Source organism: Puma concolor, chromosome D1, assembly GCF_028749965.1.
Source record: "Puma concolor isolate L17-30 chromosome D1, mPumCon1.1.hap2, whole genome shotgun sequence".
NCBI lineage: Eukaryota > Metazoa > Chordata > Mammalia > Carnivora > Felidae > Puma > Puma concolor.
The window spans coordinates 104,077,219-104,354,105 of record NC_141676.1 but is presented as its reverse complement, the minus strand read 5'-3'; the positions used below and the strand labels follow the sequence as shown (position 1 = coordinate 104,354,105).

The following is a 276,887-nucleotide window of genomic DNA, read 5'->3' as shown; positions in this document are numbered from 1 at the left end:
CTATGGTCTAATTTCATAAATGATCTAGGTGCACCTACAAGAATGTGCAGTTCACAATTGTATTTCACATAGGTTTCACTTGTAAAAAATTACTTAGAGAGGTTAATGTCTATTAATATGGCTGTAGATTTGTCTCTATTTTTTATCAATTTTTGCTTTATATATTTTGAGGACATAATATTAGTACATGCATCATTATAACTTCTTGGTGGATTATCTGAGTATATTATCTTCCTGATTATATTTTCCTGGTATATTATCATTAAGAAGGTCTGTTTGGGGGCGCCTAGGTGGTTCAGTTGATTAAGCAGGTAACTCTTGATTTCAGCTCTGGTCATGATCTCATGGTTCCTGGGCTTGAGCCCCATGTCGGGCTCTCCACTGACAGCATGGAGCCCGCTTGGGATTCTCTCTCTCCCTCTCTCTTGAAATAAACTAAAAAAAAGCTTGTGTAGTTACAGTAACGAGAGGCAAAGGAGGCTTTGAGAAAAGAAGCATTTTTTAACGTTATTGTTTAAATTCCAGTCCGTTGGCATACAGTATCATATTGGTTTCAAGTGCTCAGTATAGTGCTCATCCCAACAAGTGCACTCCTTGATCCCCATCTCCCACCACCCCCTCCCATCTGCTAACTATCTGTTCTCCATAGTTACGAGTCTGTTTCTTGGTTTGCCTCTCTTTTTGGTTAGTGTTTGGTTTATTTTGGGGGTGGAGGAGAAATGGTAAATACTCCCCTTTTTTACTTTCAAACATTAAGTTCTTTATGATATGGCACTTGTAATCAACACAAAAGTTTTATTGTTTAAATATGGTGAGACAAATCTTGGTTTTTAGTATATTTAATCTTTTTTTTTCCCTACAGGACCCGCCTATTGTACTGCCTCCTTTTGGATTTATCAAGTATTTTTTTAAATTAAAAAAGGTTTATTTTTGAGAGAGAGGGAGAGCATACGAGTGGGGGAGGAGAGGATCCAAAGTGGGCTCTGTGCTGACAGCCCTGTGCGGGGCTCCAACTCATGAACCGTGAGATCATGACCTCAGCTGGTGTTGGATAGTTTACCAACTGAGCCACCCAGGCACCTGATTAATCAAATAGTTTAAATTATTCCATTTATTCCTCTATTTAACTAAGGGTTTTACATTATCTTAGTATCTTTTATTGGCTATCTTAAAAATTACACCTTGCATCCTTGATTATGAGAGAAACTTAGAATTCTTTAACACTACTTACCCTTTTTGTATTTTGTTATTTTTGTCTAGTATTTTAATTTTATGTATATTTTAAAATCAACAGCATATTATTTTGTTTTTTGAAGTAATCATTCACTTATATTTACCAACTTTTTTTCCATTTTGGGTTAAATTTTGTTTATGGTGTGAGGGAATGTTTATGGATCATTTTTTGCAGATGGATATACATATGTGTTCTAGCCACTTATTAAAAAGATTATTCACCACTGAATTTCTTTGGCACTTAAATTGAAAATCAATTGGTCCTGTATATTAATGTTTATTTCTGAACTATTCTGCTCGATTTATTTTTATGTCTGCCTTTGTGCCAATACCACACTGTGTTAATTACTGTGGCTTTATAAGAAGGCTTTAAAAAAAAAACACGTTTATTTATTTTGAGAGGGAGAGAGAATCCCAAGCAGCCTCTGCACTATAAGCACAGAGCCTGATGCAGGGATCTATCTTATGGGATCGTGACCTGAGCCACCTAGGCGCCACTATATAAGTCTTGAAACCAGAAAGAATAAATCTGCCAACTGTGTCCATGTTTAAAAAAAAAATTCTATGTATTTCGAATTAAGTTCCCAAGAGGATTTTCTTGGGTTGGGAGAGGAAACCTGATTGTAAAATTTTGCAGAATGTAATAGTCTGTGAATACCTGGGAAACATTTAAAAAATATGACTACCCCTACCATAATTATAGTAATAAAACAGTATTGTAGTATCAAATAAACCAATCAAATTGAATAGGTCCTCTGGAAACAGACCTGCTTATAGATGGCAGTTTGCTGTATGTCATTGGTAACATCACAAATCAGGAAATTATATTTAGTGAACCATAATGGAAAAGTTGTCTCACTTATGACAAATCGGAAAAAACAAAGATTCCTATCTCATGCTGCATACAGAGAAGCTCAAATGAAATAAAAACCTAACTATGAATGAAAATGCAATATAAAGAAGTTTATAGTTTCTTTATGATCTCAAATTAGGAAGTATTTCTTAAAAAGATCTCAAAACAGAAACTATAAGTATTTATATATTCAGTTACTCAAAGTTAAAAGTTTTATTCATTGACGACAGACTGGGATAATATATATGGAACATTTAAAACTAATGAAGAACTATTATGTAGAGTGTAAGAGTTACTACTGAAAATAAAGAACATGTCAGTAAGCTCAGCAGAAAAATAGACAAAATGTTTATCACCTTATTGGGCACATTAGGAAAGAGATGCATTTCATTTAGGAGAATAGATAAGTTACACTATGTATGTTCATTCAGTAGAATACATGCAGCTCTCAGAGATCATGAATTATATTTACATGTAGCAATGTGATTAGACATCAAAGAATAATTTTGAATGAAAAAATTAAAGCATTTATGTAAGTAAAATAAAAATACTAACACAATACTGTATGCCTTTCAAGGTCACATACATGCCTAAATATATGTGTTGAATAAAAACTAGAATGCTATGAGGAATAATAGTATGTAATGGGAGAGTATGGAGAATGGATGAAAAAAGTACAACAAAAAAATCATATATGGCCATGTAGCTTGTGATAGATTGACTTTCCTTCAGATAACAATCATCAACTCTGAGAAAATACTAAAAACAAGTACCTGAAGGCTATGTAGAGTGAACAGGGGCAGGCAGATTTTGAAAGATGAAAGTTGGAAGCAGGAGCCACGAAAAGGCAAGTTTTCTGTTTCTGAAGCTTTCACCTGAGAACAGTTTACAGAGAAGCATGGAGTACTAAAATGCAATAGAAACCTACTATTTTTTAAAATGGCTTCAACAATTTGAGAGCAGAGTCTGCAGCAACCACAGTCACTGACAGAGAATGAAATCCCAGAACAGTAAGAACCAGAGAAGGGCATGCCCCAAATTGTGAGTATGAATGGTACTCAAATCTCTACTGATCCCTGAAGCATGCCTTTGGGGTAGACACAAAGCAATTTATTGCTAAAGCCAAAAAACTCACCTGAGATTTGAGTTACTTCCAACCACAGGTGAAACAGTATTTGCAGTTTCAGTTGAACCAAGTTAATTGATTGCCAGAACAAAAATTTCAACACAATCTGAGGAGTAAAATAGAATCTAGGTCTCCATAAAATAACTATCACAATGTCCAGGATACAATTCAAAATTACTCAGCACTGAAGGAACCAGAAAAAATGTAATCATTCTGAAAAGAAAAGACAATTAATGGAAGCGAACCCTTAGATAATCTAGATGTTGGCATGATCAGACAAGGACTTTGAGACAGCTATTATAACTATGCTCAATGAAGTAAAGATGCTGTAATGAATGGAAAAATAAGGAATCTCGGCAAAGACAGAAATATTAAAGAACCAAACAGAATTACAACAAAAAACAGTATCTGAAATAAAAATACACTCCTTAATCCACTTTACTAAATTGCCTCCCCACTTCTCAGTGTTTCTCTATTAGATCAAGGTTATGCATATCAATTGTATTCAGACTTTATATACATTTATTAACTTCAGGTCTGTTTGGTTTATAACTTTCTGAAAGATATAATACAATCTCCCACTATGGCTGTGGTGATATCAATTTTAGCTTATAATTCTGTTTTTGCTAGGATCATCCAAATGTGTGATTATTATACATTTTTTGTAGATTGTTCCTTATGTAGCATCTCATTTTATGATTATTTATGTTTTTTCTTTTCTCTTTAACATCAACAATTTACACCAGAAGTCAATGGTGTAAAATGTTTAAGAAACTCAAAGGAAGGAAATATGAGCCAGAAATTTTAAGGTAAAACAATTTGACTTTCAATTTAAAAAGCACAATTTCTTTTAACACATTAAAATTTAGGAACTATTTCCCTTAAAGTCTTTCCTAAGGAATTTATTAAACAGAGTGAATTTCAAATAACCAAAATGACTGGACAATTTGATATAACGATTTGTGTTAAGAAAAAATATATATTTACTCACAGGCATAAATCTAATGATTACATGATATAGGGTATGGTATGCAATGGCTATGTATTCTAATGTAATTGCAGTAAAACTATAAAAAATTTGGAGAATGGGAAGAGATGGAAAAAGCAGAATTAGGTAGCTGACTGAGAGTCATTAACGAAGTAAAAGGATATTACTTCAAGTCAGATAACGAAGAGTCAGGGTTGGGAAAAAATGTTACTAGCTAACTTCAATATTGCTGATGGTAAGGGACCAATAGACATTAACCAAGTGACAAAAAGGGTTATACACAAGGATTGGAATAAAAGTAACCATTAGAACAAAAATAGAAACATCTCTAAGTAACAGAAAAATATTCAAAAATAAAATAGCAAATAGATATTATAAAGATGTAAATATAATTATACCATAAAACAATGCCAAAATTAGCACCAAACATATCAATTGCATCAGTAAATATAAATGGATTTGTCCTAACAACAATTTTCAGATTGTTCAATATTTGCAAATGATATATCCAAGAAGGAGTTAATATCCAAAATATATGAAGAACTTCAACTCAACACTAAAAACAATCTGATTCAAAAATAGGCAGAAGACCTGAACAGACATTTTTCCAAGAAGACATCCAGATGGCCAATAGACCCATGAAAAGGTGATATCACTATCACAGAAATGCAAATTAAAACCACAATGAGATATCACCTTACACTTGTCAGAATGGCTAAAGTAAAAAACAACAACAAAAAAACAAACACCTTGGCAAGGATGTAGAAAAAAGAACCCTCATGCATGTTGGTGGGAATGTAAATTGGTACAGATGCGGTGGAAAGTAGTATGGGGGTTTCTCAAAAAGTCAAAAATAGAAATACCATATGATCCAACAATTCCACTGCTGAGTATTTACCCAAAGAAAATGAAAATATTAATTCAACAAGATATATGCACCCCTATGTTTATGGCAGCATTATTGACAATAGCCAAGATATGGAAGCAACCAAAGCGTCAATAGATAGATGAATGGATACATCTATCCACACACGTTAGAATATTAGGCAGCATAAAACAGGAGAAGATCTTGCCATTTGCAACAACATGAGTGGACCTAGGACTTATGCTAAGTGAAGTATGTCAGACTCAGACAAATAACATGATTTCAATTATATGTGAAATCTAAAAAATCAATAAACAAAAAGCAGAATCAGTTGTATAAATACAGAGAACTGATGGCTGCCAGAGGGAAGGGGGTAGCGGAATGAGCAAATGGGTAAAGGGGAGTGGGAGATACACTCTCCAGTTGTGGAATGAATAGAAGTTACAGCATAGAGAATATAGTCAATGATATGGTAATAGCATTGTATGGTGATAGTTGCTAACTACACTTGTGAAAAGTATAGCATAATGTATAGAGATGTTGAATCACTGTGGCATACACCTGAAACTAATCTAACATTGTGTGTCAACTAAAATTAGAAAAAAAAACCCAAAACCTATTTTCAGATTGTTTAACAAAGCAAAATTCAACACTATGGTCTATATAAGACCCACCTGAAATGAAAATTCAGAAAGAGTAAAAAAATAAGAGTGATAATAATGAGAGATTGAACATTTTCTTTCAAAACTGAAAACAGGAAAGAGTGCTCTCTTTCAGGTCCAAGAGTGCAGAAATAAATAAATAAACACACACACACACACACACACACACAAATTGGAAAGGAATAAATAAAACTGTTTACAAATGACATGGTTATTCTATGTATAAAAACAATACCTAAAGAATCTACATAAATATTGGAACAAGTGAATATAGCATGGTGGGAGAATATGAAAGATATAAAATTCATTTGTTTTTCTATATACTAGCATTAACAATTGGAATTTGAAATAAAAAAAATACCATTTACAATAGCACCAAAAAAAAAGTGAAGTACTTGGGTATAAAGCTAAAAAATATGTACACGATCTATATGAGGAACTACAATACACAGATGGAAGAAATAAAAAGATGTTCCAAGTTAATGGGTTGAAAGGCTCAATATTGTTACATCAATTCTTTCCAGCTTGATCTATTGATTCAGTGCAATCTTAAATCTCAGAAAGTTGCTTTGTGTACAGTGACAAACTGATTCTAAGATTTATATAGAAAGGCAAAGGTGTTAGCATAGACACACAATTTTGAAAAAAAAAAGTTTAAAGACTCACATTACCCTATTTCAAGTTCTAGTATAAAGCTACAGTTATCAAACAATGTGGTATTGGTAAGGAATGGAAACACTGAAGGGAACAGAATAGAGAGCCCAAAAGTAAACCTATATAGGAATTCTGGGGAAGATGGTGTAGGAGAACCCTAGGCTCACTTTGCCCCATGGATACAACTAGGTAACTCTCATATCAGTGTAAATAACCCAGAAAATGACCCAAAGACTGGCAAAACAAACTCCACTACTGAAGGCAGAGAAGAGGCCACATTGAAGAGAGCAGGAAGAGTGGAGACATGGTGGAAAGCTAAATCAACAGTGGCCATCTACAAGTGGGAGGGAGCTGGGGACACAGGAAAAAGAAACAGATTATCACACTGGGAAGCCCTCGTGGGGAAGAAGAATCCCCCTAGCATTTGGCTTGGAAAACTAGAGGGGCTGAATTTTCTGAGTTCTTAAAACCAGTGGGACTGAAAGCTTGGAACATTAAAAGTCAGTGGGCTTGTGTCTTGGAGAGCCAGGGTGGCCATAGAAAGCTGAGTCCCCACGCTTGCAGAGACAGCAGGACAAACTGCCTGTAACTATATAGATTAAAAGCAGAAGTTTGAAAAATTTCTGAGGTACATGGGAGAGAAAGAGTTATTTACTCATCTCAGAGCATGTCCTGGGAGGGCAGCATTCTCTGAGGGACTTGACTAGGAACAAAGGAGCTGGCAATTGTCATCTCTCTCCCCTGCCCCTCAGCATAAATACATGGCCACCTTCAGGAACCATAATGGCATGAACATTCACCACTTGTTTACATCTTGCCATGTCCCTTCAAGCCAGGACTGCCTCAGTCTTGGGGCTGTGGGTCCCCTTCCCCAGAAGACTGGTGGTGCAAGCCAACACTGTGTCTTCTGACTTTGTACTTTGTGGGACCTTGGTCTGTGTTGGTGGCCAGTCAACTGTGGAGGATACCTCATCAAAAGGGTATGCCCTGCCTACTACTTTCAAGAGCAGGAGATGTGGCTGACTTTTCTAAGTCACAGAACATCAGAGAATTAGACAAAATGAAGAGACAGTGGAATATGTCTCAAAGGAAAGAACAGGAAAAAAATTACAGCAAGAAACCTAAGCAAAATGGAAAATGTAATATGCCTGATAGAGAATTTAAAGTAATAATCATAAAGATACTCAACTTGAGAAAGGAGTAGAAGGCATCAGTGAAATTCTTAACAAAGAGATTAAAAAAGAACCAGAGATGAACACAGTAATTGAAATTAAAAATACACTAGATGGAATAAATAGCAGACTAGAAGAAGCAGAAGAATGAATTGGTGACCTGGAGGACAGAGTAATGGAAAGTAATCAAGTTGAGCAGGTGAGGAAAAAAAAAAAGTATGCAAAATGAGAGTAGACTTCGGGAACACAGTGACTACATCAAAGGTAATAACATTTGTATAATAAGGATCTCAGAAGAAGAGAAAAAGGGGCAGAAATTTTATGTGAAGAAATAATAGCTGAAAATTCCCCAAATCTGGAGAAGGAAATGGAAATTCAAATGCAGGAGGTAGAGAGATCCCCCTACAAAACAACCCAAGGAGGTCCATACAAAGACACACATTAATTAAAAAGTAAGTAATTTTAAAATCAGCAAGAGGGAAGAAAACAGTTACATACAAGGGAACCCCATAAATCCATCAGATTTTTGAACAGAAACTTTGCAGGCCAGAGGGAGTAGCATAATATAGTCAAAGTATTGAAAGGAAAAAAAACGTGCAGCCAAGAATGCTCTATCAAGAAAGACTATCACTCAGATTAGAGAGATAAAGAGTTTCTCAGAAAAATAAAAACTAGAGGAGCTCATGACCAATAAACTACTCCTGTAAAAAATGTCAAAGGAGACTACATGAGTGGAAAGGGAAAACCATAAGTAAGACTAAGAAAAACAGGAAGCACAAAAGAAGTAAAAATAACCAAGGAACTCACAATATAAAAGCATGTAAAATATGACACTATATACCTATAATGTGGGGAGAGTAAACTTAAGTGACCATCTACTTAATATAGACTGCTATATGCTGAAGATGTTACATACAAATGTAGTGGTAACCACAAATCAAAACCAGTAAGAGATATGCAAAAAATACAGAGAAAGGGATCTAAATACACCCCTAAAGAAAGCCAACTTATGGTGAGAAAAGTGATCAAGGGAAGAAAGGAACAGAGAAGACCTAAAAAAAAAATGACAATATATATATACCTACTAATATTTACTTTGAGTGTAAATGGACTAAATGCTCCAATCCAAATATGTAAGGTGATGGCATGGATAAAAAAAAACAACAATAACAACACTCATCTATATGCTGCCTCTAAGAGATTCATTTCATACCTAAAGACACATGCAAATTGAAAACAGGGGCATGGAGAAACACTGATCATACCAATGGATCTGAAAAGAATGTTGGGGTAGCAATAGTTATATAAGACAAAATACACTTTAAAACAAAGACTTCACGGGGCGCCTGGGTGGCACAGTCGGTTAAGCGTCCGACTTCAGCCAGGTCACCATCTCGCGGTCCGTGAGTTCGAGCCCCGCGTCAGGCTCTGGGCTGATGGCTCAGAGCCTGGAGCCTGTTTCCGATTCTGTGTCTCCCTCTCTCTCTGCCCCTCCCCCGTTCATGCTCTGTCTCTCTCTGTCCCCAAAATAAATAAACGTTGAAAAAAAAAAATTAAAAAAAAAAACAACAAAGACTTCAAGAGAAACAAAGAACACTATATAATCATTAAGGGGATAATACAACAAGAGGACCTAACAAGTGTAAATATCTATACATCCAACATGAAAGCACCCAAATACATAAAATAGTTAATAGCAACTGTAAAGGAAATCACTGATAATAATACAGTAACAGCAGGGAACTTTCACACCCGCTTACATCAATGGATAGATCATCTAAACAGAGTATCAACAAAGAAACAGTGGCTTTGAATGACATATTGGACCAGAAGGATTTAATAGACATATTCAGAAGATCCATCCTAACGCAGCAGAATACACATTCGTTTCTCGACATTCTTCAGAATAGATTACATATTAGGCCACAAAACATGTCTTAACAAATTCCAGAAGATCCAAGTTATACCATGCATCTTTTATGACCACAATACCATGAAACTAGAAATCAATAAGAAAAAATCTGGAAAGAGCACAAATACATGGAAGTTAAGTAACATGCTACTAAACAATGAATGGTCAACCAAGAAATCAAAGAACAAATAAAAAATACATGGAGACAAAGGAAAATAAAACACAATAATCTAAAATCTTTAGGATGCAGCAAACATAGTTCTAAGAGAACAATTTATAGCAATACTGGCCTACCTGAAGAAGAAAAATCTCAAATACCTTAACGTTGTACGTAAAGGAGCTAGAAGAAGATCAAACAAAACTCAGAACCAAGAGAAGAAATGAAATTATAAATATTAGAGCAGAAATAAATGATATAGAAACAAACAATAAAATAGAATAAATAGCCTAGGAGCTTGTTCTTTGAAAAGATAAGCAAAATTCAAAAAAGCAGAGACAGGACTCAAAGAAATGAAAGTGGAGAAACAACCACCAACACCAAAGAAATACAAAGGATTTTAAGAGAACATTGTGAAAATTACATGCCAACAAATTGGACAAGCTTGAAGAAAATAAATTCCTAGAAACATACAACCTACCCAAACTCAAGCAGGAGAAAATACAAAATTTGAATAGAGTGATTACCAGCAATAATATTGAATCAATAATAAACAAAACTCCCAACAAACAAGAGTCCAGGACCAGAGGGCTTCACAGGTGAATTCTACCAAACATTTAAAGAAGAATTAATAGATATTCTTCTTGAACTTTTCCAAAAAACAGAAGAGGAAGGAAAACTTCCAAATTCATTCTATGAGGTCAGCATTACCCTGATACCAAAACCAGATAAAGACACCATGGAAAAAGAGAAACACAGGCCAGTATCTCTGAAGAACATAAATGCAAAAATCCTCATCAAAATCTTAGCCAACTGAATCTAGCAATACATTGAAAAAATCATTCACCATGATCAAGTGGGATTTATTCCTAGGAGGCAAGGATGGTTCAATATTCACAAAGAAATCAACATGATACATCACATTAATAAGAGGGTAAAAACTTTATGATCATTTCTATAGATGCAGAAAAAGCGTTTGACAAAGTACAACATCCATTCATGATAAAAAACCCTCAACAAAGTAGGTTTGGAGGGAACATACCTTAACGTAATAAAGACCTTATATGATAAACCCTCAGCTAACATCATACTCACCAGGGAAAACTAAGAGCATTTCCTCTAAGGTCAGGAACAAGAGAATGGTGTTCACTCTTACCACTTTTATTCAACATAGTACTGGAAGTCCTAGCCACAGAAATCAAACAAAAATAAATAAAAGGAATCCAAATTGGTAAGAAGTAAAACATTCACTATTTGCAGATCACATGATAATATATATAGAAACTCCAAATCTATTAGAACTAAGGTCTCAGGATACAAAATCAATATATAGAAATCTGTTGCATTTCTGTACACTAATAATGAAGCAGCAGAAGGAGAAATTGAGAAAAGAATCCCATTTACAATGGCACCAAAAATAAAATACCTAGAAATAAACATAACCAAAGAGATGAATGACCTATACTCTGAAAACTATAAAACACTGATAAAAGAAACTGAGCGTGACACAAAGAAATGGAAAGATATTTCATACAAGGACTGGAACAACAAATATTAAAATATCCATACCAGCCCAAGAAATGTACAGATTTAATGCAATTCCTATCAAAATATCAACAGCATTTTTCATAGAATTAGAACAAAAAATCCTAAATTTTAAAGTTTTTTTTTTTTGAGAGAGGGGGAGGCAGAGAGAGAGACAGAGAGAGAACCAGTGGGGGGAGGGGCAGAGGGAGGGGGAGACAGAATCTTAGGCTCCATGCCCAGTGCAGAGCCTGACTCAAGGCTCAATCTGACAATTATGAGATCATGACCTGAGCCAAAATCAAGTCAAATGCTTAACCAACTAAGCCGCCCAGGTGCCCCTGAAGTTTTTATTTAAACTCCATTTAGTTAACAAACAGTATAATAATAGTTTCATCAATCCTATAATTTGTATGAAACTAAAAAAGACCCCAAATAACCAAAGCAATCTTGATAAAGAAAAACAAAACTGGAGTTAGCAGAATTCCAGACTTCAAGTTCTATTACTAAACTGTAGTAATCAAAACAATATGGTACTGGTACAAAAACAGACCCATAGATCAATGGAACAGAATAGAAATCGAAGAAATAAACCCAAATTATATGGTCAATTAATCTTCAACAAAAGAGGCAAGAGTATACAATGGGAAAAAGACAATCTCGCTGGGAAAACTGGACAGCTACCTGCAAAAGAATGAAACTCAACCTCTTTCTTAGGCCATACACAAAAATTAACTCAAAATGGACTAAAGACCTAAATGTGAGACCTGAAACTATAAAAATCCTAGAAGAAGAGCACAGGCAGAAATTTCTCTGACATTGGCTATAACATCTTTCTAGATATGAATACTGAGGCAAAGGAACCAAAAGTAAACTATTGGTACTTTATGAAAATAAAAAGCTTCTGCACAGCAAAGGAACACCAACAAAACTAAAAGACAATCTATTGAGTGAAAGAAGATATTTGCAAATTACATAACCAGTAAAGGGTTAGTGTGTCCAAAATATATAAAAAAAAACTTATATAACTCAACACCAAAAACCAAATAATCCAATTATGAAATGGGGAGAATACATGAACAGATATTTTGCCAAAGAATTCATACAGATGGCCAACAGACATAGGAAATGATGCTCAACATCACTCATCATCAGGGAAATGAAAATCAAAACCACAATGAGATATCATCTTACACCTATCAGAATGGTTAAAATCAACAACTCAAGAGAGAACAAGTGTTAGCAAGGCTATGGTGAAGAAGGAACCCCGGTACACTGTTGGTGGGAATGCAAATTGGGTCGTTGCTGTGGAAGACAGAATGGAGCCTCCTCAAAAAATTAAAAATAGAACTACCCTATGATTTAGCAATCATACCCATTACTGGGTATTTACCCAAAGAACACGGAAACACTAATTCGAAGGGATATATGCCTCCCTATGTCTATTGCAGCACTATTTACAATAGCCATATTATGGAGGTAGCCCAAGGGTCCATCCATAGATGGATGGATAAAGAAGTGGTTTATGTGTATACACACACACACACACACACACACACACACACACACACACTCACACACAATGGAATATTATTCAGTTGGGAAAAAGAATGAAATATTGCCATTTGTGACATGTATGTATCTAAAGAGTGTAACAGTAAGCAAAGTAAATCGGAGAAAGACAAATACCATATGATTTCATTCATATGTAGAATTTAAGAAACAAAAACTAACAAAGGAAAAAAAAGAGAGAAACCAAAAAACAGACTCTTAACTATAGAGAACATAGGGTTACCAGAGGGGAGGTGGGTGGTGGGATGGGTACAATGGGAAATGGGATTAAGAATATACTTATCTTGGGGCACCTGGGTGGCTCAGTTGGTTAAGCATCTGACTTTGGCTCAGGTCATGATCTCACAGTTTGTGAGTTCGAGTCCCAGGTTGGGCTCTGTGCTGACAGCTCAGAGCCTGGAGCCTGCTTTGGATTCTCTGTCTCTCTCTCTCTCTCTCTCTGCCACTTCCCCACTCTTTTCTTCTCTCAAAAATAAACAACAAAAAAGAGTATACTTATCTTGATGAAGACTGGGTAATATATGGAATTGTTGAATTGTTATATGATATACCTGAAAGTAATGTAACACTGTATGTTAACTACATTGGAATTAAAAAAAAAGAGTAAAAGAAATTAACTTATACAAATATCATCAACGAATGTTTGACCAAGGCAATTTAATGGGAAAATGATAGGCTTTTCAACAAGTAGCACTAAAACTTAGATGTCCACCAGCAAGTAATGAGCCTAGACACAGACCTCATAATTTACTTATTTATCTGATTTGAAAACTTACATCCACATGAATACCTCCACATTAACGTTTATTGCAGCTTTATTCAAGATTGCCCAAAACTGGAAGCAACCAAGAAGTCCTTCAATAGGTGAAAAGATAAAAAAATTGTAGTGCAGTCATACAGTGAAATATTACTTAGCAATAAAAAAAGATGGATCAGCTCATGCAAGAACATGGATGAAACTTAAATAAATATTGCTAAGTGAGAAAAAGGCTACATACTGGATGGTTGCATTAATAAAGCATTCTGGAAGAAATACTGTAAAGATGGAAAACTAATCAGTGATTTACAAGGGTGAGGGGAAGGGTTAAATAGGTGAAGCACAGGAATTTTTTGGTGTTTTTGGAAAATTTTAACACTTTTTTAAGAGCAATGTTAAGTTCACAGCAAATTTGAAAGGAAGGTATAGATCCTTCCCATATGCCCCCTGCCACCACACATGCACAACCTTCCTCATTACAAACTTCCTTCTTGGTCAGAGTGGTCCATTTGTTAGACTTGGTTGACCTACATGTATACAACATAATCACACTGTCTATAGTTTATATCACAGTTCAGTCTTAGTGTTATTTGCTCTGTGGATTTGGACAAATGTATGATGACACGTATCCATCATTACAATATCATACAGAATTGTTTTACTGCCCTAAAAATTCTAAGCACAGGGGATTTTTTTTAGGGCAGTAAGATTGATTATTCTGTATGATAGCGTAGGGGTAGATACACGGCACTATGCAAAAGCCCAGGCAACATTATAGCACAAACAACAAATCCTAATGTATGGAAAATGTAAAAACCAATCAATTAGGAGACTGAGGGGCCCAAGGATGGAATGCAGAGTGTGACAAAATCTAACTATATTACAAATGTATGATGTAACTTCACCGAGGGGATGGGGCTGGGGCTGACCTTATTAATTTTGAAAATGAGTTGTAGAGACTTTAATACTAAAGACACAAGAAATTGCTTATAAGCACTGTACTATTTGTTAACAATTCAGAAACCATTGTATATGTATAATGCAATTGAACAAATAAGCAAATGGATGGTGGATGGTAGAAACCAGATTTTTCATTGTTGGAATGGAGAGTTACACATAAGCAAGAGAGAAAGGATTGAGTGAACCAAATGATAATGGGTAAGAGAAATATTAGTATGAATTCATGTTTAACTTAGTATTCAGATTATATATATGTGTGTGTGTCTACACATAAATATATATGTATGTGTATATGCATGTGTTGTTGGTTAGTATCCTATGTATTTCTGAGTTTTGTTTTCTGAGAGGGGCTAGGAGCAAAGACACTCCAATAATAACAAATATACTGAGTGCCCAGATCTTGATTTATAATACCATTGTCCAATAAGAGAAACCAGGGCTCCTTGAGTAAATGGCTGATTCTGGGACAGGGCAAGGAATGTACAAGATGAACCTGAAGCATATTATGGTGCCAGAAAATAAGTTAAGTACTAAAAAACAAAGAAGAGCCAACTGAAAGAGCTCCCAATGGTCAAAGCTGTAACAACTGGAACAACAAAATAATGTAGTGTTGGATTATAATCCAAGGTATGAAATAAATGGTCAAAATAGACCTACTGGCTAGGTCTGGCTACTGGCTAATTGAATTAACACAAAGGGAAGAAATATACAAATATACACAACTTAGAAATCTTACGAGGAAAACCTCCAAAAGTCACAAGAGACTTTTTCCACAATTGTAAGCAAATATATATATGAGACTCTAGATAAAATGGATATTTAAGAAAATACAACTTACTGGGGCGCCTGGGTGGCTCGGTCGGTTAAGCGTCCGACTTAAGCTCAGGTCATGATCTCACGGTCAGAGGGTTCGAGCCCCGCGTCGGGCTCTGTGCTGACAGCTCAGAGCCTGGAGCCTGTTTCAGATTCTGTGTCTCCCTCTCTCTGTGACCCTACCCCATTCATGCTCTGTCTCGCTCTGTCTCAAAAATAAAGGTTAAAAAAAATTTTTTTTAAATAAAACCATTTCCTATCAAAAGGTAGCACCCCCTTCACCCCTAAGGTGAACCCTAAGGTAAACTATGGATTCTGGATGATTAGGACGCCTCAGTATAGGTTTATATTTGGTGACGAGTGTACCATTCTGGTGAGTGATGTTGAGAATGCGGGAGGCTGTGCATGAATGGGTGCAGGGGATATCTGGGAAATCTCTGTACCTGCCTCTCCATTTTCCTGTGAACCTAAAACTGCTATAAAAAATAAAGCCTTTAAAAACAAATCAAAACAAAACACTCCATAGCCTTTATATACAGACAAACAGCAGAGAGAAGACAAAGTGAACCAGGTAAGATGGCCTGATATAGGATAACAAAATAACAGTAAAGCACTTAGGTACAAATTTAATATCAATGTCCCAGACTTCTTTGGAGAAAACTCACAGAATACTACTAAAGGTAACAAAATTAGACTTGAGCAAATGGATATGAAACCTTGTTTTTGGATAGAAAAAATTTAACATTAAAGAGATATTATTTCTTCTGTAGTTAATTTATACATTTGATGAAATTACAATAAAAGAAGAATCTTTTTTTTTTTTTCCTGGAGCTGGAAAGATCATTAGAGTACTAATTTAAAAGGAAAATAAGAATAGCAGGAAATATATGGGAGATAAAAAAAATCCAAGGGTGTAGGTATGGGGAGGGTTAGACCCACTAGATCTTAAAACTTGTCCATCAAATCTCTGTAATTAAAATAGGGTTGTATTGGCTCATGAATAAAAAGACAATGGAACAGAATAGAAAATCAGAAATAGACATAATATATACAAATTTAGGGTGCTATTGAGGCGGCACTCAAAATCAGTGGAGGTAAGATGGAATTTTTAATAAGGAGATTCAGATAACAGAATAGCCTTATAGAAAAAGGTAAAGTGAGACCAATAATTCATGCCATTCAACAGGATCAATTCCAAGTGAATCATATATTTAAAGAATGAAACGATGCAAGTAAAAAAAACAACAGGTAAATTCCTGTATAACCTTAGAGTAGGAAAAACTTTTCTATGACTCAACATCAAGAAACGATAAGGGGAACTTTAAAAATCATTTCTGCATGAAAAAGAAATCATAGATGAAAAGAAAAACCAAATTTTTATGTAACAGTAGCACATACGCCTGGATTTAGTGACAAGGAAGTCAAGGCCTTATCAAGGGCTATGCAGAACTCTGATTAGCATGGATTGAAGATGGATGGAAAGAAAGGACATGGAGACAGCAGAGAAGGGGAGAAGACAGAGCAGAGTTGAAGGAAAAGGAAGAGAGGACTGGCTGTCTGCGACTGACTTGAGTGAGACATGTCACACAGAAGGGACCTGCAGGTCAAACCGGAGAAAACTCTTCCTACCTTTGTGGAGTTTTGGGAAATTAGAAAGATATCCAGGATCCAGGCAGCTACTAAAAAAGACACCAACATCAGCAGCATTTTCCAAAGCATCACATTTAAAGACATGATGAGTGCCTTAGGAGGGGTGACGCAAGAGAAGAAACGATGTAAGAAGTGAATCTCTGTACATTGTTCTGTTCTTAATGTGTAATTCACCTGAGACTTTGTTCCTCCTTTGTGAACCACTTTCTTCTTATTCTCTTAACCTACAACTCATACCTTCAACTATTTTGCCCACCCATTGTCTACCCATCAGATTTTTAAGTGAGGATTATTGCTTCTGCCTTTCATTATTCTGAAATAGGAGTCAGATACCCCTCATACACTATTTTCTCTCTACGCTCTATTTTCTCAGTTCCAGCACTTATCACAATTACAACAAGAAGCAGAAAAAATTAATTCATCAGCTTCTCTTTTGGGGAGGACAGGATGGCTGATGGGCTTATCAGAATATGCTCATGTTGTAAAACGTTATATATTAAGTGCCCTTAAAGAAAGTTGGTCATGTTAACTGAGTGGGGAGGTGGAGTTGGTAGCTTTTGTTTTGCTGAGCACTGAATATGAATTTTGGAAGGAGAAACTCCTTCAGGATTGAATTGCTCTGCACAATAAGGAAGAGATGACCTGACAAAACTAGGTACTGTGGAAGGGAAAGAGAAGAAGGAGGTATATAAAGGAGAAAGAGGTAAGGGAGAGAAAGGGAGAGAGCACAGCTCTATCTGTATGTTTATGGTAGTGTGGTCAGAGACAACAGAAATCACATTACATGCATTTTAAATAGCTTGCATTGGGATACACAATGTAAAGCCCCTCCTACCTGTCCCTTGCCAAATTCTCAGTGAAATCCAGATAGTGCGAAAAGCTTTTGCGTGAATGGATTCCTTTGGTGGAACTCAGAGAGGTTCTATGTTTGAATCTGGTTGGCGCAGATCAGAAACAAGGACTGCGCATGCAAAACAGAAGATAGATAACAAAGGGTCAGCTTCTATCTGGTTAATCTTCGGGCAGCCCAAGGTGAAATTGTTTGTTTTATTTTTATGTTTAAAAAAATTTATTATTTATGTTGAGAGAGCAAGCAAGCAGGGGAGGGGCAGAGAGAGGGAGAGAATCTCGAGCAGCGTCCTCACTGTCAGCACAGAGACTGACTTGGGGCTCAATCCCATGAAATGTGACCTGAGCTGAAATCAAGAGCTGGACGCTTAACCGACTTAGCCACCCAGGCGCCACCCCCCACCAAGATGAAATTGTTTTAAATAAGGTGCAATACACAGTTGCAGCCCATATTAAATTACCACCTGTAAGACTGAACTATGGCTTCTTCCAAACTACTGAAGCATGGCTAGAGGGCATGTGTATAGATATTGAATTCTGGGTCTAGATTGGTGTGCAAAGAAAAATAAATCAATGCAAGAGAGAGGACAAGGGGACAGTTAGAACTGTCACACATTACATTGCAGTTTACTTCCTGATCGCCAAAACTGTCAATCACTGGAGAATTGGAATAATGTCGCTCTCATTATTGTATTCCTAGTGCCTAACAGTGTTAGACAAACACATTCATTCAATGCATTCCTTTTAAAACCAAATCTTGCTTTCCACACCAACTTCAACTTTTATTCACTCAAGCTGGATTTTCTCAGAATGCACAGATAGCATATTTAAACAGGGCCAAAAAATTAGAGTCAAGGGCTATTCGAAGTCCCCTTCCTCACCACCACTCCAGAAGTTGACTCAGGTCTTCTTGCTTTTAAGTGAATTCAGCAATGTGTGAGTTTCACTGTTTGGTCTGATTTATTATATTTTTTCTGACCAATAAATTAGTGGGTGTGGATGTTTCATCCATCTTAAACAAAAGAAGTACAATTAAATTGCACTTACGAATCTAACACTCTGAACTTCCTTTTCATAGATCTTCAAGCTTATTCTGCTTATTTTAAAATATTTTTAAATATTTTTAAATATTCAGTACTTAGTGAAGAGCATCAGGTACCAGGGAATGTACTGTATAAAGAGAGTCAACAAAATAAACACTGATAGTGGTTTAGCATTCAGTAGTGGAAAAACCAAGTTCTTGTTGGTCTCTGAATAAACCTTACTCTCCCATGTCTTTGCCTGAAAGTCTCATCACTTCTTCCCTCTTTTATAGAAAGATTATTTTCAGCTGATTATTTTGACAAACTGCAGATACAGGAGAAGCTAGAAGGACCATGTGAGAAAGAGGGCTATTACCAGAGATAACTTTTTCATCTCTGAGATTTATCTGCATGGCAGGGCAAACTCTGTTTACCATACATTTCCTTTGCTTACCTTTCTGTGAATCCCTTCCCTACTTGGAAGCTCCGGACCCCTATCTCTTCCCTTAGCTATCAGGATGGGATATAAACCTCAATTGTCTGGCTGCCATTTGAGTCTCCTATCTTTGTGGAACTTTGGTACATATGCAATTAAATTTTTTGTGTGTTAGTTTGTCTTTCTATTATAGAGGGATCTCTGCCAACAACTTAGATAGGTAGAGGGAAAATTACGTTTCCTCCTCTAAAATTTGGTGACCACGAAAGAATCTCCTGAGACTCCATGTACAGACTCCATATACTTGCTCTGGAGCCAGTATATGGGATCCTGGAAAACTGGAAGGAGTCAGCAAAGGGTAAGAATTCCTACCAAAGTTAGCACTTCTGGATCTCTAGCTGTAGTGCCTAGTTAAGAAAGTATGGTAAAAGTTTTGTGTTGTCCCTTCCTTTCCAAATTCAAATTACCAGGAGAAAATCATTTGTGAGAATTTATTCTTTATATTGTGAGTCTGGTTAAAATTTGGTTTTGGGTACTCAGTGGTTATTGATTCTTTCCCTCCCAGGGAGAGCTGTTATTTTCCTGTTTGCCTTGTTCTATGTTCTGAGAACTTGTGTTGGCCTTCTGCCTGGGGCAAGCAGGTTGTTGGAGCTGTATGTGTAGGCAGCTTTACTGTCAGGTTGGGGGACCTGAAAATATGGGTAGACAGAAATGTGGGTTGCACATCATTGACAGTTAGCGTCTTACCGACTGTTGCCGGCTCTTAGGGGAACTAAGTCTTTCTTTTGGCTCCTTTTGGGAATGGCTCTGGATCTTGAGAGAGCTGTGTCTCTTGTGCCCTTTTTGGGGATGCCTCTTTTTAGTCGGTGGTTAAGTCCTAAAAGGCTGAGTCATCTGAGGTATGTCTTTGGTTTAAAAGAAAAAGGTAGGGGGTGGGGGTAGGGAAGCACTTCAATACTGCCAGAAACATTTCTGTGTGTCCTAGTTAAATCTTAATAAGATGTTTGAAAAGATTTTTTTTTATAGAGCTGTATAGTCAGAAATTGGCCAAATTAGAGGCGGATATCCAGAGTATGATAGGAACACTTTTAAAAGTCCTTCTCTTCTAAGCTAAAACAAAACTATGTACTCAAAGGAGAAAAAGATTCTGCAAGTTTTATAGAAGGATTTATCAAAATATTCTAAAGACACATAGCTCTAAATCTAGAACATAGGAATCTTTTCATTTCTTAGTTGGAAATCTTCTCCCTCATACAAAGAAGAGGAAAAAAATCTATTTGAATGGGTAGGTCAGCCCTCTGGTATCATCCAAGCTGCAATCCAATTCTTTGAGGATTAAAAATAACTGTCCTTAGCTTACAAACAGAGTCTTTATATAACCAGAAATGTGGCTCTAGAAGCAATTCAAAGTCCTCCTAGGCTTACCAACCCCAAACCTCCCTTATTAATCTCAAAATGTTGTAAATATTTTAAAAGATCAGGACACTAAAAACAGAACTTTCCAACACTTAAGAAAAAGACAACTTTAAATAGTAATTATCATAGATTTCTGATAGTACACAAATATACCCCAAATACCCTAGGATAAAACATATTCTTTCCCTGTCCTTTAAAGATCTAAGTCTTACCATGTCTTCCAAATGTAAACATTCCATGAGATAACTAAAACACTGCCTGCAATTGCCTGAGATTAAAGGGGAGGAAAAAAAGGAAAAAGAGGGTTTTTAAAATCTAAACTTCTATAAAAGTTCCTTTGTCCCAAATCTAGTTCACAGCCTAAGATTACTTGTCAAGGGTGAATACAAATCTTAAAAGTCTTTTCCATAAACATAAGTAAAAAAGCTTTAACCATGTGAGCAGGTAAATGTGTTCCACCCTTTAGAAACACCATGTGGATTCAACTGTTGTTTATAAAGTAGTGAGTTTTGTATTATTATACCTGACTCATAGCTATTTTTTTTTTTTTTTTGAGAGAGAGGGCGCAAGTGAGCGAGGGAGAGAGAGAGAGCGGGAGAGAAGGGGGCTCACCCAGAGATCGTATTTTACACGAAGTGGGGCTCGTGCTCACCTGAAGCAGGGCTCAAACTCATGAACTGTGACATCATGACCTGAGTCTAAGTCAGATGCTTAATGACTGAGCTATTCAGACACCCCACATGGCTAACATTTTAGAATGAAAGCTACAAGGTCTCAGTATCTGTCTCTCTGTTTATATATGTCTATAGACGTGTGTTATGTATACATGATATTTTTCTAACTTTGGATGATATAGCCAAAATTAATTTATAAAGGGCTCTAACCGGCACAAAGAGAAGGGCTTATATAAACTAAGTATTCCTAAAACTCCCAGAAATAAGAAATTAACCCAAATGTTTTTCAAGTTCACATGATTTGGGATAGTCTTCAGTAAAAAAGCTACTTTATATTAGTTGGCTCGATTAAAATAGGCATGTCTTCAGAGTTATCAGCATTAAATATAATGCAGATATACAATTTTATTCTAACTCAGTTTACTAATCAAACCCATACTATCTCTGCTACAAAATTTGTCAGCAAGAAAAATTTATGGTTTATGGCTTCAGGTAGTATCTCATAAAATTTTCGTGAGTAACCTAAACATAACTGTAAAGAGCAAGTGAATTAAATAAAAGTAAAATAAAAACATAAACTTTTCAACAATACAATATATCTACTTAAATATTTCCCCAAATGTCTTTCATGACTTACACCCATAGAGTTTTGCTAAGTTAAATGATAAAAATTCACTGAAAATCTAGACTTTTAAAATGCAGACACATTATTTATTGAATATAAATGTACCACTTTGGGCTTCCAATTACAGAGGAACTAAAGATATGTGAATCTGTTAGTAGTCATGTTATGTGCCACACTAAAAAAATTATACTATGAGGAAGCATATGCTTCTAGAAATTGTAAAATGTATTCATATATTTGTCAATCTAAAGAATGCTGATGTAACAGAGACAGTTCACAGTTTTCACTAGAAATTAAGTGTTTTGAAAGTGAAGTGTTCTAATTAATATATGCAATTAAAACTAAAATTTATAAGAGGAACAACTGTGTATGCAAGGAATGTAGGATGTGTTTTTGGCTGAGAAAATGTATGAGGTACGGAGATGTGTTTTTGTAAGTGAAAAAAATGTTCTTCTAAAGTTCAATAACTGGTTGTTTCAGAATGAGAAAGAGGAGAATAAATGATAATAAATGGATGTAGTGAGTTGGGAAGAGAGGCATTCTTATCTTGTGTAGTCAAGCTGGGTGTAACGGAATAATTTTATTGTAAGGTTTTTAATACTAAGATTTAATATGAACACTGTACTTTTGTAAAACTAAAAATTATCTTACATCTGCTAAAAGGGCAAAGCTTTCTTGAACTATTGGTGCATTCTTGATAAGAGACTGTGAAAGCTCTTCTATACCTTTTAAGGAATCCATCGAGAAAGCAAAACATTTGTGTCTTCCTTAAATGAGTTCCTACACTTCATGTTGTCTTTATCAGGTCTTCCATTACTTAAAAAAACCAAACAACCCCAAACTAAGTCTGCTCAATATTAAAAGAGCTAAGTTTTGCACAGAACTATGTCACCTTCAATATCTGCGTTTAAATTATACGTTACTTTTGGGGCGCCTGGGTGGCTCAGTCAGTTGGGTGTCTGACTTTGGCTCAGGTCATGATCTCATGGTTCGATTCCTGAGTTCAAGCCCTGCGTCAGCCTCTGTGCTAACGGCTCAGAGCTTGGAGCCTGTTTTGGATTCCGTGTCTCCCTCTCTCCCCCTTCCCTGCTTGTGCTCTCTCAAAAACAAATGAACATTAAAAAATTTTTTCATTGTATGTTACTTTGGTTAAGTACACAGTTAAGTATTGTTTCATGGTGATCTGTCGTCTTATTTGGTCAAGTGTCCAAAATCTTTTGATATTTTGACAAACACCTCAAGTTAAAATTCGTTTTATCATTTTGGTTTCTGGACAAATTTTGGGATTTTTAGCAGGATCCCTTAATCTCAAAATATTCGTTATTTCTCTTTATAAAAAATAAAAACAAAGTTGTTACACACTTAGGTTTATTTGTTATGTTAAATTACATGGGAAGCATCATCAAAGAAGTGATACTATTTAAGGTTAGATTTGTATGGATTACTGATATTAGCATGCCAGAAATCATACAAAATTCTGAGAAATCTGATATGTCTTGCTATAATATTATCAGATATAATTCTAGTTATTATCTTAAAATATATGTGACAAAATAACCAAATTCCCTTATCAAATGCATTAATATAAACTCTCATCAGATCTTTAACCATGGCTGTTTTTAAAAATTGAAATATAGCCAACATGCAATTTTATGTTAGTTTCAGGTATAAAACATGGTGATTTGACAATTATATACATTATGTTATGCTCACCTCCATAGGTGTATTTATCATCTGTCAACATACAATTTTGTTAAAATACTATTGTCTATATTCCTTGTGCTGTACTTTTTATCCCTATGACTTATTTTATAACTTAAATTGGTACTTCTTAACCCCCTTTACCTATTTTGCTCATCTCCCAGACTCCTCCCTACTGGTAACCACCAGTTTTTTCTCTGTATTTATTTTTTTTCCTCTTTCAATTTTTAAATTTACATCCAAGTTAGTTAGCACATAGTGCAACAATGATTTCAGGAGTAGATTCCTTAATGCCCCTTATCCATTTAGCCCATCCCCCCCTCCCACAAATCCTCCAGCAACCCTCTGTTTGGTCTCCGTATTTAAGAATCTCTGAGGTTTTGTCCCCCTCCCTGTTTTTGTACTCTTTTTGCTTCCCTTCCCTTATGTTCATCTGTTTTGTATCTTAAATTCCTCATATGAGTGAAGTCATATGATATGTGTCTTTCTCTAATTTTGCTTAGTATAATAACCCTCTAGTTCCATCCATGTACTTGCCAATGGCAAGATTTCATTCTTTTTGATTGTTGAGTAGTACTCCATTGTATGTATATATACCACATTTTCTTCATCCATTCATCCACCAATGGAAATTTGGGTCCTTTTCATACTTTGGCCATTGTTGATAGTGCTGCTATAAATATTGGGGTGCATGTGCCCCTTTGAAACAGCATACCTAGTATAAATACCTAGTAGTGTAATTGCTGGGTCATAGGGTAGTTCTACTTTTAATTTTTTGAAGAACCTCCATATTGTCTTCCAGACTGGCTGAACCAGTTTGCATTCACACCAGCGGTGCAAAAGTATTCCTCTTTCTCAGCATTGTCGCCAACATCTGTTTTTGCCTGAGCTGTTGATGTTAGCCATTCTGAGGTAGTATCTCATTGTGATTTTGATTTGTATTTCCTGATGATGAGTGATGTTGAGCATCTTTTCATCTGTCAGCCATCTGGATGTCTTCTTTGGAGAAGTGTCTATTCATGTCTTTTGTCCATTTCTTCACTGGATTATTTGTGTTTTGTGTACTGAGTTTGATAAATTCTTTATAGATTTTGGATACTAACCCTTTATCAGATATGTTGTCTGCAAACATCTTCTCCCATTACGTCAGTTGTCTTTTAGTTTTGCCCATTGTTTCCTTTTTATTTTGATGAGGTCCCAATAATTCATTTTTGCTTTTGTTTCCCTTGCCTCCTGACATGTGTTGAGTAAGAAGTTGCTGCAGCCAAGGACAAAGAGGTTTTGCCTGCTTTCTCCTTGAGAATTTTGATGGCTTCCTTACATTGAGGTCTTTCATCCATTTTGAGTTTATTTTTGTGTATGGTGTAAGAAAGTGGTCCAAGTTCATTCTTCTGCATGTCGCTGGCCAGTTTTCCAGCACCACTTGCTGAAGAGACTGTCTTTATTCCATTGGATATTCTTTCCTGCTTTGTCAAAGATAAGTTGGTCATATGTTTGTGGGTCCATTTGTGGGTTCTCTATTCTGTTCCATTGATCTGAATGTCCGTTTTTGTGCCATTTTTCTCTGTATTTATAATTCTGTTTCTGGTTTGCTCATTGGTTCATTTGTTTTGTTTTTAGATTTCCACAGTTAAGAGATAACATAGGTTATTTGTCTTTCCTTGTGTGACTGATTTCATGTAGCATAATAAACTTAGGTTCATCTAAGTTTTTGGAAATGGCAAGACCCCATACTTTTTTCTAATACTCCTTTGTGTGTGTGTGTGTGTGTGTGTGTGTGTGTGTGTGTGTGTGTTAGATTCCACATAGGTGTAAACATATGGTATTTTTCTTTGATTTATTTTGCTTAATATAATACCCTCTAAGTCCATCCATGTTGTTTCAAATGGCAAGATCTCATTCTTTTTAATGGTTGGGTAATATTCCTGCATGTGTTTGTATATATATCACATCACATCTTCTTTATTAACGGACACTTGGGTTGCTTCCATATCTTGGCTACTGAAGATAATGCTGCAAAATATAGGGGTGCACATATCTTTTTAAATTAGTGTTTTCGTTTTCTTTAGGTAAATACTCATCAATGGATTATCAGATATGGTATTTCTATTTTTAATTTTTGAAGAACTCTTTTATGTAGTGGATGTACAAACTTATATTCCTACCAAAAGTATGTGAAGAATCTTTCTCCACATACTCCTTGCCACATACTCCTTGCCAATACTTATTGTCTTTTTGATACTAGGCATTTGGACGGGTGAGATGTAGTATCTCATTGTGGTTTTGATTTGTATTTCCCTGATGATTAGTGATGTTGAGCATCTTTTCATCTGTCTGCTGGCCACGTGTATATCTTTGGTAAAGTGTCTATTCAATGCCTCTGCCCATTTAAAAAATCATATATTACGTAGTATGAGTTCTTTATATATTTTGGAAATTACCCCTTTGACATATTATTTGCAAATATCATCTCCCATTCAGTAGATTGCCTCTTCTTTTTGTTGATGGCTTCCTTCATTGTGCCAAAGCCTTTTATTTTGGTTTAGTCCCAGTAAGTTTTTGATTTTGTTTCCTTGGCTTGAGGACACATATCTAGAAAAAAGATTTCTAATGCTGATGTCCAAGAGATTCCTACCTATGTTACTATTAAGGAATATTATGGTTTCAGGTCTCACATTTAGGTGTTAAATCCATTTTGTATTTACTTTTGTGTATAGTGTAAAAAAGTGGTCCAATTTCAGTGTTTTGCATGGAGATACTTAGTTTTCCCAACACCAGTTTTTAAAAGACTGTCATTTCTCTATTGTATATTTTCCCACCTTTATTATAGATTAATTGCCAGTGTAAGCATAGGTTTATTTCTGGGCTATTCTGTTCCATTTATATGTGTGTCTGTGTTTATGCCAGTACCATACTGTTTTGAATACTATAGCTTTGCAGTAGATCTTGAAATCTGGAATTGTGGTACTTTCAGCTTTGTTTTTATTTTTCATGACTGCTTTAGCAACTCAGGTACTTTCGTGGTTCCAAACAAATTTTAGGACTATTTGTGCTAGTTCTGTATTTTATTGTTTTTGTTGTAATTGTAAACTGGATTATCTTACTTTATTTTTGCTACTTCATTACAGTATAGAAATGCCACAGATTTCCATATATTAATTTCGTGTCCCGCAAATTTACCAAATTCATTTATTAGTTCTACTAGTTTTTTGGTGGATTCTTAAGGGTTTTCTCTATAGTATCATGTCATCTGTAAATAGTGCAGTTTAACTTGTTTCTGATCAGTTTGGATGCCTTTTATTTCTTTTTCTTATCTGATTGTTGTGGTTAGGACTTCCAGTACTATGTTGAACAAAAGTGGTAATGGTGGACATCCTTGTTTTGTTTCTGATCTTAGAGGAAAGGCTATTAGTTTATCACCATTGAGTATGATGTTAACTGTGGTGGTTCATATATAGCTTTTATTATGTTAAGGTGTGTTCTCTCTAAAACTACTTTGGTGAGAGTTTTTATCATAATTGTTGTATTTTGTCAAAAGCTTTCATCCTGCGTTTCATTGATGTCATATATCACACTGTTTGATTTGTGGATGTTGAACCATCCTTGTATCCCTGGAAGAAAATCTCACTTGATTGTGGTGAGTGGTTCTTTTAATGTATTGTTGAAGTCAGTTTGTTAATATTTTGTTGAGTATTTTTGCATCTATGTTAACTAGGAATATTAGCCTCCATTTTTTTTTTTTTTTGCAGTGTCTTTGGTTTTCATAGCATGGTAATGGTAACATAAAATGAATTTGAAACTCTTCTTTCCTCTTCCATTTTTTTGAAATGTGAAAAACTAAGTATTAACTCTTCTTTAAATGTTGGTAGAATTCACCTGTGAATCTGTTTGGTCCTGCTTTTGTATGTTTGTCTGTTAGGAGTTTTTTGATCACCGATTTAATATTGTTACTAGTAATTGGTCTGTTCAGATTTTCTATTTCTTCCTAATTCAGTTTTGGTAGATCGTATGTTTCTAAAAATGTATCCAGTACTTGTAGGTTGTCCAATATGTTAACATACAATTTTTCATAATAATCTCCTGTAATCCTTTCTATTTCTGTGATGTCAGTTGTTACTTTTCCTTTTTCATTTCTCATTATATTTGAGTCCTCTCTGTTTTTATTGATGAGTCTGGCTAAATGTTAACAAGTGTCTATTTTATTTCTTTTTTCAAACTAGTTCTTGGTTTCATTTTTTCTGTTTTTTTTTTTAACTATCTTTCATTCATTTCTGCTTTGATCTTTATTACTGTCTTCCATTTAATAACTTTGGGGTTGTTATTTTTCTAGTTCCCTTGAGTGTAAAGTCAGGTTGAGATTTCTTTTTTGTTTCTTGAGGTAGGCCTGTATCACTCTAAACTTCCCACTTAGAAATGCTTTTGCTGTATCTCAAAGATTTTGGACTGTTGTGTTTTTGTCTTCATGAATTTTTCCTCTTGACTTCTTCATTGACTCATTGTTTATGTAGCATGTTGTTTAGCCTCCATGTGTTTGTGTTTTTTTCCAGTTTTATTCTTGTAATTGATTTCTACCTTCAAACATTGTGTTCAGAGAGTATTTGGTATCATTTCAGTCTTCTTAAATTTATCAAGATCTGTCTTGTCGCCTAACATATGATCTGTCTTGGAGAATGTTTCATGTGTACTTGAAAAGATTGTGTATTCTGATGTTTTTGGATGCAGTGTTCTGTGTGTGTGCATATGTGTATTTTTTAAGTTTATCTGGTCTAATGTGTTGTTCAAAGCCATTGTTTCCTTATTGGTTTTCTATGTGTGTAATCTTTTCATTGATGTAAGTTGGGTGTTAAAGTTTCCTACTATTATTATATTAATGTCAATTTCTCTCTCCCTTTATGTCTGCTAATATTTGGTTTATGTGTTTAGGTGCTCTTGTGTTGGATACATAGATATTTATAACTATTACATGCCCTTGTTGGATTAATCCCTTTATCATTATGTAGTGCCCTTATCTCTTGCTACAGTCTGTCTTTTAAAGTATGCATTATCTGTTATAGGTATTGCTACCCTGGAATTTTTAAAATTTTACTTCCATTTGGGTGAAATATCTTTTTCCATCCCTTCATTTTTGGTCTGTAAGTATCTTTAAGTCTGAAGTGAGTCTTTTAGCAGTTTTGTTTTAATCCATTTGGTCACTCTATGTCTTGATTAGAGCACTTAGACCATTTAAAGTAATTAATGATAGTTATGTACTTATTTCCATTTTGCTGTTTCTTTTTGTTTTGCCCAGTTTCTTTGCGATAGATGACCGTATATAGTGTTATGCTTGGATTCATTTTTCTTTACTATTATCATTTTTGTATATCTATTCTAAGATTTGGTATGTGGTTACCATGAAGCTTATATTTAACATCTTGCATATATTCCAGTCTATTTTAAGTTGATGGTCACTTAAATTAGAACACATCGTAAAAGAACTACATTTTAACCTCCCTTATTTGTGTTGTCATATTTTATATCTTTTTATGGAGTCCTCTTATCTGTTTTCTGATATAATTAATTTTACTTTTGTCTCTTAACCTTCATATCAGCTTTACAAGTGATTGATCTAGTATCTTTACTGTATGTTTGCTTTACTCATAAAATTTTTAAAAATAATTTTCTTACTTGTAATTATTTTTTTCCCCTTAAAAAAAACTCCTTTTCTTTTCAGCCTGGTTTTAGTGGTGATGAACTCCTTTAGCTTTCATTTGGGAAAATCTTTCTCCTTCAATTCTGTGATATTCTTGCTGGGCAGAGTATTCTTGGTTATAGGTTTTTCCCTTTCGGCACTTTGATGTCATGTCAATGCCTTCTGGCCTACAAAGCTTCTGCTGAAAAATCAGCTGATAGTCTTGTGGGAGTTTAGTCATGTCCATTTTTTTTTTTCTTTTGGCATTAAAGACAGATTTGTTTTACTCTGATATTTTTTTCCAGGAGATTCATGGAAAGGTCTCTAACAAGTACATTGTTCTGATAACTTTCCAATTGTGCTACTGAACTGGATAAGAATTTACAGAACTCTAATGTTGGAAACCTGCTAACAAAAGATCAGTATCAACATGAATTAGTTACATGGAACTGAATATACTGATGAGGATAATTGTAATTATTTATGACTTTTTCTTTGAAACATTTGCTGGTTTGTAATGCTTTGCTTTTCCAGATACAAGGAAACCTTTTCCCCTTTTTTCTCAAGCTTTCTATGACTTACAGTAATTTGGTAAATTATACCTTGGAGAGCAAAAATTAAACAGTTGCTTTTTCTCCGTTTCCCCCAGAATTCAGAAACTCTTAGAGTGTTCTCATTTTTGTGGCAATAGTTATTTGTGTAAGTTCAATAAAAATATGTTTTTCCTGTAACAGGACACACTTGGAAACATTGGTCATATTACCAAGTCTTTGACTGTTATCTTTGAGAATAATGGCCATAGGATCATATATGACCAGACAATTTTAAGGAACTACAATTGACTTTATAGAGCCAATAAATTCACTTTGGAAAATTGGCCTGTTTTCTTGCTTAGTTGGTTCCTTACATCCTTACCAGGTGAGTAGGGAAGGTCACTTCCTGGTAGCCTCAGGTACCTCAGGATATTTTGGGCACCTTGAGAAGAATCAGCCCAAATCTATAGATATTATAGGCAAATTCTAATGGTAAGCCCTTGAATTGGATTCCTAGCCTTAAGAGGCTTTTAAAAGCCCAATCTGAGATTACAAGTTCCAGAAAAGCCTATATGGTTATTTTCTATTTCAAAGAGCCTATATTCACTATTCTTGCTGTACCTTCCTAAATAATCAGGCCAAGTGTAATGAGACTAGAATAATTTGTTTGCAAAATCAGTCTTAGATTATCTCTGGTAGAAAGAGGGGTGACTACAGAAAGAAAAAATTATGTTTCAATGGGAAACTATAGCACACATTTGTGGATATTAGATTCTAGACCTATTCATTGTTTTTAAGATTTTCTTATCCATCCATAAGCTGGACTGGATCCTAAATTCTTCTAGCTTCTTCAAATATCTGGCAACATCTCTCCAAACCAACATTTCCGATTTTTCCCCTACCCATCTGACTTGAGGTCACTAAGAACAAAGACTGCTTTTTTTCCCTGCAAAGAGAAACTGGACAACTTTATATAAACTTCAGTGAAATCACCACAGCAGCTCATGTATGGGGAATTTTTGTGCTTTTGCAGTGTGAGACACTCACAAAGATCACCAGAGACATTCAAACTGCAAACCAAGAAAATCTCTCCAATTGCCACTGCCTGCCTTCATTTCATTTGAAGAGGCTTTCAACCCAACTTCTAGAAATCTTACTATCTTTCCTCTGTACTCAGAGTAGATTTATAGTCTGCTCCAACCATCAAGCATTGTTTTTCTCTTGTTCTCAGAGAAATGCCTCTTTTTAAATACTATTTGCTGGCACCATATAGGCCTAACTTTGGGAGCCCACTTGCATCACCACTTTCTAATGAGATAAAGCCCTGTAACTGAACTGACCTATTCTCACGACTATTGAAATGACGTGTTCTCAGGAGTTAGAGACTGATTCAATGAGATAGGGAGCAGTCTGCCAACTCATCTTCTGAACTGTGAAAATTCTTGAAAACTTCAAAGATGGGAATAAAGAGTATGAGAATATGCCACTCCCAAATATACTTTTTTTGACATGATTCCCAGACCCTTTATTTCTTTCCTTAGCCTAGAAGTATAAATCCACATACTGCAAGTGGTATTGGCATAGTAAAAACTTGCTCAATGAAAAAAAGAATCATGAGCAACTTTGGCCATAGAGTCCAAGGATTTTGTTGGGCAGCTGTTGCTTTAGCAGCAGGTTCTGCAGTATCTTTAAGAATTAAGGAAAAGCCTTAATTAAAAGAATTAAAAGAATTAAGGATCATAGCCTCATTTGCACTTACTCCTAGTGAGGGGCATACATATTTACCAAAGGAAGCACATTTTGAATTACAAATGCCTCCTGGTAATTCCCATTTGAATCTGTGGCTTGAGACTAAAAAGGTGACAGCTGTGGGGGCCAGTAAAACTTTAGGAGATGTAGACTACGTAGATGGTTTTATTCTGGTCATCCTGGCCGTATGTCCCTTATGTACAGAGCCTTGATGCAAGTTTCTCTGTGTTTGGGTTGTTAACCAGTGACAGGGAAATTGATCTCAAGGTTTAGGGAACCTAACATGGTGGATAGAGGGCTGAGTTTGTTCCAGAGAAACAAGGTTTTTGAAAATCAGGGAGACATCTGTGACAGGCAGAACTACAGGATCAACAGCATTGTGGCAAATCCAACAGTTATTTGGAGATTAACTTACTGCCTTGCAATGGCCTGAGAGGTGTTAAATGTGGACAAAAGAATCATGAAGATCTTCATGGTGTTAGAATTTGGAAAACGGTGGTTAGAGAGTGAAGAAGGAATGAAAAGAAGCATTTTGATATCACATCATGGGAGGAGGCTGTCTACTTCAGTGTCAACTATTTCTCTTCCTAGTCAATGTGATTTTTGAGGTCTCCAGCATTTGCACAGGACCAGATATCAGGAAGAGCATTCTTCAGTTGTGAAATATGCACCTAAAGTTTAACATAATGTAATTTAGCAGCATTGTCAGTGGTCAAAAATACTTGGTAGGGTCCTTTCCATGAATCTCACTTTTGCAAAAGCATCAGAATAAAGCAAAACTGTTTGTAAATGACAAGACTTAAACGTGTCTATGGTGAAAGACCTGATAAAAGTTCATTATAATGGAATTGACAAGGAAATTTGGTTATTTCTGTGACATACAACATTTTAAGGTAATAACTCGAATTATGAGTGGTAACATTATACCAGGGCATATCAGATTTTTAGGAATTTCACACAATTTTTAGAACTATTATAACATGCATCCGTATAAATATAACCTAAGTGTTTATCACCACTCATTTGACAATGCTTCTCATGTAGCTTCACATAACAAATAAATCTAAATAATTTAACGTCTCTTTTATAATGTGAAATATAAATCTTTTGAGATTGTCCAGGGACTCTGTGGAAATCCCAAAGTTACTTTGAGGTCAAAAAGACTGCATTTAGAATTTAATTTGGGAAAGCTGTCAAAATGTCAAAAGATTAGGATATTTGGCTAACAGGATCAAAGAACATTATAAAATAATAGATAATTATCTATTTAATTCATGTGAAAACAGATTTTAAAGACAGATACAGAAGGTTACACAGTAGTGAACAAAAGTTAGCTCTTTTAATACCGTAAAGACTGAGTTTTCTTAAGTAATCAAAGCCCTGATAAAAACAACACAAAGCACAGTAAATTATTTTGGTAAGACCAAAATCATTGCTTTCCAAGTAGATTACCCAAAAGGTTTAAAAAACACACACAACTTTTCCAATATCTTATCTAGATTAGACCAACAGGCCAAGAAAACTTTGTGCTATTAGCAGAGAATAAAACAAATCCTAATTTTGCACTAGCGTATTCTGATACTAAAACTCACTTAAAAAAAAAACAAAACTTTAAGTCCATTCTAATCTTAGCCAGCTTGACCCCATATAACACTCCTTTCCCAAGATTCTTTTTCTACAAAACTTACACAACTTTTTAGATTCATTCATAATTTGTCTTATGTCTTTCTCCTTTTTATAATTCTGGAACAATCAATTTTACTTATCTTACCTATTTTTCATACACAGTTGTTTCCCTTCACCCATATTATTTCTTTTTTTTTTTTAGTGTTTATTTGAGAGAGACAGAGACAGAAAGAAAGAAAAAAAGAATGAATGTAAGAAAGGAAGAAAGAAAGAATCCAAAGCAGGCTTTGCAGTGTGAGCACAGAGCCCCATGCAAGGCTCGAACCCAAAAACTGTGAGGTCATGACCTGAGCTGAAGTCAGACACTTAACAGATTGAGCCACGCCCTTATTATTTCTAAATAGTTTCAGTTACATATATTGATTAGCATTCTTAACCCTTAGAATGCTTAATTCCCGGTTCAAACTAAGAAGTAAATGTGGACTATTACACCGCATTCTGTGGACGGGTAAATTTATAAATACACTTTCTATTATCTAGAAATAAATTCTTCCTCATACTACATTTTTTAATGTGGCACAAAAATGTTTCCTAACAGACCCAAATATCTGTAGTTCTTCTGTAAAAGGAAGCCAAAGTGGAGAAACCTATCTTCAGCGATGTTTCAATATCTTGTATTTGGAAATGATCTAGGTATTTAATGATTATATCATTTAACTTACCTCCATGTAACTTAAAAATTTCAAGTTACTAAAAAGATTTGGCAACTATTTATAGGTAGACGTACCATAAAACCTAACTATTGTTGAAAAGTTCACATAAACTTTTATCTTACTTACATCTATTTACTTATTCTTAACAATGATGTTTATGTTACTGCAAGATTTATGAGATATTAAACAGCTAATCATCATCTTAAGTAATTTTGCTTGTTGATAAGTTCCGTAACAGAGATCATGAAGTAATTTAATCATTAGTAAACTTAAGTAGAAGCTGTATGTCTGCATTATATTTAATGCTGATAACTCTAAAGACACACCTATTTTGATGAAACCAACAAACTTAAACTAGCCTTTATTTATTGAAGATTATCCTGGATCACATGAACTTGAACAACATTTGGGTAGTTTCTATGTTCCTGAGACAATATTTAATTTAAGCCAATCAAATAGAGTTCACAAATTAATTTTGGCAGTATCATCCAGAGGTAAAAAAAAAAAAAAAAAAAAAAAAGTCATATGGCTATGTAACATACATTGATATGTGTATTTAACAGACATACCTAAACATAGAGATACCAACATAGATCTTATAGCTTTTGTTTTAAAATTTTAGCCATACGTGAGACAGGTATAATCATGGGAAGTTAACTAGTTTATTTTTTAAAAAAACAAAACAGTTGTATCTAAATTATGTTTCTGGCAGATGGAATAAGTTCAGGTTAATTGCTCAGATGGCTTAAGCTTTTCACTATTTGTGTTGAAGATTTTTAAGATTTTTATTTGCTTACTTTCCCAATAGCCTTCCCTTTCCTTCCCTTTCTTTTCCTTCTGATAAAAATTACTTCTCTGAAGTCCGCATTTCAAAGCGTTGGCCCTCATTTCTGAGAGAAAGCAGGGTAGAATATTTATATCTCAAAGGCACACAAAAAAGAATGAAAGTTCCTCCAAGAAGGACTTTTGTTTCCTAAGACCAGAACTTTTACAGTATCTACAAGCCTTTTGAGATAAATAGGGGAAGTTTGGGGGCCGGTGAAAAGGACAGGTAGGCTTTTTTTGTGTGTGTTCTTGTAAAGACTCAATTTGTAAGACAAGTTGTACAAGTTGTCCTCAATTTTTAGGACAGTTATTTTTAATTCCTCAAAGAACTGGGTTGCAACCTGAATGATAAGATGGAAATCAAAAGATTCCTATGTTCTAGATTTAGGGCTGTTTGGGGAATGTTTTCATAAGTCCTCCCACAAAGGTTCAGAATATTGTTCTTTCCCTCTGGGGTCACAGCTTCATCTTGGCTGAGGGGAGAAGGCCTTTAAAAAAAAGTTCCTATCAGGTCCTATCAGCTGCCAGTTTGGCCAACTTTTGACCAGAAAGCTACTGAAGAGAAATCCTTTTGAGTATCTTGTAAGGTTTCAGCCACTGCAACAGTAAATATTCCTGGCAGTGTTAAATAACTTCATAGACATGAGAAGTGTCCCCAAAGAGGGTGCAAAATAAACTACTCTCCCAAGACTGAAGAAAACCAAAAGAAAGACAGTCAGTTGGTAGGAAGCTACCAGCAAATGGAGTACAGCCCAAATCTCTGTTCAGCCATATCTAGCTGGAAGTGGGGGTGTGACCCACATTTCCATCCATCCGTATCTGTGGGCCCCTCAACCTGATGGTTGTCAAGCTAAATCCTCAGGACATAAAATGAGACAAACAAGAAGGCAATAGCTGTCTCCGAAGGAGAAAATGTATACAACCAGTGGGTACCAAAAAGCAAATTTCTAAGTCCCAACTCAAGATTTAATTCTTCCAAATATTTTTTACCTGCAAATCTGAATTTGGAAAAGAAGAGATCATGTGAAATGTGACCATTCTCTCTCAATCAGGCACTATCGGTAGAGATCTGGCAGAGCTGACTTTGGTAAGAATTACTCTTTGCAGGCTTCTGCGAGTTTTCGCAGGATCCCACATGCAGACTCTGGAGTGAGTAAGGTTGTCCCGGCAAGTCTCATTCTGGGCACCAGAAACTTAGAAGAGGAAAAATAATTTTCCTTCTACCCTTTATGGTAAGTGCTTCCCTGAGACTCCTTTTTTCCTAGGGTAGCTTCTAAATGTTTATCTACCTTAAAAGTTCTCCACTGTGGCTACTGTAATTTGTGATTATTTTTGATAAGGTTAACTTGTTGGTTCAGCCTTAAAATTGTATTCACCTAAGACCTCATGCTAGACCCAGTCCAGCCCCAGCCCCAAGTTCAGTTTCTAAGTCAGAGCCGGTCCAACTCCGGCCTGTTTCTGTAACCAGTGGGGAAAGAAATGCTCAAATAAAGTCTGAAAGTTCATAAATAACTGCAGAACTAGGATGAGAAAGGGACTTACCTACAACCACTAGTGGCAGCAAGAAAGAAGGAAGTGAGTTCCAGGGGCTCAGTGGGTACTTTTGCTTGTTTGCTCCTGAGGGCTCTCAGAGGTCTCATTCAGTTGCTTCTTCTGACACTAGAACTGTTAAAGGTAAACTGAGGCATATTACAATACTTGAGAGTTTATCTGAGCCAAAAATTAATTTGCATCTGGCAGTATCCAATGTAGCAGACAGAAAAGGGCTCCGAGGAACTGTAGAAAATGAAAAACTTTTATAGGCAGAAGGAGTGGGAATAAGGAAGTTACTATAGTAGACACAAAAGAAGATTGGTTTTTGCAAGGTTACTTTTCTTTCAGGGATGGCAAGGGTCTATCAGGCAGATTACCAAAATTGAGCTGATGAGGCAATTACTAATTGATTTATTTAAGATTCCATTTCTGGGAGAGCTGAAACTTTTAAGTCTGGGTTTGGTGACATAGGGCTTAGCATAAACGATTCCATTTTGGGCCCAATGTCATTTTTGTTTTTTAAATTTTTTTTTTCAACGTTTTTATTTATTTATGGGACAGACAGAGACAGAGCATGGACGGGGGAGGGGCAGAGAGAGAGGGAGACACAGAATCAGAAACAGGCTCCAGGCTCTGAGCCATCAGCCCAGAGCCTGACGCGGGGCTCGAACTCACGGACCGTGAGATCGTGACCTGGCTGAAGTCGGACGCTTAACCGACTGCGCCACCCAGGTGCCCCCATTTTTGTTTTTTAAAAAGAAACTTGTTCGTAGATAATTTCATTGATTCCAAAAATCAATGACTCACCCAGATTCTACTCCTGAACTTGAGCTCTTCATATGCGAATTTCATCAGAATGTTTCCACGTGGAAATCCTCACCTTCACCAGCAGGGGTGTGCAGGCTCATACTAGCTTGTGAGAGCTTATTGTGCTCATCTTTTCCCAATTCCTGTGCCATGACATCATCTTGATAGCCTGAAAGTGACCATGAGGGATAGATTTACATTATGGGAAGCAGCAATTCCTGCAAACAGGTTTTTCTCCTACCCCTTACCCCTCAGAAAGCAAGTTTATTAGTGCACTACTGCTTATAGGAATCTCAAAGTCAACTTGTCCAAGTGGAATGTTTTATATTCTTTTGCTTCTTCCTTTACCTTTCTTTGTGATGGTATCACTAATCAGAAAACTAGCCACTCTCTTTGACTCATTTCATTCCCGTATGTTTATATCCAATTATCCTTAGACATGAGTGAGTCAATGTGCAGACTATAGTCTGTTACCAGTAACAGAAATGTAGCTAGGTAATGGAATATTGTTTATCTTAGGGTGGTATGCTTAGTGCCCTATCACGGTACCTATGAAGGAAACTAGAACATGTCACCCCCAAATTTGCCTCTTTGACATAAAAATTATTGTGAGCTGCAGGCAATTAAAAAACAGTAAATGCAAACAAATAAACCCCTGATTTTATTGGAGATAGACTTATCAGCTCAGAGATGGCGTCAGAGGAATCTGCAAACAAACCCTGGTAAACTAACCCTTATCTATCTTAATTAGAAAGTTAAGGAAATTAACTACTTAAGGAAGATAGCAACTACCTAGCCATAGTTCACCTGGCACTAGCCCAACCCATGTCTTGTCAATTCTTCACAAATTTATTGTTTGTCTAAAAGATGCCAACGCTTTCTGTTTTGGTTACTTTTTTGGGTATTCATTCTCTTGTGAAGACACCCATGTACATGTAAAAATTCAAAAAAAAATTGTGTGCCTTTCTCTTGTTACTGTCAGTTTAATTTTCAGACTAAACCAGTGACCTAAAGGGAGTTGAGGAAAACCTTTTCCTCCCCAACACCTGAGAAACACAGTATTTCCCAGCCTCCATTGTGTTTGGGTGTGGCCATGGGACTGAGTTCTCTGAAGTGGAATATAGACAAAGGGTGATGTGTGCCACATCCTGGCCTTTCCCTTAAGGCCATAATATAGTTCCTCCATGCTCTCTTTTCTCTTCCTACTTGATCCAAACTAAATAGGGCAGCAGCCTGGCTTTGACCATGGGGGTGACAAAATCCTAACACAGTTCTTAAAACCTTTGTAACATGGTCCCTTTTGGCAGTCTGGTGAAGCCCTTGGATCTCTTCTGCACATAATGTTTTTAAACCCATAAAATGTAGAGGATCGTAACAAAAATTAATTATGTTCAAGTACAGTTATCAACATTTTAAATGACCTAATTATATAGTTATAAACACATTAAATATTTAGCAGCTGAGAATAATTTATGATAATTTAAGAGTGATGTTAGGTGTGAGTGATATTTCCAGATTCTGTAATAACTGAATTGTGATATGAAAATATCTGTGATTTCCATTGGTGACTGGGTCACAGGAACTGTCAATGCTACTGTGATTTGTTGTCACTATTTAAAATTAAAGAGATGACTCAACTTCATTTAGAAGCTAGTGAATATAAAGATGTAATTTTTTTCCCCATTCAAGTTTAAAAATTAACTAAATTCTGTCTGTAGGACCATTTGGGTGTCCAATGGTCTTAGGTTAAGACCACTGGCAGTGGATAACAGCTTCCATGACGGATGCCTGGCTTCCTAGATGACCTCAAGGATCAGAACCTGCCTGAACAGTTACATGAGTGAGAAACAAACCCCTGTCCTGTTTGAGTTATCATATTTTGGGAGTTTTTTTCCCCCAGCAGTTCAACCTGCCTACATCTACTAAGTATCTCCTCAATTTTAAGTCTTTTTTCCATCACTACTATTGCTTCCTGGTACAGTTATTGCTGAGGTATTGCTTAGGAATTGTAACAGAGGTTTTTTTTTTTTTTTTTTGTAGCTTTTTTTGTGATATAACTTGTATGCAACACGTTCATTCTAAGTGAACAGTTTTATGAGCATTAACACATGTATACATTTGTATAGAATCAACATATGAAGTATTACCATTACCCCATCAAGTTCCCTTGTGCCATTTCCCAGTCAACTCTGCCCCCTCCTTGCTCCCACCTATTGTGCTTTGCTATTTTTATAGTGTTTTTCTTTCTGTATACATCCACAACAAAGACGATCAGAAGTGGCCATACTGGGAAGCTCTGACTTGTTCTCATTGTTCTCATGTTATTCCCCATATTTGATTAAATGTATAATGTTTGGTGTAGGATATTTGCTGTTTTTAGTGCTTTCTACTGGATTAAGAAAGCTGTCTTGGGGCGCCTGGGTGGCGCAGTCGGTTAAGCGTCCGACTTCAGCCAGGTCACGATCTCGCGGTCCGTGAGTTCGAGCCCCGCGTCAGGCTCTGGGCTGATGGCTCAGAGCCTGGAGCCTGTTTCCGATTCTGTGTCTCCCTCTCTCTCTGCCCCTCCCCCATTCATGCTCTGTCTCTCTCTGTCCCCAAAAAAATAAAGTTGAAAAAAAAATTAAAAAAAAAAAAAAAAGCTGTCTTCTCAGAAGAAGTAAAACTGTCACTATTTGCAGATGACAAGATACTATATAGAGAAAACCCTAAAAAGTCCAATAAGTGAATTCAGTAAAGTTTCAGGATACAAAATTATATACAGAAATCTGTTGTGTTTTTATATACTAATAATGAAGTAGCAGAGAAAGAAATTGAAGCAATTTCATTTATACTTGCATCACAAAGAATAAAATGCCTAGGAATATTTACCCAAGGAGGTGAAAGACCTGTATTCTGAAAACTATAAGACATTGATAAAAGAAATTGAAGATGACACAACCAAATGAAATGATATACCATGCTCATAGATTGGAAAAATTAATATTAAAATGTACATACTACCCAAAGCTTTTTACAGATTCAATGCAGTTCCTATCAAAGCACCAATAGTATTCTTCACAGAACTGGAACAAATAATAGAATTTTTATGGAACCACAGAAGACCCTGAATAGCCAAAGCAATCTTGAGAAAGAACAACAAAGCTTGAGTTATCACAATCCCAGATTCAAGCCATACTATAATGGTATGGTAACCAAAACACTATGGTACTGACACAAAAATAGATACATAGATCAAATGGAACAGAAAGCCCAGAAATAAACCCACTCTTACATGGTCAGTTAATCTATGACAAAGGAGGTGAGAATTTACAATGAGAAAAAGACATCTCTTCAATAACTGGATAGTTATAAGCAAAAGAATGACAGTGGACCACTTTCTTTTTTTTATTATTATTTTACTTATTAAAAAAAATTCTGTTTTACGTTTTATTTCTTTTTGATAGAGAGACAGAACACAAGTGGGGGAGGGGCAGAGAGAGAGAGAGGGAGACACAGAATCCAAAGCAGGCTCCAGGCTCTGAGCTTCAGCACAGAGCCTGATGTAGGGCTTGAACTCACAAACCGCGAGATCATGACCTGAGCCAAAGTTAGACACCCAACTGACTGAGCCTCCCAGGCACCCCGACACTGGACCACTTTCTTATACCATATACAAAAATAAAGTCCAAATGGATTAAAAACACATCTGAACCCATAAAACAGAAGACATAGGTATTAATCTCTTGGACACTGGCTTTAGCAACATTTTTCTAAATATGTCTTCCAAGCAAGGGAAATGAAAACAAAACTAAACTATTGGGACTACACCAAAATACAGAACTTTTTCACATTGAAATAAACCATCAACAAAATAAAAATGGCAACCTATTGGATGTGAGAAGACATTTGCAAATGATATATCTGATAAGGAGTTAATATACAAAATATATAAAGATCTCTTACAACACCAACCCCCCTTCAATAATCTTATTAAAAATAGACAGAGGACCTGAATAGACATTTTTTCCAAAGAAGACATACAGATGTGCAAGAGACACATGAAAAGATACTCAACATCACTAATCATGAGGAAAATGCATATCAAAACCACAATGAGGTATTACATTACACCTGTCAGAATTGGTACTATCAACAAGAAATAACAACTGTTGGAGAGGATGTGGAGAAGAGAGAAACCTCATGCACTGTTGGCAGGAAGGTAAATTGGTGCAGCCACTCTACAAAAAACAGTATGGAGGTTCCTCAAAAATTAAAAATACCACATGATCCAGTAATTCTGTTACTGGGTAGCAGAACTTAAAGAAAATGAAAACACTAATTCAAAAAGATATATGTGCCTCTAGGTTTACTGCAGCATTATTTACAATAGCCAGAATATGGAAGCAACCAAAGCATCCAATGTCAGATGAATGGATAAAGATGATGTGGTACACATACACACAATGGAATATTATTTGATTATAAAAAAGAATGAGATCTTGCCAATCATGACAACATAGATAAACCTAGAATATTATGCTAAATAAAATAAGTCAGACAAAGACAAATACCATGTATTTGCACTTATATGTGGAATCTAAAAAACAAAACATAGGAACAAACAAAGGAAACAGAATTATAAATACAGAGGAGAAAGTGGTGGTTGCCAGAAGGGAGGAACATGGCAGGTGGGGGTGGGGAATGGGTGAAATAGATGAATGGGTCTAAGAAGTCCAAACTTCCAGTTATAAAATGAACAAGTCACAAAAGTGTCGAATACAGCATAGGGATTATCAGTAATGTGGTAATAACTTTGGGTGACAGATGGTTAACTATACTTATCGTGGGAAGCACTGTGTAATGTATGGGACTGTTAAAGCACTATGTTGTACATATGAAATTAATATAACATTGTATGTCATGTATACTTCAACAAAAAAGGAGTCTACCTTCTGGACAACAGCTAAGTGTTTAATAGAAGTTGAATTAGTGGGAGGTGAATTATTCTCAAAGGCTTTCTTTCTGATTATTGAGGTGGTTATATGATTTCTCTCCTTTATTTTTAAATGTTTTCTAAAGCTAAACCACCCTACCTTGCTGGCACTTAAACCCAACTGAGTCATAATATATATTGCATTTTTATACATAAGTCTGTTGTACTCTTGGTGAGTATAAAAACAAGTATAATAATTTTTTAATTTAAATTTTATTTAGTTAACATACAGCGCAATATGGTAGCATTTTTCCCCGTGAAATTGTGTATACTTATGTCCCAAGTCTACGTGATCCAATTTGAGTAAATCAGAGGACGTTTCAGTCACGTCCATAAAACAATCACTTTCAGAATTTGGTTTCAGTTTCCTGTGTATCTATGTGTGTGTTTGTATAGGGCCTTAGATGGACTTTAATTTGTATTATTATGAAATGGTTAAGAAATATGCAGTGGATGTGTAATGTGAGACACTACATTGCAGTTAGAAGCAACCTACTACATTTTAATACAACATAGAGGGTTGCTCAACACATTGCTAAGTGAAGAAAAATATTATGAATATTTATCACAAAGTTATTTATGTAAATTAAAACATACACACAAAATACAATATAAGCATACTCCTATATTCAAAGGCGCAAATCAAAAAATCTTCCTGCTTTTGTGACTTTATGACACGTCTTACTTTGGGATGGCTTGCCCTGCACCCATCCAAACTTGATGGGCAGTCAATCCCCAGCTTAGGACCCATCTTTATAGAAATCTTTCCAGAGTAATTCGATACCACATTTATCTCTCCCACATTCCAAATTCCTGTGGCATATTTACACATTTTTCACCCAATGTCTTACATGAAACAAGGTAAAAAAAAAAAAAAAAAAAAAAAGAATCAGCTGGAAGCAGGTATTTTTAACATACTTATTTCTCCAACTAGATGTTAGGTTGAATGACTGTATATATGCTTGCTCCCCATGGAGCACTGGGTACTTTGGATCATTGGTTATTAGAAATATACATTATTTTCATGCCATGTCAGGAAAACTAGCCTGTCCTTGTTATGAAGAGAGGCTCTTGTAATCATTTTTGTTTACCACATTTTTCTTCCAAACTTTCCCTTTCTCTTCCTTTCTCTTCCTTGAAAAAAGATTTTGGCATAACATCGCCTTTCTAATTCCTTTTGCTTTGCTTTTTCCTCTCCACTACTGACCACAGGCAAGATTAGAGGTAATGAAGTCTCTATAGTTTTGCTTACTCACCCGTTTTAATGACTTCTTCATCTGGGTAGTTGGAAAAGTACCTGAGTTCTTAACTGTGTCTTGTGGCTACACAAAACTTATTTTTTTCTTGTCCATGAAGACGTTTATTTTCATCCATGTGTATTCACTGTCACTTGGTTTATGATTAACCCAGGGCATAAATTTGAAGAGACAATAAAGAATATGCAGTTAGATGGTGATATAATTCCACAGGTTCTGCTAACTGGATATATCTCAGAAATTCTTTGAGATTCCTTTATCTATCCCCATATGTTACCAGAAGCCCTTGGGAATAGAAATTTCTTAGTTTTAAGACACCTGAGTCCTTGTGGCCATAGTGTAACAATACCCCGTGGCTCTAGTGCATGGTAGAATTTCCTCTGAAAACCTGGAGTCTGAAGATAACTCCACATAAGAGGACACATTGTCAGTGAACACCATGCAGAGACATGGTGGGTGGTTGAGCTATTTCTGTCCTGAGTCTGAAAAGGATCTAATAAATAGGAAGAACTATTTGCTCTGTAAGAGCAATTCATATTTCTGCTGGGGGGGCTCTTCCATACTTCACGCTCTTCCCCACCTAATACTTTCAGTTTTGTCATGTGACTATTACTTTAGCTCTGAAACCTAACTCCAACTTCATCTGTCTTTTTATGCCCGGATGCCTAAAACCCCGTACCAATTCCTAAGATTTGGTCCTGAAGATTGTAAGTGATATATATACAGCCAACATCCTTGGCACAAAACCTTTCAAACTACCTGTGGTGAAAGACAAGTTACTTATTTCCAAACTGTCAGCTACTGTGACTTTTGAAAAAAGTGTTAAAATCTGCATAGATGTCATGGCAATTGAAACTGTTTAGAAAGTTTCAAATACTTACCCTCAGTTTCCATATGGATCTTGATGAGGACCAGTAGAAGCATTCCGTGCGCTGGCACATGGACTGTATGTTTCTGTCTGTGGACCGTAATTTGAGAATCACTGCTGTAAAAGAAAGGCTGTGAGAGAAGAGAGGTGGTAGAAACACCCTCCAAGACAAGACATCACAGTAGAAAAGTCTTTGCTAGGGAGCATGAGAAGACAAGGCAGGGTTTATCTAAGCATTCTCATATCCCTATATCCTCTTTACACATTTTAGGCCTTTGACATAGAGAAAGTACAGCAATGTTTACTGTATTGATAAATTCGTTTATGTGTATGATAATGAAGAACTAAACCATTGTACTATACAATGTACATACACTAATTCACTCATTTATTTGTTCAACATTAACTTGATACCTATAATGTTTTAGGTGCTAGTGATTCAGATATGAATAATAAAACATTATCCTTCATTTTAAGAATATCATAATCTAGTTATCCCAAGGTTTTAATCTTTTATGGCATTAACAACATATTCCTAGAACAGCCCATCCTACCCAGAGTTTTATTTGCCTCACAGATATTCCTGTGTCTAGACATTCCCTGAAGACAATATACCCTTCTAGTGACTCAACTTTCAGGTGCCAGATCTAGAATGGAGATGTACTACTCTTGGTTCTTGATCCAGGAATGTGGCCTAAGTGGAAGATGTGGTCAGAGAATAGAAATATTAGTCATTATGTTCTCTCAAGAGTTCTGTATGTTAAAACAGATATTATAGCATCCCCTTTGTTTATATTTAATATTTTCCGATTTCTTGACCTTCAACATTTTGGTGTCATTATGTTTTAGATGTATCTTTCGAACAGCTTAAAAAGGGATTTTATTTAATTCTAATTTATAAACTCACTGACATTTAACATTAAGGAGAATTTGGCCCACTTAAAGTTAGTGTGATTTGGGGTACATTTGAATTTATTTCTACCTTTTTCTTTTTTTGCTTTCTATTACCATAGAAAGTTCTTCCCCCTCACCCTCTTTTATTTCCTGTCCTCTTAACTGGAATAAGTACTTAAACAATAGACTTTAAGAACGTTTTTAGATTCACAAAACTGAGTGGAAAGTACAGAGATTTCCCATATGCCTCATCCACCCCTTCCCCCCTTCACTGTGTCTTCTATCAACACTATGCAGTGGAGTGGTACATTTGTTACAATTGATGAACCTACATTGGTACATCATTATTTCCCAAAGTCCATAGTTTATGTTAGATTCATTTTGGATGTCGTATATTCTATGGGTTTTGACAAATGTATAATGATGTGTATTCATGATTACCCTATCACACAAAATAGTGTCGCTGCCTTAAAAATCCTCTGTGCTTCCCCTATTCATTCCTTCCTAACTCCTAGTAACTACTGATTATTTTTTTTTACTGTTCCATAGTTATGTCTTTTCCAGAATGTCATATATTTGGTATCATATAATATGTAGTTTTTTTCAGATTGGCTTCTTTTACTCAAAGTGTACATTTAAGTTTACTCCATGTCTTGTCATGGTTTGGTAGCTCATTTCTTTTTAGCTCTAAATAAAATTCTCTTGTCTGGATGTACCACAGTTTATCCATTCACCTACTGAAGGACATCTGGTTTTTTTTCCAGTTTTTGGCAATTATGAATAAAGCTACTACAAACATCTCTGTGCAGGTTTTTATGTGGACATAAGTTTTCAGATCATTTGGGGAAATACCAATGAGTGTAATTGCTGGATATTTTAAGAAGATGTTTAATTTTCTAAGACAGTATGGAACTCTATCCCAAAGTGCTGTGCCGTTTTGCATTCTGACAAGCAATGAATCAGAGTTCCTGTTGCTCTACACTCTGCCCAGCATTTGGTGTGGTTAATGTTTTGGATTTTGGCCTTTCTAATAGTGTGTTATGATATCTAATTCTTGTTACAATTTTCAATTTCCTAATAACATATGAGGATGAGCATCTCTTCATATGCTTATTTGCCATCTCTATTTTTAATGAAGCAAATGTTTAAGTCTTTTGCCCATTTTTAAATTATTGTTGAATTTTAAGATTTGTATATTTTAGAAAACAGTCTTATATATGTCTTTTGCAAATCTTTTCTGCCACTCTGTGGCTTGTCATCTTATATATATTTTTTTTTTAATTTTTTTTTCAACGTTTATTTATTTTTGGGACAGAGAGAGACAGAGCATGAACGGGGGGAGGGGCAGAGAGAGAGAGGGAGACACAGAATCGGAAACAGGCTCCAGGCTCTGAGCCATCAGCCCAGAGCCCGACGCGGGGCTCGAACTCACGGACCGCGAGATCGTGACCTGGCTGAAGTCGGACGCTTAACCGACTGCGCCACCCAGGCGCCCCTTTTTTCTTTTTTTTTTTTTTTTTAATTTTTTTTTCAACGTTTATTTATTTTTGGGACAGAGAGAGACAGAGCATGTCATCTTATATTTTGATGATTACATTTCATCCTTCACTTCCCTTTAGAGTTTTAAAAGTTTTACTATATATATCATAGATATGGATCATAGATATCTATATGATACATACATATGTATGTATATATATATATATATATATATATATGTGTGTGTGTGTGTGTGTGTGTGTGTGTGTGTGTATCCCATTAGTGAATTAAAAGATTTTAGTATGCATATTTAACAAACTTTAAAATCAATCTGTATCTTTTGCTCCTCTTAGGCAAAGAAATACTTGGCTAGGGAGGTGTTAAGATGGCAGAGAAGTAGGGGGACTCTGGGCTTTCCTCAACCCTCAAACACAGCTGTATTGAGGTCAGATCACTTGGGACACCCAGGAAATCAATTGCGGAGTGGCAGAGGGATCTCCAGAATTGGAAAGAAACAACTTGGCAGGTGCAGGGTGGGTCGAAGTGAATTGGTGGAGAGAAAAACAGTGGTGCTGTGGCGGGGAAGGAACCCTTTCTGTGGAGAGACAAAAGGGAGAGAAAGGGAGAGAAAGGGAGAGAAAGAGAGAGGAGTTGAGTGATACCAACTTTGCACAAGAGGAAAACCTCTCTGGACCATAGACTGGGGAGTGGGAAGTAGTGATTGCCCCAGTTATTTTTTTCAAATCAAGTTTGGAGCTCAAAGTCTGAGGTTTTGGAAGTCTGTGACTTTCTTGGAGTGGAACTGTGGCTTGCGCTCCTCGGAAGGAGGGAGCTGGCCCTGGAATGAAAATTGTGGTGTAGAGATAATCCGAGGTGCACTGGGAGAGAACATTCCCCTTCTTGCAGTACTTTTGGAAGAGGGTTTCTTACCTCCCCAAGGACAGAAGCCTCTTCAGGTACCAGCCAAAGACCTTTCATCAGCTGGGTGGAGAGGCTGTACTCCAGAGCAGGGGTGGGGGGCGGTTCCGCACGGTTCCAGGTCCTTCAAAACTTCTAATTTTGAATCCCAGTTATGCACCAAAGGAAAAAAATGTAGGAGAGTTGTGGAGCAAGGCTAACTGACTGCCCTTGTTCTTCTGTGAGGGCTGCCTGAATGGTGGGGCAGGGGTGAGATCCCCAGTCAGGGGATGAGAGATTGGGGTGGTGCCATTTCCCCCCCAACACCAACAGGGTGTAGCTTCAGAAAGCAACACAGCAGCCCCCAGGAAAGACAGGACCCACTTACACCAAACCCCAGCCCATGCCTGGCAACTGCTTATTTATTGGGGCAAGAGTGACTCTGAGCCAGTGCAGTAGGCCTTTCCTCCAGAAGACCAGCAGAGCCAGCCCCCCACCATGCACCAAATGCAATGAAACCAAGTGCTTCAAAACAACACCAGTTTTTCCTTTTTTTCTTTCTTCTTTCCTTTGGAATCAGGCTCATAGTTTCTTGTTTGATTTTTCATTTCCTTTTCTCTTTCACTGGATCAGGCTTTTTAATTCTTTTTCTTTTTTCTTTTCTTCCTTTTTTCTTTTTTTTCCTTTCTTTTTCTTTTGAGTCAGCCTTATAGTTTTTTGATTCTTTGTTTTTTTTGGTCCCCTTTTCTTTTTGGGGGGTATCAGGCTCTTTTCCTCCCCCTTTTCAGGCTTACTTCAACAAAACAAATCAAAGTACACCTAGTTAAAGGTCCAAACACCCCGCCACTGCAAGCAAGGAGGAGCTCTGCAGAGGACTGACCAGTGGCAAAGAGCAGCCAAAATGCAACAGCAGAGAGCACACAGCATACGGCAGAGACACTTCCTGAAGTGCCATGCCCTGGACAGTGTATGACCCCTTTTTAAGATAGCCGTACTCTCAGGTGTAGGAAACATAATAAACTTTTAAAACACACAAAAGACAGAGACTTAGCCCAAATAGCGAGATGGAGAAGTTCTCCCCAAAAGAAAGGTCAAGAAGGAATCACAGGCTACAACTTTTTCAAAACAGATATGAGGAATATCTGAACAAGAATTCAGAAATACAGTCATAAGACTACTAGCTGGGCTTGAAAAAAAGCATAGAAGACACCAGGAAAAACCCTTTCTTCAGAGATCAAAGACCTAAGAACTAGTCAGGATGAAATGAAAAATGCTATAACTGAGATGCAAAACAAATTGGATACAGTGACAGGATCAAAGAAGCAGAGGAGATAATAGGTGAAATAGAAGATAAAATTATGAACATTATTAGGTCATGGGGGGAGACTTAGAGAACTAAATGATTCCATGAAATGAAACAATACCCATATCCCAGGAATCCCAGGAGAAGAAAAGCAGGGAAAAAGGGCAGAAGGTTTATTTGAACAAATTATAGCTGAGAACTTCCTTAATCTGGGAAAAGAAACAGGCATTTAAGACAAAGCACAGAGAACTCCCCTCCAGATCAATAAAAACAGGTCAACACCATGACATATCTTAGTGAAACTTGTGAAATACAAAGACAAAGAGAATTTTGAAAGCAGGTAGGCACAAAAAGTCCTTAACCTACAAGGGTAGATACATAAGGTTAGTAGCGGACTGGTCCATGGAGACTTGGCAGGCCAGAAGGGAATGGCAGGAAAAATTCAATGTGCTGAATGGGAAAAACATGCAGGCAAGAATTCTTTATTCAGCAAGGCTGTCATTCAGAAGGACAAAGAATAAAGGAGAGATAAAGAATTTCTGAAACAAAAAGTAAAGGAGTTCATGACCACTAAACCAGTCCTGCAAGAAATTTTAAGGGGGACTCTCTGAGTGAAGAAAAAAAAAAAAAAAAAGACCAAAGCAACAAAGACTACAAAGAACCAGAGAACATCACCAGAAACACTACACCTACAGTGAACACAATGGCACTAAATTCATATCTTTCAATAATCACTCTAAATGTAAATGGACTAAATGTTCCAATCAAAAGATATAGGGTATGAGAATGGATTAAAAAAACCCCACAAAACCCCAAATCCATTTATATGCTGCCTACAAGGGACTCATTTTAGACCTAAAGACACCTGCAGATTGAAAGTGAGGGAATGGAGAAATATTTATCATGCTAATGGACCTCAAAAGAAAGCCAGAATAGCCACACTTACATCAGACAAACCATGTTTTAAAACAAAGATGGTAGCAAGAGATAAAGAAGGGCATTATATCATAATTAAGGGGTCTATCCATCAGGAAAATCTGCCAATTGATGCCCCCACTTAGAACACCGAAATAAATAAATCAATTAAAAACAATCATAAAGAAATTTATTGATAAGAATACCATAATAGTACAAGACTTTAATAACTCACTTAAAGCAATGGACAGATTGTCTAAGCAGAAAATCGACAAGGAAACAATGGCTTTTAATGACATAATGGACCAGAGGGAATTAACAGATATATTCACAACATTTTATCCTAAAGCAGAATACATATTCTTCTCAAGTGCACATGGAACATTCTCCAGAATAGATCACATAGTGGGTCACAAATCAGCCCTCAACACACAAAAAGATGGACATAATACCATGCATATTTTCAGATCACAATGCTATGAAACTTGAAATCAAACACAAGAAAAAATTTGGAAAGCCCTCAGGTACATGGAGGTTAAAGAAATCCTACTAAAGAATGAATGAGTTAACCAGGAAATTAAGGACGAAATTTAAAAAACACGTGGAAGCAAATGAAAATGAAACCTTGACAGTCCAAACCCTTTGAGATGCAGCAAAGGTGGTCCCCTAAGAGGCAAGTATATTGCAATTCATGCCTATCTCAAGAAGCAAGAAAGGTCGGAGAGGGAGCCAAACTGTAAGAGACTCTTAAAAACTGAGAATAAACTGAGGGTTGATGGGGCATGGGAGGGAGAGGGGGGTGGGTGATGGGCACTGAGGAAGACACTTGTTGGGATGAGCACTGGGTGTTGTATGGAAACCAATTTGACAATAAATTTCATATTAAAAAAAAAGCAAGAAAGATCCCACGTACACAAACTGGCCTTACACCTAAAGGAACTAGAAAAGGAGCAGCTTTAGCAAGTAAAGCCTAAAGCCAGCAAAAAGGTATATAATAAAGATAAGAGCAAATAAATGATAAGCAAACAAACAAACCCAGTAGAACAGATCAATGGAACTAAATGCTGGAGTTTTGAAAGAATAAACAAAATTGATAACCCCCTAGCCAGACTTACCGAAAAGAAAAGGGAGAGGACCCAAATAGATAAAATCACAAATCAAAGAGGAGAGATCACCACCAACACCACAGAAATACAAATAATTTTAAGAGAATTCTATAAAAATCTGGAAGAAATGGACAATTTCTTAAAAACTCATAAACTACCAAAACTGAAACAGGAATAAAAAATATGAATAGGCCCATAACCAGCAAAAAAAATTAAATCAGTTATCAAAAATCTCCCAAAAAAACAAGAGGCCTGCGGCAGATGGCCTCCCAGGGGAATTCTACCAGACATTTAAATAAGAGTTAATACCTATTCTTCTGAAACTGTTACAAAAAAATAGAAATGGAAGGAAAGCTACCAAACTCATTCTATGAAGACAGCATTATCTTGATTCCAAAACCAGATAGAGACCTCACTAAAAAGGAGAATTACACGTCAATATTCCTGATGAGCCATTCTCAACCACTATTAGTAATTAAAATAATTATTCACCATGATTAAGTGGGATTTATTCCAGGGCTGCAGGGCTGGTTCAATAGTCACAATTCAGTCAACCACATTAATAAAAGAAAGGCTAAGAACCATATGGTTCTGTCAAGATGCAGAAAAAGCATTTAACAAAATACAGCATTTTTCTTGATAAAAACCCTCAAGAAAGTAGGGATAGATGGAACATACCTCAAGATAATAAAACCCATATACAAAAGATGCACAACTATTATCATCCTCAATGGGAAAAAAAAAAATGAGAGCTTTCTCCCTAAGGTCAGGAACATGACAGGTATGTCCACTCTCACCACTGTTGTTCAATAGCTGGAAGTTCTAGCCTCAGCAATCAGACAACAAAAATAAGTAAAAGGCATCCACATTGTCAAGGAAAGAATCAAACTTTCACTGTCACAGATGACATGATACTCTACACAGAAAATCCAAAAGACCCTACCAAGAAACTGCTAGAACTGATACATGAATCCATCAAAGTCACAGAATATAAAATCAATGAACAGAAATTGGTTGCATTCCTATACACCAATCATGAAGCGGCATAAAGAGAACACAAGGAACTGATCCCATTTACAATTGCACCAAAAAATACCTCTAAGATACCTAGGAATAAACCTAACCAAAGAGGTAAAAGGTCTATATACTGAAAACTACAGAACACTTATAAAAGAATTTAAAGAAGACACAAAGAAATGGAAAAACATTCCATGCTCATGGGTTGGAAGAACAAATATTGTTTAAATGTTGATACTACCCAAAGTGATCTACACATTCAATGCAATCCCTATCAAAATGACACTAGAGTTTTTCACAGGACCAGATCAAACAATCCTAAAATTTGTATGGAACCAGAAACGACCCCCAATAGGGACCACAATTCTGGATGTCAAGCTGTATTATAAAGCTGTAATCATCAAGACAGTATAATATTGGCACAAAAACAGATACATAGATCAATGGAATGGAGAACCCAGAAATGGACCCATAAATATATAGTCAACTAATCTTCAACAAAGCAGGGAAGAGTATCCAAAGGAAAAAAGTCTTTTCAGCAAATGGTGTTGGGAAAACTGGATAGTGACATGCAAAAGAATGAGCCTGGACCATTTTCTTACACTATACAAAAAAAAAAAGTTCAAAATGGATGAAAGACACAAATGCAAGACAGGAAACCATCAAAATTCTAGAGGAGAAAACAGGCAACAACCTCTTTGACCTCAGCTGCAGCAACTTCTTTCTAGACATGTCTGTGGAGGCAAGGGAAATAAAAGCAAAAATGAACTACTGGGACATCAAGACAAAATCTGCACAGTGAAGGAAACAATCAACAAAACTTAAAGGCAAGAAGATATTTGCCTTTAAAGGGAGAAGACATTTGCAAATGACATTTGGTTAGTATCCAAAATCTATAATGAACGTATCAAACTCAACACCCAAAAAACAAATAATCCAGTGAAGAAATGGGCAAAAGACATGAATAGACACTTCTTCACAGAAGGCATCCAGATGGCCAACCGACAAATGAAAAAGTGCTCAACATCGCTCTTCACCAGAGAAGTACAAATCAAAACCACAATGAGATACCACCTCACACCAGAATGAGAATGGCTAAAATTAACAACTCAGGTAACAACAGATGTTGGCGAGGATGTGGAGAAAGAGGATCTCTTTTGCACTGCTGGTGGGAATGCAAACTGGTGCAGCCACTCTGGAAAACAGAATGGAGGTTCCTCAAAAAATAAAAAATACAACTATCCTATAACTCAGCAATTGCACTACTAGGTATTTATCCAAGGGATGTAGGTATGCTGTTTAGAAGGGGCACATGCACCCCAATGTTTATAGCAGCACTATCAACAACAGCTAAAATCTGGAAAGACCCCAATGTTCATGAACTGATGAATGGATAAAGGTGATATGGTGTGTATATACAATGCAATATTACTTGATAATCAAAAAGAATGAAATCTTGCCATTTGCAAAAATGTGAGTGGAACTAGAGTGTATTATGCTAAGCACAATAAGTCAGAGAAAGACAGCTATCACATGATTTCACTCATACATAGAATTTAAGAAACACAACAGATGAACATAGGGGAGGGGAAGGAAAATATGCTAAAAACAGAGTGGGAGGCAAACATCAGAGACTCTTAAATACAGAGAAAAAACTGGGGGTTGCTGGAGGCAAAGTGCGTGGGGTGGATTGGGCTAAATGGATGATGGGCATTAAGGAGGGCACTTGTTGGGATGAGCACTGGGTATTATATGGAAGTGATGAATCACTGGATTCCACTTCTGAAACCAACAGTACACTGCATGTTAACTAACTTGAATTTAAATAAATAAATCTAAAACAAAAAATTCTGAGCTATAAGAAAGCATTATACATGAACTTAATTGCAGGATTTTAATGTATCGGTGGTATATACATAACGATGTATTTTAAATAAATGGTATGTTAGAGTCAATAAAATATTTAGCTCCCATTGTCTCCTTCTATATTACATTATTTAATCTAGTATTTATTTCAATTTTTTAAGTTCCTCAAATTATTCAGTATTATTTTAACTGTCTAATAGAACAAATGTTTTTTACATGCTTGCCAAGTGTCAGGCATTGTTCATATGTTTGAAAAGAAACAACCCAATTTGTCTGTGCCTTACTATCATCAGTTTCCAGGTATATATCTCATAAGGCTGCTATTAGGATTAAATTAATGCATGACAATATTTAAAACAGTGCCTTGCACTTAACGTTCAGATTCATAGGAAGTTGCAAAGATTGTACAGAGAGATCCTCTCTGCCTTTCATCCAGTTTTCCCCAATGGTTATGATTTACATGGCATATGATCAAAACCAAGAATCTGTCACTGGTACAATGCATGCACGTAGTTCTCAGTAATTTTACCCCACATGTAAATTTGTGTTACTACCTCTATGACCAAGATATAGAACTATTCCCTCACCACAAAGATCTACCCTTTTGTAGTCACACCCTCCTTCTCCCGTACCATTCCTAACTTCTGGTAATCACAAACCTATACTGTCTCTATAATTGTGTCATTTCAAGGATGTTATATAAATGGAATTATACATGGTGTTTTGAGATTGACTTTTTCACTTAGCATATAGCATAGAGATCCATCCACGCTGTTGCACCTACCAATAGTTTGCTCTTTTGTGTTGCCAATAGCATTCTATTGTATGGATGTACCCAGTTCGCATGACCATTCATGCGAGGAACATTTGTTTCCAAGTTTGGGGTATGGCAAATAATGCTGATATCAACAATTGTGAACAGGTTTTTAGGTCAACATAAATCTTCCTTTCTCTGGGATAAATGTCCAGGAGGGAAATTCCGGGGATGCATGTTAAGTGCATGCTTAATTTTCTATTTTAACCTGAACTTTTTTTAATGTTTTATTATTTATTTTTGAGACAGAGAGACACAGAGCATGAGCAGAGAAGGGGCAGAGAGAGAGGGAAACACAGAATCCAAAGCAGGCTCCAGGCTCTGAGCTGTTAGCACAGAGCCTGACGCAGGGCTTGAACTCACGAACTGTGAGATCATGACCTGAGCCTAAGTCAGACGCTTAACCAACTGAGCCGCCCAGGCCCCCTAACCTGAACTTTTAACTAGGAATTTACTCTTTTATATATAATATGATTGCTGATGTAAACAGACTTATTTCTATCTTATTTTGTAAACCCAATTTCCAAGTCTTGCTTGGTTTCTTTATTGGTTTTCTTGGTTTCTTTATTATTGTTTCCTTTAAAACATTTATGTATTTCCTTTGTTACATTTTTTCCTCTTCTGGCTTAAAATTAGATGTTTCTTTATGAGCTGTTCTTAATTAAAAAAAAAACCGATAGGCTTAAATTTATACTTTAAAAGATGCATCTAGATAGCACATAAAAATTTTCTATTGCTATATTGTTATCACTCAAACCAGTATTAGTTTGCTGGAACTTCCATAACAAAACCCTACATACTGAGCAGGATAAGCAACAGAAATTTATTTTCTCACAGTTCTGGTGGCTCTAAGTCCAAGCTCTTCTGAGGCCCCTACCTTGGCTTGCAGATTGTCACCTTCTTGCTGTGTCCTCACATGGTCTTTCTTCTGTGCATGTGCCTCCCTTGTGTCTCTTCCTTTTCCTATGAGGAGAGCAGAGCTACTGGATTAGGGTCCTATGCAAAGTGCCTCACTGTAACTTAATAACCTTTTTAAAGACATTATTTCCAAATACGGTTATATTCTGAAGTCCTGGGGCTTGGGACTTCAACATGAATTCATGAATTCAACATGAATTGGTGGGGGGACATAATTCAGTATACATTTAATATCATCTGGAATCTCAATGTTATTTTTAGGTTCACATCCTGGCTCTACCACCTACTAGCTCTGTGACAAATGGCAAGTTATTCAACTTTTCTGTGCCTCAGGATTATCGGTTTATAGGTACGTAGCTGACAGGATCGTTAGGAAGATTAAATGAATACTTACACGGTATTTAAAACAGTGTTTTGTACTTAGTTTAAGCTCAGCAATTATTGTCCACTACTGTCATTACCACCTGTACTAATATTTATGCTTAAGTCTTACATATAATAGTTCTCAATTATAGCAATATTGTTTTGTAACTGGCTTCTCTAACCGATATTACTTCTAAAAATCTACTCCTATCTACTAAATTGATTTCTCTTTTTGTAAATTTTTTAGTGCTTTCGGAAAGGGCCAACACAACACTGAATAGGTTTTTGCTTTGCATCCACAAATAGTTAAGTCTATCTGGTATAGGATGAGAAGATGAAAAATATTTGTCTTGTATCTTTGAAGATGCTGTTCTATTTTCGTCTTGCATCTAATGTGACTGATGAGATATCAGATATCGATGTTAATATCCTTCTGGAACTTTTTAAAATTTTCTCTTCATCCTTGGCTTTATGAAATTTATACAAATCTTTTATCTTATCTTTTCTTGGTAGTTTTAATGGCTCATGACCCTTTACATCTGAGAATTAATATCTACTAACTTTCCTTTCACAATTTTGATCTCATTTTCCGTGTATTCTATATTCTGGAAGAATTACTGAGTTAATATTTCACCTTACCAGTGTATGGTTTTCATTTAGGTTTTCAGTGTGTCCCTCAAGTTTTTTTTATTTCATCTATCTTATGTTTAGTTTAGCAAACATCTGGCTAACTTTAAGCATGGCTGCAACATCTTCTCAGGTCATTCCAGAAATGAATTATACTGTTTCCTGAATGTGCAAATCTCTTCTCTGTGTTGTGCTTGATGTCTTTTCTTTCAAGTATTCACCTTTTTCAAATGACTGGTAATTTTGGTTACGTATTCATCTTTGAATGTGAGATCTACTAGTAGCTTCCCTGTATAGACATACCTTCTTTTATTCTGTTTCACTTAATCGTGCTTTGCAGATACTGAATTTTTGTTGTTTTGTTTTACAACAACATTGAAAGTTTGTGGCAACCCTGCATTGAACGATCTATTGATGCCATTTTTTTCAACAGCATTTGCTCACATTGTGTCAGTCACATTTTGCTAATTCTTGCACTATTTCAAACTTATATTTGTTATGGTGATCTATGAGCAATGATTATGATACATTGAAAAATTACCAATAGATTATTTTTTAAATGTTTATTTTTGACACAGAGAGAGCAGATGAGGGGCAGAGAGAGAGGGGGACAGAGGATCTGAAGCAGGCTCAGTACTGACAGCAGAGAGCCTGATATGGGGCTTAAACTCACGAACTGTGAGATCATGACCTGAGTCAAAGTTGGGTGCTTAACCGACTGAGCCACCCAGGTGCCCCAGCAATAAATTATTTTTAAGCTAAGGTTTAAACATTATTTTTTTAGATATAATGCTATTGCACACTTAATAGACTACAATCTTCTCAGGGCTCTCTCCCGAGCCAAGTATATGAAACTTTTGTGGCAATCCAGTCCTGAATTCATTTTGGACTGTAGTTTTCTAGTTTAATCTCCTCTCTTTTGATTTCAGTCTTTGGATTTTCTCACACTCTGTTGAAGGAAATTCTTCTTGTTTTCTGGCATGGTAAGGAAGTTTTATAAATCTCCTTCCAGACATTTCTGTGGACTTATTTTGGAGGGAAGGCTACAGCATGTGCCAAGTCCACCATTTTGAGTAAGTTCGACAGTTTTTCTTATTGTCAGCTTCCTACTTTCTGTTAGTATCTTGTTATCTCTTTATATTGTGAGTCACTTGTTTATCTTTTATCACTAGATCCTGTTTGTATAATATCTGATAAAAGTTTCTTCTAGACTGGGTTGAGAATCTTGGACAGGTTCTTAACTTTCTACTCCTCTCTAGGCAGAATTTAGTGATCAGTAAGATGGGATATTAAGAGTACAAACTTCTTAGGGTTTTTGGTAGTTCCTTTAATCTGTTTCTTTCACTGAGGAGAAATATGTGAAATAAAATCATTCAGTCTCCATACAAACTCCGTGTGTCCACTTTATCTTAAGAAGATTCATAGCAAAAGATAGAAATACTATTATTTCAACTGTTTTCCATCAGGGTATCCAGAAAATTCTCTTTGGTATCAATCATAGATCCTCGGCCTGTTTAATTCTGTTAATTTCCTAGAGTTTGTAATGACCTGAACAACTGCATCTGCAGTCTTTTATTATTACTCTCCAGAGGCAAGTTGATCTTACAGGAACACACTATCCAGGACTCTTTCAATTGTAGTTTCCAACTCATGCTAGTAGTTTCCATGACAGCTAAAGGAAAAAGAAAAAAAGGGAATTTAATGAGTCATCTAGGGGTTCAAATAAGGTAAGCAAGTTCTCTAAGCCTCTAGGCTCTCCTGTCCTCTCTTTTCTTAAATCCATTCTCAGACTGATTCATTTCACACTGTAGTCCCAAGAAGCTTAAGCCACACATGGGCTTCAGTGTTCAACTTTCACAATGAGAGGGGCCCACATCCTTCCAGAATTTATGTGTCACAGAAAAAAACACAAAGAAGAACTCTGGTGGACTCAATTGGGACCCATCACTTATGCGGTGGTAGAGTGCTTTGATGGATGAGTAGGATCCAAAAAGAGGGAGAACCCCATGTTTGAGAGTTCCACTGGTATGATATAAAGTGGAGTAAATGCAGTTCTCTAGGAAAACAGGGGCTCTGTTACTAGAAGGAGGAGTACTGGTCAGGAGAGAAACAACAGATGTGCAGTACAAGAGGCAATACAGATGAAGGCAGCTAAGAGAGGGAGTCCTATTTCCTGCCTTTAATTCTTTGTTTAGGGAAGCTTTATCTGAAACTTTGTTCTATTCCTCACATGAGTCATAAGAGTTATTCGTTCATTCATGCATTCATTCATTCAGTCCCAAACATGTATTGCATGCCCTCGGTTGAAAACTTGGAAATAACTAGGAATCCAAGCATGATCTCTGAGCTCCAAAGGTCAGGCATTGTTTATAAATGATAAAGGTATATTCCCTGCCCTCATGAAATATATGATTTAGTTTCAGTGTTATCTATGTTATCAGACACATACAGAATTATTTCTAATATATAACATCACAGCCATATGAAAATAGTGCTATGAGTGCACAGGAAAGGGGTGGTTGAGTATGCCTATATAGATCTGGGGCTTGCAGTTTGATGGTTTTCTTTAATTAGAGAATGCTATGAAGGAATTTCTTTCCATTAAAAAGGAACAGCTTGGACGATGGGTTTAAGGCAGGAACATATATTTAATATGATCCTTACCTAGTTCTGGAAGTGGGAAACCCATTTAAGAGATACTTTTAGAGGCTAATTTAGTGTGAGATATAGAAGTTTAGGCTATGCTGGCAGATCCTTGGTTTCATTTCTTAGTTATTTCCATACAAGTTTACCTCTTTAGTTGGATTACGTATACTTTCTGGCAGAGACCAAATCTTATTCTTCCTTATTTTTCTAAGTGTGCCAAACCCTTTCCAGGAGACACTTGGAGCATTATCATTGTTCATGTTCCAAAAGAGCAAATCTTTCCTGGCAAACACAAAGGTACAACTGTTAACCTATGTTCATATTTTTCTTTCTCTTTTAAAGCTTCAGTCACCAATAGGTAGTCATGAAAAATACAACCTTTGTCCCTAAATTTGAAATTTCTGACTCACAACCTGACAGTATTTCAGAATATACATCTCATGGGCTTTTTTTTTTTTTTTGCAGACTTGATGTATCTTGGAGTCTTTCTGGAATATCTAGATATATCCTCCTGAAAGAGAACATGTCTTTATAACATGCCATTCTATAAATAGCTGTATAATTATTAGCTATTAGCTAATAAGTGACTATTAGTCACTGTGGCATCCAGCTTCCTCCCTGACAAATGTAAAAGGAGTCTTTATTTTATTCAACACACACAGATTGAACCAATATAGTCTGGGTGTTTTCTAGATGCTGTGGACAAAACATCTAGTGAGCAACACAAGGCCTTTAGAGTCAGGGAGCTTAGAATCTAGCATTGAGTAGAACAGGTAAAAATCACATATAAACCTAACTTAATAAGATCATCTTAGATAGTGATAGTTACATAAAAAGGGAACATGATAATATAACTGATAGATGGAGGGACCTACATCTAGTTTGTGTGGTCAGGAAAAATTATCTTTTAGGAGACACTTGCCCTGCGGCTGGATTTAGAATCCATTGAAAGATTTTATCTAAGGAAGTGCAATAACACAATTTACAGTTTCAAAAAATCAATCTGACTGCTGTGTAGAGAATGCCTTGAAGAAGTTTCAAGATTATAAGGAGAAAGACCAGTTGTTGCCTAACTCCAGGAGAGAGGTGGCCTGAGCCAGGATGATAGCAATGAAAGTACAGAAGAGATAGATTATCTACATTTAACAAAATATGACAGGATTTTGAGGTGAGAGAAATGGATGAATAAAGAATAGCTTCTATTATATGTCTTGCTAACATTTTGTGAATTGGAGAAGACTCGGACAAAGGTGTTTTGGGATATAAATCAATAATTCTACTTTGATCATGGTGAGTTTGAGATGCCTCCTAGATAATAGAGTTCAGTAGGCAGTTGGTTATGCAATTCCTAAACTCAATCAAGAGATCAGAGTTGGAGACGAATATTTAGAAGTCATTGAAATTTTAGGCAGTATGTAAACCAGAGAGTGGATATTACCCAGAATGAAAGTGTAGATAGGGCAAAGCAGTGAAGGGGATGGAACTCCAGGGTATTTCCAAATTTAGAGGCCAAGTAGTAGAGGTGAAATGGGCAAACGAGAGGGGAAAAAAGTCTCTAGGCAGGCAGGCAGGCAGGCAGAAAACACAGAAAATCATGTTACACAAAGGAAAGCGAGGGTCTGAATAAAGAAGGTGTATTCAACTTGAATGCTACCAAGAGGTTGAATGGTATGAACACAGACAAGTGGCCATTATATTTGACAACACAAAGGTGACCTTAAGAGGAGCAGTGTAGAACATAAGCCAACATGGAATGTGTTGTAACAGAGAGTATGAGTCATGAGGACAGTGAATAAACAATCACATTTTGAAGCAGGCTTTGTTCAAAGAGGAGAGATGTGTGACGGTAACTGAAGAGAAATGTAATTTCAGGGATGGATATACACATACAAATACATGTATATATTTATACATATAGATTTTTAAATTTTTGTTCATTTTTTTAAAGATGCAAAGTATTATTAGAGCATGGTCTTCTTTCCTAAGGAAAAAAAGGAATACACTAAAAAGACTGTAACAGTTATCAATTTTTCTCTCATGTCCAAACATTCCCTTCAATATACTCTCTGCAATAATGGACAGAATTCTCTCAAGCATGCCTCCTGTACAATGAGCACATTGTTTAGCTTTCTCAAGAGAGGGCACTGGAAAGACATTAGAGGAGGAAGGTGCTATCCTGCTATTTCCAGTGGCTACGCAGTGGGTTGGTGTTTTGGGTGTGGGACCATCTGGTGGAGCTCTTCCCCAGGCTTGCTCCCAGAACCTATCCATCATTTTATTGCCTTGCAGACTTGTTCTGAACTAGTGATAATCTACCCTGGCCTTTCCTACACAGGAAATGATGCCACAAAGCTTCCTCTCTACAAAGACCTCCTCCTTGTCTGGGCACCGATTACTTCTGCAGGTCTCCTGCACAGTTTGCCTGTGTTCCAGATCCCCACCTGCTCTGCATGCCCATGCCTCTGCTTGCCACTCACCTGTACCCTGGCCACCATCACCTGTACCCAGAAAACACACAGAAGGTGTTTTCTGCTTGCCTAGCAACAGCCCATGAACTGTGGTCTGGGAAAACCAACAATCTCTGTTACTTTCACCAACAAGGTCTGACCCTCAGCCATGGGAGGATCCCTTCTAAGTTGCTCTTTCCTTGGATTCCCTCCCTCTACTCTTAAGAGTACCATATGATTTCCTTATATATTACAGTCACTCCTTTACCAGAGTTTGGTAATTCTCTAGATGGGACTTCCTCAGTTTAGTTCACTGTATCGTTTCTACCTTCTAATTGGATCCAAACTTATACAACAATGAGAGAGTCTAACTACAGGAATTCAGCACTAAGTGGTACTTAGAAAATACCAGTTTTTGAAACATTTTCCTTGGAAAGGTCCCCATATATGTAATTAAAAAACACTTACCTTCTCAGTTTCTTCTCAGTATATTCTTTAACACCCTTGCCCCTTGATAATGGTTTCCCTTGGAAATATTCACCTCTTTGTTTCTTTCAGGAGTAGTTTTCCATGTGTAACAATTCATTCTATCTAAAAGGCTGAGTGCCAGTCATTTTTACCTTTTCATCCCGTTGGAAGACCAACTGGCATTTCTGGGTACATACTTGGCAATCATCTCAGACAGGAAATGACCACATCTAATGTCAAGGAGGCATAGCAACAGTCACTTCTATATTTATGATGATTCAGTTTTTGGAAGAACCAAAAGTGCAAACCTCTGAGAGCTGTTCTGAATGTATTGTCCTATCTGAGCTTACATTTCTCTTAGGATTTATATGTTACAAACATATTTCTCTTTCTTTTCGTAAAAAAAAATCTCTAGGTCTCATTCTAATTTTTAGTCTCTGTTCTAAAATTATAGCCCTCTGTGTGTTCTCTTTAAAAATCTGCCCTTTAACATGACCTCCAATACCTCTTATCCATTCTCACTTCACTTGAAGAGTGATTGTGGAAGATCACTTTATTAATAGAAAACAACACATGCTGTTCCAGGTTTCCATGGTTTCACAACTCTTGTTCATTCTGACCTTAGCAACTGGAATAGTCTATGGTGATGCCCGAGTTAAGGTAACCAGTCCTTCCCTCCCTTACACTCTATTTTCTTGCTCTATTGCTCCTTCTTTCTATTTTTCTATCCCTCTACTGCCTTCCAATTGTAATCAGAATAAAATTCAAACTCCTTGCCAAAGGCTACAGAGGCCATACATGATTGGGCTCCTGCTTTCCTCTGTAACTTCTCCCTCCATATTTCCTGCATTGCCAATACTCCAGGCATAATGATCCCTGTTCCTTAAATAAACCCAGCTCCATTATGTCTCGTGGGTTTTGCAATTGTCATTTTTTCTGTCCCTACTTTCTCTCATGGATGCCTCATTTCCAGTATTTTGATCTTACTTGAAGTGCTTCCCCCTGAGAGGTCTTCTCTAACTCTACTTGTCACCTCCATCACCATCATGCCATCATTGTGCATTACATAACATTATATACTTTGTTTATACTACTTGAGCAGGTCGGAATTATTTTATATCTACATTATTCTTTCTTATAATGTAAATTCTTTCATGGCAGAGAATTCATTTGCCTTTGTGACCACTTTATGACTACAGACTAGAATAGTTCCTGGCGCATGATGGATAAAATTTTTGACCATCTGAATGTGGACTGGGCACTGAACTGTGAACCCTTGTTCCTGGGCAAATAAGTAAAAATTTATTATCCTTTACCCAGAGGAAACTGGATAAATAGATTTATGATGTTTCTACTATAATTGTTCTTTCCTAGAAGCAGCAAGAGTAGGTCAGAGGCCCAGAAGTATGTGGGCATGGTTTGGAGTGAAAAATTAAGGAAGAATATGCTGCCAGGTTGTTTTTATGATAATGATATTTCCCTTTCCAACTGAAATTCTATCAATCATTATTTTTTTAAATGATTTTAAATTTTAAATTTTTAAATGATTTAAATGATTAAGTTTTGGGAAGGTCTGTTAAAATCCAAGTGAGAGATTAAAATGTTAAACCTCCATGTGTAGGTTACAGAAACCAATGTTTTGATTATTGGTTTTCAAACAGTTTTAAGTAGTGGAGCTTTTCAAATCAAAACCTTCCCAGAAGTCCAGCACACATATAGGTCAACATGGCTGATATGCTGGCTGAAATGGCGTAGCAGAACTTGTATCCTGCCCACCAGGCACCTAAGTCCTGTTCCTCCAAGCAGTACCTGAGGGACCACCTATAGCACCCAGATTTTTACAGAGCAAGGTTTGAAAATCACAAATCTTGGACCAACTCCTGTATTTGGGAAATAGGCCCAGAGAGCTGAAGTTATCCAAAGTTGTAAAATTACTGTTAACAAAAGGACTGCAGCTCAGCTTCTTGAATGCTTAGGGCACTGTGCTTTCACCTGCTATTCTATATTTCTGGAGGATAAATTCTATCAAATCAGGTTAGCTCCTAGCAGTGGGAGTTCTTAAAAGGAGAGACAAGTCAACGGATTTTAGTATCCAGGGGACCTCACTTGGAATTCTGCTCTTCTAGGATTGAGGACATGGTGAATTACCTCACAAGACTCCTCTTGCCACTTGGCAATCATCTTGAGTTGGTCTTTCACGGTAGAAGGAAGAAAATGGGACTTTCTCCAAATATTTTATGACTTTATTGCACTGAATGTCCATGAATCAGAAATTTTAACCATTTCTCCACATTCTTGTATTAGAAGTATTGACTTCCCATTTGTGAAGAGTGGCAGGACTCTTATCAAGAAGTGTAGGTCCCTTTCATGAGCATTAATTTTTTTTTTCCTCTTAAGTAGAAGCCCAATTAGAAAGAACTGATGTGTTTGAATTGGTGGTTTATGGATTAGCCATAGTGTAGATTATTTCATGCTGATTGGGAGTGCAGAGCCAAATACAGCATCTGACAGGACAGCAAACACTTCATAAATGTTTTTAATTAAGTAAATAAATTTCAGAGATGTTAGCTAGCAAATACAGTTTAACAATATATTAATTTGATTTCTGACTACAGATTGAGGCGGGTGGACACTATTTTGCTATATGCAATTGTTTTATCAGGCATCAATGATGCCCACATAGAGATCTTGAAAAATGTCCTTAATGGCAAGATACTGGATGTAACCATGAAAATCACTAAATCTTTCCACATCGGTGTGCATCTCCCTGATGTTTTCTGCCTTGATGATAACCATAGTGTCTGGGCTTCTCAGAAGATGATGCTGAACAGCTTTGTGGACATTGAGGGCCCCTCAGATAAAAACATCAGTGGGGAAGGGTCTGAAATGCTGGCCCAGAGAAATCACAATGACAGTGTGTTTATCTCCTCCAGTTCTGTCAATGACTCTGGCAATGTACTCAATTTCTTTCACTGAATAGGTCAATGATCCAATCAAGGGATAACCATGTTTTTGCCACTGAATGTTGATATTCTCATCCAAGTCCACAGCAAGTTAGTGTTGAAATTTTCCAGCCTCAGGCAGATCCATTGACTTCAGTGCTGATGACAGGTAATCCCCAAAACGAAAGAAGTGTAAAATTATAAAGATCATAAAGACAGAAGAAAAGGTTTGGTGTTTATCATAAGTTAATCATGACTGATTTATTACTGGTTCAACTGACAGAATAGCTTTGAAGACTATTTGAATCAAAAGTGCTACGCAGATAAGAAATTATACATGCTCCCTTGTAGAACCATGCAAAAGCAAATTGGGGATGGAAAGCATTCAAGTAACTTCACTGGAGTGTGATGTAATTTTTTAGGTATTATTTTTGTACATTTTGTGAGCTGTAGATTAAGCTTATTTGAGGACAGAGAAAGTACTAATTGAAGTATACATTTCAAAAACCAAATAAACCTAATACTCTGTTTCCTTAAGACTGGAATTGTATTCTCTGCTTCTGCATTTCCTTTACCTATTCTTAGAATGGGATTGAGCATGTCATCTATAATAATGGTTTTACTATCCATTTGTGAAGGGCTTCATAGTTTACAAAGCATTTATTTGGATTTATACATTCATTCACCTCAAAGCGTGCTCCTCCTTTCCACACACATGTCCCCCTTATCCATTAAGAATACATTCCAAGACCCACAGTGGGTGCCTGAAACTGCAGATAGCACTGAACCGTAAATATACTAGGTTTTTTCCTATACATACATTCCTATGACAAAGTTCAATTTATAAATTAGGCACAGTAAGAGATGAACAATAAAAAGGAGAATAATTATAATATACTGGAATAAAGTTAGATAAATGTGATCTCTCTCTCAAAAGATCTTGTTGTACAGCACTCATCCTTTTTCTTTTCTTGTGATGATTTGAGATGATAAAACGCCTACATGATGAGATGAAATGAGGCGAATGATGTAAGTGCTGTGACATGGCCTTTGGCTACTACTGACCTTCTGACTATGTCAGGAGGATTATCTTCTGCTTCCAGACCACAGGTGATTGTGAGTAACTCCAACTGTGGAAAGTGAAACCATAGATAAAAGGGGGTGAGGGGGGAACTACTGTGTCTACATCCACCCACCCACCCACCCACACACACAATTTAACTGCCATGTTATAGAAAACCAAGAGATGAAATGATCTGCTCAAGATTATACAGCTAGTGACAGAATCTGCACTTGAGTTTGAACTTCCTCCCAATTCTTGCGAAAACAGTCTACCCAATCTTAGAACCTATGAAAATGTAATATGAACAGAATAAAATGATGTCCTTCAATTTTTCATCCCATAAATTAGACCTTTATTGGGGCCAGCTGCTTTGTAGTTAGAACTTCTAAGGAAAATATATATAAGAGGATTATTAATGCTTTGTAACAAGTGCCATCTTTGAAGTAAAGGGCTACATTTAAAGTTTTAACCCAGGGGGTTTGAAAATGAAGACACTGGAACATTAGTTGAATGAAAATGGCAGTATCATTGTCTTCATTCTGCTGCTAATTTACTTCAATATCCTTGCCCAAAGCATGCTGTAAGATTTAACTTTCAACAAAATGTGTAACACACATTTTGCTACAATTTAAAAGATTAGACAAAGAGGGAGGTAACTCAGTAATTCAGTACTTTCTATAACCTAAGAGATCCACTGGTACTGAATGTGATGCTAGAGATTACCACCAGACCCTTAATTGTTTAAAGATTACCACCAAACTGAGGTGTGGAGGAGTTCAGAGGTCACAATTTAAAACTCATCCCTTCTGGTGGGAATTCTACATACTGCTCGGAGCCAAGGCCCTACTGATTCTATAGTGGGAGGATAAGCTTACCTTCTAAGTTTGAGATCACAAGAGTGGCAACATTCCAGAAAGGCCATAAGAGAGCCACTAAAGGTGCACTGTCCCCAGTGATGATAGCCACGACCCAGGACACAATGGGCAAACAGTAACAGTTTTATAGGTAAGAATGCTAAGATCTACTAGTGAGTTCTGAATTACTTTTTGTGCATCCTTGGTTTAGTAAATAGAGAACAGGACTAAGATTCTAGCCACTGGATTCTAGCCCCAACCCGGATGTTAGATAACTGCTTTGAAGTTTTCTAGGCACTTTCTATGTGTCTGTGTGCCTTGCAGTGTGTTAAAAATTTTATAACTACTATCTCATTTAGTATTTATAACTACCAGGTAGTATCATGTGGAGTTGATCGATGAGGAAAATGACACACTGACAATAAGTAACATGCCAAAGGTCATGGCTCCTAAGAGGCAGAGTTTATATATGATAATACTTAAAAACATGTGGTTTTTTTTGTGCCTAATTCTAACTGATGCAAAATCATCACCTTGCTCCTGGCATCTCTCTTTTCATGTAATGATACAGTGATGATAGCTTATACCAAAGAGAACTTCACTATGTAACAAACAATTCTAAATGCATTGTATATAATACTTCATTTTACCAGGTGGGTACTATTTTCATCTGCATTTTACAGATGAAGAAACTGAGGGGGACACTAGTTATGTAAATTGCACCGTATTATCCAGGTAGGACATGGAGAAGTCAAATTTTGCTTCCAGGGCAACAGGATCTAAAATCCACACTCTTTTTTTAAATTTTTTTTTTTCAACGTTTATTTATTTTTGGGACAGAGAGAGACAGAGCATGAACAGGGGAGGGGCAGAGAGAGAGGGAGACACAGAATCAGAAACAGGCTCCAGGCTCTGAGCCATCAGCCCAGAGCCCGACGCGGGGCTCGAACTCACGGAGCGCGAGATCGTGACCTGGCTGAAGTCGGACGCTTAACCGACTGCGCCACCCAGGCGCCCCTAAAATCCACACTCTTAAGCATCATCCCAACTGTAGAAAATGGGCAATATCTTATGGTATTTTCAGCTCTGTTAACAATTTTCTGAGCATGCTGGATACAAACTGAGGCATGTATTCTACAGGGATAGGAATGTAATAAACCTTTTCTATACTTGCTCCCTTCCAGTCAGATAAACATATTGTTTTAAAGGAAAGGGAAGGATGTCTGGAAAAGTTTGAGTATGTTGTGATTAAGAAATATGAAGAAGAAGCCTTTCTTATTGCTACCTTGAAATAAAAGTAATTTCTTTAAGAGATGTAAATAGTAGCTTAGACTGTGGCATATTGCTGATACTGTTTTTGAAATATTCCATCCACTGGCAGATTGTGGAATCTCCCATTAGATATATAAAATTTCCTCTTAGGCATTCTTTCATTTTGATTGGAGCCAAACTACAAGAGACAGGATTCCACGTGTCTTTCCAGACATGTCCACCCGGGATTGTGGATGCCATTCCAAACTCACATTTCTTTTTCATTCGAACTGTTTTTTCTGCCAAAGAATCAGCAAGATAGGATCTTTGAAATATCACCTTACTCATCACCATTTATTAAGAATCTATTATGTTTTCTAAGTATTCTCTTAATAGGTCATGAGGGAGGTGAAAAAGCCTATTGAAACATCATCCTTTAGGGGCGCCTGGGTGGCGCAGTCGGTTAAGCGTCTGACTTCAGCCAGGTCACCATCTCGCGGTCCGTGAGTTCGAGCCCTGCATCAGGCTCTGGGCTGATGGCTCAGAGCCTGGAGCCTGTTTCTGATTCTGTGTCTCCCTCTCTCTCTGCCCTTCCCCCGTTCATGCTCTGTCTCTCTCTGTCCCAAAAATAAATAAACATTGAAAAAAAATTAAAAAAAAAAAAAGAAACATCATCCTTTAAATGTAATAGTTTTTTTTTAGTATAATTTTTTTCTGATATGAATTTTCTAAGTGATGCCCATTAACATTCATTATAGAGAACATGTTTTCTCCCCTTCCCTGCCTCCCCAAGAAAAAGAACACTCTGGGTAAAATTTAAGCATTTATTTGCCTTTCTATGAAAGTTACCAATTCTTGCTTAGTAATAAAAACTCAATTATTTTATCATTCTATCCCTCTTTACCCCCAAGTTTGCTCCATTCTGTCACAGCACCTTAAATGCCATCATCAACCTAAATTCTTTGAACAGAGGGTCCAGAACGGCAGCATAGGAAGACCCTGAGCTCATCTTCTCCCATGGACACACCAAATCTACAATTACATATACAGTAATTCCTCCTGAAAAAGTGAGGGCTGAATGAACAGCTGCTGCATGACAAATGATAGAGGGACTACATGGAGAAGGGTAAAAAGATGGGAGCATGGTAACAATAGGAGCCTCATTCCCAATGCAACAACCTCATGGAGGGGCCCACATACAGACTTCCTTATCTAAGGGCACAGCAAAAACCAGCTATTTAAAAGGCAACTAGTTTATAAGTGAAGAAAATGCATTAACTAATCCTAGATCATCTGCTAAATAGACAAGGAGCTACTGAAACACTTTCTGAGGCTGGAGATGCTGGTAAGTACCATTTTTTGCATTCTCCTTCCATCTTAATAGCATTGATGGGAGCAGAGTCCAAGTGCTCTAGCCAGCTTACTAGGGATGCCCCAAGCAAGTCCTGTGCCCCTAGTTCACAACAGCTCCAGCTGCCCCTAGAAGAACCACCCCACCCTGCAACCCCCAGTTTGTGCCCTCCCCAGCTCCAACTGTCCCACCAAGGGGCCCCAGAGTGCCATGCCACAGGATTTCTCCAGGCCATGCTTTACCCAGCCATCCTGCCAAGGTGGCCTAGACTTCCCTGGCATGATATACACCAGGAACCCCTGGCACGCACCCACTCCAGACTCAGCCATCTTGTAAGGCACTGTGTGTGACAGGATCTCCTGGCCCAGGCCCACTCCAGGTCCAGCTGTCTTCTTACCAGGGTGGCCCCAGCACAGTACACCCTAGTACCTCATGACCCATGCCTGCTCCAGCGCCACTCATTCTACCAAAGCCACCAGGCACACAGTTTACACAGGGGATGCTCCTGCACAAGGCCACACTGTTAAGACTGAGAGACATGATCATTCTGCCTATTTCATAGAAAAAAAAAAAAAGAGTGAAGCAAAATGAGGAACTGAGAATTATGTTCCAAATGAAAAAACAAAATAACCCTACCCCAAAACCTTAATAAAACAGAGATAAGTAATGGTTATAATGATGATCAACAAAATGGAAGAATGGAGAACTTTAAGAGTTAGAAAATATAAAAAAAGCAGAGCCAAAGAATACAAACTGAAATGGAAAATAAACTAGAATAAATCAGCAGTAGAGTATATACAACAGAAGAATGGGATAGCAATCTGGAAGACAGAATAGTGAAAATCACCCAAACTGAATGACACAAACACTGAAACAAATTAAAAAAATAAAAAATATAAGGATAGTTTAAGGTAGCCATGGGATAACATTAAGCATACTAACATTTACATTATAAGGATCCCAGAAGAAGAGAGAGAAGGAAATCGGCAGAAAAACTCATTTGAATAAGTAATGGTTGAAAACTTCCCTAACCTGGAGAAGGAAATAGACATCCAGGTCCAGGAAGCACAGAGTCCCAAACAAGTTGAATCCAAAGAGATTCATACCAAGACATGGTATGCCAATCAAAATGGCAAAAGTTAAAGGTAAAAAGAGGATCTTAAATCAGGAAGAGAAGGATAACCATATACATAGAAACCCCATAAGGTTATCAGCTGATTTTCAGCAGAAACTTAGTAGGCCAGAAGAGAGTGGAAGGATATAGTTGGAGTGCTAAAAGGAAAAACTTACAATAAGGATACTCTACCTAACAAGGTTATCATTCAGAATTGGAGGAAATATGGAGTTTCCTGGACTAGCAAAAACTGAAGAAGTTAATCACCACTAGACTGGACTTATAAGAAATGATAAAAAGAAAACAGTAGGTCATATCTGTGTGTGTGTGTGTGTGTGAGAGAGAGAGAGAGAGAGAGAGAGAGAGAGAGAGAGAGAGAGAGAGAATTTCATTAGTAAAGGCAAATAGGCAGTAAAGGTAGTAAAGAGTCACTTAAAGAACTAGTATGAAAGTTAAACACAAAAACAGGTTAGGCCACTATAACTACAATAAGCATTTAAGGGATACACAAGATAAAAAGATGTAAAATAAGACATCAAAAAAAAAAAAAAAACAGATGGGGGGAACAAAAATGTAGTATTTTAGAATGCATTTGAACTTGAACTAACAGCTTAAATATATATATGTGTGTGTGTGTGTGTGTGTGTGTGTGTGTATGTATATATACGAACCTTATGATATCCATAAACCAAAAACCTACAATAGATGCACAAAAGAGAAAGGAATCCAAATATAACTGTAAAGAAAATAAGCCAAAAAAAAAATAATTAAAAAAAAAGAAAATAAACCAAAAGGGAAGAGAAGAAGAAGAAAGGAATGGAGGAAACACAGAAAGAACCAGAAAGCAATGAACAAAATAGCAATAAGTACAAACCTACCAGTAATTGCTTCAAATTTAAATGGAGTGCTTCAATGGAGAAAAAAGAAAGCACAAATTACCAGTGTTAGAAATGAAAAATAAGATTTCACCAAAGATTCTGCAGACATTTAAAAAGTACCAAATCATTATTACAATAAAAATGTATGCCAGAAATTTTCAAAACTTAGATGAAATGGATCAATTCTTTGAAAAATAAAACTTACCAAATCAACAAAAGATGAAATGGAAAATCTGCATAGTCATGTTCATATTAAATACATTTAAAATAAAACACTTCTAAGAAAAAAGAAGGCATAGCGTGGCAAAACAGATAAAAAATAAGACCATTTTTAAGCTGCCTACAAAAACTCACTTCAGATCTAAAGACACACAGGCTGAAAGTGAAGGAAAATAAGATATTCCATGTAAATGAAAATAAAAAGATAGTATAAAATACTCATATCAGACAAAACAGACTTTAAAACAGAAACTGTAACAAAAGACAAAGGAGGTATCACATAATGATAAAGGAGTGAATCCAAGGAAGGGATATGATGTTTGTACTATTCATGCAACCCAACATTGAAGCATCTAACTACATAAAGCAAATATTTAAAGACAGGGGGAAATTGATAGTAATAGACTAACAGTAGGAGACTTAAATACTCCACACTTTCATTAATGGGTAGAACATCCAGACAGAAAACCAATAAGGAACAGTGGCCTTAAATGACACATTATAGATATCCATAGAACATCTCATTCAAAAACTCCATAACACCCATTTTTTTAAAGATGCACATGGAACATTCTCCAGGATAGGTCACAAGTCTCATTAACTTCAAGCAGAGTGACATCAAAACAAGCATCTTTTCCAATAACAACAGTATGAAACTAGTTATCAATTACAAGAAGACCTGGAAAAAACTAAACACATTTATTAAACATGTTACTAAACAACCGATGGATTAAAACAAAATCAAAGGGGAAATAAAAATACCATGAGACAAATTAAAATGGAAACACAACTCTCCTAAATTTGTGGGATACAGCAAAACCAATTCTAAGAGAGTAATAGTAATATTACTCTAAGAGAGTAATTGTAATTGCTATAGTAATATAGCAAGTAAACAAACAAAAATCCCAAATTAACAATCCAGCTTTATACCTGAAGAAACTAGAGAAAAAGAACAAAGCCTAAAGTTAGAAGAAAAGATGTAATAAAGGTCAGAATGGAAATAAATGAAACAGACTGAAAAAAAAATAGAAAAGATCAACGGATTAGAGCTCATTCTTTGAAAAGATAATCAATAAATGTCAAGCCAGATTCATCAATAAAAACAAGAGAACATGAAATCCTGAAATGAAAGAGGAGAGCTTACAAAATGATACTACAGATATAAAGTATCCTAAGAGATTACTATGAACAGTCACATGCCAAAAATTTGGAAAACCTAGAAGAAATGAACAGCTTTCTAACTCTGCATCATAAAGAAACAGAAAATCAGAATAGGCATTACAGGAAATGAAAGTAAGTCAGTAATTTAAAAATTTTCAAAAACCAAGGGTCCAAGACCAGACAGCTTTACAGGTGAATTCTAATCAACATCTAAAGAAAAGTTAATACCTAGTTTTCCCAAATTATTCCAAGAAATTATAAAGAAAGCAATGCTTTCAAACTATTTCACGAGGCCAGCACTACCCTGATAGCAAAACTAGGCAAAGACACTGCGCGCGCGTGCGTGCGCGAGCACACAAACACACACACACCATTAAAGGCCAATATTCATGATCAACTTAGATGAAAAAAATCTTTAACAGAATATTAACAAATAAAATTCAACAATACATTAAAAAGATCATATAGCACAAGTGACTGGGATTTATTCCAGGAATTCAAGGAAAGTTCAGTATCTGCAAATTAATCAATGTGATATACCGTATTACCAAACTAGGATAAAAATCCTAAGATCACCTTAATAGATGCATTTTGACCAAACTCAATATACATCTATGACATGAACTCTTAAAGTGAATATAGAAAGAACAGATCTCAACGTAAGAAAGGCAATATATGACAAACCCACAGCTAACACCATACTCAAAAAAGAAAAGCTGAAAGCTTTTCCTCTAAGATCAGGAACAAGACAATAAAGTCCACTCTCATCACTTTTATTCAACATAGTATTGGAAGTCCTTGTACAGCAATCAAACAAGAAATAAATGTCATCCAAATTGGTAAGAACTATTACTATTTGGAGATAACATAATACTATACACAGGTAACCATGAAAGCTTCACCAAACTGATTTAATTAACATAAATTCAGTAAAGTTACAAAATACAAAATCAATATTCAGAAATCTGTTCTTTCTATACACTAATAACAAAGTAGCAGAAAGACAAATTAAGAAAACAATTCCAATTATACTTGCATCAAAAAGAATAAAATACGTAAGAATAAATTTAACAAAGGAGATTTAAAACCTATCAACTGAAAACGTAAGAAACTGATAAAAGAAATTAAAGATGACAAAACCGTATGGAAAAATATAGCATGCTCACGATAGAAGAATATTGTTAAAATGTCCATACTACTCAAGGCAATGTACAGATTCAATGCAACACTACTCAAAATATGAATAGTTTTTAAAGAACCAGAACACATATTCCTAAAATTTGTTTGTTACCACAAAAGACCCTGAACTGTGAAAGCAATCTTGAGAAAAAAGACCAAAGCTGGAGGTATCATAGTCTGATTTCAAACTATACTACAAAACTGTAGTAATCAAAACAGTATGTTACTGGCACAAAACAACACATAGATCAATAGAGTAGAATAGAGATACCAGAAATAAACCCACACTCATGTGGTCAATTCGTGTATGAAAACAGAGCCAAGAACATGCAATGGGGAAAACATGTTAGTTCTTCAAGGTTGTGTAAGCTTTTCAAATTCCCTTACTACGATGTATAACTCTGGTTGTTTGGACTTTCCTAGAACAGGTGAAGTAGGAAGTAAAATTATACTTCTGTTAAGACACAGAAAGAGATTCCTTTGTGGAGTGTTGGAAAACTGTAAACGTGATCCAGGAGGCAAATATAAACAGTACCAACAGTAACTTACGATTTTTCATACTTGTCATGATTAGGATCCCACAAGAGAGAATACAAAACAAACATACAGCAGAAAAGAAATGCAGAAACATAAAAAATGTCTAACTCCTGATTCTTTTGTTCTAAGTTTCTACCAGCACAGAACCCTGCCTCCCTCCCACCCCAGCATCTCTTACTATCCCGCCAACGGCCACCTTTGGCTATCAACTTGTCCCTTCAACTGAAGCGCTATTCTGAGACATGAGAGCCCACCATGGACTCTATGAAACTGAGCTGTTAATGGCCGGTAAGATGCAGGATTGCTAATGTTGAGGTCAAGTCTCCTGGCTAGTTTTTCACCTAACAGGTTTATTATACTCTTCCCTTAAACACAAAATGTAGACACAGAACACCTCGGCAAATGTTGACCGTGATCGTCACGTTATCCCCGGGCCCTTTTAATATAACTTGATTTTCCCAGCATCTTTATTATAATTCTTATTACGTTCCTTATTCTTAACTAGCCTTTTTAGTATCACTGAAGATTGAAAAGATTTTAAAACTTACATTTAAAAACTTCAATGTTTTTCCATTGTTAACATCTTAATTTCTGTCTTTGTGCAAGAACTTCAAGTTGTATTTTAAAAGCATACTGCTTAGTGGTTCTTGGGTGGCTCATTTGGTTAGGCGGCTGACTTTGGCTCAGGTCATGATCTCATGGTTGATGAGTTTGAGCCCTGCACTGGGCTGTCTGCTGTCAACACAGAACTCACTTCGGATCCTCTGTTCCCATCTCCCTCTGCCCTTCCCCCACTCCTGCTCTTGCTCTCTAAAAAATAAATAAGCATTAAAAAAAAGATTGCTCGAGTGCTTCCTTTCTAAAATTTTCCATCTTTCAAATGACTCTCCCCTAGAAACACCTCCTATCCTAGATTCCCAGTTTATACATAGACATTAGAAGTTTGGATACCCAAGAAAAAATGTTACCTTTTCCCTCACCTGCACAGTTGTGAAAATGTTTTCATACCTTTAAAGATTGTGTTTAATATACATAGGAACTACCATAAGCTGAGTGTTGAGGCTTTGTTCTGAAGCCACAAGAGTACAACTGGGGTGCATCTCCTCTGTGCCAAAAGAAAACACAGGCAAAGTTGCCTGCAGGCTTTTAACTTGGAAACACAATCTTCTGCTTATTTCAGCAAAGCTATCAGGCATGCCAACTCCACCTTAAGGGGGTGTCTGAATCACAAGCTGTGGTTATCAGTTCATGCAGAATGGGGGAGGAAAAATGAAATTCTTCGAATAACTTTAATGTCTTTAGACTTCATTAGTCTAGTTATAGTACATACACAATAAACACCTGACGAAGTAAAGAGTGGATTTAACTCAATGTTTCTTCACCTGAAAAACTGTAACTGCCTAGTTGCCATCTGAGCCTTGTCATCAAGACCCAGTTGCCAGGATTCAAGTGCATACTATCTTGTACATTGTAGGTACTCAAAATTTGAATTGAACTGATGGAACCTCAAATACAATGTAGGCAAGACAATGATATTAACTCTCAGAACAACAGCGTAATAGCTTACAGTCATCAGTTTGAATCCATCTGGGATTTGGATTCTTAAATTTATAGAAATGGTGCCAGAAAGAGCAGGTACCCGAGGCAATTGTACCAGTGCCCATAGAAAGCAGTAGCTGATTACACTGTGGATCCCTCCACAGTCTCATTTGTGCTGTCCCACACAGGAAGTTAAGCATATTTAAACATGTCTGTTTGTCTATTTAAGAATCAAGATCTGTTTCATAAGCACATAATAATCCTTTCAACATCCTTGATCATGCTTTACTGAACTGGCGTTAACAATACCTCTTTAGGTTTTCACATGAGGACAGTTGGAGAAGCTTTTTGAACTTAATGTGTATGACTGGGTCCAGGATTGCTCAATTCTGCCCTAGGGACCCTTTAAGAGATAAAGATTTACAGTTCTGGTTTGGTTGCTCCTTAGGAGACTAATGTTAGCAACCATCCAAGTTTACCACCCACTCTAACACACAGATTTATGCATTTTAATTTGCTCTAGTTATATTGATGTTGACATTTAATGTCAACCTGACATTTCTTCCTGAAGCAAGAATAACAGATATGCTGGACTTAACTGAGAGCACAGAAGAGAATTTAAATGGTTTGTCCCGATTATCTAGTATGCTTGCAAACAGAGCTGAGATCAGGATTCCTGTCACTCTGACCTCTGATTTAGAGCACTTGCCAGCACTCAGCATTACTCCAACACGAATGGTATAACCAAGTTCACGTAGATCCTTGTGGTTCATATATTTATTGTCCATTATGCTTAAAAGACTCCCACCCCCTTTAACCACTCAAAAGCCTCATGTGAGCAAGATAAATGGTCCTCTTTATGTGTACTCTCCTTGCAGTTAGTGTGTAGCTTGGTCATTATCTTTGATTGAGTAGCTTCCTTTCCCCTATGTTTATGGGTCTAAATGAGGGATATAAACATGAGAGCTCAGCCAGGGGAAAAAAGGGCCATGTATTTGCACAGTAAAATACAAGCAAGGAGATCATCAGTTCTTGGGGCGGTATGAGTAGGGTAAGAGTAGTGCTGGCCAGGATCTAAAAGAGCCCAAGGAAAATGGGCACATTGCCAGCATCAGCCAAGTGAAGAACAGATGTCCAGGGAACGGTCACTGGAGCCTAAGCCACAAGTCAGGGAAATGGCTGCTGTGGCTCCAGCAATCAAACAAGATGTGCCTCATTGCCAAGGTGGCGGTGCTGATAGTAGGAGGGATCCTGTCTGTGGGATCTGAGTATCCATGGAAGGATGAGAGAAAATGCAAAAACAAAAAAGACTCAAAATTCCTTTTACCTTCATAGGAAACATCTTTCACACTGCTAGCAAATAACAATATAATCATTTGTGTTTGCAATACGTGTAACCCAGCTTCATGAAATTTTGACACTTTCTCACATTTTAGAATCCTGTCTGAGAATTTTAGGGGTAAGAGAAAACCATCCCAGACCCCCTAACATGTTCTAGTGCCTTATGGAGATCTATCTTCTTTTGAAAACTGTCTGCTCATGTCTTCTGTCCATTTCTTCACTGGATTATTTGTTTTTTTGGGCTTGAGTGTTATAAGTTCTTTATAGATTTTGAATATATCTAATATGTCATTTGAAAATATATTTTCCCATTCTGTCAGTTGTCTTTTAGTTTTATCAATGTTTCCTTCGCTCGGCAGAAGGTTTTTATCCTGATGAGGTCCCAATAGTTCATTTTTGCTTTTATTTCCCTTACCTCCACAGACACGTCTAGAAAGAAGTTTCTGCGGCTGAGGTCAAAGAGGTTGCTGCCTGTTTTATTCTCTAGGATTTTGATGATTTCCTCTCACAGTTAGGTCTTTCATCCATTTTGAATTTATTTTTGTGTATGGTGTAAGAAAGTGGTCCAGTTTCATTCTTCTGCATGTCTCTGTCCAGTTTTCCCAGCACTACTTGTTGAAGAGACTGTCTTTTTTCCATTGGATACTCTATCCTGTTTTGTTGAAGATTATTGGCCATATATTTTAAAAATCAGTAAGCTTTAAATCTGGAAGCTTTAGAAATTAGTGGGACTTAACATTAGGAGAGCCAGAGGGTGACAGAAGTGGAGTCCTCACCCTTCAAGAGTCAGCATGTGAAAAAGCTTTGCCTGAGACACCACACAAAAGCAGCAGTTGAAAAGTGGGGTGTACATGAAGGAGATTTACTGACTAATTTTAGAACATGTGCAAGAGGAGCAGGGATTTGTAGGTGATTTGTCCAGGAACAAAAGGGCTGGCAGGTACTTTTTTCTTGCCTTCTGCTAGCCCAGAATGCTGGATGCTTCTAGAAGACAATGATAACACTCTCCATCTACTTTGCTTTCACCATGTGTCCCGCCCTGGGGATTCCCTTATGGACCTGCTTGCCCAAATCCCTCACCTTAGCACATACTCATCCAAAGTGATTACTACCCTGCCACACCCAGCAGGAAGTCCTATCTAGGACCAGCACCCCTCAAAAATGATTCCTGCCCTGGGAAGGGATGGCAATAACCCCACACACCAGCACACCTGTAGTTCCTGCAGCCTTGGCTCTGAGCTGGCTGTGCAGGGTGCTAGGCCTGCCTTTCAGCACACAGAGAGCCAGGCTGAGGGTTGGTTGCACCCACCAGCAAGCCCATGGCAGCTACAGCCAGGCAACTCAGTAGTTACGAACAACCCATGCCCTGTACACCCACAGCAGGTGAAGTGGGTCATTGCAGCCAGTTGGGCTGAGTGTCAGCCTTACTCACTAGAATGCCCATAGCAACTGAGGGTAAGCCATAACAGGAGAGTGCACACAGCCTAAAAGGAGCACCTGGTTCTAGTTACAAAGGGAGATTGGCTATAGGGCAACACAGGACCTCTTTTACTAAGGCAATTACTTTCAAGACCAGGAGACACAGCTGACCTATCTAATACATAGAAACAAACAGAGATTTACACAAAATGAGGAGACAAAGGAATGCACCCCAAATCAAAGGGCAAGACAAAAATCACAGAAAAGGGGTTAAGTGAAATAAGCAATATGCCTTATAAAGAGTTCAAAGCAATGGTCATAGAGATACTCACTGGACATGACAAAATAGTGATGGCTCAAGTAAGAATTTCAACCAAGAGATGGGGGAAAACAGTTAACGTTGAAGAATACAGTAACTGAAATGAAAAATGGAGGCAATCAACAGAAGCTGAGAGGATGTAGAAGAAGAGATTGGTAATCTGGAAAACTGTATAATGGCAAGCAATCAAACTGGACAGCAAAAAGAAGAAAATAATAAAGGCGAATAGGTTAAGGGAGCTCTGTGACATCATCAAATGTACTAACATTCACATTATAGCAATCCCTATAGACGATTATAGGAAGGAAAAGAGAAAGAACAGAAAATTCACATGAAGAAGAGCTGAAAACTTCCTTAATCTGGGGAAGGAAACAGACATCCAGGTCCAAAACAGATGAACCCCCAACAAGATGAACCCAAGGAGACCCACACCAAGACACATAATAATTATTAGACTGCCAAAGACATGGGATGTTAATATGAACCCCAGTAACCACAAAACAAAACCTATAATAGACACACACACACACACACACACACAATAAATAAATAAATAGATAGATAGATAGATAGATAGATAGATAGATAAATAGATAGTAATTCAAGCACTAACCCTAAAGAAAACCATCAAACCACAGGGGAAGATAGCTAGAGAGGAAGACTGAAATAGAGAAGAACAACAAAAACTACCGGAAAACAATCGACAAAATGGCAACAAGTACATACCTAAAAATAATTATTTTAAATGTAAATAAACCAAATGCTCCAAACCAAAGACATATGCTGACTGAATGGATGAAACAATGATCCATCTAGATGCTGCTATTCACCTCAGACCTAAAGATATATACAAACTGAAAGTGAAGAAACTGGGAAAAAAATATTTCATGCAAATTAAAGCAGAAAAAAAAGCCAGGATAGCAATATTTATATCAGGTAGTATAGACTTTAAAACCAAGACTGTAACAAGAGACAAAGAAGGGCTTACATAATTAAATAAAAAGGAGATCACTCCAAGAAGAGGATATAACAATTATAAATATCCATGCACCCAACACTAAAGCACCTAAATACATAAAGCAAATATTAACAGACATAAAGAAATTGACAATAATAATAGTAGGGAACTTTAAGACCTTAATTACATCAATGGATAGATCATCCAGACAGATAATAAGAAAACAATGGCTTTGAATGGCACATTAGAACAGATGGACTTAACAGATATATACAGCACATTTCCATCTCATAACAGCAGAATACACATTCTTTTCGAATGTTTGTGGAACATTTTCCAGGGGAGCACATATTAGGTCCAAAAATCAGTCTTAATACATTTAGGAAGATGAAAATTACATCAAATTTTTTTTTGCCTATAATATGAAACTAGAAATCAATTACAAGAAAAATTGGAACAAATAAGGAGGCAAACAACATGCTAGTCATCATCCAATTGGTCAACAAAAAACTAAAGAGGAAATTTAAAAAATGAAGACAAATGAAAATGAAAACAGTTTAAAATCTTTGAAATGCAACAGAAGTTGTTTTAACAGGAAAACGGATAGTAATACAGGGCTACTTTCTGAAAAATCTGAAGAAAACAAATCTTACATCTTCAGGAACTAGAAAAAGCAGAGCAAATAAACCCAAAGTCAGTAGAATGAAGAAAATGATCAAGATTAAAGCAGAAATAAATTAAATAGAGACAAAAATAGAAAATACCAATGAAACCAACTGCTGGTTCTTTGAAAAGATAAACAAAATCGGTAAACATTTAACCAGATTCATCAAGGGAAAAAAAAAAGATACATGACTCAAAATAAAAAATGGAAAAAGAGAAATAACACCACATAAAAGATTATAAGAATATTATGAAAAATTATATACCAACAAATTGGCAACCTAGAGATATGGATAAGTTCCCAGAAACATAATCTTCCAAGACTGATTCAAGGAGAAACGGAAAATCTAAACTGATAGATTTCTAGTAACAAAATTGAACCAGTAATCAAAAAACTCCCAAGAAACAAAAGTCAAGGACCAGACATCTTCACAGATAAATTCTACAAAGCATCAATTCTTCTCCCATTGCTCAAAAACATAGAAGAAGAAAAACTTCCAAATTCCATCTATAAAACCAGTATTATTATCCTGATACTCTAACCAAAAACCCTACAAGAAAGAAAACTACAGGCCAGTATCTCTGATGAACAAAGATGCAAAAGTCAGCAAAAAAAAAAAAAAAGTATTAGCACATCAAATTGAACAATACATTAAAAGGATCATTTACCATGATCAAGTGCAATTTATTTCATAGATACAAGGATGGTTCAATATTTGAAAATAAGTCAATGTGATACATACATCACATTAACAAGACAAAGGATAAACCACATGATCATCACTATATGCAGAAAAGCACTTGACAGATTCAAAATCCAATCATGATAAAAGCCATCAACAGAGTTAATTTGGAGGGAACACACCTCAATATAATAAAGACCAAATATGAAAACCAACAACTAACATCATATTCAACTAGTGAAAAACTGAAAGGTTTTCTTCTAAGATGAGGACCAAGACAAGGATGTTCACTCTTGCCACTTTCATTCCACATAATATTGGAAGTGGTAGCTTCAGCAATCAGATGAGAAACAAAAGGGATCTCAATCGGTAATGAACAAGTAAAACTGTCACTATTCGCAGATGATATATTATACATAGAAAATCCTAAAGATCACACCAAAATGATTTAAATTGATAAATTAATTCAGTAAAGTTACAGTCTACAAAAATAATGTATAGCAATCTTTTGTATTCCTATACACTAATTACAAAGTAGGAGTAAGAGAAATTAAGAAGATAATCCCATTAACAATGGCAACAAAAAGAATAAAATACCTAGGAATAAATTTAACCAAGATGTTTACTCTGAAAACTAGAGAACATTGATGAAAGAAATGGAAGATGATACAAGTGGAAAAATATTCCATGCTCATGGATCAGAAAAACTGATATTATTAAAACATCTATGCAACTAAAAGCAATGTACTGATTCAATGCAATCCTTATAAAATACCAGTAGTATTTTTCTAAACACGAAAGTAAAGAATCCTAGAATTTATATGGAACCAAAAGATCCTGAATAGCCAAAGCAATCTGGAGAGGAGGAATAAAGCTCCAAGTATCACAATCCCAGATTTCATGATATACTCCAAAGCTAAAGTAATCAAAACAGTATGGTACTGGCACAATAGATACATAGATCAACAGAACAGATAGAGAGCCCAGTAATGAGCCCATAGTTATATGGTCTATTAATCTATGACAATGGAGGCAAGAATATGCAATAGGGAAATAACTATCTCTCCAACAAGTGTAGTTTCATGGACAGCTATATGCAAAAGAATGAAACTGGACAACTTTCTTACACTCTATGAAAAAATAAACTCAAAATGGATTAAAGACTTAAATGCGAGGCATAGAGCCATAAAACTCTTAAAAGGAAAGATGGGCAGTAACCTCTTGGACACTGGCCTTCGCAACATATTTATAGATATATCTCCCCAGGCTGGAAAACAAAAGCCCAAATGAACTATTGTTACTACATCAAAGTAAAAAGCTTTTGCACAGCAAAGGAAATAATTAACAAAATGAAAAGGTAACCTACTGGATTGGAGGAATTATTTGCAAATTATGTATCTGATAAGGGATTAATATCTAAAATATATAAAGGACTTATATAGCTCCACGCCAAAAAGTTGTAAAAAATTAAAAATATAAAAAAATGGGCATAGGACCTAAATAGACATTTTTCCAAAGATGACATACAGATGGCCAACAGGAACATGAAAACATGCTCAACTGTGGGAAATCAAATAGTTATGTCCTGGTTAAGAAGATTATAGGGAACCTATTACACTGCTTTCTGAACCTTCTGAAAATAGCTGACCAGTATCTAATTAATGCATATTTAGGGGTTGGGTCCTGCCTGTGCTCATTAATTCCTTAAACCATGTTATCTATGGAATATCTTATCTTGTCCTCCACCCTGCTTTCAGCATCTGCTCTTTTGTAATCTTGGGAACACCTTGTTTTTCTCTCTTTTTTTTTTTTTTCATGCTTTCTGTATGTTCTTACTGGTACATCGCCACTGACATATTGTGCAATGTTTTCCCTATAATGTATGCCTAATAAAAAGTCTCTGAGAGACTTCCCTCAGCCTTCCTCTCACCTCTCTTGACTTGCATGGAGTCTTGAGTAATCCTTTATGCTGTCCTCAGTTTTGCTGGACAAAGCCAAAAGCCAAACCCATGCCCCACGTTACTAATCATCAGGGAAATGCAAAACAAAATACAATGAAATATCACCTCATAGCAGTGGGAATGGTTGTATCAAAAAGACAAGGAATAACAAATGTTGGAGAGGATGTGGAGAAAAGGAAACACATGTGCACTGTTAGTGGGAAGGTGATTGGTATAATCTCTGTGTAAAAGAGTATGGAGGTTGGGGCGCCTAGGTGGCTCAGTCGGTTAAGCGTCCTACTTTGGCTCAGGTCATGATCTCACTGTCTGTGAGTTCGAGCCCCGCGTCAGGCTCTGTGCTGACAGCTCAGAGCCTGGAGCCTGTTTCAGATTCCGTGTCTCCCTCTCTCTCTGCCCCTCCCCTGTTCATGCTCTGTCTCTGTCTCAAAAATAAATAAACGTTAAAAAAAAAAAATTAAAAAAAAAAAGACTATGGAGGCTCCTCGAAAAATTAAAAACAGAAATACCATATGATCTGGTAATTCCACTACTGGGTAAATAACCAAAGAAAATAAAATAAAAACACTATTTCAAAAAGAGATAGGCAACTCTATGTTTATTGAAGCTTTATAGTAGCCAAGGTAAGGAAGCAACCAAAGTGTCCTTTAAGAGATGAATGTATAAAGAACATGGGATGGACATACATACACACACACACACACACACACACACACACACACACACACACACAGAGGAATATTACTCAGCCATAAAACGAATGAGTTCTTGCCATTTGCATCAATATGGATGAACATAGAGGTACTACATGAAGTGAAATAAGTCAGAAAGACAAAGTGTTAGGATTTTAATTATATGTGGAGTCTAAAAACCCAACCAACCAACCAACCAGACCAACCAAAAAGAGAAACAGACTCACAAATATGGAGAACAAGCTGGTGTTTGCCAGAGGGAAAGGGGAAGACAGGTGAAATATGTAAAGGAGATGAAGAAGTATACACTTATAGGTGTGAAGTATATAAGTCAGAGATGGAAAGTACAGGACACAGAATATAGGCAATAACACTGTAATAATGACATATGGGGACTATACCTATTATGGTGAGCTTTGCATGATGTACAGAATTGTTGAATCACCATGTTGTACATCTGAAACTAATATAACAGTATATGTCAACTATACTTGAATTAAAAAAAAAAATGTGATCCTGAAAAACAGGGCAGGACTAAGCAACTTTCAGAGATTGGAAGAGATTACAGAGATGATTACTAAATTTAATGTGGGATCCTGTCTTGGGTTCTGGAACAGAAAAAGGACATTAGTGGAAAAAATGGCGAAATTCAAATAAAGTCTGCACTTTAGGTAATAGTCACTCAAGTACCAATGTTAATTTCTTGGTTTTGTACATTGTACAATAATTATACAAGATGTGGGGTGCCTGGGTGGCTCAGTCGTTTAAGTGTCTGACTTCGGCTCAGGCACAGTTCGTGAGTTTGAGCCCTGCGACAGGCTCTGTGCTCACAGCTCAGAGCTTAGAGCCTACTTTGGATTCTGTCTCTCTCTCTCTCTCTCTCTCTCTGTCCCTCCCTCACTGTGCTCTCTTGTTCTCTCTCTCAAAAATAAACATTAAAAAAATTAAAAAAAATTATACAAGTTGTTATTATGTAAAGTTGGCTGAGGCCTATATAAGAACTCTCTATACTATGTTAGAAACTTTCTATACTTATAAAATTATTAAAAAAAAATTTTTTTTTAACGTTTATTTATTTTTTTGGGGACAGAGAGAGACAGAGCTTGAATGGGGGAGGGGCAGAGAGAGAGGGAGACACAGAATCGGAAACAGGCTCCAGGCTTTGAGCCATCAGCCCAGAGCCTGACGCAGGGCTCGAACTCACGGACCGCGAGATCGTGACCTGGCTGAAGTCGGCCACTTAACCGACTGCGCCACCCAGGCGCCCCTATAAAATTATTTTAAATAAAAAAATTTATAAACTGTCTTAAATGGTAGAAATAACATATTTCTCTGTGAAATGTTTCATTTTCCCCCTATCATCTACCAAACAAATGTAGCAAATAATTGAACATGTCCACACAGATTGGTGCCACCACTTTCATCATTTCAAGTTGCCATCTATACATGGTATAGTTCTGGGCTCTTCATCTTGCTTGGTATGTTTTTCATCTATAAAAGCTACACTGCTTTTTTTTTTAATAACATGTCTTGGTATATCTTATTTTCTGGGGAGTGGGTGGTACATCTACTTTTGTTGCTCTAAATTTTCCAAATTAGCTACCCAATTGCCTTTTTTGTTCACATGTTGTTAGGAATCAGTGTGCCTAGAGTAAGGCAGAAAGATGGAATACTAACAAGATGCTGGTTCCTTCATTTGACCCAACACTGGGTATACCCCAGAAGTGACAAGATGGTACATTTCAGGTAATAGTAAAAGCTCTAAGAAATTCCTAGGAAGTCCAAGATAATTGCCTTCTGATGTACCTGATGGAGGTTAGGGTTTAGGAAGAGGAAGCCAAGCCGGGGCAGGAGAAAGCTGGTAGCCATCAACAGGGAAAAGATTGAGGCAAGCATTCTGCACCCTTTGAATTTCCTTCTAATGCCCTGGTTAAACATTGATTGCTATCTTGCGACTGCAGAGGAGAAGCAGCAGCATTTTTCACTACCTAACTTGTAGTATAATACCATCAGCCACCACTAGAGAAACCTGAGGGTAGAGAGGAGAAACCTACACAGGCAAATGAACCAGTTAGTCCTAGACTTTAACTCCTCCCCTACTGCCACACATGGGAATGCTATTATCGTTTTATTTGGGACAGTACTTTATTGTGTGGGACTTCTTCACACGTATACGTGTTTAGTATTCCCAATCCTTTGCCCTAAATGCTTTAGCAACGTGGTGTCATTACAGAAACCCCTAAATTTCCTTCACAGATTTCCAAATACCATTTTTGGTTGAGAAGCTGTGGTTTAGAGGATTAGATCACAAGAAGATGAGAGATCTTGGGAAAAACTGTGCTTGGGTGGAGGTACAGCAATGTCACTTGAGATCACTGTCACATTATGTCTGTGTGACAGACGGGAAATTGGGAAGGATATATCAAAATAGGCTCTTAGCCCTAAAGAACCCTTCTAAGAATCTCTGTAAACTCGCCACACCAAGGGCACAAGCTACAGCTTAGAATTTGGCTTATTCTCCTAGGGAGATATTACTGTTGATAGTAACAGATAATCTCCAAGAAATGTGACATCACAGGAAAAATGAGACATCTGAAGGCACAACCATTATGTAAGAAAGGGAAAAATATGGGCCAGATAAACAAGAATTAGGTTTATCACATCATTAGAGAGGGAAAAGGGGAGATACTTATTATCTCACTGTAAAGCAGAAACAAGCAGTCATAAAAAAAGAACCAGTTAAAGATTCTCAGTCTGAAATAAATAATACCTGGAAGTAATAGTCTGGTGCAAGAGCAGAATGCATATAAAAGCCCAATTAGTAAACTGAAAGATCAGGTTGAGGGACTCCCCCAGAAATCATCAAATAGCAAAGAGTTTAATGAATATGAAAGACAAGTTAAAAGATATAGACAAAGAAATAAACATGCCAATATCCATAAGAATGCCAGAAAGGTAGGGTAAAAACCGAGTAAACAAACTGAGATGCCACATTACATTGAAGTACATAGGAAAATCACAAGTAGAACACATACTGGGTCATAAGGAAAACCTCAGCAACATTCATTATTTAAATGTAAGTTACAATGAAATCACAGAATTTTGAGTGAATAAAAATGAAATTACTTTTATCTAATGGTGTAGCATGCCATCAACTTACACTGGTGGGAATATGTAAATGTAAACATAGATATTAAATACTAGTAAGAATTAAGACTACATGAGCTAGATGTCAATGTCAGGAATAGAAAAGAAATAACACAGTAAACCTGAAAAAATAGGGAAATTATAAGAACAGATGTTAATAGGAAATAAAACAAAGAAACAATAATCTACAGCTAATAAAAAGCTAATTCTTAGAACAAAACTAAAAAGTGAGCAACTTTCCAATAAGTTTGATCCAACAGAAAGGATAAATATACAGATAATTCATTTAGAGAATAAAAAAAAGGTATACTACAGCTGATACAAAGACTTTTGATATTATGACTATATCAATATATTTGCAAAGCTTGACCTAAGAACTATTTTCAAACTATATGACAATAAAATTGATGGGAGAAGATCTAAACTCAAAAAAGGTAATTATTCTGTGCACAGTGCCTTCCTTCCAAAGACTACAGCATGGGAGTAGGGAGAGACTAACTTAAACAGTAGAGAAACATGACAAACATGACCTCAGCCAGGTGATCAAGGTCAACATCAATAGTGACAAATCATATGCATCCTTGATATGTGGTGATACAAAGGACACTTCACTGCTGTAGTCTTCTTCTCTAAAACCCATAAATTCAATCTAACTGTGAGAAAAATACCAGATAAATCCCAATTGATGAACATTTTATGTAAAATACCTAATCAATATTCCTCAAAACTAAGTCATTTAAAAACAAGTGAAGTATGAAAAACTATTAAAGCCAAATGGAGTTTAAAAAGACATATCAGCTAAATGTCACATGGGATCTTGGACACACAAAAAAGACATTAGATTAAAACTAAAGAAATCTGAATAAGTACAGTTTTAGTTAATGACAGCATATCAATATTGGCTCATTATAACAATATACCATAGCATATGTGTTATAATAATATATACCACATATATTTATATAAATGATGATGTTAATAGAAAAGTGCAAAGTATTTGGGAACTTTGTACTATCTCCCTCTTTTTTCTATAAATCTACAAGTGTCTTAAAATTTAAGCTGATGAAAAATTTTAAAATGTAATTATTAAAGAACACGAATTCACAATTAAAAAAAATCCCTCCCCAACCTGTACCACAAGGCACAAATTTTACCTGATTTTTACCCGATTTTATCTGTTATAAAAATTATTCAGAAATAGAAAAAAGGCTGAAAATTCCTCAAACTATTTTCTGAGGAAAGTAAAGAAAGAAAAAATTAATTTCACCAAGGGACAAAGCTGAATTATCTTTTTAAAATTTTGTTAAATGTTTATTTTTTTTAAAATATGAAATTTATTGTCAAATTGGTTTCCATACAACACCCAGTGCTCATTCCAACAGGTGCCCTCCTCAATACCCATCACCCACCCTCTCCTCCCTCCCACCCCCCATCAACCCTCAGTTTGTTCTCAGTTTTTAAGAGTCTCTTATATTTTGGCTCCCTCCCTCTCTAACCTCTTTTTTTTTTTCCTTCCCGTCCCCCATGGTCTTCTGTTAAGTTTCTCAGGATCCACATAAGAGTGAAAACATATGGTATCTGTCTTTCTCTGTATGACTTATTTCACTTAGCATCACACTCTCCAGTTCCATCCACGTTGCTACAAAAGGCCATATTTCATTCTTTCTTATTGCCACGTAGTATTCCATGTGCCCCAAAGCTGAATAATCTTAAATAGATTACTATCCAAGGGAATTCTGTTAATATATAGGAGAAGAAAACCATGATGGCTTAGTTTTGTCCCAGGAAGACAATGATGGACATCCATTGTATTTTCCCAGGAGGGACCCATTCAGAATCCCAGGGTTCACATGGAGGTGATTTTAAGCTGAAGACATTTGAGATTTGATGGATGCAGACAGAAACCTTCTTGGAGCATCCCTTATCTGACTAAAGGCAGCAACTTCTGGGAAATGAGGCTACCACAAATGTCCCTCTAGGGAATTTTAATGGCCATGAAAAGGACAAAGAGCACCTGCATAAACCAACATTATCACAAACTTTCTTCTATCCTATTTGTTCTCCTCAAAAACAAATGGTCTTTTCTAAAGAAACCTTTTTGTTCTTCCCAAAGTCTGCTCTCCCTCCTCCCCTTTCTCTAATAAATTAGAAAGATAATCCTCTAACTTTAAACATTTGAGAAGACTGCTACTTTTTTGTTGGCTCCCATATACACATATATAAACCTTTTCCTTATGTTCTTCTGTCTTTTATGAGTGTAATTCACAGGACTCTAGTTACTAAATATGAGACAACAGAGGAACAGTTTGTCCTCCCTGACCATCACATTCACATTTAGATGGAGGAAATGTGGTCATTTCAATTGATGCTTAAAAAGCATCAATAAAATGCAGCACTCATTTATAATTAAAAAATAAAACAATGTAAAAACGACCTCTCAGAAAACTAGAAGTCAAAACTTGACTAGTACACTAAAGAGGATTTATTAAAGCCCTACATCCAATGCGTTACACTTACCTGTAAAATTTTACAAGGATTTATACTAGTTAGCAATAAATTAAAATTGTTTGTCATCACAACTTTTACTTAATATTTCCCTGGAATTGTAGCAAAGGTAGGAAGACCCAAAAAGGAAGAAAATAAACAATGACAGATAAGACAGGAAATGAGAAAATTGCCTATTTCATTAAAACACAGAACTCTATATAGAGAATCCACAAATTATTAGAAGTAATAAGAAGACTGATTAAATTATTTGATACAAGATATAAGTGAGTTAAATATTGTCTCTCCCAAATTCACATCCACCCGGAACCTCATATGGTGACCTTATTTAGAAATAGAGTCTTGGCAAATATAATTCATTAAGGATGTAAAGATGAGATCATTCTCAATTTAGGGGAGGCCCCAAATTCATTGAGTGAGATCTTCAAAAAAGAAAAAACAGAGAGAAAAGGATATCCTGTCAAGTCCGAAGTAGAGATTCGAGTTATGTTACCACAAGCCAAGGAATGCTTGGGGTCACTAGAAGCTGAGAGAGGCAAGGAGTCTTCCGTGAAGTCTGCAGAGGGAATGTGGCGCTTCTGACACCTAGATTTCATGCTCCCAGCTTCCAAAACTATGAAAGAATAAATTTAGGTTGTTTTAGCCATACAGTTTGTGGTACTGTGTTATGGCAACCCTAGGAAATTAATCCACATATAAAATCAATCGTATTCCTAGGCAGTAATAATGACCAATTGAAAATTTATCAGTAACAATTCTATTTGCGCTAACATATAAAATTAACACCAGATATAAAAGATTCTTATGGACAACACTATGAAGTGTTAAAGGACATAAAGGAACACTATGAAGTGTTAAAGGACATAAAGGAAGGCATGAATAAATAGAATAGTAAGTAATGTTTATTAATAGGGGGAATATAACCAGTAGTATTTACCAGCACTTCCTACCCCCTACCACTATGTGGACAGTTTCTTCTTTTATATTATAGTTGCACTTTTACTTTTGTTGTTTCTTTTAAACTTGGATTGGGCCTCCAGAGCGACCTCTCCAAACCCCAATTTCTGTGCTAATGCACAAAAGGTGTCAGTTCACTGGGGAACTGCCCCCTATGTGGAACGCTTCTTGAATTTGAGTGTCATCCTTGCACAGGGACCATGCTAATCTTCTCTGTGTCGTTCTAGTTTTTGTCCGTGTGTTGCCAAAGTGAGCACTATAGTTGCACCTTTAAATTTTTTTTGTTTGTTTTTTTATTTACTTATTTTGAGAGAGGGAGGGAGGGAGGTCATCCTTATTTCCATATCTTGAACTATTTATAAATTTTCCCTCTTCAGTAAAATGCTGTAGAATTTTGGAAGATAGTTTTTGAAAAGATAAATGCTCTTTTCTATTTCAAGTATTTTGGGGAGTTTTTATCATAAATAACTATTATAAATGAATATAAATAACTTATCAAATGCTTTTGTGCATCTATGAAAATAAGCATTAATTTTTCTTAAATCCCTTATTGGGCTTTCAATGAATTACATTGATAGATATTTTATTTTTAAAAGATCCTGAGAGAAATCACATTTGGTCACAAGGTCACGATTACTTCACCTTATAAGGGAAATTTATTTATTTATTTATTTGAAAAACCTGGGGTATAAAAGTGAACTCTCATTAAGTAATATAGTTACTTAATTTCAATAGGAAGATACTTTAAATATTTTTAGCATCAAAATGACATCCATTTTTACTATAATGATACCAAATACCATTAAAATAGACGCAATTACTTCAGTAGTTAAAATTCATTTTGGGAATATAACCTGCCAAGGCATTTTTCTCTATATTAATTATATAATAGTTCTTATCTCCTCTCATCAAGGAATTTTCTTTTTAAACTATTACACATTTACCCTTAGGAATATGATAACAAAAGAGGTGTTATACATGATTCTCAACATTTGTGTAATTCAAACTTTAAGGTGAAAAAAGAAAATCCAAGAATTAAAAAATAGAGCAAGAGAACTTTGTGGAAACAAGGCGAATGGTACCACACTCACTGCAAAGGTTGGCAAATAAGGGGCATCAGTTCTGAGATTATGTGTGCTGTAAACCAGCACATGTGCCCTGAAATGAGAGGCACCAATAGAGGGTTCATCTCATGGAGCACACCTGCTGCCAAGAGGTCCTAAATTGAAAATAGCCTTTATAAAACCAACTTTAATATCCCTAATCAAGTTGGATTCTTATAACCCGAGTGGTTGTTCATCACTGTTAGAGGTGTCTTATCTTATACTGATAGATTTGGCTAACTAATGTTTTACTTAGGACTTCCATATACCTATGTTCCCAAGTTAAATAAGCCAGTAATTGTCTTTTATTGTATGGTCTTTATCAGCTTTGGCATAAGGCTTCATAGGATAAATTGCAGGTTTTCCCTTTGTTTTCTAAAACAACTTGTGTAAGATAGGTTCATCTCTTCTATAAAAAGTTTGATAACTGTCACTTGCAAAAACCATCTAAATCTAGTGTTTGCTTAGAGAAGAAAGTCTTTAAATACCATGTGTATTTTCTTAATGCTTACTGTTCTAAGCTTTTTATTTCTCCTTAAGAGAAGTAAAATTATGGAATTTTATGTTTTTCCAAAAATGTATCATTTCCCTTAGCTTTCAAGTTTGTTGGTTAATAGGTTTATAACATTCTCTCTTAGCTTCTGGAATGTGTGTGTGTGTGTGTGTGTGTGTGTGTGTGTGTGTGTATTCTCATTCTGTAGTTCATTAAGACTGTCAATCAATTTTTAAGAAACATTTTTTTAGTCTTTTCACAAAAACCTTATTTTAGTTTTGTTAATACTCCCTATGGCATAGTAAAAAATATATTGGTTTCTGTCCCTGGTTCTTGATACAAAGTTCCTAAAACTTCAAATTTCTTGAGCGATATAAGTGCTTTTTAAGAAATTTTTTTCTTGATGTTTATTCATTTTTGAGAGACAGAGAGAAACAGAGCATGAGCTGGGGAGCATCAGAGAAAGGGGGAGACAGGATCTGAAGTAGGCTCCAGGCTCCGAGCTGTCAGCACAGAGCCTGATGAGGGGCTAGAACTCACAAACCGTGACATCATGACCTGAGCTGAAGTCAGACTCTTAACTGACTGAGCCACTCCAGGTGCTCTGAGTGTTTTTATTCATAATGAGCCCCTTTACACCACAACTGAGCTTATGATAACAAGATGATTCAGGGTAAGGCCCATAGATAGCCTCAGGATGAAGACTAGTCACCACAAAGCCTAAACACATGATTAAAGAGTGGGAGCTTACAGTCCTCCTGGGGAGGGAAAAGGGCTAAAGACTGAGTTATAAAAACTCCTGAACAACATTTGTAGAGCTTCTGGGCTGGTGAACACATCAGAGTGCTGAAAGGGTGGTACATCCAGGAGGGCATACAAACTCTGATCTTTCTTCTCATACTTTGTTCTGTGCATTTCTACCATTTGTTTCTTACTTGTATCCTTCATAATAAATAGGTAATAGTAAAGTGCTTTCCTGAGTTCTGTGAGGGGATAATCAAATAAGGGAATAATCAAATAAGAGGGGGGGGTGTTGTACAAACTCCCAAATGTATACTGGTTGGTCAGAAATACAGGTGGCCCTCGAGACTTGTAACTAGTATGTGATGTGGGAGCTGCCTTGGACTAAACCCTTAACCTGTGGGGTCTGTGCTAACTCTGGATAATTAGTGCTAGAATTGAATTGTCAGACACCTAGTTGGTGTTGGAGAAGAGATTGGTATGTGGGTGAATGACATATTTGGTGTCAGAATAAAACCATACACTCTCCATTGCTTTTTGGTTCTCTATTGATCCTGGTTTTTTTGTTTGTTTTTCTGACTTGCTTGTTGGGAATGTCTTCTCTGATTTCTTAAATTCAAGAGTTATGTAATTAAAACTTCCTCCTTTTAAATGTATTCAAGGTAAATTTCCTTCTAATTTTGTTTAGAGGTAGGTTACAAATTCTGACATGTATCAATTTTGTTGTCGTCTAAACTAAACCATATTAATATCATACTTAATGGAGCAAGGCACAATGGATTCTAAGACCAGGAGGAAGTCTAGAATGTCTGTTCTTACTCATCTTACTGACAGTAAACTTGAGATTTAGGAGCAAGGCTGAGAGAGATTCCAAAACATGCAAAGCCTGCTGAAGCTGTGGAAAGGGTAAGAAAGCTGAGCAACTTTACTTGGAAGCAGTCCAAGCATTCACCAAATTCACTGCAGTGGCCTGCCAAAGTGAGGGAGATGCAGAGACAGGGGAGGACTGAGAGAAATCCTTCCAAAGCTCTTCAGGCTGCATTCATCTAGTGTTTATCAGTGATCTCCAAAGGTTAGAGATGAAGCCCCTGGCTATAGAGGATTCTATTAAGGGGCAATAACCTGAGAGTGAGACTGGAGAGCCAACAGAAACCCCCAGAGACCCAGAGAAGCTAGCATCATGAAACAGAAATTAAATGGCTGGTTTCTAAAGCATGGAGGGATCTATGGAGTCTTATGCATGATCAAGACCAACCTGTATTAGAAATCTCTGATCCTGCCCTCAACATTTCTAAAGCAAGTGATGAATGGACTGAAGCTTAAGGTGTAGCAAAGCCCTGGGGTGTCTGGATGATTCAGGTGGTTAAGCATCCGACTCTTGGTTTTGGCTCATGTGAGTTAGAGCCCCAAGTTGGGTTTGTGTTGACAGTGTGGAGCCTGCTTGGGATTTTCTGTCTCTCTCTCTTTCTCTCCCTCCCTCTCTCCTGCCTGTACAGTCATTCTCTCTCTCATAAACAACAAACAAAAAAGGTGTAACAAAGCCCAGATATGGCTCAACTACAGATTAAATTGACTCAATCCTGCATTCTGGTAACTTGACAGAAGGAGCATGCCCTTTTTAGAGAGGGAGTAAATATAATTTATTTCAATATCTACTATTTATTTATACAAAATGTCTGATACAGAATCAAAAATTACAAGTCACATAAGGGAGATTCAAAGAAGGTCTGTTTGTTGGAATCATTAAATAGGTATTTTAACATAACCATGGCAAATACAGTAAAGAATATAGGGGAAGAAAATTGGACAATGTGAATAGATGAGGGAATTTCAGCAGAAAGATATAAATTATTAGAGAACCAATTATTTTGATGGAACTAATAGATGGAAATGTTAAAAATGAAAAAAATAATGCAGACATGAAAATTTAGTTGGAATTATAGCAGACTGGACTTAGAAGAAGAAAAGAACAGCAAACTTGAAGACAAGCCAATAGCAATTATACAAAATAAAAAACCAAAATAAGAAAAGCAAAAAAACCCAAGAGAATATCTAAGATCTGTGGGGCAGTATCATCTGGACCAGTATACAATTAGAGGACTAAAAAAAGAAAACAGATATTGGCAATAAATATCTCTGAAGGGATAGTGACTGAAAACTTTCTAAAACTGATGAAGTACTTCAACCTACAGAAATAAACAGCACAAAAATCTCCCAGGAAAACAAAACAAAGACTTCCTTAGCCAGGCATATCATGGCCAAACTGTTGAGAAGCGAAGATGTCAAGTCTTATAACAGCCCCCCAGAAAAGACACACTACATACAAGGTGTATTAGGTCTCCTGAGAAACACAATCTATAAGAACACAATCTATAAGAAACACAATCTATAATACATTGTAGAGTTTATAGCAAAAATAGATAGATAACTGGATGAACAGTGCACAAAGGGTAACAGGGAGTGAATAGAATGAGACTGCTGAAGGTTCCTACATTAATCATGAAGTAGCATATTCCTAGAAAATAGACTGATAAATTAAAGATTCACTTTAGGGGCGCATGGGTGGCTCAGTTGGGAGAGCGTCCAACTTCAGCTCAGGTCATGATCTCACAGTTTTTGAGTTCAAGCCACAAGTCGGGCTCTGTGCTGACAGCTCAGAGCCTGGAACCTGCTTCGGGTTCCGTGTCTCCCTCTCTCTCTGCCCCTCCACTACTCATGCTCTCTCTCAAAAATAAACAAGCATTAAAAAAAGATTTATTTTTTAGAGTAGGGGTGAACAATTTCTTTTGTTATAAAGGATCAGATGGTAGATATTTAAGGCTCTACAGGCCAGAGTGTCTCTCTCACAAGTATTCAACTGCTCTGGTGTTGTAGTGCAATGTGCGAACAACCATAGATCATATGTAAACAATAAAATTTTATTTAGAAAAACAAACTGGGGCCATTTTTGGCCTGTAGACCACAGTTGTTACAGATGAGCAACCACTAATTCTAAAATAAAGAGGTATAGCTAAAAATTCAATGAATCATGCAAAGACTTGCAAATGAATGTTCATAGCAGCATTATTCTGAATGACTTCAAATTGGAAACAATCTAAATGTCTGTTACCTGGAGAATGTGGTATAGAAAAAATGTGGTATATCTATACAGTGAAATAGTATTCAGCAGTAAACAGGAATGTACTGCTTACACATCGTAGGACCTGGCTGAACCTCAAAACTACTGTGCTCAGTCAGTGAAAGAAGGCAGACAATGGAGATCACCTTATTCCCTGATTCCACTTGAAATATGAAAAATTTGAAATGTCCAGAAAAGGCAAAGCTATAGAGACAGAAACTACATCAGTGGTCGCTGGGGTGGGGACGAAGATGAGAGGAGAATGGAGATTAATGGCAAATGGGCATGAGGGATTATCTTGGATATCTAGCATAATGTATGGAGAAATTGAATCACTATGTTATACACCTGAAACGAATTTAACATTGTGTGTCAGTTATATTCAAGTTGAATAAAAAGGCTAAAAAATAAAAACAAAATAAAGAGGGATAAGCCCCTTCAAGAAGAGATGAGATATACAAACCATTTTATCTTTGATGGAGCACAGATAAAGAGAAGAGAATGACAGAAAAAGGAAAAAAGAAAATTGTTTAAAGACCAAATGTGGGCTAGTGTGCTAATTTGAAATAGTTGGACCTATCAGAAATGAGCAGGCCACAGTCACCCACAAGCTCATCCTCATGGCTCTTCACAGGTGTTCATGAAGAGGACTGAGGTCTGAGCAGGAGACTGAGATGGTACCACTATTTGGTGCAGACCTGAAGCAAGATACTGGCAGCTGCTGAAGGGTAAGCATAAAGCCTTGTAGACTTCTCTTCCAACCCTTAAGCAAAAGCCTTAAACTGCTTGAGGAAAGGCTAACAACTCTTTAGCTCCCAGGGCCCAGACAAAACTTCATTGTTGAGAAAGAAGGTTAGAAATACAATGTCTAGGCACATGAAAAGACGTTCAACGTTGCTCCTTATCAGGGAAATACAAATCAAAACCACACTCAGATATCACCTCACGCCAGAGTGGCCAAAATGAACAAAGCAGGAGACTATAGATGCTGGAGAGGATGTGGAGAAATGGGAACCCTCTTGCACTGTTGGTGGGAATGCAAATTGGTGCAGCCGCTCTGGAAAGCAGTGTGGAGGTTCCTCAGAAAATTAAAAATAGACCTACCCTATGCCCCAGCAATAGCACTGCTAGGAATTTACCCAAGGGATACAGGAGTACTGATGCATAGGGGCACTTGTACCCCAATGTTTATAGCAGCACTCTCAACAATAGCTAAATTGTGGAAAGAGCCTAAATGTCCATCAACTGATGAATGGATAAAGAAATTGTGGTTTATATACACAATGGAATACTACGTGGCAATGAGAAAGAATGAAATATGGCCTTTTGTAGCAACGTGGATGGAACTGGAGAGTGTGATGCTAAGTGAAATAAGCCATACAGAGAAAGACAGATACCATATGGTTTCACTCTTATGTGGATCTTGAGAAACTTAACAGAAACCCATGGGGGAAGGGAAGGAAAAAACAAAGAGGTTAGAGTGGGAGAGAGCCAAAGCATAAGAGACTGTTAAAAACTGAGAACAAACTGAGGGTTGACGGGGGGGTGGGAGGAAGGGGAGGGTGGGTGATGGGTATTGAGGAGGGCACCTTTTGGGATGAGCACTGGGTGTTGTATGGAAACCAATTTGACAATAAATTTCATATACTGAAAAAAAAAAAAAAAGAAATACAATGTCTGCCTTGGAAGATAGACAGGTAGCTTTCCTGTTCCCAGGACACAAGCAAAGCTCCACGGCTGCAAAGACAGGACTTAAAGGAATAAGCTCTCTACTTCTAGGGAAGGGGCAGGAAGCCACATTGGAGCCAGGGTCTACACTGATAGCAAGTGAAGTTCTGCTACCTCTGTGAGTAGGGCAGGAAACTCCTGCCCAAGACCAGCCATGGATCCAAGCGAGAGAGTGGTTGCCACGAGGAGGAGGAACAGGAACTCAGAAAGTCTCTCTCAAAGACTCAGGCTCACAGGACTTCCCTAAGACTGGGGCTGGACCAGGAAAACCGAGAATCTCTCATGCTTCCACTCCAGGCTTGATACCCAGTAGCAAAGGCACAACATCAGCCTGTAACTCATAAAGGGAAAACACAATGACATTGGCCTCAAAGATGGCTGACAGCACCGGGGGCAGCAGGAATTCTGAGCAAAGACCCTCCTAACTCTCAGCCCCCACCTGAAGCATAGGGCAACAAAGAATTTAAATCTAGAGGTGCACTCAAGGTTGATGATAACACAACCAAGAAAATGTTATTATGATGGTGGTAGGATAGCAACAGTGCTCCATCTTTCTGTGTCCCAGCTTGAAGTGGAATTTGAAACTGGATTGGACCTCAAAAGGACTGGTTACCCAACTGAAAAAGCTATTCGCTTTTCCCAACAGATACACCAATATTTCCAACTGTCCCTTTGTTTACTATCTATAGTGGTTTACACTCTGGGGCAATGCACCCTAGTAAGATTCAAGAAGGGACAGGGATCATCAGGGAGAGATGGGTCATGTTGAAAAGGGACTCTGAAACCTCACTTTAGTAGGCAGATCCATTTTATAAAAGACTATTTATGGAAGTTGAGTATGTGGAATAGAAAGCTATTTTGTAAAACCTTTATTCCTTTTCACCCTTTGGAAAGGCTTGTAGTCACCAGGGTTTCCTGTACCCAAGCTTGAAGCTATCTACAGGATTTATCTGTAGGATTAAGAGTATTTTTTTCAAGAGTCAGACTGCCACACTTACACAGGCTGTGGGACTTTGGACAGGTGCATTAAGTTTCTAGTGTCTCAATTTTCTGTATTGTAAAATGAGGACTGTGATGGAATTAATCATATAGGGTTGTTGTGAGCATTAAGTGAGATGGCCCATGTAAAGTGCCTAGCAAAATGAGTGCTGCTCAATGTATGTTGCACAATCAGTGCTGCTCAATGTATGTTAGTTATAATAATTCTCACCATGAGGTAACAAAGTCCTTGCATCATTCTTGAAGTCAGAATGAAAAGAAGAAGATAGAAGTCAAGGATATTGTGCAGACAAAATCAACTTGTGGACTCATTGAATACAAAGAATGAGAGAGAGAGGGCAGGTTGGAAAATGACTCTGCATTTTGGGACTCCCAAATCCTGGCAGAATGATGGTGTCAGTGGTACACTCGAAAGCATGCATCCGGTCTGTAAAAGGTTTGGCTCCAGCCCATTCCATTTGGGATTGCAAGCTAAGTCACTACTTTTTCAATTAAAGCCAGAAATCCAGATAATTATGCGAAAACTCCTTAATTTTTTATACTCTTAAAAATATGGAGGAAATAAAACATGACTGTGAGATGCAAATTTGCAACCTCTGTGTAGGACCTTAGAGGTTCACTGCTGTGGAACTCATTAAATGTCCCATAGTGCCTTGCACATTTTTAAGGGTTCTCATTAAAAACTGGTTGAATAAATGGATTTTCGATCACAGTGTTTTACATAAAGCATACATATCAATACTAACTGGTTTTTTAAGTTTCAAATTTATAAAGGTATTTGAAGAAAGGAATTTTAAAACATAGTATTGTGTGATATTTAACACTTTAAGATTAGAGATGCAAAGCAAACAAACATTATAAACAAATTATGTAGACCGAACCCCAGGCAGAATTGTTCAAGGAAGTGGTAACCTTTTCAGTCAGTATATGTTACTTCTATTTTTTTCTATAAGAAATAGATAATACATTATCTTGTTCTATAGATAATAAGCCGTCTAATTTTCCTCTTGATTCCTCTTCTGATGTCCCATTTTTTTTTTCTGACCTAGAAGACAGCTTCAAAAATGTTTTAGTATTTGCTGCTCATACTCCATATCATATTCTTTTTTCTTGTTAGGGCTGCCTTTACCATGGCTTTCTTCTCCACCTGCCTATAGAAAGCTTTCCTAATGACTGATAGCCTCTACATTTGTGAGCTCCTGATGTAGGAACTCGCTGGGGCACTTGGGTGGCTCAGTTGGTTAAGTGTCTGACTTCTGCTCAGGTCATGATCTCTTGGTTTGTGGGTTCAAGCCCCACACAGGCTCTGTGCTGACTGACACTTTGGATTCTGTGTCTCCGTCTCTCTCTGCCCCTCCCCTACTCATTCTCTCTCTCCCTTCCTCCCTCCCTCTCTCTCAAAAATGAATAAACATTAAAAAAGATTAGAGAGGAACTCACCATAAAGTCTGAGTTCCAGTTAGCCAGGAGACAAAAACATGACCTGGAAGAGGGTATGCAAGGTGTTGAAACAATCTTGTACAAACCACAAAGGTAGCAAAATCAAATTATGTTTGGGAATGATAGTGGTGTAGGGTGATTAAGGAAAAGGTGAAGAGGCAGGAGATGAAGCTGGAAAGTTGGTTTTCAGGATACAATGCCCAGTCCTTCAAGACGTCATCCCTAAGCATTTCCAGACTGAAATGCCTCCCTCCCACAGAAATGAAGACACATCCAAAGCCCCTCCCGACCTTTGAATGAAAGAGATGTAGGTTTAAATACATGCTCTGTAACGTATGAGCTACTTCACCATAGGAAAGTTGTTTAAAACCTTTAGGTCCCAGTCTTCTCATCTGCAAAGTGGGAATCAAGTATGTTTACCTGAGAGAGATGTTTTGAGGACTTAATTACATGCAAGGTGGTTTTTTTGTTTGTTTGCTTTTTAACCAAGAGAGAGCAAAAGAGAGAGGGTGCACACACATGCACAAATGGGCAGGGGAGGGGCAGAGGGAGAGAGAGAATCTCAAGCAGTCTCCGTGCCCAGCACGTGCTGGGCACGGAGCCTGATACGGAGCTCAGTCTCACCAATGGTGAGATCATGACTTGAGCTGAAGTCAGGAGCCAGTCACTTAATCAACTGAGCCACCCAGGTGCCCCTTAATGTACTTAATACAGTACTTGGCATCTAAAAAGGGTAACTGGTAGTAATAATAGTTGTGTTCCAAAATCCAAAATTTCTTTGAGTTCCCTCAATGTGCTACACTCCTGCTCAAGTTCATATTTTGGTAGATGTGATTTCTACCTGGTGTCTCTCTAAAGGCTTCTCTGACTTTCCTCCTTCTACCTCCGATTGCCTTTTTATTTTAATTCCAGTATAGTTAACACACAGTGTTTTATTTACCTCTGATTGCTTTTGATGGTTCTCTGCTTCAGCAGAGAGGTTGCTTAATCCAGTGTTCCCCTTGGGGGGATCCATAGACAGGAATCAAAGGAGAACTGAACACAGATGGAAAAAAGATTCCGTCTTTATTTTCACCAATGTCTCACTAAAATTCACTATTTAAAAAAATGTGAAAAGACAGTAAAGTACCATAGTATTAGCAATTATCTAACATGCAAATTATTAGAAATCACAAATGTTTCACATCATGTCGCAATTGTTGCAGATATCATGAAATAGCATTTACTCTCACTAGTCCTTTGAAATTACAGTAGTTGTTAGACCTAACGTAGATATTTTTATTTCATGTGGTAGATAGGAAGGATGTATATTTCTACATATTTTAAAATACTTTTAAAACTATAATTCCATAGAATTGGTTTTCTTTATAATCCTATATATTTTAATTCAGGCATTTGGTAACATTTAATAACAGAAAAGATTCGTAGATTATGAAAGGGTTCTATGGCACACACAAAAAAGATTAAGAACCCCTGTCTTAGCATTTACTATAGTAGACTATGCACTATTAGATAAATATACTGTTTTCAGTTAAAAGTTAGCCTTCAGGTTCAAATTTACATTCTGGGCAAACCTTCTCTTAGTCTCACTTAACATCATCATATTCCTCCATCAAAAAGGAAGACAGCACACAGTTACTTTCTTTTAATTGTAGACAATTAGTGCCCAGTCAACTTATTGGGCATGAGTTTTTCTTTAAATTAGGGTTTTCTTCTCTCATTCAAGGGCCTTGTCTCCCTAAAACAGTTTTATATCCTTTAATATAAACCTCAGAGGACGTCTAACTTCAGCTTAGGATGTAGTTAGCCAGCAGGAACTTTATAACTCCCAAAGGAACAAGAAAAATCCAGATGATCTACAAATGATAACTGTTGCTTAACTTACCAGAAAACTGGGGTCATAGAGCCCAAACATCTAACTTAAAATCTAAGGAAAGACAGTACTTCCCAGAACAGAAGGGCAGAAGGGACACAAACATAGACTTTTGAGGAAACAATGAAGAAGATGAATTTAGTTATTTTTTAAAAAAGCCAAGTGCTAAAAGCTGAGTGTGGGCTAGTGTGAGAGTACAGAACTCCTAGGAGTAAAGACATTGGGAACACTGATACTTACCAGCAGCTCTTCCCCTTGGTCTCCACCAAACACTCATGCGAAAGACTGGGGTCAGTGCAGAAGACTGGATAAAGCCTCATCAGTGGTACAGGCCTAGAGGAGAGAAAAGTTTCTTGATGAGAAAGGCACCAAGTCACCCCTGCATCCTCCTCCACTGAGAGCTGAGGCCTTATGCCATTGGGTAAGGACCGTGAACCTTGGCCTTTCTAGAGCACATGTGAAGACTGTCTGTGGCTGGGGAACTGCAGGAGAAAGAAAACGGTGTGCTCCTGGGGGTGGGGGCAGGGACAGGAAAGCGACCTGGATCCATACCATTCAAGATTTCCTAATGCTGTGGGGAAGGAGGCAGGCTCACCAAGAAAGCCATCCCCAACCCCCATCCAGTCTAGGGCTACAAAACCTGCCTGAAGATTGAGGTTGAGTCAGAACACCAGAGGATCACACTCCTTCTCCCCAGCAGGGTAGGGTAACAGGAAGGGTGAAATAAGAACACTGAGGAAAACCCTTTGACAAAAAGATACCCACCCCACGCACCAAGCAACTCCAGACAAGTTTGAAGCTGATGGTGAACCCACGGTCACCATAGCAGTAACAAAAACCCAAACCCAGCCAACTCCTGACTAAACTGAGTGAACCCCCTTCTGCCAACACACACACTAATGGCCTAGGAAAAGATACGTAACTTTTCTGTGCATAAATACTATTTATTTCAGTCTACAGTTTTTCAACTTTTTGTTTGGCAATAAATAAAAAAAAAAACTATGAAACACACAAATACACAAGGAAAAATAATCCATGGTAAAGAGCAAGGCAAACAATACAATCAGGTAAACAATAGAAATGACCCCGATATCAGAATTATCCGACAGCAACAGTCACAGAGGTGAACTACATCTGTGGTAGCTGTGATGGTTAATTTTATATGTCAACTTGACTGGGCTAAAAAAATGCCAAATAGCTGGTAAAATATTATTTGGGGAGTATCTATGAGGGTGTTTACAAAAGAGATTTATGATCCTAGGTAGACTGAGTAAAGTTCACCCTCATCCTTCACCAGAGTGGACGCACATCATCCCATCCATTGAGGGCCAGAAAGAATACAAAGATAGAGATAGGGTGAATTTGCCCTCACTACTTAAACTGAGACACCTATTTTTTCTTACCCCCAGATGTCAGTGCTTCTGGGTCTGAAGCCTTCACACTCAGACCGGGATGAATACATATATATATTCATACATATTTTCTCAATAAAATAAGCAATCCAGTTAGGGAGTGGGCAAAAGTTTATTAATTTCACCAAAGAATATATACAGATAGCAAATGAACATACCAAAAGATGTTCAATTTGTATTAGGGAGATTGGACATTACGAGAATAAAAATTAAAATTATAACCAGATACTACTACACATACATTAGAAGGTCTTAAAAAAAAAGGCGGACAGGACCAAGTACTGTCAAAAACGTGGACAAACTGAAACTCTCATATATTGCTGATGGAGTATGCAAAAATGGTGCAGACATTGTGGAAAACAGTTTGGCAGTTTGTTATAATGTTAAAATAGACTTACCACCAACCACCCAAGAGAAATGGTAACTTGTGTCCACACAAAAATCCATTCATGCTTGTATGCAGAAGTTTTATTCAAAACTGCCCCAAACTAGAAATAGCCCAAATGTCCTTCAACTGGGTAAACAAACTGGGATGCATCCATATAATGAAATACTACTCATCAGTAAAAATGAACCAACTACTGATAGACACACAACATGTATTGACCACAAAGGAACATGAGATAAAGTCTGGGGTAATGGAACTGTTCTGTATCTTGATCGTGGTAATGGTCACATCCTGTCAAAACTCAGAACTATATACGAAAAATGTTGAATTTTACTATATATAAGTTGTACCTCAATAAACGGACTTAAAAAAAACCTGGACAGAGTGTCATTTTCCACACTAGCTGTCAGACGCGTTTGCACACCATGATGGAAAGGGACTCCTTAAAAGGTACAGATTCCTTACAGGACATACATAGAAGTTTGTACATACTTAAACACATGGTATTATAAATTATCTTATATATTCATTTTCCAATAAAAACATAAATTAGAGTTTTATTATAGACATGTAAAATAGGTTTGCCATACTCTTCCTACCTTTTTTTTAAGATAATGCTATTATCTTGGTAAAATACAGAACATAGTGCCTATTTAAGATAAATTAGAAAATGTCAGTGGGGCGCCTGAGTGGCTCAGTCGGTTGAGTGTCCAACTTTGGCTCAAGTCATGATTTCACAGTTCATGAGTTCGAGTCCCACGTTGGGCTCTGTGCTCACAGCTCAGAGCCTGGGGCCTGCTCTAGATTCTGTGTCTCCTTCTCTCTCTGCCCCTCCCCACCCCCTCACACACTATCTCTCTCAAAAATAAACCCTAAAAATTTTTTTTAAAAAATGCTGGCTATTCACAAAAATATTTTCTTATCCAGTTATATGCTAAAGAATTTTAAACGCTGATTCCCCCCACCCCAAATCTCTTCAATTAGAATATTGTGGTTGTAAGCCGATTTCACTTTGATGATCTGTTAATGAAAAGGTATGCCCTAAGCTTGTCCGAATTTTTAAAAATTTATGAACCTGGTCGATGATTTTTACCCCATTGGTAGTCATGCTTTACTGAGGGTTGTATCAGTATTCAATTTATCAATTTTAAACATGAAGGAGTTTGAAAAGTCTGAAGATCTCAAAGCATGCAAAGAGACTTGTACCTTTTAAGATATTTCGACAACATCTCTGAAGCCCACCTAGTTAACATTGTGTGGTAGGACGGGACATGGAGAGCCAGAACAGACTGTTGGAGTCTGTGTAGGTGGGAGATAATTCAACCTATTAAAAATAATTTAAAATCTGGAATCAGAAAGGCAGAGTGTGTAGGTGGCAAACATGGAGATAAAGTCAAGGTCAGAGTCCAGGGACTCACAGGAGAGCTGAGAGTATCAAAGTTAGAAACTTCCTCTTGCAAGTGTTCTCTCCTCCATGGCCTGAATAACTGAAGCTACCATTTGTCGAACATTAACAATGCACAAGGGCCTTTATCTGCACTAAAACCTGTGTCTTCATGACAAACTCCTGTGCAGTTATTATTATTCTCCTTTCACCAGGAAAGAGACGGAGCTAGTGGCAGAATCAAGAATTGAACTTCTAGCTTTCTGACTCTGATTTCTCTGTTGCGCACTATCCAGCATCTTATGGAAAACCACCCAGCGGTCCATCTTATTTGGCCCAAATGCACATTTTCCAGGTTCTCAAGACGCATTCCCCACCTTCACACAACAATACCATTCTTCCCAGTGGCCCTATCTCCTTCTTTATGATTTGTGTTGTGCTCTAGACCTCAGAACTGGCCCCCTCTCAGTAAGGCCCTGACAGTTTGATTTTTTTTGAAACTGAAACACCTGTTTTGCCTGGTAGCAGGTGCCTTCCTCTTTACAAGATCTTCTTCCTGATACACAGCATCTTCAGGTTTACAACATTCCTTTCTCACCTGCAGCCTGTATCGGGATTTTCTTTATAGTCAAAGTCCCATAGCTCCACAATTACCCTTAATTTGGGGATGGGAAAAATTTCCCGCCTAAAAATAATTGATTATTTCTGTCCTAAGTGCATTGTTTAATCAGCTATGTCGTCTTTAATAAATCATAAAACCACTTTGAATTTGAGTTTCTTGATCTCAAAAATCAGGCATACTTGCCAAATAATTTCTAAAGAGGTCCTAGAGACCCAAATCTCACTCTACCTTGTTACCATATGCATGGGATAAACTCAGGGTAGCTGGAGTATCAGCTCATCATGGAGAGCTCTCAATATACTTGTGTTTTTCTTGTATTTATAGTCTTTGTGTGAGCTGAATTCTTGTTCTATCATGAGGGACCAAATTACTAAAGGAAAAACAAGCACCTTTCCTCATTCACGATATGCATACCTATATAGAAGACATACCTAAAACACATCCATACACATATCACATACCCATTTCATAGTGTAAACCCTGAGTGTTTGGTTGTAACACAAGTGCCTGATTTAAGCTTTGATTGCCGAGACACCCACTTCAAAGATGGTTGTCTCTAATAAACATATTGGCAGCCACACAACCAGATAAAAAATCAGGCCACCTTCCCCCACTGAGCCTTCTTAGTTTTAGAGATCTTGCTTCATTTCAGTAACTGACCATTTGGGCCACTTGTTTTTTCTCTTCACACACTTTACATTCTCATTCTTATATTTTAAATTCACCAATGAAGAGTGAGCCTGTAAAACCTTAGGTCCCTACCCTCTCCCCCAATAAAAGCAGAACCCCAGATCCCATCTCTCTCTCCCCACTTCCCACGATCTCACTGGGTAGCTGAGGTGTGCTGTATAATGTCCAGATTCTATACATAATAAACCTTTATTTTTTTCAAGGCTTCCTGATGGTTACTGCTAAAGGGGGTTTTACAATCGTAATAAGAACCACAAGGGCCAGTTGAACACCAACATTGGTTACTGGTGGGCTGATACTGGAGTGAAACAATTGGGATTAACTAAGGGGAATGCCCTATACCTGTAACTTGCTTGACTAGCCACCTAGCCCAGGTGGGTACTACCATCTGGAAAGTTGCCACTACTTGCTGGGGATGATTCGCATACAACCTCTGTAGTGTACTGCCTGCTATATCCAACCCAAAGGTCACAGCTGCCATAATAATTCAACATCTCCCCTGAGCAGGGTGATCAAGGCCACATAGTCTAATGAAACTATCATGCCACTAATTATAAAGGCCTTAGTTGACTTTTAATGTGTGTAAGTCTCCTCCATGCCTCAAGGCCAAGGATAGATAAAGAGGATATGTGGATTGCAAGGCTATTGTGACTGCCTCAGGAGAGGCTCTGGGCTAAAGCCATAAAGAAAACATTCCTGTGGGTGAGGAGGATAGGAGACCTCCACCTACAGCCACTGAGTCAGTGGGTCATGCTTGGACTAGGTGTCTTAGCACAAGAGTGAAATAGCCTTGCAACCAGAAACCAATGGCGGCACCAGAGGGAAAATAAAACAGAGGCTTATGGTCTCTGTCACTATTTCACTCACCACTATTCTCTTCATTTACTGATCCACCTGGATATTATGGGTCCAAATCCCTGGTGTGATATTGCACAAAAATTAATGGACAAATATAAATGTCCTGAACATCTGGTGCCAATGCCCCCTAAAAACCATGAGTAAGTATGCCAGCTTTCTGATAAATGCAAAAATCCCATGAATGCTTCCTGGATATTACTCAGTGCTATATACTAACATGCCAAAACTGTAATATTTACACTATAGAGACCTGGGCTCTATAGTGTTTTAAAAAAAATTTTTTTTAAATATTTATTTATTTTCGCAGAATGCAAGTGGGTTAGGGGCAGAGAGAGAGAGAGAGAGGCAGACACAGAATCCAAAGCAGGCTCCAGGCTCTGAGCTGTCAGAACAGAGCCCAACCCGGGGCTCAAACTCACGGGCTGTGAGATCATGACCTGAGCTGAAGTCGGAGGCTTACCGACTGAGCCACCCAGGTACCCCAAGCCTGGGTTCTTTAATACACTGTGCGTATCATGCTAGTGGAGACAGAATTCCAGAGAGATCTCTTGGGACATGCTGGAAAGGAAAGCAGCCACCTATAAGGAAGGGCCACAGTGACATCCAAAAATTTCTGGTAACAACACGTAAGATTAAGGTAACAGGATAAAAACAAGAAATAGAAACGGAGATCAAAAACTCTGCCTCAACTGAAATTTATACCTTTCTTAAAGATTTTATGCAGCATGAAGCAGAGAGGGGAGCTAATTGGCTATTGTGGATTTTCTCTTTTGGAACAGAAATTTTTACTTACAGCTGACAAAATGTATTACCTGGACAGTACCTCTAAAGACCCTACAGTCTAAAACCTTCTTAAAGATCAATCTGGGCTTGATGCTTATTTCCTCCAAAATACCGCAGAATTCCAAGACTCTGGCTTTCCCCTGACTGGAACAGAAGTGAGCAGCATGTCTCATGAGGCATTTCTGTTCAAGGGAAAAGCTGACAGGGTTAGTGAGGCACCCGCTGAGGGAAAGGGGAAAAAAGGAAGGCAAAGCCCTCCAGAGCCACTGATACTCAAACCAGAGTGCCCCCACTCCTCACTTGGATATTTATTACCTGGCCCCAAGCCCACCCTTCCGTCACAGTCATCAACAAACAAGGCTTGCAGTGAATAGGAAGCATTAAAGTGAAGCTGCACAAAATTGACATGGTCCAATGGATTTTATCATTTCCCCAAATAGTGACCCAAAAGACCCCTCTTTGTTTTTCACCCTGAAGATGCCCCATTTGATCCTGAGTCCAGAGAATTATTCTTCACATGGGACTCCCCCTAATTACAGGATGGCACTAACTACATTTTAATTGGGGCTGCCAAAACAACCCAAAATGTACTAAACCTCTTAGGATAAAATTTGCATTTTCTTTCTCTGTCCCTTGAAGATGTAAATCTTACCACGCTTTGAAATGTAAACACCCCAGGAGATAACTAAAACTCTGCTCACAATCGCTTATGAAGGAAAAAAATGAGAAGGAAAAAAAAAAAAAACCCACAAAAAACCCAAAACAGAAAGAGGCCTTTTAAAAATATAAACTGCTAAAAAAGCTCTTTTGCCCCAAATCTAGTCCGTAGCCTCAAGATTACTTGTCAAGGACAAATACAAATTTTTAAAGTAAAAAGCTTTAGCCACTGGAGTGGGTAATCTTTATTTTTTCCTCTGCCAGAGAGCATTTGGATTCAGCTGTTATTTATGAACCAGTGAGTTTTATATTGTGATGACTCATGGGTAAAATTTTAGAATGAAAGCTATAAGGCTTCCGTTTGAATTTGTTTGTATGTGTCTATACATGTATGTTGCAGATGTGTGACATTTTTCTCCCTCTAGCTCGAATTGCCAAAATTAACTTCTAAAAGAGCTTTATTTAATTAGCTTAAAAATAAGCACATATGAATTAAGTGTTCTAAAAATCACAAATACAGAAACCCAAATATTAAAAAAAAAATTTTTTTTTTTTGAGAGAGAGTGAACAAGCATGAGCAGGGGAGGGGACAGAGAGAGGGAGAGAGAGAATCTCAAGTAGGCTCCACACTCAGTGCAAAGCCCCACACAGGGCTTGATCTCATGACTATGAGATCATGACCTGAGCTGAATTCAAGAGTTGGAGGTTTAACAGACTAAGCAACCCAGGTGCCCCTGGATATATGTTATTAACTTAAGTGTTCCAGAAAATGTATGAAATTCCTAAAAATCAGATGTGTAATGTTATCAGTCATAATTCCACTTGTCATCTTAAGTTGTAGGTCACAGAAATAACTATATTTCTTTGTTAATTGCATTATAATGAACTCTCCTCAGATCTTGACATTTTTTATATCTTTTGTCATTTATAAACAGTTATTGTTTTACTCTGTTGCTTTTGCAAAAGTGCTTCATCTTCAAAGAAATTCAAAGAGGGTTCTCTAACAAATACAGATTTCTGATAACTTGGAGGTCATAACACTGAACTGGGTAAAGATTCAGAACTCTAAGGAAAAAGTGGGTTCATAAAACTAACAAAAGATCAATAATTAGTTACACAGGACTGGGTGAACAGATGAGGATGATTATAATTTTTCATGACTTTTGTTTGAGACATTGCTGGTTCTTTAATCTTTTGTTCTTCAGATTTAATGAAATCTTCTCTTACGCTAACTGTGACTTCCTGCAATTTGGTAAAGTATACCTTGATGAACAAAGAAGAAATAATTATTTTTTCTCCCTACTTATTAAATACCAGATGCAAACACTTGCACCATATAGACCTAACTTAGGTGAGGGCACCACCTCCTGAAATAAGATACAACCCTCTAACTGAATTGACTTATTCTCAAGACTAAGAGATTAATTCAATGAGATATGGAGCAATCTACCAACACAGGATAGATTAACACCTACTTATACCAGATGACCCAAAATGTTACAGTTTGTCACAATATTCTCCAAATCTTTGGACAATTTCTAGGGCCCCTCAGATTACTGACTTGGTTTCATCATGGGACACTTCAAGCTTTGGATAAGCAGACGGATGTTATGCCAACAGATCAAGACAGCTTAACAGAGAGATCAGCATAAGAGACAAAGAGAACCATGATAGCACTATGGTCATCTCAGGGTGGTTGCATCAATGCCCAAGGTTACACTTTCTGAGGAGTAGCATCAGGGTCTGCATACCCTAGAAGAAATCGACTTTACCAAAGTGTCCAACCAAGTCACTAAACAAATAAACAAGCAAACAACATCATCAAGATTCTTAGGGGTAGATTAGCACATAGAGTTACTGCAATATATTATCTGAAATGTCCAGTTTCAACAAAAAAAAATGAGGCATACAAAGAAACAGGGAAGTATGACTGGGAAAAAAAAGCAAGCAACACAAACTGCCTAAGAGAGGGTCAAGGTGTCAGATCTAGTAGACAAAACTTCAAAACAACAACTATCAATATGTTTAAGGAATTAAGGGCAATTTTGTTTAAAGAGATAAAGAAAGGTATTCTAACAGAATCTCAACAAAGAGAGATCACCAATTCAGAGAAATTACTTAAAAAAAAAAACAAAAGATAATTTTAGAGTTGCAAAGGATAATAACTGAAAGGTTCACTAGTGGGGCTCAATATATTTGAGTAGGCATGTCAGCTTATTTGAAGATAAATTGATACATATTATACATTCTGAAGAATAGAGAGGAAAAATAAAAAATATAAACACATCATAGGGATGTGTGGTACAACTTAAGCACATCAACATACATATAATAAAAGAGAGGAGAGGGAGGAAAAAATAGAAAAAAATGTTTGAAAAAAATAATGGCTGAAAGTTTCTCAAATTTGATTAAAAGCACTCATCCATACATCCAGGAACTCAACCCACTCCAAATATGATAGTATAGAGAGAGCGACATCTAGACACATAATAGTAAAAAAGGTTGAAAGACAAACTGAAAATCTGGAAAACAGAAAGAGAAAAATGCCTAGTCATGTGCAAAGTACTCACACAGGATTAACAGCTGATTTCTCATCAGAAAAAATGGAGCAAGAAGGGAGTAGACCTATTTTAAGGAGGGGAAAAAGAAAAACAACAAAACTCATCAGCCAGAATCTTTTATCCAGCAAAACAGTATTTCAAAATTGAAGGTTAAGAAATAAAAGACATTCCCAGAGAAATATAAATGGAGAGAATCCAATGCTAACAGACCTGCCTTAAAAGAAATAGTAAGGGGAATTCATCAGGTTGAAAATAAGTGACTCAGTAATTTGACTTGACACACATACATGTACGTGCATGTGTGCGTGATCAAGCCCATGCGTGCTCAAAGAGTAACTGTGGAACATAACTACCACATGTCACCAGAATCTACTATATATGGTAATTGCAAGAACAACCATTAAAAATTTTTAAATAGTAAAAATATTACTAAAGTAATTAAGAGTTGCACCAGGAAATGTTCATTTAATGCAAAAGAAAGCAGTAAAGAAGGAACAAAGGAATAAAAAAAAAAAATGGGACAGGAGTAGATGGCAGAGGAGGAAAATCCTGAGCTGAACTCATTCCATGGATATACCTAGGTGACACCCACATCATAAACCCATAAATGTCTTGAATGCTGGCAGAAGAGACTCTCCACAGCTATTTATGGATTAGAGGCCACATAGAAAAACTGTAGAAAGGGCAGAGACCCATTTGGGAACCAAATTAACCTTTAAGACTAACCACAAAAGAGACATTGAAAGTATGGAGAAGGGAAAGGAAGAGACCCCACATCAGGCACCCCAGGCACAAGGGACGTACACTAGGAAGATAAATCCCCATAACATTTCGCTATGAAAAGCAGAAAGCTTAACTTTGTAAGTTTTTATAATTAGTGGGGTTTAACACTAGGAATTTTATAAGTCAGTGGGTTTTGCTCTGGGAGAACTGGAAGGAGATAGGAAACAGAGGCCCTACCCTTAAAAAGACAGCATAACAAACAACCACACAGATACAGCACGGAACCATCAGTTTGGAAAATGCCTGGGGTATACAGAAAGGGGATTTATTTACTAATGTCAGAATGGGTACAGGAAGGACAGGAAATCTGTAGGAAATTTCTCCAAAAACCAAAGAGCTAACTGGCATGATTTCTTTTTCCTACCCACAAGCCTCAACATATGCACACCTAAGGGAACCAGTGCAAATACCGTCCACCTGGCTTGATAATAATTCACCCCACCCGCACATTCTCTTGTGAATCTACCGCATCAAACCTGCCCCATTCAGCAGGAATTCTGCAAAAGTGGCGCTCCTTCACTTCCAACAAGCAGACCAGTGGGTACATTGCTAATGAACCCCAACCCACACTCCTGTGGATTCGCCCCATCCAATCGGCTGCACTTGGCAGGGATCATTCCCAAGTGATGTCATAAGCATGGCAATGTGCAAGCAATGGCCACCACCACTGCCAAGTGGTTCCTACCGTCTCCCGGGGATGATAACTGTACTCAAGTTTAATTGCAGCTACAGCAGTGGGCCAGGGGCAGATATCTGGTCTGACTACAAGCCCCACTCGTCAACATACACCATAAAAGGGGCAGCACCAAGAGACAGCCTGGTAATTTGGGGTCACTGCAACCTCAACAGATAGCAAGCAGGCAGACATGGAGTCTGATTTCAGGCCCTGCCCACTGACAAAAGCATCTTAGGGGATAATTCAGGGAAAGAACTCTGCAGTTTTGTGCAACTGCAGTTTTGGCAAATACCAGGTCTGACCAAACTCAAGCCCAAAGCAGCCTTATACTGGCCCCTTAGCACAGGACAAAACCCTGCCCACAACAATCAAAGCAAGTCATTGCAGATGGCTGGTTTGAAGGAAAAAGCAGCTCAGCCTCAACAGTAGGGCACACAGAATGCACATAGGAGACACCTCTAAAGCAACACATTTTGGGGAACAGGGGACAGTGCACTGCAGGGGAACCAGAGGACCTCTTCTGCATAAGGCCACTACTTTAACAGCAGGAGATATAGCAGACTTTCCTAACAAATAGACACCAATAGTTAGATACAATGAAGGGACAGAGGAGTATGTCCCAAATGAAAGAACAGGACAAAATCAAACCAAGAGAGCCAAACAGAATAGAGGTAAGTAATATAATTGATAGAGAAGTTAAAATAATGGTCATAAAGATACTCATTGGACTTGAAAAAAGAGTGGAATCATGGGGTGCCTGGGTGGATCAGTCAGTCAAGCATCTGACTTTTGATCTCAGCCCTGGTCATGATCTCACAGTTTGTGTGATTGAGCCCTGCATCAGGCTCTGTGCTGGCAGCATGGATCCTGCTTGGGATTCTCTCTCTCTCTCTCTCTCTCTCTCTCTCTCTCTCTCTCTCTCTCTCTCTCCTCCCTCCCTCCCTCCCTCTGCTCCTCCCCTGCTCTCTATCTCTCAAGATAAATAAACATTTTAAAAAAATACAAGTAGAATTTCAGTGAGATCTTCAACAACGAGATAGAAAATATCAAAAAGAACCAATCATACATGAGCTCAATAACTGAAATTAAAAATACATTAGAGGTAATAAACAGACTAGAGGCAGGAGAAGAATTTATCAGTGAGCTGGAAGATAGAGTAATGGAAACAACTGGGCTGAACAACAAAAAGAACAATAAAATAGGAGAATAAGTTAAGGGAACTCGATGACACCATTGAGAATACTAACATTTGCATTATTGGGACCCCAAAAAGAAAAGACAGAGAAAAGGGGACAAAACATTTATATGAAAAAATAATAGCTGAAAACTCCCTAACTCTAGGGAAGGAAACAGACATTCAGATCCAGAAGCCACAGAGAGCCCCAACAAAATCAGACCAACAAGCTCCACACCCAGACATAGTAATTAAAATGGTGAAAAGGCGTAATAAAGTGAATTTTAAAAGCCACGAGAGAAAAGAAAACATATACGAGGAAAACCCCACAAAGCTATTAGCTCATTTTTCAGCAGAAACTTTTAGACTAGAAGGGAGTGGCATGATATCCTCAAAGTGCTGAAAGGAAAAACCCTGCAAACAAGAACACTCTATCCAGCAAAGTTATCATTTAGAATAGAAGGAGAGATAATGAGTTTCCCAATAAAAGTTAAAGGAATTCATCACCACTACACCAGTCTTATAAAAAATGTTAAAACAGGTTCTCTGAATGAAAAACAAAGACGAGGTGTGCCTAGTGGTTCAGTAGGTTGAGTATCCAACTCTTGATTTCAGCTCAGGTTATGATCTCATGGTTTGTGAGTTTGAGCCCCACATCATGCTCTGTGTTGGCAGTGTAGACCCTGGTTAGGATTCTCTGTCTCCCTCCCCCTGCCTCTCTCTGCCCCTCTCCCACTCACATGCACATGCTCTCTTTTGCTCTCTCTCAAAAATGAATAAATAAATAAACATTGAAAAAAAAAGCAAAGGAAAGACCACAAGCATGAGTAAGAAAAATAGGAAAGGAAAAAAAATTCACAGGCACATATAAACATAATAAAATTATTAGATTAATCACTTACAAACCCAGTATGGAGGTTAAAGCACAAAAGTAGTAAAATCCAGTATATCTATAAAAAATAAGCCATGGATTCATGAAATAAAACGATGTAAAAGATGATACCGTATACCTAAAAGGTGTAGGGGGTAGCAAAAATTTACTGCTTTTAGAATAGATTCAAAAGTAAGTGACCATAATCTTAGTATAGACTGTATGCATAAGAAATTATATATAAACCTAATGGAAAGCACAAGTCAAAAACCTGTAATAGATCTGCAAAAACTAAAGAGAAAGTAGTCCAAGCATATTACTAAAGAAAGCCATCAAACCACAAGAGCAAGAGAAGAAAGCAACAGAGAAGAACTACAAATACAACCATAAAACAAGTAACAAAATGTCAATAAATACACACCTACCAATTATTTTGAATGTAAATGAACTAAATGCTCCAATCAAAAGATATAGGATGAATGAATGGATAAAAAAGTAAGACCCATCTATACGCTGCTTACAAGACACTAATTTCAGACCTGAAGACACATGCAAATTGAAAGTAAAGGGATGGAAAAACATTCACTGTGCAAAGAGAAGTGAAAGGAAAGCTCGGTAGTAATACTTATATTGTATAAAATAGACTTTAAAACAAACTGTAACAAGAGACAAAGAAGAACCCCACATAATCAAAAAGGGAATAATCCAACAAGAAGATTATAAATATTATAAATATTTATACACTCAACATGGAAACACCCAAATACATAAAGCAGTTATTAACAAATATGCAGAAAGAAATCAATAGTAATACAATAGTATTACAATAATAGTAAGTCTTTAACACCCCACCTATAGCAATGGACAGATCATCCAAACGGAAAATGAACACACAACAGTTGCTTTGAATGACACATTAGACTAGATGAATATAACAAATATATTCACAACATTCCATCCAAAACTAGCAGAATGCACATTCTTTCAAGTGCACATGAAAAATTCTCTAGAACAGATTACACTAGGCCACAAGTCAACCTAGAAATAAACCATAAGAAAAAATCTGGAAGGAATACAAATCCGTGGAGGTTAAATAGCATGCTACTAGACGATAAATGGGTCAACCAAGACATAAAAGAAGAAAGAAAAAATACATGAAGACAAGTGAAAATGAAAATACAATGGTTCAAAATCTTTTAGATGCAGCAAAAGCTGTTCTAAGAGGGATTATAGCAATACAGGCCTACTTCAAGAACAAAAATCCCAAACAACTTAACCTAGCTCTTAAAAGAACTACAAAAAGAAAAACAAAACCCCAAACCAGTAGAAGAAAGGAATAATGAAGATTAGAGCAGAAATAAGTGAAATAGAAACTAAAAAATAGAACAGATCAATGAAACCAGGATCTGGTTCTTTGAAAAGATCAACCAAATTGATAAGCCTTGAGCCAGACTCATAAATAAAAGAGAGAGAGAGAGAGAGAGAGAGAGATCTCAAACAATATCTGCAATTAAAGAAGACTATTAACAATCAACACCACAAAAATACAAAGGATTATAAGAGAATATTATGAAAAATTATATGCCAACAAACTGGACAACCTGGAAGAAATGCATAAATTCCTAGAAATATCCAGTCTTCAACAAACTGAACCATGAAGAAATAAAAAATTTGACTAGACTGGTAAGTCATGAAATTAAATAATTAATCAACCCCCCGCCAAATAAAAGACCAGGACCTGATGGATTCACAAATGAGTTCTAGTAGACATTTACAGAAGAATTAATACCTATTCTCTTCAAACTATTCCAAAAAATGGAGAGGAAGGAAAGTTTCCAAATAGTTTCTACAGGGCCAGCATTACCCTAATACAAAGTCAGAAAAGACACCACAAAAAAAGAGAACTACAGGCCGATATCCCTGATGAATATAGATGCAAAAATCCTCAACAAAATATTAGCAAACTACATATAACAATACATTAAAAAGATCATTCACCATGATCAGGTGGGATTTATTCCTGGGATGCTAGGATGATTCAAAGTCTGCAAATCAATCATCATGTACCTCATTAACAAAATGGACAAAAATCATACAATCATCTCAACAGATGCAGAAAAAGCATTTGACAAGATTCAATATCCTTTCATTATAAAAACTCTTAACAAAGTGGGGATAGATGGAACATACTTCAACATAATAAAGATCATATATGAAAAACTCGTGGCTAACATTATCTTAAGCAGTGAAAAACAGAGTTTTCCCTCTAAGGTCAGAAGCAAGACAGCATGTCAACTGTCTTCACTTTTATTCAACATAGTACTAAAAATCCTAGCCAAAGCAATCAGAGAAGTAAAAGAAATAAGAGGCATCCATATTGGTAAAGAAGTTGAACTGTCACTATTCACAGATGACATGATGCTATGTACAGAAAATCCTAGATTCCACCAAAAAACTACTAGAGGCAATGAATGCAGTCAAGGGGCATGTAAATTCAGAAGTTGGTAGTGTCTTTATACACTACAACAAAGTAACAGGAAAGAGAAATTTAAAAAACAACACCATTTACAATTGCATCAGAAAGACTAAAGCAATTAAGAATAAACTTAACCAAAGAGGTCAAAGACCGGCACTCTGAAAAATATAACACACTGATGAAAGAATTTGAAGATGACACAGACAAATGGAGATAGTCCATCCTCATGAACTGGAAGAATATTATCAGATGTCCATATCACCCAGGGCAATCTACAATTTCAATGCAATCTCTGCCAAGACACCAATAGCATTTATGGCAAAACTAGAATAAAACTAAAATTTGTATGGAATCACAGAAGACCCTGAATAGCCAAAGCAACCTTGACAAAGAACAAAGCTGGAGTATCACAATCCCAGATTTCTAGATATATTACAGAGCTGTACTAATCAAAAGAGTATGGTACTAGCACAAAATAGACACATAGATTAACAAAACAGGATAGTGACTCCAGAAATAAACCCACATATACATACAATCAATCTATGACAAAGGAGAAAAGAATATCCAACAGGGGAAAACACAGTCTTTTCAATAAATGGTGCTGGGCAAACAGGACAGCTAGATGTAAAAGAATGAAAATGGACTGCTTTCCAACACCATACACAAAAATAAACTCACAATGGATTAGAGACCTGAAAATGAGACCTGAAACCATAAAAATCCTACACGAGAAAACAGGCAGTCATTTCTCTGACATCAGCCAAACCAACTTATTTCTGGATAGGTCTCCTAAGGCAAGGGAAACAAAAGTAAAAATAAAGTACTGGGACTACATTGACACTTTTTTTTTTTTTTTTTTTGCATAGCAAAGAACACCATCGACAAAACAAAAAAGACAATTTACTGAATGAGAGAATATATTTGGCAAGTGATATAGCCAATAAAGAATTAATATCCAGGGGCGCCTGGGTGGCGCAGTCGGTTAAGCCTCCGACTTCAGCCAGGTCACGATCTCGCGGTCCGTGAGTTCGAGCCCCGCGTCGGGCTCTGGGCTGATGGCTCGGAGCCTGGAGCCGGTTTCCGATTCTGTGTCTTCCTCTCTCTCTGCCCCTCCCCCGTTCATGCTCTGTCTCTCTCTGTCCCAAAAATGAATAAACGTTGAAAAAAAAATTAAAAAAAAAAAAAGAATTAATATCCAAAATACATAAAGAATTCATACTACTCAACACCAAAAAAACCCCCAAACAGTCCAATTAAAAATGGGCAAGGACCTTAATAGGCAGTTTTTCCAAAGAGGACATACAGATTGCCAACTGACACATGAAAAGATGCTCAAAATCACTAATCATGAGGGAAACAAATGAAAGCCACAATGAGATATCACCTCATACCTGTGAAAAGGGGGAAAAAATCAAGAACAGAAGAAATAACAAGTGTTGGCAAGGATGTAGAGAAAAAGGAACACTTGCATACTGTTGGTGAGAACGCAAATTGGTACAGTCCCTGTGAAAAACAGTATGGAGGTTCCTCATAAAAAAAAAAAATACCATATAGTCCAAAAATTCCACTACAGGGTATTTACTCAGGAAAAACGAAAACACTTAAAAAGATATATGAACCCCTATGTTTATTGCGGCATTATTTACAATAGCTAAGACATGGAAGCAATGTAAGTGTCTGTTAATAGACAAATGGATAACGAAATTTTGGTATATATACACAACAGAATATTGCATAGCCATAAAAAAAGGAGATTGTGCCATTTGAGGCAACATGGATGGACCTATAGGGTTTCAGGTAAGTGAAATAAGTCCGACTGTGAAAGACAAATACCTTATGATTCCACTCATAAATGGAATCTAAAAAAAAAGTAAGAATCAGAACTATAAATACAGAGAATTGGTGGTTGCTAACAGGGGACAGGGGTCGGAGTTGGGCAAAATGGAAAGGAGAGAGGGAGATACAGGCCTCCCGTAATGGAATAAGTCATAGCGATAAAAAGGTAGAGCATAAGGAACACAATCAATGATATTGTAACAGCGGTGTAAATGGGACAGATGGTAGGTATACTTGTGGTGAACATAACATACTGTATACATGTGTCAAATCATTAAGTTGTACACCTGAAACTAATGTAACATTGTGTCAAATATACTCAAAAAAATACAATCATCTCAATAGATGTGGAAAAAGCTTTAGACAAAGTACAACATCCATTCATGATAAAAACTCTCAGCCAAGTAGGTTTAGAGGGAACACACCTCAACGTAATAAAGCCCATGTAATAAAAGCCCACAGCTACCATACTCAATGGTGAAAAGCTGAGAGCTCTTCTACTAATATCAGGAATAAGGCAAGGATGTCTACTCTAACCACTTTTCTTGGTGGTGTAATTATTTTTTATTCTTAATTTTTAAATAACATCTTTGTTTTTATTCAAAATATCTGAGCAATTTTGACATTCTTTTTAAAAAAATAATTTTAACAGTTTTAAAAATTTAAATCCAAGTTAATTAACACAGCATACTTATGGTTTCAGGAATAGAATTTAGTGATTCATCACTCTGCATATAACACCTAGTGATCATCCCAACAAGTGCCCTCCTTAATACCCATCACTCATTTAGCCCATTTCCCTGATCCAACCCTGGTCCAGCAACCCTCAGTTTATTCTCTGTATTTAAAAGTCTCTTAGGGGCGCCTGGGTGGCGCAGTCGGTTAAGCGTCCGACTTCAGCCAGGTCACGATCTCGCGGTCCGCGAGTTCGAGCCCCGCGTCGGGCTCTGGGCTGATGGCTCAGAGCCTGGAGCCTGTTTCCGATTCTGTGTCTCCCTCTCTCTCTGCCCCTCCCCCGTTCATGCTCTGTCTCTCTCTGTCCCAAAAATAAATAAAACGTTGAAAAAAAAAATTTTTAAAGTCTCTTATGGGGTCACCTGAGTGGCTCAGTTGTTTAGGCATACGACTTCGGCTCAGGTCATGATCTCACAGTTCCTGAGTTCAAGCCCCACATAGGGCTCTGTGCTGACAGTGCAGAGCCTGAAACCTGCTTGAGATTCTGTTCTCCCTCTCTTTCCCACTCTCTTCCTCGTGCTGTCTCTCAAAAATAAAGAAAACATAAAAAAAAATTTTTTTAAAAGAGACTCATATGGTTTGCCTCCCTCTCTGTTTTTATCATAGATTTTTGTCTCCATTTTCATTCAACATAGTACTGGAAATCCTAGCTAAAGCAATCAGACAACAAAAATAAATAAAAGGCATTCAAATTGGTAAGGAAGAAGTAAAACTTTCACTATTTGCAAAAGGCATAACAGTACACACAGAAAATCCTAAGACTCTACCAAAAAATACTAAAACTGACAAATTAGTTCAGTAAACTACCAGGATACAAAATTAATATACAGAAATCGGTTGCATTTCAATACACTAATAATGAAGTAGCAGAAAGAGAAACTTAGAAAACCATTTTGTTTACAATTACACCAAAAAATAATGTTTCAAGGAATAAACTTATCTAAGGATGCGAAAGGCTTGTGCTCTAAAAACTATGAAACACTGATGAAAAAAACCGAAGATGACACAAATAAATGGAAATACAGCCCGTTCTCATGGATTGGGGGAATATTGATAAAATGTTTCTACAACCCCAAGGCAATCTACAGATTTAATGAAATTCTTATCAAAACACCAACAGCATTTTTCCACAGAACTAGAATAATCCTGAATTATTCTGAATAATTCAAATATACAACTTAATGACTTTGTAAGTTTACATATTATGCTATATTCACCACAAGTATAGCTACCATGACCCTGAATAACCAAAGCAATCTTGAAAAAGAACAAAACTGGAAGTATCACAATCCCAGATTTCTAGATATACTACAAAGCTATAATAATCATAGCAGTATGGTATGGACACAAAAATAGACACATATGTCAATGGAATAGGATAGAGACCCCAGAAATAAACCCACAATTATATGGTCAGTTAATAGATGGCAAAGGAGGCAAGAATATGCAATGGAAATATGCAAGGTCTCTTCAAAAAGGGTGTTGAAAAATCTGGACAGCTACATGCAAAAGAAGGAAACTAGACCACTTTCTAACACCATACACAAAAAGCAACTCAGAATGGATTAAAGACATAAATGTGAGACCTGAAACCATAAAAACGCTAGAAGAGAACACAGACAGTAATTTCTCTGCCATTGGCCCTATCACTATTTTTCTTGAAGTGTTTCTTTCCTAAGACAAGGGAAACAAAAGCAAACAAAACAAAAAAACAACTGATAGCACTTTATCAAAATAAAAAGGCTTTGCACAAGAAAGGAAACAGTCAACAAAACTAAAAGACAACCTACTGAATGCGAGAAGATATCTGCAAATGATATATGTGATAAGGGATAAATATCCAAGATATATAAAGAACTCCTACAACTCGACACCCAAAAACCGAAATAATCCAATTAAACAATGGACAGAAGACATAAACAGACATTATTCCATAAACATAAAAATGACCAACACATGAAAAGATAGTCAAAATTTCTAATAATCAGAGAAATGCAAATCAAAACCACAATGACCTATCACCTCACAGCTGTCAGAATGGGTAAATTGAAGAAGACAAGGAACAAGTGTTGGTGAGGATGTGGAGAAAATGGAACTCTCATGCACTGTCGGTAGGATGCAAACTGGTGGAAAACAGCATGGAGGTACCTCAAAAAATTAAAAATAGAAATACTATATGACCCAGTAATTCTATTCAGTATTTACCCAAAGACAATGAAAACCGTGATATAAGAAAATATGCACCCAGAGGTTTATTGCAGCATTGTTTACAATAGGCAAGATATGAAAGCAACACAGGGTTCATTCATAGATGAATGGATCAAAAATAGATGGGATACTCACACACACACACACACACACACACACACACACACACACACACACTGGAATATTACTGAGCCATAAAAATGAAATTTTGCCAGTTATGACATCACGGATGAATGTAGAAAGTATAATGTTAAGTGAAATAAGTCTGTCAGAGAAAGATAAATACCCTATGGTTTTAGTCATACGTGGAATTTAAGGGAAAAAAGAAGAAACTTATTGTTTCCAAAGAGGAGGTAAGAGGATAGGCAAAATAGTTGAAGAGGATTAAGAGTACAGTTATCATGAAGAGCATGGAATAATGTAAAGAATTGTTGAATCACTTTATTATACACCTGAAAGTGATATAAGACTATATATTAATTATACTGGATTTAGAAAATAAATAAAATAAAAACACCCAAAATGGGACATACTGAAAATAAAAGTACAATTATCTCAGTATTAACATTAAATGTGAGTGGATTAATCAATCCAATCAAAAGGCACAGACTGCCAGATTGGTTAATAAGAACCAACTCTAAATTGTCAACACGAGACAAACAACATTTAATAATGCTGAGAGACTGAAAGTAAAAGAATTTCAAAAGCATTTCTGTATAATTCATACAGAAAAAAATCTGGAGTTACTATAGATAAAATAGAATTATAGCAATATTACTAAAGACAATGAGGAACATTTTCTAGTGATAAAAAGCATTAATCAGGGATATATAACAATTTTAAAAAATATACGCATCTAACAATGTTTGCTCCAGTGGAGCAAAACTAAGTGAAGAAAGAAATAAGACAATTCAGTGAGAATAGTTAGACACTTCAATATTTCACATTCAAAAAATATTAGAACCTGACAGAAGATCAAGGAAATCTAATATTTTAACATTATAAATGAACTAGACCTAATAAACATCTATACAAGTCTTCGCTCAGAAGACTACACAATTTTATCAAGTACACGTGGAATATTCTCCAGAACAGAACATGTACTATGCCAAAGAAGAAGCTTCTCTCTATATGTAAGTTGAAATAATGCAGAGCATGTTCTCTAACCACATTGAATGAAATTAGACATTACTAATGGCAATGGGTTTGGTAAATTCACAAATAGGTGGAAAGTAAAATACTACTGAATAATCAATGTGCCAAAGAAGAAACAAAAAGGAAAATTAGAATATTCTGAGAAAGAAATCAATGAATTATAAATTAACCTCCATCTTAAGAAAGTGGAAAAAGAGCAAACTACACCCAAGGCAAGAAGAAGGAAGGAAATAGAAAGATTGGAGCAGAAATTAATAGAGAATAAAACAATCAGTAAAACCAAAAAAGGGTTCCTTTGTAAAGACCAACAAAATTAACACACCTTTATCTAGACTGGACAGGAAAAAAATTTAAGACTTAAATTACTAAAGTCAAGAATAAAAGGATAAATCACTGTTAATTTTACTGAAATAAAAAGGATTATAAGGAAGTACCATGAATAACTGTATGCTAACAATTAGATAATTTACATGAAGTAGATAAATTCCTAAAGAGACAAACAACCAACACTGAGTAAAAAAGAAAGAAAACGTTAATGACCTACAACACATTTTAAAAAATGAATTGGTAATTTTAAAACTTCTTGGAAAGAAAAGCCCAGATCCAGATGACCTTATTGCTGAATTCAACTAAACACTTAAAAAAATTAATACCAATTATTCATAAACCCCTTTAAAAAATAGAAGAGGGATCACTTCCCAACTCATTCTATGAAGCCTGTATTATTTGATCTCAAAACTAGACAAAGACACTACAAGAAAACTGTAGACCAGTATCTCTTACGAATATACATGCAAAATACTCAATAAAATATTAACAAACCACATTAACTTTAAGAAGGATTATACACCATGACCACATAGGATTTATTCCAGGAATGCAATATGAGTTTAACATGTGGAAATCAGTGTAATGTAACTTATCCATAGAATAAAGCGCAAATCCCACAGGGTCATCTCACTACACACCAAAAAGGCATTTGACAAAATGTAACAGCTTTTCATGATTAAAACCTTCAACATATCATTAATAGAACTTCCTCCACTTGCTAAGGGGCATCTATGAAAAACCCACAACTAATATCATACTTAACTGAAACACCTTAAGTGAAATACTGAACGCTTCCTCTAAGATCAAGATAAAGGCAAGGATGCCTGCTTTCGCCACTGCTGCTCAACATTGTGCTGGAGATTCCAGGCAGGGCAATTAGGCGTTAAGAAGGAATTAGGCATTCAGGTGGAAAAGAAGAAGTAAAATTATTTCTATTTGCAGGTGACATGATGATACCCTGTATAGAAATGCCCAAGCAATCCACTAAAAATTATTAGAACAACGACAACAAAAAAGAATTCAACAAGGTTGCAGGGCAGATCAAAATATGAAAATCACTTGTATTTGTATAAATTATCAATGAACAATCTGAAAGTTAAATTAAGAAAATAATTCTATTTATAGTTGCAAAAAATCAAGTATCTGAGAATAAATTAAATAATTGAAATCTTATAATCTGAATATTAAAAAACATTGTTGCAAGAAATTAAGAAGACCTGGGGTCCCTGGGTGGCTCAGTCAATTAAGCATCTGACTTCAGCTCAGGTCATGATCTCATGATTCATGGGTTTGAGCCCCACAACAGGCTCTGTGCTGACAGCTCAGAGCCTGGACACTGCATCCAATTCTGTGTCTCCCTCTCTTTCTCTCTCTGCCCCTCCCCTGCTCATGCTATGTCTCTCTCTCTGAAAAATAAGCAAACATTAAAAAGTTAAAAAAAAAAATCAAAGAAGACCTTAAAAATATCAAAGTCATCCCTCATTCATGGACCAGAGAACTTAACACTGTGAAGATGACAATCCTCTCCAAATCGATCTTTAAGATTTAACACCATCTCTAACAAATTCCCAGTTTTTTTTTCTTGGAAAGTAGCACTTTACTTCCTAAAATTCATGTGGAAATTCAAGGTACATGTAATAGACAAAACAATCGTGGGGGAAAAAATAAGATTAGAGAATTCACACTTCCCAGTTTGAAACCTTCTACAAAGTAACAATAATCAAGCCTGTGTGGTCCTGGCATGAGGATAGACTTATAAATGAATGGAATGGAATTCACAGTCCAGAAATAAACCCTTACATTTATAATTACTTGATTTTTGGTGTGGGTGCCAAGACAATTCAATAGGAAAATAATCGTCTGAATAGTCTATTTGACAAATGATGCTGGGACAACTCTGTAACCATAAGCAAATGAATGAAGCTGGACTTCATATGTAGTAATTCACTCAAAATAGATCATAGACCTAAATGATTATACAAGGAAAACTACAAGACTCCTAAAAAGAAAATATACAAGGAAATACTTGTGACCTTAGGTTAGACAAAGCCTTCTGAATTATGATACCAAAACACAAGGAACAAAAGAAAAAAAAAAATTCTGCTTCATTGCAAGAAAAAAAACGTTTGTGGTTCAAAGGACACCATTTAAAAAATAAAACAACAGTGGTTGCTTCAGCAGCAAATATCCTAAAATTGGAACGATACAGAGAAGATTAGCATGGCCCTTGCACAAAGATGACATATAAATTCATGAAGCGTTCCCTATTTTATGAAAAAATAAAACAACCCACAAAATTGGAGAAAATATTTGCCCCCATCTATCCAACTAGGTACTTGTAACTAGAATAAAGAACTCTTACACCTCAATAATAAAAACACAAACCAATTTTAAAAATGGACAGAAGAGATGAATAGACATTTCACCAAAGATGATACACAAAAAGGCAATCAGCACATGAAAAGATGCTCAGCATCATTAGTCATTAGGGAAACGCAAATAAAAATCACGTTGGAGATAGCTATAAATAAAAAGACAATAGCAAGTGTTGGCGAGGATGTGGAGAAATGGGGATCCTCATACATTGCTGGTGGGAGTATAAAATGGCACAATTGCTTTGGAAAACTGTCTAGCAGCTCCTCAAAATGTTAAACATAGAGTTACCATGTGCCCAGAAATTCCAGTCCGTGGATATATACCCAAGAGAAATGAAATCATACCTCTATACAAAAACATGTACATAAATGTTCATGGCAGCATTATTAGCAAGATCGCCAAAGGGGAAACAACCTGAATATCCATCAACTGATGAATGGATAAATAAAATTTGGTCTATGTATGCGATGGATTACAGTTCAGCAATATAAAGGAATAAAGTACTGATTCATGCTGCTATTCGAATAAAACCTCATAAAAACTTTTATGCTGAGTGGGAAAAAAAGTCATAAAAGACCATATATTGAATGATTGCATTTATATGAAACATCCATAAAACCTAGAGACTCATAGCAGGTTAACAGATATCTATCCGGGGCTGGAAGTGGGAATGAGAAGGGACTGTAGATGGACACAAGGGATCTTCTGGGTACAAAAGGAAATGTGCCAAAAATTTTTTGTGATGGTTTCACAACTAGGTACATTCATTAAGAGTCAGTGAACCTTACACTGGGTGAATTTTATGGTGCATATACTCTAGCTCAACAACATTGTTAAAACAAAAAAATTATGTGGGATATATGCTCTAATAATGGAATGTGTGACATACTGGGAACAAATTAAGGGAACATCTGTTCATTTTGAGGCTAGAGGACACTGAATATAGAATGTGGAATGCAAACCATTCTTGGTTTCATCTATATTACCCTCTTCTATGGAATCCCTCCTGTTATGGAGGGTTATTCTCTCCTGCTAACACCCTCACCACCCTCCTTTGCCTTCTGTCAAGATCTCTCTTATATTTTAATAGAGTTTAGTATGCAGTTCATGACCTTCCTCCCCATTCTCATTTTGGGAGTTTTTAATAGTCTCAAAGATGGCACATCTGACATGTAAGTCCTCCTAGCTTCTTATCTGTCTTCAACCCAGTGACCTTCCCTCTTCATACCACTTCAGATCATCAGACCCATAGGCACATGTTACAGCTTGTCATCAGCCATATTTCTCTGCCACTTGACTATGCTACCTGCTGAACACAACCTTCTCTTCTTGTTGCCCACTCACTTTTTTATTCTTATGAATCCAACCAATTATTAGATTGTTTAGACCAGGGGTCATCAGCAAACTTTTTCTGTCAAGAGCCAGATAGTAAGTATTTTAGGCTTGGGGTTCATATGACCTCTGTCACAATTCCTCAGCTCTGTGCCCTACTCTGTTGTTGTAGGGAGAACGCAACAAAAGGCAATAAGTAAGTGGGCCTGGTGGTCCTTCAAGAAAAACTTTTATAAAACAGGCCAAAGACTAGATTTTGTTTATGGGACACAGTTTGTACTTCTCTCTCCTTCATGGAGACATAGGCCTAGGCACAGGCTTATAGGAAGGAGTACAAGCAAATTGTTTTACTTTTCTGAGTCTCCCTTTTTCCGTGTATGTAATGGAAATAATGCTTTCTACGTCTTCAAGTTTATAGCAGTTCAATGAGAAGATGAACAAAAAGTTTAAGTGCAGATGATGGCACATAGTAATGAGGAAATTCATGGGTTTTCAAATGAGTTCTAATAAATATATTCTTTCCTCTCCGTTGAGTTCTAAATGAGTTTAGAAATTAGAAAAAAGTAAGCAAGTTTGCCTGGGTAGCTTAGTCGGTCAAGGGTTCAACACTTGATTTCGGCTCAGGTCATGATCTCACAGTTGTTGAGTTCCAGTCCTTTGTCAGACTCTGTGGCTGTCAGCTTGAGATTCCCACCCACCCCCCCTCCTCCACTTCTCCCCCACTTGTGCGTGTACTCACACACATACTCTCTCTCAAAATGGAGAACCACGCCCCAAAATTCACTGTCATATATAAGAAAGGTGACGTTGGAGAATGTTGCATGTCTATGGGCCAGGGGTCTAATACTGAATTCCGGAATCAGAGAAGCTTACCTGTCCTGTCCAAGCAGCACTAGACCAAGCCAGGCCTTCCGGAACAGGAATCAGTAGAGAATTTTGGGTTCCTTCTTAAAAAAAAATTATCAAATGTTCTTCCAAACGGATGGAAATATCAGGAGTGGGTTCTTAATGTTCTGCCTAGAACAAATGTTCGTTTTCTTCCCCCACTGTCCCCAGACTGGATGTTCATGAGGTCAGAGCAACCTCTCCCACAAGGGTACACACACATTCTTGTGGTTTCTCTGAGTGTGTGCCAGGAGAGTTTCTTAGAGGCTAGTTCAAACTTCTCTACAAATGTATTCTAAAAGTAAAGAAGAATAAACTCGAATCTCCCGGGGCCTATGGATATTGCTATAAAAGATCCTGCTAAGAGATGAAAATTCTTTAGCGGTCTTTTATCTTAAAAACCAAGCATATGTTGCATTTTTCCCTATGGTTGAAGTTTATTTACCAATTAAAGAGCTTTAATCACCTACCCCTAATGCAAAATAATTGAGTAAAATTAACAGTGTGAAAAAACGTACTGTGTACATTTTCTAACAACCTTCCTGCCACACATATGGCCTCACTCCCTCCACCATCAGGCAAAATAACTTCCAGAAGCACAAGTCAGGACTATGTTACTTCATCTAAAATTCAGCTCTCTTTCATCATGTTTACTTCCTCTCAATCTGGTCTCAAGGATTTTGGAGCCAGACCCTACTTTCTGTGGGGTGCAGGTCCACAAAGGTCAGGGTCCTGGAGCTCCAGCCCCAACTCAATTGCTGAACTATGAGCTCAGACCGGTTTTGTGGCCTTTCTCCACATCACAGGCTCTTTGTTACTAAGGGTGGTAGTGTTTGTCCTGACCAGCTCAACACTATTACAAAACAACATGAGCTAATTATTTTAGGGGTGCAAAGCAAATGCCTGTTTACTGTGGTATTCTCTATGTGATCATGGTAATTATGCCAGTAGCTCAGAGCACTGTCTTTCCCCACTCCCCAATAAATTCCTTTAGAAATTATCTATCATATCTCTAAGCCAATCTCCAACATGCTATGATCACAGTCCTGATATCCATACGATTGTATGGATATGTGCCTGGAAAGATTGGCAAACAAGTATTAAATGTATATACATAGACCCTATATATGAAAAACATGCATGTATACCTATATACATATCTATATCGATATCTCTATAATTGGATCTATCTATATCTTCTTATACCTCTCTCCATATTTCTATCTATATAGATATCCCCATGCAGAGCAATTCAAGTTGAGCATGGCTGGTGTAGTATGGTGTAACAGGTCATCTGGTAGGTGGCTGTACTGTGAACATGTACCACCTTTAGTGGTAGGGATACTCATGTCCACAGAGTTTGCTCCTTTAGATCTGCCACAGATCTAAGTTGTACTGGGATTTAGACCTATGGCTCTTCCTTTTATGACCTGAGATTTAACTTAAATCATTGTTGGTTAGGTTCATTTGTAGGTATCTTACTGTTTTTGGTGCAATTGCAAATGGGATTCATTGATTTCTTTTTCTGCTGCTTCATTAGTGTATAAAAATGCAACAGATTTCTGTATGTTGATTTTCTACCCTACAACTTTGCTGAATTCATGTATTAGTTCTAGCAAGTTTTTGGTGGAGTCTTTTGGGTTTTCTACACAGAGTGTGTGTCTGTCTGTAAGTCTGTCTGTCTCTCTCTCTCTCTCTCTCTCTCTCTCTCTCTCTCTCTCACACACACACACACACACACACACACACACACACACACACACAGGAGTATTACTCAGCCATCAAAAAGAATGAAATCTTGCCAAATGAAATGACATGGATGGAGCCAGGATGTATTATGCTAAGCAAAATAAATCAGAGAAAGACAAATGCCCTATGATTTCACTCATATGTGGAATTTAAGAAACAAAACAGATGATCATATGAGAAGTGGTGGGAGAGAAGAATGGTGGGAGAAACAAATACAAGAGACTCTTAATACAGAGAACAAACTGAGGGTTGATGGAGGGAGGTGGGTGGGAGATGGGCTAGATGGGTGAGAGATAAAAGGAAAGCACTTGTTGTGATGAGCAATGGGTGTTGTATGTAAGGGATGTATCACTAAAATCTACTCCTGAAACCAATATTGCACTATATGTTAACTAAAATGTAAATTAAAAAAAGCAGTATATGCAGTTGTTTACAGCAAGAGAAAGAACTTATGAAAAAAAACACTACAAATATTGAGAGAAATCAGCCAAATCAAGTCTCAGTTGTTCAGGAACTATAGACAAGGGCTTCTGTTTTCCTTCTTCCCAGTTTTTCAAATACTTCTGCTACTGTGGAAGTGACTACTTCCTCATGATAGCAAAACAAAGGCATTATTAAAGGAAATGCACTTGGTATAAAAATATGCAAGGCCTCAACCACAGGTGGCAATAGGCTGTAATTAGATCTATTCTCTAAAACGCACTGAAGAACTCCCTCCTGGCTTCTTTCTCCTGGCTGTGTGGAGTGAGCAGGGGCAGGTCATGGACGGGAGTTTTGTGATGCCAGGTGGCACACTGTGGCCATAAATGGCATTTCAGCTTTTGACCAATGAAGCTTAGAGGGAAACTCTAACACTGAAAATAAAGACTGCTTGAACCAAAGAAATTCTGGATGGTTGTAATTCCTCTGAAAGAATATGTGCATCCATAGATGTGGTACTTTTCAACTCTTATTTTTAGGTTTAATAGCACAGACAGGAGGGAGAACCACAGGCTGGTCAGTCTGTGCTTTTCAAATGGTGCATTACAACCCTTAAGGGGATAGTAAAGTTATTTTATTTGGGCATGGAAAATACTTTACAACTGGAACAGAACGGAAGGGAGTCAAATAGAATAACTACAAAATATCATAATACATTGCATGCGGTTAGGATAAACATTGTTTTAACAGACTTGTGTTTTCTGTATATGCTCTGAAATGAGGTTTCATAGGGTTTTCTTATTGTGGACCTCAGGAAAAAAAAGTTTGAGAAACAGTTATGTAATTTAGGTCTTTGTCACATACTTTTGGGATTCTAGGTTTAAAAAATAAACTAAAATTCTGGCCACTTAACAATGGCCTTTTCTAAAGAATATACCCTTGTCGCTTATGGCAATGTTTCTCAACTACTTCAACGTGAAGAGATTTAAAACCCGAGGTGAAAACAAGCTGCCTAAAAATCAAATAGGAAATTTAAAATGAAGTTTCAAGAAATGTATGCATTTCTTCCAGGTTGCCTAATTGGTTGGCATGTAATTTTTCATAGTATTCTTTTATAATTGTTTGTATTTCTGTGGTGTTGGTTGTGATCTCTCTCATTTATGATTTAATTTATTTGGGTCCTTTCTTTTTTCTTTTTGATAACTCTGCCTAGGGGTTTATACATTTTATAAATTCTTTCAAAATACCAATTCTTAGTTTTATTGATCTATTTTTTGTTGTTGTTGTTCTGATAGCATTATTTCTGCTCTCATCTTTATTATTACCCTTCTAGTGGCTTCAGTCTTCATCTGCTGTTCTTTTTCTAGCTTCTTTAGGTGCAAGCTTAGATTGTGTTTTGAGATTTTTCCTGCTTCTTGAGGTAGGCCTGTATCGCTCTCTACTTCTCTCTTATGACTGATTTTGTTGCATCTCAAAGGTTTGAACTGTTGTGTTTTCATTTTCATTTGTTTCTATGTTTTTTTAATTTCTCCTTTAATTTCCTGGTTAAGATAAAAAGCTTCTGCAAAGCAAAGGAACAATCAACACAAAAGGCAACAGAATAAAAGAAGATATTTATGAATGACAGACCCGAAAAAAGAATTAGCATCTAAGAATCTATGAATAACTTATCAAACTCAACACTTAAAAAACAAATAATCCAGTTAATAAATGGGCAGAATACATCAAAAGACATTTTCCCAAAGAAGACATCCAGATGGCTAACAGACACATGAAAATACGCTCATCATCAGGGAAATCACTCATCATCAGGGAAAAACAAAACAAGACAACAAAGAGATACCACCTCAAACCTGTCAGAATGACTAAAATGAACAACTCAGGAAAAAAACAGATGCTGGTGAGGATGTAGAGAAAGGGGAACCTTCTCACACAGTTGGTGGGAATGCAAACTGGCTCAGCCAGTTTGGAAGATGGTATGGAGGTTCCTCAGAAAGTTAAAAATAGAACTACCCTACAACCCAGCATTTGCACTAGTAGGTATTTACCCACGGGACACAGAAGTACTGATTCAAAGGGGCATATCCACCCTGATGTTTATAGCAGCATTATCAACAATAGCCAAACGATGGAAATGCCCAAGTCTCCATTGACCGATGGATGGATAATGATATGGCATATATACATATACAATGGAATATTGCTCAGCCATAAAGAGAATGAAATCTTGCCATTTGCACTGATGTGGATGGAGCTAGGGTGCATTATGCTAAGTGAAGAAAGTCAGAGAAAAACAAATACCATATGGTTTCACACATAGGTAGAATTTAACAAGCCAAACAGATCAACATAGGGGAAAGAGAAAAAAAAGAGAAGGAGACAAACCTTAAGAGACTCTTAACTATAGAGAATAAACTGACGGTTGCTGGAGGGGAGGTTGGTGGGGAAATGGGATAAATGGATGACAGGTATTAAGGACAGTGCTTGTGAAGAACAGCGGGTGTTATATGTAAGTGATGAATCACTAAATTCTTCTCCTGAAACTAACATTACATTATGTGTTAACTAGAATTTAAACAAAAACTTGAAAGATTAAAATAAAAATAAAAATAAAATGAAGCTTCATGAGGAGGGGAAGATCAAGGAGAGAGAACACCAAGTAATACATATATTTGTGTATCTGAGATTTAGACACTAGGATGCATTGGAGGGCACCAGGAAAGAGTGTTTCTTAGGGTAAACCATTGCTAAAACTTTGCTATAGCCACGAAGTACTTGAGGAGAGAAAAGGCTCAGAGCCCTTATGTCATTCCAAATGGAAGAATTAACCCGAGTCAGGAAAAGGAGTCCTTTAACAAGTTCACTTCCTGGCTTTAGGAAGGACCACTGTGTCTGATTTCTAGTAAAACATTTAAGGGAGCTTTCTGAAGACCCAGGAGATAGCAGCTGCATAGAACATAAGTAACCTTTTCTGGAAAGTTTTGAGGGATGTATGTAGAGCAGTATCATGTGTGTATGACTTAATGTGTGATTATGTCTCCTGTCCTCTCTTAAAGGATACTAACTTGGTTTATAAATGCCAAAGTTCATAAATTACTGCTGATGTGGATATTTTTGTTAGTTTTCTGTGTCACTTATTTGGCTGCAGAAGACCATATAAGAAGGAAGAAAGGAAGGAGGAAGGAAGAAAGAAAGGAAGGGCAAGGGCAAGCAAGAAAGAAACTTAGAATGGCTTTCTACTGAAAGCCATCTACTGATGGGCTTTCAATGCTTTTTTCCTTTTCTTGATTTATTCTATTTCCTGGATAGAATTTTACCAAGTATCAAAGCAAAAACAATTCACCCAAAACAAAAACCAAACCATCACCACCAAAAACAAAATAAAGTGAAACGAGAGAGAGAGAGAGAGAGAGAGAGAGACCACAATTGTTTCCTTTTTCAAAATTTCAGGAATGGTCATATCCTTTGAAAGCTCACCTTGATTACCAAGGAAAAATCTAAAAATTAAAAGCATGTCATCTTAGAAACACATGTGAAAAGACGATCAGTCCCTTTGACAGTGGATTTGCAGCCAACTCTAGTATTTGGCTCTACCAACCAGCTTTCCAAAAAATTCTTTCTGATATTGGCTTTTGAGACTCCAGTCCAGTTAAATCTCTGTTTCAGCCCTAGTCTACTTTTTCCATAAGGGTTTTCTTATTTGTTTTGCATAGTTCAGCTAGTTTTTTTAAATTACTTTTCTGCAGTCTTTAACCGATCTTGCTTACACTTTCTCTTTCTCGCAAGTATATAGTACAAAATTGATCTTTCAAACTTTCTGCTTTCATAATCTTCTTGTCCCAGTCAAAAATTTTCACTAATGGCTTGCACAGATGATGGCACCAATGAGATAAAACTCCTTAGTTTAGCCACTAAAGCCATTAAATTTGAACACAATTTCTTTTAAAAGGTTCTTTCTTACCTCTATCTAATACAAACTTCCAGATCCAAACAAAAAGGACCATAAGGGGTGGCTGGTTGGCTCAGTCAGTAGAGCATGTGACTTTTGACCTTGGGGTTGTAAATTCAAGACTCACAATGGGTAAGATGTGACCTGGGAAATAATAGACCATTCAGACTACAGCTCAGAGGGTTTGTTTCCGTTTGTGAGTCCTCTCCATCGTATCTGTGCTCTCTAGATTTTTCCTTCAATCTTTTTCTCTTTCACGCTTACACCTCTTAATTCACCTGCTCAGGTCCCATTATCCACTACTAATATTAAAGTGAGGTCTCGACAGTCTATGCACTGGAACAGCAGCTGGGTTTCTGTGTGTGTGCAAAATGCAGATTCCTGGGCCATGCTTCAGTACTACTGAAAAGAAATTTCTGGGCTTAAGCCTAAAATTACTAAGTATTAACAAGCTCCCCTGCTGATTCTTATGCCTGCTAAAGTTTGAGAATCTCTGCTATGTAGCCCCAGAGCTGACTTCCTCTGTGTCTCACCCTTGAGTATGTGCTGCTCATCAGTTTTCTTCACCTCAGTCTTCCACTAGTGTTGGTACCAAAGAAATATATACTGAATTTATTATCTCTCTTACTACCCTTCTTGGCACAAACAGAATCAAATGAAAACAAATTCCCTGCTCTTCTTCCCATTTCTCCTATGTTGCCACAGCTCATTAGTCAACAAAACCAAAACTCTCTTCACAAGCAAGCTGCCACTAAAGCTCATAAATTCTACCTCCTAAATAGCTCTCAAATTGAACCTTTTTCTCTCTATCCCTATTGTCTTGATTTAGTTCAGTCCTTTGTCATTTCTTATCCTTGGTTTTGAAATAGTAGTCTTCTAATTAATTTCCCTGTCTCCAGTCCAAGCCTGTTATCATCATTTATTCAACAAATATTTGTTGAATACAGACTGTGTCTAGCACTGAATTAAGTATTAGGGATACAGAAATATAGGACATCATCCTTGTGTTCAAGAATCTGAGATGATATTTCTAAAATGAAAATTTGGATATGTTACTCTAACCAATTTCAGTGGCTCTTCCTGTAGAGGACAGGGTCCAAACTCCTTAGTACAGTGCTTCAGACTCAATTAAAGGAAACAAAAACCCACTTACTCTATCCCAGGCATTCTTAGACTGGCTGTTTCCTCTGGCTTCTTTTCCTCCAGGTTTTCACATTGGTAAATCTCTTCCTTCAAGTCTGTCCTCAGTGTCATATTCTTTATTTAACACTAGAAACAGCCTTACTTGCATGTTAGCATTATCCTTACTCTGTTTTTTTGCAATAATGCTTTTCACTTTCCAAAGTATTACATAATTTATGGATTTATTATGTTCATTACCTATTGTCCATCATCACCTAATAAAAGGTGACCTGCATAAGAGCAAGCATTTTTTCTGTATTTATTTATTGGTATATCCCAAGTGCCCAGAACAGTGTCTGGCACATAGTAGGTGTTTAATAAATAACTGTCAAATAACAGGAGATTGTTAACTGATCTAGATGGGAGGTAGTGGTGATTTAAAATAATGTGCTAAGAGAGAGGAGCCAAGATGGTGGAACAGCATGGAAGTTTTTTGTGTGTCTCATGTCAATGAAATACAGTCAGACCAACACTAAACCATCCTACACACCTAGAAAATTGATTGGAGGATTAACACAACAATCTTCACAACCTGAATCACAGAATTCAGCAGGTATGCGGCGCAGAGGGCTGAACGTGGGAAGTGAGAAGGAGCACGAAGGGAGGTGCTTTTGCAAGCAGAAAGAGGGAGACTGGGTGGGGGGGATACAGGAAAAGCACCCTCCCCAAAAGCAGCTGGAGAGAAAGTGGAAAATTGGAAACAGCCATAGGGACTAAACTAAAAAGGGACAAAGGAGAAAGGAGAGGATTTAAATTCCATTAAGACTATAAACAAGGGGAGGGCAGAGTCTGCAACTCCACAGCTCGATACCTGGCGGTGCTCTGGTAGGAAGGGCAAATCCCCAGGAGCAGAGTGGGGTCTGGGAGGTTCTCGGACCACACGGGGAAAAGCAGTTCCACTGCTGGAAGGACATTTGGTAGAGACTGTTGAGGCCACCTGATCCCAGCAGACCCCAGAAAATGGCCACATTCCCGGGTGCTGGAACAAGGTCATTGTGGGTGAAGCCTGGTGCCAGACGTGTGCTGTGATTTTCCATAATCCCTGAAACGCTGCTGCTACACTGTCTCACGAACTTTTTCTGGGGCGGACTGGCACCTGGCCACAGTCTTGGGGCACTGGCAGCATCAGGGTCCAGCAAGTGTTCACGGATGCAGCCATATTCAGCCATTGCTCATTCGGCCATTGCTCAGTGAGACCCTCCCACGGGGGGGGTGGGGGGAACAGATCAAAGCCACAGTCCTTCAGAAGTAAGGGGCCAGAGAAAACAGCTGCATCTGAGACAAAACTCGGGAGAGAGAGAGTGAAGAAGCGGGGAGTGGACAAGAGCTCAAGACTGAGGACGGGTGTGCGATTGCTGATCCCGGAGAACCGACTGGGTAGCTGGGTGGCACCATTTTCACCTGCGCGTGCGCAAATGCACATACAAGCACCCCAACAATCCACCCCAGTAGGATAGCAGCGCTATCTAGTGGAGAGCATAGTTGTTACACTGAGCCCAGCCCAAATGGCCAACTTCAAGAATGCAAGTCTCACTGCCCGCTTAGTTTATGGACTATAAAGCGCTACATAGTCTGACTTCTAGGGGAAAAATGAAACAATTTCAGTCCTACTTCAATCTGTTAGCAGGTCCATTTATTTAATTTTCTTTCTTTTCTCTTTTACACGTCTTTTCTTTTTCTTGAATACAGAAAGAGAAAAACTTCCTGTTTACTTTCAATTTCTATTAAAAATATTTTTAATTTTTTTACTACATTGTTTGCTTTTATGTAAATGTTTGCAAATTCTGTTTTACTTCCTTCATTTTATTTTAGTCTACTATGGTATATTCACTTTTTCAAATTTCCAACGATTTTTTAAAATCATTTTTCTCCTTTTTCTCAAATACAGAAAAAGAAAAAAAAATTTATTTTTATTAAAAATGTTTTTCTTTAATTTTTTTCTACTGTATTCTTTACTTTTGTCTATATTTTTTCAAATTCTATTCTACTCCCATCATCTCATTTTAGTCTACTTCCGTGTATTCATTTTTTCAAATGCTCAAACTATTTCTATTTTTTCTTCCCCCCCTTTTTATTGTCTAATCTGTCAAACCACTTTTAACACCCAGACCCAAACACACCTAGGAACTAGCATCATTTATTGAACTTGTGTGTGAGTGTGTGTTTAATTTTTTAATTTTAATTTTTTTTAATTTTAATTTTTTAATTTTTAATTTTTCTACCTCATTAATTCCTTTTCTCCCTTCAAAATGACAAAATGAAAGAATTCACCACAAAAGAAAGAGCACGAAGAAACAACATCCAGGGATTTAACCAACATAGATACAAGCAAGATGTCTGAACCAGAATTTAGAATCACAATAATTTAGAATCAGCAAACTTACAGAGAATAATGAAGCAGAAAACAGGAGGGAGATTAAGGCAAAAGAGCACGATTTAAGAATTAGAGAAATCAGTGACTCATGAAAAAGGAACAACATCAGAATCATAGGGGTCCCAGAAGAGGAAGACAGAGAAATAGAAGGGTTATGTGAGCAAATCACAGAGGAAAACTTTCCTAACCTGTGGAAAGACACAGACATCAAAATCCAGGAAGCACAAAGGACCCCCCATTAGATTCAACAAAAACAGACCATCAACAAGGCATATCATAGTCAAATTCACAAAATACTCAGGCGAGGGACAATCATGAAAGCAGCAAGGGAAAAAAAGTCTCTAACCTAAAAGGGAAGAGAGATCAGGTTTGCGCAGCAAACCTATCCACAGAAACTTGGCAGGCCAGAAAGGAGTGGCAGGATATATTCAGTATGCTGAATCAGAAAAATATGCAGCCAAGAATTCTTTATCCAGCAAGGTTGTCATTCAAAATAGAAGGAGAGACAAAAAGTTTCCCAAACAAAAATTAAAGGAGTTTTTGACCACTACACCAGCCCTGTAAGAAATTTTATGGGGGACTCTCTGAGGGGAGTATATATGTATATATGTATATATACATATATGTATACATATACATATATGTATACATATGTATATACATATATACATATATATGTAAATATATTAAAATATATAAATATAATATTAATATAATAAATAAATTATATTAAATATATATTAAGTAAATATATATTTATATGTGTTAAATAAAATAAAATAAAATATATAAATATAAATTTATATATTAAAAATATATAAATAAATAAATAAATACCAAAAGCAACCAAGATTAGAAAGGACCAAAGAACACCACCAGAAATTCCAACTCTACAAGCATCATAATGGCAATAAATTCATATCTTTCAGTACTTACTCTAAGCATCAATGGACTCAATGCTCCAATCAAAAGACATAGGGTAACAGAATGGATAAGAAAACAAGATCCGTCTATATTCAGTACAAAAGAGACCCAGTTTTTTTTATTTATTTATTTATTTAAAAAAAAATTTTTTTTTTCAACGTTTATTTTATTTTTGGGACAGAGAGAGACAGAGCATGAACGGGGGAGGGGCAGAGAGAGGGAGACACAGAATCGGAAACAGGCTCCAGGCTCCGAGCCATCAGCCCAGAGCCTGACGCGGGGCTCGAACTCACGGACTGCGAGATCGTGACCTGGCTGAAGTCGGACGCTTCACCGACTGCGCCACCCAGGCGCCCCATAAGAGACCCACTTTAGACCTAAGACAACTTCAGATTGAAAATAAGGGGATGGAGAACCATCTATCATGCTAATGGCCAACAAAAGAAAGCCAGAATAGCCATACTTATATCAGGAAATCTAGACTTTAAAATAAAGACTGTATCAAGAGATGCAGAAGGGCATTATATCATAATCAAGGGGTCTGTCCACCAAGAAGACTTAACAATTGTAAACATTTATGCGCCAAATGTGAAGCACCCAAATATATAAACCAATTAATCACAAACGTAAAGAAACTCATTGATAATAGTACCATAATAGTAGGAGACTTCAACACCCCACTCACAACAATGGACAGATCATCTAATCAAAAAATCAACAAAGAAACTGGCTTTGAATGACACACTGGACCAGATGGACTTAACAGATATATTCAGAACATTTCATCCTAAAGCAGCAGAATATACATTCTTCTCCAGTGCACATGGAATGTTCTCCAGAATAGACCATAAACTGGAACACAAATCAGCCCTCAAGAACTATAAAAGGATCAAGATCATACCGTGCATATTTTCAGACCACAACACTATGAAACTTGAAATCAACCACAAGAAAAAATTTGGAAAGGTAACAAATACTTGGAGACTGAAGAACATCCTACTGAAGAATGATTGGGCTACCCAAGAAGTTAAAGAGGAAATTAGAACATACATGGAAATCAATGAAAATGGTAACACCACAATTGGGATGCAGCAAAGGCGGTCCTAAGAGAAAAGTATATAGCAATCCAGGCCTTCCTAAAGAAGGAAGAAAGATCTCACATACACAACCTAACCTTATGCTTTAAGGAGCTGGAAAAAGAACAGCAAATAAAACCCAAAACCAGCAGAAGACAGGAAATAATAAAGATTAGAGCAGAAATTAATGCTGTTGAAACCAAAAAAAAAAACAAAAACAAAAACAGTAGAAAAGATCAATGAAACCAGAAGCCGGGTCTTTGAAAGAATTAACAAAACTGATAAACCACTAGCCAGTTGGATCAAACAAAAAAGAAAAGGGCCAAAAGAAATAAAATCAAGAATGAAAGAGGAGAGATCACAACAAACACAGCAGAAATAAAAACAATAATACGAGAATATTATCAGCAATTATATGCCAATAAAATGGGCAATCTGGAAGAAATGGACAAATTTGTATGCAACCAGAAAAGACCCCGAATAGCCCAAGTGATCTTGAAAAAGAAAACGAAAGCAGGAGGCATCACAATCCCAGACTTCAAGCTATACTACAAACCTGTATCATCAAGACAGTATGGTACTGGCACAAGAACAGATACTCCAATCAATGGAACAGAATAGAGAGCCCAGAAATTGACCCACAAACGTATGGCAAACTAATCTTTGCCAAAGCAGGAAAGAATATCCAATGGAATAAAGACAGTTTCTTCAGCAAGTGGGGCTGGGAAAACTGGACAGCGACATGCAGAAGAATGTACCTGGACCACTTTCTTTCACCATACACAAAAATAAACTAAAAGTGGATGAAAGACCTCAATGTAATACAGGAAGCCATCAAAATCCTAGAGGAGAAAGCAGGCAAAACCTCTTTGATCTTGGCTGCGGCAACTTCTTACTCAACACGTCTCCAGAGGCAAGGGAAACAAAAGCAAAAATGAACTACTGGAACCTCATCAAAATAAAAAGCTTCTGCACAGCAAAGGAAACAATTAGCAAAACTAAATGGCAACTGACAGAATGGGAGAAGACATTTGCAAATGACATATCAGATAAAGGGTTAATATCCAAAATGTATAAAGAACTGATCAAACTCAACACCCCAAAAATAAATAATCCAGTGAAGAAATGGGCAAGAGACATGAATAGACACTTCTCCAAAGACATCCAGATGGACAACTGACACATGAAAAAATGCTCCACATCACTCATCATCAGGGAAATACAAATCAAAACCACAATGAGATACCATCTCATACCTCTCAGAATGGCTAACATGAACAACTCAGGCAACAACAGATGTTGGTGAGGATGCGGAGAAAGAGGACCTCTTTTGCATTGTTGGTGGGAATGCAAGCTGGTGCAGCCACTCTGGAAAGCAGTATGGAGGTTCCTCAAAAAACTAAAAATAGAACTACCCTATGACCCAGCAATTGCACTACTAGGCATTTATCCACGGGATACAGGTGTGCTATTTTGAAGGGACACATGCATCCCCATGTTTATAGCAGCACTATCCACAATAGTCAAAGTATGGAAAGAGTCCAAATGTCCATCGATGGATGAATGGATAAGGAAGATGTGGTGTATGTGTGTGTGTGTGTGTGTGTATATATATATATATATATATATATATATACACACACACACATATACATATATATACATACACACAATGGAGTATTACTCAGAAATCAAAAAGAATGAAATCTTGCCATTTGCAACTACGTGGATAGAACTAGAGGGTATTATGCTAAGTGAAATTAGTGAGTCAGAGAAAGACAACAATCAGATGACTTCACTCATCTGAGGACTTTAAGAGACAAAACAGATGAACATAAGGGAAGGGAAACAAAAATAACAAAAACAGGAAGGGGGACAAAACAGAAGAGACTCATAAATATGGAGAACAAATTGAGGGTTATGGGAGGCGTTGTGGGAGCGGGGATGGGCTGAATGGGTAAGGGGCACTAAGGAATCTACTCCTTAAATCATTGTTGCACTATGTGCTAACTAATTTGGATGTAAATTTTAAAACATAAAAAATAAAATTAAAAAAATTGGCAAAAAAATGTGATAACAATGAGGATGGCAAAAACTCAGCCTGAGATACAGTTGACAAAAATAGTGATGGACTGTGGGGGTAAAAAGGTAGGGTTATAAGCAGGAATTATTTCAGGTATGTGCAGATGCATGACTGATGACGCCATTCGTTCAAGTACAGAACAGTAGGAGAAATTGTTTTGAAAGAAAAAGAAATTTAGATACAGTCTATGTTTGAGGTACTTTTAGGTCATCCAAATGGAGACATTGCTTCAATAGACTGTTGAATATAAAGATTTGAAGCTGAGAAGGACTGGTTTAAAAAATTGATTTAGGAAGAATCAGAATATAAATGGCAGTTCAAATCATTGGATCCTGTGACAGTTCCCTGGGTGAACTATAGAGTGAGAAAAAAAGTTGCTAATGATATCGCCTCAAGGAAAAACAACAAAAAAAACTTGTTGAAGAAGTGAGTGGTAGCAGAGAAAGTGAGCACAGGGATTGAAGAGAACTTGTGAGAAGCTTAATTAGGTGACATTGGGAAATAGTAAAAATTAGGGTAGTAAAGGGAAGATAGAATGCTGAAAAAAAAGTATATATATTTTTCCCATATGGGAGATATTTGAATACTGTTAAATTCTTAAGGAAAAAAGCTAACAAATATCTAGGAAAGAAAGAGGAAAGAAAAGGTGTGGCTACAGTTAAGCTGAACAGGGTAACAGGAAGTTGGATTATTATTTGGCTACTCTTATGGGTCTCTAAAGCTAAGAAGGTTAAGAAGCAAAGAGATCTAGGTATTGAACAAGTTGTCTACATGGACATTGAGGTCTACCCGGAGGATGTAAAAAATATTAATAATAAATAAGACTATAAGTTAAAATTCTTCAAAGTCTTCAGTAAATGAGTGGAAAAAAATCAATGGGTTGGAGAATGACAGAGAAAGGAGAGTTGTGTAGAAATAGGTGATATTTGATCAGATGTATAATGGCAAACAAAAGAGTTTAGAATCTTCTGAAAAAGACCCTGTCTATTAGGGTCTATAAATTGAAACATGTATTTGAAGTGTGTATGTATTTATTATTTATATTTATATTTAAATTAAGTATCTCTTTTATACGTGTGTATATATGTATTAATTTATTTGAGATCAATTATAAAGAAGGAGGAAATTGAGTTAAGGGTTAAATTAATCATTGACTGCTGACTCTAGCTCTGCTACTACAATTTTAAAGAGTCTTTCCCCCTTTATATGCCTAACTTTAAGGATCTGGCACAAAATTGTTTTCATTTGCTCAGATTTAGGTCTCATATGTTGATGATTCCACTACGTAATATTTTTAAATGACAAAACAGAAATCGGTAACAGGTAAATTATTGCCAGGGGCTAAAGGGGTTAAGAAGGACTAGGGGTGGAAGGAAAGTAGCTGTGGCTAGAAAAGGGAAATGTGAAGGAAATGTTCTGGATCTTGACTCTACCAGTGTTTGTATTCTGGTTATGGTATTTTGCTACTGTTTTGTAAGATGTTGTGGAAACTGGGTAGGGGTACATGGGATTTCCCTATTATTTCTAACAACTACATGTATATTTCAACTATATAAACATTAAAAAGCTTAATTTTTCCTCTTTACTACGCTTTTGTTCAAGTTTAAAGCCTTATTATATACTGAATCTTATCCAAACAATATTTCCCTTAAGAGTTTAGAACTCAGTGTAGTGCTAAGCATGCCTCTGTCAGACCATGTTCAAATGTGCTTGCTTAATCTCAGGTGCTACAGGAAATCTAGGGGAACGTATTAGGTTTTTCACTCAGGCTAGGAATCCTTCTTCCTGTCCCATGTGTCTGCCTGAAAGACCAAAAGTAGGAACCCTGGAGAGTAGAAAATGTTAAGTGAAATTGCAGAGAAGACAAAGCTCCAAACGGCTATCCCATAAAATTGTGGATGAACTTCTGGGCTCAACTCTGAGTTTAGCATGTGTTTTTCTTACTCTGAAAATACACTCAAGGGTTTGGGAATTGACCTATAGGCTGGACCACTGTCTAGGTCCCAGATTGGCCACGGATGTCACACACATGGGACATATTTGAATAGCATAGCAAAGGTTTTAGAACCGAACAGACTTTAAAGCCCACAAAAGATGAGTTTGGAACTTGTGGTCTTAGCTAAATCAATTACCTAATTTTTAAACATCTACATTATCCTTAAGGTTCGAAACAAGACCCAGAATCTCATCGTCTAATATTTAAAATATCTAAGATATGAGCCAAACTATTCAGCTTCTGAAGAACCAGGAAAATCACCACTTACAAGGGAATAAACAACAGTCACCAACACTAAGATAACATAGATGTGGGAATTATCAAAGAGTAAAACAGCAGTCATCATCATACTGGTTTTTTAATGCTGTTGAAACAAATTACCTCAAACATAGTAGTTAAAATAATACAAATGTATTGTCTTACATTTCTGGACGTCAAAACTTTAGGATGGACCTCATTGGGCTAAAATCAAGGTGTTGGTAGGTTCTGTACCTTTTGGGACAGTCCAGGGAAGAATTCTTTCCCTAGCCATGTCTAGCTTCTAAAGGCTGTCTGCTTCCCTTGGGTCCTCCACTTTTAAAGCTAGAACATTAGACTGAGTTCCCACACTTCTCTCTTGTTTTCCCTTTTCTGCTTCCTTCACTCACTTGTGAGGACCTTTGTGTTGATAGTAGACTTACCTGGATAACTTAGGACACTCTCCCTATTTTAAGTCAGCTTATTAGCAACTTTAATTTCACCTTTGATCTTAATTTCCCTTCAACATGTAACCTAACATATTCATAAGTTTGTAGAATAGGACATAGACATCTTATGTGTCTTCTTCAACAGGGAAGATGATTTGCTCCCTCTGCTTTCTACCATGATTCTTCTCTTTGATTTTCTACTTTTGAATGATATACTTTGGTGTAGATATTTTTGGTATTTATCATCCTTGGTGTTCTTTTAATTTCCTAAGTCTATGGTTTACCTTTGTTATTAATTCTGGGCAATTCTCAGATATTATTTTGAGTATTTTTTCTGTTTTTTTTTTTCTTTTTCTCTTCCTTTTGGTATTCCCATTATGTGTATGTTATATCTTTTGTATTTGCCCCACAGTTTCAGATATTTTGTTGTTTCTTCTTTTTTTATTCTTTATTTTTTCCTATTCACCTCGGGAAGGTTCTATTGACATACCTTCCAGCTCACTGATTCTTTCCTTAGCTGTGCTCAGTCCACTAGTGAGTTCATCAAAGGCATTCTTCATTTCTTTTTCAATGTTATAAATTTCTAGCATTTTGATTCTCACAGTTTCCTCTCTACTTATACTACCCATGTGTTTCTGTATGTTTCTTACTTTTTCCATTAGAACCATTAGCACATTATAGTTAAATTACTGGTCTGATAATTCCAAAATCTCTACTATAACCTCGTTCTGATGCTTACATTGTTTCTCTAGCTTTTTTGGGCATGCCTTGTAATTTTTAAATGAAAACTGGACATGATATATTAGACAAACTGCAACTGGCATAGATTAGCTTTTAGTGTGAGACTTTATGTTTATCTGGATAGGAGAGGGACTGTGTTTACTGTTTATTACAGATACACTGTTAAAGGCTATAATTTTCTTAGAATTGTTGGTTTGTTTCTTCTAGAGACAGTGTTTGGTTTTTCCTAGATGCTCTTTTAGGGATCTGAGGCTTACAATGCTTTTAGCTTTCACCCATTTTCATACAAGATTTCTGTTGATGTGGTGGTAAGGTGTTGGAGAGGAAAAGCATTCTACAGTACTATGATTTTAGTCTCAGTATTTTAGTGAGTTTGTACTCCTAAGCTCTTTAAGAACTACTCAGCTTCCTGTCCCTGACTCCCCCACCTCACTCATTAAATAAATTAGGAAGGCTAAAAAGGAGCTGGACTTGGATATTTTCTTTCTCCAGGGTTGGTTAGGCTTTGGTAAACCCAAGTTATTTAAGCTCTGGTGAAATTCTTTCCCATGAAGGCAAACCTTGTTAGGGAGAACAGAAAGCTCTGGGCATATTTCAAAAATAGTTCTAGAGGAACTAAAAAACAAAAAACCAAAAACAGAAAAACAAAAACAGAACAAAGAAAATAAAATGGCAGACCTAAGTAAAAGCATATCAATAAATACATATAGTCAAAACATACCAATTAAAAGATAGTGAATATCAAATGATTTTTTTAAAAAGGAACCAAGCATAACTATAAAACATCTACATTTTAAATATAAAAATACAGGTAGACTGAAAGCAAAATTATGGAAACAAGTATACCACGCTAATATTAACCAAAGTAATGGTTAGAAGGATTTATTAATATCAAAGTTGATTTCAGAAAAAGAAAGTTGACCAGAAGTGAAGAGGTTCATTATGTAGTGATAAAAGGATCAATTTACCCCAAATTCTTAATCATAAGTTCATGTACAACTGACATGAGAGCACATATAAACGAAAGAAGGACAAATCTAAAATTAGAAATAGCTGGTGACTTCAGTGTTGCTCTCAGTAACTGACAAACAAGTGGCCAGAAAGTCATATAGTAGGTTGAATGATATCCTCCAAAAAAGATAAGTCTACCTAAAACCACTGAATGTAAGCTATTTACTACAATACTTTTTGCAGATGTAATTAAATTAAGGATCTCAAGAGGGGATCATCCTGGATTAGGGTGGACCCTAAATTTAAGGTAATTGTCCTTTTAAGGGAAAGGGAGAAAACACACAGAGGGGAATGATGATGTGAAGATAATGGCAAAGATTGAAATGATACATCTACAAGTCAAGAATTCCAAGGATTGGTAGTAGCCACCAGAAGTTAGGACAAAGGCATTGAGTAGATTCTCCCTCAGTGCCTCCAAAGCAATCAACTCTGTTTACACCTTGACTTAAGACTTCTGGCCTCTGTACCTATGAGAGAATAATGTTTTTTTAAGCCAGGAAATTTGTGGTAATTTGTGACAGGAGCCCAAGGAAACTAATAATAAGCAAAAATATAAAAGAACTAAGGAATACAATCAATTAACTTGATTTGATTGACATTAAAAAATAGTTCACCAAATAGCAGAATATACATTTTTTTTCAATGCACATGAAACATTCACCAAGATAGAACATATTTTGAATCACAAGACAAACCTTAAATTTTAAAATAATTGAAATCATACAAATAAGTCCTTTGACCATAATGAAATTAAACTGCAAATACATAACAGAAAAATTGGTAAATCTCCAAGCATTTGGAAATTAAATATTGCACTTCTATGTAATACATAGATTAAAGATATAGTCTCAAGGAATATTAGAAAATACTTCGAACTCAACAAAAATTGCAATAGAACTTAATACTTATATACAGGTAAAATAGTGCTTAGAGTGAAATTTATAACATTAAGTTAATATTCTAGAAAAAATTAATAGTTCAAAACCTAATATTCCATCTTAAAAAAACTAGAGAAAGAAGGACATATTACAGTAGAAATTATCAAAATAGGGAAGAAAAACACAATAGAAAAGTCAAGAGAACTAAAACTGGTTCTTCAAAATGATGGATAAAATTGATAAAATATGAGCCTAACTTAAAAGGAAATGAGACCTAAATAAGCAATATCAGGAATTAAAGAAGGAATACTACTAAAGAAATCACGGACTTTAAATGTATTAAGGGAACAGAGTTTGTGGAAATGACAGAGTAGGGGGATCTGGAGCTCAACCTCATCACATGGGCACACTGAAATAACAGCCACATTAGTGCAACTAACTCTGAAAATCAACCACAGGACTGGCAGAACAAACTTTAGACAGTCAATTGTAGAGAGGAGGCTAAATCAAAAAGGGTTGGAGGGGTGGACACCAAACCCTGGTTGGTAACCAAACCCCTTGCTGGACACATGGAGATGATCAGACCCCACTTCAGGTACCCCAGACATAGGTTATCTACAATGGGAAGATGAGTTGATATAACACTTTCACTTTGAAAACCAGGGGGCTTTGCTTTGTGAGTTTTTACTATCAGCAGGGCTTAACTGCATACTTTTTTTTTTAATGTTTATTTTTGAGAGAGAGACAGTGTGAGTGGGGGAGGAGCAGGGAGAGAGAGGAAGACACAGAATCTGAAGCAGGCTCCAGGCTCTGAGCTGTCAGCACATAGCCCGACATGGGGCTCAAACTCATGAACCAGGAGATCACGACATGAGCCAAAGTTGGACACTTAACTGGCTGAGCCACCCAGTGGCCTTTAACTCTACATACTTCAAAACTCAGCAGACTTAAGTCTGGGAGATCTAGAGGGTGATAGGAAACTGAGTCCCATCCTTAAAGAGCCAAGATAACAAATAACCTGGCTGAGATACAGCATAGAAGCAGCAGTTTGAAAAGCACCTGCGGTATAGAACATTTATTTACTAATATCAGAACAGGTCCTGGGGTGGGGGCAGCAGAAATCTTTAGGAGAATTCTCCACAAACAAAAGTGCTGAGGGTGCTACTTCTCTCCTACCCTATCTGCTAAGCGTACATAGCCAGACATTTGCAGGAACTAGAGAAAAAACTTTTTTTTCAATGTATGAAATTTATTGTCAAATTGGTTTCCATACAACACCCAGTGCTCATCCCAAAAGGTGCCCTCCTCAATACCCATCATCCACCCTCACCTCCCTCCCACCCCCCATCAACCCTCAGTTTGTTCTCAGTTTTTAAGAGTTAGAGAAAATACTTTACACCTATCTTGCTAGCACTGCACACTCCATTGTTTTCACGTTCTCCTAGGAATCTGCCCCCATCAACCTGCCCCACTCTTCAGGCATTCCTCCAAAGTGCCTCCTGCTCATACAGATCGTGTAAGAAGTCTTGGCAGACAAGCACCACTCCAAAGTGGCCCCTGCCCTGAGGAAAGGGGAACACAAACACATGCACCAGTGTGCCCTCAGTTCCAGCAGCTGAATTTTACAGCTAACATCACAGATAGAGTCCCCTTGCAATCAATGCAACTGCAGCCGTGCCAAAATGAACTAGGGGCAGGCACCTGGCCTGATGGCTAACCCTGACCATCAATGAAAGACTCATAGGGTGAAGGCAGGGAGGATGCTTGGCAAGTTGATGCAACTACAGCACTGGCAGATGTGCTGAGGACAGACATCTTGTCTGACTGCTGATACCATTAAACTACAGCCCACATTAGCCCCAGACTTGCCTCTGAAGCGCAGAGGGACCAAACCCTGCTTGGTGTACCCACAAAAGGCAAAGTGTGCCACTGCAGTTACTGATTTCAAGGCAAACGTGGATCAGCTACAATAGTAGGACACACACAATCCACAAAGGATTGTGGTTCTCAAGTGCCTGGTTCTGGTGAACAGGGGGCATTGCACTACAGGATATCAAATGACTTCTTCATAAGGTCACTACTTTCAAGATCAAGAGACATAGCTGATTTTCCTAATACCTAGAAACAAGCACCAAGAGGGGCGCCTGGGTGGCGCAGTCGGTTAAGTGTCCGACTTCAGCCAGGTCACGATCTCGCGGTCCGTGAGTTCGAGCCCCGCGTCAGGCTCTGGGCTGATGGCTCGGAGCCTGGAGCCTGTTTCCGATTCTGTGTCTCCCTCTCTCTCTGCCCCTCCCCCGTTCATGCTCTGTCTCTCTGTCCCAAAAATAAATAAACGTTGAAAAAAAAATTATTAAAAAAAAAAAAAAAGAAACAAGCACCAAGAAAGGGAAAGGGAAGATGAGACAGAGGAATATGTTCCAAATGAAAGAAGAGGGAAAAACCACAGTAAAAGAGCTAAATGAAACAGAGATAAGCATTATGCCTGATAAAGAATTCAAAGTAATGGTCATAAAAATACTCAACAGGACTGAGAAAAAGTTGGAGGATTTCCATGAGACCTTCAACAAAGAGATAGAAAATATAAAAAATAACTAGTCATAGATGAAGATTTCAATAACTGAAATGAACAAACTAGAGGGAATCAATAGCAGATTAGAGGAGGTGGAAGAATGGATCAGTGATCTGGAAGACAGAGTAATGGAAAGCAACCAACCTGAACAGCAAAAAGAACAAAAAATAATATTTACACTAAAAATAATATGCATACAAATAACCTTAACCAAAGAGATGAATTATAAAATTATAAATTTATAAAATTATAAATTTATAAAATTATAAAATATTGATTAAAGAAATTAAAGATGACAGAAACAAATGGAAAAATATTCCATGATCATGGATTGGAAGAACTAATATTGTTAAAATGTCCCTACTACCAAAAGAAATCTACACATTGAATGCAATCTCTATTAAACTCCAACAACATTTGTCACAGAACTAAAAAAATCCTCAAATTTGTATGGAACCACAAAAGACCCTGAATAACCAAAGCAATCTTGAGAAAGAAGAACTAAGCTGGAGGTATCAGAATCCCAGATTTCAAGATATACTACAAATTTATAAGCATCAAAAACACTATAGCACTGGTAGAAAATAGACACACACATTAATGAAACAGAAAAGAGAGCCCAGAAATAAACCCAAATTTATATGGTCAATTGATCTACAACAAAGGAGGCAAGAATATACAATGGAGGAAATACAGTCTCTTCAACAAATGGTACTGGGAAAACTGGACAGCAACAGGCAAAAGAATGAAATTGGACCACTTTCTTATACCATACACAAAAATAGGTCAAAATGGATTAAAGACCTAAGTGTGAAACCTAAAGCCTTAAGACCCTGGAAGGAAACACAGGCACTAATTTCTTTGACACTGGCCATAGAAACATTTTTCAAGGTATGTTTACTCAGGCAAGGGAAACAAAAGCAAAATTAAACTATTGTGACTACACAAAAATAAAAAGGTTTTGTACAGTGAAGGAAACCATCAATAAAAGGACAAGGGAACCTGCTGGAAGGGAGAAAATATATGCAAGTGATATATCCAGTAAAGGGTTAATATCCAAATTATATAAAGAACTTATACAACCAACTCAACACTGAAAAACACAAATAACCCAATTTAAAAATGGGCAAAAGACCTGAATAGACATTTTTCAAAAGAAGACATCCAGATGGCCAACAGACACATGAAAAGATACTCAAAATCACTCATCATCAGGCAAATGCAAATCAAAGCGACAATGAGATATCATCTCACACCCGCCAGAATGTCCAAAATAAAAACACAAGAGTAAGTGTTGGCGAGGATGTGGAGAATAAGGAACACTTGTGCACTATTGGGGGGAGGGATGCAAATTGCGAGAGCCACTGTGGAGAATGGTATAGAGGTTCCTCAAATAATTAAAACAATTCCCCTTTCTCCACATGTTCACCAACATCTGTTGTTTCTTGAGTTGTTAATTTTAGCCACTCTGACTAGGATGAGGTGCTATCTCAATGTGGTTTTGATTTGTATTTCCATGATGAAGACTGATTTCCCTGATGTCTTTCTTGGTAAAGTGTCTATTTATGTTTTCTGCCCATTTCTTCACTGGATTATTTGGTTTTTGGTTGTTGACTTTGGTATGTTTTTATAGATTTTGAATACTAACCCTTTATCCAATATGTCATTTGCAAATATCTTCTCCCATTCTGTTGGTTGCCTTTAAGTTTTCTTGACTGTTTCCTTCACTGTACAGAATCATTTTATCTTGATGAGGTCCCAATAGTTTATTTCTGCTTTTGTTTCCCTGACTCCACAGACACGTCTAGAAAGAAGTTGCTGCGGCTGAGGTCAAAGAGGTTGCTGCCTGTTTTCTCCTCTAATATTTTGATGACTCCTGTCCCACATTTGTGTCTTTCATCCATTTTTAATTTATTTTTGTGTATGGTGTAGAAAAGTGGTCCAGGTTTATTATTCTGCATGTTGCTGTTCAGTTCTCCCAGGGCCATTTGCTAAAGAGACTGTCTTCTTTTCCATTGGATGCACTTTCCTGTTTTGTTGAAGATTAGTTGGCCATATATTTGTGCATCCAGTTCTGGGTTCTCTCTTCTGTACCATTGGTCTATGTGTCTGTTTTGTGCCAAAACCATACTGTCTTGATAATTACAACTTTGTAGTAGGGGCTAAAATCCGGGATTGTGATGTCTCCCACTTTGGTTTTCTTTTTCAACATTACTTTGGCTCTTTGGGGTCTTTTGTGTTTCCAAATAAATTTTAAGATTGTTTGTTCTAGCTCTGAGAAAAATGCTAGTACAATTTTAAGTGGGACTGCACTGAGTGTGTAGATGACAGAGCAGCATGGAATTTTTTTTTTTTTGCTGCTCTCATCCATGAAATGCAGCCAGATAAACACAAAACCATCTTGCACACCTAGAAAACTGATTTGAGGATTAACACAACAATATGCACAACTTGAACCAAGAATTTGGCAGGTATGTGGGGTGGAGAGGTGAAATGGTGGAGAGAAATGCCATGGAGGGTAGGAAGCTATTTTTGCTTGCAGAGAGAGGATGGGGATAGTGGGGAAGAGTACAGGAAAAGCACTCTACCCAAAAGGAGCCAGAGAGAAAGAGTGGAAACACCCACAAGGGACTGAACAAAAGAGGGAGAAAGGAGAAAGAATAGAGTTTAAATCTAATTAGGAGTCTATAAAGAGGGGAGTTCAGAGTCTAAAACTCCACAGATCAATACCTGGCAGAGTTCTGGTGGGAAGGGCAGATCCCCAGGAGTATACAGTGAGGTCTGAGGGGTCCTCGGACCACATGGGGAGTGGCAGAGTTCCTCTGCTGGGAGGACATTTGGTAGGGGCTGTGTGGCCTCCCCACAGGCAAAGGTCCCAGAAGATTCCAGAGAACAGCCACATTCGCTGGTGTTGGAACAAGTACATTAAAGGGGAAGCCTGGTGCCAGATGTATGTTGTAATTTACCATAATCCCTGAAACGCTGCTGTTACACGATTGCATGAACTTTTTCTGGGGCAGCCTGGCACCCAGCCACAATCTCTAAGCATCTGCAGAAGTATGGCTGTGTGAACATTCCTGGGGGTGGGCCAGCACCCATGAGACTCTCCCCGATTGGATCTGAATGGGTCAAAGCCACAGGGCACTCAGAAGTGAGGGGTTTGGAAATATAGACCCATCCGATATAAAACCCTGGAGGGAGGGGCCGCCTGGGAGACTAACAGTATGGTCATGGACAGTGTAGAAGCAGGGAGTGGACAGAAGCCAGAAAAAAAGGTGGGGAGCTTGATTGTGGGGGCAAGAGCACATAGTTTTGATACTAGAGACTGTATAGCTGGGTGATGCCATTTTCATCCCTCTTGTACATGTGCATACATGCCTACAAGTACCACAACAATCCACCCCAGTAAGCTAATCAGTGCAATCTAGTGGAGAATGGAGCCATTACACCAAGCCTCTTCAAACTGGGCCAACCACGCTCTAGAGGAACACCACAAGTCTCTCCGCCTGCATAGCTTACACACTATAAAGTGTTGCATAGTTTTATTTGTAGGGGAAACTGAATGTAATTTCAATCATATTTCATTGTGTTCACTGGTACAACTATTTAGTTTTTTTTTCTTATTCTTGAATAGAGAGAAAAAAGTTATTTTTATTTTCTGTTTTTATAAAAAAGATTTTTCTTTATTTTTTCTACTTTTTTGTAAATTTTTAAAATTATATTTTTATCATTTCATTTTATTCTATTCTGTTGTACTCATTTTTTAAACATTTCTAACGTTTTACTCCCCATCCCTGTTTTCTTTTCTTTCCCTTTTTTCCCTCTATTCTATCAAGCTTCTTTCAACAACCAGACAAAAACACACCTAGGATCTAGCATCCATTATTTGATTTTTTCTGTTTTTTTTTTTTTACTTCTTATATTTTTAATATTTTTATTTTATTAATTCTTCCTTCAAAATGATGAATTGAAGTAATTCACCCAAAAGAAAAAACAGGAAAAAATGACAACCAGGGACTTAATGAACACAGATACAAGCAAGATGTCTGAACCTGAATTTATTTTATTATTTTTTTTTTTTAATTTTTTTTTTCAACGTTTATTTATTTTTGGGACAGAGAGAGACAGAGCATGAACGGGGGAGGGGCAGAGAGAGAGGGAGACACAGAATCGGAAACAGGCTCCAGGCTCTGAGCCATCATCCCAGAGCCCGACGCGGGGCTCGAACTCACGGACCGCGAGATCGTGACCTGGCTGAAGTCGGACGCTTAACCGACTGCGCCACCCAGGCGCCCCATGAACCTGAATTTAGAATCATAATAATAACAATACTAGCTGAGGTCAAAAATAGGTTAGAATCCCTCTCTCTGGAGCTAAAAGAAGTAAAAGCTAGTCAGGATCAAATAAGAAATGTAACTGACCTGCAATCTTGAATGGATGCCATGGCAGCAAGGATGGATGAGGCAGAACAGAGTCAGTAATAGAGGACAAACTTATAGAGAATAATGAAGCAGAAAAAAAGAGGGAGACTAAAGCAAAAGAGCATGATTTAAGAATTAGAGAAATCAGTGACTCATTAAAAAGGAACAACATCAGAATCATAGGGGTCCCAGAAGAGGAAGAGAGAGAAATAGGGGTAGAAGGGTTATGTCAGCAAATCACAGCAGAAAACTTTCCTAACCTGGGGAAAGACACAGACCTCAAAAATCCAGGAAGCACAGAGGACCCCCATTAGATTCAACAAAAACCGACCATCAACAAGGCATATCATAGTCAAATTCACAAAATACTCAGGTGAGGAGAGAACATGAAAGCAGCAAGGGAAAAAGTGCTCAGTCTACAAGGGAAGACAGATCTGGGTTTCAGCAAACCTATTCACAGAAACTTGGTATGCCAGTGACAGGATATATTCAGTGTGCTGAATTGGAAAAATAATCAGCCAAGAATTCTTTACCCAGCAAGGGTGTCATTCAAAATATAAGGAGAGATTAAAAGTTTCTCAGACAAACAAAAATTAAAGGAGTTTGTGACCACTAAACCAGCCCTGCAAGGTATTTTAAGGGGGAATCTTTGAGGGGAAAAAAAGATGAAGAAAAAAAAAAGACCAAAAGCAATGTAGACTAGAAAGGACCAAAGAACACTACCAGAAACTCCAACTCTACAAGCAACATAATGGCAATAAATTCATTTGTTTCATTACTCACTCTAACCATCAATGGACTCAATGCTCCAATCTAAAGACAAAGGGTAACAGAATGAATAAGACAACAAGATCCATCTATATGCTGTTTACAAGAGACCTACTTTACATCTAAAGACACCTTCCAATTGAAAGTAAGGGGATGGAGAACCATCTATCATGCTAATGGCAGACAAAAGAAAGCCAGAGTAGCCATACTTTTATCAGACAATCTAGACTTTAAAATAAAGACTATAACAAGAGATGAAGGAGGGCATTATATCGTAATCAAGGGGTTTATCCACCAAGAAAACCTAACAATTGTAAACATTTATGCACAAAATGTGGAAGCACTGAATATATAAATGAATTAATTACAAACATAAAGACACTCATTGATAATAATACCATAATAGTAGGGGACTTCAACACCCCATTTACAGAAATGCACAGATCATCTGAACAGTAAATCAACAAGTAAACAATAGCTTTGAATGACACACTGGACCAGATGCACTTAACAGATATATTCAGAACATTTCATCCTAAAGCAGAGGAATATATATTCTTCTCCAGTGCACATAGAACATTCTCCAGAATAGATCACATAATGGGACACAAATCAGCCATCAAGTACAAAAATATCGAGATCATACCATGAATATTTTCAGACCAAAACGCTATGAAACTCGAAATCAACCACAAGAAAAAATTTGGAAAGGTAACAAATACTTGGAGACTGAAGAACATCCTAGTAAAGAATGAACGGGCTAACCAAGAAGTTAAAGAAGAAATTAAAAAGTACATGGAAGCCGATGAAAATGGTAACACCACAGTCCAAACATCTGGGATGCAGCAAAGGCGGTCTTAAGAGGAAAGTATAGCAATCCAGGCCTTCCTAAAGAAGGAAGAAAGATCACAGATACACAACCTAACATTTCACTGTAAGGAGCTGGAAAAAGAACAGCAAATAAAACCCCAAACCAGCACAAGATGGTAAATAATAAAGATTACAGCAGAAATCAATGCTATCAAAACAAACAAACAAAAACCCAGTAAAACAGATCAACAAAACCTGGAGCTGGTTCTTTGAATTAATATTGATAAACCTCTAGCCAGTTTGATTAAAAAGAAAAAGGAAAGGGCCCAAATGAATAAAATCAAGAATGAAAGAGGAGAGATCATAATCACCACTGCGGAAATATAAACAATAAAATTATGAGCCATTATACACTGATAAATTGGACAATATGGAAGAAATAGACAAATTCCTAGAAACATATAAACTACCAAACTGAAACAAGAAGAAATATAAAATTTGAACAGACCCATAAACCATAAAGAAATCAAGTTAGTAATCAAAAATCTCCCAAAAAACAAGGGTCCAGAGGCAGAGGGCTTTCCAGGGAAATTCTACCAAACATTTAAGGAAGAGTTAACACTTATTCTTTTGAAGCTGTTCTAAAAAATGGAAATGGAAGGAAAACTTCCCAACTCATTCTATGAAGCTAGCATTACCTTGATTCCAAAACCAGACAGAGACCCCACTAAAAAAGGGTAACTATAGACCAATTTCCCTGATGAACATGGATGCAAAAATCCTCAAAAAGGTACTAGCCAACTGGATACAACGATACAGTAAAATAATTATTCACCACAACCAAGTGGGATTTATACCTGAGATGCAGGGCTGGTTCAATATCTCCAAAACAATCAATGTGATTCATCACATCAATAAAAGAAAGGAGAAGAACCCTATGATCCTCTCAGTCGATGCAGAGAAAGCATTTGACAAAATATAGCATCTTTTCTTGACAAAAACCCTCAAGACAGTAAGGATAGAAGGATCATATCTCAAGATCATAAAAGCCATAAAGGAAAGACCCACCACTAATACCATCCTCAATGGGGAAAAACTGAGAGCTTTCCCTCCAAGGTCAGGAACATGACAGGAATGTCCATTCTTGCCACTGTTAATTCAACATAGTATTAGAAGTCCTAGACTCAGCACTCAGACAACATAAAGGAATAAAAGGCATCCAAATCGGCAAAGAGGAAGTCAAACTTTCACTCTTCACAGATACCATGATACTCTATATGGAAAAACCCAAACTATTCCACCAAAAAACTGTTAGAATTGACAATGCTTTCAGCTAAGTCACAGGATATAAAATCAATGCACAGAAATTGGTTGCATTTCTATACGCCAATGATGAAGCAACCAGAAAGAGAAATCAAGGAATTGATCCCATTTACAGTTGCACCAAAAACCATAAAATACCTAGAATGAACCTAACCAAAGAGGTGAAAAATCTACACACTGATAACTATAGAAAGCTTATGCATGAAATTTAAGACAAAAAATCCGATAGACTCCACCAAAAGTCTGCTAGAACTGATACATGAATTCAGCAAAGTTGCAGGATACAAAATCAATGTACAGAAATCAGTTGTATTCTTATACACTAATAATGAAGCAACATAAAGACAAACTGATCCCATTCACAATTGCACCAAGAAGCATAAAATACCTAGGAATAAATCTAACCAAAGATGTAAAAGATCTGTATGCTGAAAACTATAGAAAGCTTATGAAGGTAATTGAAGAAGATTTAAAGAAATGGAAAGACATTCCCTGCTCATGGATTGGAAGAATAAATATTGTCAAAATGTCAATACTACCCAAAGCTATCTACACATTCAATGCAATCGCAATCAAAATTGCACCAGCATTCTTCTCAAAACTAGAACAAGCAATCCTAAAATTCATATGGAACCACAAAAGGCCCCGAATAGCCAAAGTAATTTTGAAGAAGAAGACCAAAGCAGGAGGCATCACAATCCCAGACTTTAGCCTCTACTACAAAGCTGTCATCATCAAGACAGCATGGTATTGGCACAAAAGCAGACACAGAAACCAATGGAATAGAATAGAAACCCCAGAACTAGACCCACAAACGTATGGCCAACTCATCTTTGACAAAGCAGGAAAGAACATCCAATGGAAAAAAGACAGTCTCTTTAACAAATGGTGCTGGGAGAACTGGACAGCAACATGCAGAAGGTTGAAACTAGACCACTTTCTCACACCATTCACAAAAATAAACTCAAAATGGATAAAGGACCTGAATGTGAGACAGGAAACCATCCAAACCCTAGAGGAGAAAGCAGGAAAAGATCTCTCTGACCTCAGCTGTAGCAATCTCTTACTTGACACATCCCCAAAGGCAAAGGAATTAAAAGCAAAAGTGAATTACTGGGACCTTATGAAGATAAAAAGCTTCTGCACAGCAAAGGAAACAACCAACAAAACTAAAAGGCAACCAACGGAATGGGAAAAGATATTTGCAAATGACATATCGGACAAAGGGCTAGTACCCAAAATCTATAAAGAGCTCACCAAACTCCACACCCGAAAAGCAAATAACCCAGTGAAGAAATGGGCAGAAAACATGAATAGACACTTCTCTAAAGAAGACATCCAGATGGCCAACAGGCACATGAAAAGATGTTCACCGTCGCTCCTTATCAGGGAAATACAAATCAAAACCACACTCAGGTATCACCTCACGCCAGTCAGAGTGGCCAAAATGAACAAATCAGGAGACTATAGATGCTGGAGAGGATGTGGAGAAACGGGAACCCTCTTGCACTGTTGGTGGGAATGCAAATTGGTGCAGCCGCTCTGGAAAGCAGTGTGGAGGTTCCTCAGAAAATTAAAAATAGACGTACCCTATGCCCCAGCAATAACACTGCTAGGAATTTACCCAAGGGATACAGGAGTACTGATGCATAGGGGCACTTGTACCCCAATGTTTATAGCAGCACTCTCAACAATAGCCAAATTGTGGAAAGAGCCTAAATGTCCATCAACTGATGAATGGATAAAGAAATTGTGGTTTATATACACAATGGAGTACTATGTGGCAATGAGAAAGAATGAAATATGGCCTTTTGTAGCAACATGGATGGAACTGGAGAGTGTGATGCTAAGTGAAATAAGCCATACAGAGAAAGACAGATACCATATGGTTTCACTCTTATGTGGATCCTGAGAAACTTAACAGACACCCATGGGGGAGGGAAAGGAAAAAAAACAAAGAGGTTAGAGTGGGAGAGAGCCAAAGCATAAGAGACTGTTAAAAACTGAGAACAAACTGAGGGTTGATGGGGGGTGGGAGGGAGGGGAGGGTGGGTGATGGGTATCGAGGAGGGCACCTTTTGGGATGAGCACTGGGTGTTGTATGGAAACCAATTTGACAATAAATTTCATATATTGAAAAAAAAAAATAAAAAAATAAAAAAAATAAAATGCTATCTACATTTAGCCATCTACAAAGCTATGTACATATTCAACGTAATCCCTATCAAAATAACACCAACATTCTTCACAGAGCTAGAAAAAACAATCTTAAAATTTGTATGGAACCAGAAAAAAACACAAATAGCCAAAGCAATCCTGAAAAAGAAAACCAAAGCTGGAGGCATCACAATCCGGGAATTCAAGCTGTATTGCAAAGTTGTAATCGTCAAGACAGTATGGTACTGGCATAAAAACAGACATACAGATCATAGGAACTTAATGCAGAACCCAGAAACGGATCTACAACCATACAGCCAAGTAAATTTTGACAAAGCAGGAGAGAATATCCGTTGGAAAAAAGACAGTCTGTTCAGCAAATGGTGCTGGGAAAACTGGACAGTGGCATGCATAAAAATGAATCTGGATCACTGTCTTATACCATACACAAAAATAAACTCAAAATGGATTAAAGACCTAAACACAAGACGGGAAGCCATCAAAATCCTAGGGTAGAAAGCAGGCAAAAACCTCTTTGACCTTGGCCACAGCAACTTCTTACTCAACACGTCTCTGGAGGCAAGGAAAACAAAAGAAAAAATCAACTATTGGGACCTCATCAAAATAAAAAGCTTCTGCACAGCAAAGGAAAAAATCAGCAAAACTAAAAGGCAACCCACAGAATGGGGGAAGATACTTGCAAACGGCATATCAGATAAAGGGTTAGTATCCAAAATCTATAAAGAACTAACCAAACTCAACACGCAAAAAATAATCCAGTGAAGAAATGGACAAAAGACACGAATAGACACTTCTCCAAATAAGACATCCAGATGGCCAACTGACACATAAAAAAAAATGCTCAACATCAATCATCAGGGAAATACAAATCAAAACCACAATGAGATTCCACCTTACACCTGTCAGAAAGGCTAAAATTAACAACTCAGTCAACAACAGATATTGTTGAGGGTGTGGAGAAAAATGATCTCTTTTGCACCGCTGGTGGGAATGCAAACTGGTACAGTCACTCTGGAAAACAGTATGGAAATTCATCAAAAAATTAAAAGTAGAACTACCCTATGACATAGCAATTGCACTACTAGGTATTCATCTAATGGATACAGGTGTGCTGTTTCAAAGGGACACAGGCACCCCAATGTTTATAGTAGCATTATCAACAATAGCCAAAGAATACAAACAGCCCAAATGTCCATGAACTGATGAATGGATAATGATGTGGTATATTATATATATACATACATACATATACATATATATGTACACATGTATGTGTGTATATATGTATAGATACATATATATGCGTGTATATGTATACATGTACATGTATATGTGTGTATATGTATACATATACACGCATATATATGTATACACACACACACACACACACACACACACACACACAATGTAGTATTACTCAGCAATCAAGAAGAATGAAATCTTGGGGCTCTTGGGTGGCTCAGTTGTTTAGGCATCCAACTTCGGCTCAGGTCATGATTTCCCGGTTTGTGAGTTCGAGCTATGCATTAGGCTCTGTGCTGACAGCTCAGAGCCTGTAGATTGCTTCAGATTCTGTGTCTCCCTGTCTCCGCCCCTCTCCCAATCACACTCTGTCTGCCTCCCTCTCTCAAAAATAAACAAAATTTAAAAAAAAAGAATGAAATCTTGTCATTTGCAACAACGTGGATGGAACTAGAGGGTGTTATGCTAAGCGAAATTAGCCACAGAAAAGCAAATATCATATCACTTCATTCATATGAATAATTTAATATACAAAACAGATAAACATGGGGAAGGGCAACAAAAATAACAAAAACAAGGAGGGGACAAAATTCTTAAAGAGAACAAACTGAGGGTTGCTGGAAGGGTTGTGGGTGGGGGATGGGCTAAATGGGTGAGGAGCATTAAGGAAGACACTTGGGATAAGCACTGGGTGTTACACATAGGGAATGAATCATTGGAATCTACTTCTGAAATCATTGCACTATATGCTAGCTAACTTGGATATAAAAGGAAGGAAGGAAGGAAGGAAGGAAGGAAGGAAGGAAGGAAGGAAGGAAGGATAGATTGCTGTGGGTAGTATTGACATTTTAACAATATTTGTTCTTCCAATCCATGAGCATGGGGTGTGTTTCCAATTCTTTATGTGGTCTTCAATTTCTTTTATAAGTTTTATATAGTTTTCAGCATAGAGATCTTTTACCTTTTTCGTTATGTTTATTCCTAGGCATTTTATGGTTCTTGGTGCAATTTTAAATGGGATCTTGCACTGTGGTGGGAATGCAATCTAGCAGCTACTATGGAAAACAGTATGGAGGTTCCTCAAAATATTAAAAATAGAATTACCCTATGACCCATCAACAGCACTACTAGGAATTTATCCAAAGGATATGGAGTGCTGATTCATAGGGGGCACATGTACCCTATGTTTACAGCAGCACTATCAATAATAGCCAAATTATGGAAAGGGCCCAAATGTCTATCAACTGATGAATGGATAAAGAATACGTGTTTTATACATACAATGGAATACTACTCGGCAATGATAAAGAATGAAATCTTGCCATTTACAACAACGTGGATGGAACTGGAGGGTATTATGCCAAGTGAAGTCAGTCAGAGAAAGACAGATACTGTATGTTCTCACTCCTACGTAGAACTTGAACCTAACAGAAACCATGGGGGGAAGGGGAGGGGAAAAATAGTTTCAAACACAGAGGGAGGCAAACCGTAAGAGATTCTTAAACACAGAAAACAAACTGAGGGTTGATAGGGGTGTGTGGGGAGGAGGGGAAAATGGTTACTGGGCACTGAGGAGGGCACTTGTTGGGATGAGCACAGGGTGTTGTATGTAAGCGATGAATCATGGCAATCTCTCAAAGCCAAGAGCATATTGTACACACTATGTTAGTTAACTTGACAATAAACTGTATTTAAAAATAAACTTTTAAAAGTTAAAAATTTAAAAAGTAAACAGGTAACAGGCAACAATACTGTTATTTACCTAAGCCTTTCTAAAAGCCAACTAATTAGTTACGATGTCACGTTCAGGTCTTTTATCCAGATATCTACAGACTTCTCATGGGTTTTCATCACAAAACAGTGGTGAGTGCCTTGTTAAGGGATAAATAGATTATCATTATTCTGATACTCCTGTGTACTCATTCAATTATGTCAAAAGACACACTGTGTTCTGATGTAGTTCAGGCTCTTACAAAAGTGTACCGATAACTTGGTTACATATCCTCCTTTCTGAGATAGACAAAATTAACTTCTTTGCATTGTTTTCAAATGCTTTTTGGAGATACCAACACACAAGTCATTTTAGTGATTAACAGTTGACTCTGTCCCTTCTCAAATTTGACTCACATCATTTCTACAGCTCTGGAATAATTCCTTTGATGACTATAATAAATCAAAGATATCCTTTCCAATAATTTGCTGTCTCATAATCCTGATAAGATTGTTAATCTTCATTACTGCCTGTCTTCACTTGCATCTAGGGGTTGATTATGACAAACTTGAATTGTACATTAATCCATCTCTAGTTTGTTTCAAGCTTATTAACTGAAATTTATAAACCAATTTCTGTTTATATGCCCCTAGAACAGTAACCTTACACTGGACTGTCTCAGAGGCTTAATGTACATAGCAACTGGCGACACATAAAAGACTGGGTAAGTAAAATAAATAAAAATGCAAATACCATAAAACTCAGTAACTTCAATGAAAATGAGAACGCTAATTAAAAAAGTATATGCATTCCTATGTTTATTGCGCCTATATTATTTATAATAGTCAAGATAAGGAAGCAACCCAAGTGTCCATGGATAGATGAATGAAGATGTGATACACGCTCATGCAGGCATACGTGTGTACACACACACACACACACACACACACACACACACACACACACACAGGAATATTATTTGACCATAAAATGAAGGAGATCTTGCCTTTGCCTTTTGTAACAATATGGATGGATCTCGGGTGGTATAATGCTAAGTGACATAAGACAAAGACAAATACCATATGATTTCACTCACATGTGTGATTTATCAAACAAAAAAAGAAGAGAGAAAAAATATACTCTTAAATACAAAGAACAAACTGGTGGTTGTCAGAAGAAATTTGAGAGTATGAGTGAAATAATTGTTATCAAGAGTACAATTATCTTGAGGGGCACTGAGAAGTGTATAGAATTGCTGCATCATTATACTGTATACTTGAAACTAATGTAATACTATGTACCAATTATACTTCAATAAAAAAACAATTAAAAACCCAGAAAACAATTAACAAGATGGCAAGAAGTACATACTTAACAATAATTATTGTAAGTGTAAATGGACTAAATACTCTAATCAAAGACATACAGTGAATAAATGGATAAAAACAAGTCCTTTCTATATGCTGCCTACAAGAGGCTCCCTTCAGACTTAAAGACACATATAACTAAAAGTGAAGAGATGGGAAAAAATTTTCATGCAAATTGAAGCAAAAAAAAAAAAAAAGCTGGAGGAGCAATACTTCTATCAGAAAAAAACATATTAAAAAAAGAGGCTGTGTAAGTGATGAATCTCTAAATTCTACTCCTGTAACCAAATTTACACTATATGTTAATTAACTAGAATTTAAATAAAAACTTGAAATGTGAAAAAGAGACTATAACAAGAAACAAAAAGGGCATCACACAATGATAAAGGGAACCATCCCACAAGAGAATAAAGCAATTATAAATACCTATGCACCCAACTTTAGAGCACCTAACTATAAAGTAGATATTAACAAAGGGAAAAATTAACAGTAATACAATGAAGAAGGGGACTTTAACACTTTACTTACATCAATGGATAGATCATCCAGAAGAAAATCAATAAAGAAACAGTGAGTTGAACACCACACTAGATTAGATGGATTTAACAGACATATATAGAACATTAAATATAAAATACATACTCTTTTCAAATGTACATAAAACATTCTCTAGGATAAATCACAAGTTAGGCCAGAAAAAGTCTCAATACATTTAATAAAACTGAAATTATATCAAGAAGATTTCCTGACCACAATGGTAAGAAACGAAAACTTACAAGAAAAAGATTCTGGAAAAAACACAATCACACAGAGGCTAGAAAACATGCTACTAAACCATCAGTGGGTCAAATAAAGAAAAAACTAAAAAATACCTTGAGATAAATAAAATAAAAATACAATGGTTCAAAATCTTTGGTACAAAGCAAAAGCAGTTCTAAGTTTAAAGAAATACCTGCCTATCTTGAAAAACAAAAATCTCAAACCATCTAATGTTACACTTAAAGGAACTAGAAAAAGAAGAATAAACAAAACCCAAATATAGTTCAAGGAAAGAAATAACAAAGATCAGAGTGGAAATAAAGTACACACACACATGGGAAAGATCAATAAAACAAAGAGCTGGCTCTTTGAAGATAAAATTGATAAGCTTTTAGCCAGAATCATCAAGAAAAGAGGACTCAAAATAAAAAAGTGGAAATTCTACAATTAACACCACAGAAATACACAAGATTATGAGGCAACTACAAAAAATTATATACCAACAAATTAGATAACCTAGAAGAAGATAAATTTCTAGACACATACAGTCTTCTACAACTAGGAAAAAATAGAAAATCTAAACAGACTGAAACTAGTAATGAAATTGAACTGGTGAGTAAAAACTCCCAACAAATCTAAGTCCAAGACCAAATGGCTTCACAGGTGAATTCTACCAAATATTTGAGGAATTAACACATATTCTTCTCAAATTATTTCACAAAGAGGAAAGAAACTTCCAAATTCATTCTACAAGGCCAGCATTACCCTAATACCAAAACCTGACAAAGGCCCTATGCAAAACAGTGGGGCCAGAGGGAAATTACAGGCTAATATCCCTGATGAACATAAATGAAAAAGCCTTCAATAAAGTAGTAGCAAACTGAATTCAAAAGTACATTAAAAGGATTGTTCACCAAAATCAATAAACATTTATTTCAGGGATCCAAGGATGGTTTAGTATTCCCAAATCAATCAATATACCAATACTGTGGCATGATATATTACAGTAACCAAATGAAGGATAAGAATTATCTTCATTGATACAGAAAAAGCACTTGACCGAATCAACATTCATTTATGATAAAAACTCTCAACCAACGTGGGTTTAGAGGAGATGTATCTTATCACACTAAAGGCCATATATAAAAAAAACCCCATAGCTAATATCAATAATGAAAAGCCAAAAGCTTTTTCTGTAAGATCAGGAACAAGACAAGGAAGTCCACTCTAGTGACTTTTACTCAACACAGTACTGGGAGTTCTAGCCACAGCAAAAAGGCAAGAATAAGAAATAGTGGTCACCCAAATTGGTAAGGAAGATGTAAAACTATTGCTATTTACAGAGAATATGATACTATATACAGAAAAACCTAAAGAGTCACAAAAATTATAATAAATTCAGTAAAGTTGCAGGATACAGAAGTTGTTTTCTATACATTATGCCAGGAAGAGAAATTAAGAAAATAATTCCATTTACAAATGCATAAAGAGTAGCTAAAAAGAAATTCTCCAGGAAGGTAAAAAATATGTATACTGAACACTGTAAGACATTGATGAGTGAAATTAAAGACCCCGTGAATAAATGCAAAGATATACCATGCTCATGGATTTGAAGAATAATTATTTTTTAAATATCCATACTACTAAAAGCAATGTATAGATTCAGTGCAATCTCTATAAAAATACCAATAGTATTTTTCACAGAATTAGAGTAATCGAATTTATATGAAACCACAAAAGACCATCTTTTGCACAGCAAAGGAAGTCATCAGCAAAATGAAAGGACAGCTTCATGGAATGGAAAAAGATATTTTCAAACGATCTACCTCATAAAGGGTTAATATTCAAAACACAGAGTTCCAGGTGTAGGAATACCCTGAATTATCTGAATACCCTTAATACCCTGAATTATCTCTTCCATGGATAAGCCAAATCTACATCTATATACAGAGTGATCCTGCTGAAGAAGAACTGAAGGCTTATTGAGCAGCTCATGCCCAACAAAAGATGAAGAGACCACACAGAAAATGGCAAGAGAGACAGAGGCATGGTAACAAAGGGAACTTCCACCTCTGATGCTACTAACTGCAGTGAGGAAGAGTAGGACTAAGGGTCTCTGAGCAGATACATCGATCCTGGGACACAGAAAAATAAAAAGCTGCAGTTTAAAAAAGCAACTAAAATATAAAGGAAAGGAATATAAAGACAGAACCATGCCATATGTCAGGAAAGCTGCTGGAACTCTCTCCAAGTCAGAGCAGCTGGTGAACACCATTGTTTAGGTTACCCTCTTCACCTTAATAGTGAAGATAGAAGCAGGGTCCCAGTGCCATAGCTGGCTGCTTCCTCAGTGAGCCCTGGTCCCTTAGCCCGTATCAGCTCTGGAGGCCATGAGGCATATAGAAAAGGCCATGATTTAAAAGAGCAAATAGAATATAAAAGATTCAGCCCCAGAACTCTAATAAATGGTAGGGAAACTGCTGAAATTCTGTTCAAATAGGGGGGCTGGTGAGCACTATAGTTATGTTCCCCTTCTACCATGATAGCATGGACAGCAACAGGAGTTAGATGACCTACCTGGCCTCCCACCTCAGTGAGCCCTATTCCCCTAGCCCATCACAATCCCAGAAGTCCCACCAAGGCAGCCCAGCATGGTACACAATGGGACATCCCAGATCAGCTCTCAGTACATTTCCAGCCATCTTGCCAAGGTAACAAGGTGCACGACACCCTGTAACACTTCAGGCCCACACCATTTTGGCTTCAGACAGCTTGCCAGGGCATTCCCAGTGCAGAGTGCCCTGGTACTTCCTAGTTTATGTTTGTTTACTTTGACTCCAAACCACTCACCAGAGCATCCCCTGCAAAGCAACCCAAGGATCACCTTGGCCTATACCCACTTCAGCTTCAGGTATTTCTCCAAGATGCTTTCTAAAAAGAGCCCTGAGAATCCTGGTTTGTACCCACTTTAGTTAGCTTCAGCTGTCCTGCCAGGGAGCTCTCTATGTGAAAGCCTTGGGACTGCCTGAACCTGTGTCCACTTCAGCTCTGGCCATCCCACCAGGGCAGCCCCTGCATGGAGTGATTCTGGCTGGTAGCCCAAATCAGCCACAGCTGCAGCCAGCAAACCAAAGTTGCAAGGCACACATGGACAACCATACATAAGAACACTCCTTCAAGTTTAAGATAAGTAGCTATTCCGTCTAATTCATATATAAACCAACACAGAACACAGACAAATGATGAGACAGAAGACTATGCTCCAAATGAAAGAACAAGGCAAAATCTCAGAAAAAAAAAGAATAAATTTAATGGAGGTAAGCAATCTACCTGATATAAAGTTCAAAGTAATGGTCATAAAGATGATAACTGGACTGGAGATAAGAGTGTATGAACTCAGTGAGTACTTTAAGAAAAAATATAGAAAAGAACCAATCAGACTGAAGTATACAATAACTGAAATTAATACCACACTAGAGGGAATCAATACCAGATTACAGAATGTAGAATGGCTCAGTGGTCTGGAAGACAGGGTAATGAAAAGCACCCAAGGTGAACAGCAAAATAAAAAAAAAAAAAATTTTAAATGAGGATAGGTTACAGGATCTCTTGGATAACATTACGTGAACAACATGGGCGTTCATGAAGGAGAAAATAGAGAAATGGGGTAGGAAACTTACCTGAAGAAATAATAGAAGAAAATTTTTCTAACGTGGGGAAGGAAACAGAATTCCAAACAAGATGAACCCAAGGAGGACCATGCTGAGACACATGGTAATTAAAATGTCAAAAATTAAAGATAAAGGTATTTGGGTAATGATTGCCTCAAAATGAATTTGGAAGTTTTTCTTCCATTTCTATTTTTTTTTTTAATAATTTGAGAATAATAGGTATTAACCCTTGCTTAAATGTTTGGTAAAATTCACCCATGAAGCTATTTGGCCCTGAACTTTGTTTCTTGGGAGATTTTTGATTACTGATTCAATTTCTTTGCTTGTTATCAGTATGTTCAAGTTTTCTATTTTTTCCTATTTCAGTTTTGGTAGTTTATATGTTTCTAGGAATTTATCCATTTCTTCCAGCTTGTTCAATCTGTTGGCATACAGATTTTTCATAATATTCTCATAATTATTTGTATTTCTGTGATGTTAGTTGTTATTTCTCCTTATTTGTGATTTTATTTGAGTCTTTTTTTCTTTTTGTTAAGTCTGGCTAGGGGTTTACAGCATGGTTCTGGAACAAATATAGACAGATCAAGGGAACAGAATAGAGAACCTAGAAATAAACCTACAACTATATGGTCAAGTAATCTCTGACAAACCAAGAAGATATCCAATGGAAAAAAGACAGTCTCTTCAACAAATGGTGCTGGGAAAACTGGACAGCAACATGTAAAAGACTGGAACTAAACCACTGACTTACACTATAAACAAAAATAAATTAAAAATTGATCAAAGACCCAAATGAGAGACAGAATACCATTACAATCCTAAAAGAAAACACAGGCAGTGACCACATTGACATTGGCTGTACCAACTTTTTACTAGATACGTCTCTGGAGGCCAGGTAAACAAAAGCAAAAATAAACTATTGGGACTTAAGATAAAAAAGCTCAGTACAGCAAAGAAACAATAAAACTAAAAGGTCAACTTCAGGATAGGCGAATATATTTGTAAATAACATACTGAATAAAGGGTTAGTATCCAAAGTATATAAAGAAATTATCAAACTCAAAACCCAAAAAACAAATAATCAAGTTAAGAAATAGGCAGAAAACATGAATTAACATTTTTCAAAAGATGACATACAGAAGCTAACAGACACATGAAATGGTGTTCAACATCCATCATTTTCAGGGAAATACAAATCAAAACTACAATGAGCTATCACTTTACCTCTGTCAGAATGGCTAAACACAGCAAACATGCTATGCAAGAATGTGGAGAAAGGGGAACCCTCTTATACTGTTGGTGGGAATGCAAACTGGTACAGCCACTCTGGAATTGAGGTTCCTCAAAATATTAAAGATCGAACTACGCTATGACCCAGCAATTGCACTACTAGGTAATTATCCAAGGCATACAGGTATGTGGTTTCGAAGGGGCACATGCACTCCAATGTTTATAGCAGCACTATCCACAATAGCCAAAGTATGGAAAGAGCCCAAATGTCCATCGATGGATGAATGGATAAACAAGATGTGGTGTGTATACACACACACACACACACACACACAATGGAGTATTTCTCAGAAATCAAAAAGAATGAAATCATGCCATTTGCAACTATGTGGATGGAAATGGAGGGTGTTATGCTAAGTGAAATTAGTCAGAGAAAGACAAAAATCATATGACTTCACTCATCTGAGGACTTTAAGAGACAAAACAGATGAACATAAGGAAAGAGAAACAAAAATAATATAAAACTAATTTGGATGTAAATTTAAAAAAATAAAACAAAATAGAGACTGAAAAATCAATGTAAAAGATCAATGAAACCAAGAGCGGGTTCTTTGGAAAGAGAAATAAGGTTGACAAACTTTATTTTTTTTTTTTATTTTTTTTATTTTTTTAAAGACTTTTATTTTTTTTTTATTTTTTTTTATTTTATTTTTTTTTATATGAAATTTATTGTCAAATTGGTTTCCATACAACACCCAGTGCTCATCCCAAAAGGTGCCCTCCTCAGTACCCATCACCCACCCTCTCCTCCCTCCCACCCCCCATCAACCCTTAGTTTGTTCTCAGTTCTCAACAGTCTCTTATGCTTTGGCTCTCTCCCACTCTAACCTCTTTTTTTTTTTTTTTTGTTCCCCTCCCCCATGGGTTTCTCTTAAGTTTCTCAGGATCCACATAAGAGTGAAACCATATGGTATCTGTCTTTCTCTGTATGGCTTATTTCACTTAGCATCACACTCTCCAGTTCCATCCACGTTGCTACAAAAGGCCATATTTCATTTTTTCTCATTGCCACGTAGTACTCCATTGTGTATATAAACCACAATTTCTTTATCCATTCATCAGTTGATGGACATTTAGGCTCTTTCCATAATTTGGCTATTGTTGAGAGTGCTGCTATGAACATTGGGGTACAAGTGCCCCTATGCATCAGTACTCCTGTGTCCCTTGGATAAATTCCTAGCAGTGCTATTGCTGGGTCATAGGGTAGGTCTATTTTTAATTTTCTGAGGAACCTCCACACTGCTTTCCAGAGCGGCTGCACCAATTTGCATTCCCACCAACAGTGCAAGAGGGTTCCCGTTTCTCCACATCCTCTCCAGCATCTATAGTCTCCTGATTTGTTCATTTTGGCCACTCTGACTGGCGTGAGGTGATACCTGAGTGTGGTTTTCATTTGTATTTCCCTGATAAGGAGCGACGCTGAACATCTTTTCATGTGCCTGTTGGCCATCCGGATGTCTTCTTTAGAGAAGTGTCTATTCATGTTTTCTGCCCATTTTTTCACTGGGTTATTTGCTTTTCGGGTGTGGAGTTTGGTGAGCTCTTTATAGATTTTGGATACTAGCCCTTTGTCCGATATGTCATTTGCAAATATCTTTTCCCATTCCGTTGGTTGCCTTTTAGTTTTGTTGGTTGTTTCCTTTGCTGTGCAGAAGCTTTTTATCTTCATAAGGTCCCAGGAATTCACTTTTGCTTTTAATTCCCTTGCCTTTGGGGATGTGTCGAGTAAGAGATTGCTACGGCTGAGGTCAGAGAGGTCTTTTCCTGCTTTCTCCTCTAGGGTTTGGATGGTTTCCTGTCTCACATTCAGGTCCTTTATCCATTTTGAGTTTATTTTTGTGAATGGTGTGAGAAAGTGGTCTAGTTTCAACCTTCTGCATGTTGCTGTCCAGTTCTCCCAGCACCATTTGTTAAAGAGACTGTCTTTTTTCCATTGGATGTTCTTTCCTGCTTTGTCAAAGATGAGTTGGCCATACGTTTGTGGGTCTAGTTCTGGGGTTTCTATTCTATTCCATTGGTCTATGTGTCTGTTTTTGTGCCAATACCATGCTGTCTTGATGATGACAGCTTTGTAGTAGAGGCTAAAGTCTGGGATTGTGATGCCTCCTGCTTTGGTCTTCTTCTTCAAAATTACTTTGGCTATTCGGGGCCTTTTGTGGTTCCATATGAATTTTAGGATTGCTTGTTCTAGTTTTGAGAAGAATGCTGGTGCAATTTTGATTGCGATTGCATTGAATGTGTAGATAGCTTTGGGTAGTATTGACATTTTGACAATATTTATTCTTCCAATCCATGAGCAGGGAATGTCTTTCCATTTCTTTAAATCTTCTTCAATTACCTTCATAAGCTTTCTATAGTTTTCAGCATACAGATCCTTTACATCTTTGGTTAGATTTATTCCTAGGTATTTTATGCTTCTTGGTGCAATTGTGAATGGGATCAGTTTCTTTACTTGTCTTTCTGTTGCTTCATTGTTAGTGTATAAGAATGCAACTGATTTCTGTACATTGATTTTGTATCCTGCAACTTTGCTGAATTCACGTATCAGTTCTAGTAGACTTTTGGTGGAGTCTATCGGATTTTCCATGTATAATATCATGTCATCTGCAAAAAGCGAAAGCTTGACTTCATCTTTGCCAATTTTGATGCCTTTGATTTCCTTTTGTTGTCTGATTGCTGATGCTAGAACTTCCAGCACTATGTTAAACAACAGCGGTGAGAGTGGGCATCCCTGTCGTGTTCCTGATCTCAGGGAAAAAGCTCTCAGTTTTTCCCCGTTGAGGATGATGTTAGCTGTGGGCTTTTCATAAATGGCTTTTATGATCTTTAAGTATGTTCCTTCTATCCCGACTTTCTCAAGGGTTTTTATTAAGAAAGGGTGCTGGATTTTGTCAAAGGCCTTTTCTGCATCGATTGACAGGATCATATGGTTTTTCTCTTTTTTTTTTGTTAATGTGATGTATCACGTTGATTGATTTGCGAATGTTGAACCAGCCCTGCATCCCAGGAATGAATCCCACTTGATCATGGTGAATAATTCCTTTTATATGCCGTTGAATTCGATTTGCTAGTATCTTATTGAGAATTTTTGCATCCATATTCATCAGGGATATTGGCCTGTAGTTGTCTTTTTTTACTGGGTCTCTGTCTGGTTTAGGAATCAAAGTAATACTGGCTTCATAGAATGAGTCTGGAAGTTTTCCTTCCCTTTCTATTTCTTGGAATAGCTTGAGAAGGATAGGTATTATCTCTGCTTTAAACGTCTGGTAGAACTCCCCTGGGAAGCCATCTGGCCCTGGACTCTTATTTGTTGGGAGATTTTTGATAACCGATTCAATTTCTTCGCTGGTGATGGGTCTGTTCAAGCTTTCTATTTCCTCCTGATTGAGTTTTGGAAGAGTGTGGGTGTTCAGGAATTTGTCCATTTCTTCCAGGTTGTCCAATTTGTTGGCATATAATTTTTCATAGTATTCCCTGATAATTGCTTGTATCTCTGAGGGATTGGTTGTAATAATTCCATTTTCATTCATGATTTTATCTATTTGGGTCATCTCCCTTTTCTTTTTGAGAAGCCTGGCTAGAGGTTTGTCAATTTTGTTTATTTTTTCAAAAAACCAACTCTTGGTTTCGTTGATCTGCTCTACAGTTTTTTTAGATTCTATATTGTTTATTTCTGCTCTGCTCTTTATTATTTCTCTTCTTCTGCTGGGTTTAGGCTGCCTTTGCTGTTCTGCTTCTAGTTCCTTTAGGTGTGCTGTTAGATTTTGTATTTGGGATTTTTCTTGTTTCTTGAGATAGGCCTGGATTGCAATGTATTTTCCTCTCAGGACTGCCTTCGCTGCGTCCCAAAGCGTTTGGATTGTTGTATTTTCATTTTCGTTTGTTTCCATATATTTTTTAATTTCTTCTCTAACTGCCTGGTTGACCCACTCATTCGTTAGTAGGGTGTTCTTTAACCTCCATGCTTTTGGAGGTTTTCCAGACTTTTTTCTGTGGTTGATTTCAAGCTTCATAGCATTGTGGTCTGAAAGTATGCATGGTATGATTTCAATTCTTGTAAACTTATGAAGGGCTGTTTTGTGACCCAGTATATGATCTATCTTGGAGAATGTTCCATGTGCACTCGAGAAGAAAGTATATTCTGTTGCTTTGGGATGCAGAGTTCTAAATATATCTGTCAAGTCCATCTGATCCAATGTCTCATTCAGGGCCCTTGTTTCTTTATTGACCGTGTGTCTAGATGATCTATCCATTTCTGTAAGTGGGGTGTTAAAGTCCCCTGCAATTACCACATTCTTATCAATAAGGTTGCTTATGTTTATGAGTAATTGTTTTATATATTTGGGCGCTCCGGTATTCGGCGCATAGACATTTATAATTGTTAGCTCTTCCTGATGGATAGACCCTGTCACTATTATATAATGTCCTTCTTCATCTCTTGTTACAGTCTTTAATTTAAAGTCTAGTTTGTCTGATATAAGTATGGCTACTCCAGCTTTCTTTTGGCTTCCAGTAGCATGATAAATAGATCTCCATCCCCTCACTCTCAATCTAAAGGTGTCCTCAGGTCTAAAATGAGTCTCTTGTAGACAGCAAATAGATGGGTCTTGTTTTTTTATCCATTCTGATACCCTATGTCTTTTGGTTGGCGCATTTAATCCATTTACATTCAGTGTTATTATAGAAAGGTATGGGTTTAGAGTCATTGTGATGTCTGTATGTTTTATGCTTGTAGTGATGTCTCTGGTACTTTGTCTCACAGGGTCCCCCTTAGGATCTCTTGTAGGGCTGGTTTAGTGGTGACAAATTCCTTCAGTTTTTGTTTGTTTGGGAAGACCTTTATCTCTCCTTCTATTCTAAATGACAGACTTGCTGGATAAAGGATTCTCGGCTGCATATTTTTTCTGTCTAGCACACTGAAAATCTCGTGCCAATTCTTTCTGGCCTGCCAAGTTTCAAAAGAGAGATCAGTCACGAGTCTTATAGGTCTCCCTTTATATGTGAGGGCACGTTTACCCCTTGCTGCTTTCAGAATTTTCTCTTTATCCTTGTATTTTGCCAGTTTCACTATGATATGTCGTGCAGAAGATCGATTCAAGTTACGTCTGAAGGGAGTTCTCTGTGCCTCTTGGATTTCAATGCCTTTTTCCTTCCCCAGTTCAGGGAAGTTCTCAGCTATTATTTCTTCAAGTACCCCTTCAGCACCTTTCCCTCTCTCTTCCTCCTCTGGGATACCAATGATGCGTATATTATTTCTTTTTAGTGTATCACTTAGTTCTCTAATTTTCCCCTCATACTCCTGGATTTTTTTCTCTCTCTTTTTCTCAGCCTCCTCTTTTTCCATAACTTTATCTTCTAGTTCACCTATTCTCTCCTCTGCCTCTTCAATCCGAGCCGTGGTGGTTTCCATTTTGTTATGCATTTCGTTTAAAGCGTTTTTCAGCTCCTCGTGACTATTCCTTAGTCCCTTGATCTCTGTAGCAAGAGATTCTCTGCTGTCCGTTATACTGTTTTCAAGCCCAGCGATTAATTTTATGACTATTATTCTAAATTCACTTTCTGTTATATTATTTAAATCCTTTTTGATCAGCTCATTAGCTGTTGTTATTTCCTGGAGATTCTTCTGAGGGGAATTCTTCCGCTTGGTCATTTTGGATAGTCCCTGGCGTGGTGAGGACCTGCAGGGCACTTCCCCTGTGCTGTGGTGTATAACTGGAGTTGGTGGGCGGAGCCGCAGTCCGACCTGATGTCTGTCCCCAGCCCACCGCTGTGTCCACAGTCAGACTGGTGCGTGCCTTCTCTTCCCCTCTCCTATGGGCGGGATTCACTGTGGGGTGGGGTGGCCTGTCTGGGCTACTTGCACACTGCCAGGCTTGTGATGCTGGGGATCTGGCGTCTTAGCTGGGGTGGGTAGGCAAGGTGCACAGGGGCAGGAGGGGCAGGCTTAGCTTGCTTCTCCTTAGGTGATCCTCTTCAGGAGGGGCCCTGTGGCAGCAGGAGGGAGTCAGATCCGCTGCCGGAGGTTTGGCTCCGCAGAAGCGCAGAGTTGGGTGTTTGCGCGGAGCGAGCAAGTTCCCTGGCAGGAACTGGTTCTCTTTGGGATTTTGGCTGGGGGATGGGCGGGGGAGATGGCACTGGTGAGCGCCTTTGTTCCCCACCAAACTGAGCTCTGTTGTCCAGGGGCTCAGCAGCTCTCCTTCCCTTTGTCCTCCAGCCTTCCCGCTTTCTGAGCAGAGCTGTTAACTTATGACCTCCCAGACGCTAAGTCGCGCTTGCTGTCGGAACACAGTCCGTCAGGCCCCTCCGCTTTTTGCAAGCCAGACTCGGGGGCTCTGCTTGGCCGGCGAGCCGCCCCTCCGCCCCGGCTCCCTCCCGCCAGTCCGTGGAGCGAGCACCGCCTCGCCGCCCTTCCTACCCTCTTCCGTGGGCCTCTCGTCTGCGCTTGGCTCCGGCGACTCCGTTCTGGTAATCCTCTGGTGGTTTTCTGGGTTATTTAGGCAGGTGTAGGTGGAATCTAAGTGATCAGCAGGACGCGCGGTAAGCCCAGCGTCCTCCTACGCCGCCATCTTCCCTCTCTCCCTCCGACAAACTTTAAAAAAAAAAAATTTTTTTTTTTTCAAACGTTTATTTATTTTTGGGACAGAGAGAGACAGAGCATGAACGGGGGAGGGGCAGAGAGAGAGGGAGACACAGAATCGGAAACAGGCTCCAGGCTCTGAGCCATCAGCCCAGAGCCTGACGCGGGGCTCGAACTCCCGGACCGCGAGATCGGGACCTGGCTGAAGTCGGACGCCCAACCGACTGCGCCACCCAGGCGCCCCTACAAACTTTTAGAGTCATCAAGGAAAAAAAAATATAGGACCCAAATAAAATCAGAATTTAAAGAAAAGTAACAACAGATATTACAGATACACAAAGAATTAGAAGAGACTACTTGAAAAATCACATGCCAACAAAGTGCACAAAGTAGAAGAAATAGATAAATTCCTCAAAATGTATAATTTTCCAAACCTGAGTCAGAAAGAAAGAAAAATATGAAATCAATTACCAGTAATGAAATGGAATCAGTAATTAAAAACTCACAGTGATTCCAGGACCAGATGAGTTCACAGATAAATTCTATCAAACACTTAAAAAAAGAGGGGTTGCTTGGGTGGCTCAGTTGGTTAAGCATCCAACTTCGGCTTGGGTCATGATCTCACAGTTCCTGAATTCAAACCCTACCTTGAGTTCTGCGCTGACAGCGTGGAGCCTGGAGCCCACTTTGAGTTCAGTGTACCCTCTGTAACTCTGCCATTCCCCCACTCATGCTCTGTCTCTCTTTCAAAAATAAAATAAACTTTAAAAGAGTTAATACCTATTCCTTAGACTATTCCAAAAATAAATGAGAAAGGAAAACTTCTAACTACATTTTACAAGGCCAGCATTTCCCCGATGCCTATGTTAGACACACTATTAAAAAAAAAAAAAAAGTACTGGCCAATATCTCTGATGAACAGGATGCAAAAATTCTCAACAAAATATCAGCAAACTGCATTCAACAATACACTATAAAGATCGTTCACAGCAATCAAGTGGGATTTGTTCTGGGGATGCAAGGGTGGTTCAATATCCACAGATCAATTAACATGATAAAACACATTAACAAAATGAAGGATAAAAATCATCTGATGATCTCAATAGATTTAGAAAAAGCACTTGAAAAAATTCATTATTCATGATAAAATTCTCAACAACGTGGGTTTTAGAGAAAATATACCTCAACATAATAATGGCCATAAATGACAAACCCACAGCTAACATCAAACTTAACGGTGAAAAATAGAGCTCTTCCTGTAAGATTAGGAAGACAGCAAGGATGTCAACTTCTGCCAGTTTTACTCAACCTAGTAACAGAAGTCCTAGTCACAGCTATCAGACAGGGAAAAGAAGTAACAGGCATCCAAATTAGTATAGCAGAAGTAAAACTGTCATTATTTCCAGATGACAGGATACAATACATACAAAACCCTCAAGACTCTATCAAATAAACCATTAAAGTCATAAATGAATTCAGTAAAGTTGCAGGATACAAAATATTCAGAAAATGTGTCTTATTTCTATATACTAATAACACATCAGAAATAGAAATTAAGAAAATAATCCTATTTACAAGTACATGAAAAAGAATTAAATTCTAGAAATAAATTTAACCAAGGAGATGAAGGACCTATACTCTGAATGCTATAACGATGGAAGCTTCACTCATGAAAGAAATTAAAGAGGACACAAGTGGAAAGATAGTCCAAGCTAAGGAATTGGAAAAATATTGTTAAAATATCTATACTTCCAAAAGCAATCTACACTTTCAATGGAATCCTTATCAAAATATCAATAGCATTTTTCACAGAACTAGAAGAAATAGTATTAAGTTTGTGTGGATCCACCAAAGCCCTGAATAGCCAGAGCAATCTTGAGAAAGAAGAATGAAGCTGCAGGTATCACAATCCCAGATTTCAAGATATACTAGACAGCTGTAAAAATCACAACACCTTAGTACTAAACCAAAATAGACACACAGATCAATGGAACAAAGTAAAGAGGCAAAAATAAACCCACACTTATACAGTCAATTAATCTACAACCAAGGAGGCAAGGATATACACGGGGAGAAAACAATCTCTTCAATAAATAGTACTGGAAAACTGGGCAGCTATAAGCTAAAGAAATGAAACTGGACCACTCTCATGTCATACACTAAAATAAACTCAAAGTGGATTAAAGACCTAAATGTGAGACCTGAAACCATAAAACTCCTAGAAGAAATCATAGGCATTCATCTCTGACATCAGCTTGAGCAACATTTTCCTACCTGTGTCTCCTCAGGCAATGGAAAGAAAAACAAAAATAAACTATTGGGACTACAACAAAATAAAAAGGGTTTACAGAGCAGAGGAAACTATGAACAAAACTGAATGGGAGAGGATATCTTTAAATGATACATCCAGTAAGGAGTTAATATCCAAAATACACAAAATTATACAACTCCATCTAACCCCCCAACTCCAAATAAAAAATGGGCAGATGACCTGAGTAGGTATTTCTTCAAAGAGGACACACAGATAGCCAGCAGACATATGAAAAGACGCTCAACATCACACATTATCAGGCAAATCCAAGTCAAAATCACAATGAAATATCACCTTGCACTCATCAAAATGGCTAGAGTAAAAAAGATATGAAGTAGTGTGTTGGTGAGGATATGGAAAAAATGTATCCCTTGTGAGCTGTTGCTGGGAATGCAAACTGGTACAGCCACTGTGGAAAACAGTATGGAGGTTTCTCAAAAAATTAATGGTATCTTCCATGAATTTCTGTTTATAATGCAAGGAAAGGGTTGTCTGTTTAATTCTGAGTATTATCATTAGCAAGAAGTCTGAGCTTCCGGTGACCTGATAAACCTACTAGTAAGATTTTTAGCATCAAGAAATTTTTGGATCATGTTTACATTAGCTAGAATAGGAAAAAAACTTAGATTTCTGTTGCTCACAATTTTCTACATAATAGAAAAGGTGCTCACACTAAGAATCAAGAACAAACACGGCCTCATAACAACATTCTGTTTACAGACAAATTTGATTCCTGGTATTAATATATTTAAAGTTGGTTTTCTATTATCATTTTAGGAAACTTAGATTTGATGGATGGGGATATGTGAGATAGCTTTTACATGTGTTGTCACTGTATAAATGAAATTGATCTCTTTTTTAAAAATTAAAACACAGTTCAAAACAATAGAAATACTTTATGATTTACTAATTCCACTACTGGGTTTTACCCAAAGAAAACCAAAACTCTAATTAAAGAAGATACATGCATCCCTATGTTTAATGTAGCATTATTTACAATACTCAAGATATGGAAGCAACTTAAGTGTACATCAACAAATTAATGAATAAAGATGTGGTATATTATAAGTGAAATATTTAGCTGTTAAAAAAGAATGAAGTCTTTCCAGTCATGAAAATATAGAGGGACCTAGAAGATATTATACTTAGTAAAATGTTAGAGAAAGACATATCATACAGTTTTACTTATATGCAGAATATAAAAAACAAGTCAACAAACAAACAAAAAACAACCCAGAAGTGGACATAAATAGAGAAAACTGGTGGTTGCCAGAAGGAAGGGGGTGAAGGATGGACAAAATAGGTGAAGGATATTAAGAGGTAAAAACTTTCATTTATGAAATCAGTCATGAAGATGAAACATATGCCATAGTTAATACAGTTATTAATATTGTAATAAATTTGTATGGTGACATATGATAACCATACTTACTGTGGTGAGCATTTTGTAATGTATAGAATTGTTGTATTACTATGCTATACACCTGAAATACAGTATTGTTCAACTCGAATAAAAAATCACTTATTAAATGCTAAGAGCAATTTGTAAATTAAACTTAAGAACTTATTCTGTATGTGGATAAAATGATAGTTTATTCTTATGCCTTTATAAATGAGTATTCATCTTTTATGATTCATTCTCAAGTATATATAGATTAAACAATATGATTTTTTGGAAATAACCCAGTAAGAAGAGGATGGGAGGTGAATAGCAGTATAAATGAGCTAGGATTGGTCACCATATGACAACTAACTGGACAAAGTAGAAGAAATGGATAAATCCCTCAAAACGTACAACTTCCCAAACCGGAGTCAGAAAGAAATAGAAAAATCTGAAATCAATTGCTAGCAATGAAATGGAATCAATAATTAAAAACTTACAACGATTCCAGGACTAGATGAGTTCACAGATACATTCTACCAAACGTTTAAAAAACAGTTAATACCCATTCTTCTCAAACTATTCCAAAAAATAGAAGAGAAAGGCAAACTTCTAAAAACATCCTACAAGGCCAGCGTTACCTTGATACCCAAGCCAGACAAACACTACAAAAAAAGAAAACTACAGGCTATTGTCTCTGATGAACAAGATGCAAAAATTCTTCACAAAATATTAGCAAACTGCATTCAACAATGCACTGCAAGGATCATTCATGGTGATCAAGTGGAATTTATTATGGGGATGCAGAAACACATTTCTGAAGCTGAGTGATGAGTACACTGCAGGAGTAAGAGTTGCTTACACTACTCTCTGCTTCTGTATGCTTTTAATATCCATAATCAAAAGCTAAAATATCTTAAAAATGATAACATATGGCTTAATATTTGTAATGCCACTAGATTGTACACTTAAAAACTAGGTGTAATGGTAAATTTTGTATGTATGTTTTAACACAAAGAAAAATAGCCCAAAGGAAAAATAATTTAAGAAGATGATCCAGTGATTTGCTATTTATAAGGCATATGCGGAATTAAATAGATGCATCCTATTTTTTTATTTCAACACCAAGGTCTCCTGTGTAAAGAACCCTGCTTTAACAGTGAGGAAATGGAACCCTGTCTAATGCATTATCACACAGGTAGTAATTGGTGATACCAGGAATCAAAACTCAGTGTTTTTACTGGAGCATATAATCACTATATCTGTGATGAAGGAAAAAAAAATCCTGTTTTCTTGGAATATCTGATGTCTTAAGCTGTCTATTCTGAGTCCTTGGCAATCTCATTCTCAATAATACTGAGTTGGATTTCGAAGTTTCAGGTATGACCATTGGCTAATGGAAGAGATCCCAACTCTTCAACTTCAGAGTTTGTCCCATGTATCATTTAGGACCCAGTGTTAGGAAATGGGTCCTGAAGCCAAGAATTTTAACAAGCTCAAGAATATATGTTAGCCGTCAGTAATCAGATGAACGCTCGGATCTTGAAGTTGTGTGTCAAGAATAAGTTACAATTCTTCTTCAAAAACACTAGCAAAAATATATATGCATCCCTATGTTTATCGTAGCATTATTTACAACAGTCAAGATATGGAAGCAGCCCAAATGTCCATCAATAGATGGATAAAGAAGATGTGGTGTGTGTGTGTGTGTGCGTGCACGCGCCATATGCCAAATATATGCCATACAAATAGTATGTGTGTATTATATAAAGGAATATTACTCAGCCACAGAAAGGAATGAGATCTTGCCATTTGCAATGGCATGAATGGGTCTAGGGGGCATAATACTAAATGAAATAAGTTGGGCAAAGACACATACTGTATGCTTTCATTTGTACGTGGGATTTAAGAAACAAATGAGCAAACAAAAGAGACAAAAAAAAATGAACTTTTTAATACAAAGAAAAAACTGGTAATTGCCAGAGGGGAGATGGGGATGAGGGAAAGAGTGAAATAAAAGGGATTAAGGTTACACTTATGGTGATGATCACCAAGTAGAGAATTATTATATTGTACATTTGAAATCAGTTTAACACTGTAGGTTATCCTTCAATTAAAAAAAAAGTTACCATTCTTCAAAACCAACCAGAATGTCTTTATCACCTGTTAGCCTAGACTCTTCTTTAATTTGGTTATTACTTGTATCTTTTTAATGTAAGAACATTAGGATATTCGCTAATATTTTTTTCATGTTTATTTTTTTTTTGAGAGAGAGAGCGGGGGAGGGACATGGAGAGAAAGAGAGAGAAAATCCCAGGCAGGCTCCACTCTGTCAGCACAGAGCCAGAAGCGGGGCTCCATCTCACGAACCCTGAGATCATGACCTGAGCCAGAATCCAGAGTCCAACATTTAACTGAGTCAACCAGGTGCCCCAGAGAATATTTATTACTATAAAAGGATCAGGGAGCAGAACTGCCTAGTTATAATCAATGACTGTCTGTGTCAGATAAAAGGAAACCAAGATAGCTGACTGTCTTTATTAAGTTTGCTCCTCAGAGCTTCTCCAATCCTTTCAAAATATTTAGATTAACCCCTCATTTTTGGACACTAATAGCCTTCTTGCCTCAAGAAATTGTTCTTAAAGCAAGGTTAACAGTTCTGGACTTATGGACACACAGTTTACAGTGTGGAAGTTACAGCTACACAGTTCACAGATACAGTGAAATTAAGATTTTTTAAAAAGAAAAATCCCATAGCAAATATAGCTTTCCCTACCTAAAAGATGGTTTTTTTCCTCCCCTCTGATCACCTCCTTCTAGTCTTTTGAGAATCAAAGGGCATCAGTCCTGTACAGTCATTCTTTCAAGGAAAAAAAAAAGTTTTGATAAATTGTTTACCTACTATATAATTCTCATTTAAAGTCTATAATTCTATAGTTTATGGTACATTATATTATTAATTATAAAAATTATGGTTATAGAGGCCCCTAGGTGGCTCAGTCAGTTAAGCATCTGACTCTTGGTTTAGGCTCAAGTCATGATCTTGCAGTTGTGAGACTGAACCCTGCATCATACTCTGCTCTGGGCATGAAGTCTGCTTAAGATTCTCTTTCTCCCACTGCCCCCCCCCCACCTCAAAAATATTATGGTTATAGATAACATAAAACTTTTCTCTTTTAACCATTGAAGTGTATAAAACAATGGCATTAATTACATTGACAGTATTATGCAACCATCACCACTATCCTTTTCATCACTCCACATGGAGACTCCCATGACCATTAAACTATAACTTCCATTCCTCCACCCCCATGAAGTCATTCTTAACTGTCCCAGGTCAAGTTTGCTACAATCTTTTAGGTACCCATGAAATTTTGCTTATGTGTCTTTCAAGTTACTTACTTTTTTGTAATAAGTATACATGTTTGTTCTTCTCATGAGATTGGCTTTCCTGAGGGTATAATCATATCAGCTAAAAATAACAATTGTAGGTCCCTTTCATAATTAGTAATAATTAAAATTATTATAAAGGTCAGTAAGAGAGCAGAGAGTATCTTTATCATAATAACCAGTAGACTTTCTATCCAGTTGGCAGAATCTAGGCACACCAAAGAATAAAAAATCCAATCACAAAAGATATTTAAAAAATAAAATTAAATACTCAGAAATAAAAGTGTGGAGAACAGTCTAAATTTAGAAGTAATAGAAATAGGTCACAAAGGAATTCTTCACTGCTTTAACTCTAAATGTTAAATATTTCTAAACTGTTGAACAATTAATAAAATATTTTCTGCAAAATTCAGAGATTGAGTGTTAAGATGTTTGTTATATAAGAATCGTCGGGGCGCCTGGGTGGCGCAGTCGGTTAAGCGTCCGACTTCAGCCAGGTCACGATCTCGCGGTCCGTGAGTTCGAGCCCCGCGTCAGGCTCTGGGCTGATGGCTCAGAGCCTGGAGCCTGTTTCCGATTCTGTGTCTCCCTCTCTCTCTGCCCCTCCCCCGTTCATGCTCTGTCTCTGTCTGTCCCAAAAATAAATAAAACGTTGAAAAAAAAAAAAAAAAAAGAATCTTCAACTAAGAAATTGAAAACGTTGACATCAAAATTAAAACAATGGGCAAAGGAAGTAAATGATTTAGCTGAAATATCCTGGTACTAAAAGTCATTTAAAATAGGAAGTCTCCATTTTCGTCTGTAATATTGGCATACGTTTTTAATAGCATTTTATAATTTAATCAAAATACTTAAATTGAGGACAGTTATCCAAGTGCAATCTTGGTGATCATTCATTCAGCTATTCGTTCACCAATCAGAAGATGGATTTTCTAAGGATCTTTCTTTCAGGCAACTATCTAATTAGTAGCATATAATATAGGAGGTGTTTTAATTTTGGCATAATTAAATATATTATTTCAAAAGAATCTTTAACAATTATGACAAAGGCAATAGTGTAACTAGGCTTCAAGCCTTTCTGTATAAATATTAAACAGCAGTTTAATTTGTAGATCTTGTTTCTTAAGTTCCACACAGGAGTGCAATGACATGGTGTTTGTCCTTTTCTGACTGACTTATTTTATTTAGCATTATACCCTCTAGGTCCATCGATGCCGTTTTTTTTTTTTTAATTTTTTTTTTTCAACGTTTATTTATTTTTGCGACAGAGAGAGACAGAGCATGAACGGGGGAGGGGCAGAGAGAGAGGGAGACACAGAATCAGAAACAGGCTCCAGGCTCCGAGCCATCAGCCCAGAGCCCGACGCGGGGCTCGAACTCGCGGACGGCAAGATCGTGACCTGGCTGAAGTCGGACGCTTAACCGACTGCGCCACCCAGGCGCCCCCATCGATGCCGTTTTAAATGGCAATATCTCATTCTTTTTTATGGCTCAGTAATATTCCATTGTGTATATGTACGTCTTCTTTATCCAATCATTTATCAACGGACACTTGAGTTGATGCCATATATTAGCTATTATAAGTCATGTTGCAATGAATATAGGAGTACAAAGATCTTTTTGCAGTAGTGTTTTTATTTTGTTTGGGTAAATACCTAGTAATGGAATTACTGGATCCTATGGCAATTTTTTTATTTTCTTGGAGAAACCTACATATTGTTTTCTACAGCAGCTGTACCAATTGGCATCCCCACTAACAGCACATGATATGGCCTCATCAACACTTGTTATTTCCTGTATTTTTCATTTTAGCCATTCTGACAGGGTGTAAGGTGTTATGTGGAATTTAAAAAACAAAGACCAAAAACCAGATGCTTAAACACAGAGAACAAACTGGTGGTTTCCAGGAGAAAAGGGGATAGGAGGATAGGTAAGATAGATACAAGAGATTAAGAATGAACTTATTTTGATAAGGAGAAATGTATAGCATTTTTGAATCATTATATTGTACACCTGAAACACTGAGTTCTACTTCAATAAAAACAATAAACACATTTTCGGCTAAACAAAAAAAAAAAGGCAATTTAAAAAAATAAAGGAAAAAACAGGCCAATTAACAAACAGGAGTAGATTTCCAACTTTGGCTTCACCTGTATCATTTTAGGCCATGGCTAAACGTACCTCCATGGGGCTTAGGAGACTCCTGGGACCGTAACAGATGATCAGACTTTAGTATATATGCTGCCAAAGGGAGCACAAGATGAACAGAATTTAAACTGGTGATGACATTCTCTTTAGTTACTTTGTTGTCCAAGTGAACACAATGACATTCAGTGTCAGTTAAATATTTTTTATTAAATATTTGTCTTAGTATTCTTGTTGAGGAACACTATATGCAACTTTTGTGCTTTGTGTGTTGAGAAGCTGGAATGGTGTACTGAAATGAGAACATGTAGATTATGACCTGATGAATGAGGGGGCACACGCCACACACGTTGGATCAGCAGGTAGTTCCCTCAGCATCCAAATTCCAAGTTTTTGGGGGGAGTAATAAGATCCACAGAGTCCTTTTGATTAAAGGTGCAGTTTCAATATACTCACACAAAGGAAGTAGAGTTACAGGATTTATTCTTAGAGAGAGCTCCCAATTTACAGTGGTTAGATTTATGATCCTTTGACTTTATGATGGTGTAAAAGCAGTAAGCCTTCAGTAGAAACCATACTTTGGATTTTGAACTTGAAGCTTTTCCCAAGGCTAGGAATATATAGTACAACACACTCTTGAGACCCTCTGCAGCAAGAGTGAACCACAGCCTACGGGCAGCCATGGGATCATGGGAGTCAACAACCCACACACTGACAATCATTCCATACATACAAGCATTCTGTTGTTCACTTTCAGTACAGTATGCGATTAAGTTACCTGAGATATTCAACATTCTTATAAAATAGGCTTTGGATTAGATGATTTTGCCCCACTGTAGGATAATAGAAGTGGTTCACATTTAGGGTGGGGTGGGTAAAGTAAGCTATGTTTTGTAGGTTACATGTATTAAATGCCTTTTTGTCTTATGGTATTTATTATTTCTTAAAGTATTTTTTTTTTATTTTGAGAGAGCACGCAGACAAGTGTGCAAGAGCAGGGAAGGGGCGGACAGAAAGGGAGAGAGAGAATCCCAAGCAAGCTCTGCACTGCCAGTTCACAGACTGATCTCACCAACAGTGAAATCATGACCTGGGCTGCAATTAAGAGTTGGATGTTTGACTGAGTCACCCAGGTGCCCTGGCTTATGGTACTTTTTTCCAACTTAAAATGGACTTATTGGGATATAAACCCTATTATTAACTCAAGGAAAATCTGTACTTAGAAGTCCCAGAAGGGAAGAGGGGTAATTGAGGGGGTGGGGAGTCCTCCATCAAGTAACCAGCAAGCGGGAGATAGGAGAGCAGGGTAGCAAGCACCTATTACTTATAAAGTGGTTGGGGTGGAGATTACTGACTTTTCATGGGCTCAAGCCTAAGTGGTTATTTTACTTTTTTAAGTTTATTTATTTTTGATAGCAAGAGAGAGAGAAGGAGAGAGAGAATCTCTGTGCTGTCAGCACAAAGCCCGATGCAGGACTTCGTCTCACAATCCATGAGATCATGACCTGAGGTGAAATCAAGAGTTGGATGCTTAAACGACTGAGCCGCCCAGCCGCCCCTCTAAGTGGTTATTTTAAAAGGTGTCCAGGAAAAGTAAAAGGTGAACCTAGGGCAGGCACCCCAAACTCAAGTCCTTATCTAAATGTCCAGACTCGTATAGAGCAGGGTTCTACTGTAAAATGTCTGAATAGCAACTCAAAAGAACAAAGTTGTTTTCCTGAAAAGTTATTTTCCTCATCACAGTTTGCTACCAAGACCAATGAGACACCCGTGTATCGTAACAGTCTTCCATACTGCTGGTGGCACTGTAAACTCTTACCTCGAGAGTATGTTTGACAGTCAGTAAGAATAAAAACGCATATGTGCTTTGGCTGATTATTTAATTCAATAATATATAATCTGATACTTCCACCCCTAGGTATTGATCATTAAAAGTCATGTAAAATAGCTATACTCCCGTTGTCCAATATCATTGGCTCCACAAGCCATTTCACATCCTCCTGTAGAATATTATGTGATTATAAATGATCACGAAAACTGATTAACAGTATTAAAATGTTTATACTGGGGTGCCTGTGTGGTTCAGTTCCTTAAGCATCTGACTTCAGCTCAGGTCATGATGTCATAGTTCATGGGTTCGAACCCCAGGTCAGGCTCTGTGCTGACAGCTCAGAACGTGAAGCCTGCTTCTGATTATGTGTCTCCCTCACGCTCTCTGCCCCTCCTCACTCATGCTGTCTCTCACTCTCTCAAAAATAAGTATTAACAAATTTAAAAACTGTTTATAATGATATTACTGCAAAAAGTACTAGTACTAATTTTAATGTGATTACTAAACAAAATACATACATGAAAGAAAAAAGGAAAAGGGGACACAATAAATAAAAAAATACCATAAAAACAGCAAAGCGTAGGCAGGATCATGTTTTTAAAAGTTTGCTGTTTTCCGTATTGTCTATAACATGGCTATGTGATTTTTATAAAGAAAAAATAAGTGAGGATACGGCAAAGGGGCACACTTTAAAATTCAATCACAAAATGATATATACTTATTTTATGTAGTTAATTTTTAAGCCAATGACTTCCAAAAAATCATCTGTTGGTAACAGAGGAAGTCACGTTTCATGGAAATTGATTCTTAAGATTCCAAAATTGAAAACCGTTAGAATCCGTTTTTGGTATGTGTTTATACCAACTGAAATGTGTTTAAGCCGGGCCATAATAATTTATATTGAAAGCAGACTATATTATTTGTTGATAGTACCTTCCTTTTCCCTCAATACTTCAGTTCTTGTTCAGTTTGAGAAGCCCTATTGCCCTGAACCAATGGAACATCTTAATAAAGACCTTACATCTTGAAGTACCACTGGATCCAGCAGTTTGACTAACAGACTGAGCTGAGAATAAAGGGAATCATGGAGAAAGTAAACCAGCTGATCTGACCCAGACGTTTCACCCACATGAACACCACCACCAGGGCTGCACATGGCACAGCCACCATCCTCCAACCTCGAGACACCTATTGCAGGAGGAAGCAGCTAGATATCCTACTGGAGGCAAGGGACCAGTTGGGACACAGGAAGATGTATGGTGGGGATTTCCTGAGGGCCAGGATGTCCTCCCCAGCCCTGAAGGTAGGCGCTTCAGAATAGGTGACAGACTTCAACAACAGCACCTACCTTGTCAGCTTCATTTTGTTTAGGGAGGGCTGGGTCTCTGTCTCTCCTGCTCATCCACCCCAGTGAAGGGGTGTCTGCTCTCTGGAGGGCAAAGAACCAACACTATGACCGAATGATCTCCACAGGCCAGTTTGACAATGGCACCTCCTAGTCTTTGCTCTGTGTGGTCTGAACCTGAACTCGACTGCTCAACTGTGTAAAGACCTGGACTACCAAGACCAAGAGGCCTTCTACTGCATGAAGCCTCCACATATTCCCTGTAGGTATGACTCACATGACCACCAGCGAGGGAAATATTTGCTATCTGAGAAAGGAAGAACCAAGTCTTTTCCACAGGTAACAGGCCTTCACATTCAATAGGCAATACAAAGAGGTAGGCTTAGGTTCAGACCAACCCTGCCTAGAAACTTTTCCTAATCAAGCTCCCTAACACCAAATAAATGTTGATTTGGTTATAATCCTATCAGAGTCGGTTCAGCTGCTGGTATACTCACAGGCCCCATACAGGTCATCTCTACACCTGTGGTTTTTCAACTTTTTTTTTTTTTTTTTTTTTTTTATTTATTTTTGGGACAGAGAGAGACAGAGCATGAACGGGGGAGGGGCAGAGAGAGAGGGAGACACAGAATCGGAAACAGGCTCCAGGCTCTGAGCCATCAGCCCAGAGCCCGACGCGGGGCTCGAACTCACAGACCGCGAGATCGTGACCTGGCTGAAGTCGGACGCTTAACCGACTGCGCCACCCAGGCGCCCCTCTACACCTGTGGTTTTAAGGAGTATAACCAATGAAGCACTTTACATATCCCGATTGTTATCCATTGGTTTGTAATACTTCCAGAGTTGGTAAGAGACCAACTTTTTAAGAGACCAGTGTTTTCTGTAACATATTCTATAGAACAACAATCCTACAGAATATTAGATGCCATGTCAAAAAAAAAGGGGGGGATGAATAATATCATTGGTCTACTTCACCCTGTACATTAAATAAATCACCAAATTCTATGCATTGTACCTCCCACAGAGTTACTGAACCCAGTCATCACTCCATTGCTGTTGCCTCTGTGGAGAAACTATCATTGTACCTCAATTAGATTATTCCACCCATCCCCAGAGCTGGTTTCCTTGTCCACAGTCTTGTTTCCTTCAATCTACTGTATCCAAACTAAGGTTTCTAAAATCTGGATGACTTTTACTTTTCCTTGCTTAAATTCCTGTATGTGACCCGATTGCTCTAAGGGTAAAATCCATACTCTGTTATGTTTACAAGGACTTGCCTAGCTCTAAACCTTGTTGTCTCACCCTTATGCTGCCTTGCTCTGTCAGACAAGCTAAACGTTCATTTCACAAACGGACCATGTGCTCCTTCAACTCTGTAACTGTACAAGTCTTGGTTTAAATAGTACTCTTCCACCTTTGGGTAAAGTGCTATTCCCATATTCTTTCAGTACATTCTGATTTTTTTCCCAATGATAACACTCATTATACTGTTAAATTTCACACATATTTTTATATCTTCTGCTAAATTGTAAGTTCTGTGAAGCAATAACCATAAATTTTTTTGCCATTTATTTATTCAATTTTTAAATAGTTAGGACTTTCTATGTTCCAGACATAACTCTGGGTTGTGGGGAATAAGTTTAGGAATTCCCTCAGTTTGCACCAATGGATTAACATGGTTTAGGATGAAAGAATCCAAGATTAGGTAAACAGGGCACCCCAGTATAGAAGTATAGGAGTAGGAACCCACAGGATGAATGCATCCAAGATTAGGTAATAGACTGCTGGTGAAATTGCCTGGAGCAGAGGTAATTAGCAAAAGAAAGGTGCCATGTTGACCCTGGGGTAGCATGCTCTGTCTTATCCCCTAGGCAAGTTGAGACAAACAGACTCACTCAGCACCTGATACTCACACCAGGATTTTGTTTTGTATTGACCCAAACCCCTAACACTGCATATCTTTGAAAGCCCCTTTCTTTCACACACATGAATTCATGATTACTGTTTCATTGTCTCTTTCTGCACACCCATCACGTTTGTAAGCCTTCTGAACCTAATAAAAACTGAGCAAGGACCCTTACTTGGGGCTCTTATCTCCTCCCAGACATTATTAGCCTCTCTCACATTTAATTTTGCATCCGCTTTCTTGCTGGACAAGAGAGAACTCCAGACTCATTCTGCAACACTGGGTATTTGGAATTCTATATTCTAGTGGAGTAAAAAAACGGCAAGCAACAAGTTGTAACAAAGTCACTAGAATAAGGATTGTTAATGAAATGGTGAGTGCTATTTTAGAAGAGGCAGGTGAGACCTGTTTTGAATACCAACCTGAGAACAGGTGAGTTGAGCAACACCTTGAATGAAGTGAGGAAGTGAGCCAGATGAATTTTGGGGGAAATACCATTCCCTAGAGAGGGTATATGAACTGAGGTAAGAACATGCTGGAATGTTTCAGAAATGGTGAGGGGAACCACTGAGGCTAGAATGCAATGGATGATGGAGCAAGGAGGTCAGATGGGTAGGCAGAGCTTAGAGGCCATCTATATGATAGGAAGCCATTAAGAGTCACCACTTTGTCTCCTAGCCCAGTGATGCCTAACACGTGGAAGGTTCTCAACTGCTGAATGGAAAATAAGTGAAATACAATCAGGGAAAATAATTAAATAGGTGTATTTTCAGCTGGCTTATTCAGTAACTTTAGTGTGTATCTCTTCAAGTGGGGATGGAAGACAGAGGTTCAAAATTATTTGACCATGGAACAGTTATACCATTTTAAGAGACTTTGGTTCCATAGTTTGGTAATTGCTGCTATAGAAAGGCCTTGTTCTGTGATGTGGGTTCAAAAAAGCAAGTGGAATAATATAGTATCCTGAAAATTTAAGTTCAAATCCATTTCAAACATTATGACGACACCAGGGCAGGGGGCAGGCACAACTGACCCTAGGTTTCTACAAAATGTCCCTTTCCCGCTCTGTCACCTTCACTTTTTTGTTTTCCTGATAAAGATATGGAACAATTCCTTTATCCTATGGCTCAGACAAAAGAGGCTGGGCTTTTCCAAAAAACTGTTTTAACTAATACCTAAAGGAGGTATCCTCGTGAAGATGTAGAGCCCTTTTTATTTTGAAGGCCATGTTTTAACTCTACAGGCAGAGTCTTCCTGTGCTGATTCCATTTTCCCTGTTGGCCACATACAGCTCCCTCTTGAGATGGTCCTCAACGCAGCCTGTGTTGGGGAGCTCTCCCTACACACTTTCCTCCTTGTTCTCAGGAAATCCTAAATTCCTGGTCTAGCTAACGTACATGTATTTTTGGCTCAATCATGCTTCCAAAGTGGACTATATTTATGACAATTTGCCTGACCCTGTTTCACTTTCCAATACACACATTTACTTCTGGATTCCAAGCTTCATTAAAAAATGTCTTTTTTTCTCCTCTTGCATGGAAGCAGACATACGTTTCCTCACAGGTGAATAGTCAGTTTCACAGTTGATTCCATATCCAAGAACTCTTGCAGATTATTCTAATACAAAACTCTAAGCCCCATTCTTAGGCCCAAGTCAGGTGCTAGGACATCATTTCCTCCCACAAGTCCAAGGACTAAATTGGTTTCTTTCATTTGTAACATAGTAAATACAGTTTCTCCCTCATGTTTCTTATCCCTAGCTACCCAATCAGATGCTACCTCCTCAAATACTCACTTCTTCCAAGTTAAAAAAATATTTTTAATTTTAGTATTTTTTTTTGATAATCATGGTGGGAAAATAAGCAAGTGGTTGCCACCTGAGAAGACTTCATACAGGAAACACAGCTGTTGAGAAACCTTTCAGTTTCTGTCATGGTCTGTTACAGACTCCCTTCTGAACGTAATATGCACGTGTGTGTGAATGTGTGTGCGTGCATATGTATATATACACGTGTGTGTATGCATATGTGTGTGTATATATATATACACACACATATACATACACATACATGCACACTTAATACTAAGACAAGACACACTGACATGAACGTCATACTGTGTTTTTAATTCTACTTTTTTATATGTTTATAAATGTTTATTTTTGAGAGAGCAAGAGAGAGCAAGTGCACACAAGCAGGGGAGGGGCAGAGAAACAGAGAGACAGAGAATCCCAGGTAGGCTCTGCACTGTCAGCACAGAGCCTGACATCGGGCTCGTACTCACTAACCGTGAGATCATGACCTGAGCCTAAATTACATGTCTAACCAACTGAGCCAACCAGGTGCCCCCTTTTAATCCTATTTTTAATGTCCCAAAGTTTGGCTTTGGTAATCCAATTCACAAGGTTGTCTCTTGACAACTTCAACTTTACCTTAAATACATGTGGGAGAATAAATATTTCAAATTTCAGAAATCCAGGTTCTGCAACGAGACAAATTTTAACCTTGTGCCAAAGATAGGTCTGACAGGATCCTCAGTAAAAATAATCTGGAGTGACTATTATGCTTATTTAACATATGTGGAAATTTCAGCCCAAATATATTAAATAGCTTGGCCAAAGTAAGTTACACCTAGCAAGATGCAGTCAGAACCTGTATCCCAATCTACTTTATGCAAAAGTCAAGAGGCTATATATAACACTGTCTCCCATGACTCCACCACTCCCGACAGCTGTTACTGTCCAAATGCCCTGACCCCTCACTTCTGCAACCCTATGATGCCCATGATGAGGGATTATTCTCATTTGACCCCAAAATTCAGACAATCTTTTTCAATTTTGGAAAATACTTCCTTTGTCCTTCCTGGAAGTCTCTGTGGACCTGGCCCCTGAAGTCCTTCCTTTCCCAAGATGGATACTATGTTGATGGAATGAATTCAGTTGACCAGATACACTCACCAACTTAATTTGTAAGACCTATATACCTCGAGGTGAAGTTCACTGTGCTAGGCCACTAAAACATTATAATGAATAAGACTGACCCAAATGCTACTCTCAAGGAGATGACAAAGTACAGAAAATAACCTCTGGGGATCTCGTGAAGGTCAAAAGGGCATGAATAGGAGGCTGGACAAATGGACTTTCATAGAAGGTTGTAAGCCAGTCAAGGAGCTTGGTCCTTATCCTGTAGGTTGACGATGGAAAGTCATGGAAGTATTTTGTCTAGGGGAAAACAGGCAGCACAGAGGATGTTTTAGTTGGGATAAACCAAAGGAGCAGAAATACACATATACCTTGTAGAATTGTTACCATAATCAAGTTGAATAACATATCCATCACCTCACATAGTTTGCATTTTTGTGTGTGTTTTATTTTGTATTTTTAAGTAATCTCTGCACTCAATGTGGGGCTTATAATCTTGAGACCAAGAGATGCATGCTCTACTGACTGAGCCAGCCAGGTGCGCGCGCGCGCGCGCGTGTGTGTGTTGTGTAAGGACACTTAAGATCTGCTTTCACAGCCAATTTTAAACCTACATTAACTATAGTTATCATGCTGTACATTAGATCCCCAGACCTGAGTCATCTTATAACTCAAAGTTTATACCCCTTAACCAACATCTCCCCATTTCTCCCACCCCCAAACTCTGAAAACTACCATTCTACTGTTTCTATGAATTTGACTTGTTTAGATTTCATATACAAGTGAAATTTATCTTTCTGTATCTGACTTATTTTACTTAGCATGTCCTCCAGGTTTATCCATGTTATTGCAAATGGCAAGCTATTTTTCTTTTTTAAGTCTGAATGATATTGCATTGTATATTTAGACTATATCTGTATTCATTCATCCATCAATGGACACTTAGGTTCTTTCCATATCGTAGCTACTGTGAATTAATGAGGCTATGAATATGGGGTGTAGGTATCTCTTCAAGTGCCCCAGAACTATTGAATCAGAAGCCCTGGGGATACAGTTCAGTAATCGGAGTTATAATAAGCTCTCCAGATAATCCTGATATACACTCAAGTTTGAGAAGTACTGCCATAGGAAAATGTTGATGAAGGCCTGAATTACCACAGGTGGTAAAGATGCAAAGGCTGGCTTGCAGTAGAAAATCATTTAGAAGATAAAACCAAAGATATATGTTTTATGAATTCCACATCGCCCTCTTTCTGGATCTTTGGATCCCTTCCCTTACCAGGAGAATGATTTTCCAGAATCCTAACCCATTTACTTTCTCAGAATATCTTAAATATATCAAAGTAAAGGAAAATAAAGCATTTGTAGAGAGTGAAGAGTGGCTCAATCTCTCTCAGCTAGTGATTCATTTTTTACTTTAATATCTGGGCAGATATCTGGCTAATTTATTTTCCCAATTTTTTGAAGATCAAACATGGGGGTTGAAATGATAAAGAACTTTACCTACATTGAAGTCTTACCACATAATAGTAAGTCTATTGTGCTATTGCTTGCCGTGTTCACAATTTATCCATTTAAATGACATTTTACTTTGAGAAATTTCTTAGACATTAACTATTTCAAACTTTCATTTCCTCGGACAAAGAGTATCAATCATCTTGGGTTTTACAGGGGGGACTTTATTATTCTTAGAAATTATTTTCATATCAATTTAAATCAATTTTAATACTAAGTCAGGTCTAAATGTGTAACCAACTCTTAATTTCAGCTGCCTGCTCTCAAAATGTACATGTTATTTTTATTTAAACTTAAGATACCTTAAAAATCCAATAATTAGGTAATGTGAAAATGTCTCAGATAAGCTACAGAGTTAGATAATTTCTTTGGTGGTTTCTCATATCTGTTTCAGCCAAACCATCTTAATTAAAGTTCTATGAACTAGCAATTTCTGTGGATATTTTCATTTTATCACAGGAAATTCAGTGGTCAATACACAGCCATCTCACTCATAAAAGCGATGGTTTTGCTATACCGGAATTTAAGTGAATTTCAGAAAAGCAAATGACTTCCGTTACAACAATCAATGCTGTATGCATTTGCACACTGCCCATTTTTCATATATTCAGTAAATGTTTATGGAGGGCCTAGTGTAGGCAAAGTACTTTGCTAAACCTTGTGGAGAACATATAAATAAATCATGAACCCACTGAAAGCTCAGTCTATGGAAAAGACAGATCCCTTATCTCTGCCATGGCAACCATCATTCATAACAACTATTACACCAAAAAAAGTTGTTAGACTTGAAGCAACTGGAGGCCTTTTAACACCTCTGTGGTTTCCCTATTTCCTGGACCATAATTTTTTTTTTTTTTTAATTTTTTTTTTTTCAACGTTTATTTATTTTTGGGACAGAGAGAGACAGAGCATGAACGGGGGAGGGGCAGAGAGAGAGGGAGACACAGAATCGGAAACAGGCTCCAGGCTCTGAGCCATCAGCCCAGAGCCCGACGCGGGGCTCGAACTCACGGACCGCGAGATCGTGACCTGGCTGAAGTCGAACGCTTAACCGACTGTGCCACCCAGGCGCCCCCCTGGACCATAATTTTTAATACAATTATGTGGTTCCTTAGATGATAATGCCAGATTGTTATTTTTAGAGCCATTTATAAATCTGATATAATTCAATATACATAAATTTAATTGTCTAAACATATACCACAAATCCCAACAATGTAGGGAGATGACAAAGAAGGTATATTGTTTAAGCGGCAAAATATATAAATGACCTCCATCTTGAAAGAGAGAAGACAGTGGATTAGGAAAATCCTGAGCTCACCTCATCCCATGGACACTATGAGGCAACAACTATACATATTGCAACTAACTCCAAAAACAATCTGAAGTCCGGCAGAACATATCTTCCATAGCTAGTTGTAGAGAGAAGGCCACATCAAAAAGGGTAGGAGGAGTACAGCTGGAAACCAAACCGCTGGTATAGTATAACTGACCACAAATGGGAGGGACATAACATGTATGGAGGAACAAGAGAATCAGACTCCATGGCAGACATCCCCGGTCCCGGGGACCTGCACTGAGAAGACCAGTCCCCATAAGTAGCTGGTTTTGAAAATCAGCAGGATTAACTCCAGGAGAGCCAGTGGGCAAAAGGAAACTGAGTCCCATCCCTTCAAGAGCTAGCCACTAAATAACTCAGCCTGAGACATAGTACAGGAGCAGCAATTTGAAAAGTGTATGGAGTATATGTGAAGGAGATTTATTGACTAATTTTAGGATGTGCTCTGGGGGAGGGCAAGTGTCTGCAGGAGCTTTCTAGAAGAATGAAAGTGCTTGTGGGTGCCATTTTTCTTACCCTCCCCAAGCCTAGATAGCCAAATGCTTTCTGGACCCAGTTCTTTTTTTTATTCAAAAAATATTTTTTTAAATTTTTTTTTTGAGAGAGAGAGACAGTGCACAAGCAGGGGAGGGGCAGACAGAGAGGAAGACACAGAATCCTGTAGCAGGTTCCAGGCTCTGAGGTGTCAGCAAACAGCCCGGTGTGGGGCTCAAACTCACAACCTGAACCGAAGTCAGATGCTTAACCAACTGAGCCATCCAGGCGCCCCTCTGGAGCCAGTTTTAATACTCTCCATTCACCTTGCTGGCACTGCATGCCCCACCCCAGCATTTCCCTGTAGACCTGCCTCACCCAACCCACTTGCCCCAGCAGGTACCCCTCTAAAGCACCCTGTCACATCTATTGGGCAGGCCATTCTGCCCTGTGGAGGTGGCAAACTAACCCCACACACCAGCACCCTCCAGTGCTTGCAGCTGGGCCTCTCACCTGGCTTTGCAGGGAGCAAGCCCTGCCCTTTGATGTACCCACAGATGTCACAGGGGCTAATGGTGAACAGATAGTCTGAGGTCTGGTCCTACCCACCAGTGGGTCTGGGCTGAGCCTCTCACCAGCACAAGGAGCAAACTTGGCTGCCCAGGGCTCCTACAACAAGCAAAGAGGGCAATTACAGCAAGTAGAGCTGAGCACCAGCTTAACCCACCCAGCATCCTTACAGCAATTGTGGGTCAGCCATAACAAGATGGCATATGTAGCCTACATAGGAGAGACCCATGGAGGGCCTAGCTGTGGTGACAAAGGGGATTATGCTACAGAGCACCACAGGAATCCTTCTACACAAGGCCACTACTTTTAAGACCAGGAGACATACCTGACCTACCAAATATATAGAAACAAATACAAAGATAAACACAATGAAGAAACAGAGGACTATGATCCAAATGAAGAAAAAAAAACCACAGAAAAACAGGTAGATGAAACAAAGATAAGCAATATGGCTGTTCAAGAGTTCAAATTAATGGTCATAAAAATACTTGACAATAGAGTTGATAAACTCAGTAAAAACTTCAACAAAGAGACAGAAAATATAAAAAATAACCTGTCAGAGCTGAAGAATACGTAACTGAAATAAAAAATACACCAGAGGGAATCAATAGAAAATTAGAGGATGCAGAAGAATGGGTAATTGACATCGAAGAAAGGGTAGTGGAAAGCAACCATGCTGAAAAGAAAAAAGAATAAAAAATGAGAATACATTAAGGGACCCTGTGACATCATTAAGCATAGTAACATTCACAGTACAGAGATCTCTGGAGGAGCGAGAGAGAGTGAGCAAAAGGGAAGGGGGAAGATCACTTAAAGAAATGGGTGAAAACTTCCCTAATCTGGGAGGAAGGGAACAGATATCCAGGTTCTGGACAGATGAGCCCAAATTAGATGAACCCATGGAGGTCCATACCAATTTAAACACATAACAATTTTAAAAGCAAGAATCCTGGGTGGCTGAGTCAGTTAACCATCTACCTTCAGCTCAGGTCACGATCTCATGGTTTATGAGTTCAAGCCCCACATAGGACTCTCTGCTGTCAGTGCAGAGCCTGCTTCAGATCCTCTGTCCCCCTCTCTTTCTGCTCCTGCCCCACTCATGCTCGTGCCCTCTGTAAAAAATAAATTAAGAAAAAAAAGCAAAAAACAAAGATAGAAAATATTAAAAGCAGCAAGAGCAAAGATACTAGTTATAGGCCAGAGAAACTCTATAAGGCTATGAAGTGATTTCTGAGTGGAAAGTTTGCAGGCCAGAAAGGAGTTGCATGGTATCTTCAAAGTGCTGAAAGCAAAAAACCTGCAACAATAGCCTACAAGATCATCTATCAGTATTGAAGGAGATCTAAAGACATTTCCAGACAAATAAAAGTTAAAGGAGTTCATCATCACTAAATTTGCCTTTCAAGAAATGTTAAGGGGAAATTTTTAAATGGAAAGAAAAGACCTTAACTAGAAGAAAATTATGAAAAAAAATTTCACTGGTTAAAGCAAACATAGTAAATGTAGTACAATAATCACTTATAAAGCCAGTACAGAAGTTAAAACATAAAAATAATAAAATCAATTATGTCTACAAAAATTACTCAAAAGATATACAAAGTAAAAAGATGTAAAGTGACCTATATATAAAACATGGAGGGAGCAGTAAAAATGCAGTTCTTTTAGAATATGTTCGAAAAATTTTAATGTTTATTTGTTTATTTATTTTGACAGAGAGAGAGAGAGAGAGAGAAAAGGAGCAGAGGAGGGACAGAGAGAGAATCCTGAGTGGGCTCTGTACTGTCGGTACAGAGCTTGACATGGAGCTTGAACCCATGAACCATGAAATCATGACCTGAGCTGAAGTCAAAAGTCAGATGCTCAACCAACTGAGCCACCCAGGTGCCCCAGAATGTGTTTAAATTTAAGGAGTCATCAACTTAATGTAGATTCTATATATATATAAGATGTTACATATGAATCCGATGGTAACTATAAATCAAAACTTATTAATAGATACAAAAAAATAATGAGAAAGTAATCCAAGCATAACACTAAAGAAAGCCATCAAAACAGAAGAGACAAGGGAAGAAGAAATCAACAGAACTATAAAAACAACAAAAACCATAACAAAATGGCAATATATATACTTATCAATAGTTATTGTCAATATAACTGGTCTAAATGCTCTCATCAAAAGACATAGTGTGTCTGAGTGATTAAACTAACAAACTTGACCCATCTACATTCTGCCTACTTGAGATTCCCTTTTGATTTAAAGACATATATAGCCTGAAAGTGTAAGGGCTGGAAAAAGATATTCCATGTAAATAGAAGCAAAAAAAAAAAAAAAAAAAAAAAGAAAAGCTGTGATAACAATACTTATATCAGACAAAATAGACTTTAAAATGGAAACTGTAACCAGAGATAAAGCAGGGCTTTATAATTACATAATGATAAAAGGATTATTCTAACAGGAGGATTATAAAAACTAGAAATGTCTAGCACCTATGTAGGAGCACCTAAATGCATAAAGCAATTATTAACACAGATGGAGAAATTGACAATACTACTATGGGACTTTATACTTCTATCAATGGATAGATCATTCAGACAGAAAAATCAATGAAGAAACAGGGACTTTGAATGACACATTATACCAGATAGACTTAAAAGATAGAGGACGTTTTATCCCAAAACAGAATACATATTCCTTTCAAGTGCACATGGAATATTCTATAGCACATATCACATATTAGGCCATAAAACAAGTCTCAATAAATTTAAGATTGAAATCATATTGAGCATTTTTTCTGATGAAAATGGTATGAAATGAGAAATTAATTACAAGAAAAAAACTGGCAAAAACACAAACACACAGAAGCTAAACGACACACTACTAAACAACCAATAGGTTAATGAAGACAACAAAGTGGAAATAAAATACCTGCAGACAAATGAAAATAGAAACAATGGTCCAAAATCTTTGGGACACAACCAAATCAGTTCAATGAGGAAAATTTACAGCAATACAGGTCTACTGCATAAAACAAAAATCTTAAAAAGGAGGTGGGTGGGAGAAGAGCTAGGTGGGTGATGGATATTAGGGAGAGCACTTGTCGTGAGGAGCACTGGGTATTGTATGTGAGTGATAAACCACTGCATTCTATTCCAGAACCAGTACTGCACGTTATGTTAACTAAAGTTTAAAAATAAAATAAAATAATCCAATCTTATACCTCAAGGAACTAAAGAAAGGAAGAATATCCAACATCTGTAGAAGAAAGGAAATAATAAAGATCAGAGTATAAGTTGAAACTGAAAAAAAAAAAACCCAAAAACCAAAAAACAAAGAAAAAAACAAAAAACAAACAAAAAAACCCCAAAACACCCCCCCCCAAAAAACAATAGATAAAAACACTGAAACTAAGAGCTGATTCTTTGAAAGGATAAATAAAAATGATAAACAAAAATGATAAACCTTTAGTCAGATTCATCAAGAACAAAAGAGAGAGGACTCAAACAAATAGAATAAAAAATTAAAGGGGAGAAATAACAACCAATATCACCAATACAGAAAGGATTATAAGAATACTATTAAAAATGACATGTGAACAGAGGCACCCTGGGTGGCTCAGTTAACTAAGCTTCTGACTCTTGATTTCAGCTCAGGTCATGATCTCACAGTTGGTGAAATCAACTCCCTTTGGACTCTGTGCTGACAGCATGGGGCCTGTTTGGGATTCTCTCTCTCCCTCTCTCTGCTCCTCCCCTGCTCATCCTGTCTCTCTCCCTCCTTCCCTCCTTCTCTCTCTGAAAATAAATCAACTTAAAAAATGTTGTGTACAAACAAATTAGACAACCTAGAAAAAAATGGATAAATTCCTTGAAATTGGGTGAATTGGTAATCAAAACTCTAAAGCAATAAAAGTCCAATACCAAATGGTTTCACAGGTGAGTTCTACCAAACATTTAAAGAAGAGTTAATACCTAGTCTCCTCAAAGTAGTCCAAAAAGAAGAAGAGGAAGGAAAATTTCCAGACTCATTCTACCTATCTGGCATTCCCATGCTAGCAAAACCAGGTAAAGACACTTAAGGGGGGGTGGGGGGAATAAAGTTCAATATCCCTGATCAATATGTATGCAAAATTCTTAATATTGGCAAACCAAATTCAATGATACATTTTTTAAAATATTTATTTTTTAAAATTTACATCCTAATTAGTTACCACATAGTGAAACAATGATTTCAGGAGTAGATTCCTTAATGTCTCTTACCCATTTAGCCCATCCCCCCTCCCACAACCCCTCCAGTAACCCTCAATTTGTTCTCCATATTTATGAGTCTCCTCTGTTTTGTCCCCCTTCCTGTTTTTGTTATTTTTGTTTCCGTTCCCTTATGTTCATCCGTTTTGTGTCTTAAAGTCCTCAGATGAGTGAGGTCATATGGTTTTTGTCTTTCTCTGACTAATTTCACTTAGCATAATACCTTACAGTTCTATCCATGTAGTTGCAAATGGCAAGATTTCATTCTGATTGCCGAGTAATACTCCATTGTGTATGTGTATGTATATATATATATGTATATATATGTATATATATATGTATGTATATAATATGTATGTATATATGTATGTATATATATGTATATACATACATACATGTGGTATATATATGTATATATACATATATGTATGTATATGTATGTATGTATATATATACATATATATGTATATATATGTATGTATATATATACATATATATATGTACATACATATATATACATACATACATATATACATACATATATACCACATCTTCTTTATCCATTCATCCATTGATGGACATTTGGGCTCTTTCCATACTTTGGCTCTTGTTGATAGTGCCAATAACATGGGGGCGCATGTGTCCTTTTGAAACAGCACACCTGTATCCCATGGATAAATGTCTAGCAGTGCAATTGCTGGACTGTAGGGTAGTTCTATGTTTAGTTTTTTGAGGAACCTCCATACTGTTTTCCAGAATGGCTGCACCAGCTTGCATTCCAACAATGCAAAAGAGATCCTCTTTCTCCACATCCTCACCAACATCTGTTGTTGCCTGAGTTGTTAATGTTAGTCATTCTGGCAGGTGTAACATGGTATCTCATTGTGGTTTTGATTTGTATTTCCCTGATGATGAGTGATGTGGAGCATGTTTTCATGTGTCGGTTGGCCATCTGGATGTCTTCTTTGGAGAAGTGTCTATTCGTGTCTTTTGTCCATTTCTTCATTGGATGATTTGTTTTTTGGGTGTTGAGTTTGATAAGTTCTTTATAGATTTTGGATACCAACCCTTTATCTGATATGTCATTTGCAAATATCTTCTCCCATTCTGTCAGTTGCCTTTTAGTTTTGTTGATTGTTTCCTTTGCTGTGCAGAAGCTTTTTATTTTGATGAGGTTCCAGTAGTTCATTTTTGCTTTTGTTTCCCTTGCCTCCAGAGATGCAATGATACATTTTTTTAAATCACTCTTTTGTGTGTAGCTGTCTGGTTTTCCCAATGCCATTTATCAAAGAGACTGTCTTTTCCCCATCGTATAATCTTGCTTCCTGTCATAAATTAACTGACAATACAAGTTTGGGTTTATTTCTGTGATCTCTCTCCTGTGATACCAATCCACATATCTATTTTGTGCCAGTAGCATACAGTTTTGAATACTATAGCTTTCTAGTATATTTTTACATCTGAGATTGTGATACCTGAAGTTTTGGTCTCCTTTCTCAAGATTACTTTGGCTATTCAGCATCTTCTATGCTCCAAACCAATTTTAGAATTATTTACTCTAGTTCTGTGAAAAGTCCTATTGTAACTCTGATAAGGATTGCATTAAATCTGTAAATTATTTGTGGTAATATGGACATGTGAACAGTATTAATTATTCCGATCATGAGCATGGAATACTTTTCCACTTACTTGTGTCCTCTTCGATTTTTTAATCAATGTTTTACAGGTTTCAAAGTACTGGTCTTTCACCTCCTTGGTTAAGTTTATTTCTAGGTATTTTATTTTATGTTGCAATTTTAAATGGGATTGTTTTCTTGATTTCTTTCAGCTATGTTATTATTAAATTGGACCACTTTCTATACCACACACAAAAATGAACTAAAATGGATTAACAACATAATTTTGAGACCTAAAACCATAGAACTCCTGCAAGAAAACAGGCAGTGATCGCTTTGACATCAGCCTCAGCAACAGTTTTCTAAACAAATCAACTATTTAGAGTACACAAAGTAAAAAGCTTTTGCACAGGAAAGAAAAACAACAAAATGAAAAGACAACCTACTTAATGGGAGAAGGTATTTACAAATGATAGATCTTATTAGAGATTAACATCCAGAATATATAAGGAACTTGTACAACTCAACACCAAAACAAATAATCTGATTAAAAAATGAGCAGAGGACCTGAATAGACATTTTTCCAAATAGATATACAGATGGCCAACAGACACATGGAAAGATGCCCCAAATCATTGATTATCAGGCAAATGAAAATCAACACAATATCACCTTATACCTGTCAGAATGGCTCAAATAAAAAAAGACAAGAAATAATAAGTGTTGATGATGATGTAGATAAAAAGAGAAACCCTTCTGTACTGTTGGTGGGAATGTAAATAGATGTTTATTGTGGAAAATAGTTTAGATGTTCCTCAAAAAATTAAAAATAGGATATGATTCAGTAATCCACTACGGGGTGTTTACCCCCAAACAATAAAAAACACTAATTTGAAAAGATAGATGTACCTGTATGTTTTTTGCAGTATTTACAATAGCCAAGTTATGGAGGCAACCCAAGCATCCATTGATAAATGAATGGATAAAGATGTTGTGGTATATAAATACAATGGGATACTAGTCAGGCATGAAAACAGAATGCGATCTTGCTATTTGTAACATGGATAGACCTAGAAAATTACACTACGAAATAAGTCAGACACAAAGACAAGCATCATGTGATCCATCTTATATGTGTAATCCAAGAAACAAAATAAATGAGGAAATAAAGCATAAACAGACCCATAGAGAACAAACTGATGGTTTCTGGAGGTGAGGGGATGGCCACAAAGGGTGAGGGGAATGGGAGGTACAGGCTTCCAGTTAAGGAATAAATAAATCTCAGGATTAAAGGCACAGCACAGGGAATACAGTCAATGGTATTTTAATTGTGTTATGGTGAGCGATGGTGGCTATACTTGTGGTAAACATAGCTGAACATACAGAGTTGTTGAATCACTCTGTTGTTATGCATGTGAACCTCATGTAACATTGTGTCAATTATACTTCATTTAAAAAAAGGATTATTTGCTATAATCAAGTGGGATTCATTCCAGGGATGCAAGAATTTCTAAATATTTGCAAATCAATATTATGTATCTCACATTCAGAAGAGGAAGGATTAAAACCATGTGATCATCTGAATAGGAAAAAACACTTGACAAAATTCATCATATATTTATAATAAAACTTCTCAAGGTGGGTTTAGAGGGTACCTACCTCGACATAAAGTGTCTCTATGGGACAAACCCACAGCTGACATCATACTCAGCAGTGAAGCTTAGCTTCCTCTAAGAGCAGGAATAAGACAAAGATGTCCACTCTCAAGCCATTTAGTTAACATAGTGCTGGAAGTCCTAGACAATGTAATCACACGTGAAAAAGAATTAAAAGACATCCAAATGGTAACAAAGAAGTAAAACTCTATTTGCAGATGTGATTCAGTTTATAGTAAATCCTATAAACTCCAAGAAACTACTAGAAATAATAAGTGAATTTAGTAAAGTTGCAGGATATAAAATTTACAGAAATTGGTTGCATTTCTATCTTTTAGATGTGGTTGCACATCTAAAAATGATGTGTCCGAGAAATTAAGAAAACAATTCCATTTACAATTTTACCAAAAAGAATACCTAGGAACAAACTTAACCAAGGAGACGAAATAAGTAGACTCAGAAAAATAATATTAGATATTGAGGAAAGAAACTGAAGATTTCACAAACATATAAAAAGATATTCCATACTTAGGGATTCAAAGAGTATGATTAAAATGTCCTCATTACCCCCAATCTACAGATTCAATGCAATCCCTATCAAAATAGTGAGTGAGTGGGGGCGCCTGGGTGGCGCAGTCGGTTAAGCGTCCGACTTCAGCCAGGTCACGATCTCGCGGTCCGTGAGTTCGAGCCCCGCCTCGGGCTCTGGGCTGATGTCTCAGAGCCTGGAGCCTGTTTCTGATTCTGTGTCTCCCTCTCTCTCTGCCCCTCCCCCGTTCATGCTCTGTCTCTCTCTGTCCCAAAAATAAATAAACGTTGAAAAAAAAAATTAAAAAAAAAAAATAGTGAGTGACTATAAGTGAGTGAGTGAGTGAGTTTGTTTTACAGAACTAGAATAATCCTAAAGTTTGTATGGAGTGCAAAAGACCCTGAAGAGCCAAAGCAATCTTGGGAAAAGACCAAAGGTGCAGGCATCACAATCCTAGATTTCAAGATGTACTAAAAAGCTATAGGAATTAAAACAGTATGCTACTGGCAGAAAAAAAGACACATCAATAGAACATGATAAAGAGCCCAGAAATACACCCGTACTTACATAATTAATCTATGACAAAGGAGGTAAGAATACATAATAGGGAGAAGGCAGTATCTGCAATAAATGGTACAGGGAAAACTGGACAGCTACATAAAAAATGATACAAGTGGACCACTTTCTCACAATCATTCACAAAAATAAACTCAAATTGGACTAGAGACCTAAACGTGAGACCTGCAACTATAAAACTCCTAGAGGAAAACAGGCAGTAATCTCTGACACCAACCTTAACATTTTTAGATAGTTCTCCTCAGGGAAGGTAAACAAAAGCAAAAATAATGTATTGGACTACACCAAAAATAAATCAATCAACGTGAATACACCACATTAATAAGACAAAGGATAAGAACCATACGATCCTCTCAATAGGTACAGAAAAAGCATTTGACAAGATAGAGTAGCCTTTCTTCATAAACACCCTCAAGAAAGTAAGGATGGAAGGAACATACCTCAACATTGTAAAGTCCATATATGAAAGGCAGTTAATACCATCCTCAATGGGGAAAAAATGAGAGCTTTCCCCCTAAGTCAGGAAGACAACAGGGAGGTCCACTCTCACCAGTTGTTGAACAAAGTCCTGGAAGTCCTAGCCTCAGCAATCAGACAACGATGAAATAGAAGGCATCCAAATCAGCAAACAAGAGGTCAATTTTTCACTCATTGCACAAAACATGATACTTTATGTGGAAAACCCAAAAGACTCCACCAAAAATCAGGAAAGTTGCAGGATATAAAATCAACATACAGAAATCAGTTGCATTTCTATACACCAATAATGAAGCAGCACAAAGAGAAATCAAGGAATCAATCCCATTTATAATTACACCAAAAACCCTATGATACTTAGGAATAAGCCTAGCTAAAAAGGTTAAAGATCTGTATGTTGAAAACTGTAAAAAGCTTATTCAAGAAATGTAAAAAGACGCAAAGAAATAGAGAAACATTCCATGCTCATGGATTGGAAGAATACCATCAAAGTGTTGATACTACCCAAAGCAATCTACACATTCAATGCAATCCCTATCAAATAACACCAGTATTCTTCACAGAGCTAGAATAAAAATTCTAAAATTAGTATGCAACCAGAAAAGACCCCAAGTAGCCAAAATGATGTTGAAAAACAAAACCAAAGCTGGAGGCACCAGAATCCCAGACTTCAAGGTATATTACAGAGCTGTAATCATCAAGACAGTATGGTATTGGCACAAAAACAGAAAGTCAGATCAATGGAATAGAAAACCCAGAAATGGACCCACAAACGTGTGGCCAAGTAATCTTTGACAAAGCAGGAGAGAATATCCATTGGAAAAAAGACGGTCTCTTCAGCAAGTGGTGCTGGGAAAAATGGACAGTGATATGCAGAAAAATGAACCTGGACACTTTATTTCACCATACACAAAAATAAACTCAAAATGGATGAAAGACCTAAACATAAGACAGGAAGCCATAAAAATCCAAGGGGAGAAAGCAGGCAGCAACCTCTTTGATCTCAGCTATAGCAACTCCTTACTAGACAGATCTCTGGATGCAAGGAAAACAAAAGCAAAAATGAACTACTGTGACCTCATCAAGATAAAAAGCTTCTGCCTGGTGAAGGAAACAATCAGCAAAACTCAAGGCAACCAATGGAAAGGGATAAGATATTTGAAAATGACATATTGGATAAAGGGTTAGTATCCAAAATCTATAAAGAACTTATCAAACTCAACACCCAAAAAACAAATAATCCAGACAAGAAATCGGCAGAAGAAACACTTTTCCAAAGAAGACATCCAGATGGCTAACACACGTTTAAAAAATGCTCAAAATCACTCATCATCAAGGAACTACAAATCAAAACCATAATGAGATATCACCTCACACTTGCAAGAATGGCTAGAATGAACAACTCAGAAAACAACAGATGTTTGCGAGGATGTGGAGAAAGGGGAACACATTTACCTTGTTGGTGGGAATGCAAACTGGTGCAGCCACTCTGCTAGACAGTGTGGAGTTTCCTCAAAAAATTATAAATAGAACTATACTACAACCCAGCTATGGCACTACTAGGTATTTATCCAAAGGATATAAAAACACTGATTCCAAAAGGGATATGCAGCCCAATGTTTATAATAGTGCTATCAACAAGAGCCAAATTATGGAAAGAGCCCAAATATCCATCAACTGATAAATGAATAAAGATAGGGGCACTTGGGTGGCTCACAGTTAGTTGTTAGACTTCAGCTCAGGTCATGATCTTGCAGACCGTGAGTTTGAGCCCCGCACTGGGCTCTGTGCTGACAACTCAGAGCCTGTAGCCTGCTTCAGATTCGGTGTCTCCCTCTCAGCCTCCCACCCACTTGCACTCTGTCTCTCTCACTCTCTTTCACAAATAAACATTTATAATTTTTTAAAAAAAGATGTGGTATGTGCACGCGCACACACACACACAACGGGATACTACTCAGTGATCGACAAGAATGAAATCTTGCCATTTCCAACAACATGGACGGAACTAGAGTGTATTATGTTAAGCAAAGTAAGTCTGAGAAAGACAAATATATGATTTCACTCACATGTGGAACTTAAGCAACAAAACATATTCATCTGAACATAGGAGATAGGAAGGAAAATAAGATAGAAACAGAAGGGGAGGGAAACCAGAATTTTTTTTTTTAATTTTTTTTCAACGTTTATTTGTTTTTGGGACAGAGAGAGACAGAGCATGAACGGGGGAGGGACAGAGAGAGAGGGAGACACAGAATCGGAAACAGGCTCCAGGCTCTGAGCCATCAGCCCAGAGCTTGATGCGGGGCTCGAACTCACGGACCGCGAGATCGTGACCTGGCTGAAGTCGGACGCTTAACCGACTGCGCCACCCAGGCGCCCCCAGAAGAATTTCTTAAATACAGAGAACTGAGCGTTGCTGGAGGGCAAGTGGATGGAGGGATGGGCTAAATCAGTGAGGAGCATTAAGGAGGGCACTTACTGGGATGAGCACTGGGTGTTATATGTGTCAGTGATGAATCACTGGGTTTGACTCCTGAAACCAATACTACGCTGGACGTTAACTAACTTGAATTTAAATAAATTAAACAAAACCCAACAAAAAAGCTTCACACACTGTAGGAAACTGTCAACAAAATTAAAAAGCAACCTACTGAATTACAGTGGGTATTTGCAAATGATTTATCTGATAAGGGGTTAAGATCTAAAATATATTACTATCTTTTACAACTCAACACCAAAACAAACAACCCCATTAAAAAAAATGAGCAGAGGACCGGAATAGACATTTTTTTAAGAAGACAGATAGCAGACACATGAAAATATCCTCCATATAAGGAATCCTCAGGGAAATGCAAATCAAAACCACAAGGAGATGTTACCTTACACCTGTCAAAATGGCTAGAATCAGAAAGACAAGAAATAACAAACTTTGATGAGGCTGATGAAAGGGAACACTTGTACACTGTTTGTGGGAATGTAAATTGGTGCAGCCACTGTGGAAAAGATGTAGGTTCATCAAAAAATTAAAAATAGAAATACTATGCACTCCAGTAATTACTGATTATTTATGCACAGAAACCAAAAACACTAACTGAAAAAGATATATGCACTGCTGTGTTTATTGCAGTATTTAGAATAGCCAAATAGGGAAGCAACGTAGGTGTCCATCAATAGATGAATGGCAACAGAGTTGCAGTATGTATAAACACAATGGAGCATACTAGGCCTTATAAAGAGTGGGATCTTGCCATTTGCAACAAAATGGATGGACCTAGAGGGTATTGTGTTAAATGAGGTAAGTCAGAAAGACAAAGACCATAGGATTTCTCCTTTGTGTGGAATCTAAAAATAAAAAATAAAAATAAAAAACCCAGAAAACCAGGAACAGACTCTGAGAACAAAGTGTTTGCTGCCAGAGGTATATACAGCTGGGGAGATGGATCAAATAGGTGCAGGGTATTCAGAGGTACAAACTTCCAGTTATAAAGTAAGTAAGTCATGGGGATGAAAAGTACATCACAGGCAATATAATCCATAATACTGTAACAATGTTGTATGGTGACAGATGACGACGATAGTTATTGTAGTGAGCACTAAGTAATGCACAGAATTGTGGAATCACTATGTTGTACACTTGAAACTAATATAACATTTTATATCAACTATACTTCAATGATATTTGTTTAAATGGCCCGAGTCTTACCTGGGTGAAAGCATGATGTGAGTCAATGAATACAGCTGAGGCTGTATTTTTATAGTGAAGTATTCAGAATAAGGAGCTATCAGCCCTCCCTTTTTCTACATTTATCAGACCGCACTGATAAGATGTTCAGCCTGGGGCCAACACTGAAATTTTAACCCAAGAACCGGATTCTGGTGCACACAAAATAAACAATGTGTGTGACATCATTTCATAAACACATTCAAGGTTTCTCCACGGAGAAGAAGAGTTTGAGGGGAAATTTCACAAGTTACCAAGGTCAATGTTATTGGTACAATGTTTAGCTGAGTTACTGAGGCTTGCTATTTCGTGGCCACTTATTTCCTTCTCATTTGGCTAGCTGTTGAGTAACTTGGGGGACTAGGTAAAGCCTGAGGAAAACATTGCAAATGCGCAAGAAAAATTATCCCAACTCCAGGACAAACCATTCCTTAGTGAGATTATTCAAAAGTGAGACTTTTAATTCATCCTTTAACACGATCTTGTTAAAAAAATATTTGTTGAAGAGAGGAGAGAATAAATAGAGAAGGGTGGAGAGAAAAGAGAAAAAGAAGGGAGAAAATGAGGAATTTGTTTCAAAAATAATTTGTGGTAATAAAAATTGTTTACTGCACGTATTTTTATTGCCAGAGAGTGAGAACATAGGAAAAAGACTGAAACGAAGACTCCTTTCCCCAGTGGTCATACTGTGAAAATAAGGTGGATTACAGCATTTTGTAAATAGAGCAAGTTAAACACAAATTAAAAATGACTGCTTGAAGAGAAAACTTACTTTCCTCATTGAAGATTCAACACTGCATCAATGGGTTTACTACTTACAAAAAGTGGTGGAAAGTATGTATTTTTATTTTGAAATTACAGTTGATTTATGAGTTTCTTATAAAATAATGTTTGTTTTTTTAATTTGCCAAACATTTGGATTTGGGTTTTTAACTAAAAGTCAAATTTTATTTTTTCATTCATAAATACTAACGTTTTTCTTCCTCTTTCTACACCCATTTTGTTAAGATTTTAATGCATCTGGTGAAGTTCTTTTCTTCCCCTTAGCAGTAATGCTATTATCATTAGAAATTATCTTGGTTAGAATTTTACAAATATGTACATTTAAAAATTATGTAATTAATTTCATGTAGTTACAAAGAATTATTGATTTGTTTTCCATCAGCCTTAAAATATTTTGATCATCATGGAATTGGGGTCTTTAAAACATGTATACTTCTGGATGCCACAAGACATATTTTGATTCAGGGGAAAAAACATGGTCCTCCATGTATTACCAAACATCTGTTTGGTAATGAAAACTATATCCCAAGGAAAACTGATCGAGCAGCCAGAGACAATGACACAGCCATTGTCATTACCCCTGGCCAGCACCTCAGACCTTCTCCTGTCAAAATTTTCATTCACAGGGCCATTAATGTTCAAAAGGCCATTGAATGTCCACTCTCACAAAGCCCAGAGACCAAGTTGATCTTAAAACTGAAAATACCAGAGATGATTAGTGATTTCCATGGTTGTATTAAAAATCTTATTGTGAAGGATATTTTTGTGGATTTTGATGTGGGTATTATTGATGTTTGGGAGAGGACTATTGCATACGGTGCTGATAATGCTCATCCACCTGATTATGTGACTGGAAATCTTATTAACATTTTTTTTTAATTTTAAAAAAATGTTTATTTTTGAGAGAGACAGAGACAGAGTGTGAGTGGGGCAGGGACACAGAGAAAGGGAGACAGAATCTGGAGCAGGCTCCAGGCTCTGAGTAAGCTCTCAGCACAGAGCCTGATGCGGGGCTTGAACTCACAAACTGAGATCATGACCTGAGCCAAAGTTGGACACTCAACCAACTGAGCCACCCAGGCACCCTGAAATCATATTAACATGTCCTTATACTCTATTTGCTAGAGGAAAAATACAGAAAAACAGTACTAGCTATTCTCTATAGATGACCTAACAGACTACCAGGACAATTTAATTCAAGAAGAAATGAAATTAAAACAAATTAATGTAATAAATACAGAACAAATATACAAATATACAGACCATAAAAATTACCATTGAAACATTTTTTAAAATGTTTATTCATTTTTTTTTCAACGTTTTTTATTTATTTTTGGGACAGAGAGAGACAGACCATGAATGGGGGAGGGGCAGAGAGAGAGGGAGACACAGAATCGGAAACAGGCTCCAGGCTCCGAGCCATCAGCCCAGAGCCTGACGCGGGGCTCGAACTCACGGACCGCGAGATCGTGACCTGGCTGAAGTCGGACGCTTAACCGACTGCGCCACCCAGGCGCCCCTAAATGTTTATTCATTTTTGAGAGAGAGAGAGAGAGAGAGAGAGAGAGAAAATGCACGTGAGCAGGGAGGAGCAGAAAGAGAGGGATACAGAGGATCCAAAGTGGCCTCTGAGCCGACAGCAGCAAGCCCAACGCGGGACTTGAACTCACAAACTGTGAGATCATGACCCGAGCTGAAGTTGGATGCTCAACTGACTAAGCCACCCAGGTATCCCCATTTAAACAATTTTTAAGTGTACAATTCAGTGGCTGTGCAATTCAGATACATTCACATTCATACTGTTATACAAACATTAGCATGATCTAGCTCCAGAACCTTTCATCATCCCAAACAAAAACTCTATGCCCATAAACTAACCCCTCATTCTCTGTTATCCCCAGGACCTGGCAACCACCATTCTAATGTCTCTATCAATCAGAATGTTCTATGTATAGCTCATAAAGTGGAATTATACAGTATTTGTCTTTTGTATCTGCTTATTTCATTTGACATAATGTCAAGTTTTATCTATGTTGTTGCCTATGTAAGAATTTTCTTTTTTTTTTTTTTTTATTTTTTTTTTTAAATTTTTTTTTTTCAACGTTTATTTATTTTTGGGACAGAGAGAGACAGAGCATGAACGGGGGAGGGGCAGAGAGAGAGGGAGACACAGAATCGGAAACAGGCTCCAGGCTCTGAGCCATCAGCCCAGAGCCTGACGCGGGGCTCGAACCCACGGACCGCGAGATCGTGACCTGGCTGAAGTCGGACGCTTAACCGACTGCGCCACCCAGGCGCCCCAGAATTTTCTTTTTTAAGGCTGAATAATATTTCATTGTATACGTACACACACTTTGTTTACCCACCATCTATCAATTAACACTTGGGTTGTTTCTACTTTTTGGCAAATGTGAATAATGCTACGATGAAGAGAAAACCAAAGTTGAAAGGAATGTCTCTAGTGCTTAGTGTGAGGACAGAAAAGATCATCATTCATAATTTAATTGTAAGAAATGCATTGCCCAGAAACGAAGAGTCTAAATAATTGAAGTTTAGAGAAAATGGAATTTGGTAACCAGTTTTTCTTTAAATTCCAGTAAGAATCAGAGATCACAAACACCCATCAATGCATTTAGAGAAACCAAGTATCAAGTCAACATACAGATCCTGAAACCCAGCTTCCTGCTGACCCCAAAATTATGAGGTGAGATACCCTCCAGAGGACCCAAAATGACTTTATAAATGTCTCTAAATATTCCTTTCAGCATTAAACTATGCACTTTTCCCATTAACATGTTCAAGGTCTCAAGAGTGAAACTGTTGTTTACTCCACATTTGAAATGTGTTTCTTAGTGAGGGGAAGTGAAACTACAATACTTTAGCATTAATGCCATAGCCCAATCACACAGGTTAGGACTGGGATCCTCTCACCGAAGGAACACACATAGAAAGCTCTTTCTTGTATCAAACTTACCCACTAGTTCTATTTGTTTTTAAAGAAAACTTTTTTTAAAAAAAGATTTTTTTTTAAGTAATCTCTAAGACCAAACTTGGGCTCGAACTCACAACCCCAGGATCAAGAGTCACATGCTCTACTGAGCGAGGACGCCAGGAGCCCCTAAAGGAAACCTTCAAAATAAATGCATTCTTCCATGTACTGCAATCTTACCTGCTTACATGAGTTAGCATTTTCCCTCCAAGGCCACTTCAAATTTCTTCATTCTAGTTCCAATACAACGAAGTTTCTAGTTTTCTTACCATGGCTCTTCTCTGAATACACTAAAGTTTGTCTATGTCACTCTACAACATGCTTTCCACCCCATCTCACATGCTCTAATGCAAATGTGATCATTAGTATAAAATAATGAGAATCTATTATTTTTCTTGTTCCAGAGCTGCATCGTACAACAGAATTGCTGTAAGTCACATGTGACTGTTTAAGTGAAGTGAAAAATTAGCTCCTTGGTTGCAACAATCACATTTCAAGTGTTCAACAGACACGTGTACCTAGTGGCACTATAATGACAGCACAGTATTTGCTTTCATTGGTCTCTGGAGAGTTTTTTTGTTTTTGTTTTTTTTTTAAGTTTTGCTGTATTTGGATGTATTTTAAAAATAAGTCAGTGGTATTTTATTAATTTTATGATGAGTAAAATAATCAAATGTTAAGTGTTAAGGTCTTGACTTTTAAGTCATTTACTTCTGGCTCAGTTTTTTAGAGAAATTCTGGTGTCTACATATTTTATAATGTTTTGGCCTTGAAGCGATAGTTTCAGGTCACTGCAGATATCGACTATATTGCTAATGTGTAAGACTTGAGTAAGCCATTTGAAATGGTAAAAAGGCTCCTGACTGGAATTATCAGGCTTCTTTCAAAAGAAAGAAGTATACACAATGGATGTATACACAATGGAATGACACTAGAAATCATTAGCATAAGGAAAACAGAAAAATACAAATATGTGGAAATTAAACACTGCATTCTTTATCGATAGGTCAAAGAATAAATAAAATTTAGAAAATATTTGGAGACAAGTGAAAAGAAAAACACAACATATCAAAACTTCTGGGATGCAGCAAAAATAGTACCAAGGAGTCTTTTCAATAAATGGTGCTGAAAAACTGGATAGGACAACAAATTGGACAACCCAGAAGATATGGAAAAATTCCTAGAACCATAGAACCTACCAAGACTGACTCAGGAATACATTTAAAAATATATATAATTACATTTAATACAAGGAGTTTATTCAAGCAGTAATCAAAAACCTCCCCCAAAAAGAAAAGTCCCAAACCAGATGGCTTCACTGGAGAATTCTACATAACATTTAAAGAATAATTAACACCAATCCATCCCAAAATCTTACAAAGAATAGAAGACGGGAACACTGACTAACTCATTCTGGGAAGCCAGCATTACTCCAATACTAAAACCACACAAAGACACAAAAAGAAAACTACATACCACTATCCCTGATGAATATTAATGCACAAATCCTAAACAAGATACTAATAAAGTGAATTCATCAGCATTTTGAAAGGATTGTATGTCATGAACAAGTGGAATTTATATCTGGAAACAAGGATAGCTCAGCTTATTAAAAATCAGTGTAATACACTACATTGACAAAATAAAGGTCAAAAGCCACAGTCTTAGTCAACGCAGAACAAAACATCTGAGAAAATTCTATGTCCTTTTATGAGAAAAACATCTGACAAACTAGGAATAGAAGAAAACTACCTCAAAATAATAAAGTCTGTATATCAAAAGCCCACAGCTATCATCATATTCAATAGGGAAAGTCTGCAAGCTTTTCCTCCAAGATCAGGAAAAAGCAAGGGCTTGTAGCACATTCACCACTACTATGTAACATAGGACTGGAAGTTCTAGCCAGAGCAATTATATGAGAAAAAGAAATAAGGGGCAAATTGGAAAAGAAGTAAAATTATATGTTTGCAGATGATACTATCTTTTATTTAAAAAATCCTAAAGATTCCACAACAGAATTCTTAGAACTAATAAATTTACTAAGTTGCAGGACACAAAATCAACACGTAAAAATCAGTTGCATGTCTATACCTAACTATGAAACTCTGAAAATCAACAGTCCCATTTTCCATAGCATCAAAAAGAATGAAATACGTTGGAATAAGTTTAACCAAGGAGATGAAAGACTTGTACACTTGCAATATAAAACATTGTTGAAATAAATTAAAGAAGAGGGGCACCTGGGTAGCTCAGCTAGTTAAGTATCCAACTTCGGCTGAGGTCATGATCTCATGGTTTGTGGGTTCAAGCACGCATCTGGCTCTGTGCTGACAGCTTGGACCCTGGAGCCTGCTTTGGATTCTGTGACTCCCTCTCTGTGCTCCTCCAACATACGTACTCTCTCTCTCTCTCAAAAATAAACAAACATTAAAAAAATTTTAATAAAAAAATTAAAAAATTACACACACACGCAATGAGATAATCACCTCACACACCAGGATGGCCACTATCCTAAGAACAGAAAATAGTATTAGTGAAGATGTGGAAACGTAAGAACACTTGTGTACTGTTAGTGTGAATGTAAACTGATACAGCTATTATGGAAAGCCATATGGGGGATCCTCAAAGAGTTAAAACTAGAATTACCATATGACCCAAAAATTCTACTTCTGGGTATACATCCCAAAGAACTAAAATCAGGTTTTAAAGAGATAATATACACTTTCATGTCCATTGCAGTATTGTTCATGATAGTCAAGACAGGGCAACAACCTGATGTTCATCAACATATGCACAGATAAAGAAAACAGGATATACACATACACTGTAATACAATACCATCTCTAAAAAGGGATTTTGTCACATGCTACGTGGATAAATGTTGAGGACTTCTAAGGCAAATAAGCCAGTCAATAAAGGATAAATATTGTATGATTCCAATCACACAAAGTTTCTAAAATAGTCAAAATCATAAAAACAAAGTAGAAAAGCAAATACCAAATGTTGAGGAGGGGGATATTAATGTTTAGTGGGTACAGAGTATTAGTGTTGCAAGACAGAAGTTCTAGAGATCAATTGCACAACAAAGTGAATATACCTAATGCTACTGCACTGTAAATTTAAAAATGGTTAAGATGGTAAATTTCATGTTATTTTTTTTAACCACACAAATTCCTGATATATGTTCTTTTCCTTTCATAGCAAATAAACTTTAATGTGAGAATCAAGAGTATTTAATTTTTTTTTTTTTTGCCCAACCTGCTGAAATCAATTTGTGTCAGTTGCTCAGTAACCAATAATGACTTGAATTCCTTACCTTCTTCCATAACAAATCAACATTAGGAAGCACGGTTTTTAAAAACTGTTCCTTTAATAACAGAGCAAGTCAAGTGGCTTCAGGTATGGCATGCTGCACACATAGCTGCTGCTCCATTAGGAATAATCCCAGTGTTCCTTTCCATTCGACACCATAGTTCACAAAATAATGCTCATGAAAATTCCTCCTCTAGAGCAGGAGTTTTCAATGACAACCAGAAGCAAAAAGTCATCACGTGCTTCCATCTCTTATCAATGTGTACAGATGCCAAGAACTTTTTCATACTCTACATTATCACTTCAACCTACCACAAAGCAAAATGCGTCTAGTACACACCTTTCAATTTACACTGTGTGCTACTGACATAATGTTTGTACAGCAGTATCATTTGATGAAAGAATTTTGTCAGTAGTTCATTCGGATTTAGCTCTAACCATGTTTGTCATTAACTCATGACTGGCTTTATAAACTTATCAGTGGTTTGACTTGTACCTTTTCTCTTTATGAGGAATGCAATACTGAGTGATAGCTTGGTAATTCTAGCTTTTCCTTTGACTTTATTGATAGAATTCATCAAATTCATACTGGAAGGCAATATTTTGTTCTTGTCCTAGAGAAAAGCACATTGCTTTAGCAGAGAGGACTGTGCTTTGTATGCCAAGTATAAAATCTTTGATGGCTTTCCACTTTTGTGTTAAACAGAACATTTTTTTTTTTTTTTTTACAGGTGATAGAAATCCACCTCAAACTCCTTAATGAGGGGTGGGAAGGAATGTATTAACTCATAACTGGAAAGTACAGAGAGGGCAGAAAAGTTGAGGGGTGTTGCATCCAGATGCTTAAAGTACAATGTTAGTTCTCTGTCTCCCCCTTGCCATCTTTTGGCTCTGTGTTTCTGTGTTGGTTTCATTTTCAGGTGGGATCTTTACATGTGACAGCTGAAAAAGGTAACATGTCCTTGTGAGTTGTAATCCCAGAGACCCTCTCCTAGTGTATACATATAAATAGAAAACAGAGAAGACTCTGGTTGTCCCAGTTTGGGTTACATGTCCATGTTGGAACCAGTGCCAATAGCCAAGGGGATAACGGACCTTGATTGTCAAGCCTGGAGCATATGCCAACTATTGGGCCAGAGTCCATTGACACATATGAAGGAAACATAGACATCAAGTATTTTTCTTCTACTGCATATTTGACAAAATCTCATAAAAAATAGTACCCAAAAGACAAATAGATTATTGATGCCATAAAATTTAATTACCAGAGATTCATGGCTATATTGCCTTTGTATACTTTTTTTACTTAATTGCATAAAATCACCACATTCACAGATATTTAAAAGAAGCTCTTTACTTTATGTTTAAAAATTACTTAAGTATTTATGTTACTAATTTTATCACTACCTTTACTTTTAATAATCTATTCTTAAGTCTTTGTTCCATAGTGAGCATAGAAAATCAAATAGAAACCAATAGAATATTAGTTTAACACATACCAACAAAACACTGTAATAATGTAAAAACATGTTCAGAAAGATCAAACTGTTAACTGAATATTAGTCAAGAAGGACTTCCAGGGAAGATGGTGGAGTAGGAGGATCCTGGGCTCACCTTGTCCCCATGAACACAACTAGATAAGAGCCACATCGGTGTAAATAAACCAGAAAATGATCTGAAGATTGGCAGGACAGACTCTGTACAGATAAATGTAGAGAAATGGCTACATCAAAAGAGGGTAGAAAGGGTGGAGACGCCATCAGGAGACAAACCTTCAGGACTACCCATGGGAGGGAGGGATGCCCCATGTGCAGAGAAGGGAGAGGAGTAGATACCCATGCCGGCACCCCAGGGTCAAGGACCCACACTGTAAAGACAAATACCCCTTGTTGGCTTTGAAAACAAGAAGGGCAATCAGTGGAGCTTAACAACTGGACACTAAAAATCAGTTGGCTCTGCTCTGGGAGCACAGAACAAGCAAAGAGAGCCATTATAGATGACTGTACTAAAGGCAAATGCAGCTCAGACCCAACAATAGGATACATACAACACACATGAGGCATCCCTGAAGTGTCAAGTTCCTGGTGAACAGGGGACATTGCACTGCAGGGCACTACAGGAGCTTTTACTTATGAGGCCGCTATTTTCAGGAGTAGGAGATACAGCTGACTTTCCTAACACAGAGACACCGATAGATTTAGACAAAATGAGGGGACCGAGGAACATGTCCCAAATGAAAAAAGAGGACAAAAATCAGAGCAAAATAGCAAAGCAAAACAGAGATCAGCAATATGCCTGATAGAGAACTTAAAGTAATGGTCAAAGTCCAGGACCAGATGGCTTCACAGGTGAATTCTACCCAACATTTATTATTTTTTTTCTTTTCTTAATATGAAATTTATTGTCAAATTGATTTCCATACAACACCCAGTGCTCATCCCAACAGATGCTTTCCTCAATGCCCATCACCCTCTTTCCCCTCCCTCCCACCCCCCATCAACCTTCAGTTTATTCCAGTTTTTAAGAGTCTCTTATGGTTTGCCTCCCTCCCTTTTTTTTTCCCCTTCCCCTCCCCCATGGTCTTCTGTTAAGTTTCTCAGGATCCACCTAAGAGTGAAAACATACAGTATCTTTCTCTGCCTGACTTATTTCACTTAGCCTAACACCCCCCAGTTCCATCCATGCTGCTACAAAAGGTCGTATTTCATTCTTTCTCATTGCCAAGTAGTATTCTATTGTATATATAAACCACAACTTCTTTACCCCTTCATCAGTTGATGGACATTTATGGCTCTTTCCATTATTTGGCTATTGTTGAAAGTGCTGCTATAAACATTGGGGTACAAGTGCCCCTATGCATCAGGACTCCTGTATCCCTTGGGCAAATTCCTAGCAGTGCTATTGCTTCTACCAAACATTTAAGGAAGAGTTAAAATCTATTCTTCTCAAACTATTCTAGAAAAGAGCAAGGAAAACTTCCAAATTCATTCTCTGAGACCAGCATTACCCTACAGGAAAACCAGAAAAAGACACTAAAGAGGGAGAGAGAAAAGAGAGAACTACAGGCCAAAAACTTTGATGAACACAGATGGAAAATTCCTCAACAAAATATTAGCAAACAAAATCCAACAATACATGAAGAGAATTATTTACCATTATCAAATGGGATTTATTTCTGGGAGGCAAGGGTGGTTCAGTATTTGCAAATCAATGTGATACATCATTTAAAAGAAAGGATAAAAAGCCTATGATTATTTCAATAGATGCAGAAAAAGCATTTGACAAAGTACAATATTCATTCACAATAAAACCTTCAACAAAGTAGATTTAGAGGGAACATACCTGAACATACTAAGGGCCATATAGAAAAAACTCACAGGAAACATTATACTCAATGGTGAGAAACTGAGAGCTTTCCCCCTAAGATTAGGAACAAGAGAATGATGTCCACTCTCACCATTTTTACTCAACATAGTATTGGAAGTCTTAGCCACAACAATCAGAAAACAAAAAGAAATAAATGGCATCCAAATTGGTGAGGAAAAAGTAAAGTATTCACTATTTGCAGATGACATGTTTCTCTATATAGGAAACCCTAAAGACTCCACCAAAAAACTACTAGAACTAATAAATGAACAGAGTAAGGTCACTGGATACAAAATCAATATACAGAAATCCATGCATATCAATACACTAATAATGAAGTAGAAATTTAAAAAAATCCCATTTACAATTACACCAAAAATAATATAATACCTGGCATTAAACTTAACCAAGAGGATAAAAGACCTTATACTCTGAAAACTATAAAACTCTCATGAAAAAAACCTGAAGATGACACAAACAAATGGAAAGATATTCCATGCTTATGGATTGGGAAAACAAATAGTGTTAAAATGTCCATACTAGCCAAAGCAATCTACACATCTAATGCAATCCCTATCAAAACATCAACAATATTCTTCACAGAACTAGAATAATCTGAAGACTAGTATGGAATCACAAAAGATCTCAAGTAGCCAAAACAATCTTGAAAAAGAACAAAACTGGAGGTATCACCATCCTAGATTTCAAGATTCACTACAAACCTGTAGTAATGAAAACAGTATGATCTATGTGCCACAAAAAGAGACACATAGGTTAATAGAAAAGGATAGAGAACCCAGAAATACACCCACAATTATATGGTCAATTAATCTTCAACACAGCAAGAACATGCAATGGGAAAAAGATGGTCTCTTCAACAAATGGTGTTGGGAAAACAGGATGGCTACATAAAAAAACAATCAAAGTAGACCACTTTCTTATGCCACACACAACTATAAACTCAAAAAGAATAAAGGCCTAAAAGTAAGACTTGAAACCTTAAAAATCATAGAAAAGAGCACAGGCAGTAATGTCTCTGACACTGGCTGTAGCAACATTTTTCTAGATAGGTCTCCTGAAGCAAAGGAAACAAAAGCAAAAATAAACTATCAGGGCTATGTCAAAATAAAAAGCTTCTGTGTAGTAAAGGAAACAATCAACAAACCTAAAAGGCAACCTACTGAATGGGAGAAGATATCTACAAATGAGATCCAATAAAAGGATAGACATATAGATATGTACCCAGATATGCATGTGTATATGTTAATCTGTATCCATGTGTTTGTGTGTATATGTTCTTGGGGATATGTGTGTGTACACACATGTATATGTATGTATGTGTGTATATACGCTTATATACACAATTATACATGTGCATATATGTCTCCAAAATATATAAAGAACTTCTATAATAGCCAAAAATAAACCAATTAAAAAATGGGCAGAAGACATGAATAGACATGTCTCCCAAGAAGGCATACAGAGGAGCAATGGACACATAAAAAGATGTTCAATACCACTAATCACAAGGAAATGCTAACTGAAACCACAATAGGTATTACATCACACCTGTCAAAATACCTAAAACCAAAAACACAAGAACTGTTGGCGAAGATGTGGAGAAAAAGGAACTCTCTTTCACTGTTGGTGGGAATGCAAACTGGTGCAGCTGCCACTATGGGAAACAGTATGAAGTTCCGTCAAAAATTTAAAAGTAGAATTACCATATGACCCAGTTACTTCATTACTGGGTATTTACCCAAAGAATATGAAAACACTAATTCAAAAAGAGATATGCACCATACGTGTATTGTAGTATTATTTACAATAGCCAAATTATGAAAGCAACCCAAGTGTCCACCAATAATGAACGAGTAAAGATGACGTGGTACCTACATAAATATCATGCAGCCATAAAAAGGAAATGGGGTCTTGCCACTTGCAACAACACGGATGGACAAGAGGATGTTGTGTCAAGTGAAGTAAGTCAAAGAAAGATCCATAAGATTTCACTCATATGTGGACTATAAGAAAACAAATGAAGAAAGAAAGAGACAAACAAAAAAACCAGACTCTTACATATGGAGAACAAACTGTTGGTTGCCAGAGGGGAGGTGGGTGGGTAATGGGTGAAAGAGGTGATGGGAATTAAGAGCACACTTATCATGGTGAGTACTGGAGTGATGGATAGAATTGGTGAATCCCTATATTGTATACCTGAATCTAATATAACTCTATATTTACACTGCAATTAAAATTAAAAAAATATTAACTGACTCATAATTCATGCCTCACCTTTGAGAAAATAATTTTTAACGAAAATATAGAGGAGTTTTAGGAAAATCATAATTTTGCCTGACAATTATATACATCCTTTCATGGCTTTATTCCTTTGTAGTCAAGACTTTTTTCTTTAAACAGGTGAAAGAAACTCAAAATAGCTTAGGGAGGGGTGTGAAGGAACGTATTTCATTATACATTTATGAAATGTAACAACAAGTTTAAGTGGTTTTCTTTTTGTTTTTGTTTTTGAGAACTACGCAGACATCTGAAGACTGCAGGCACACTCTGAGAACTAATGCTTTCTCCTAACAGGGCACCTTAGAGCAAGCTTCCCCCATTAGCCTGGGTGCCACAGGTACCTCAGGAGCCTTTGGAAGACACGGATTGCTAGATTTAACTTTTGATCAACCCAGATAAGACTTTTCCTGAGTGATTCCCAGTAAGCTATCTTCTCATATAGTCCTCCAATGTAATTCGGCTACATCCACCCTGGCAATAGATCAATTTTAGAATCACACCCTAAACCATCCTCTCTAGTATGTTCCCCAAGGCCCTAAGCTTTTGTATGTACATGTGCCTTGTCCATATCCTTCCTAAGTGCTCATCTAAACCTGTTGTCTGACTTCTCACCATAGGACCCTATGGGAAGTGGAGAGAAGCAACTCCCAAAATGGATAATTCACAAACCTTGTCACAGCTTTGTGAGCATGGTTGACAAGAAAAGCAGACTCTGTGAGGCTCAACGCCAGGAAGCTCGTCTCTACCCTCCCTTACTCTGGATGCAGCGAAAGTAGGTCTCTATGCCTCCTTTTCTATTCCACTTCCTGAAAAAAGGGATTCTGGCGATCAAAATTACATATCCCACTAAGCCAAGTAGAAGCTCTGTGATTAAAAAGATGCTGTGTTCCCACAGTGGCTTAGTGGGATATGTAATTCAGTGGGTTCTGTTCCCACTGAACCTGGATGGTTCAGTTGTTTGCGAGTCTGACTCTTGATTTCGGCTCAAGTCATGATCCCAGCAGGGTGGGATTGAGCCCCACATGGGGCTCTGTGCTGAGTGGGGAGCCTGCTGAATTCTGTCTCTTCCTCTGTCCCTCTCTCTGTGTCACGTGCTCTACTCAGCAGGCAGTTTGCTATCAGGCTAATGTCCTTTAGTGGGTAGGTAGGTGGTGTTGCAGTGTTCCATGCTCTAAGCAGATGAGGACAGTATTCCTCCCAATCACAAAGAATGCTTTCTCTAAGAGTAATTAAAACGAATAGGTTTGGCTTTTCTATATATCTGGTACTAGTTTATAGCAGGGGTCAGCAAACTAATGGCTGCCAGCCAAACCCAGTCTGCAGCCTGTTTTTATACGGCCTGTGAGAGAAGAATGGTTTTTACCTTTGTAAAGGCTTCCAAAAATAAATACAGGGCCAGCAAAACCTAATGCATTTACCATCTGGACCTTTACGGCAAAATTCGCTGGCCTTTGGCATACAGTCCTTTTAGACTGCTTTACTTGGTTACCATTTGGCTGGCTTTCCCTCATTCCACCATGCAGACTAGCTAAGAGTCATTTCTAACCTAGGTCACATGGCAGTTCTCCATTTAACAGATCCCAACGGTGTGCAGGTAAGTGTTCAGCAAACTGAACTAAAAGAGCCCTGATTTGTAACATCTGCCACCTTCTGTGGTATTAAGCACTCCTCCAGGACTGATTTCAAACTACCAACATGGTATCACTGAACGTGGAAATGGAAGAGATGCACATAATCACGTAACAGAACTGAGGTTTGCACAGAGAGTCGTGACAATGAGGCTTTTTTTGTTCCTAGGAAGCAACTGTATTTGTGCTGCCACAGGCTCAGTGGGTTCATACCTGAAAAACTGAGCCCTGAGCACAGTGGGGTGTAGCCTTTAATAAAATTTCTACTTCTTTGTCTCCCATACCCGGTAACATACAGACACATGGTCTGATTGGGTTGTCTTATGTTACAGAGTCGTGAGAAATGGTACATACCTGCTCATAGCTAGGTTGCCTTCCCTGGTCTTAAAGGGTTTTCACCACATTCCTTAGGGAAGGGCCTCTACCACAATCCTATCTCATCAGACTACATGAGCCAACTCCAGCAAACTTGGAAGGCTTGAAGTATCTGTCATAGTGGAAAGAGCATCAGCCTTTGGTTAAACCTTCTTAAATTCAAATGTCATCTTCACTACTTAACTAGTTGGTTGACCTTCAAAAAGCCACTTAGCTTTGATGAGTTTGTTTTTTCATTTGCAAATTTGAAATAATACTACAGGCCTCACAGAGAGAAGGATTTGGGAAGATTAACAATAGGTACAAGTAAATACACCACACACTGCTTGGGGCATACAATCCCTGGTTTCCCTCCACTGCTCTGATAGAGTGGGTTGGTTTGTTTTTTACTCCCTCTTCTATCTTGTAAATGGCTCTCTCCCCTTAAGCCAGGACTGGGAAGTGGGTCCAGTGGGTCCTCCTTTTGGGTCTGTTTTGAGGTAAGGGTCACCCGAATTGTTTGGGCCCCAGGAAAGTTTAAGTTCTCAAAGAGTTGGCTGTAGACTTTGGAACAGGACAAACTTAAAAGCTTGGATGAATTGTCCTAAAGATAAGCCTATCAAGGAAAAAGTGTTCACTAGATTCCACTTTAAGGAAAGAGTTCTGGTCTTATTTTTCTATCTATAATGCCCAGCATAATTGTGTGGGATACAAGAAGCACTCAATATGTAACTACTGGATCAATGAACGAATGGATGGTTGTTTGAATGAATGTATCTGACAATAAATGATCACAATCATAGTCAAATAGTGATTAAGAGCTTGAGTTCTCAACAGCCTGGATTTGAATCCCAGCTTTGTCCTTTACTAGCCGTGCATCCTTGAACAAGTTACTTAACCTCTCCGTACCTCAGCTGCACCATCTGCAAAATGGATAATTATCTACTTGCTAGCATTAAACTAAAGTACTTAGTAAAATAAGTCTGGAACAATGTAAGCGCTCAATGTAAGCTGTTACTGTCTTTATCAAAATCAACATTAACAACCAACACTTGGGGATATATACTATGGATTATGTTCTTTGTTTAATCTGTTGTTCAGATTGGCATTTCAAGGAAAAGATGCATGCCTCAGGATAGTTCTACTCTAGGGGCGCCTGGGTGGCGCAGTCGGTTAAGCGTCCGACTTCAGCCAGGTCACGATCTCGCGGTCCGTGAGTTCGAGCCCCGCGTCAGGCTCTGGGCTGATGGCTCAGAGCCTGGAGCCTGTTTCCGATTCTGTGTCTCCCTCTCTCTCTGCCCCTCCCCTGTTCATCCTCTGTCTCTCTCTGTCCCAAAAATAAATAAAAACGTTGAAAAAAAAATTAAAAAAAAAAAAAAAAGGATAGTTCTACTCTAAAATGTTGAGGCCTAATTTTAATAAACCAAATGCATCATAGCCCAGTTTTTCTATTTATTCACTCATGCTCATCAGATTCAAGGAGCAAAGAGTGCAGCGCAGTCCAACCAAATCTGAATTATAGTATCAAAAGAATATTTTAAGTCCCTATGGCCCACTCTTGACAGAGAGGTGCTCTGCTTTACAGACATGTCCACCCCTCCCCCATCTGTGTAACTGTGCTCAGTTCTTAGGTTTCAGAGCTTTGTGAGACATAAGCAAGATAATGGTTATGAAATAGTAAAATTTTGATGCAGACATTATGGTTCGGTCATTTTTTATCCTTTTCAGAGGTGGTGGTCTGGGGTAGCATTCACTTTTTACCTTTTATTTATTATTTTTTTTTTTTAATTTTTTTTCAACTTTTTTTTTTTTTGGGACAGAGAGAGACAGAGCATGAACGGGGGAGGGGCAGAGAGAGAGGGAGACACAGAATCGGAAACAGGCTCCAGGCTCTGAGCCATCAGCCCAGAGCCTGACGCGGGGCTCGAACTCACGGACCACGAGATCGTGACCTGGCTGAAGTCGGACGCTTAACCGACTGTGCCACCCAGGCGCCCCATCACTTTTTACCTTTTATTGCTGCCTATTAGGTGATGTAAAAAATGTATGCCCTCAAATCATTGCCAGCATTTACCCTACTTCTAAACATAATCTCATCGCCAACATGTCATCCAAATATTTTACTTTGCTAATATTTACTAACTTTATTATGGACATTTTGCTGTTAAGTCCTATAATTAAACTTTGGTTTTACAATTAAGCAACAAGATTTAGATTCTGGCTTAAATGTTGGCTTCACTGCTTTTGAATTGAGCTGTAACTTAGGTAACATCTGTTGTCATACAAGGTTGTGCCAGTATATCAGTAACCAATGTTGGGATTGGACTGGCCCTTGTGGTTAGGATTGCAAGACATCCTCAGGTAAGAACCATTGGGAAACTTTGAAAAAAAAATAAATGTTTTACTTATAAGGCCTGAAAATTACACAGCACAACAAGATCATGAGTAGAACAAAAGTTGCTAGGGGAACCTGGGTGGCTCAGTCAGTTGAGCGTCCAACTTCAGCTCAGGTCATGATGTCATAGTCTGTGAGTTCAAGTCCCGCATCAGGCTCTGTGCTGACAGCTCGGAGCCTGGAGCCTGCTTCGGATTCTGTGTCCCTCCCTCTCTCTGCCCCTCCCTGGCTCATGCTCTGTCTCTGTCTCAAAAATAAATAAGAACATTTTAAAAAAAAAGTTCCTATACACCTAGGGTTCTGCCTATATTGGGATTGAGAGTGAAGACTTTGGATCTTGCAGTCTTGCTTTTCATTGTAAGTTTAAACGAAGAACAATCAAGTGTGAGAATAAAAACAAAAACAAACAAAAAAAAAACACTGGTGAAACCAGCCAAGATCTCTAAAACAAAGGAGCCTCAGTTGGGGGAGGTGCTCTGCCTCTTTATGCACATGGCGGTCAATACACTTATTCAAAAAAAACCCCTTCATTCATTAGGAAGATGTGGTAACTCTCACACACTCTCACACACACAGAGGCATGAAAGAAAATGTTTATAGCAGTGGTTTCACCAACAGCCATATTATGGAAAGATCCTAAATGTCCATTAACTGATCAATGGATAAAGAAGATGGGGTTTATATATACACAATGTAATACTACTTGGCAATAAGAAAAAATGAAATACTGCCATTTGCAGCAAGGTGTATGGAACTGGAGGGTATTACACTAAGTGAAATAAGTGTGAGAAAGAAGTAGGTTTTGAGTCATATGTGGAACTTTAGAAACTTAACACAAGACCATGAAGGCAGGATAGGGGAAAATAGTCACAAACCAAAGGTGGGGAGGCAATTGTAAGAGACTCTTAAATACAGAGAACAAACTGAAGATTGACGGGAGTGAGGAGGGGAAAATGGGTGATGGGCACTGAGGAGGGCACTTGTTAGGATGAGCACTGGGTGTTGTATGTAAGCGGTAAATCATGACAATCTACCCCCACAACCGAGAGCACACTGTATATACTGGATGTTAGCCAACTTGACAATAAATTATATTTAAAAAATAAAATACAAGGGCACAAGGAAACTTTGAGATGATGGACAGGTTTATTACCTCGATTGTAATGACGGTTTCATGGGCATATGCAAGTGTCCAAAGTCCAGTTGTATATTTCTTTATTATGCCTCAATAAGCCTCTCTTAAAAGGAGACCAAAAAGCTTTAAGTGGTAGAATATCCAATTATTGGAATGTGTGCTCATTTATTGGATCCTGGTTTGATGAAAGAGGTTTTGGAGGCAACTGGGGAACTTTGAATATGAATAGGATATTAGATGAACTTAAGGCATTACTATAAATCTTAGAAATGCTAAGGACATTGTCCTTATGTGAGAAATGCCATTTTTTTTTTTGAAAAAGAGACATACATATATATTTGGAGGTAAAAATGTCATTCGTCTGACATTTACCTTAAAATACTTCAGCCAACACAGAACAAAATAGATGGATAAATATATTAAAATGTTATTCATTGTTAAACCCAGATAATAAGTATTCAAGGATTCATTATTCCATTGTACCCACTTATAGAAATATTTTAAAATGTTCAAAATAAAAAGTGAAAAAGAATTTGAGTGCCCAGAATTCCTGTGGTACAGGGAAATGGAGGAGGTCACATCCATCATGGCTGCTTCTCTCTAGGTCAGCTGAAATGCCTAATAAGGGTATAAATCTGGTCACATTTCCAGTGAAACTGCTGTGATTATAGTTACCTATAATCATTAGTGTGATTAGAATGTTCAGGCTTTAAGAATCTCTGACAAAACTAAAGGTCACAAATCTTTTTTTTTTTTATTTTTTTTTTAAGAACATGTATGTGAAAGCAAGCCCAAGTACAATGCATGCTATTACATAGAAAGTGCTTTGCCCTAGCCCCTCCCTCTAAAGAGGTAATCATTTCTGTTTAGGTCATCAGGTAGTTAAAACATGAATTCAGGGGCGCCTGGGTGGCGCAGTCGGTTAAGCGTCAGACTTCACCCAGGTCACGATCTCGCGGTCCGTGAGTTTGAGCCCCACGTCGGGCTCTGGGCTGATGGCTCAGAGCCTGGAGCCTGTTTCCGATTCTGTGTCTCCCTCTCTCTCTGCCCCTCCCCCGTTCATGCTCTGTCTCTCTCTGTCCCAAAAATCAATAAACGTTGAAAAAAAAAATTAAAAAAACAAAACATGAATTCAATTTTATACTTCTGCTTATTGATCACACAGACATTAGAATCTACTGAGTAGCCATTGGGAAAGAAGAGAAATCTAGATCACTTCCAGCTTCTCTCCACTACTGTGAAATGTGTTGTTTTATGATTACTTTCAGTGCTTCCGTTCATCTTTTATGTTACGTTAGTTTATACAGTTAACTCCTAAATAATGCAGTGGTTAGGAACACTGACCCCCATGAACGGTTGAAAATCCATGTTCAGGGGCGCCTGGGTGGCTCAGTCGGTTAAGGGTCCGACTTCAGCTCAGGTCATGATCTCATGGTCTGTGAGTTTGAGCCCCACGTCGGGCTCTGGGCTGACAGCTCAGAGCCTGGAGCCTGCTTCAGATTCTGTGTCTCCCTCTTTCTCTGCCCCTCCCCAGTTCACGCTCTCTCTCTCAAAAATAAATAAATGTTAAAAAAATTAAAAAAAGAAAATCCATGTTCAACTTTTGATTCTTCCCCCAAATTTTAATGGTCTCTTATTGACTTACCAGTAACAGTTAACACATTTCATATGTTGTATTATATATTGTATTCTTAAACTAGAAAAAAGGTTAATAAAATCCTAAGAGGAAGTACATTTCTAATACTTTAGAGGAAAAAAAAAAATCGGTGTAAGTGGACCTGTGCAGTTCAAACCCATGTTGTTCAAAGGTCAACTGTACATTTCACGTTCAATTGATTGTAGTCAGGTCTTTCCTAACAGCATGTAACATAAATAGTACAGCTCTGCTACTTCATCCTTCCTTTGACCACCCTCGCCCCCCAAAATGACAGTGTTTTTAAAGAATAATTTAGGGGAACACCTGGGTCGCTTAGTTGGTTAAGCATCCAACTCTTGGTTTCAACTCAGGTCATGAGCTCGTGGTTTCAGGAGGTCAAGCACCGTGTCATGAGGTCAAGCCCCTAAGCCCTTGTTTAGGACTCTGTCTTCCTTTCTCTCTGCCCCTCACCCAACTCCTACAATCGCTATCTCTCTCAAAATAAACTTAAAAAAAAAAAAAAAGAATAATTTAGGAAATAAGAATACCAATAGCAGACAAGAAATAGTAATTTCTGAAAGTCAGAAAACTTTGGATCACGGTGGGTATGGGGAAGCTCTCAGGTTGTGACTCTGTTCTCCACATTGTTTGGGGTAGACTGTTAACCATTTTCTTGTTACTGTAGCTCTCGGTTATTAATCAGAGGTGGTAGCGACTATCAGAACTATTGGATCCATACATGCAAAGAGAGTTTACAAGTGAAACAGAGGGAGTCTTAACCTCCCCAGACTTGGTGGAGGGTCTGCAAAAAACACCGCTGCCAGCCTTAGGCTTTTGATGGCTGTGGCACTGGGGGGGAGGGGCGCGGTCTCAAGGCACAACAGGAGTATCTTGTGTCTTCTCTCAAGTAGTTTCCTGGTCTCATTCCTCTGCTGAGAATCTTTCAAGGTAAGTGGGGTTTGAAGGTGAGTCCAGAGTACCCAGCCTCTGGCCTCGGCTCTCTAAAGCCATCCCCTTCCATAGGTCCTGCTGGAAGCTGCGTATTTCTCAGCATACAGAAGGCTACACCCCAACAAAGATGGCAAACTGGGAGAATGCCCAGGTGTGAGCCAGACTGTGTCATGTCTGACCCCTCAAGACTGTGCACCATTCCTGGTAAAGGAGGAACCTGCAAGGTCAAGAGGCTGCCGAACATGTTGAGGAGTTTAGGCCATGGGCAGCCAGAGTCCACTCTCATTTCCCTCCTCCTGGGAAACCTGTAAGTTTTTTTTTTTTTTTTTTTTTAGAGTTCCATTCCTTTCTCCAAAACCTCAATGTCCCTTATCCCTGAAAAGGGAAGATTCTCTGGCTGGTGATCAGAGCTCCACAGACCCTGTCCTGATTCCCCTCCATCATTCTGCTACACCAACCACTTCCCAATCATCGCTCCCTTCCATTCTCATGCTGTTACTTCCTTAAAACCCAGTTCAAGTGCTCTCTTCTTCCTGAACTCACATGGACACACTTGTCTGTCTCACCTGTCATCGAGGGCACATTGTGTCTGCCTCACAGGCTGGGGTGCTGTTGGGGTGGTCTCTGACTTCAGCAACGATCCAAGCTCAGGTCTTTCCTTACCCATCAACGGGATTTGAGAGTTGAATAGTGTCTCCTCCTTGAAACCCTCTTCCAGGGAGGTTGCTTCTCTGGGTGTTCTCCTTTTCAAGACCCTTTCAGGGAAAGGAGGTTGGAGCAGTGCAAATAAAATGAACAGTTTTCTGTAAATAGACTCCCTAAGCGCAGTTGACCTGGAGGCCACAGAGCTGATGGATCTGACTGCTGAACTCCACATTAATGGTCAAGCAACTCGGCTAGGAAAAGACCCACCTGAGGGAGTCTGACCTGGCTCTAGTCTCATCTTTCTGCATATCTTCACGAAAGCCTATTTATCTGTGGAGCAAATGTTTTCTCTGAAACTAAGAAAAGACACTTTGCTGTTCCTGTTCTTTCATATGGGTCAGGGAACAGGTCAGGTTTCACGCAGAAGGCTTCTTGGTCGAAAGCTACAGTGTCCACTTCAGTAGCTACCAACCACATGTGGCTATTAAGCACTTGAGAAGTGGCTGGCCCAAATGAGGTAGGCTGTAGGCATAAAATGCACACATTCCAAAGGCTTAGTATAAAAAAATAAATCCCAGAATGTAAGCTAGCTCATTAATAACTTTATGTTATATGTTGAAATAGATGTTGGGTTGAACGTATTAAAGTCAATTCCATCTAAGTCTTTTAAACAGGTATGGCTCTCCTGTTTCTGTTTTTAATGCATCCAGGTCCAGGCACTGTTGAGATCATTTTGTACTCAGGTCACACTCAGGATTTTGAGAGGATGTAGCAAAGGGTTTCTTGTTCTCTAGAAAACAGAAGAGCCCCTCGTTCCCAGGGAGGGATGAGCAAAAGAAACATAGTGACCGGGCCTTCCCAGAGCCAGGTAAGCTTGACAAGGTAGGTCCCATCTTTGGAGTTGGTTCCCCTTCCTGAGGTACCTTCCTTCATGTCCTGGCCTTTTGAAAATATCCACCCTATGTCTATGTTCTCCTGACACCCTAATGTTCTCTCAGCTCTACCAGGACATTTAGGGGACTCCTCTGAAGTAGAAGTTGATTACTGGGAGTACATGGAAGTATGAGCTGACAGCAGTGTTAAGATCTTCTGGTTTAGCTTGTTCATGATTTTTCACAATTCTCAAGTTGGTTATCATGACTCTGTGCTTCAAAGTACAATAAATGATTCCTTAGAGCAGGACCATAACGGAATAAGAAACTTACTTTAGTGTTCTATGCAAATCACACACTGTCTCTACATTATCTACATTGGTAGGTTTGTAACTATCCTGTTGCTGTTCTTGTCTGCAATAGGTCCCATTTCTAGGTACCCATGGGTTGGAAAAACACAGCCTGAAGGCACCCACAGAAGAAATTAAGGGAGCTGTGGGGCACCTTGGTGGCTCAGTCAGTTGAGTGTTCAACGTCGGCTCAGGTCAGGATCTCACGGTCCATGAGTTCAAGCCCCACGTCGGGCTCTGTGCTGACAGCTCAAAAATAAAAAAACGTTGAAAAAAATTAAAAAAAAAAATCCATACTACCACTAGCCAAAGCAATGTACATCTTCAATGCAATCACATTTCAAGATTTTAAACTATATAACAAATCTAGGGTAACTAAAACAGTATGGTATGGACACAAAAATAAGCACCTAGGATATAGAGCTAGAAATAAACTCAAACCTCTATGGTCAATTAGTCTATGACAAAGGAGGCAAGAATATGCAGTGGGGGAAAAGACAATCTCTTAAGTGGTGCTGGGAAAACTGGACAGTCACATGCAAAAGAATCAAAGTGGAGCCCTTTCTTACACCCTAAAATAACTTCAAAAAGGATTAAAGACCTAAATGTCAGGTCTGAAGCCATAAAACTCTTACAAAAAAAAATTAAAAAAACAGACAGTAAACTCTCTGACATCAGTCTTAGCAGATGAATTGACAAGGTAGGTTCCATCTTTGGAGTTGGTTCCCCTTCCTGAGGGACCTTCCTTCATGTCCTGGCCTTTTGAAAAAAAATGAATTCATTTTTTGGATTCATCTCAGGCAAGGACAACAGAAGCAAAAACAATTGAAACTATATCGAACGAAAAAACTTTTGCACAGAGAAGGAAACCATCAACAAAGTGGAAAGGCAACCTATTCAAAGTGAGAAGATGCTTACAATAGATATTCGGAAAGGAGTTAATATCCAAAATATACAGTTGACCCTTGAACACGGATTGAGATTGCACATGTCCACTGAACATGGATTTTTAAAATACAGTATTGTAAGTCTATTTTTCTTTATGATTTTCTTAACATTTTCTTTTCTCTGGTTTGTTATAAAAATACATTATACACAATTTATTTAAATTGACTTATTAGTAAAGCTTACAGTTCACAGTAGGCTATTGGTAAAGTTTTGGAGACAACCAGAAGTCACAGGCAGATTTGACTGTGTAGAGGGGTGGGCCCTTAACCTCCACGTTTTTCAAGGATACACTGTATAAAGAACTCCTACAACTTAATACCAAAAAACCAAGCAAGCCGATTTAAAAAATGGACAGAAGACCTGAATAGAGATTTTTCCAAAGACATACAGGCAACAAATAAGAAGATGCTCATCGCTAATGATCAGTAAAATGCAAATCAAAACCACAATGAGATTATTACCTCACTCCTGTTAGAACAGCTAGTATCAAAATGACAAGAAAAAAGTTTTGATGAAGATGTGGAGAAAAAGGAATCCTCATGAACTGTTGGCAGAAATAGGAAATTGGTATAGCCACTATGGAAACAGTATGGAGATTTCTCAAAAATTAAAAACAAAGCTACCATATGATCTATAAGAACAACTACCATATAATCTATACTTATGGGTTTTTATCCAAAGAAAATAAGTGTTCACCCATAAATGGGAAGATAAAGATGTGGTATATATAGTCAAAGGAATATTCCTCAACCATAAAAAGCAATCTTACCATTTGCAACAGCATGGATGGATACAGAAGGCATTGTGCTAAGTGAATTAAGTCACAAGACGACAAATACTATGTGATTCCACTTAAGTGGAATTTAACAAAATAGACTCCAAAAGCAGAGAACTGGTCTTTGCTGAAGAGAAGGGAAATGAGAAGATGGGTGAAATAGGTAAAAGAGACTGACATACAAACTTCCGGTTATAAATAAGTCACAGGATGTACAGTATAGGGAATGTAGTCCAATATTTTAGTATTGGTATGCTGTATTACACACAGTAGCTAGCCTCACTGGGGTGATCAATTTGTAATAGATGTAAATATTGAATTACCAGGTTATACACCTGAAACTAATTTTGTATGTCAACATAATTCAATTAATAAAAAAGAAAAGGTGGAAAGAAAAAAGTTTTAAGTTTTTCTTTATACACTTGGCAAATCTTCTCACCTTTACCAGCTAAGCCTTTAAGCTATTTTTTTCCTGTATGGTTTAGGGAGTTCTGCTTGACACAATTTATGTGGGTGCCACTACAGCAAATTGTGAAGAGAGATTGGAGTCTTTGTCAGAGGGGACACAGATTCTTCAAGTCAGTCTTCTGGGGGTGGGGGTGGGAGTGGGGAAAAGCACTTTTCAAGAGTAGGAGTGTTTCTCCCAGCGAGAGACACAAGGGAGCCATGGTCTGCATGAAGACAAAAGGTATCTTGGATATTAGCTCCAAGTTAGGCCTCTCAAATGTTGTCCTGCTTTTCTTGCCTAGTGTTCTGTAGATCCTCACAAGCATGTAGAGCCTTGAAGATGCTAGCAAGGATGGGCAGAGATGCACTTACATGTTGCTGGACGACACCCCCTTCTCAGCTTGGGAGGACGTTTCTGTCAGTCCAAGGTTGAATAGGAAAGGAAAACTGATACAGTACCTTACGTAAGGTAAGTGTACACCCTGTAAGAAAAATGTCAAAATGTTGGCTCATTCATGGGTCACCTTTCATTAAAGACAGACAAGCGTGTCATCGTCTTTAAAATGTCCTTTTGGTGAATAAAAAAAATTGAAAACCATCTCCAACAAAATTTTAAGCCAAATGAAAAGGAAGTTTCGGAATAGAAGTCATAGGCTCTGAGCTGTCAGCACAGAGCCCAACTGAGGGCTCAAACCTACGAACCTCGAGATCATGACCTGAGCACGGTGGGACACGGAACCAACTGAGCCACCCAGGCACCCCTGCCATTTTAAAATCTACAAACAGTACCTATATGTACTACAGTTACATACCTATGTGGTAAAATTCTATCATCATCACCAGAATGAGAAACATTACATTGTGTGGATGCTTTCAGTAGTGGGAGCAAAGAGTAGCTGGATTGCAGAGGGTATCCAAGGAACTTTATTTTATTTCTTAAACTGGGAAAGGAGTACATGGGTGTTCAATACATTATTCCTTAACCTTTACAGAGTGTTTGCCGTTTACTGAAAAACTCCAAGGAAAAAAGGAAGAAAAGACAGAGTTTAAGAAAGAATGGAGGGAGGTAGGGATAAGAAGGTATGGAAGGCAGGAGAGAAGGGAAGGATTACTCCTTTTGAAATCCCAAGGGTGGAAAGCATAAAATTTAAGAAGGGCTATAAAAAAAAAAAAACCACAGTAATAAAGGATATATTTGGGCAAGAAGAGAGGAAAAACTCAAGGTTACACCATATGGCAAAATTCTGTGGGGCATTCAGAAGGAAAGATCCTCAGGATGGAATTCATGTTTGTGTGCAGTTATAAATGCCTCTGAGCATGCACCAGCTGTATCCCCAAATGTGAGTTATCCTTATAAGGAGATGACTTTTCATGAAATGACGCCTTTACCTAATATAGGGAATGAGCAAACACTTCCTAGCTTTACAGAGTCTTTTGCAAGGTGGTCACAAAAATGATCCAAGTGAGTACAAACAGCAATATAGAAAATGATGTAGGGTCTTTCCTCCAAATCTAAAATATATAGCATGAACCTTATGACAGGTAGGTATCATAGGGAAATTCATGTTGAATCACAAGCAATATAGCACCCCTGGGTGCTCACACTGTTCACTCCATCTTTTGTGCTCAGAAACTTCTCCTGGCTGGCATTCCAGATTTTTTCCAGCTGTCATTTCTTTGTAGCTCAGCATTGGTCAACAGTAGTTCCTAATTTTTCCCCTCTACAGTAACCAAGAACCTTCCTAAATTTCCTCCAAAAACTCAAACATCAAACTGGTTGGAGATAACAATAGTAATTTTTTAAAATATTTTTAATGTTTATTTATTTTTGAGACAGAGACAGAGCGTGAGCAGGGGAGGGGCAGAGATAGAGAGGAAGACACAGAATCTTAAACAGGCTCCAGGCTCTGAGCTATCAGCACAGAGCTCGACATGGGGCTCGAACCCAGGAGCTGGGAGATCCTGACCTGAGCCGAAGTTGGACGCTTAACCAACTGAGCCACCCAGGAGCCCCAACAATAGCAATTATCTTATCCTATGGGTCAAGCCTAGGATTACCTCCACTTTACAAATGAGGAACCTGAAGTTCAAAGAGAAGTCCAACATTCAAAGTCATGTGAAAGTTACACTGGTATCGAGCTTTAATGTCAGATCTATATGGATTCCTAAACCAGATCCTAATTACAACACCATACTGCCTCTCATGCCGCCAACAAAAGCCCACATTCTAATTAGATTCTCATCCTCGACCCTCAAGTGAAGGGCAGAATAGAAGTCTCTTTCCCCTTATCCCACCAGATGGTGGCCACAGAGCATCAACATGTGGACACTGAAAACATAATTCTCACTTCTGCCTGTTAATGAGCAATGTTATAACCAGCAGTGTATCAATGCTTACTTTCAAAGCTGATGGTCACACTTGACATTCTTTCTCCATCACCTTTTTCCTAAACCTTGACTATTCCCTTGCCACACACACACACACACACACACACACACACACACACACACACACACTCACACACACACACACCTTTGAAGTGCCTATTAGCTGGAGACACCAAAGACAGTGGTTTACTCCATCATGTTTTAAGTGACTGTGAGACTCCTACGAGCTCAAGCACAACTATGCAATGCTTTATTATCTTCTTTTTGCTACTCCCCACAAAAAAGTTTTCGTTATTTCTGATCATTTCCAAAAGGGTGCCTCCTGTATGCCTCTGAACCAGTCTGTTGGCCATTATTTTGTCGGTCTCCTCCACACCTCCTTACTTGCGTTTATGCCTGCTGACAAACAGGGAGTGCAAAGTTACTTGTGGCTTCCATGGCTTTATTTTACACTGTAGGTAACATTAGCCTCAGAAACTGTTGCCTCCTAAGGCTAACAAAGGTAGTGATGCTCAGGGTCCCATGATAGTGCTAGAGTTCAGGCAGTGGTTGGAGAATACTCTCTCAAACTCTATGCTATGCTTCTATACTGAGCATTGCTTGTACCCGAGCTCATGAAAGGTAGCGTCCACCCTAAAAGTACCTGAGGCATGTCTCAGGCAACCACAGTTCCTTACTCTATGTTCTTCAGTCATACAATCCTACAACTTCAAGGGAATGGTAAAAATTTAGGTTCACCTTGTACAGAGCGCCAAATTTCTACTTTACATCCTTGATTTTCAAAATCTAACATGTATCCGAATCACCAGGGAGGCTTGTTGAAATCACACGTGTTTCTTGAAGTGTATACCCATTGACAAGTGCTTTTAGTTTATCTGTATAGATTTATATATTCAAATAACTAAGTTGTTCTTTTTTTTTAATGATTTAACTTTACTTGCCTTGGAAATCTTAATTGCCACTTCAGTTGAACAGACATCTAAGAACTGTTGTGCAATCACCCACGATCCTGTTTCATCAAGTGTTTTTAGCATTTTGCCATTTGTAACAACTTGCCCAAATCCAACTCTGAAGAAAATAAAAGAAACGCTCATCTATCTGGACTTGATACATTAAGTTGTATGGGAAACATCATGAAATAAAGGATTTAACCTTTCGGATCACATTGATGTGGGATGTAGGTCATTAAAATAAGCAATTCAGAAATTATAGCCAAGTCCTAGAAATCTGGCATGCCCTGGTATACTGCCATCAGTCATAATTGTAGCCATTATCTTAAGATATTGTTTATCACAAAAATCAAACTTACTTGTCAATTGCATTAGGTCATTGTATATATGTCAACTCTCACCAGATCTTTAACTGTGGCTATTTTTAAAAGAGTTTGTCACTCACAGGAAGTTAGGTTTCTACTCTGATGCTTTTCCAAAAGTGCTGCTACATCTTCAAGGAGGTTCATGGAAAGGACTCCACCCAGTCCAGGTTTCCAGTAACTTTAAGATCGTACCACTGAATGACTATTGCTAAAACCGTCATGAAAAGCTGATTCATGAAATGGTTAACCCACAATGAAGCATAGCAACAATTACAGGAGATGAACTGAAGAGGATTTTTACTTTTTCGCTTTAAAACGTGGCTGGTTCTTTAGTGTTTTCCAGATTCAAAGGACCCCCTTCTCCTTTAAACTAGAACTTAGAGAAATTTCTATAATTGTTTCAGTAAACATGCCAATATTTAGTTCTTCCTCTATACCTGACACGTCTGGAGCTGGTTTCTTAGCCTCAAGGGAGTTTAAAAGGTCCAATCTGAGATTCCTTATTACCAACAATTTTAAACAACTAAGGTTGACTTCATGGAGCTGGTAAAACTCCATGGATATTCTCAAAGCTTTGACTGAAATACACCATTTGAGATCACACATAGAATCACTATTCCTTGCTATAATCATGTAAATCAAGGCAGTTCAGTAAGACTAGACCTCTTTTACCATCAGATTAGTTTCACCATATTTTTAATAAAAAAAGGACTACTAGAATGTTTCAATAGAAAATACAGCATATCCACAATCAGATTCTAGTAACCAGCACCATAGGTCACACAGGGACAACCTTCGTGGCTATTGCTGTATGGACCACTCAAGAAAAAAGTCAACAGAACACCTACTGACAAAGACAGACTACAACCTAGGACAATCTGCCACACTGAAACGGCCATCTTCATTCTACCATCTGGAGGTACTTTCAATTCAAATCAGGAGCCTAATTCAGATCAAAGTTCACCTGCAACACTGTGCTCTGGAATAAAACATCCTCACAACCTGAGTCATCAGGAGACTAGGTGTTTGCTAATGCATCACGTTGTGCCTATGTAAAGAACTTAAGAACTTGAAACCCAAATTGCACATAATCCAAAACAACTGTAGATGTGTTAGAAAGGTGAAACCTTATTCTGAGAATAACCCATTTGAGTTATTGAGTTGTTTCAATCTTGATTCCTGGGGATCTCTTGCTTTGGGGAATTTTTGAATTCTGGGCTGCTGTTCTCTAAGTCCTCATGTGAGCCCATCTAGTACAGTGTATATTCTCAGGGGTTTTAAATACCTATTGGCAGGCACTCATAGACCAAATGGGATCCATGGAGACCAGGCCGCTGAATGATATCAACAATAATTATGTAAGGGATGAGCATGACTAGATGGCCTTCTGGCCCAATAGATCAACTGGTGGAAACCGTGCCTATGTGATTCTTCAGCTGGACCACATTAATGGTGGTAACTTAGAATAATGCTATACTGGTGGGTCATATTCTCAGAATGGGGGATAAAGACCAAAAGGAGGGAAATGGTTAACAACAACAACAACAACAACAACAACAACAACAAAACCTAAACAAAAAACCCCAAAACAAATGGAGACCAACCTTGACAATTCCCTGAGCAGACAAAACCCAGTTTAGACATACAAGCAAAACTTAATTTAGCTTTGTTTGCAAGACTCACCTAACCTGAGTCATTTCTTGTTCATCAATCCCGTGATTGCTAGGAAGTAACCACTGATCATGTCCCCATCCTTGAAGAAAATGTTAGTCTTCTAACCCATCACAGTGCAAAATTAACAGTCACTATCTCCTTGCTGTAGAAGCTGAGCCTCATTCCCTGTTTGGCTTGAATGCTCTGGGTTTGCAAACTTAATTTTTATTGGTGTGTGCACAGACTTCTATTTACTACAAGGATTCATTGTTTTTCCATGAGCTAATTTCTGAACTTTTGACAGATTCCAATTCCATTCATGTTAGACATTTTGATATTGTCCCTGAGGCTTGGTTCATCTAAAATGTTTTTATTTTAAAATAATTTAAAAATTTACATCCTAATTAGTTAGCTTATAGTGGAACAATCATTTCAGGAGTAGATTCCTTAGCGCCCCTTACCCTTTTAGGCCATCCCCCCTCCCACAACCCCTTTCATCTAAAAAAAAAAAAAAAAAAAAAAAGTGTTTTAAAGATGGAGTATTTCCTATCAATTTACCTTTAAGTTCACAGACTCACTTGTATTATCTCCATTCTGCTGGGGAGTATATTCAGTAACCGTTTAAACCATTCTCTCTAAAGGTCTTAAATTTTAAAATTAGTGTCTATTTCTCTGCTGAGGATTCCTGTGTTTTCATGTATTACAAGCACATTTTTAGGTCACAGAGTAGTTTCAAGTCTGCTAATTCCACAATTAGAGTCACCTTCGGGTTGGGGTCCATTGAATGTTTTTTCTCCTGAAAACAGGTCACATTTTCCTGTTTTTTCCACAAACTCAGAAATCAGGAACTGAATCCAAGGTATTGTAAATGCTATGAAGCCTCTTAATGTGAAGACTCTATGTCTCTGTATTTTTCTGATAAATATTGTATAGGTGTTCTTCTTGTTTTAGCATTCAATTGACCTAGTTGGATTCCAACTGGAAACCTGCATCTTTATCCTTTGCTAAGCAGCGTTTGCCCTCACATTCATGGTCTAGGGACAGCCAGAGATCCGGTTAAAGATCGTACACAGCATTTTGGCCTCCCCTACTCTCATTTCTACGATTCTCTTCTTTCTTTCCAGGGGCTAGCTTTTCTGGCTCAAGTCAGAACGACAGAAGATTTGCTATAGGAGCTTCAAACACCCTGCGTAGTGCAGACTAGCATTTCCCTTAGGCTCAAAGCTGTAAAAACACAAAACATACCCAGTACATTTTCCAAATGCCAACCCGTCTTCAAAATCTACCTACTTTTAGTTTTTCGCCTGCTCCTTTAGAGAGTTCCTCCCACCCCAGATCTTCCAGTAGTTATTCGTGGAAGGATTAGCCCCATAGAAGCTGACTTGGCTATACTAGAATAGCACTACCACCAGTCTTAATGGTTAACTTGCTTCAACTTAACACACTCCTTACTTGCTGACCTAAATCCCTGGATCCACAGCAGACAGGCCACTGGCCTTGGGAAGGACCAGAAAGAACCTCCCTACCCACAGAGACCAGCAAGTCTATTTGAAGCCACCATGGCTTTCCGATTAGCCTAGCAATTTTTTGGCAAAAAGGTTTTTCTTTCTCAGGTCACAAAATAAGCTTACTCACCTCCCACTTTGTGGATCTCCAGAGTTTGCCCTCCTTTCCATCAAGGACAGAGGCCTCCTGCAGGTCACGAAACAGGAACTGGACCCCTTTGCACAACCCTCACACTGAGAAAAAACATCTATTGCTGACTGAATGGTGCCAGATAAAAATCATGAAATGTTGCAAACTGCCGCACTGCCTTTCCTGATTAACTGCTTCCAAAACCCCTGGACCAGGCAGAAATTTTGGAGTTGCCTTTCTGACAAGAGTCTGCCTTTTCCCCAAGTGGCCAGCCTCCAGAATAAACCTCAAATTCCTTTCCAATCAAAACTCTTGAGTATTGGCCTTGCTTGGGCTTTTGAGCAGCTGGTGGCCGAACTTGGACTTTGGTAACAGAACCTCCTCCAGTAATTTGAAAGATACATACTCCTCTTCCTCTTTTTGGTAGTAACCCTAAAAGTATTAGTATACACCTTTAATTTTTATTTAGCCAATAATATCTAGAGTTACTCAAACTACATCTACAGCTTACCAAAACAAAAACATACACACACACACACACACACACACACGAAAAAGCTTAGCAAAATTTATTTTTATCTTCTCCTTCCTTTGCCGTCATTTTGTCTATTGATATCATCTGAAATGCAGATTATGCACTCTTTCTCATTTAGCCTTCTTTAGCTTCTTTGGACCGGTTTTTATTCTGAATTCATTCCCTACCCCTACTGGGGTATATCCTCTGATAATTCTGCCAGAGTATGAAGTTAGTAGCCTTTGATTTAGTTTTCTAATCAATATATGTACATGGATTAACAGCATAATGACAAAGCTTATAATAAGAGCAATTGTCTACATCCTTACTCCTCACTCAAGTTGTTTTCTAGTTCATTTAGTTGTTTTTGTTATTTTCATTTTAGATGTTATTCACTGGCTTATTCGGGAATATTAGCATTTCCTTTTTACCCTACTTACACATACACATACATCTTTTCCCTTCTCTTCCTTGCAAGGGATCACAAATTTCACTTATTATTGTCTGTAAAAATATTTTTGAGAGAAGGAGCGAGAGAGTGAGTGCACAAGCACACATACGGAGAAGGGGGGGAGAGGGGGAGGGGGGGAGGGGGGGAGAGGGGGAGAGGGGGAGAGGGGGATTCTGAAACAGGCTCCAGGCTCTGAACTATCAGCACAGAGTCCAACGGAGGGCTTGAACCCACAAACCGTGAGGTCGTGACCTGAGCCAGAGTCAGACGCTTAACCGGCTGAGCTACCCAGTGCCCCAAAAGATCACAATTTTAATCACTCAGGATTTTATATTACTAGGTGTACTTGTCTCTTACTACTGCCACAACAGAACACCACCAACTAGTAGCTTAAATGGACACAAAACTATTACCTTACATTTTGCAGGTCAGAAGTAAAAACGGAGTCTCACCAGGGTGGAGTCAAGGTGCTGACAGTGCTGGTTCCTTCTGGAAGCTCTGAGGGAGAATCTGTTACCCTGTGTTTGCCAGTTTCCAGAGCCTAGCTACATTCCTCGGCGGGTTCCCTTTCTCCACCTTCTACCCAACCTCCTAACATCTCCACGTCTTTGACTCTCTGATCCTCTCCCTTTCCGTCACATCTCCTTCGCTCACACAACCCCTCCCTCGCGTCTCTCTCTTGTAAGGAGACTTGTGATTACATTGGGCTCACCTGGATAATCTCCCAGCTTAAGATCCCTAACTTAATCACATCTCCAGGTCTATGTAAGTCAGTGTATTCACAGGCTCCAGGAATTAAGATGTGGCCATCCCCGGGGTCTGACAGACATCACTTTGCCTACCACACTAGGATCATATCACTATTTCTCATAGATGAATCACATGGTATCCTATGATCACTTTTCATTCCTTATACAGTTTTTGTTGGTGTTGATACTTATCTTTTGCTGTTTGCTTAATTTTCTGTGAATGTACAGAAATTCTTTTCCCTATTCTATGTTAGAGTAAAACTCTTCTTAATATATCAAATACACTGCGTAAATGATTAGTTCCTGTGACAGTTAATTTTGTGTCAATTTGGTTAAACCACAGTGCACAGATATTTGGTCAAATATTATTCTAGATGTTTCTGTGAAGTGTTTTGTTTTTTTTTTAATGTGAGACTAACATTTAAATCAGCAGACTTTGATTAATGCAGATTGCCCTCCATAATGTGTTTGGGTCTCATTCAATTAGTTCAAAGTCTTAATAGAAAAAGGCTGGGGCTCCTGGAAGGCTCAGTTATTGAGTATCAGACTCCTGATTTTGGCTTAGGTCATGATCCCAGGGTTGTAAGATCCAATCCCACATCAGGCTCTGAGCTGAGTGTGAAGCCTCTTTGAGATTCTCTCTCTCTAAAGTAAATATAAATGACTGACGTTCCCTGAAGAAGCGGGAATTCTCCCAGCTGACTGCCTTGGAATCCTAATTGCATTTCTTTCCTAGGTCTCCAGCCTCACAGTCCACCCTGCAGATTTTGGATGTTCCAAGCCTCTATAATCTCATGAGCCAGTTTTTTAAAATAAACCTCTCTTTCTCTCTCTCTCTCTTTCTCTCCTTCAGGATATATATGCATTCTGGTGGTTCTGTTTCTCTGGAAAACCCTAACACAGACTTTGGTACCAAGAGTGGTTCTAGAAAAACAGAATCTTAAGGATAAGTTTCCGGAATTGGTTCTGGCGTCTCTGGAATGGGTTCTCTGATCTGAAAGATTTAAAGATGCTAATGACTTTTTTTCCAGCAATAAAAAATGGCATCCTTATAAGGCCAGAAGACCAGGACCCAGGCAGGTATAGAAGAGAAGCCATTTGAAGAGTCAGGGAGAAGACAGTTATCTACAAGACAAGTAAAGCTGCCTCTGAAGAAACCAACCATGCCAACATTTCGATCTGGGACTTCTAGCCTCCAGAATTGTGAAAAAATAAATCTTTGCTGTATAAGCCAGCCATCAACTAGCTCTTTACACTAATTCTATAATTTCTGAGTTTCTCATTTTTTTAGACTGTTCTTATTTAATTGATGTAATATTTTGTCTTCCTTCTGAGGATATTACCTTCACTTAAAGAATGCTTCTGTTTGTTCTTTTAACTGTTTTCTTCAGTGTCCTCTCTGTTGAGTGCAGTAGCTTTTTTTTTTTTTGTAATTAATTTCCAAAATGTTAGGCACTTGTTGACGCCTACTCATCCTCTGCAAGAGTTTCCCTACTCTATATCAGTGGATTTTTTTTTCTTACGGGGGGAAGGGGGGACACTCTTGCCTCAAGTGACTGAGGGTACTTTAAAAATAAGATATACTTTAAGCAGGTGATAATAGCTGTTTTGAGGGGCATCGTTTTCCTGCTTCTGTATGTTGCAAGTCCCCCAGTATATTACCCTTCCTCTTTTGCGCAGGCACCCATATTCAGTCTTAACCCAGAAGGGAACACCCTGTTGGCTGCTGCTTGGTACAAGCAGACATGGAATGTCAGAATGTCGTTGTCCAATGGGGTCAGCTCCCCTGGACGTCCACGATGCATTTCTTTAACCACTCAGCAGGTGTTTTCCTTCCCGATGCCCTGCCTCTACATCTCCCACCTGAAGCACTTCCAGAAGCACTGCCACCTTCTCTGATGGTCCTGTCACATGTCTTGAACAATAGTGTCCTCTGTTAACCGGTGTGTATTTTCTGACTTCTGTGGATTCACCATCTCTGGTATGTATTTTTGTTTTACCTACTTTAATAAATTTATTCTTTTAAACAACATCTTTGATGCTATATCTAAGAGTTTAGGTCAGGAAGTAAAGACAGGAGTTTGTAGTCAATTATTAATTTGTATTTTTTTGTGTGTACGCCATGCAATACTTTAAATAGCACTAGAGTTAGTATTTTAGGTCTTGACAGAAATTATCTTAAAAATGGAAACCCTCTGGGCCTGTGTTCATGGTAGAGTTTGGGCTACCTATAGTAATTCTCCAACGAATATTAGACTTTCCAAGTTTTCTTTACCTTGGTCAATTTTGATCATCTGTATTTTGTTTGAAAACCCATCCTTTTATGTGGCTCTTTTAATCTGATACAAATTTGGCATAGTAAATTCTTATGACTTTAAAAGTCTCCTGTGTATCTCTAGGTATGTCTTCCAAATACTGTTCACCAGTGTAATGTGCAGTTTTTAGGGAAAAGATAATTCATCTTGTTTCCTCCACAATGTATGAGCACAGCGCTTTATCTCTTTCAACGTGCTCATTGTACTGGCACTGGTTATGGTTCAGGGAACTATGACTTTTGCCACCACCAAGTATATGGCTCATAATTTACTATCGTGTATACTAATCATCTTTAAAGCTATGGCTAGCAATAGGAGGCAGTGAAAGTTAGCATGACCTATATTTTACTTAGTTTCACCATTGTATCATCTCCTGAATATGTTATTTGTACAGTTGTAGGCTTGGTAAGCTTGGTAGGCTCCCCACCCCCTTCTCCTAGATACATATATATTCCTGGAAAAAGTAAGCATGTGTCCCTGTGTGACTCAATGGTCACTTCTCTGAACTATAACAGGGAGTTATTAGTAATCTTTGCATGTCTTTTCCCTCTGTGGTGATTGGGAACTTTGGGGGGGGGGCATTTCTAAAAGCATGATTTAGTTTTACTTTTTCAGTCTACAAAAGAGCTCAACTCTATATTTCTAAGAATATGTTTCTCCCTTTTTTACTTCTACTGTTAGGATCTTTCAAAATCTACTTCTTATAAGTGGTTTGCTTTTACCACTGTATTTTTACAGAAGAATTTCTTATATTTTATGTGAGAATTTTTCTTCTTCTCTGATAAGCCAGGCCTGTAGCCCAAATCTATAAGTTTCTAGCTACGTGAATGTAGGCAAACCCTCTTAGCTCCTCTGACCATAGTTTCCTGTTAAAAAATTGGAGGAGTTAAAATTGTATCCACATAAGGAAAGCACATTGGCACCTAGGGATTAATACACATGAGGTGGTGCTGTCAGTCATAATCATCATCATTGTTGCCATTTATGTACCAATTGTTTTCCTCTAATATCATGCAAAACTCCAACATAAACTTGTAGGAGGTATCTGAGGGATTGCCTACAACAGAAAAGTAACCACAGCCCCTTGTCTTATTGGCCTTTGTTACAAATACCTCTCTCTGTACATTTGATCTTTAGTTAAGCAGCCCTGTGTGGGCACCACCTGTGCCTATCCGTGGTGTTCCTGGAAAGTGTGCTTCTAAAACCTGCTTATTCCCTCCTCTCTCTGGAAGTGATAACCTGCCAACCTCTGAGTGCTAGCAATTTGCAAGGTATTGATTTACCTGACTCTTGCACTGCCTCCTAGAACATGCACACACATTGTAAAACTTGTTTCTTCCTTTATACAATTGGATTTCTTTTATTTTCCGTGTTCTTGCCAATAGTCCAATTTCGATCTTTGCCCCAGAATTTTAGTGCTGTATTTTCCTTTTCAACCAGTTCTTTTAGCGCTGATATCAGCTAATGCCCCAAACTCATCTCTGCTGATATCAGTAATATCCCAATCCCATCTCTGCTGACATCAGTTAATGCCCAAACCCATCCTCACCAATATCGATTAATGTCTCACATCCCTCTCCACGTGGACTGGGTGGAGAGGTATTTGGGGCATTAGCTAACGTCAGTGCTGAAAGAATGTGTTTGTTTGTTTGTTTTGGTTTTGTTTTTTTTAAACAGCAATATATTTCTGCAGCAAAAATCAAAATTATAATGAAGTATAAAAATAAAATTAGAATATTAGATTACAACATTTCTCAGGAACTTAAAATGTGCCAATGCCTCAGCTAAACATTTTTCTTGGGTATTGCAGTCGCCCTGCCAATCCTTGAGGTAGTTTCAACTATTATCCCATTTCATGGATGAGAAAACAGAGACTTGAAAGGATTGAATCACTAACTCATGATCACGTACATCTGTTGAGCAGCGACTCCTAGGTACAAGTCTGGGGTTTATTAAAATAAAGGACACTCCTTGGCTCCCCTCTTGAATTCTAAACCAAAAGCATCAAAAAATGGAGATCAAAAGTTTGCTCTTTTACTTGTATAGAATTTGGACTAGAGTTGGACTGGCTTATGCAGCAACAATCCCTGCTTCCCTTACTTATCAGCGCCCCTCAGTTTAGATCATGGGAAAGTTTGGTTTTGTAGGACAGACATACCTAACCGGCTTGCTGCCTTTTATCACCCCAGGATGGAGAGGAGAAAAGTAGAGAGTACATTCCCGCATACTGTTTTTATCACTAATGAAGACTGGATTGGAGGACATGCTTTAAATTAGCCAAATGACTTTCTGTGTCAAACCTCATAATCAGGCAGACTGAGCCACCGGAGTTTCACTGCTAAGGAAGCTGCCATTGTGGACAGGAATGAGAAGTGTCTACAGCTGCCACCATATTCCTCTGGCTCTGTCTCTATCTCTCTGGCTTCCTTGATGTTATTATTCTTGTTCTTTCCTTCCTTGGAACTTATGTCTGAGCCGAGGCTTAGAATTTCCCCTCTTTAGGCCAGTTGTATGAATCTCAGGCTTGGATATTTTCCCAGCTGTGACCCTAGGTTCTATTTGCCTCAGGTGTTGTGGTCACTTCGGGAATAGTCTGAGCCGTGAACCTTTCACTCCAACTAATGTGCCCATTCCCTCTCTATCAATAGTTGCCAGGTCAACACTGGTGTGCAGAAGAATCACCTGACGCTGTCTTAAAAAAGAACAGAATCTCAGGCCTGCCCGCCCCAGGCCCCGCCAACCCCTCAAGCTGCAGGATCCTCTTGCCTTGTTTGGGAAGGCCCACTCCCATACCCATTATGGAGTGAATTCTTGAATGTAGCCCCCTTCCGGTTGGTCCAAAGCAGAGCTCTATGGTGACTGAGTGTTACCTCTGATACTTATGTGGATTTGACTGTTCTGCCAGGCCACCTTTGTTGTCCCAGGTCAGCCAGCTTACCGTGGTGCTGACCGACCTCAGTGTGGCTAGTTTCTTTGGGGCTTTCCAGACTGGGTTTGGGCACTCTTTGAGGCATGCAGATAGGTCATCTGCCTGGCCTCAGGAGGCTCATCAGTTCCCACAATGAATATTCAAACACTTTAAAAAATATTTCAGGCAGTCATCTTCCTTTTCCAGTATTTAAACAAACCTTATCTTTTTAATCTTGTAAATGTGTCCTAATGGAATAAAAAGAGTCAACACTGAGTGCAAGGGATTATCATGCAAGGCTTGATGTTACTGCACTAGACATTTATTTAGCTAAGTAATCATGTACCAAGGCTTAGGTTCAGCCTTGAATGTTCTCAAAAATTTAGATTTGCTGGTAAATTACGTGTGTCATGATGCTTCCTAGCTGTGTAACTATAGCTCTGTGCCTCCGTTTCTTATCTGTAAAATGGAAATTATGGCAGTATCTACTAATATTGTTTTTTAAAAATGTTAACATATAAGCATGATAAAAATAGTATCAAGCAAACTGGAGAGGTAAAGGAGTAATCAGAATAGATAAAAAAAATTTTTTAATAAAGAGCTTACTTGGAGGTTTAAAACCTATTTATTTTATGTAGAGTTTTAGAATTTACAAAGCTTTCAACTTCCCTATACTTTATCAATTTGATAATCTGGATACCTATCACCTATATTTTGTAGATGGGACAAACTCAGGCTCAGGTGGATTACATGTCTTTTTTTAATGTTTATTTATTTATTTATTTATTTGGGGGGGGGCGGGTAGTGCATGAACAGGGGAGGGACAGAGAGGGAGGGAGAGAGAGTCCTAAGCAGGCTCTGCCCTGTCAGCTCAGAGCCAAATGTGGGACTTGATCTCATGAACCCTGAGATCATGACCTGAGCCAAAATCAAGAGTCTGACACTTAGCCGACTGAGCCACCCAGGTGCCCCAGATTACATATCTTGATTAACGTGGAAAAGTGAATAAATAGCAGAAGTGGGAAGATGGTCCAGAGCCTTGCCCCATCACCTATTTCCCTATCCTTTTTATTCGGCTCTTTGGCTAGAATTGCAGATGAGCTTTCCATATAGTTGCATGGCTCTTCGTTAGCAAAGCTAGGAAAAACTGTGTTCTTCCATCCCTCTTTTGCATCTACAGGCTTTGCTTTGCTTGTTGCTACCTTTCCTTGGAGCTCATTGCTAACCCAGCTCAGTCCTATGCACATGAGCTGATCTGCCTCTATAGCAGGATTGCCTCCCTTAGTAAACTGTGCCTGGCTTGAATGTGGTCTTCGGCATTCCCCTTCTGGTAAATTCTAGATAGCCAAGACCTTGCCTTCAAAACACCGTGAGTACAGATCGGAGATGCACCACAGTTTGGCTTCACCCTAGAAATTCAGCCAAAAAATATGCTATTCAGCCTGACTTCATCACGTTCAGACTCTGGATACCAGAAAAGTCTAGACAGGTGTTTAAACATAACTTTGGGCACCTGTGAACTTGCCTATGGTCAATAACATCATCCTGTGGTTTGCTACTATGTCTAAACAGTTTAGCAACATACATAAAGCAAACATTACACTGCTATTCAGATTATCATTGATTTTTTAAATACAAGGGAGCATTCTAGATGTAACTTAGAGTGAAAATCTTTATATGCGTTTTCTATATGAACATTCTTAGTCCCTTGTAAGTATGAAGGCGAATTTATTCTTGCAATTATAAAAGTGAACAATAATGAAAGATACTCATTTTTTGTACAAAAATAATTGAGTCTTTAAATAGATAAATAAGGATATAGGTTAGCAGTTAATACAAAAATTGAGGGGAGCTATCTTAGTGGGATAACTTCAGGAAGTTATTCTTTCTCAGCAAATAAATATTTATAAGAATTTAAATAATACAAAGCAGAATAATAAAAATGTGATTATACAATAGTTCTAATGTTTATAAAACGATTAGATCTATATTAAACAAAATAAGCTTTAGGAACTGTACATAAATTTTAGTTTTCTAATTCCATTTAGGCTGTGATTCTTTTAAGAAAAATTTCTTTGGGGAATTCTTTACATATTCTAAGAATGAAGTAAGAAGGTCAACTTGGTGACTTCCAAATTTCATGAGAAGGGAAAACTCTAAAATGATGTATAAGAACTTGCCACGAGGGGCACCTGGGTGGCTCAGTAAGTCGGGCGTCTGACTTCGGCTCAGGTCATAATCTCGGGGTTAGTGGGTTCAAGCCCCACAGTGGGCTCTGTGCTGACAGCTCAGAGCCTGGAGCCTGTTTCAGATTCTGTGTCTCCTTTTCTCTATGCCCCTCCCCTGCTCGTGTCTCTCTCTCTCTCAAAAATAAATGAACATTTAAAAAAATAACAAAGAAGAGAACGTGCATGATTAAAAAAAAAAATAGAGTAGAAGACAAGAGGAAAACACGAGAGAAAAATTAGGTGCCCCTAAATTTCTTGTTCTTTTACCAATTTTAATGAATTATCTAATTTCACAATTGTGCCAAAAAGGAGCTGTCGAACAGCTGTCTGTACTAAGCAGGTGTTATCCTTGGAGTCACATGATAAGCTTAAAATGTCAAAATTCAATTGTAAACATTTAATGGTACATTTATAATAACAGCAATATTTTTGGTATAATAATATAAATAATAAATTTTCTATAAAGATAAATTTTGTATACACATAAATAAGATAATTTATATCCCATAACATCCTTTTAGAATGGCTATTTTCAGCTTCGATTCAGCTCTAATTGAATATTGATTTTAACACTTGACCATTGAGCGTTTGACCAAAATCTATATTTAGGGAACTTCTACTACAGACTATCTCGTGGGATTTTGGCAACCATGTTGTATCTTCAGTAGAGGGGTAACGATACTTATTAGGAAGTATTTCCGGTAAGCAGAGTAACTCATTATGGTGATGGGTATCATTGTAGTATCTTAATTTCCATCAGCTGAGCCAGCATTTCTGTCAAGACTATCAATCTGAAAACAAAACAAACCTTAAAGACCCTAGGAAGAGTGAGCTATTGTAGGAAATCTAGAATGCCAAATCCAGAGATCATTACCCAAGATTCTTTTCTCCCTGGAATCACATCTCCTCAGCTCCTACCTTTCCACAACGTGGCTTCTTTTCTCCCTCTAGTTCTGCAGTTTGTTCTTTGGGCATTGAGATCAATCTCTGGGGTGTGCAGAATGACTTGATATTTATCTAGCTGTGTTTGAGGGAGGAGACAAGCATAGGGTCCTTCTGCTGTTCTGCCGTCTTGAGGCATCTCCTCCTTGAGGATTGTTACCAAGATCAGGTAAGTGAGGAGACAGAATTCCCAAGACCAGGAACTAATGAGAGATCGACTTCAGGTGCCGAGAATCCAGCTCTTTAAAGGGCCAGGATCAAAAGGGTGTTCTTTCCCTTTCTCTGGCTCTCGGCCTAAAGATAGCAAACTTCTCTCCTTGCTGCTATGCGAGTATACTTAAGTCTACCAAGAAATCCACACCCTGGTCTCTTTGGTTAATTTGTAGTAGCATCCCCCAAATAGATCAGTCTTATCCCTTTTCTTTTATCTTCAATCAGATGCTCATGTCTTTTACCTCCCTCTACTCAGGTTTATGCTTTGAGCGAAGTATCCATACAGGCCAGATTATACTAAAGTAATGAACAACCTCCAAGCTTACTGGTTTAATCACCCCCAGTTTTTTACTTACTCACTTTATTTCATGGTTCCATTAAGTGTCTGACTCCACGATGACGCTCAGGACCCAGGCTGATAATCTGTTATCTTATAGCAGCAACATCTGGAGCATGTGACGTCTTCAGTCAGTACAGCCAGGCCAGACCGGGGAGTAGCATTTGGATTCTTCACTGCCTCTATAAAAAGTGATGCATATCAGTTCCTCTCACCTTTCATTGGTCGAATCTAGTCACAAGTCATTTGGGTTCATAATTCCACATGCACAGAGGAAAAGAGAACCAGATTTTGGTGAATACCAATAATAGGTACCACAGTCACTCTTCCAGGTACCAAATGTTCAGTTCACTCTCATTCAACAACCTTTCCCAAGGGAGAAACCTGAAAGTCCCGTTCAGTCATGGTACTGAGTTCAAAGCCCAGGGATGGGGTGGGGGTGGGGTGGGGGTGGGGTGGGGGGGTTGGGGGGGCGGCTCTACTTCACATCCAGGTGTGGCTCCTCCTGATCTGGAGACCATGAGTGCAAATGGCAATTTAACTGTCCTGCATGGGCCAAATATACAACATCCAGGAAGGGAAAACAATCACTGGTCCATGGGAAGTTTTCATTCTCAGGGCACCTGGGTGGCTCAGTCATTTGAGTGTCCAACTCTTGATTTCAACTCAGGTCATGATCTCATGGTCATGAGATCAAGCCCTGTGTGAGACTCCGTGCTGAGCATTGAGCCTGCTGGGGATTCTCTCTCTCTCTCTCTCTCTCTCTCTCTCTCTCTCTCTCCCTCTCTCCCTCTGCCCCTCCCTGCTTGTGCTCTCTCTCTCAAAAAATAAATTTAAAAATTAAAAAATGGGGAATTCTTCAATCTCACTGGCAAGTATTGTGAGGCCACTCTACCCTGAAAGCTTCTTTGTCCTTTGTTTCCCTGATCCCAGTCTTTGGGGGGGATCTTTCTTTTACCATTTTCTTCTTGAGCCACAACTGACATTGACTTTGGGAACTAGATCCTCTAGGAAGACCATATAAATATCACAGCCTATGTTCTAACGAGAAAGGGTTGGGAACCAAGAGTTTCTCATGATCTTTCAAAAACAGAATATTAGCTTCTTTCCATTTGATTCCAGTCCTCTTCATGTGCCAGAAACCACACCCATATTCACGATTCTTTTCTTGCTTATTATTTTTATTTTTAAATAATCTCATACTTGTAGAAAAGCTTTAAGAATGGTGCAAAGAATTTTCTTTTCCTTGAGCCATTTGAGAGTAAATCCCTGACCTGATGTAACATTGTTCTCTAGTATGTATATCTCCTACTAACAAGGATAGTCTCCTATAAAGTCAAAATATAATCATCAAAATCAGGAAATCAACATTGATAGGTTCTATCATTTAGTCCTCAGACACATGAAAATTTTGCCTGATATTTTAAAAAATGTCCTTTCTAGCAGAAGAAACCAGTTCAGAATCACGAATTGCTTTTCATTGTAACGTCTTAGGGTCCCTCACTGGGGCCCATTTCCTCAGTCTTTCCTTGACTCCTGTTATTGTGATACCTTTGAAGATTACAGACCAATTACTTTGTACGGTGTCCTTGATTTGCATTTGTTTCATGTTTCCCTATTATCAGGCTCAAGCTGTACATTTTGTCAGGAATATCACGGAGATGATCCCGCATTCTCATCACCTGTCACTGGGTGACACAGAGTTTCATTTCTTTACTGTGATCACTTGGATGAGATGATGTCTACCATGCTTCTCCACTGTGAAGTTATTCTTTTTCTATTTGTAACTAATAACTGTTGTGGGACTGTACTTTGGAACCATGTCTATATCCCATTTGTTATCATACTCTCAGGGTTTTAATTTATTAATTAGAATTCAGAATATCTTTCCCATTTTATTTAGTGGATTATAATACGTTACCACCATTGTTTACTTTTATGATCTAACTGTCCTAGATTTGGCCAGTGAGTGACCCTTCAAGTGGACACCCTCCTCACCCCGCTCACGCTCGGACCCAGGCAGTTGTCCTGTGCAGACGCTCTCCTTATTCAACCCAAACTCCAGTGCCCTCCTCTGGGCCACTGTGATTGCCCCAACCCGGCTAAAGTCTTTAAGAAGGAAAGGGAAGAGAAGAGAAAGGTCACACGGTTCTGTTTGGGACAAATTTCTTCTATCTGATATGTTTGTATGCGTTATCACTCGTACAGTTCTCTTTCTCCATCTTAGTTCTGTGGGAAAGTTTTACCCTTATTATTTGACATAAGTAATTTTATACAGTTGGAAAAGATTTACTGAGCAATATACCCTTAATCTGATCCTTGCCCTTAGGTAATACAATCTGTTGAAAGATTTTATTGGCATCTACCTTAAAATTGCTTTTTGATTCATATTTTACTATTTGGAGCCTAGAAGCAGTTTTGTTTTTTTTTTTTAACCTTGCAAGGCCCCAATTCCTAAATCTCTCAATTTCCTTTTATTTCTGCTTTCAAATTAGGCAATTCTCTCCTGGGTCTATGTCTTTTTTTTTTTTTTTTTTTAATACCTAGCCACACATGATACCAAACAAACATTCTACCATGTTTTCCCCTAGAGCTGCAGTTTCATTCAAACTATGATCTATTTCTCGAGTTACATGAGGGACAGCTTTACTAAATATTTGGTCACTCTGAAACTTGCATCACAGTCTTTCTAGCCTCTGGTATCATTTTCCTTGCCAATGACCATCGAACTATGACATCAATGCCACGTATTTGGGGTTGTTTTTCACAAGGACACTCAAATTCTGGTTGGAAGTTCTGTATTAATCAGAACAGACCAGGTTATGTTCTGGTAAAAAAGATTTCAGTGTCTTAATGTAACAAGAGTTCTCCTCCAGTTGATGGGGTCAAAGGAAGGCTCTGTTTTTCATAGTCAGAAGCTGAGATTATTAGAGGTTGTGCCATCTGTAGCTACACCATCTGAAACAACTAGATCCCTCGTTGCCTCAGCAAGGGAAAAGGGACTGGGGGCGAGTACATGTGTTTTTATTGCTTCAGACTAGATGTGAGTGACATATATCATTTGTGGTCACATTCCAATGGCCAGAATTAGTCATGTGGCTCCAACCAACTGCAAAGAAGCTGAAAGTACATGCTTCCACATGCCAATGAGGACAGAACTAGATATTGGCTAACACTCCTGTCAAAAGTCCATAAATCACAGAAGTAAACCTAATGAGTCACCAAAGTAGCATTTAGTAAAAGTTTGTTGTGTACACACCAAAGACACAGGAGCACTAACACCAAAACATGGAATGAGGCTCAGGGGTACATTGCGATGAAGCCGCTAATCTAGTGAAAAAACACTGTTTGTCCTTCCCAGTCATTAGTTATATTAGACCTTTCTTAAATGACAGTTACCTCATATCAACCTTGGGAAACAGTTCCAGTTTTGCTTATGACTTTCAGAGGCATAAGCAAGAAATGACCTAGGTCAATTAGTATGACTAAACTGCTCAGGGAATTTTAAAGACTGGTCTCCATTAAAAAGAAAAAAACACTAGTAATATCTTCTACATCTAAATTTTACTAGCAGATTCCAGTTTGCAACTCTCATTCCACTATATGTTATTTATGAAATGTCTTTTGCACTTTCTCAACAGACATGTATTGAGTGCCTATGACATTCTAGGTACTCTTCTAGGCACTGATGCTATAGCAGTGAACAGAGGAGATAAAACCCACCTATTCCTGTGCTATCAGCTAGATAAACAAATTTTAGACATACAGTGTGTCAGGTGGTGATAAGCACTATGAACAGAAATTAAGCAGAAAAGAAAGCAAGGGCTTTCTGGTGGAGAACCGACATTTGTAAGCTTTGATATTTTAGTGAAGGAGGTCTACTAAAAAGCATTGTGGTAGGCTGAATAATGGTGTCTAAGGATGTCCATATCTATATCCCCAGAACCTATGAAGATGTGATCTTTGCAGATGTGATTAAGTTAAAGATTTTGAGATGAGGAGATTATCCTGGTTTATGTGGGTGAGCCCATTATAACCACAAGGGTCTTTATAAGGGGGTAGTAGGAGGGTCAAAGTCAGAAAAGCCAATGCGACAATGGAAGCAGAGGTCAGAGAAAGAAAGATTTGAAAATGGTATGCAGGTAGCTTTGAAGGGGCCAAGAGATAAGAAATGTAGAGGTGCCTCTAGAATCTGGAAAAGGTGAATAAATGGCCTCCCAAGAAATGCAGCCCTGCTAATACCCTGATATTACAGTTTCTGACCTCCAGAAATGTAAGGCAGTATGTCTTGTTTTAAGCCACTAAGTTTGTGCTAATTTGTTACAGCAGCAATTAGAAGCTACAACAGACACTTGGAAAAAAAAAAGATAGGAAGGAAGCAAGGGAAAGTCTATGAAGGTATCCATGGGAAGAGGTTTCTGGGCAGATAGAACAGCTGATGTGAAGACCCTTAGACGGGAGTGTGTCTGTCACATACATGGAGTGGAAGGGCTGGAAACCAAGTAAAGAAAGAAGACCAGTCAGAGAAGAAATGTACTATCAACTCATAAAGGGGCCCGTGGGTTACTATGATGGCTTACGCTTGTACTCTGAATAACACAGAAATCCCTGAAGGATTCTGAAATGCAGAGCCACATTATCTGCCTTACATTTTAAAGGAATGATCCATTAAAAATCAATAACAGAGAGTAGGAGAATAAGTGTAAAACCATGAGACCATTAAGCAGATAGTGCAAACAACCAAGGTGAAAATGATGACGGCCTGGCTCAGGGCAACAGAGGAGGAGCTGGTGAGAAGTGGTCAGGTTCTGGACCTATCTTGAATACAGATCCTAAAAGAATTGTTAACAGATTGGATGTCGGATTTGAATGAGAGGAATCAAAAATGACTCTGAGGTTTGGAACTGGAATAATTAGATGGATATAGCTGCTATTTCCCAAGATGTGAAAGATGGTGGGTATTTGGAGAAGATCGAGAGTTGAGTTTTAGACATAATAGATTTAAGATGCCTCTTAGATGCCCAAGTGGAGCTGTCCAGTAACCACTGGGATATAATAGTCTGGTGTCTAGGAAAGAGGTAAGACTGGAGGCCCACCTTTGCCAGTGTGCACTTTACAGGTGGTATTAAAAGCCATGATAGTGCATGAGATGACCAAGAGAGAACATAGACAAGGAAGACCAGAGATCCTGGGACTGAGTCTAGGACACACTGAGATTTGGAGAGGAGGATGAAGAACAGTCAGCAAAGAAAAATGAGAAGTTTCTGTGGTGAACCAGGAGGAATACAAGAGTGTTTGTATGAAAGTCCATTGAAAATGTGTTTTAAGGAGGAGGGAGTATCAAATGCTAGTGAAAGACAAGGTGACATTAAAAATATTTAACTATCACCATGGTGAAATAAATTAAAGTGGAAGTATATGTATGTATAATAACCTAAAAGAAATCCCCCTTTATCTTAAAAAAAAAATAAGCTAAATATAATCTCATCACGTGGCATAGTAATAAGGTGTAATAAATTCCAAAGCATTTGTTAAATTTTAGAAATTGTTAGTGTGATCTTTTATTTGAGGATGTCACTAGCTAAATGACGTCCCTATATGAGCTATGCTTTGATAAAGAGGATTGCATCAAACACACAAAAACCTCACCACTAAATTGCTTAGCCATTGGTGACTTAGAATGTCAAATTAACATCAATAATATAGATCATGGTGCCAAATTCTCTCAGCCTCTATTGGAAAGCAATTACATTAAAAATGTTCTACCCTCCCAAATGTTTTAGGCTTTATATTACTGAGATTCTGTGAATTAAAAATCTTTATTATCAACTAAATCAAGAAAATCATTTTGAAATGTCATACGTAATTGGGTGGCATACGATCCTTTGGGCCAAACAAGTGGCAGAATACTGTAGCAGTTAAGAGCATTGGCTATGTGCCAGACTGACTGAGTTTGAATCTTAGTTCTGCCATTTACGTTTTAAATAGCCTCTCTGTGCCTGTTATCTTATCTAGAAAAATGAGGATAATAATGATGATTAAGTACTTAAATGAGTTTATATGTATCGGATACAGAGCAAATATTTTAAGTGATTGCTCTCATTTTTATTAATAAAATTATTGCTGCTAATTCTTGGGATGGGTGAGTGCTTGGTGGGTTTTTAATGAGCCTGTCCAGTTAAATAGAAGAGAAATTCAACAGTGACTCATTCCAGATATCTTTGACCTCTAACTGTCTCCAAGGGCCTATCCAGTCCTTCTTGGTCTCCTTTTCTTCCTGGCTCTCCCACACCCTTTCCGAGGCAAAGCCCTATGGAGGCTACTGTCCTATGTAGGCATGTGAAGATAACACCAGGATAAGCACCAGAAGCACTATGCCAGAGCTTTGGAAACCAGATGGAGCCTAGAGATTTTATCACTTGAGTACCAGTGCCAGCAGGGACATGTTCTACAAATGTCTGGGTCTACCAGAGCCAGGTTCTATAGTTGGCTCATGAGATGGGCTGCCTGGCATTCCAAGAGCCTGGTGGATACCAAGAAGCTTCTCAAACATTGCCACTCAGAGATCCTCAGAGCTGTGTTTGGAGTGTGGTCAGTGCATGGACTACTCCCCTTGGGGACAGTGAAGAGGAGGGATAGCAATGCAAAGAAATAAGGACACTTGAAGGGCATAACTGGCCCCCACATTATTGACCAAGGCGAATAGTGTCTGGCCTTACTGCTGGAGCAGGGACCTGGATCCCCCTGTAGTGCCTAGGATTAACCCTACTCTGGATTCTGAGAAGGTAAGAAATGAGCTCCAGGGAGGAGTAGCAAGGATTGGCAGGGGCTCTCAAAGGGATCAAAAATGTGGCTATTTTTTAACAACCAAATGGCTATGGCTGTGCATATGGCTGGATGTTTGTTCTGCTGTTAGTTTAAGCAGAGAACAGGCTATTGGGTTTTGCAACATGGAGATCATTGATGTTTTGCTGAGCTGATAAAAGTAGGAGTCTGACTGAGTGGGTTCAGAGGAAAATGCAAGGAAAATTGGTGACTCTTTCAAGGGGTTTTGCTATAAAGAGGAGTAGAGAAATGGGATCAAAGATGGGGGATTAAAAGAGAGTTTTCTTAAGGTGGGAGAATTAATAGCATGTTTGTAATGTTGATGAGAAAGCTCTTGTAGAGAGATGATGCCTACCTTTGTTTATCACCCAGAGGCTGTGGGTGGGATGTACTAAGGCTACACATTTTTTTTTCCAGTATTATTTTCAGGTTTCTTCCCATTATTTCTGTTATAAAGTACCAGGTATCCCTTCCACTATTATTTTTTCTTCTCTTGTTATAGATGCTGCTCTGATTCATTTCTGGGCATTTTTCTTTCTCTGCCTCTATTTTTAGTGTAAAGTCTGCTTGATAAATCAATAAGCACCAGGTAGCCTGCATATACTGGATGTGTGCTCTTTTCTCTGCCAAGAGACCAACATTACAGTATCTTCAACCATGGCCCAGAAAACCAAATGCCATTATGTAATATTAGCTTTGTAGGCAGCTCTTGCTTATCTCTTTCTACCTATTATCTATCTATATACCTATCATTTATTTATCACCTATCATCTATCTATCCATCCATCATCTATCTATCTATCATCTATCTTTTTAAAAAATGTTTATATATTTTGAGAGAGAGAGAGAGTAGGGGTGGGGTCGAGAGAGAGAGACGGAGAGAGAATCCCAAGCAGACTCTGGGCTCTCAGTGCAGAGCCCAATATGGGGCTCGAACTCATGAACCATGAGATCATGACCTGAACTGAAATCAAGAGTTGGATGCTTAACCGACTGAGTCACCCATGCACCCCATATATATCATCTATCTATCTATCTATCTATCTACCTATCCATCCATCATCCATCCATCCATCCATCCATCCATCCATCATCTAATTCAAGAAAGAAATTAAACCACCCTGGCTGTCTATTGAACTAATTTCTTTATTCAAATCCCAACCTAGTTGACATGAAAAATACTACCTATGGGGACTCCAAGTTTAAAATTTTATGATAAGGCATCCTTCCTTAGAGTGCTTCCCTACTTTCTACCCCTCCATTACCCCCAGGAAAGAGTTTAGGTGGTTGTGGATGAAAAGTGTGATAAATCCCTGTCTAGTGTCCATCACATCCTAGATTCCTATGTATTAGAGACAGCCAGCGCCCTCCTCAATTCTCATATCCACCCTCTAGAGCTTCTCCATGCTATGTAGTTGATGGGTACTTTCCTTCTTCCTGGGCCCAGTGAGTGGGTTTCTCTTACTCTGTAATATTTGGGAATTTTCTTTATTATTCCATGGAGGATGAGATGCTGCTTCTTTTCCAAAGGATATGGAAGGAGGCAATAGAACAGAGGGGTTAAGAGCCCAAACTGTTGCATAAGACAGGCTGAGTACTAGTCCCATGAACAGTGGGACTAGTCATCCCATGACTGCTCTGTGCAGCGTGTTCCCTGTAAAGTGGGGATGAAATAAATCATAATGCTTTATTAGGGTTGTGGACCGAATGAGTGAAAAAATTAAAGTCCTTGGTTTTAAAAACAAGTCCTTGTTTATATTCTATAGTAAAAGATTTCCACTTTATTATGAGTCCCATACTTAGAGTATCTAAATGTGATTTCTTCCATATTTCTAAATCCTTAAGCATAATTCTCAGTAATGTTTCCCCATAAAGAAAGCTTCCTTATTAATACAATGGATGTCAACAGAAAATATAACATTCTGAAATCTTTATCTTGTGGTGATCCTCTCAGAAATCTGTTGTTTTTCTTTTTTCTGTTTAAGGAATTAAAGGAATTTTGGAATGGTTTTAATTTTTTTAATTGAAGCAAAATTAACATACAGCATTATATTAGTTTCAGGTATATGATACAGTGATTCAACAATTCTATACATCACTCAGTGCTCCTCATGATAAGTGTACTCTTAATTCCCTTCACCTATTTCAGTCATTCTCCTCCCTACCCCCCACCTCACTTCTGGTAATCATCTGTTTGTTCTCTGTATTGAAGAGTCTGGTTTTTGTTTGTGTTTTTCTTTGTTCATTTGTCTTATTTCTTAAATTCCACATGAGTGACATTATATGATATTTGTCTTTCTCACTGATTTATTTCATTTAGCATAATACCCTCTACCCATCCACGTTGTTGAGAATACAAGATCTCATTCTTTTTTATAGCTAAGTAATATTCCCCATTACCCCCCCCCACACACACACACACACCACATCTTTATCCATTCATCTATTTTTGGAACATTTGGGTTGCTTTCATATCTTGGCTATTGTTAATGCTGCAATAAACTATAAATAAATTTTAAAATAAATAGGTATGTGCAGGCAACATCAGTTTCAAACTTCTGTGAGGAAAGAATTCCACGGATTGAATGAAATAAATGGTGGGGCTCTGGTAAGTGTTTATTACCTGTATTTAGCCCGTCCTCATGGCAGCATTGGGTGGATTAAGTGATATGCCAATGCAGAGTTGGCAGGTACAAGAAGTCATGACACTCCTTTCTTCTCTCCACAATAGACCTTCCTTGTTAACGCAGCACAGATCTTTTCCCAGCTGCGGGTGATAAGGTCTCAGCGGCCTTCTCGATGCAGTGCTGCAGCAAGCCATTACCAATTAATTGGCACTGGCATGCACATAGAAATCAATTTTCTATCCCTGGAATAAAAGTATTTGTTTCAGTGAATTTATCTTCATGATATATAAGGAACACTTGGTAATAGAGTTTAGTTTTCTTTCCTTTTTTTTTTTCCAAGACTATATCAACTAGAATGAAAACCATCATCTCCCACCAGAGAAGAATCTTCCTGTACCAATTACGCAACTGAGCATCTAGTCACACTTCTGCCTTCCTCCACAGGAGGTGGGGCAAGACATTTCTCAGGCCAGTCACGTGACCACATCTTGTTTCAGTCAATGGAGCAAAAACTATTTCAGTGACATTTGTTTTGGGAACAGAAGCTCTTTTTTCTCTATATCTTAGTTCTTTCTCTCTCAGTAACCTCTCATTTGAAGTTTCCAGAACTTTAATACCCTTTTCTCTCCTCAGAACAGAGAATAATCATTGAAAATGAAAATTTATGGGATAAAATATTACTACCCCTATAAAAGAGGGACTTGGAGAGGGTCATGATTAGTCTATAGCAATAACTTTCTATGATAGGATTTCAGGAAATAAGACCAAAGGAGATATAGGTCAGAAAGAACAGTTTTTCTGCTATATGGCAGATTTTACCATTTGGCTTTCTGGCAAGGTAGGATAAGTGGGGTGCACGTAGGGAAACTCGTGTTCTTTTGAGAAAGACTTGGGGTTCTTAGAGTTCTATGGAAGATGTCAGAGATGAGATACAAACAAATTCTCACATTCAGGAGCAGTGACATTTAATAAAGTGATTAAGCAGTGGCATTAAATAAGTTCTCAGGCCATTTTGAAGTGATTAATGTGGGTGGATGGAGGCCAGGATTCACTGGGGAAGGAATATAGGGATGTTCTTCTTGATTAAAACTTGCAAGCAATGATGGTAAAAATTTTATGGGAAGTTTTGTTTGATTGTCCTTAGCATTAAATGACATTGATTATTAAAAATCTTGTCCCCTTTCCTGCCACAAAGGTGAAGATAAAGGCTACGGAGGAATGGAAATATTTGTGAACAGATTCTGGGTTGTGTTTCAGTTGTTTGCAGCCACTTCAGGGTTCATCTCCATCCATTAACTTCCCCATTTTCTAGGTGGATTTCACTGACCCCAGTGTTTCTCCTTACTAGAAGGGTATTGCCTCCATGACAGCATAGTGGTTAAGTGCCTACCTCCAGGGCTATCGGGGGGATTCAGTGATGTACTCACTGTGTATAAAGTACTTGGCAGAGAACAAGGTATGTGGCAACTGTTGTAAAATGCAGATACTATTGCTGTTGTTATCATTATGTTCTATCTTTACCACCAGCTCTGATGGAAGGAGCCTTGTACAGTCTTTATCCAGCAGCTATACTCACTGGGTACTGTCTCTATGTCCTAATCCAGTGGAAAGGTATAGGGGGTATGCTTGCATTTGTCATCAACCACACTTGTTTCGTTCACCATTAAATCAGGTATATGATACATAACTTGTTGAAGGAAACTGACCTGTGCAGAATTTACAAGTGAATGAAAAAGGATGGGCAAATCCCACTCTGGCCAAACTCTTGCTGCTGGGGATGGTAAAGAGAAGTAGAATGATTCCTTTGGAAGGTAATATGGGGCTATCTGGTCCAATTTCCTACTTAAAGCAAGAATCACAGTCTTAGCTTTTCTTCAAATGGTTATCTGCTGCTCCTTTGATACTGGGATTGGGAGGTTTCACATTTTTCTCAAACAAAAAACAGGATACATTCTTGGACAAAAATGAGTGAACTTATCAAGATCTGTTGATGCACTGGTTGATCACGGTGGAAGTCTGGGATATATTGTTATTCTTTATATGGAGCAAAGAACACTTGTATATGGGTCATCCTTGAGTTCTGGTTCTGGTTCTCGTACTAAAGAGGCAGTACGGTGCTCAAGAGGTTGGGCTTTGGAGGCAAACCTGAGCTAGAATCAGAGGAGAAAACTTAAGCCAGGGGCCTTCATTTGCATGGGTGCGTTCCAAGGCCTGGGAGGGGCCCGAAGAATGTATTCACATTATATCAAAAAAAAAGTATATATATTATATATGTATTTACATATTTTATAAATATATATAACATGCATATATATTTTATAAATATAAATTTATACATTTTCATATATATACAAATATTTATATTTTATATTTATATATACAAAATTATATTTTTATATTTTTATATTTATATATACAAAATTATATTATATTTATATATACAAAATATATATATTTTATAAATACAAATTTATACATTTTCATATATATATACATGTATACATATACATATATATATATGTATATATATACATACATACTATAATTAGTTAAGACTGAGGGCTCTTTCTACCCCAATTTTATATGAAGAGGCAATCAAAGATGGATTAACCACTAAAATAACAAACACTGATGAAATGGCTATTTCATACATTTTACTGGACATATTGTGAAATATACAGCAATGGGAAATAGAAACAAAGTAACAAATACAGTTAGAGACCTCAACATGCTTCTCTCGAAAATCAGTGTAACATGTAAACAGATAATCAGTGTCGATAAAAAGGACTGAATACTATCAAGCAGCTGGACACATCTGACATTTATTGAACGTCTAACCAACATCAGCGGAAAACATGATGCCACTTTGTTATGTGTCAACTTGGATAGGCTGAAATATACTTCCCAGAATGTTCACTCTTACGCATCTCTGATAGTGCTGGGCCACAGGGAGAGTCTTGTGGAAGATTTGGGAGGTGGAAGGGAAGCAGCAGCTGTCCGTGGTGCCTAGGTGCTGTTTGCTGATTTGCTGAGTCAACCTGATCACCTGAAGGTGGACAGCAATCGTTCCCTCTTGCCCTGGATCTTCCACCAGATTCTACAACGCCTGGGGCTGGTATGCATGATTCACTCCAAAATGAAGGGCCTCGGTTCTGCCAGACCCCCATATTGCTATGTCAGAGTCAACAAGAAAGGACCCAATTTTCTGTCCATCCTCATGGGTTTTCAGCTTCTGATGTTGCCTGCATCTGTCCTGTATGTCTCTTTCCATCTATCCTCTCTTCCCAGCTGCCTCCCCAGTGGCTTGTACTCCCCAGCGGGAGATGTGAAGAACACACCTTACAGAATGGTTACTCAGCTCCCACAAGTGTGTGAAGTCAAATTCCCATAGCAAATCCATGCATGTGTTGTTGTTCTTTGAATAAACCTTCTCTGGTACAATTAACTCCCACCTCCCCCGCCCCCCCCCCACACGCATACATACACACAGCAAAGAGTAAGTAACCACCCCCACCCCGTAAATAAGGCAAGAAAAGTAGAGATGCATCAGGCAGTTAATAAAAATGTTACTTTTCTGCACTTTGTAGTGTTTGGCATATATAAGCTTTTAAAAATGTGTCATTAATTTATTTTTAATGTGTGAAAAGTGTTATGGTTTCTTTTCTCATTCTAAGTGTCTTCACTTTTGTACCTAATTTTGTGTTGTTAATTTTGTGTTCTTTTTCTTCCAGACATCCCTAAAAGATTCAGACCTCTTATTCATCTCCAACCAGGATCCTAGTACCAATGACTAACTCTGTGATGACAGACAACCCATTTCACCTCTCTTGAGTCCCAGTTTAATCTATAAGACAGGAATAATACGTTAAATAGGGTAAGAATATTATGAAACTACTAAGGTCATTGCTAGGATTAAATAAATTGATATGTGCACAAGTGCTAATAAATATGAGCTATTGTAATTGTTATTTATAAGAAGGTCCTGTTTTCCTATGGGTTTTTCCATCTCAAAATGGACATTATACAATATACTCTGTCATGCTCATAAGGGTTCTTAAAGAATCAAGTGAAATGGTGTTTACATTGCCATGAAGATGTTGGGTTTTTTTTAATGTTTTATTTCATTTTTGAGAGAGAGATAGAGAGAGAGGAGAGAGAGACTGGGGGAGGAGCAGAGAGAGAGGGAGACACAGAATCCAAAGGAGGCCCCAGCTTCCACTCTGTTAGCACAGAGCCCCACACAGGGCTCGAACTCACAGACCGCAAGATTGTGACCTGAATGGAAGCCAGCACTCAACCAACTGACCACCAAGTGCCCCAGTTTTATTTTAATCACGTAAAGAAGGGCATGTACACATGCCCATATCCTACACCCTCTACACGTACACACACACTCTCACTCACCCACACATGCTCCTCCTAATTCCAACGTAAGATTCAAATGGATTGGCTGGTTGCACCCACATAGGCTGTTTCCATTCCGGCCAGGTAACACACAAGGGTGTCCTAGGCCTTGTCCAGACTGCCTGGGTTTGAATTCCAACTCCACCAGCCTCTGCTGTAAGGTGCTGGGCAAGCCACTGAACATCTCTGTACCTCAGTTTCTTCTCGTAAAATGGGGGTGACGATAGTACTCACCTCTAGGGATGTTGTGAAGATGAAATGAATTGCACATGCAAGAACACATATAAAATAAACTGAGTATTATTACTCCCATCTTACTAACACCTAGGGAGTGCTAGTTGAGCGCTAGCTCCTGCTCTCCCTATGAAGTTAGTGTCTGGGGGGCATACCAGAGCCTGCACTGAAGCCAAGCTCCGAGTTATGTGGCTGAGTATTTGGCTGGTTAAAAACTAAGCTCCAAAATGAGAAAAATGACGTTAAAGTGTTAAATTCTTCATAAAGCAAATTGTATTCCATTTCATATACCTTAGTCACCTGGGTTATGTTCTTCCTACTTTTTCTCTTTTATGTAATTTTGCTAGTGGCAGATGGTAATTTAGTTATTGCTTTATTTGACAATGTAAAAAATTGTTCTTCCTATCAAAGAAATTTACTGGCCTATGACATCCAAAATTCTGGGAATCATCAGTCTGGAAGATTTTTAGGCTCCTATTAATTCCATAGACATAAGTACTGCTTCTAAGGGTCACCACTTTCAACAAAGTACTGGACTCAGTTCTTAATGAAACCTGCATCCATCTTCCTTTACCACCCCTGATTTTTTTCAGGAAGCTCTTAAACCAGATGGAGGGTGCAAACTCAGGCATCTTTGCTCCACTCTGACTAGCCTGGGGTTACAGATAAGGGACTTAAACATGAAGCTACAGTGATTCCCAGGACTGCTCCATCAACTGGTGGTAAAGTGCAAAGTTAACGAATCCAGAAGCTTCTTTAACATTTGAGTCAAGGCAAGGGAGTGTCAGTGGATAAAGGGTCTGCAGACAACGAAGTGTCTGATTCCCACAGAGGCCACTTGGCATCAGTACCTTTCCTCTGTCCTTTACTTGCTACTCCTTTGCTCTACCACTGTGAAAAGAGAGAGCTATTTATTTAATAGTCAAGGCCGTTTCAGGGCCAAAGACAACCAGTTAATGACAACACTTCCCTGAAATTTCAGCCCCCCCAAATCCACACTTCTTAATCAAAGAACAGCCCTCCACATCCCTCCCATAATAGATCTTGGCCTCCATCCACCCACATTAATCACTCCAAGATGGCCCAAGAACTTATTTAATGTCACTGCCTAATCACTTTATTAAATGTCATTGCTTCTGATCATGAGGATTTGTTTTGTTTCTCATCCCTGTCCATCTCCCTCAGAATCTGACTGAAAGGTGGTGTCAGGGTCCCTACTGTGCACCAACCTTTCGCATCCTCACCAACATCTCAGACATTTTGAAAACAGGTACATTTCTGCAAGGGTGACATAGCATCACAGAAACCTCCAGAAAGCAGGTAATTCAACTCCCGATACCTACTGCTTCTCTCGCTTTCCTTGTGAGGCTGGAAATACGGAGATGGAGCTATTTGCAAACCATTATTATGGGAAAGCACCCAGTTTTGTGGCCCTTTTCAGGAGAACAGTATGTTCAGCTATGGCCTGAGAGAGAAATCAGCTATTTTCACAATTACAGGAAGGAGAATCTGCAATGATTTTTCTTTTCTTTTTTATTTTCTTTATGCTTATTTATTTTGAGGGAGAGAGAGACAGAGTGTGATCAGGGGAGGGGCAGAGAGAGAGGGAGACAGAGAATCTGAAGCAGGCTCCAGGCTCTGAGATGTCAGCACAGAGCCCAATGCAGGGCTCGAACTCACAAACCGTGAGATCATGACCTCAGCTGAAATCGGATGCTTAACCGACTGAGCCACACAGGTGCCCCTGTAATGATTTTTCTATTGTTTGAGTTATAAAGCCAAAGTTTCTCTGCCTGACATCAGAGCACCCCACAATTCAGTCTCATCCAGGCTTCTCAGTGGCCTGTCCTATTACCTCTCTAGAAGGACCTCAGATCCATCCAGGCTCATGATTTTCCTTCATGCCAAATGTCTTCACTGGTGCCTCTAACCTTGCACTATCCCTTCCTATACTCTAGCAAGTCCTCTTCTGACTTACTTTTTTTTTTTGACCCAAAACTTATTTATTAACCTCTTCCGTGTGCCAAGCATTGGGGACTGGTAACAAATGAAGGAATACCATCACCTATAGGACCTTATATGTAAAGACTGACGTGTCAACGAAGACGTAGATGAAGATTTCATGGGTGGAGGCTGTCTGCTCAGGAACGTGGCAACATGAAGGACAGAGTAGGCAAGTCCACTGGGGGTGCTGAAGGAAAAGGTTTCATAGGCGAGATGACTCTTTGGGAAGAGGTGTATGTGTTCTCCAGGTGGGGAGGCGTTGCCTTATGCATCTCTGCAAAAGCTGTGCCTGGGGTGGGGCTGGGGGCTGGGAGTCCCACTGGGGGCACCTCTCCCACTGTCCCAGAGCTTGTCTGCACAATGTGATTGTGAGTGTGTGTAGGTTAGAGTGTGGTGTATGTTTCCCGGTCTGGTGTTTAGAAGGCTCGGTGCACACATCCAAGGCAGTATGTGAGGCAATGAGGCTTACTTAACATTCACTATGGGACAAATAAGAGAAAATTAAAAGAGCAATTTTAGGAGGGAATAATTGTTTTCCATACACCATAATTACAACTGCTTGTAAATGTGGCTATCATAAACGAATCTGCTTTTTAGAGTTCTCTTAAATTCTCTTGGTAATGAACAGATGCTAAAGGAAAGGGACCTAGTAGCCCTTACGGAGAACCTGGGTCTGCACTGACCCCTGGTGTCCGCCTTGTGCACAGGACTCTCACCGCTGGGCTGGCGCACAGCTAGCTGGTGAGCTGGGAATGTTCCCACCCGGCCCCTGGCTTCAGAAAGACCCTTCAGCACCAGAAGTGAATCTTAGACTCAGCCTTCCTCGGCCTTGTGAGGTCATTTCCTAGTATTCATCTTCAATTCTCTTCCCCTCTTGCACCCCCACTCTCCACAAAGGGCACCTTGGAAAACTGCAATTTAGAATCTGAATGTCATTTTTGATGCTTCCTGTCATTCTCCACCTTTGTCACACCCGTAAGCTGATATCCACTCAGTCACTGAGGCCCCTTGATTGTACCTCCTACATAACACTCCAATCCACCCATAGCTTGAAATCAGGACACCACTCCCCCCCTTTCCCCTGCCCTTAGCTTGCAAGCAACGGCCCCCTGAAGACTTCCCTGCTTGAGACCAGGCTGTCCCCAGGGACATCCCACTGTTAGCTCACCAGATTTATTCCTCAACTAACCTTTGATATGCTAGAAGGATTGCTGTTAATTGCTTCTATCAAGTAACTGCACGAGCTTGGGTATGTCACTTGGGCAATCTCATCATCTATCAAATGAAGGTTTGGGGCAAAACCAGTCTATATCTGCTCTAAGGACTTGTACTGTTAGTTCCCTCAGCACCTTGCCCTTTCCCCTTGCTTTAAAAATCTCTTCCACCAGATAAAATCACTGGTTAAAGACAATTAATTTGTTACCCTCCTTGTTTTTGTTTCTTTTTTTTTTTTTCCATGAAAGACATATTTGGCTGCTATTGGAACATCTGGTTAGCAGAAGGTCACCCATGTTACTGTAAAGAGTTAATTCCAGCCGAAAATAAAACAAAAAGTAAAAAAAACCCAAAAAACCTCTGATATGTTATCTAGCCTGTGCTGCCTTATCATGAGTAAATCTAGCATTTCTGCTAGTCAGCTTGAAATACCGAGGAAAGCACACAGCGTTGTTATATAGTCACCAGAGATCCCTACGAAAGGAAGGGATCCACTGAAAGAAGTGACCACAAAGATAACACCAGCTCTGAGATTTGAGGTTGCTCAGTCTTTCATATCTTAGCATTCCCTGCGGTGCACATAGCCCATTCCTCTAATTGCCCCTGGTCCATAAATAAATATTCCATCGCCAGTGCTAACTCTCATTAATTAAAGTTGGGAGGAGTTCGCCATGCTACTTGCAAATTGAGCATATATGTGTAGAGAACTTAGAACAAATTAATTTCACATAGATTTAATGATTTATTATTTAGTGCATGGTAATTAAACAATTTTTGGTAGGGTATACAATGAGTCTAATATTAATTTGACATTGCCAAGTCATATTTCTAATTTTTCTTGTCTTTCTTGGTCCTTTAATACCTAAAAATTATCATTTTCCTCAGGCACTCTGCCCCAGTCACCTTGATTTTCATCATCACTACCCCCACTACCATGACACATTCAAAGAATATCTCAGGCAAAGGTCTATGTTCTCCAGCCCAAGCAGATTGCTTCACATGCTATGAGTCCTATTTCCCCACAGAGCAAATCTAGCTCATCGAAGGGTCAGTGTATCCAAATTCTGCGAGCCCACCTTCCTGCTTTTCTTTCTCTATATGTACCAAATACAGTGTGTGATCTTTGATGGGACGGTAAATGGGGGACAGGCTGTGTACTACATTTAAGAACTGGGAAATTTTGAGTACAGATACATACCAGATAAAAGTATTATATTAGCTTCTTGGGATATACAAAGGTATTGTAGTTCCACAGGAGAATGTGCTGAAATGATAAGAGAACTCGTGTGATCTCTGTAACTTACTTTCAAATGTTTTTTTTTTTTAAAGAAAAACAGAAGGGAAAGAAAGAAAAGAAAAGAAAGAAAAGGAAAGGAAAGAAAAGGAAGAAAAGAAAGAGGTATGTGTGTCCACACATTCCATGCAGAGAGATAAGGCAAATGTGGCAAAAAGTTAGCAACTGATGAAGGGTCTCAGGGTGGTCATTAGATTAGTTTCTGAACCTTTCTGTAGGTTCAAAACTTTGAAAACACATGTTGGGAAAAAGAATCTTTTTGACTCACTTGGATACTACCACAGTTGCTATTTCATACCTTTTCTTTCTTAAAATCCCCATTCCTCCCTGCTGTCCTAATCTCAGGAGGCAACTTTCTCCCTGTATATAGTCAGGATGGGTTGGGTTCCACTGCAATAACAATCTGGAAAGCTCAATAACTGAAACCATCAAAGATTTCTTTCTCCCTCGGGCTACGTGGCCATTTCAGATCAGTGGGGGATTAAAGTCACCTCTGAGAACATCTCCTGTGCCCTCATTCTCACCACATCAAAGCTATACCTCTGAAGTGGGCTTTTCCCCTTTTTTCTCAAAGGAAAAGGTTTCTTTCCTCTTAAAGATAACTGCTTCATGTGAACTCTGGACCCCTGTCTCCTCCGGGATTTTGCTTCCACAAGATATTTCTGGTTCCTCCGTCTCTTACAGCTTCAACCTCCTTCCCTCCTTGTGCTGCAGTCTCTGTATCTCCGAAACCCTATGTTTGAACATATGATACCTTCCAATCTCCACTCTTCTTTTTTCCTGGTAAACCCTTCAAGCTTATGGCCTTTGCAGATGTCTTCACTCTCTGATACCCCAATCTCGGTTTTCATACAAGCGAGCATTTGGTCCCAAATTCTACTGAAGTGTCTTTTTGCAAAACAAATAGGGATTTTAGTGCCCTGCCATGTTATTTTTGATCTCTGCACTGCAGCATTTTTGACAATTCCCTCATTCTTGATATTCTCTCCTGCTCTGATCTTTGTATGCCAGATTTTAGGGGTTCGGCTCCCATGCTCTGGGAATGCTTTTTATCTTTCTTTAATGTTTCATTTTTAGCCTGCCTCCCTAAATAGGAGGATTCTCTGAGGACCTTCCTTCAGCCCTTCTCCCTTTGTCCCCCTAACCACTTCCTGCAAGAGCTTGTTGACTGTCTAATCCAGCACATCCCTCACAAGTGATCTCCAGTACATCTCCAGCCGTGATCACACCCCTGCCATTTCAGTCTCTGTGTCTCAACTACTTATGATTTTCCCATCGGACTGTCTTGCCCATCACCTGAAACTCAATACATTTTCACTCAAAGTCATCATGTCTCCTCTTTCCAAATACTTTATGTCCATCCCAGCCTCTCTGCAAATGCTCTACTTCTGCTCTTGGACCTCTCCTGTCCTTCTCTCCTCTCCTTCCTTCCCCTCTTTTCATGATTTTTTCCCTAGTTTCTTTCCCCTTCTCCGCTCTCCCCATTCATTCTTTTACCCTCAACTTCTTTTACCCTCCTTTCTGCTTTTCCAGATCTCAGCCTTTCTTTAACAGACGGAGCAGCTCCCACTTTGCCCATGAAAGCAACTCTCACCACCAGAGCTTATACACCAGTTTTGCCTTCTCCTGTTGTGACTGGAGTTAGTTGCAGTTTGGCAGTTTACTATTTAATATATCTTTTTTTTTTTCTCTTTTTAAATGTCAATTAATTGGGGCGCCTGGGTGGCGCAGTCGGTTAAGCGTCCGACTTCAGCCAGGTCACGATCTCGCGGTCTGTGAGTTCGAGCCCCGCGTCGGGCTCTGGGCTGATGGCTCAGAGCCTGGAGCCTGTTTCCGATTCTGTGTCTCCCTCTCTCTCTGCCCCTCCCCCGTTCATGCTCTGTCTCTCTCTGTCCCAAAAGTAAATAAATATTGAAAAAAAAAATTAAAAAAAAAAAAAGGTAAATGTCAATTAATTAATATTAAAGTTTTTATTTAAATTCCAGTTAACATACAGTGTGATAGTGGTTTCAGGAGTACAACTGAGTGATTCACCACTTCCATACAACAGCCAGTGCTCATCCCAACAAGTGCCCTCCTTAATGCCCATCACTCATTTAACCCATCCCCCAACCCATCTCCCCTCCAGCAACACTGTTTGTTCTCTATTGTTAAGAGTCTGTTTCCTGGTTTGCATCCTCCCCCCCAACCCCCCCCCCCCATTTTCCTCTATGTTCATTTGTTTTGCTTCTTACATTCCATCCAAGTAACTCATTAGCTCTTTGAAACTGTACTTAGAAATCACCACAACGCTGGGCACATGGCCATGGTCAGTAGATACTTACAATTTGGCTCACGAATTCCTTTGAGATCTAATGGAAAGCAGTGGCTATGTTTTTAGTACTCCCTGTCCTAGCAAGAATTACACTTGCCAATTTTTGAAAATATTATTTCTCCTCAATCCCATAGGGAGGAATTTGGCCCCTGAAAGGGTGGCTGATGATTTCAGTCTCAGGACAACCCATTTCCTTGGGGGCATCCACATTTATTTTATTACACTGGTACCTGATTCCGTATTATGAAAATATTTACATTGCTTTTATTCCTGTTCATACCTTCCTTTCTCATATTTTCCATCTTCACCATTATGATGATGAATAATAGTGCTTTAAATTTACATTAACTAATTCAATCCTCTCCCTGATCCATTTAAGGTTCGTCGTGCTGGTAGACTGATATTTTTGTAATCCAACAAAAAATGAAACTACAGCTCAAAGGATTTGACCTGGCTGAGACCACACAAACAGGACACAAATCAAGGTGTTGTTATTATTTAAATTAACCTAAAGACCTTTGGCCCTTCCATCACTTTAAGGTTCTTCTGATCTGGATGCCCCTCCTCTGGTCTTCCCTGGTTTCCATCCACCAATGCTTATAATGGCAATGTAATTATTACTTTACAAGTTGGTCTCCCCCATTAGACTGTGGGCTTATGAAACATACAGACCAGGTGTTATTCAATGATGTATCTCCAGTGAATGGCACAGACTGTGTTGGTTGGATATCTGAATGAAGGTAAGAATGATAGAGTGAATGACTGAGCTTGGACTGTGATTTGTCCTATCTCCCTCTTAGATCAGTTAGCCCAAGACTCTACACAACTATGTACTCTCCATGGCATGTTGTATGCAAGTGTGAGGAAATCTGCAAAATTCCTTTCTTGTAAATCTCCTTTCAGACCCCCCCCCTCACCTTAGCAGTCCAGTGTCCTCAAAAACACACATCTCACTGACATTTATGGTGATCTTGTGTAATTAGATTCAGACAGACTTAGGTTCAGAACTTTCTTTTGCTAATTAGTAGCTAGTTGGGTAGCTGTGGATGAGCTATTAATACCCTAAGTCTCAGTTTTCTCATCTGTAAAATGGGCATAATGATAGTGAAAATTCACATGGTTGTTATGAGACATCAATGGGATAATTTATTTAAGATTCTCAGCACAGGTCCTGGAACATGAGCCAAGGAAGGGTGATTGGTGTACTTTAGGATTCACTTGGGCTAAGGCATGGGGCTCACTGACTAGCATGTTTTCAGATTCAAACCTACAAAGGATCTCATTCTGGCCAAACCAAAAGAGAGGATTTAGACAATGATTCAAATAATTTGGGCTCTAAACTCTACTTTCATCTGAACAACTCTGAGGGGTAAAGGGATAGGATGACCCTGAAAGGTCCCTTTTAGCATCTCTAAGAACCGTACAGACAGTTGGAACAGAAGGTTGTTTGCCACTTATACCTGTAAAGTGGGACCTTCCTGCCAGGGTCGTCCCCATCTATCTCCTGCTGCTACTGTGTTTCCAGGTGAATATGTGTGTGTGTGATGCTTCTTTAATGGCCTGAGTTGCTACCAGGTATCCAGAGGCAGTAAAATAAAACATTACTCTTAGGTACTGGTGAGACACACTTAGTGTATATGTAAATCCATCTCCTGGGACAGACAGTCATATAAATAGAGTTAACATCACATTAGCGCTGTTTATCACCAAGTGCACGGCTTTGGATTTAGAGGAAAGGTGGCTGCATTTCCATATAAATCTCCATACAAATCAGCTTTACTAGATATGTGGTGGGGGGGGGGGGGGTCGGTCGGGGGTTGCTGCCTTCATCACAAGGCATTGCCTCAGCCGGGCCGTTTTCTATGAGCACACTGAGGTCTAAAGAGATCAAACTACATACAAGCCTAGTTTGAACAGGCTCTCACTTGGATGGGACGTAGAGAAGGCTGTCTCACACTCAGGTCCACCTGGAAAGAGAGTGATGTTTGGCATCAGAAAGACCTAGGTTCAAACTGAGCATGTGAACTTTGGCAAATTGTTCATTTCCTTAAGCCTTGGTTTTCTCTTCTGTCTAATAAGGACTGTGATACCTCTCAGGATAATTCAATTATTCATCCATTTTCCTTATGCCTATTGAGGGCATAGTAGGCACCAGACTCTGATACCATAAGAATTAAGTGCTATTACAGATGTGAGATTGTGGCTAAATGCTGGATATATGGTGGGTATTCAGTAAAAGTTACCTGCCCTCTTTTCAAGCCTCATGGCTCCGACTGACCTTTCTCCAGGGAAGAATCCCTCCACCTCCATTTGGGAGTGAGTCAGACTTGGAGTATCTGCAGACTGACTTCCTTCCCTGTCTCCCTGCACCCCGCCCCCAACAACACCTGCCCTCTCAGCCCCCAGAACTTCTCCCTCGGGACTCTTGGGACTAGAATACCCCAGTAGCTTTGACAGATGATCTTTCAGGAGAGAAATCTCTGACACTCCATGCCCTAAGTGACGGCACAAGGATATTCACAACGATCCTGCTCACACTGGACAAAGCTGACTTGTCAAAAGGGGACAGGTCGTCTTAGTAGCAGCTCATGGGAAGCCTGACAAGTGAACAGCTCTACCCATTCTAGGGCCAGGTTTCTGGCTTCCCTCAAAGGCGAGAAAGATGTCAGGGTCATAGGGAGACAGAATGCCCAGGAAACAGGTCAAGCAGAAGGCAGGATCACTTAGAATGAGAATTACTTGGGCGGTGGAACCAAATATCTTCCTGAGTGCTCAATCCCATCTCACCCTTCGCTCTGACTTCCTTCTCCACCAAGGCCCCATTATCCTCCACCCTCTCTTCCACCCCCTCCCCCAACAGCGTCCACATCTGACTCTTGTGAGTGTCCCGCTTCTCTTTCCGTCGTGGTCTCAGCCACGGCAACGAATGCAGGGAAATATAACAACATAACCCTCTTCACACCATTCAGTCCCCAAAGGTCCTTACTCAGAATTCTCCATTTATCTGGTCATTAGATCTAATTAAATCCCTCCAACTTAGAGCACTGATGAGTGGCACCACTTTCTCTCACCAATTAAAAGAGAGGAGATTAAAGAATGCCCTCGACACTGTCCTTGTGAGGGTGGTGGCAGGGGAAGAGACAGGGGAGGAACGCGGAAGACTGTCCTTTATCTCTGAATGCAGTGTTGATGTAATGTGGGTTCCTGCCAACAAAATGTACCCTTTGCGTGGCCGATCCAGCTGAGGCCATCAATGTGCATTAAGTAGTCTGTTGTCTCATAGAAATGTCTACCTCTTTCCAAAGATGGTTTGAAAAACTTAAACAAAGGACATCCGCAATAAGACAATTCAATAGAAATCAAAAGGGGAAACCAGGACG

The 276,887-nt window shown here is 37.9% G+C and overlaps 1 protein-coding gene, 1 long non-coding RNA gene, 2 other non-coding genes and 1 pseudogene across 4 annotated transcripts; 2 read left to right on the top strand and 3 right to left on the bottom strand.

The window, feature by feature from the left end:
- Nucleotides 1-57,682: 57,682 nt before the first annotated feature.
- LOC147576958 (uncharacterized) lies at nucleotides 57,683-59,428 on the bottom strand. Its single transcript, XR_015240590.1, has 2 exons — nucleotides 59,163-59,428; nucleotides 57,683-58,042 (listed from the first exon to the last, which is right to left on the bottom strand). It is a non-coding gene; the product is annotated as an uncharacterized LOC147576958 (long non-coding RNA).
- A 4,812-nt stretch (nucleotides 59,429-64,240) lies between these two features.
- On the bottom strand, nucleotides 64,241-74,508 carry NXPE4 (neurexophilin and PC-esterase domain family member 4). Its single transcript, XM_025928907.2, is given in 4 exon segments — nucleotides 64,241-65,032; nucleotides 68,143-68,340; nucleotides 70,499-70,550; nucleotides 74,410-74,508. Coding segments are annotated over 4 exon segments (876 nt in total). The 5' UTR covers nucleotides 74,503-74,508; the 3' UTR covers nucleotides 64,241-64,499.
- A 214-nt stretch (nucleotides 74,509-74,722) lies between these two features.
- Nucleotides 74,723-211,717, top strand: LOC112865863 (NXPE family member 2-like; annotated as a pseudogene).
- Nucleotides 90,812-90,918, bottom strand: LOC112866182 (U6 spliceosomal RNA). Its single transcript, XR_003224049.1, has one exon. It is a non-coding gene; the product is annotated as a U6 spliceosomal RNA (small nuclear RNA).
- On the top strand, nucleotides 125,928-126,030 carry LOC112866273 (U6 spliceosomal RNA). Its single transcript, XR_003224108.1, has one exon. It is a non-coding gene; the product is annotated as a U6 spliceosomal RNA (small nuclear RNA).
- Nucleotides 211,718-276,887: the final 65,170 nt, after the last annotated feature.